At 43.7% G+C, this 279,461-nt stretch overlaps 3 protein-coding genes across 4 annotated transcripts; 2 read left to right on the top strand and 1 right to left on the bottom strand.

Annotated features, from left to right (window-relative positions):
• The first annotated feature begins 152,415 nt into the window (after nucleotides 1-152,415).
• Ctnna1 (catenin alpha 1) lies at nucleotides 152,416-278,377 on the top strand. 2 transcript variants are annotated; one of them, XM_075968974.1, is made up of 18 exons: nucleotides 152,416-152,558; nucleotides 179,749-179,855; nucleotides 181,724-181,919; nucleotides 199,945-200,111; nucleotides 200,564-200,683; nucleotides 207,378-207,647; nucleotides 210,178-210,381; nucleotides 244,557-244,637; nucleotides 245,671-245,823; nucleotides 259,244-259,336; nucleotides 262,624-262,780; nucleotides 266,018-266,218; nucleotides 267,078-267,229; nucleotides 273,550-273,660; nucleotides 274,656-274,837; nucleotides 274,978-275,083; nucleotides 276,322-276,456; nucleotides 277,249-278,377. In XM_075968974.1, exons 2-18 carry the CDS (start codon nucleotides 179,751-179,753, stop codon nucleotides 277,534-277,536), a joined length of 2,721 nt encoding a protein of 906 aa, XP_075825089.1. In that variant the 5' UTR covers nucleotides 152,416-152,558; nucleotides 179,749-179,750; the 3' UTR covers nucleotides 277,537-278,377. The 2 variants fall into 2 exon arrangements, with proteins under 2 accessions (XP_075825089.1, XP_075825088.1); XM_075968973.1 differs by lacking the exon at nucleotides 152,416-152,558 and adding an exon at nucleotides 169,811-169,946.
• On the top strand, nucleotides 184,410-184,915 carry LOC142848673 (tubulin-specific chaperone A). Its single transcript, XM_075970867.1, has one exon. The coding sequence runs from the start codon at nucleotides 184,421-184,423 to the stop codon at nucleotides 184,745-184,747; it is 327 nt and encodes a 108-aa protein (XP_075826982.1). The 5' UTR covers nucleotides 184,410-184,420; the 3' UTR covers nucleotides 184,748-184,915.
• On the bottom strand, nucleotides 235,107-238,340 carry Lrrtm2 (leucine rich repeat transmembrane neuronal 2). Its single transcript, XM_075968975.1, has 2 exons — nucleotides 237,563-238,340; nucleotides 235,107-237,214 (listed from the first exon to the last, which is right to left on the bottom strand). The coding sequence occupies exons 1-2, from the start codon at nucleotides 237,564-237,566 to the stop codon at nucleotides 235,668-235,670; spliced, it is 1,551 nt and encodes a 516-aa protein (XP_075825090.1). The 5' UTR covers nucleotides 237,567-238,340; the 3' UTR covers nucleotides 235,107-235,667.
• Nucleotides 278,378-279,461: the final 1,084 nt, after the last annotated feature.

Below are 279,461 nucleotides of genomic sequence, written 5' to 3'. Positions count from 1 at the left end.
AAAGGAAGAAAGAAAAGAAAAAGACCCCACCTGAAAAAGTAACAAAATAAACAGAAAAGGAGAGAACAAAAGAAAGAAGAGTCAGGATTTACCAATCTCCATGCTAGTGCTAACCAAGGACCATTCTTGGTAATATAGAGGAGATGGTCAATATTCCAAGTTGGAGGGTTAGTAACCCTATATTCCTGTCTTCTGAGTGAGAAAGATGACAGGCAGTAGTTCTGCAGATGGATTCACAAGCCTAACCAGAAAAACTGGTCGATCAGAAATAGGCTGTCTCAGAAGAGGGGCCTCTAGCTCTTATCTTTATGGAATAAATGAATGTGGTCTCCAGCTTTTATCACATGAGAATCTCATTCAGTGTTCCTATGGTCTGGGCACAAACAATTTCCCTGCCAATCCCTTTGAAGGATGATCATTAGCCAATCACAGGTTTGCTCCGAGTATGAGCACCTGAACTCAAACTCCAGTGACCTCCTATAGCAGAGGGCTTGTGATCGGCCTTAGTTACTGGTTATATATATAGTTACTGGTCTTATTGCTGCAGTAAAATTCCTGACATAAAACATGAGGGGAGGAGCTTATTTCGTCTCAAGTTCCTGTGTACAGTCCATCACAGGGGAGGCAAGGCCACTGCTCACCATACACTCAGTCAGGAGGCAGCCAGAGATGAGCACTGGTCCTCAGCTCACTCTCTCCTTTCTCACTATTCAGTCTGGAACCCCAGCTACAGAAATGGTGCCACCCATATTCACGGTGGATCTTCCCAGCTCAATTACCCCAATCTAGAAAACTTCTCATGAGTACACTTAGTGGTTTGTCTTCATGTGGATTTAAATGCCATCAAGTTGATAATCAGGATGAACTCTTTTTTTTTTTTTTTTTTAGTTTTTCGAGACAGGGTTTCTCTGTAGCTTTGGAGCCTGTCCTGGCACTAGCTCTTGTAGACCAGGCTGGCCTTGAACTCACAGAGATCCGCCTGCCTCTGCCTTTTGAGTGCTGGGATTAAAGGCGTGCGCCACCACCGCCCGGCCAGGATGAACTCTTTTAGGACTAAACAGATGTAGGCATCACTATATGTAGGCAGAGGTTGCAAGTTTGTTTCCCAACTGTTCAGACGCAAATAATCACACAGAAACCATAATAATTACAACACTGCTTGGCCTTAATAAGCTCAGGCTTCTGATCAAGTAACTCTCTCTCTCTCTCTCTCTCTCTCTCTCTCTCTCTCTCTCTCTCTCTCTCTGTTTCTCTCTCTGTCTCTCTCTGTGTGTCTGTCTGTCTCTGTCTCTCTCTGTGTGTCTGTCTTTCTGTCTGTTTGTCTCTCTCTCTCTCTGTCTCCCTCTGTTTGTTTGGTTTTTTTTTTTTTGAGACAGGGTTTCTTTGCAGCTTTGGAACCTGTCCTGGAACTAGCTCTTGTAGATAAGGTTGGCCTCAAACTCACAGAGGTCTGCGTGACTCTGCCTCCCTAGTGCTGGGGTTAAAGGCATGCACCAAAACTGGCTGGCAGATTAAGTAACGCTTACATCTTAACTCATTTCTTTTAATCTGTATTTTGCTATGGGGCTGTGGTTTACCGGAAAAGTTCAGAGCATCTTCTTCCTTTGGCAGCTACATGAAGTCTCCCTGACTCTGCCTACTCTCTCTCATTTCTCTGTTAAGATTTCCCACTTGGCTTCACTCTACTAAACATTGGCCAAAATAGATTTATTCATCAACCAATAAAAATAACACATATACAGAAGGACATCCCACATCATCTTCCCTTTTCTATCTAAATAAAAAGCAAGGTTATAATTTTAACATAGTAAAATTACATATAAAAAACAGGTTCAAGCAAGAATTACAGTTACAATATTTAGTCTATTTGTATCTGGCAAAATTAAAGAAAATATACTATCATCGATTTTATCTTTGTGAGTCTAAAGTTTCATATCTAATTTATCTTTTATCAAAAGTAAAAAACTGTAATTAAATCTGTTCTTCAACTCCATCAAAGACCTCAGAAGGATAAAATATTACCTAAGTAAACAAGAAGTGCAATCAAGCAACTTCCAAAACCCTAGAATTGGTAGAGACATCTCACTGCCTGGACAGTCACCTGAAGTTCTTCTATAACATTGGGCATCCATCTTCAACCTACAGGCCTATAGTATCTGGCAGACTTTTAAGTAAAGCAGAAAATTTGAAGATCTGTTCTGCCTTGTAATGGCAAAGTTTATCAGTTGCTTTCTTCTGTGTTTTGCAGAGAATATGACTGTTTCTTCTGTGAGGCAGGAACCCTGAAGGACATACCTGTCATGTCATTTTGTTGGCATACAAAAGAGTTCCAAAATAGCCCAGAATGGAGTATAAGAAAGGTTAATTTACTGGTGTTTAAACTCACAGAATCAGCAGTGATCCACAGGCCTCTGTGTGCACTGGGAACTGGAACCAAATCCAGCAGCCAAGAACCCTGGTACACTTTTTGTCTGCATTTATAGTACTTGAGACCACACCCAAAGTGGGCTGGTGTCTTAAAAGTCTATGGGCTGAAAGAGTTCCCACAACAACTATGAGAAACACTGGTAGTTGGAAAGAAAAGGGCTCAGATGTATGAATACTTGGTCCCCAGTTGACAGGACTGTTTAGGAATGATCAGGAGGCATGGCTTTGTTGGAGGAGGTGTGTCATTTGATTCCCAGTTCTCTTTCTCTTTGTCTCGTGGTTATAGATCGAGATATGAGCTCGCAGCTATTTCTTTGCTCCAACATTATGGACTCTAGCCCTCTGAAACCTTAAGCCAAATTAAACACTTTCTTTCCTAAGTTGCTTTGGTCATAGCGTTTTATTACAACAGTAGAAAAGTAATGAAGGCAGGACCAAAGGGAGTTTTCTCATTGTGATGTGGGAACTTGCTGAAGAGGGAAGATATAGAGCCAGGTGTTGGTGGCACACACCTTTAATCCCAGCACTTGGGATGTAGAGGTAGATAGATCTCTGAGTTCGGGGACAACCTGGTCTACAAAGGGAGTTCCAGGACAGTCATAGCTACACAGAGAAACCCTGTCTTGAAAAACAAAACAAGACAACATAAAAAGATTCAAGATATAAATGGAATCCAGAGGCTGAGAAAGGAGCAGTCTCTGGGGAGAGGGAAACACGAAAGCAATTGCAGCCCAACGTTATCAGTGCAAGTACAAAGCCACAACAAACTGGCAAAGAATAAGTTCTTTATGAGCAGAGGGGAAGAAGCAGCTATGGAAGTGTCTAAGAAAGAACTCAAGGGATTGGCGAAGATGGCTCAGGGGTAAAGACACTTGCTGCCAAGCCTCCAGGACCCAAATGGTGTAAGGACAGAACTGACTCCTGCAAGTTGTGCTGTGGCTTCTTCTTGTACACACACACACACACACACACACACACACACACACACACGGAAAACATTTGAAAATGAAACAAATGAATCAGAAACGGGAGAGTGGAGCCTAACCCGGATGGCCACTGCAGAAGTGGGTTCTTAGGAAGATTGCTGAGGGGCATTGACTGGCCGCTGAGCTAGTGAAGACGAGATTTCCCAGAGACCTGGAGACTGAGAGAGCTGTCACCCTGGCCTCGTCTCCCTGTCTCTTTTCTCTCTTTCCCCTGCCCCACATTTTCTTTGCATGCCAGACCAGAAACATCCTCACAGGCTGCTGCTCTAATTACTTTATCCCGTTTTAATTCTGCTGAGTTAGGAGCCTGTGAACTCAAGAGGAAATTCATGCAAAATACGGGACAAATTGAATGTTCTGGCATTTTAGAATCGAGTCTGACCCTATCTGCCTCTTTCATCCTTCCTTCCTCTAGCTTGAAAAATCTGGGTGTGAGTGTGCTGTTGGAAAAAAGGTGGAACTGATGGGTAAGATGTTGGGTTTGATTGAAAAATTTGAGCATTTGTGAAAGCATCAGTGGGCTGAGTAGAACTTTCCACTCCTTGTGGGTATGGGTGTGGGTGTGGGTACTTTATGGGGCCCTTTTTGGAACTGGTGGAGCCCATTTCTACAGCTCTGAAATACTGTCTGTGGTCATAATGTTTCCTCATATGTCAAGATGTTTACAAAATCAGCCCTTGGGAGGCTAGAGCGGGAAGACTGAGTTCAAGATTAGTTGAACTATAGTGAGACATCGTTTCAAAACAAACAAAACCTGGAAAGACGTCCTTATTTCTTACTGTGGGGTAGCTACATGAGAGGCTGAGGCAGGAGGATTGAGAATTCAAGCCCTACTTCAGTATATAGTGAGAACAAAGTCAGCCTGGGCATCTCTGTGAGACCCTGACTCAAACTGAAAACATTAAAAGTGGTGGTGGGTCCTAAGGATGTAGCTCAGGGGACGGAAGTTTGCCAGCCATGCCCAGGGCTCCGGATTCAATCCCAGCCCACAAAACACAGTGATAACTGAGATGGTAAAATGACATTTTTTTATGAATACATGAAAATAAATAAGCAATCATTATATCCTAATGTAAGCAGCTAATTTTGGTAAAAAAAAATTCTTTTTCTAAAGAAATAAAAAGTAGCTTTGTGTGGTAATATGCACGTTTAGTTCCAACGCTTTTCGGGCAGAGAATTCAAGGCTAGGCTGGTCTACAAAGTGAGTTTCAGGACAGCTAAGATAAAATAGACAGAGCCTATCTCAGGAAAAAAACAATATAGAACCCAAATACAATGCCCCGACCTCAACACAGCATTTTAGTTCTTTAAAGATTTATTATTTTTGCTTTATGGACGTGGATGTTTTTCTTCCATAAATATGTATGTTCTATACCACCTGCGACCTTGGTGTCTGCAGCAGTCAGAAGAGGGCATCAGATCCCCTGGAACCTGAGTTACAGAGGTTGGGAGCCACTCTGTGATTCTGGGAGTGGAACCTGGGTCCTCTCTGCGCACCCCTATGGCGACTCACGTAGCTATGGCCCCAGAGTTTCAAACTTGAACATTTGGCCCATATGGAGTGGTACTGTTAGGAGGTGTGGCCTTGTTGGAGGACATGTGTCCCTGTGGAGGCAGTCTTTGAGGTCTCATATATGCCCAGTGGGACAGACTCCTTCTGCTGCCTGTGGAACTTTCTAGCTCCTTCCCCAGCACCATGTCTGCCTGCATGCCTCCTGCCATGACAATAATGGGCTAAACCTCTGAAGCTGTAAGGCAGCCCCAGCTAAATGTTTTCCTTTAGAAGAGTTACTGTGGTCATGGTGTCTATTCATGGCGACTGAGACAAACCCTATACACACACACACACACACACACACACACACACACACACACACACACATCTTTTTTTCTTTTTCTTTCTTTTTTTTTTTTTTGAGGCAACGTCTCATTATAGTCATTGTCTGGCCTGGAACTTCCTATATAGCCTGGGAACATCTGTTTCTAAATTTTATTTACGTGAGTCTGTGTGTGGTTGCCAGTGAGTACACACCACCGCAACCATTTGAACGTCAGGGCATCTATTAGAAACCGGTTCTTTCCTTCCACTGCGGATTCCAGGACTTGAATCACATTGTCAGCCTGAGTGGGTATTGACACAAACAGGGACGACAGAGGCTAATATCCCACCCAGCCCCACAGCCGTTCAGTCCCAAAGAAATACACAGAGGTCTATACTAATTATAAACTGGTTGGCCTATTAGCTTAGGCTTTCTTATTAACTAATTCTAACATCTTATATTAGCTGATAATTCTTGTCTTTGTTAGCCACATGGCTTGGTACCTTTATCAATGATGCATTCTCATCTTGTGTCCTCTGTGTCTGGGTGACGACTGCAGACTGAGCCTTTCCTCTTCCCAGAATTCTCCTGTTCTCATCACTCCACCTATACTTACTGCCTGGATACTGGCCAATCAGCATTCTATTAAATGAATAAAACGGATAAATCTCTTACAGGCTCAAGACCATTGTCCTACAGCACATCATGTCCAGTTCTAATTCCTCACACAATAGCTTCTTCTTGTTTTTGTGAAATAGTAGTTTGTTGTGCAATAGTAGTTTGACATGTGTCACATTCTTTTATGCTGTGGAATGTTTGTTAATGATGCAAAGATGTGTTGCATTCTTTTATGTTGCATCTGTAAAGCTGTGTTACTTTGACTAAAACACCTGATTGGTTTACTAAAGAGTTGAATGACCAATAGCTTGGCAGGAGAGAGAAATAGGCAATGATGCCAGGCAAAGAATAAATAAGGGGGTGGGGGCTGGAGAGATGGCTCAGAGGTTAAGAGCACTGGCTGCTCTTCCAGAGGTCCTGAGTTCAATTCCCAGCAACCACATGGTGGCTCACAACCATCTGTACTGACATCATGTGCCCTCCTCTGGCATGCGGGCAGAGGCAGAATGTTGTATACATAATAAATAAATCTTTAAAAAAAGAATAAATAAGGGGAGAGAGATGGGGGAGGAGCAAGAAAAGGAGGAGAGGAAGATGCCAGGGGCTAGTCACTGAGCTACACAGCCAGTCTTGGAGTAAGAAGGAAAGAAAGACATATTGAATAAAGAAGAGTAAAAATCTGGAAGCAAAATGTAGTTAAAGAGAAATGGGATAATTTAGAAAAGCTGGCTGGAAACAAGCCAAGCTAAGACCAGGCATTTATAAGTAGGAAAAGTCTCCATGTATTTATTTGGGAGCTGGTCTGCTGGCCCCCAAAGGAAAAAAAAACACACAAACAACAACAACAAACTACTTTAAAACCTGTTTTGTTTTGTTTTTGTTTTTTGAGACAGATTTTCTCTGTAGCTTTTGGAGCCTGTCCTGGAACTAACTCTTGTAGAACAGATTGACCTCAAACTCACAGAAATCCACCTGCCTCTGCCTCTCAAGTGCTGGGATTAAAGGCGTGTGCCACCACCGCATGACTTTTTAAAACATATTTTAAAGACAGGTTCTCTCCCCATTCTCTGGCTGTTCTGGAAATCAAAAGAGATTCCCCTGCCTCTGCCTCCCCAATGCTGGGATTAAAGGCATGTGCTCCCCGTGCTGATCCCCCCCCCCATAGTAGTTTCTGAAAGATCATTTACAATATGGATTCTAGAACCATATCAAGTCATTTCCATTAATTATATTAAAATAACACTTTGAAGAGACTTTGGGGCATTGTACATTGGGTGTTTAGGAAACATGAGTCTACTAAAATAAGCAGATCTTCTAAAGGCTGGTGCATTTCATTATATAGTTACTTTAAGATCACACTCATTAAATCACCATCACCCTCATCAGAGAAGTATATAGGTATTGGAAAGCACTCAAGTTCATGGTGGCAGATTCAAGTTCAAAGTGTTCCAAAATTCTGTCTTTTTACTTAAAAGCTTGAATTTTATTATTGGCAACAAATACTGTCTGTTGCTTTTCTTGAAGTGACAGGCTTATTTTGTTCACTTTTGGGAAACTATCTGCAAAATTGTCAAATCTGAATAATTGAGGTTTGTGTCTCAGTCATTCTTTTAAGTAAAACGGGACTCCACGAAAAAAACGAGGCTGCACCAAGCAGTGGTGCCTCATGCCTTTAGTGCGAGCACTTGGGATACAGAGACAGATGGATCTCTGAGTTCTAGGCCAGCCTTGTCTACTGAGTGAGTTCCAGGATAGCCAGAGCTACACGAAGAAATCCTGTCTCAGAAAACAAAAAGAAACAAGCCAAAAACAAAAAGAAAGAAAAAGGAAAAGAAAGGAAGAAGTGAGGCTAGTTCAGCTAGAGATAGTATGTAAAAAGTATGGAAGAGTCACTCTGGAGGGGCTGGAGAGATGGCTCAGCGGTTAAGAGCATTGCCCGCTCTTCCAAAGGTCCTGAGTTCAATTCCCAGCAACCACATGGTGACTCACAACCATCTGTAATGAGATCTGGTGCCCTCTTCTGGCCTGCAGACATACAGACAGAATATTGTATACATAATAAATAAATAAATATTTTAAAAAAAGAGCCACTCTGGAGAAGGATGCTTCCAATTCTATCGGAGTATTCAAAAGATAGACTCAAGCGTGGGACATATTAGAAACTAATGAATTTTTCTTTTTGCTGTTTTGTCACGAGTATTCCTGAGTGAGCATAGATAGTGAAGAGTCCGCGAGTGACTACCAGGGACAGGTCACTGCTGCTCAGATCCGCTCCTAGGCGCAGGCTGTTTTGCGCACAGTTACTTTTGCACCAGCATTAGGAGTGTGAGCAGAAGCATCGTATAGTGCTAAGAGAATGTGTCTAAACTAAGCTCATGGATGCCTGAGGGGTTTCTGGTGATCTCCGGGTTCTGAATACTTTTCTCAATGCTCTGACAACACACCTACCAAAAACAGTTTAATGTGGGAAGGGCCCGTTTGGGCTCAGTTTGAGGGTACATACAGATAGATGACCATGGCAGAGGAAGCATGGTGACAGAGCTCAAGACTCTCTCTTCTGTGCTGTCCTCAGAGAAACTCATCTACTGCCCATGAACATATACCACACACACACACACTGCCTATGAACATACACCATATATATATATATATATATATATATATATATATATATATATATGTATGTATATACTAACTATGAACATATACTGCATATGAACACAAACAAATTACCCATATGCTTATCATCTTTGGCCTCTCTCTGGAGTCTTAGACCAGGCATCAAGTTGCCAACTCAATCTTGGCACTTGGATGTTTCAGAGGTGTTTCAAGGGCAATGTGTAAGAATTTGCCTGTAGTGGCACCTCAGTTCTGCACTATGTCAATGAGTATTACTCATGCCATACCCAATTAGATCAAGTGCTATAAATGTTATATCCTCTAAAGTTACACAGAGAAACCCTGTCTCAAAAAAAAAAGTTGTATCTTAAATATCTCTTAGTTTGTAGCTTTCCTTCTCTCTGTATCACTGCTACCCAATATAACGTATTGTACCATTACCTCAGGGCCTCATCAATGTACACCTCATTGCAATTAGAGTAATCCTTTAGCCAGGCAGTGGTGACACATGCCCTTAATCCCAGCACTCAGGAGACAGAGGCAGGCAGATCTCTGTGAGTTCAAGGCCAGCCTGGTCTTCAGAGCTAGTTCCAGGACAGATTCCAAAGATACAGAGAAACTCTTTCTCAAAAAAACAAAACAAGCAAAAAAAGAATAATCTTTTTAAAACACAAGTCAAAATCTTGTTTAAACTCTTCAACAATTTCCCCTTCCTCTCAAGATGAGGATCAATATTTGACACAATCTGGCTCTCCAATGTATGGCAAATTCTTTGTCAAAGTTCTGGGGTGAGGGATTGAAGAGATGGCTCAGCAGTTAGGAACACTCACTGGCTGCTCTCTAGATGACCCTTGCAACATGAGGGGCTGCTTGTTGGGGTTTCTGTCCTGCCCAGTACCCCACAGCCAACAAGCCTCAAAGAAAATCACACAGAATTCTCCATAAGTTATAAAATTGATTGGCACATTAGCTCAGTCTTCTTATTAGCTCTTGTAGCTTATATTAACCCATTATTCTTATCTATGTTAGCCACATGGCTTGGTACCTTTCAGACGGGCAGGTTAAACCTTGCTTCTCAGTGGTCTGGGCTGCAATGGGAGGAATGGGCTTCCTCCTTCCCAGAACTCTCCTGTTCTCATCGCCCCACCTCTACTCCTGCCTGGCCAATCAGTGTTTGTTTAAAACATGATTGACAGAATACAAACAAATCTCCCGCACCAGACCCTGGTTTGATTCCCAACACCCACAAGGTGACTCTGTAATTCCAGTTCCAGAAGAGCCCTCCTCTGACCTCTGTGGGCACCAGGTATACATACACATGGTGCACAGACATACCTGCAGGCAAAACACCCATATACATAAAATAGTAGTTATAAAAAGTTCTAGGCTAAGGACTAGGAGACAGCTCCATGATAGAGTGCCAAGGTGACACTTTCTCTGCATTTCTTTTTTTAACATTTTCATTTATTTACTTTGTGTATATGGATATTTTGTACTTATGCATTTATGTACATTGTGTGTGCCTGTTGAGTCCCCTGGAATTGAGGATATAAAATGGTAATGAGTTAGGTGGTAGAGGCAGGCAGATATCTGTGAGTTCCAGACCAGCATGGTCTATAGAGTAAGTTCCAGGACTGGCTCTATAGCTACCGAGAAACCCTGTCTCATAAAACAAAAAAAAATGATTATGAGCCATTATGTGGGTGCTGGGACTCAAACCCATGTCCTCTGCAAGAGTAACAAGTGCTCTTTACCACTGAGTCATCTCTCCAGTCCCAATTCTCTGATTTCTTAAAAAGAGTCATCCCCCTTTCTTTATATACATTCATCATGGTATATATGTATATTCATTAATAGTACTGTTAGAGAGAGGCTTAGGGACAGGACAGTTATATGTAGTCCAGAAATGTAGATGTGTTGGCTGGGAGAGGTGGCACACACCTTTAACGGCAGCACTTGTGAGGCAGGCCAATCTCAGATTTCAATGCCTGCTGGTATGTATACCTAGAGATCCAGGGCTACCAACCCTGTCTTGAAAAACAGACAAGAAGAAAGGCAGTTGGTGGGCGTGGCTTCTCAAGAAAGTATGTTTAGGTGCAACTTAAAAATTTGTTTTTAAATTCGTTATTATGTGTGTATGGAAATGTGTGTGTGGAAATGCGGTGTGTGGCACTCAGAGGACGACATTATGGAGTTAGTTCTTGCCTCCAGCCTTTAGATGGCTTCAGGGGATTGAACTCAGGTTGCCAGGCAAGGCAAGTGTGTTCGCCTGCTGAGCCCCTTCACCATGTGCACTGAAACGTCTTTTTATTTTATTTTATTTTTTTCATTTTTTGAGAAAGGGTTTCCCTTTGTGGCTCTGGCTGTCCTGAAACTCACTCTGTAGATCAGGCTGGCCTCTAACTCAGAGATCCACCTGCCTCTGCTTCCTGAGTGCTGTGTTTAAAGGCATGTGCCACCAGCACCCAGCCAAATGTTTAAAAAGTAGTAGTGTTTGATTAATGTTTAATAGAATTTATAAATTTCATGAAATCAGGAACAGCCATATAGAGTGTGTGTGTGTGTGTGTGTGTGTGAGAGAGAGAGAGAGAGAGAGAGAGAGAGAGAGAGAGAGAGAGAGAGAGACAGACAGACAGACAGACAGCACATGCAAGATTGCACACCAAAGTGACAGGACACCCCAAGACTGCATTCGCAACACAGAGGCCAGGGAATAAGAGACAAAGACAGGATATAGAGAATGAGGGGAAAGGGGATGGAAACAAGGGAGAGCAGCTGGGATGTTTGTCCCAAGGGACAGAGGACAGCCTTTCCGTAGAGGACTCAGACATGGCCCATAGACAAATGGCAGTTTATAAAGGTAAAAGTGGAAAGTCTGCCCGGTGATGGTGGCGCACACCTTTAATCCCAGCACTCGGGAGGCAGAGGCAGGCAGATCTCTGTGAGTTCGAGACCAGCCTGGTCTACAGAGCTAGTTCCAGGACAGGCTCCAAAGCTACAGAGAAACCCTGTCTCGAAAAAAACCAAAAAAAAAAAAAGTGGAAAGTCTGTGTTGGGATGAAGTGTTTAATTTTAATTGGGCATAGGTGAGACAAAGGGAGATGACCTTAGTGGTCAGCCTCAGAAAGAGGAAGTGACCTTGTCTAACAGACTAGACATTGTTGCGGGAGGTCCTTCTGCTCCTCCAGCCTATAGCCACTGAGATACCAGCCCATTGGGGCATGGTCTCTCTCCCTTTAAAATGCGGCCACTTCCCTCTCCTCTCTCTCTTCACTTCCTGCTCCGCCAGCGACTAGACTCCCTTCCTGGTTGCGCAGAGGGCTGTTGTCTGGGACGGTGATCTGTAAGTTTTTTCCCCTTTAAATAAATACCACCCTATTAATCATAATTCCAAACTGGTGTGGCATTGTTTGTGACTTACGCCTTCAAGACATTGGTAGCTAGTTTTAGGAATGTAATGTAATGGGTTTTTTTGTTTTAATTTTATTATTATTGTTATTGTTTTTCCTTTTTTGAGACAGGGTTTCTCAGTGTTAGGGTCTGAGAGAAGCTCCCAAAGAAGATCAACAGCCCATGTATGCAATAACAAGAATACTTTGTTAATTCCAACATTGGGGTGACACTTGGCAACCCCCAAAGAAAGTCACAAGCTCCTTTTAAGTGGAGTTAGAGGTACTCCAGAAAAGAGGGATCAATCTGGGGCTGATTGGTGGAGGAAAATTAATGTGGGGGTTGATTGGTGGAAGGTCCTAGTGGTTAGGGACCTTCCAGCAGCAGGGTAGGGAAAGCTACCTTTAGTTATCAGGAAACTGAGGAGCACCTGCTGAGCCAGCAGAAGGGACCATAGGGTGCCTGCTGAGCTAACAGAAGGCTGTGGTTTTTCTGAGGACTGTCTGTTTAGCTTTGTCCCATTAGTGAACCGAAAATAAGGCTTAGATTTCTGTCAGACTACTAAAAAGGCCTGGTATACTTCCTCCTCCACTCCTCTCCCCTCATTCCCACTCTGTAACTATGAAACCAGTCCCAGAACTTGCTCTGTAGATCAGGGTGGCCTTGAACTCACAGCGATCTACCTTCCAAAGTGCTGGGATTAAAGGTGTGCACCATTACTACCCAGCAAGGTATTTCTATGTAGTTCTGGCTGCTCTGGCACTTACTTGTGTATCCCAGGCAGGCCTCAAACTTGGAGTGATCCTCCTGCCTCAAGCTCCAAAGTGCTAGAATTTCATTGCATGAACCACTGCTGTAACAAAGCTTCCTGGGGGATGCTACGCATGTTTACATGCCCCTGATAGGGACCCATGGCAGACCAAAGTATAGTGAATCAATTAGTTTTATTGGGGTTACTTACAGGAGTATGCATGAAGGGCTATTTACAGGAGCAGAAATTACCCAAAGACAACTGTATCACCAAAGGCCACCCCAGCACAGGTGACAGACAGCTCACAAAATCTGGGAACCTGGAGCACACTGCACAACCTGCAGGCAGCTCAACGGGTGAGAGAATGTCCCTTCCGAGTGATTCCGTTGCTCTAAAATGCTTCCTCAGGCTCTGCTGGTTTCATGCAGCTGGTCCAGACATAACAGTTTTTTATTGCTTACTCTGGCAGGGAGGGGCCTAGTGAATCTGGTCAGTTTCAGGGACTTCCTGAAGCTATTTTATATTGTTACTTTCCTTCTTAAGGAGCTTCATTACAGGATGAAATGTTTCAATCTTGGAGAAAATTTACACAGCAGTCAGACGCCAGAATAACAAATACCTTTGAGTCAAGGGTTGAACTAGGCCCAGGATGGCTCTGCACCAGGCTCCCAAACCAAGGGAAGACCTCTTTTTATTTTCATTGTGCCATAGCATTTCAAAGAAAAATTCTGCCTGTCTCGGGCATTTCATCAAAGTGTCCTCCTAAGCAGGGGACACAGTTGTCTTCCTTTTGACATAGAAAACCTTTTGTTCCCCATCACTCATTCTGCCAACTGCTGTTGAGGAAGTTTTGTTAGAAATACGGGCCTTTCAGGATTGCAGGAGAGAAGATCTCAGTCTTCTCTCCCGTTGGCACTTGTCTTGAAGACTCACTTCAAGAAGAGAGAGAAAAATATGCGGTAAGAAGACAGAAAAGGAGCAATAGCCAAGTTTGGCCCTCCTACAGAGGGGATGGGAGGGAAAGCTGACGTTTCTTAAGCATCTACTGAGTACCAGGTTTTTGCTCTTTTGAGACAGGGTTTCACTAAATGGCTCTGAATGGCCTGGAAGTTGTGTAAGTCTTCCTGCCTCTCCCTCAAGTTCTGAGATAATAGGCATGGTCACTACCCCTAGCTTGTTTGTCTTGAGACAAACTTGCTGCATATTCCAGTTTAGCTCAAACTTGCCATTCTCCTGTCCCGGCTTCCTAAGTACTGGGATTACAGGTATGTGCCATCACTCTCTTGTCAGTCCCCATAGCAACCCTGTAAGGTAGAGACAACTGTCCCACTTCTGTAGAAGAGGGAGCAACAAAAGCCCAGACAGGTTAACTAACTTCTGAAGTGTATTAGAATTATTTACCCACCTATCCCTCAGCCCCATCTCAGGGAACCAGTATGGGTCAAAACCTTGCAGGAGGCCATAGTATTCACTACAGGACACGCCTCTCAGTTTTCTAAGCCATCACAGTGGGTCCATGTCCTTTTCTGCTTTAGTTCATTAAACCAGAGAGAAGTTCTGAACTAAAACTGACCATTCCATAGGCTGTCCAGTTACCCATTGCTCGTGGCTGTTAAAGTTCACATGAAAGACCTTCAGCCATGTATGCAATCAGCTCTTACTTTTATTTAAAATTCCAGCATGTCAGAGTGGCACATGGTGATCCCCAGAGAAGTTCACATGTTCCTTTTAAGCAGGGTTAGGGCTTTTCCAAGGAGGAGAGATTAGTGTGGGGGCTGATTGGTGTGTTTAATCACTTTACAGATTGCGATAGGACTGATCGGTGGCTTAGGGTGCTTTTCAGCTACAGGCCGGGAGAAGCTCTCTTTAGTTCTCTGAAGCTTGCACGAGGCTCTGGGACACCCTCTGATTAGTTGCCCATGGGTTGCAACTTTCCTAAGAACTGCTTGCTCAGCTGCAGCTGGTTCCAGTAAACTGAAACTAAGGCCTGGTTGGTCCCTGGAAAGGGCTTTTAGAAAACTGTCATGGCTCCAGTCAGGCTCACTGGCCCTCTCAGTGACGTGCTGCAGAAAGATGAACTGTCTTAGGAAGCTCAAGTTCCCTGGTGGGGAACAGTGGCTTTTCTCTCAGGTCAGACAGTCTGAGGAGAAAGAGCCAAAAATGAGTCTTGAATCCAGATTTAGCAGCTACTCCTGAAGTGTCCTGAGAGCCCCATGTGTCTCTTCAGGCATTTGGTACTAACCTGGGCTTGAACTAACTTGCAAGGAGGGGCCTTCTCCCTCCAGAAGACTCAAACTTAAATGACTAAGGAATTAGAGAATTCAGCCCAGGCCTCTTGGCAGAGTCCTGAACTTTTCATCATCTTTCCCACAGAGGTTGAGTCCCTGAGCCATGAAAGCCCAGGCAGAGAGAAGTTGGTGGTTGGCATAGGAATGGCCCCCATGGACTCACCCATGTGAATGCTTGGCCTACAGGGAGTGGCACTGTTAGGAGGTGCGGCCTTGTTGGAGTAAGTGTACCTTGTTGAAGGAAGTATGTCGCTGTGGCGGTGGGCTTTGAAATATTATAGGCTCAAACTGTGCCCAGTGTGGCACAGTCTCCTGCTGCCTGTGGAACAAGACAGAGGAATCTCAACTTGTGGCTCAGGATGTAGGTATCTCATGATCTGTCTTCTTGGATTATATTTCTGTTTTGGAGACAGCCCCGTAAGTCTATAGTGGGATCAGACCTTCTTTTGAGGGGTTGAAAGGGACCGATTCATGATTCAGTGTCTTTCCTTGTCACTGTCTTGCTAAGACTCAGTTTTTTCATTATTTAATCCTTTGGAATAAAATAATTTTCTCTCATAAAAAAGAAAAGATGTAGCTATCTCAGCTTCTTCTCCAGCACCATGTCCTCCTGCATGCCACCATGTCCCCCCATGAAGATATCTAGTGGAAGCAACCTCTGACACTAAGCCAGCCTCAATTAATGTTTTCCTTTGTAAGAGTTGCTGTGGTCACGGTGTCTCTCCACAGCCATAGAAGCTCTAACTTAGACAGGTGCAGTACAAAGCAGGCTGTATAAGCAGTCATCTTCTCATGGCCTACAGAGTAAGAGGTCACACTGTTGCTTTCCCAGTGTTGGCCACAGTTCAAGGAGTCAACTTCTTGTGCAAGGTCTCTGGTCATCGGTGACAGTACTTGGTCTCCGATCCAGATCATGGCCCTATTTGGGTAGCTCAGTATAGAATTCTTTGGAATCAGACAGAAGAGTTCAAATCTTCTTCCTGTCTGTTTGAGAGACAAAAACTCTACTTTTCTTCTCTGTTTCTCAGTGTTTACATCTATAAAAATGGTATAATTCTCATATCACAACATCGATTACAAGAAGTAAATGCACAAAGCCCCCAGTTAGGGGAGGTTAGTATCTAAAGGGTTTAGAGTTTTAGGTGGGAAGATGCAAACGGAGATTGGTGGTAATGACCGCGATGCAACAGTCAGTGTATTTAACGTCCCAGAACTGAACACTTAAGAGTGGCTAAAATGATCACTTTTCCGCAAGGGTGTATGTGCACATGTGCTTATGTGCATGTGTGTATGCTATGGTGTGCATGTACAGATCAGAAGACAGTCATGTGTGTCTGTCTCATTTCACCTTATTTGAGACAAGGCCTCTTAGAGTTCACTGACACTGCCAGGCATTCACGTGTCTGTGCCCCATGTCACTGCAGGAGCCCTGGACTGCAGGTGTGTACCAGCCTGCCCATGCTCCCTGTCACTGCAGGAGCCCTGGACTGCAGGTGTGTACCAGCCTGCCCGTGCCCCATGTCACTGCAGGAGCCCTGGACTGCAGGTGTGTACCAGCCTGCCCGTGCCCCATGTCACTGCAGGAGCCCTGGACTGCAGGTGTGTACCAGCCTGCCCGTGCCCCATGTCACTGCAGGAGCCCTGGACTGCAGGTGTGTACTAATATACTTAGCTTTATATGAATTCTAGGGTTTCAACAAAGACTTTACCCATGTGGCAATGCCTTATAAATGATAAATGTTGTTTTCAATGTTTATCTCCACAGAAGAAATCTGGGTTAAGTCAATCTTGGTGTTCTTAACTAAAGGTATCTTTTTTTTGGTCCCTCCTAGACTTCTTTCTTCTATTGATTTTTATTGAGCTCTACATTTTCCCCTGCTCCCTTCCCTGCCTCTCCTCTAGCCTTCAACCCTCCCCCAAGGTCCCCATGCTCCCAACTTAGTCAGGAGATCTTTTCTTTTTCTATTTCCCATGTAGATTAGATCTATAAAAGTCTTTCTTTAGGGCCCTCATTGTTGTCTAAGTTCTCTGGGATTGTGATTTGTGGACTGGTTTTCTTTGCTTTATGTTTAAAAACCACTTATGAGTGAGTACATGTGATAATTGTCTTTCTGGATCTTGATTACCTCACTCAAAATGATGTTTTCTAGATCCATCCATTTTCCTGCAAAATTCAAGATGTTATTATTTTTTTCTGCTGTGTAGTACTCCATTGTGTAAATGTACCACATTTTCCTTATCCATTCTTCAGTCGAGGGGCATTTAGGTTTTTTCCAGGTTCTGGCTATGATAAACAATGCTGATATGAACATAGTTGAGAACATACCCTTGTGGCATGATTAAGCATCCTTTGGATATATACCCAAAAGTGTATTATTGGGTCTTGAGGAAGGTTGTTTCCTAATTTTCTGAGAAATCATCACACTGACATCCAAAGGGGTTGTACCATCTTGCATTCCCACCAGCAATGCAGAAGTGTTCCCTTTTCCCCACAACCTCTCCAGCATAAGTTGTCATCAGTGTTTTTGATCTTGGCCATTGTTACAGGTGTAAGATGGAATCTCAGAGTTGTTTTGATTTGCATTTCTCTGATGACTAAGGATGTTGAACATTTCCTTAAGTGTCTTTCAGCCATCTTAGATTCCTCTGTTGAGAGTTCTCTGTTTTGGTCTGTACTCATTTTTTTATTGGATTATGTGTTCTTTTGGTGTCCAATTTCTTGAGTTCTTTGTATATTTTGGAGATCATACCTCTGTCTGATGTGGGGTTAGTGAAGATCTTTTCCCATTCTGTAGGCTGTTGTTTTATCTTGTTGACCAGGTCTTTTGCTTTACAGAAGCTTTTGTGCATGGTGATAGATATGGGTCTATTTTCATTCTTCTACATGTTGATATCCAGTTGTGCCAGCACCACTTGTTAAATATGCTTTCTTTTTTCCATTTGATATTTTTTTGCTTCCTTCCTTGTCAAAAATCAGGTGTTCGAAGAGGTGTGGATTGATATCCGGGTCTTCTGTTCGGTTCCATTGGTCCTCCTGTCTGTTCTTATGCCAATCCCAGACTGTTTTCATACTGTAGCTCTGTAGTAGAGTTTGAAGTCAGGGATTGTGATGCCTCCAGAAGTTCTTTTATTGTACAGGATTGTTTTGGCTATTCTGGGTTTTTTGCTTTTCTATATGAAGTTGAGTACTGTTCTTTTGAGGTCATTGAAGAATTTTGCTGGGATTTTGCTGGGAATTGTGTTGAATTTGACAGAGGTTTGCTCTTGAGACCCATGTAAAACATGAGGTGTGGTGGTTCATACCTGTAATCTCAGGATTTTGTGGGGAGAGAAGCAAATTAAGAGTGTGATGCCATCTTGGTTACAAGAGATGTTGTGTTTGTCACTGAGTGCAACTAATGAACTGTTTCTAAGCTTGCTAAAGTGCACTGAAAAAAGGTACTGAACCACATGGCTAACACAGATCAGAAAAATGGGTTAATCAAGATGTGAGAGTTAAGCCGGGCGGTGGTGTCGCACGCCTTTAATCCCAGCACTCGGGAGGCAGAGGCAGGCGGATCTCTGTGAGTTCGAGGCCAGCCTGGTCTACAAGAGCTAGTTCCAGGATAGGAACCAAAAGCTATGGAGAAACCCTGTCTCGAAAAATCAAAAAAAAAAAAAAGATGTGAGCGTTAGCCAGTGAGAGGCTAGAGCTAATGGGCCAATCAGCTTTATAACTTATAGAGATCTATGTGTGATTTTCTTTGGGGCTAAACAGTTGTGGGGTACCTTACCGGACGGGACAAAAACCCCAACAACAAACAAGCAGGTCTGGCCCATCGTGTTACAGAAACAAACAGGACCCTCCATGTTACACACAGGTCCACAGAGGCTGTAGATATAATTACTCTTTTGTACACTGCAACTTGGCATAGATCCCCAAAAGTAAGTCTGGCTAGGTGTTGGTGGTGTACACCTTTAATCACAGCACTCAGGTGTCAGAGCCTGCAGGGCCAGCCTTGTCTCTGGGATGGGCAGGACTGTTACAGAGAAATACCTTGTCTCAAACAAACAAAAAGGATTTCAAGGTGTGGTTGTCAGCACAAGGCCATAGAACCTATGCCCAGTGACTCCTCCGGTCTTCCTCAGTTGTCCTGTGGTGACTGTGTTCATTACATCTTGAAGACCATAGGGGCCAGTTCTAGGCAGAATGACTTATTTTCACTGAGTGCAATTAAGTTTTCCCCTGGGCTTTGGGCTATGGTTTAGATGTGGTTTGTCCTTCCAAAGATTCAAGTGTTGGAAGCTTGATCCTCGATATGGTAGCACAGTTGAGGGTTAAGCCTAGCAGGAGATGATTGGCCAAAGGGGCACTGATGTCAGAAGGGATCTGATGACCTCCAAGGGCACCATTACACGTGCAGCATATACTCACGTGTAAACACATGAGTAAAATAGATATAAAAAATATAATTTATTAAAGCCTCTGTTCGTTATGCATTCTTTTCATATTTTCTAGAATGTTGCCTTTCTTATCCAAATGTCACCCTTCTTCTCATCCTATAAAACTTAAATGTCACCTTCTCTGGAAAGCCTTCTCTGACTTCCTGGGACAAAGTTTGTCATTTGAGTCTTGGCGTTCCTAGAGGGTTTACACAGTTTTCTCCTGACGTATCGCAGAGGATTTAACGATCTGTGAGCGTATCATCCTTCTTGATAGATGGTTGGTATCTCAGAGATAAAAAGTTTTAGTAATCCCAGTAATTCTAGTACTGAATAGATGTAACATAAGTAAAAACTCCGTCACTAAATTTCTTTTATTAATATGAGCCTGCCCACCTGAGCACTATCAGATCGCTTTGGGAGAGAACAGAACTTTTTAAAGTTATATTTCTTCCTAACTTATAGATACTTAAATCTGCTGTAGGCATGCCTATGGGTAGACAGCAACGGGCAAGGGAATTTTTCTTCATCCTCAGGGTGTCCTGGGATATTTCTGTATATTCTGAATAAGATAGAGTCTTGACTTTTTTTAATGAATTACTTTTGTTTTATGTACATTGGTGCTTTATTTGCATGTATGTCTGTGTAAGGGCGTCAGAAGCCCTGGAACTGGAGTTACAGACAGTTGTGAGCTGCCATGTGGGTGCTGGGCATTGAACCTGGTCCTCTGGAAGAGCAGTCAGTGCTAACTGCGGAGCCACCTCTCCAGCCCGAGTCCTGATCTTTATATCTGCGTAATATCACTAGAGATTTTAAGTCCTTACTCTCTCATTGCAGCCATTCAAGCTCTCATTTTTTCACAGTTGAACTATCATAATTATAGTAAATCTGGTTCAGTCTATAAATCCATGTGTGTAGGAAGTACCACAATTTATTTATGGGTTTTTTTTGTTTTGTTTTTTGAGACAGGGTTTCTCTGTGTAACATCTCTGTCTGTCCTAGAACTCACTTTGTGTAGACCAGACTGGCCTCAAACTCACAGTGATCTGGCTGCCTCTGCCTCCCGAGTGCTGGGGTTAAAGATGTGTGCCAAGCCCAGCTTCTATTTCTTAAAGATAAATTAACCATATGCTTGAATTCTGACTAATATGTTTTAATTTTAAAATAATTTTTAAATCTGTGTTTGTTGTGTAACATGTGCAGGTACATGGAGAGGCCAGAGGCATCACAAACTCTGGGAAGTAGAGTTACAGGCAGCTGTGGACTGCCTGATGTGGGTGCTAGGAGTTGAACTGGATCCTCTGGAAGAGTAGTATGTGCTCTTAACCTGAATCATCCCTCCAGCCCTGTTTTGCTTTGTTGTTGTAGTTGTTGTTTAAGATTTATTTAAGTCAGGCATGGTGGCACATGCCTTTAATCGTAGGTCTTAGGAGGCAGAGGCAGAGAGAGGCAAGTAGATCTCTGTGAGTTGAAAGCCAGCCTGCAGTGTAGTGAGAATTAGGACTAAAAAGAGAAAGGGGCCAGGTTTCATTGCTGCTTTATTAATGGCATTTCATTGGTTTGCATCACCAAGGAAGAAACATGCCCTAGCAATGACACTCAAGCTCCATTTATCAGGGTAAACAGTCAGGGCTGCTTTGAATGGTTCCCTCTGCCTTTGCTGTCCTTTGGCTTCTCTACCTGCTGCCCTATTCAGCCCTCACCAGAAGGTGTCTCTATTAAAACTGTAAATAACTCAGGCCTTCTTGAACAAACCCACCTCCCTGCCACCAGCTCAAGGTAATCATCCTTCCAGTGATCACTGGTTAATAAACATGACTGGGTGGTTATACACTTTTGGGCAGCTTCATAGGTTGTAAGTCTGTCTTCATGCAGATAAGCTGACCAGAAGGCCAACTTCCGTTCATACACAAGAGTATTGGAGAAGTGAACGAAGAACCCTCTTGCTTCAGTCATTGAGCTTTACTTGTCTCTTACTAAGTCTCCTCTGACTTCTCTGCAGCCTTTTCTGACCAGTATTTGTATTGATTCAGTGATAGGGAATGGACAGAGGATCCCAGAATCACTTGGTTGGGGAGATGATACACTGTAACTTTCACTTGCAGTATGTCGGTTGTAACAGGAACGGGGCCTGCTTGTTGTTGGGGTTTTTGTCCCGCCCTGTACCCCACAACTGTTTAGACCCAAAGAAAATCACACATAGGTCTCCATAAATTATAAGCTGATTGATTGGCCCATTAGCTCTAGCCTCTCATTGGCTAACTCTGACATCTTGATTAACCCATTTTTCTGATCTATATTAGCAGTGTGGTTCAGTATCTTTTTTTCGGTGGGGCAGATCACATCCTGCTGCTTGGTGGTCTAGGTAGGAGTGGGAGGAATTAGCTTCCTCCTTCCCAGAATTCTCCTGTTCTCATTACATCATTTCTACTTCCTGTCTGGTTTTTCCCACCTATATTTCCTACCTGGCCAATCAGCGTTTATTTATAACACGATTGACAAAATACAGACAATTCTCTCGCAGTCAATTTTGCTTTATTGTTTGGGGTGATAACAATTATTGAACACAAATCCTGCACATGATAAGCATGTGTTCTACTATCATACTGCAGCCCTAGACCCTACTTACTGTTTGGTCTACTTGTTGTTGTTTTGGGATTTTGTTTTGCTTTGTTTTGTTTTGTTGTTTTTTGTTTTTGAAACAGGGTTTCTCTGTGCAGCTTGAAGTCTGTCCAAGAACTCGCTCTGTAGACCAGGCTGGCCTCAAACTCCCAAGTGCTGGGATTAAAGGCATGTGCTACCACCAAAAATTTATTTATTTATTTATTTATTTTGTTTTTCGAGACAGGGTTTCTCTGTGGTTTTGGAGCCTGTCCTGGAACTAGCTCTTGTAGACCAGGCTGGTCTCGAACTCACAGAGATCCGCCTGCCTCTGCCTCCCAAGTGCTGGGATTAAAGGCGTGCACCACCACCGCCCCGCCAAAAATTTATTAAAAAATATTTTGCTGGGCTGGAGAGATGGCTCAGTGGTTAAGATCATTACCTGCTCTTCCAAAGGTCCTGAGTTCAATTCCTGGCAACCACATGGTGGCTCACAACCATCTGTAATGAGGTCTGGTGCCCTCTTCTGGCCTACAGACATACACACAGACAGAATATTGTATACAAGATAAATAAATAAATATAAAAAACTTAAAAAAAATATTTTGTTGGGCAGTGGTTGTGCACGCCTTTAATCCCAGCATTTGGAAGGCAGAGTCAGGATCTCTCTGACTTTGAGGTCAGCTTTGTCTACAGAGTGAGTTCCAGGACAGCCAGGGCTACAAAGAAAGACCCTATCTCAAAAAAATTATTATCTTCAATTATGTATATGTGGAGAGGGGGTGCATATGCCCCTGGAGACCAGAAAAAGGCATTGAATTATACTTAGAGCATCAGGAGTTCAAGGTCATCCTTGACCACATATCTTACACAGTTCAAGGCTGGTTGACTATTCGGGATCTTGTCTAAACAATAACAACAAAAATACTTTTCCCGCCGGGCAGTGGTGGCGCACGCCTTTAATCCCAGCACTCGGGAGGCAGAGGCAGGCGGATCTCTGTGAGTTTGAGACCAGCCTGGTCTACAGAGCTAGTTCCAGGACAGGCTCCAAAGCCACAGAGAAACCCTGTCTCGAAAAACCAAAAAAAAAAAAATACTTTTCCCTTTTTCTGATGCTTCACTTTGGTAGACATGCAGGCTATGAATTGGGCTCTGCGGAAACAAGTGATACTGAAACAAGGTAACTACAGGGTCCTTTGATTTACTGAAACAAAGTAACCACAGAGTAGTTACTGTAGCAGGAACTGCAGGAAGTGCGTAATTTCTGAGTAAAGACAGGCAATAACAGTGTGCTCCTCCTTTCTGTTGAAGAACTATAATTGTCTGTATCTGAGAAATACACCCCTATCTCTCCTTCCCTCAGTCAGAGCAAATAAACAGCAAGTTGTGAGACCTGAGATGACTCTGGATGGGCCACAGACGCTAGGCAGTAACTAAGCGGCAGAGAAGGCCTCATTGTAAAGGTGACAGGAAGAGATGGCAGGCTTAATGAGAAGAAAAAGGTGATTTTGTCAGTCGCATTCTAAATGTCACTTTGTTTTTCTTAGAGGTAGGGTTTCTCTGTAGCTTTGGACTCTATCCTGGAACTTGCTCTGTAGACCAGGCTGGCCTCGAACTCAGAGATCACCTGTCTCTGCCACCCAAGTGCTCGGATTAAAGGCTTGTGCTACCACTGACCAATTAACTAAATTTCACTCTTAACAGTTTGTATCCTAATCACGGTTGGAGTTACTGTCTGTGGAGTTATAATTGTCTGTGGAATTATAGTCGTGGAGCAATCCTTGCCTGAGTGGTTCATTATTCCCCAGAATGTCTGAGATGCAAGTGTACTTGGGTGTGTCTATAGGTTTGAGGTGGAAGGGCAGATGTCATCTCTGATGAAATGACTGGATATCTTTATCATCATAACCTTAGTTTGATCTCTAGGTTCAGAACCAGAGACTGCCTTACAAGGAATTAAGGCTTTCGATAGAGCTATCAAGCCAGCAGATGGAGTAGCAGCTCTTCGTGTGCCTTCGGGCTCACCTGGGCTGGTATTGTTGGTGATGTAAAGCTCTGGCCAGAGAGGACAAGGCAATGAATAAAAAATGACTGCATCAGATTGCCATAGCTGTTGTCCTGTTTGCAGACTTTGCTAACATATGATCCTGGGGAGGCTGTTTCCATGGGCCTCCCTGGAATTACTACAGAAGCAATTGTAAGGACCTGTGTTTGTTTGTCTGAGGTGACTGCAGCCATAGAGAAGGGAAAGTGTAGAAATGACAGAACTGAGACCTGGGCAGCAGAGGAGTTGGCCTGATCCCCTCATCCCTGGGAAACCTGGGGAGCACTCAGGTATAAATCTAGTGACTTTCAGTAGGAAAGGACATTGTATAACACTGTTCCTGGGGGGAAACGACAAATATCTACCACACCAGATAGGGAACTAATGACAATCCAAAGTACTAAATCACCAAAATCTAACTTGGTTAGCACTGAGGTTTGTGTTTTGTTTTAATATTGCTTTTACGTTTATTTTTGCTTTGTTCATATGAATGCTTTCCCCGCGTTGATGATATTGTATCACATGCAAGCCTGTTGAATCTCCTGAAATTGTGGATGCCTTTGAGCCACCATATGCTGCAGGAAGGTTTACAGCTTGTAATTACCGGCCTACTGGGGAGTGGCCTCTTACACTATATACCCAGACACCACTGCGGAGTCAGCCCCTTCTTCTCTCCTTCCCTCTGGTTTCCATTTGCTCGTTCGGATTGTTTGGGTCCCATCTCCATCCACCGTTCAAGCAGAGAATCCTGATTTGTAAGTTTTCCCCCTAAATAAATATCTATCTCTCAGTTCTGAGCTAGTGTGGGATTTCTTTTAAGCCTCCATTCGCTCCGCTATCACTTGGTGCCACGTGGGTTTAAACTACTCGCCCACTGTGCTGGAGGCTTAGTCCTTCCTCGCCCGGACAGATTTTCTTTTGCCTGAACGGTTTCTTCATAAAATCCCTGTCAAAGCTGAGTTTGCAGCGCTTTCGCTGGAGCCTAAGTAGAAGCGCTGTTTGCCAGCTTGGGGCCTTGGGGCGATTCTTTGTCGTGGTGGCGCGTGTGGCTTCTGGAGTTCTATTCTCTATCCCTGGATTCTGGGTTCCTTGCTCTGTGCATGGGATTGCTTTACATTTACTCTGTCACGCAACACATATTTCTTAGTATTTAACCAGTACCAAGGCAGAAAATAAAGCAGCCCAGGACAGCTCCCAGACACAGTTGCGTTGCTTCTAGTCGCGACTTTGCAACAGCACCATCCGCTGGACAATAACTTGCATAATCAGGTAACAGGTTTATAATAATGACAGATTTCATTTCAATTGCTACCTTTACTTCCTTTTTTGCCACTGCTATGGATGGTATTATGCTAAGCTTATATGATTATGGGAATACCTCAATTTATTGGTTACTGGGTTTCAGTTTTCTTCTCCATAGTCTATCATTAAGGAAGAATATGGCACTACTTGACAGGATTAATATAATCGAAAATCAGAAGTTATCTGAACAAGTGGATACTATGACAGACAGAACTGACTCCATATCTAAGGGTATAAGGAAGTTATCTGAAAGGATTCATACTGTTGAATTTGACATTCAGAAGTTATCACAAAGTTTTGATGAGTTAACAGACAGAATGTACTGTAAGACTTTAAGACAATTCTGAAGCCATTTCTGACCATTCTGAGTCCTCTCAGCCTCTGTGGCACAGTGCTTCCCCTCCTCCCCTGGGAACCAAGGCCCTAACAGCTACATATGCACATACTCAGTTCCTGAACAATTACCCATATACGTATGTTTTGATTCAGTCCCCTGGGAAACGGGGTCAAAATGACCTCTTACCTCATCTGATCTGGCAACAGCTCTCCAGCCAATTATTGGTAATAGCCCTTTGAATAAGCCAATCATAATAGTCAAAGAACAACCCCCCCCCCTTGCTTCTGTGGCCTTCTCCTTTAAAAGTAGCCTATGCCAGCTATTCGAGGTCTCTCGGCTTCCTGAATCCTGAGGGACCCTGCCATGACAGAATCAATAAAATTCTCATGCTTTTGCATCAGCCGTGGTGTGTGAGGTGGTCTCTGGGGGCGACTCCTCCTCGGTGTTTGGATGCTAGGGTCCAAAAGTACCTCCAGGATGGCAATCTACATGATATCCAAGAAAAGTTCAAGGAGGAGATGTTATCTTTAAAGGGGAACATTAAAACCTTGGAATCACAGGTAAAAAATGAGGACCAGAAAATTGATACCTTAGTGAAATCACTAGAAACATATACAGGTCAGGAGATTCAGGCTTTACAAAAGACAATGATAAAAAGATTTGAAATGATTGAGGAAATTATTGGAGCTGATGAACAGAGGAAGAAGACACAAGGACAGGATACAACATCACCACTGGCTGTCAGAACTGGCTTACCCAGGGTTTTAACATCCTACCCTGTAATTTACTCTGACAAAGCTTCAGGTTCTAAAAGCCAAAGAGGATCAAAAGAAGGTAGATGGACACCTATAGGAATGAATGATCTAAAAGAAATTAAGCAAGCTGTTGTAACTTACGGCTTGCATTCTGCATTTGATAAGGAGATGATAAAGACCTGGGCTTCTGGCGTCAGAGCAACCCCCCCATGGCATTTTTCAGTTAGTTTCAGCAGTCCTGGATGATGGACCTTCACTGATATTTGGAATTTATTTCAGAGAAGAATTCAAGCATATGGAACAACAGGGAAAAGCTAAAGATCTTGAGGTTTCCCAAGATCAAATTCTTGGGGAAGGACCGTATGCTGACCTACAGACAGGCCCAAGCTCTTTACAACGAAGACGTATTGTCCCTATGCCACAAATCAGCTTTGGATGCTTGGGATATGATTCAAGAACTAGGGAAAATGATTGAATCATATACCAGGATTAGGCAGGGACAGTGAGAACCCTTTACTGACATTTTACAAAGATTAATTAAGACTCTACAAATAGGAGTAACAGACCCAGAAGCTAGACGAATAATTCTTGAATCTCTGGCTTTTGAAAATGCAAATTTACAGCCGGGCAGTGGTGGTGCATGCTTTAATCCCAGCACTCTCTGTGAGTTCAAGGCCAGCCTGGTCTACAAGAGCTAGTTCCAGAGCAGGCTCCAAAGCTACAGAGAAACCCCATCTCAAAAAACCAAAGAAAGAAAGGAAGAAAGAAAGAAAGAAAGAAAGAAAGAAAGAAAGGTACTGTGTGTGTGTGTGTTTGCCTTTCACATCGAGTTAAAATATCCCATGTCTGAGTTCAATAGTTAAACAGTGCTTGCTATTTTGGCAGAGGACTTGAGTGAAAGTCCTAGCACCTATGTTGGGTAGCTAACAACTGCCCATAGTTGCAGTTTTGGGGAACCTGATACTCTCCTCTTCTAGCTTCCACTGGTACCCACATTCACCTTCTCCCATCCTCTCCACATAGATAAAAATGAAAATCACAAAAAAAATCACGAAGGGCCATTGGAGCACACACCTTTAATCCTTTAATCCCAGGTCTTAGGAGGCAGAGGCAGGCAGCTCTGATAGTTTGAGTCCAGCTGGTCTACAAAGCAAGTTCTAGGACAGCCAGGACTGTTATAGAAAGAAGGGGGGAGGAGATGATGATGACATCAAACCAGAAACAAAATGAATGTATCTTCTCCATCAACCTCTTAACATATCCAGACTGAGTTCCAGGAACTAGTGTTACCTCTGCTCTTACTAGAAAAAGCAGGAGCGATGCACACTGGCTGTGCTGGCACTGCCCAAGCCCTCAGGAACTCACACAGTCATCTTCAGAGGTAGTGAGTTCAAGGCCAGTCTGAGAAAATTCAAACTTAGAATGCAAAAAGATAATTAGGCCTTTAAGGTTTAGATCAGCACCTATAGATGAATGGATTCTGCATACAATGAATGATGAGACATTTGACTGTAATGATGAATCTTGGGTAGGAGAAGCGATTTCCAAAGCAAGGAGGAGACATCAAACTGCCAAATGTTTTAATTGTGGTAAAATAGGACGTCTGAAAAGGGACTTCAGGCAAGGAATTTCTAGGAATAATATTTTATCTGGGAATGGCAAAAATAGGAGACCTCGGCCTTCAGGTATATGTAGAAGGTATGGTAAAGGACAATATTGGACCAATGAATACAGATCAACGACAGTCAAGGCAACCCGATACTTTGTAATTACCTGCTTACTGGGGTGTGGCCTCTTACACTATATACCCGAATACCACCGCGGAGTCAGCCCCTTCTTCTCTCCTTCCCCCTGGTTTCCATTTGCTCATTCAGATGGTTTGGATCCCATCTCCATCCACTGTTCAAGCAGAGAATCCTCATTTGTAAGTTTTCCCCCTAAATAAATAACTATCTCCCAATTCTGAGCTAGTGTGGGATTTCTTTTAAGCGTCCAATTGCTCCGCTATCAACCATATGTGTGCTGGAAATCAAACCCAGGTCCTCTGGAAAAGCACCAAGTGTTCTTAACCTCTGAGCCATCTATCTAGACGGAATTAAAGAGTTTCATTGGGGTTCCTTACAGAAATATAGATGAGGGATTACTTACAGAAGCAGAAACGAAAGCTGGGCGATGGTGGCGCACGCCTTTAATCCCAGCACTCGGGAGGCAGAGGCAGGCGGATCTCTGTGAGTTCAAGACCAGCCTGGTCTACAGAGCTAGTTCCAGGACAGGCTCCAAAGCCACAGAGAAACCCTGTCTCGAAAAACCAAAATAAATAAATAAATAAATAATACAAAATAAAAATAAGAAGCAGAAACGACTCAAAGTCAGCTACGTCACCAAAGTCCACCTCAGCACGGGTGACAGCTCACAAAAGCAGAAGACCTGGAGTACTGCACAGCCTGCAGGCAGCTCTACAGATTGGAGAGTTTCCTTCCCAGGTGCCTCAGCTGGTCTGAGCTTCTTACAGGCAGCTCAGCTTCTCTCTGCTTCTTCCAAACTGTTTGGTTTTTGCCTCTTCTAAGCAGTTTTCTATTTTGCATCCTATATCTTCAGAAATTGTCCTTCGAGATGAAAGGTTTTAACCCTGAAGGAATTGCTACATACTAAAGGGGAAAGTTTGGACAGCAAAGATGAGTTTCCATCTGCCAAAGTTGCTCCTCCCAGAATTACAGGCACCGGAAGTTCTCTTTTTTTTTTTTTTTTTTTTTTGCACAATCTAGACATGCTACGGAAGTTCTCTTATTAAAGTCTATAAACTGCTTAAGAAACTGTCTTTGGAAAAACAAACAAACCAAGAATTGCTGGGTGGTGGTGGCACACACCTTTAATCCCAGCACTCAGGAAGCAGAGGCTTCTGCCTGGACCAGGGCCTGTGATTTGTTCCACATGACTTGCTTCATTGAAAGAGCCTCAACCAGGCCAGCCACGGTGGCGCACACCTTTAATCCCAGCACTGGGGATGCAGAAGCAGTTGGATCTCTGAGTTCAAGGTCTACTGGTGTGGGATTCCCCTCTGTTTGCTGTGAATACGTTTTATTGCCATTGGTTAATAAAGGAACCCTGTCTGGAAATAAACTCTGTCTCCTAGAAACAAACAAAAAGCCCTAAACCCAGAAGTAGGGGTAAATTGGAAGACTCAGCAGGAGAACTTCCATAACCCAAGGCCTAACAATGACAGATTGTCCTGGAAGCCAGAGAGAAGGTGCTCCAGTGCCCAGGCTGGTCCTTCCTCGGTCTGAAAGTCTCTCTGTAGAGAGCATGGTGAGGGTGCTTGGAGTTTTAGCAGCAGAGCAGGTGGAGCAGTTTCCTCCTCATTGGGGATCCAAACTTGTCTGGCAAGTCTCTTGGCTACAGGCCTCCTTAGGGCTGGGAGGGCTTTGTAGAGAAGAAAGGTTATGGGAACAAGGAAGCTGCTGCTCTTGATGAAAAAGTCAGAAGGAAAGAAAATGAGACTAACAGGGGTTGACAAGAGCTGTCTGAGTAAGGAACAATGTTAGTGACTCTGCTCCACGCTTCAGAACCTGAGCTATGTAGGAGACAACGTGTACACACCAGCTGTCACCACAGGTAGGAGCACACATGGACACACAGGGTCACCACAGGTAGGAGCACACATAGACACACAGGGTCACCACAGGTAGGAGCACACATAGACACATTAGCTGTCACCACAGGTAGGAGCACACATAGACACACAGGGTCACCACAGGTAGGAGCACACATAGACACATAGAGTCACCACAGGTAGGAGCACACATAGACACACAGGTCACCACAGGTAGGAGCACACATGGACACATAGAGTCACCACAGGTAGGAGCACACATGGACACACAGGTCACCACAGGTAGGAGCACACATGGACACACAGGTCACCACAGGTAGGAGCACACATGGACACACAGGGTCACCACAGGTAGGAGCACACATAGACACACAGGGTCACCACAGGTAGGAGCACACATGGACACGTAAGGGTCACCACAGGTAGGAGCACACATAGACACACAGGTCACCACAGGTAGGAGCACACATGGACACACGGGTCACCACAGGTAGGAGCACACATGGACACACAGGTCACCACAGGTAGGAGCACACATGGACACACAGGTCACCACAGGTAGGAGCACACATGGACACACAGGTCACCACAGGTAGGAACACACATGGACACACGGGTCACCACAGGTAGGAGCACACATGGACACACAGGGTCACCACAGGTAGGAGCACACATGGACACACAGGGTCACCACAGGTAGGAGCACACATAGACACACGGGTCACCACAGGTAGGAGCACACATAGATACACAGGTCACCACAGGTAGGAGCACACATGGATACACGGGTCACCACAGGTAGGAGCACACATGGACACACAGGTCACCACAGGTAGGAGCACACATGGACACACAGGTCACCACAGGTAGGAGCACACATGGACACGTAAGGGTCACCACAGGTAGGAGCACACATGGACACACGGGTCACCACAGGTAGGAGCACACATGGACACACAGGCTCACCACAGATAGGAGCACACATGGACACACAGGGTCACCACAGGACACTTTACAAGGACTCACCTTGCAAATAATTGTGTCCTGATTTTCCTGGATCAAGAAGTAGGATCTGCTAGGTGTGGGGACAAGCACCTATAATCATAACACTCAGGAGGCAGAGCTAAGAACTTCTCTTTGAGTTCAAGGCCATCCTAGTCTGCAGAATGAGTTCCAGGACAGCCAGAGCTACAGTCTGATACTCTGCCCCGCCCCCCAGTTATGTGCCCCCACAAAGTAGTAGCCCTGAAGGCTAGAGAATGGCTCAGTGGTTAAGAGGACTCACTGCTCTTGCAGAGGGCCCAGTTCCAGAGGGTCTGATGTTCTCTTCTTGTCTCTGTGGTACACAGACATACATATAGGCAAATACTCAAACACATAAAATAAAAATATAGTTAAAAGCAAAACCACTATAAGAAAAGTGGCTCACAGGAAAAGCCAGGCATGGTGATGTCCCATAGAATGGCTAACAGTTGTCTGTAACTTCAGGTTCTGGCTCCCACAGGCACAGTACACACACGGTACCCAGACACGCAGTAAAAACCCTATATACAGCGTGGCGGTGGTGGTGCACGCCTTTAATCCCACCACTCAGGAGGCAGAGCTGGCAGATCTCTGTGAGTTCGAGGCCAGACTGGTCTACAAGAGTTAGTTCCAGGACAGGCTCCAAAGCTACAGAGAAACCCAATCTCATAAGGTCTCACAGTCCAAATCCCTTGCAGTTGGCCTGGGCACACAGCACGTGTGAACACGTGTTCTGAGAAGTAGCTGGGAGTGTTGGGAAACCACACACAGGAGGAAGCAGCTTTTCTATGACTCTAAAGGTTGTGCCAGGAAGAACAGTTTGGTACACAGTGTTTGTGGCTGTCTTCTCAGAGAATCATAAACAAAAGAGGAACCTGGGAGATGCAGGAAGAACAAAGAATTGAAGGCTGATCCCTATGCTAACTCAGAACTCATGCTCTGACCAAACTATATTCCTACAGTTTGCTTGATCCTACAGAGCTGACTTATGCTAGCATTTTCCTATACTGTAATATAAAGTGGTTCTGTTGTCTTCATTCTAAACAGGTACAGGTAGTGAAATGTCTAAATTTGTAATAAACCCCAGTGAAAGACGGGATCAGGAAATGACTAGTCTCAGGACCAGTCTTCAGAAACAGTTCATGTGTGGTTGTTCAACCTGTAATAATGTCAGGATGTTGAGAGGGATGCAAGACCAGCCTGGTCTACATAAAGAGACCCTGTCTCAGAAACTAAAACATAAAACAGCAAATTTCCTGAGAGTGACCTTTAGATGTTGTGACCCTGCACACTGCAGTAAATTATTACAATGTAGACAGTTGCTGTCCAGAAAGACTTCACATTCAGGCTTTTATTTTCATTTTATCTTCCAGGGCTGGTCATTAAACTGGGGGATCGCATATGCTAGGAAAAAAAATAACCTACTACTGAGATACATCCACAACTCATTTGGGGCTATTTCTTTCATTCAAATGTTATTTGTCCTAAAACACACGCACAGTCTCGAGTAGCAACAGAGGCAGCCATACATTTCTGATCCTTGTCTCTTTCCAAGTTCAGGGTTACAGGTGTGCTCCACAATACCTGTCACTGCTGTCTGCAGTTCCCCCTGCTCCAGTCTCTTGAGTACTGGGAGTGCTTTCAAAATAAAAGTGTTTATGCTGGGTGGTGGCAGCGGCGAGTGCCTTTAATCCCAGCATCTGGGAGGCAGAGGCAGCTGGATCTTTGTGAGTTCGAGGCCTGCCTGGTCTACAGAGCTAGTTCCAGGACAGCTATGGCAGTTACACAGAGAAACACTTTCTAAAAACAAATTTATTTTATGTGTGAGTGTATCTATGTGTACCACATGTGTACAGAACTTCACAGAGGCCAGAAGAGGGCACCGGATCCTCTGTAGCCGCAGTTACAGGTGGTTGTAAACCATCATGTGTGTGCTGGAACAGAATGTGGGCCTTCTGCAGAACAGCAAGTGCTCCTAATTGCTGAACCAACTCTCCAGAATCCCCAGGCAGAGTTTTGTAGACCAGTATTTTCTTGTGCTTGGGTGGGCTTTGAGAGATGATTTTACCTTCCCGCTGCCCAGTCTCTCACCTTCCCAGGCCTTGGTGGATGGTGTGTCAGCTATCCTTAGTGTAAACTTGAAGGAATCCTGTGGCTTCTCAGATGCAGACTTGTCCTTCAGTGTCTGGATGTAGCACAGTGTAAAATGAAAATAAAAGCCTGAAATATGTGATGGGGGCTGCAGTGTGTAATGAGTTCAGGTCCTCTGCGCAGTCAGCCGAATGCTTGTGCAGTGGTGACTTTAATGGCCAACCTGATTATCTTCTTCCTGGACAACTCCATTAGCTTTTTTTCCCTTGGGAGAAGTGGAGTGGGCGGTGGGGGTGGGGGTGGGATTGAAATGCATCATCACACCACTTGTGGCAGTGTATGCCTATAATCCCAGCACTCTGGAGCCCAAGAGCAACCGCAGTTCAGACAAACTTGGCTAAGCTGAAAGTTACAAGCAGCTTGGGTTATATGAGACCCTGACTCAAAGAAACCTAATAAATGGGAATGTCCCTTTACATTTTTTTAGATTCTCTATTTTACAGTTCTGAATCTATAGATTTAACTTTTTTGTTTTAGTTTGATTTCCTGAGGATATTTTATGGGCTCCATACACTGTGTACCATTATTGGATTTGGCAACTGAAGTAGAGCTGGGTTAGGTGGCAATTTGGATGGGAAAGAAGATATGTAATGGCCTGTCCTATCCCTTTAAGACACAAGTCCCGCCCTATTCCCCCACCCCCACACCCCATCTGCCAAGTCAAGCAATCTTCTTTCCCCTTCCAGCCTGAGCTCCTTCCTTTCTGTCCCTGTCCAGAAGAGCTAGCTTCTCTCCTCCCCCTCTGTTTCTGTCTCTCCCTGTCTTTCTTTGCCTCTCTCTGCTCTTCCCTTTTCTCCCCTTCTCCCTCCATTACCTACTAAATAAATACCCACTTTGTCTGCATGGCCTGCCTGTCTGTTTCTGTAAGACTGGCTGACCTGCTGTGAGGCTCCCTGCCTGGGACACACTGCCCCTTATGGCTGGCTGCCCACTGCTGCCCCCTGGGAACCACAGCATTTTATTTTTACCATAACAAGATGGGCTCAGATCACCTACTTTTTAGCTCCACAAGCTGGGGAGGAATAAAAAGGACTTCATCATTTCCCCTTGTAATGAAGAAATTGTTGGTTCTATTATATAAACACTGGGGGAGTGGAGAATAGCTCAGTGACACTGTGCTTGCCTAGCAGCTGTGAGCCCTAGGTTCGAATGCCAGCATGACAAAAAAAATAGGACCCTTAGGATTCTCTCAGAGAGATTCTGTAATGATGCTGGTCAGAGAGGAGAGGGCAAGGAGAGAAGGCAAGTCCCAGGACATGGGAGCAGAGCTGTGAGTGAGAAAAAACACTTGCTACTTTAGGAGAGAGACGCTGCAGATCTAAACAGGGAATCAAACCAGGCCAACTCAATGTCTGCCAGGGAGTACTTGGGTTCAGGCCCCCCCACTGAAGGCAAAGAAAGGAAGAAATCCCTTAGATCGTGGCTAATGCCTGACACCCAAAATATCAGATCATTGTGAGGCCGGAGACACGGCCATTTCCTGTCACATAAAGGACACACAAGATACTAAGAAGAGAGCACTTCTCCACCGAGGGATTTCAGCTTTGGTATCTCCCCATTCCAGCCTTTTAGCTGCTGTCAAACCACATTAGGGCAGAATATTGAACCCTACCATATCCCAGCTGCTGGGGACTTACCCAGAGACGAGCATGTGACAAAGCAGGCACAAAGCTCCCCTCCATGTGTCCGTTCCTGGCAAACCTGAATGCTTCTACCCGGTCCTACTCTCAAAGTCACTTTCAAAATCTAAGCTAGTTATTCAGGGTGCTACGTCCCCAGAAAGCCACAAAACTGAGTATAGGCTACTAAGGTCCAGGTTCGTAGAAGTCTGTGAAGTCTGGGGTTGAGAGGCTACACTAGAGGGTATACTAGACAGGCTCTTGGACTGGGAGAAGCAAAGTACTGAGTTCAGGTCCTGATTGTATCAACACTTTAGGGAGTTTCATCTCTATAATACTAGTAGTAATAAGAGACCAGGCGATGGTGGCACACTCCTTTAATCCTTCACTAGGGAGGCAGAGACAGGCAGATCTCTGTGAGCTTGAAGCCAGCTTGGTCTACAGAGCAAGTTCCAGAACAGCTAGGGTTACACAGAGAAACTCTGTCTTGAAAAAAAAAACACAACAACAAAAGAGTTCAAGGCTAGCCTGGGATGAGTTTGAGACCCTGTTCCAACAACAACAGATGTATAAATGGAAGCAGAGGAAGAGGAGGACAGGGGAGGAAGGACCAGGAGGCTTTCAGGAGATGTCAGACCCTTAATCTTGAACTTGGAATTTTCTGGCATTCGAGAGGCAGAAGCAGGTGCATCTCTGTGAGTCTGAGGCCAGCCTAGTCTACAAGACCTAGTTCCTGGACAGCCAGGACTGTTACACATAGAAACTCTATCTTGAATAACCAAAAAAAATAACAACAACAAAAAACCCATAACAATCCCCCTCCAAAGACCCCCCAAAACCTAAATCTCTGGGGGTTCAATGTTTTGCTTTTAGAGGCAGACTCTCCTTATATAGCTCTGGCTAACCTCAAATCCACAGAGATCTGCCTGCCTCTGCCTCCCAAGAAGAGGTATAAACATCATCAATACCTGGCCCGATCTTTGTGTTTTTTAAGTATAAATTAGTTTTGAACATTTTTTTAGAAAGTGATTTTTTTTTTTAGTTATGTGTTTGTGTGGACATATGCACATGAGTAATGTGCTCGTGGAAGCTGCGGGTATCTCATCCCAGATGCCCCTGGAGCTGGAGTTACAGGCAATTGTGGGCTACCTAACCTGGGTGCTGGGAACTGAACTCAGGTCTTCTGCAAGAACAGTCCATGCATTTAACATATCTCCAGACCTTTAAGCATACTTTCATAGCAATAAAAAAATAGATTAAAACACAGGGAGTGCAGAATAGAAGACTTGAGACAAAGTTGCTTGCTGTGATTCTCCGTGCCTCAGCTTCCCTCCACCGTGACCTGTCATCTGACCCAAAATTACATTCCTAATTCTTCAAAGAGAATCTGATTCTTCTCCCCTCTACACAGCCCACCCAGGTTGCCCTGGTTCAGAGCTATGGTTGCAGGGATCGGGCTCTTATCATAGACCACGTGATTATGAGACAAACCAGACAAGCAACGACGACAAAATCAGCAGCTCACAACTGATGAGGGATCGTCGGTGCCAGGCATGGTAGAAAGTGATTCTGATGGCTTAACTCCCTAGCGTAGCCATCCAAACCCTGTCGCGGAAGACTCGGGAACGGTGGGTCGACTTGAAGTCGGTCCACGTAGGGTTCAATTGCAGGCAGATGCTTCTGAGCCAGAGCTTGTAAGTGGAGTCTCTGCTGCTGCTGAAGTAGAGCAGTGGGTGAAGCTGTTGCTCTAAGGAGGGACGGAGGGTGCGCAGGCGGTGTGCTCGGCATATGCGGTCCAGATGCATCCTGCAGGAAGGAAGGCAAAACGGACCTGGTCCCAGAATCCTCGAGCTCTTTTGTGAGTGCTCTTTGAGGGTGTGGCATGAACAAGACGCCAGTTTCCATTTAAAGTTGACAAACGCATGACTCCCCCCCTCTTCCCCCCCCATCAGATTCTAGGAAAGATGCTGGGTTTTTTTTTTCTTATTTTAGTCTACAATTTCCCAAAGTTATCTCAGCAGGAAATCATGTCTTTCTTTGCAACACATCTACTCATAAATGGTAAACCTTAGGACTGTACGGAACGCTTTCCTTGGCTCTCAGGATACCCACCAACCCCACCCAGTCCCTTTAAGTAGTAGCAACACCTTAGCTGGCAGTGAGGATTTCTTGGTGACCAGTCAGCTCGGATGACAGCCACGGGGTACTAATGAACCTAGGTGTAGCAGCAGCTGAGGTTTCTAGGCTGCAGGAAGAAGCCGTGCAACCCAGCTGGTTATTTCCCCTGCCACTGCTCTGGTCTAGACCCCGCACATCACATCTGGGCTGTCAAAACAGCCTCCTGACTAATTTCCCTGCCTGCTGGTTTCCCTGTCCGCCCCCCACACCTGGTCAGAGCTGTCTTCTTAACGCACTGCTTGAAGTTGGCTGCTGAGCCGGCCCGGCTGTAGTAAATCAGTCTTCACGTCTGTCCCGGATCGCCCTGGCCTGCCTTCCTCCACAGCCTACACTGTACACGGAGCTGAATCTTTCCAGATTCCTCCCTACATGCTGCTTCCTCCAGCCAGCGCTTGGAAAGCTCCCCACTGCTCTCCCGTCTGCTTCTGTCGGATCCCTGCCTTCTCATTCAGCCTCTCATCCATTCAACGGCAGTTATTTTGTGCCTAGGTGCCAAGCACTGTGCGAGGTTATGACCCAGTCCTTCGCCTCGTGGAGCTAATACAAACAGATAAATATACAAATGAAAGCCGGACAGTTTAAAAAATAAAAGATAAACAAAGAAAGCCAGGTGGTGGTGGCGTGCACCTTTAATCCCAGTACTTAGGAGGCAGAGGCAGGTGGATCTCAGCGAGTTTGAGGCCAGTCTGATCTACAGAGTGAGTTCCAGAACAACTAGGGGTACAGAGAAACCCTGTCTTAATAAAACAAAACAAAACCCCAAAATACAACACTGAGATGATTTTCTTTAAATTTAGCCTTGTTTATTATACTTCATGTGTATGAATGCTTTACCTGCATGTGTGTATATCTCATGTGTGCTGCTTAGCGCCCATGGAGGTCAGAAGTGAGAATCAGGTCTCCTGGAACTGAAGGGATGGGAGGTTATAGCCCCTATGTGGGTGCTAGGAATGAAACTGTGTCCTCTGCAAGAGCGGCAATGCTCTGAAGCAATGAGCCATCTCTCCAGTCCTGGTTCGGTTGAGACAGGCTCTCATGTAGCACAGGCTAGCCTCAAAACCACTATGTAGCTTAGGAAGACATTGAACTCATGACCTTTCTACCTCTGTTAACTAAGTGCTGGGATTGCGTAGTTAGTGGGTTTCACAGCAGGGCACCTATGCTTTCCTGGGCCCCAGAAAGCAGGCTGGGATAGGCTGCTTGGGAGAAGATGTCAAAGCCTGCTGCTTGAAATGCTGTTAGTCATTTGAAAGGCAGATGGTGTAAAGATGGGCTAGGTATGTGGGTTCTCACCATGGGTTAAATAGGACAGGCACTCGGACCCAATCCACCTGTCTTCGAGGAGAGTCTCTGGCCGGTCCTGTTGACCCGGAGAAGACAGGTAAGAGAGTCTATCAGGACAGCGGAGATTGGAGGAGGAGAGTCAGAGAATGACCGGCCTGTTCCCTGCATCCTCTGGTTCACAGGGACTGCCTCCCTCCTCCCTAGCTCCCAGGCTTTTCTAAGAAACACATTCAGGCAGTTGGTTGCCAGGGCAACCCCAGAAGGCAGTCACAGTCCAAAAACAGATGCTGAAACCCCCTACCCTGAGCCCCAGTGCCCGACTCTGAGAGACAACAGGGTGTCCAGTCCCCTCTGGGAAGCAATAGAACTGGGCCAAGCTGTTCAGGTGGTCTGCATGGAGGGTGTGGAAGAGACAGAGCCTTTCTAAACCTCAGCAGTGTCCCGAGGAAGGAGGTGACTCAGAACAGTCCAGGGCATTTTAATCCACACAAATACTTCATGCTCGACACGAACAACATATCCTTGCTTTCTGAGACACAGCTAATTTATTTCAGGCCTCAGGCTCCGTAACGCACAGTGACAGCCTGCAGCTCTCACGCATGTGTGTGGAACGGCAGTGCTAATGAGACTGTAGACATGGTGGATTTCTCCTGCTCCCGGTTTTTCTGCTCTGTTGAGTCTGAGTGCCAGTAACTCTCTCCTCTTCCTGAGCTGGGACCTGTGATCTGGGCCAACAGGTCCTAATTATAGGAGAAGGGCAGAAAGCCCACACTCCTTAAAGACATGCTCAGAGTCACTGGAATGTCGCAGTGCTCACTGCTGCTCCTGTCTCCCTCTCTTCTGCCTGCTTGAAGTACCCACTGCTCGCCCCACAACAAAGAAAGCTGTGCTCTGTGCGGTCAGCACACTGACTTCCAGTTTTCCGTCTATGGCTCAGGCAATTTATTTAAGTATCCTGAATCATTCTTCACTCGTGAAATAGAATCGGTACCATCTGCCCCCAACTAATCCCACAGGGTTATTATTAAATACCACATAAGATTACTTATTTTCATTTGTTTTAAATTTGTATTATTTGATACAGGGTGGCATGCATCACCACCAACAACAACACCCAGTTCATCTCCCAAATTCTAAGATTGCAGGTTATGCCCAGTTTCTATAATGCGTTGAGGGTAGAGCCAAGGTTTTGTACATGCTAGACAAGAACTCTACAAGAGATCTGCCTGCCTCTGCCTCCTTGTTTGGGCGTCTGAAGGCTCCAGGCATGCATATGGTGCACACACAGACATTCAAGCAAAACATCTATACATGTAAAATAATAATAATATAAATAATTTTGGTTTTTTTGTTGTTATTTTTTTGAGACAGAGTTTCTTTATGTAGTCTGGCTGTCGTGGACTTTGCTCTGTAGACCACACTGGCCTCATGCTCACAGACATCCATCTGCATCTGTTTCCTGAGTGCTGGAATTAAAGGAGTGCACCACCACTGCCCAGCAAAAACATAATTTTTAAAGTAAAGAAACCTGAGGTTGAAATGTCTAGCCACTAGTTATAGTAAAAGTTGTAAATGTCCTTTGCTTGTCTTTGTTTTGTGTGACTCAGTGTCTCCTGTAGCTCAGGTTGGACTCAAACTGGTTAGGTAGCGAAGACGACCTTGAACTAATACATAATATAAAAATTATTTCGCATGTGTGTGCATGAGAGAGGACAGGTGCAAAAGTCAGAGAATAATTTTGGGGTTTCAGATTCATCTGAGGCTTGCAAGGAAAGCACTTCTACCCAGTGAGAGCCATTTTGCTAGCCCAGCCTTGAACTTCTAATCTCCCTGCCTCCACCTCCCAAGTGCTGTGACTATAAGCATGTGCCACCATGCTTGTTTAGCGTGTGCTGGGCCAAGCACTCTACTAACTGAGCTACTCTTTCAGCCTGAGAATGCCCTACATTTTCAAAGTCTGAAAAGTGACTGACCTTCCCTGCACTACAAGAATGGCAAGTACCAGTGCGATGTCAGGCCCAGGAGAAGAAAAAGAGAACAGAGAGGGGGGCTTGGTCATGTGTTGCTTTTATTTACACTTATTTATTTATTTATTTATTTATTTATTTATTTATTTATTTATTTATTTATTTATTGTGTGTGTGTGTGTTGGGCATGCTGCATGTACTCCCTGGGTAGGTGGGCATGTGGTGTGCACTCCCTGGGTAGTGGGCATGTGGTGTGCACTCCCTGGGTAGTGGACATGTGGTGTGCACTCCCTGGGTAGTGGGCATGTGGTGTGCACTCCCTGGGTAGTGGGCATGTGGTGTGCACTCCCTGGTAGGTGGACATGTGGTGTGCACTCCCTGGTAGGTGGACGTGTGGTGTGCACTCCCTGGGTAGTGGGCATGTGGTGTGCACTCCCTGGGTAGTGGGCATGTGGTGTGCACTCCCTGGTAGGTGGACGTGTGGTGTGCACTCCCTGGGTAGTGGGTGTGAAGCATGCACTCCCTGGGTAGTGGGCATGTGGTGTGCACTCCCTGGGTAGTGGGCATGTGGTGTGCACTCCCTGGGTAGTGGGCATGTGGTGTGCACTCCCTGGGTAGTGGGTGTGAAGCGTGCACTCCCTGGGTAGTGGGCATGTGGTGTGCACTCCCTGGGTAGTGGGCATGTGGTGTGCACTCCCTGGTAGGTGGACATGTGGTGTGCACTCCCTGGGTAGTGGACATGAGGTGTGCACTCCCTGGTAGGTGGACGTGTGGTGTGCACTCCCTGGGTAGTGGGCATGTGGTGTGCACTCCCTGGGTAGTGGACATGTGGTGTGCACTCCCTGGGTAGTGGGCATGTGGTGTGCACTCCCTGGTAGGTGGACGTGTGGTGTGCACTCCCTGGGTAGTGGGTGTGAAGCGTGCACTCCCTGGGTAGTGGGCATGTGGTGTGCACTCCCTGGGTAGTGGGCATGTGGTGTGCACTCCCTGGGTAGTGGGCATGTGGTGTGCACTCTCTGGTAGGTGGACGTGTGGTGTGCACTCCCTGGGTAGTGGGCATGTGGTGTGCACTCCCTGGGTAGTGGGCATGTGGTGTGCACTCCCTGGGTAGTGGGTGTGAAGCGTGCACTCCCTGGGTAGTGGGCATGTGGTGTGCACTCCCTGGGTAGTGGGCATGTGGTGTGCACTCCCTGGGTAGTGGGCATGTGGTGTGCACTCCCTGGTAGGTGGACATGTGGTGTGCACTCCCTGGTAGGTGGACGTGTGGTGTGCACTCCCTGGGTAGTGGGCATGTGGTGTGCACTCCCTGGGTAGTGGACATGTGGTGTGCACTCCCTGGGTAGTGGGCATGTGGTGTGCACTCTCTGGTAGGTGGACGTGTGGTGTGCACTCCCTGGGTAGTGGGCATGTGGTGTGCACTCCCTGGGTAGTGGGCATGTGGTGTGCACTCCCTGGGTAGTGGGCATGTGGTGTGCACTCTCTGGTAGGTGGACGTGTGGTGTGCACTCCCTGGGTAGTGGGCATGTGGTGTGCACTCCCTGGGTAGTGGACATGTGGTGTGCACTCCCTGGGTAGTGGGCATGTGGTGTGCACTCCCTGGTAGGTGGACGTGTGGTGTGCACTCCCTGGGTAGGTGGGCATGTGGCATGCACTCCCTGGGAAGTGGACATGTGGTGTGCACTCCCTGGGTAGTGGGCATGTGGTGTGCACTCCCTGGGTAGTGGGCATGTGGTGTGCACTCCCTGGGTAGTGGACATGTGGTGTGCACTCCCTGGGTAGTGGGCATGTGGTGTGCACTCCCTGGGTAGTGGGCATGTGGTGTGCACTCCCTGGTAGGTGGACGTGTGGTGTGCACTCCCTGGGTAGGTGGGCATGTGGCATGCACTCCCTGGGTAGTGGACATGTGGTGTGCACTCCCTGAGTAGTGGGCATGTGGTGTGCACTCCCTGGGTAGTGGGCATGTGGTGTGCACTCCCTGGGTAGTGGACATGTGGTGTGCACTCCCTGGGTAGTGGACATGTGGTGTGCACTCCCTGGGTAGTGGACATGTGGTGTGCACTCCCTGGTTAGTGGGCATGTGGTGTGCACTCCCTGGGTAGTGGGCATGTGGTGTGCACTCCCTGGGTAGTGGACATGTGGTGTGCACTCCCTGGGTAGTGGGCATGTGGTGTGCACTCCCTGGGTAGTGGGCATGTGGTGTGCACTCCCTGGGTAGTGGACATGAGGTGTGCACTCCCTGGGTAGTGGACATGAGGTGTGCACTCCCTGGGTAGTGGACATGAGGTGTGCACTCCCTGGGTAGTGGGCATGTGGTGTGCACTCCCTGGGTAGTGGGCATGTGGTGTGCACTCCCTGGGTAGTGGGCATGTGGTGTGCACTCCCTGGCATGAGTATGATCAGAGGACATCTTGTGGAAATCATCTTTTCTCCCATCATTACTGTTAAGTTGTGTTTGCCCAGCTCTAGACTCATGTGTGTGTGTGTCTGTCTGTCCGAGTGTCCATATGAATGTCAGGGAAATATACACCTCTGTGTACATACAGGTACTGTGGGAATGTAGGATGGTCAGTAAATCCAGGGCTTGTCTGTAGCCTGATCTCCCCCATCACTGGTCCTGGAGGGGGCGCTCTAACTCAGTCTGCAGGCTACCTAGCTGCCATCCCCACCCCCAACACCAGCATCTCACTCTGTCACAACAAGAAGCTTTGGCAGGGAGGGAGGGAGCGTGGGTGCTGCAGAGAGAAAAACACCCTCAAGTTTCAGGAAAATGGCAGGAGAGATGCCAGCACACAGGGAGCAGGCGCCTTCTGCTTCTCATGGGCTGCACTGCTAGGCCAGGACAAATACCATGATTTCCTTCCTTCCTTTCTCTCCCTTCCTACCACACCCTCACTGTGTGATTCAGGAAAGGGAAGCCTACAGTGAGGAGAGGAAGGCAGTAAGAGAAGCTATTTTTGAGCTCTGACTGCTTTGGACAGCATGGTGTGTGTGAGTGCGTGTGTGTGTGTGTGTGTATCTGTGGCTGTTTGTGTGTGTGCTTGTGTGTGTGCATTGCGTGTCCGTGTGTTAGAGACACACAGAGAGAATGGGGTGTTGTGCTATATCAGTGCCTTTCTAGAGAGGCCTGGCAGAGCGCAACGAGAGGGCTCATAGTGGCCTGTGTGGAAACTTGGTAACCCCAGGATTTTAGTCACAGGAGAAAGGGCCTGGAAGGTGGAGACCAGGCCTAGATTTCTGGCATGGAAGGTTGTTTTTGTTTTTGTTTAAAGATTGATTGTTCTGCCTGCATGTATGCCTGCAGGACAGAAGAGGGCACCAGACCTTATTACAGATGGTTGTGAGTCACCATGTAGTTGCTGGGAATTGAACTCAGGACCTCTGGAAAAAAAGTTAATGCTCTTAACCTCTGAGCCATTTCTCCAGCCCCTTGTTTTTGTTTTATAGGAGCTATTTCACTGCTACCACTGGATTTCATTGTAAAGCAGAGAAGAGATCAAGATCTGGTGAAATAGACCTTAGTACCTCCACTTGGCAGACTCAGCAGGGAGACCTGAGGGCAAATGCACAGTAAGACCTTGACCCAGAGAAAACAGAACAAAACAAAAATGCTGCGGTGAGCTGGGCAGTGGCGGTACAGATGTTTACCGGGAAGGGGGAGGGGGGCCTGGTCTACAGTGAGTTCCAAGACAGGCAGGACTGTTGTACAGAGAAACCTTGTCTCAAAAAAGAAAAAAAAAATCATTTCTTTTAAGAAAGAATCTCAGACTCATGTGTTCCCCAGACTGCTCTCAAACCCTTGAGTTCATGCCTCAGCCCTCACAGTCGCTGGACTTATAAGCAGATGCCACCAAGCCTGACTAGAAGAGTTTATGAGAGATTATAAGATGTCAAGATCTTTACCAAGGTGACACTAGGGACTGACTTGTTGGAGCTTTAAAAGCGAGAAGTCACAGCTTGATGAGTTAACCTGGATATCTGGCCCTTTGGATGTTCCAGCCTGAGTCAGGGAACAGCTTTATCTTTGTGTTACTGCTGACTCAAAACATGTATCCTGAAACCCTATCTCCAATATATCTCGCCTCACTCACACATGTGATCACACCCTACACACACACACACACACATATACACACACATACACATACACACACATGTACGGTCACGTCCTCCACACATGCGTGTGATAACGCCCTCCACACACTCACACATACAATCATGCCCTTCACACACTCACGTGTGCGGTCACACTCTCCAGACATGTGTGTGGTCATGCACTCCACACACGTGTGATCACGTACTCCACACACTCCAGTTTTTCTGGCTCTGGTCAGTTTCTCCTCCAGATATTTTGGTGTCTCTTTGTCATATGATGTTCCTTAAGCTCTGAATGTTTGTCTCCAGGTTTTTCTCAACTCTTCTCCTACCCTGGGACTGGGATAACGAGTTGCAGAATGTGTAAGGGTCCAGGGAAGGTTAAAATCCTGAGATCTTGGACCAGACAGGAATCTCTAATTTCTTAGGAATTAGAACCTGCTCAAATGAGCTAGGGGAGGGAGGCCCTCTCTTCCACCCTCTGCTGGCTTGAAGAGGGGTACATAAACAAACTAATAATCTGAGTGTAGACGAAAGAAAAAAGATCTCTTTCCTTAGATCAAGGGCCAAAGAACAAGCCGTTCTCACCCCCTAGAGGAGAGCGCAGCCAGAGAACATGGCTGGACCAGCTGTGACTGAGATAGATGCAGACTCTAGTCCCACGTCTCATAGTTTCTTCATTAAGAAAGGAAACGGGAGATTTTTCAGGCCTTAAGAGATTTGAGATTGATTGATTTACCATTCATTCATTTATTCATTCATTATGTATGTAGTGTTCTGTCTGCATGTATGCAGAAGAGGGTGCCAGATCTTATTGCAGACACTGTGAGCCACCATGAGTTTGCTGGGAACTGAACTCAGGATCTCTGGAAGAGCAGCCAGTGCTCTTAACCTCTGAGCCATCTCTCCAGTCCCAGGGTTTTTGTTGTTTTGTTTTGTTTTTTAAGATTTGGGATTCTAACCGAGTGTGATGGTGCATGCCTGTAATTCCAGCACTTGTAAGGAAAAGTGTGGGTTTCTGGAGGGGGAAGGGAGAAGGGAAGAAGAGGAGAGAGAGAGAGAGAGAGAGAAGCAGGGGAAGCAGAGAAGAAGGGAGAGAGACAGAAGCAAAGCTGCCTCTCCAAGAGGAAGACAGAAAAGAGAAAGAGCTCAGGCCGAAAGCTGAAGACCAGCCTGCCTCAGCGGATGTGGAAGGGAGGGGGCATGGCTTGTCTCTTAAAGAGACAGAACAACCATTACACCAGGTCTCATTACAGATGGTTGTGAACCACCATGTGGTTGCTGGGAATTAAACTCAGGACCTCTGGAAGAGCAGCCAGTGCTCTTAATCTCCGAGCCATCTCTCAAATCCCAGGGTTTCTATTGTTGTTGTTGTTGTTGTTTTGGTTTTTTAAGATTTGGGATTCTGAGTGTGATGGTGTATGCCTGTAATTCCAGCACTTGTAAGGAAAAGTAGAATGTTCAGGAATTCAAGACTAGTTTCTGCTACATACGGAGTTCAAGACCACCCTAGGCTTCATAAGACTCTGTCTCAAAGCCAGGCATAGTGTACACTCCTTTAATCCCAGCACGTGGGAAACAGAGGCAGGCAAATCTCTCTAAATCTAAGGCTGACTTGGTCTACACAGTGAGTTCTAGAACAGCCAGGGTTCATAGAGAAACCGTGTCTCAAAAAAAGGAAAGAAAAAAAAAGGAAAAAAGGGAAGAAAGAAAAGAAAAAGACCCCACCTGAAAAAATAACAAAACAAACACAGAAGCAGAGAACACAAGAAAGAGGAATCAGGATTTACCAATCCCCATGTTAGTGCTAACCAAGGGCCATTCTTGGTAATATAGAGGAGATGGTCAATATTCCAAGTTGGAGGGTTAGTAACCCTGGATTCCTGTCTTGTGAGTGAGAAAGATGACAGGCAGTAGTTCTGCAGATGGATTCACAAGCCTAACCAGAAAACTGGTCAATCAGAAATAAGCTGTCTCAGAAGAGGGGCCTCCAGCTCTTATCTTTATGGAATAAATGAATGTGGTCTCCAGCTTTTATCACATGAGAATCTCATTCAGTGTTCCTATGGCCTGGGCACAAATAATTTCCCTGCCAATCCCTTTGAAGGATGAGCATTAGCCAATAACAGGTTTGCTCCGAGTATGAGCACCTGAACTCAAACTACAGTGACCTCCTATAGCAGAGGGCTTGTGATCGGCCTTAGTTACTGGTTATATATATAGTTACTGGTCTTATTGTTGCAGTAAAATTCCTGACATAAAACATGAGGGGAGGAGCTTATTTCATCTCAAGTTTCTGTGTACAGTCCATCACAGGGGAGGCAAGGCCACTGCTCACCATACACTCAGTCAGGGAGCAGCCAGAGATGAGCACTGGTCCTCAGCTCACTCTCTCCTTTCTCACTATTCAGTCTGGAACCCCAGCTACAGAAATGGTGCCACCCATATTCACGGTGGATCTTCCCAGATCAATTACCCCAATCTAGAAAACTCCTCATGAGTACACTTAGTGGTTTGTCTTCATGTGGATTTAAATGCCATCAAGTTGATAATCAGGATGAACTCTTGTAGGATTAAACAGATGTAGGCGTCACTATGTGTAGGCAGAGGCTGCAAGTTTGTTTCCCGACTGTTCAGACCCAAATAATCACACAGAAACCATATTAATTATAATACTGCTTGGCCTATTAGCTCGGGCTTCTGATGAAGTAACTCTTTCTTACATCTTAAATTAACCCATTTTTTTAATCTGTGTTTTTCATGATGCTGTGGCTTACCGGAAAAGTTCCGGGCATCTTCCTCCTTTGGCAGCTACATGAAGTCTCCCTGACTTCACATACTCTCTCTGTATATTTCTGTTCAGATTTTCCATCTGGCTTCACTCTGCTAAGTCATTGGCCGAAATAGCTTTATTCACCAACCAATAAAAAGCAACACATATACATAAGGACACCCCACATCATCTTCTCTTTTCTGTCTAAATAAAAAGTAGGCTTGTAACTTTAACATAGTAAAATTACATATAGCAAAAACAAGTTCAAGCAAGAATTACAGTTACAATATTTAGTCTATTTGTATCTGACAAAATTAAAGAAAATATACTTTCACCTATTTTATCTTTGTGAGTCTAAAGTTTCATATCTAATTTATCTTTTATAATAACTAAGGAAACTATATCTGTTCTACAACTTCATCAAAGACTTCAGAAGTATATAATACTACCTAAGTAAACAGGAAGTGCAATCAAGCAACTTCCAAAACTCTAGAATTGATAGAGACATCTCATTGCCTGGGCAGTTACCCAAAGCTCTTCTTTAACGTTGGGGCATCCATCTTCAGCCAACAGGCCTATAGTATCTTTCAGACTTTCCAGTGAAGCAGAAAATTTGAAGATCTATTTTGCCTTGCAATGGCAAAGTTTATTAGTTGCTTTCTTCTGTGTTCTGTAGAGAGTCTAACTGTTTCTTCTGTGAGGCAGGGACCCTGAAGGACCATCCTGTCATTTTGTTGACATACAAGAGAGTTCCAAAATAGCCCAGAATGGATTATAACAAAGGTTTATTTTTTCAAAGATTTATTTATTTATTATGTATACAGCATTCCTTCTATGTATGCTTGCATGCCAGAAGAGGGCACCAGATCCCATTATAGATGGCTGTGAGTCACCATGTGGTTGCTGGGAATTGAACTCAGGGCCTCTGGAAGAGCAGTCAGTGCTCTTAACCTCTGAGCCATCTCTCCAGCCCCTAACAAAGGTTTATTTACTGGAGATAAACTCACAGAAGCAGCAGCGATCCACAGTTCTCTGTATGCACTGGGAACTGGAACCAAATCCAGCAGCTAAGAACACAGGCATGCTTTTCACCTGCATTTATAGTACATGAGACCACACCCAAAGTGGGCTGCTGTCTTAAAGACTTTTGGTTGGAGGAGTTCCCACAACTATGAGACACACTGGTGGTTGGAAAGAGAAGGGCTCACATGTGTGAATACTTGTTGGTCCCCAGTTGGCAGGACTGTTTAGGAATGATCAGGAGGCGTGGCTTCTTTGGAGGAGGTGTGTCATTTGATTCCCAGTTCTCTTTCTCTTTGTCTCTTGGTTAAAGATCAGAATATGAGCTTGCAGCTGTTTCTTTGCTCCAACATTATGGACTCTAGCTCTCTGAAACCTTAAGCCAAATTAAACACTTTCTTTCAAAAGTTGCTTTGGTCATAGCATTTTTTTTTTTGGTCATAGCATGTTATTACAGCAGTAGAAAGGTAATGGAGGCAGGAACCAAAGAGAGTTTTCTCATTGTGATGTGGGAACTTGCTGAAGAGGGAGGATATAGAGCCAGGCGTTGGTGGCACACACCTTTAATCCCAGCACTTGGGACGCAGAGGTAGGTAGATCTCTGAGTTCAGGGACAACCTGGTCTACAAAGGGAGTTCCAGGACAGTCATAGCTACACAGAGAAACCCTGTCTTGAAAAACAAAACAAGACAACATAAAAAGATTCAAGATATAAATGGAATCCAGAAGCTGAGAAAGCAGTGGTCTCTGGGGAGAGGGAAACACGAAAGCAATTGCAGCCCAACGTTATCAGTGCAAGTACAAAGCCACAACAAACTGGCAAAGAATAAGTTCTTTATGAGCAGAGGGGAAGAAGCAGCTATGGAAGTGTCTAAGAAAGAACTCAAGGGATTGGCGAAGATGGCTCAGGGGTAAAGACACTTGCTGCCAAGCCTCCAGGACCCAAATGGTGTAAGGACAGAACTGACTCCTGCAAGTTGTGCTGTGGCTTCTTCGTGTACACACACACACACACACGAAAAACATTTGAAAATGAAACAAATGAATCAGAAACGGGAGAGTGGAGCCTAACCTGGATGGCCACTGCAGAAGTGGGTTCTTAGGAAGATTGCTGAGGGGCATTGACTGGCCGCTGAGCTAGTGAAGACGAGATTTCCCAGAGACCTGGAGACTGAGAGAGCTGTCACCCTGGCCTCGTCTCCCTGTCTCTTTTCTCTCTTTCCCCTGCCCCACATTTTCTTTGCATGCCAGACCAGAAACATCCTCACAGGCTGCTGCTCTAATTACTTTATCCCGTTTTAATTCTGCTGAGTTAGGAGCCTGTGAACTCAAGAGGAAATTCATGCAAAATACGGGACAAATTGAATGTTCTGGCATTTTAGAATCAAGTCTGACCCTATCTGCCTCTTTCATCCTTCCTTCCTCTAGCTTGAAAAATCTGGGTGTGAGTGTGCTGATGGAAAAAAGGTGGAACTGATGTGTAAGATGTTGGGTTTGATTGAAAAATTTGAGCATTTGTGAAAGCATCAGTGAACTGAGTAGAACTTTCCAGCCCTTGTGGGTGATGGGTGTGGGTGTGGGTACTTTATGGGGCCCTTTTTGGAACTGATGGAGCCCATTTCTACAGCTCTGAAATACTGTCTGTGGTCATAATGTTTCCTCATATGTCAAGGTATTTACAAAATCAGCCCTTGGGAGGCTAGAGCTGGAAGATTGAGTTCAAGATTAGTTGAACTATAGTGAGACCCCATCTCAAAACAAAGAAAACCACAAAAGAGGAAAGACGTCCTTATTCCTTACTGTGGAGTAGCTACATGAGAGGCTGAGGCAGGAGGATTGAGAATTCAAGCCCTACTCAGTATATAGTGAGTGTAAAGTCATCCTGGGCATCTCTGTGAGACCCTGACTCAAACTGAAAACATTAAAAATGGTGGTGGGTCCTAAAGATGTAGCTCGGGGGACGGGAGTTTGCCAGCCATGCCCAGGGCTCCAGATTCAATCCCAGCCCACAAAACACAGTGATAACTGAGATGGTAAAATAACATTTTTTATGAATACATGAAAATGCAATAAACAATCATTATATCCTAATGTAAGCAGCTAATTTTGGTTAAAAAAATTGTTTTCTAAAGAAATAAAAAGTAGCTGGGTGTAGTAATATGCACGTTTAGTTCCAACGCTTTTCGGGCAGAGAATTCAAGGCTAGGCTGGTCTACAAAGTGAGTTTCAGGACAGCTAAGATAAAATAGACAGAGCCTGTCTCAGGAAAAAACAAAACAGAACCCAAATACAATGCCCCGACCTCAACACAGCATTTTAGTTCTTTAAAGATTTATTATTTTGCTTTATGGACGTGGATGTTTTTCTTCCATAAATATGTATGTTCTATACCACCTGCGACCTTGGTGTCTGCAGCAGTCAGAAGAGGGCATCAGATCCCCTGGAACCTGAGTTACAGAGGTTGGGAGCCACCCTGTGACTCTGGGAGTGGAACCTGGGTCCTCTCTGAGCACCCCTGTAGCGGCTCACGTAGCTATGGCCCCAGAGTTTCAAACGTGAACATTTGGCCAATATGGAGTGGTACTGTTAGGAGGTGTGGCCTTGTTGGAGGAAATGTGTCGCTATGGGGGCCGACTTTGAGGTCTCATGTATGCCCAGTGGGACAGACTCCTTCTGCTGCCTGTGGAACTTTCTAGCTCCTTCCCCAGCACCATGTTTGCCTGCATGCCTCCTGCCATGACAATAATGGGCTAAACCTCTGAAGCTGTAAATCAGCCCCAGCTAAATGTTTTCCTTTAGAAGAGTTACTGTGGTCATGGTGTCTATGCACAGCGACTGAGACAAACCCTACACACACACACACATCTTTTTTTTTCTTTTCTTTTCTTTCTTTTTTTTTCAGGCAGTGTCTCATTATATTCATTGCCTGGCCTGGAACTTCTATATAGCTCAGGATCATCAGTTCCTAAATTTTATTTACTTGAGTTTGTGTGTGAGTCTGTGTGTGGTTGCCGGTGAGTACACACCACCGCAACCATTTGAACGTCAGGGCATCTATTAGAAACCGGTTCTTTCCTTCCACTGTGGATTCCAGGACTTGAATCACATTGTCAGCCTGAGTTGGTATTGACACAAACAGGGACACCTGGCAGGAGGGATCTCAATTGAGGAATTACCTCCATCAGACTGGCCTATGGGCTCATCGGTGGGCATTTCTCGACTTCTCATTCATGCAGATGGGTGCAGTCCACTGCAGGAGTACCGCCCATGTGCAGTCGTCCTGGACAGTAAAGGAACAGTAGCTGAGGGTTGGAAAGACGGCTTAGCAATTGAGGGCATTTTTGCTTTCTCTCTTGCAGAGGACCTAGATTTGGTACCCATCATTCACATGGTGGCTCACGACTTTCTGTAGCTCCAGTTCCAGGGGATCCGATATTCTTTTCTGGAGCCATCGTGGGTATTGTAGAGACCTACATGCAAACAAATTATCCATACACATAAAATACAAATCTTTCAGAAAGGAGAGGCAGCTGGACGTGAGCTGGGAGAGAGCTGGAAGCTGTAGTCCTCCCTCCCTTTAGTTCCTGCATGGGCTTTGTAAGTAATGACAGTAACCTGGAAGTCAAGTCTACCCTTTCCTTCCCCAGGCTGGGTGTGGTCAATTTTCATCCCAGCAGCAGAAAGCAATGCAGGACAAGGGACAAGCGCTTTTCCCTGCTGAGCCATCTCACAGGCCCCGATGCACAGTACTTCCTTTGTGTTCCCTAATTTAATTTGTTTATGGTTTGTTTTTTGTTTTTTTTGAATTCAAGATAGGGTTTCTCCGTAGCTTTTTGGTTCCTGTCCTGGAACTAGCTCTTGTAGACCAGGCTGGCCTCGAACTCACAGAGATCCGCCTGCCTCTGCCTCCCGAGTGCTGGGATTAAAGGCATGTGTCACCACCGCCCGGCTAATTTGTTAATGTTTTTGATTGAAATATAATGATATCACTTCCCCTCTTTCCTCCCACCAGCCCCTTCCAGTTACCCTCTGTTGAACCCCTTCTGTATTCCCCACCCTCAAGTTGATAGCCTCTTTTCCTTTGATTATATTTGTTACATGTGTGTGCGTGTGTGCACATGCAAACATATGTAAATAGGACCTCTTGAGTCTGTTTTTATTATTTGTGTATATAAGATTTCAAGACCGACAACTCTGCATTGGATGGCCGTTGAAGAGTCTAGTCCATGGGCTGGAGAGATGGCTTAGGGGTTAAGAGCACTGACTGTTCTTCCAGAGGTCCTGAGTTCAATTCCCAGCAACGACATGGCGGCTCATAATCATTTGTAATAAGATCTGGTGCTCTTTTCTGACCAGTTTTTCTTTTTTAAAAAAAGACAGTCTCATCCTACATTCCCGGAGGCAGGATAGCCATTTCGGACTGAGGTAGAGGTTCCTGCCCTATTTAAGTCTCAATCCTGACTTCCTTCGATGATGAATGGTGACTTGCAAGTACAAGCTGAATAAACCCTTTCTTCTCAAAGAAGAAAATTAAAAAAGAGTCTAATTCCTTGGAGAGGCTGATTCTCCTTCCAGCAGTCAGTGATCGCCTACTGCTCTTTGTTTAGGGGTGAGGAACCTCAACATTTCCTCCTTCCACCTTGACAGGTCTGTTGATATCACCATTGTTCTGATCTTGTTTATACCACCATTTCTAGGAGAGACTGTATCCAGCAGATTTCTTGTTATTCTGGCTCTTACAACCTTTCTACCCCCTCTTCCACCATGTTCCATGAGCTAGGAGCTGTTTTGTAGATGCAGCCATTGGAGCTGTGCTCCCAGAGTCCATTCATCTCTGCATTATTGCTTGCTTGCTTATTTATTTATTTATTTAGATAAGGATTCTCTGTAGCTTTGATGCCTGTCCTGGAACTAGCTCTTGTAGACCAGGCTGGCCTCGAACTCACAGCCATTCAGTCCCAAAGAAATACACAGAGGTTTATATTAATTATAAACTGGTGGGCCTATTAGCTCAGGCTTTCTTACTAAGTTTCTTACATCTTATATTAGCTCATAATTCTTGTCTGTGTTAGCCATGTGGCTTGGTACCTTTATCAGTGAGGCACTCTGTATCTGGTACAACTGCAGACTGAGCCTTTCCTCTTCCAAGAATTCTTCTGTTCTTGTCACTCCACCTATACTTCCTGCCTGGCTACTGGCCAATCAGCATTTTATTAAACTAATAAAACTGACAAATCTTTTCAGGGTACAAGACCATTGTCCCACGGCACTCCCCCCCTTTTTTTTCGAAACAACAACTCTGAATCTAATCTCCTTTGGTAGCTTTTTTCCTGACCATTATCCATAATAACTTTTAGTCAACACTCTAAACAAAGACAAACATCCATAAATCATTTTTTGGTAATGTAGGTGTGATTTTCTAGGCTACTTCCTGCTGATTGGGGGGGCACTGATAGTCTTATGGGGACCTAAAGAAAATTTAGAATTATTGTCAAGTCCTGACTGGAATATTCTGCGAGGCTGATCATCTCATCCAGCAGTCTTGAGGCTGTTCTGGATGTAGAACTTGGAGAAAACCCCAACCCTTGATTCCAGGAGAACTAATATATCTAGCTTTATATGACATCTGGGGATTCAATAAGCAAAAGCTTTACCCATGTAGCAATGCCTTATAAATGATAAATGTTGTTTTCCATGTTTATCTCCACAGAAGAAATCTGGGTTAAGTCAATCTTGGTGTTCTTAACTAAAAGCACCGATCATCTGCTGTGGAACAATCTTTTTGTACACTATGAATATGTTGTTCTCTCCCTGGCTAATGGCTAGACGGGGAAAGGTTGGGCGGGACTTGTGGACAAAAAGAAAGCACAGAAAGAAGAGGGCGGGGTCGCCAGTGAGACATAGAGAGAAGCAAGATGAGTATGCTATGCTGAAGCAAGGTAGATCCATATGGTCGAGTGTAGATAAGAAATATGGGCTCATTTAAGAGCTGGTTACAAGCCTAAGCTATCAGACAAGCATTTATAATTAATAGTAAGTCTCTGTGTGGTTACTGGGGAGCCGGCAATCCCGAAGAAATATTCTGCCTACCTTCAGTCTTTCTTCTAATACCCTGAGGCACAGCCCCCTGCTCCAGAGCTGGAGATCCGTTGAAGTAATGAAATAAGGTAACCAGACCTGGGAGATCGAGACATTTCTCTGAGGGGGTTATAATAATATATATGGATATAAAATCATTGAGGTAGGGGGCTAGAGAGATGGCTCAGTGGTTAAGAGCATTGCCTGCTCTTCCAAAGGTCCTGAGTTCAATTCCCGGCAACCACATGGTGGCTCACAGCCATCTGTAATGACCTCTGGTGTCCTCTGGCCTGCAGACATACAGACAGAATATTGTATACATAATAAATAAATAAATATTAAAAAAGAAAGAAGGAAGGAAAGACAATAAAAAAATAAAACAAAATCATCGAGGTGACTGAGTGGCCAAGAGCACTGACTGCTTTTCCAGAGTATCTGCAGTTGATACCCAACACACACAAGGCCTCTGACAATTGTCTATCACTCTAGTTCCATGGCCTCTTCAGGCAATGCACACACATCTGGTGCACAGACATACAGGCAGGCAAACACCCATGCACATAAAATAAAAACAAATACACCTAGAACAATGAAGCTCTTCTCGGAGCTGAGTACTTTTCCCAGATAGTCAGGATTAGGCATTCCTGGGACAGTGACTAGCTGGGGCTCATTTCAGAGCGCCAGGCCACAGAGCAGCGGTCAGGACTCTGGCTGCTAAGGTTCTCGCCTCTGGAGCCTGGGGCACCATACAGGTTCCTCATTTGGGGAGAGCAGATGCTCAAGCCTCCCCTCTGCTGGAAACCCAGAACTCAACTGAGAAGGAGCCTCTTTCTCCACTCATCTGTTTCTGGTCAGGCCTCTTGTCAGATTATGGTGTGCTGTGCGGAACGGGCCTGGCTCCCGCATGTCTTCCTCACAGCAACCCTCGGCCTGCTCCAAAGTCAGCGTCTGTGTCCATATGATAATGCCGTGATGATGGCCAGGAGATGTCTTCTGCTAACTGATTGGGCCCTCTGGAGTGGCGTCCAAGCCCAGCTGAATTCTCCCTGGTTAGGAGGCAACCGGGGACCCAGGGCTGGAATGCAGGAGATTGGCTAGGAAATTATATCTGGAAAAGCACTGAGGGGAAAAATTGGAAGTATCAGAATTTCCCAGGTTGCTATTCTCCAGGTGCCAAGCATCTTTAACAGCAGCACTAATTATGATCCAGAAGAGCCAGGCCAGACTGCCTAGCATGCCAAAGCAGCCCTTTGGAGCAGCCTTGGGAGCTGCGAGGGCAGAGGCAAAGCTGCAGGCAGGCCGAGGCTCCTCAGAGGGAGAACCTGAGAGGAGACTACAGGGTCATTCAGACACACGGCAAAGAGGAGATGGAGAGGTTTACCTGCGGAGGTCCTCATGTCCTGAAGAGGGCTGGCCCTGTAACGGAGTGAGACTACTTTAATGACCTCTACCTTCTAAGTTTTCTATGTCTTTCCTGTGTCTGTCTTCGCTTTGCGTTTTCTTTCTTTTTAGAAAATTATTTATTTTATATATATATGGATGATTTCCCTGCATGTCTGTGTACCACATATATGCAGTACCCACAGAGGCCAGAAGAGGGCGGTGGATGCCCTGGGACTGCAGTTCTAGGTGGTTGTGAGCTACCGTGTAAATGCTAGAATTGAACCCAGATCCTTTGGGGAGCAGATCTCATAACTGCTGACCCATCTTTCCAACCCTTCCCTTGTCCTCACTGCTCCACACAAAATTGTCCTGTTAGTGTCATCAGTGATGCTCATGTTACTATTCTCAGATATATTTAAAATTTTTGATCACATTGTGTGTGCGTGTGTGTGTGTGCGCGCGCGTGCATGTGGAGCTCAGAGGATAATTTGTGGGAATTGGTTTTCTCCCTCAGTCACGTGGGTGGGTCCTTGGAGTTGAACTCAGATTTTAGGCTTGATAGCAAGCACCCTTGCCCACTGAACTCTCTTACAGGACAACAAATGTCATTTTTAAGTCCTCATTTGTTCCAGATGGTCATTTGTTCCTTCTCAAAACTGTCTCTGCAGACAGATGTGGTGCTGCTTGCCTTTGATCATAGTACTCAGGATTCCCTGACCTCACTGAACTGGAGCTCTGTTGGCCAGTGTGGCCTCTAGTTGAGTTGAGGAGCCTTCCCTGGAGTTCTGGGTCAGGACTGACCATGGTAACTCTCATAAAGGAAAACATCTCATTGGCGCTGGCTAAGTTCAGGGGTTTAATCATTATCGTCATGGCAGGAAGCATAGCAGCATGCAGGAGGACAGTGCTGAAGAGGAAGCTGAGAGGAGAGAGAGAGAGAGAGAGAGAGAGAGAGAGAGAGAGAGAGAGAGAGAGCGCCACTACTGGCCTGGGCTTCTGAAACCCCCATGTCCACCCCCAGTGACACACATTCTCAGCAAGGCCACACCTCCTAATCCCTGTGAAGTAGTGGCATTCCCTAATGACAAAGCATCCATATACATGAGCCTATGGGGGCCACTCTTTTTTAAAAAATTATTTATTTAAACTTCATGTGCATTGGTGTGAGGGTGTCAGATCCCCTGGAAATAGAGTCGTAGACAGTGGTGAGCTGCCATGTGGGTGCGGGGAATTGAACCTGGGTCTTCTGGAAGAGTAGCCAGCGCTCCTAACTGCTGAGTTCTCTCCAGGCCCCCATGGGGTCATTCTTATTCAAACCACCACACTACTGTTTGAATATATAATTTGACTGAGGTAATCATTTTATAACAGTATGTATCTCAAAGCATCAAGCTTTATATGTTTACTATTGTGTGTGTGTTTGTGTGTGTGTGTGTGTGTGTGTCTCCCTCAAACACTCTCTGCCTTATTTTTTAGGGTGTGTTTCCCTTAATCACTCTCCACCTGAGTGTGTATTGCATGTGCACAATTGTGCAGAGGCCAGAGGAAGACAAATGTCTTCTCTGTCACCTACTGCCTTAATTGTCTTGAGACAGTGTTTTTCACTGAACTGGAAGTTCACAGTGTTTTAGACTAGGTTAGCTGGCCAGCAAGTTTTTGGGAACTACCTGTTTCCCAGCGCTGAGGTTACAGACAATGCTGCTATGCTTAGCTTTGAGAGGGTCCTGAGAATTCAGCTCCAGGTCTCATGCTTGCCTGACAAGACCAGTGCTGACTGCACCATCTCCCCAGTGTACTAAACATCTGCAACCTGTGTTAGTCAATTATATCTCAATAAAACTGGGGGAGGGGGAGGTGAACATGGTGTCCAGCTATGCTGAGCCCTCCAGATCATGACTGGAAAGAAGTATATATTGCCCCAGCTCATATCCTATATTCTGCATTTTGTCCAATGGCTGTCCTTAGTTCCATGGGCGATTAAGGGACTGTAATCCCTTTTCTGAGCCTAGTTAATCATGGATGAGGACAAGTTTGGGGAGAAAATCTTGACTTTAGGAATAGTCTCTTCAGTAGTTACCCTACTGCTATGCTTGTTTGTTTTTTAAGACAGACACTCAGGGGGCTGGAGAGGTGGCTCAGAGGTTAAGAGCACTGACTGTTCTTCCAGAGGTCCTGAGTTCAGTTCCCAGCAACCACATGGTGGTGGCTCATGGCAATCTGTAATGAGACTGCCAACAAGCATACAGACAGACAGAACACTGTATACATAATAAATAAATATTTAAAAAAAAAAGACAGACACTCAGGCAGGGTGTGTGTGCACACCTTTGATCCAGCAGTGGGGAGGCAGAGACAGGAGAATTTCTGTGAGTTCTCGACCAGTCTCGCCTACACAACGAATTCCAGGACAGCCTGGCTTACATAGTGAGATTCTGTCTAAGAGTAAATAAACAAAAAAGTTCTGGAGCTGAAAATATGGCTCAGGGATCAAGAGCACTTTTGGCTCTTGCAAGGACACAGGTTTGGTTCCCAGCACCCACATGGTGGCTCACAACCATATGTAACTCCAGTTGAGGGGATCTGATGCTTCTTCTGACCTTCTCGGGCACCAGGCATGTACATGGTGCACATGTATGCAATTAACTAAAACATACCAACACACACACACATACACACAAACACACGTAAAAGTGAATAAATAGTGCTTTGATTACAGGCTTGCATTGCCATGTCCTGCTACACTTTGTTTCCGGAAAGGCGACTAATACCAACTGAAATATGTTTATTTGCTCTCTGTTTTTTCTACTAGCGCACTGATCAAGAGTCCACATAGACACATTTGCGGAATGAACGAAGAGGGGTGAACAGGCAGTATGTGGTGCAGAGGCAGTCAGACTGGAATTTCTGGGCTCTACTCAGAAGGACCCATTTCTTGTTCTTTAAATTTGTTTTAGAATTATTTTTTTATTTTTATTTTTTATAGATTTATTTATATATCATGTATACAGTGTTATGCCTGCAGGCCAGAAGAGGGCACCAGATCTCATTATAGATGGTTGTGAGCCACCCTGTGAGGAACTGAACTCAGTGCTCTTAACCTCCAAGCCATCTCTTGAGCCCTACTTTTGGTTTTATAAGACAGGGTTTCTCTGTGTAGCCCCGGCTGTCCTGGAACTTGCTCTGTAGATCAGGCTGGCCTCAAACTCATAGAGATCCTCCTGCCTCTGCCTCCCTTCAGGGATTAAAGGTGTGCACCACCGTCCGGCTATTTATTTTATGTGCATGAGTATTCTGTCTGCATGCATGTCTGTGCACCGCATGTGTGCCTGCTGTCTGTAGAGGTCGGTAGAAACTGTTGAACCCCTGGAGCAGGACCTCACCTGCTGCTGGCCTGCCTAAGATACAGTTTGAGCCAGTTCTCATTCAGTGCAGGGGGAAGATGAAGAAAGGTTGCACAGCTGGACAGCTGGCAGAGATGGAGGGGAGGACGTGGAGTGTTGGGGAACCCTACATGAAGGGAGAGAGGAGTGGAAAAGCTGGAGATACATTTCCTGAAAGATCGCTCCATTATCCATTCCTGCTCTGGGCAAAATGCAAAAGGCCATGGTTGTTGTTCTCCCCAGAAGGCCTCCCAGGCCACTGAGACACTTTTCTGACATTTACAGCAGGAGAAGATCAAAGCCCTCCAGCCTGACTTGAGATTTCTATACTGAGAAGCTTCCATTTCTCCCACCTTGCATGAGACTGCCTGTTGCACCCTCTCCCAGGTTTTCCTTTTCCTTCTCTTGACCTTTTTCTAAGCTTGTGTTGTGGGAAGGGAGCAGGAAGTAGAGCCAAGAGCAAAAGTAACTTTAAAAAAATTTTTAAAAGACTTATTTATTAATTATGTATACAGGGTTCTTTCTGATTGTATGTCTTTAGGACAGAAGAGGACACCAGATCTCATCACTGATGGTTGTGAAAAACCATGTGGTCGCTGGGAATTCAACTCAGGACCTCTGGAAGAGTAGTCAGTGCTCTTAACCTCTGAACCATCTATCCAGCCCAACTTTAAAAATTTTTATGACTCAGCCGGGCTGTGGTGGCGCACGCCTTTAATCCCAGCACTCAGGAGACAGAGGCAGGTGAATCTTTGTGAGTTTGAGGCCAGCCTGGTCTACAAGAGCTAGTTCCAGGACAGGCTCCAAAGCTACAGAGAAACCCTGTCTCGAAAAAACAAAACAAAACAAAACATGACTCCTTTTCTTTAAAGACATAGTGGTTTCTTACTGTCTGTTTACTCTGTGTGTGTGTACATATGTATGTACACACGTGGAGGTCAGAGGAGATCTTGTGGAGTTAGTGCTCTCCTTCCACCATGTTTGGGTCCTAGGAATGGGATTTAGGTGATCTGGATTGGTGATAAGTGTCTGTCCTGGCTGAGTTACTATCTCGCCATCTTAAGCAATAGTTCTGAAACTTTATTTTATTTTATTTTATTTTTCAAGACAGGGTTTCTTTGTGTAGCCCTGGCTGTCCTGGAACTCACTCTGCAGACCAGGCTGGCCTTTAACTCAGAGAGGCCTGCCTGCTGAGTGCTGGTAAGGCAAGCACCACCACCTTCAGACAACAGTTGTGAAGTCTGAAAGTGTGTGCTGCGGTACATATACACCCCACATATATACAATGAATGAATGAATGAATGAATGACAGTACTTAGGGAACTTGAGAATGTGTTACCTGTTGCCGCACCCAGACTTTCTGATCGATAGATCTAAGAACTGAAAATGTACATTTCTAGAGAATTCCCAGCTGACTCTGTCACTGTTTGTCCCAATTACTGGTCTGGAGCATATAATTTGGGTTTAAAAAGGAAACCTGTCCCAGAGGCCCTGATCCTAAGTCCTTTCTCCTCCACTCTCCAGCTAAGGGAAAGTGGGCTTAGGTTACCACAGAGTCGTTCAAATGAATGTCAATGACTTTCTGACTGTAAGAGCTGCTGGCCACGACACCTGTCCCCCTGACTCTCATTCTTGGACTTGGGAAGTAGCATCATCTGTTGCAGGTGGAGGGCAGGAGACAATGGATGCAGAATAAGCAGAGGCCCCTTTGTGCCTACACTTCTGAGATTAAAACACCTGTTCCTTCCAGGATTGTGCTCGAGCTTCTTCTGCATAGTGAGTTCAAAGCCAGCCCAGACTATGAGATCCTGTCTTCTATTTTTTCTTTTTGAATTATTTTTAACTGGCTTGCTTGAGGACTTGGCTACTTCCTCTCAATCTCTTGGTTTCCATGGAGGTCAGGTAAACAACTTAGTTTTGCCTTGGTGATATACAGCTTCAGCACAAGTGACTCCATGTTGGTTTGTCCAGTTGAGCCTAATGTAGGAGGTCAGACTAGACCCATGGCCTCCTATACATTTCATTTAGCAGGTCTTTGGGAGACAGAGAAGGTTAGATGGCATACGAGAGTGCGAACCTCACAATGTGACTGTGGTAGCTTGCTGCTGCTTTTCGATTCACCATGAGAATGCACTGGCAATCCAGAAGGGGGCTAAGCGAGTTGGTGCTCTCAACCTGGACATTCTGCCTCCAAAACAGTGAGGAATTGATTTCTGTTGTTCGTAAGTCATGTGGCTTGTTTTAATAGCCTGAGATGACTATGATTAACCCACTAGATAACCGCAAACCCCACAGATAAACAACATGGTGGAAGGGAATGACACCGTGTCCCCATCCCTACTCACGAAACACTCGAGAGAGGGATGGGTGAGATTCCCCTGTAAGAGAGAGGGGATCCACAAGTGCCAGAGATTAGTTCTGTCTTATCTAACCCTCCTTTGCAAAACCTTAGGACCCAAAAGAGATAGAATCAGGCTGCTATTAGAATCAAAGGGCTGAATAATGCTGACTTTCTCCTCCTAGGCAGGGAGAGTCCATATGGGCACCAGTATTCCAGGCTGCAAACAAGCTGGCTGCTTGGCCAAGAGCTCACAGCCTTCCTCTTCCTGCCTTTCCCATCCTGGCTACTCATCCTGAAGTCTGAGCCACAGGGAAGCCTCTCCAATCTGCTGGAACAGAGCATCACAAACTGTTCCTGTTGTGGTCTGGGCAGTCGGCTCCCCAGCCTGCTGCTGCTCGAAGGCAATGGGAAGTGGTGTGTCCACAGCATCCCTCTATGTGCCAGTCTCTTCATTCGGACAGAATCACATCCAAGGCAGGCAATTTCGGGAATGATTGGAAGAATGGAAGAAGACAGAAGTGCTCAGATGGTCAACTGGGCAAAGGCGGGCCACACTAACCAGCCTTCTGGCTCAGTCAGTTTAGACCCATCTGCCCAGCTTTCCTCCCAGGCCACACAGAAATACCAGATCTTTCCTTTTCTGCTTCCAGGTCCCACCTGGCCCATCCCCAAGATGCAGAAGCCCCCCGACAGGAGGCTGGCTTGCTGGAGGGCCATGCGAGCAGGGCACAGGCTGCAACCATAGGTGTGAGTTGATGAGCCTGTGGCTTAGATGTGGCTTAGCACTTAGGCAGGTGGGCACACTTAGAGACTGAACGCCACCTGCTCCTGGCTCCCTTCCCTCTTAGGATGTGATGACCCAGAAAGCAGACTTTGGAGGTGGGAGACCCATATTTGACCCTGATCCGCCCCTTTTTAACCAGCCCCTCTGACCTTCTGTGAGTGCGGAGTGGCGGTGAATACCTGTCGTCTTGTCATTTGGGCTGTGTATACCTGTCGTCCTGTCTTTAGGGAGTCTGAGACAAGCGGGCCCAGAGTTTAGGGCCAGACTGAGTTGTGGAATTAGACGCTGTCTTAAAACAAATAAATATAATTTGTTTTTTATTTTTAAGGTGCGGAATTAGGGATATAGCTCAGTGGTAGAGCACTTAGCATGCTCAAGGTCCTGGATTTAATCTCAAACACTGAAGGAAATAGGCAATCATTAGAGTCATTTGAGAAAGAATGAGTAAGCCGACTGCATAGAGATCTCAGTTATTTTTCTCTCGCCTGTCCCTGGGTCCCCCTGGCTGGTGTTCTCACAGGAGATGCTCCCAGAAGGCAGCCCCACCCCACCAAGGATCAGTCAGAGCCCTGAACCCTCTAGAACAGGGTGACTGACCCTATGTCTGTGTTCTTCTATATTCCAGAGGGGAAGTGGACAAAAGCTTAGGTCATGGAGACAAGGGCAGGAGACGAACAAGGCCTGATCTCTGCTCATTCGCCCCAGAAGCCTATAGTTCTGTGTGGGTTTCCACACCTGGAAGACAGGTTCAGAGGAGCAATCCCTGCTGGATACTGATGTCAAGAACCTGCTTCCCCTCCCAGATTCCTCCTTGGTGATTTACAGGAATTATTTGGACAGAAGAGTTAATGGAAGTAGGTTGCCAGTGCGTGGGCAAATTCATCACTGTCTCCTTGCATTCCAAGAGCGGATCTGTCTTTCAGGGTAATATATCCTGGAGACACTTCCCAAGACCTGAAAAGTATAGGCTACCTTGGGAGGACAAGGCTGGGGCCAGCCTAGGCAGGGATTTGTAAACTTGGGAGGATTATACACTGCAATATAGCTGTAGAAATTGTCCGGAAGCTTTCCCTTGTGTTTCTCTAACCATGCGCAGGGGCAGGGGGAGCAGAGAATATTGGCTTCCATGGGGATGCCTAAGCCTAAGGCCTCCCTTTCCCCAACCACCTAAAATAGTCTTGTCCCCCATGTGCATTGTTTAGTGTGGGGAAGTGGTAGGAAGGGGGAGCCATTTGTTGGTGCATTGTTCTGAGGGGAGGATCTTCTACTTTTACCCCATTGCCGGCATCCTATGGGCTCTGCTTGCCCTGTTACTGGGGACTGAGCTGTTCTGGAAAGACAAAGACCTAGTGCTAGAAGCCTGGGGGCAGAGGGGAGGGGAGCTGAGGAGAAGATTACCTTGCATATGCGGGTGATCCTGAGTCTAGTGAGTCTAGTGAGGAGCTGCCCCCTCTACCTTCGCATTTGCCAGGCCTTCTCCACAGACTGAGTGGTGTGTGTTTGTGTTTGTGTGTGTGGATGGATCCCCAGGTTTAGCGTGAGCCCATACAGCAGCCTTAAAGTGCAGAAGCCTGTTCCTGCGCTCTCCAGCCTCTGCCGGCCTCTCTTAGACATTCACTTGCTGCCCACCTCTCTGTTCCTGCTCTTCCTCTAACTAGTTTCTCACATCTATCTCCTCTTTCCCCCTCCCTTCCCGATCTTGGAAATGGAGCAGAAGAACCTCCCTCCCAGCTGCTGGTACTTATGATGTACAAAATGAATTTGAATCAGCGTGAAGAACAAACTAGGGATGGAGGCGAGGGGTGGGTGTCCCGGAGAGAAAGCAGCCCTGTAGAATCCTGTAAACCCTGGGAACATAAGAACGAAAGACGAACCATTTGTGGGTCTCTCCTGTGCTTGGACATCAGGAGCGGGACGCCCTTCTGGAAATAGCTCCTGCCTGCCAGTGGTAAATGAGGGCCCCTCCCTCTGGTCCCTGGGGAATTGTTGGGAGCATTAGGATGTCTTTCCTGGACCCCTCAAGGCCCAACGTCAGAGCCCAGAGGTGACTGACCAAATGTCTCAGCTTCTCTTGGGCTCCAAACAGGAGTTTGGTCTTGCTACGTGGAACATACTTTTTCTTCTGAGGTTGGTGACACCTCCCTTCAGAGCTCTTTGCCTATGTCTAGAGGCCACACTGCAGGGCCTGGGAGAGACAGCCTAGGTGTTAGCCTCCTGTCAGGTCCATAGACCTCCTAGACAAGTCCAGCTCTGATTGAGGTTCTGATATTATTTGGAGCGGCTCCAGAGCCAGGGTCTTGCTGGAGGGTCTGGCCTCCCACAGCGGCAGAATGTGGACCCCTGCAGCTAGTTCCTTCCTAGCCTACCTCTAGTTGCCGTCCCAAAAGCTAAACAGCAGGAGGCGCTCCAGAGTCACGCTAGCAGATTCTATGGCGTCTCAGCCTTGCCTTAGGAAATTCTGCCTGTCAGAATGAAGGTGAGCAGAGCAGACTATTCAGCCTCTGGGAGCAGTCTTCTTCTGGCAGACAGAGACAGAAACTTGAGCGGAAACTGGCTCCAATTTGTGTGGGGGTCCATGGACATCAGGAAGCTGAGTTCCTGAGCTGTTCTCAGTTCGTGAAGCAGCTCTCTGTGGGGAATGTCATGGCCCAGGTTGACTCCCACCTAGTTTGGGGCCATGTAACTTTTGACCCTTTGCCAAAAACAAATCGCAGGCCTTCTCCGGGAAGTGGAATATTGCGATTTTCTTCAGGAACATTTCCAGATCAATCTGTGTTGCTATTGCCCATGCCCTTCCCCCTAGGCTCTTCATCAGGAGGAGTGAGGACAGGAACTTTCTCTCTCAGATCTGACGCGGTCCCGACTTTGCCTGAATTTACTGGAGTCAGATAGGCTGAGGCTGCAAAGCAGTTAGTTCTATGGGTGTGGCACATTCCTGACCCAGAAGCCACACAACTGGGCAGCAGCTGCCAGGAAAGGAAGTCCCGAAGGGAGCGGCTTCACAACAACCCTTCGTGCCACACATAGTATTTTTTCTAGTTGTCTTTTTCAGATTTTCTCACCACCCCTCCCCACCTCCAGATACACACACACACACACACACACACACACACACACCAAAAACCCAAAAACCCAAAAACACAACACCTGACTCCAGAATTCCTTCTTCCCAATAAAAGGGCCTGTGTAGTGTTGGTTTATGGGCCTAGCAAGGGTAAGATGTCTGTGTCAGGTTACACAGCCTAAAAGAAATGACAGACTTTTGGCTTTTACCACCTCCAACTTCTCTTTGTGGAGAGAACTGGGGCTGGGGAGCCAGGAACAGTAGTGGAAAGAACAGAGAGCCTCTGGGCTGGACACAGGCTTTGTTGCCCCCAGAGCTGAAGGCCGGGTTTGTGTTTGTTACAGGGGATTCATCCTCTGAGCTGGGGCCTTCCATCCAAACCAAGTCAGACTCTCCCTAGAGTGTGTTTTCTGGGAAATCAGAGGCCTTTCAGAGCCTCCCGCAGGGCCACAGGCTTGCCTAGGATTAGGGGCACCTCCACTTTCTCCTGCCCCAGTGTTGATTACCCAGTCCTGCTGAGGACCTAGCTCCAGGGTAGGTGGGGGTGGGGTGGGGGTGGGGACTAGTCCTCTCCGGAGGAAATGCTAAAGAGTTGTAAATCCCATAAACCCAGAGGCCTGCAGCCTTTTCCTTCTGTCTTTCTTTCGGGCATGGTATTTTTCAGGAGATTTCACCTGAATTCCTCCAGCTGCACTTTATCCCACCCTTTAGCACTCCTGGGACACTCACTTGTACCATTGGTGAGAATGCAGACGAGGGGAAGACTGCAAGGGAATGGACAAAGTCCCCATTCCGTCCCGTCCCAGACTGGCGTCTAAGTCAGAGATGGAGCTGCCTCTGCTCCCAACCTCTGGATTAAAGACACTCACCTCCATGCCCGGCCCCTGTCACTTCTTTTTGATTGACACACAGAGCTGTAGGAAGGACCAAGGATGAGGAAGGGCTACACTGATTCTAAAACCCGAGATCTGTCAAAAGTCAAAAGTGCAAAGCAGCAGTGGTGGTGTATACCTTAATCTCAGCATTTGGGAAGCAGAGGCAGGTGGATCTCTGTGAGTTTGAGGCCAGCCTGGTCTACAGAGCAAGTTTCAGGACAGTCAGGGCTACACAGAGAAACCCTGTCTTGAAAAGCAAAAAATAAAATAAAATCAATCTGATTACAGGGGAAGATCAGTTCAGGCACCTTCTCCACTATTGCTTAGGGTTTAAGCTTTGGTCATTGCTGTAGCTTCCCCGGAATTTCTCTGGTGTCAGGTTCCACGCTATCTCCATAATGGCTCTCGTTCAAGATATCTTTCCTTGCTATCCCTTTCTGTCCGCCCCCCCCCCTTTTGTCGTTGTTGTTGTTGTTCTTATTGGGCTTTTTGGTTTTGGTTTTTTTTCAAGGCAGGGTTTCTCTGTAGCTTTGGAGCCTGTCCTGGAACTAGCTCTTGTAGACCAGGCTGGCCTCGAACTCACAGAGACCCACCTGCCTCTGCCTCCCAAGTGCTGGGATTAAAGGAGTGCGCCACCACCGCCCAGCTATTTGTTTGTTTTTAAATGGGGTCTTGTGTAACCCAGGCTGGTCCAGAACTTACTATGTAATTGAAGATGACTTCTAACTCCTGGTCCCAGTCCTGCCTCCTCACCACTGGAATTAAACATTTGAGCCGTGTGTGTGCAGGTGTTTGTTTCTTTTTGAGACCACGTAGTGGTTCGAATGAGAATGGCTCCCATAGGCCCATATATTTGAATACTTGGTCCCCCGCTGGTAGAACTATTTGGAAAGAGTAGGAGGTGCGACCTTGGAGGAGGTGCATCACTGGGGGTGGCTCTGAGGTTCCAAGAGCTCAAGCCATTCCCTGTTAGCTTTCCCTGTCTTGGGCTCCTGCATCAACTCTCAGCCATTGTCCCAGTGCCTGCCTGTTGGCTGCTGTGATCCCCATGATAAGCAGGAACCCTAAAGCTCTGAAACTGTAACCCTCAAGTAAATTCTCCTCTCAGTTGCTTGGTCACGGTGTCTCTTTGGTGGCAACAGCAAAGGAACAAAGAGGGAAAGGATCTTCCCACGTAATTGAGGCTAGCCTCGGGGCCTCAGTTGTCCTTGATCCCCGCCAATGCTAGGGTGTGCACCACACAACATAGCGGGGAGCCAAGGGAAAGCAGAGCTGGGGGCTCTTCTTCCTTGAGGCTGAGGTGAGGTCAGAGACCCAATTTTCCATCAGTCCAAACCCTGGTTCAGATTTTACAGATAAATAAGCAGAGTTATAGTGCTAATAGCAATCAAAATGGGAAGCCATTGGTATCTTGGGGGTGAAGTCACTACACCTGATCACCTGAGTTCAATCCCTGAGACAAGGTGGGCAGTGTTAGTGCAGGCCTTTATTTTCAGCACTCAGGAGGCACTGGCAGGCAGATCTCCATGAGTTTGAGGTTCAGCCTGGTCTACAGAGCACATTCCAACACAGTTAGTGCTGTTACACAGAGAAACTTTGTCTCAAAAAAACAAAAAAAAAGAAAGAAAGAAAGAAAGAAAGAAAGAAAGAAAACAAGAAAGACACAAAACAACTCCTGCAAGCCGGGCGGTGGTGGCACACGCCTTTAATCCCAGCACTCGGGAGGCAGAGGCAGGCGGATCTCTGTGAGTTCGAGGCCAGCCTGGTCTACAGAGCTAGTTCCAGGACAGGCTCCAAAGCTACAGAGAAACCCTGTCTCGAAAAACCAAAAAAAAAAAAAAAAAAAAAAAAAAAGAAAAGAAAAAAAAGAAAAAAAAAAGAAACAACTCCTGCATGTTGTTTTCTGATTTCATGTGTTAGCTGTGACTTGTGCAGGCAGGCGTGCGCGCGCATGTGCATGCACACACACTAATGTAATTTAAAAAATAGAAATAATGATTAAATGCTTGCAGCTTAAAGAAAAACTTACCCAGTGTTGGGCCTTATGCAAACACATTTACAGGATTATTAAATCCCGGGACTCATATTATCCCTATTTCCATCTAAGAAAACAGAGTCCGAGAAAATAACTGAACCAAGAACCAAAGGACATCCACACAGACAAGCCGTGATCCCTTAGCAGTACCGCCTCCCACAGGGGACTCAAGGACAGCAAGCGGTGGCGAGAGACCCTCTGGACTTTGAAAGCAGAAGTAACCATGATCCGTTCCTGCTGTGCTGGAACACCCTCCCCTGTTCCTCCCAAAGAACCAGGGTGTGAAGCTTCACTGCTGTCTCCCCGCCAACCCCCCCACTCCCCCCCCCCCCCCCCCCCCCCGCTCCCCGCTCCTCACAGCACTGGGCTGTGGAACAAGCCCACAGCCTGAGCACAGGGCCTAACACAAGCTGAGAAGGGAGAGAGGAGCTGCTCACTCAGCCTGAAGCCTGTCTCCTTGTTTACCCCCAGACACACACCCCAACCCTGATATCCTGTCTGGGGCTCCTGTCAGTCTTTGCTCTCTCCCAGAATCACTGTGAATCTTGCAGGGCTGCGGTTGCCTTGGTAACTTGATGGGAGGCTCTTGAGGTTTTGTGAAACCAGAGAGGGATGTGGGGGGCGGGCAGGCGGTGGGAGCGAGGAAGGCAGGGAGGGGTACCAGGCTCTGTTAGGCTGCTGGTCACAAAAGGGAAGGAACAGTTCTAGCTCTGGTCGCCTGTCAGGCAGCCAGTCCTTCTCTGGGTTTGGCTTTGGTGCCTTCTGTTGCATCTGCAGTAGTTTTGTTGGGGGCTGGAGGTGGGGACTCTTTATAGTGGAACCCAGGAGGAAAAGAACCGTGAGGTAACTGCTCTGTCCTTGGAGTTGACTCCCATAGTCACCCAGAGCTGAGGGACTCCTGCTTGCTCCCCGCCCTGGCCCTGCAGTCTTAATTGGTTTTATGAACTTCAATGCCTGTATTTTATAAGATACATAATTACAGTGAGGGGAGGTCAGGCCCTCCTCTGCTAGACTTGGCAGGGCCTCCAGACTGCTGGATTTCCAATCAGCACCCAACACACTGATGGGACCAGGGTGGGCGGGGCAGTCGGGTCTGTGGTATTTATTCGCTGTGTGAGGAGGGCCTGTCTCTACTTTCCAGTCCCTGTGATGGTCAGGAGACAGCTTGTGTACCACCTTCTTCTTCCATTCCCGTTCTGAACGCTCTAGATCTGCCTTTCTGTGAGGCGGGTGCCTATGGGAGTATAGGGAGAGGAGGCAGCAGGGGGCAGGAGGGGTGATTATATAGCTGTCTTTCTAGGGCATCTTTCTTAGGCTTCCTAGAGGGATCCGGTATGGTGCAGCCCCCTCCCCACTTCTCCAGGGCAGACCTGGCTAACTGCCTGAGGGAGTGCTGTTCCATTGAATGCCTCAAGCTGGCAGCGGCAAGGACTGAGGAAGGTGGGGACAGACAATGCGATCTGCTGGCTTAGAGATGGCTTCTCACTAACACTCGTGGACATGAAGAGGGGGCAGGGCAGAGGGTTCCATATCCTTCCTCATGCCATCAGCTGCCATCCAGGATTGCGATTTACAGAGACAGGGAAGGGTTGGCTCCTGCTCCCTGGGCCAAGCTGTATGCCCTGTTCCTCTGGGAAGGTTTTGACAGCTACACTGGCTGTAATCGTGACAGGGACAAACCTCTATTTATTTTCAGGTTGAGCCCAGTTGCTGACTAGAGCTGGCTAAGGGACAGATGACCCAAAATGCCTCCTTAACAGATTATAAGCTCTGTCCTCCTCCTGATTTCTTACTCTTTAAGAAAGTCCAGTCTTCAGGAAAGAAGGGAGGAGTGAGAGTGACCCAGGTCTGCAGCCTGGGACCCCCAACCTATCAATCTCTTTCCCCTCTACCCCCCTTCTTTTAATTAGCTAATGTCTATAAAGGACCAGGTGCTGTAGAAGCCCTATACAAATGTGGAACACAATTTCATTTCCAAGACTAGCAAAGAATGTGTTTGCCGACTTGAGTGAAAGGTCACTAGGCCTGCCTGGGACAGAGGCCAACTTCCCTCTCTCCAGGGTCCAGAGGAAAGACATTTCTGGGAGGTCAGGTAGGGAAAGGAGAAGCCTTGTAGGGACAGAGTGCCAGTCACATCAAGGATCAAGGTCCCTGCCCTTCTTGGGCCTTGACCCGGACATCATGCCAGCTTCCTACCTATATTAGCTACTTTTCTAATTGCTGTGTGACAAAAGCAACAAGAAAAAAAAAAGATTTGTTTTGGTTCACAATTTAAAGAGCCATGATCCATCCTGAGAGGGAAGGCATGATGGCTGTCACATGAATTGTTGGTCACATGGCATCCACAGTCAGGAAGCAGAGGAAGAGTAAGGCTGGTACTCAGCCCACTTCCTCCTTTTATTCGGTCCAGGGCCCTAGGTGAAGATGTGACACCAGCATTCAGCACAGGACTTCCCTCAGCTAAACCTCTTTGGAAATGCAGGCATAGACATGCCTGGAGGTGCGTCTCCTAGGTGATTCCAAATCCAGTCACCTTGACAACGATGATTAGCATCCCCACCCTAGTACATTCCTGACTCCCAGAGCTCCAGAAGATGGTCCTCTCTGTAGCATCATCTTGGAGGTTCTTCACCAGGGGTATGATGACATTCACATTATTAAACAGGTACTGGCTAGCAGCCTTTGTTAAGGGCAAGAACTCTCTAACTTGGGGACTGGTGCTGTCTCTGCGGGGATTAGAAGCTTGTCCTCTCCACAAAGGACCTTGAAACCCTGGGGAGAAGGTTATCACTAATCATCTCAGATCAGTAACAAGAGTTCCTGTTGTCTGCCCTCCTGAGAACTTTCAGTGTGGACGTGGCCTATGCTTCTGAACTCTACTGTCCTTTCCCTGGTGATGACCGGCCCAATCCATTAGGAAAGAGCACATAGGTCCAGCTTGGGGCGGCAGCTCCTCAGTAGAATAATTGTTTAGCAAATAGAGATGCCAGGATTGGGAGCTGCTCAGTGGTAAAGTGAGTGCTGTGTGACCGTGAAGACCTGAGTCCAGATCCCAGCACCCAAAGCTGGGCACAGAAGTCCATGTCTGTAGCACCAGTACTGGGAAGGAGGGTACAGATGGATCCCTGAGTTAGCTGGCCAGCTAGTGTAGCCAAAACAGGTAGCTCCAGGCTCAGTGAGAAACCTTGTCTCAAAAACAGATAGATGATAGATAGATAGATAGATAGATAGATAGATAGATAGATAGATAGATACATACATACATACATACATACACATACATACATACATAGACAGTAAGTAAGATATGGTGGAGCATGCTTTTAGTCCTAGCACAGTTAGTTCTAGACCAGCCAGAGCTACACAGTGATATCTTTTCTCAAACAAAAAAGGTGAGAAGCAATAGAGAAAGACTCCTTATATCCCTCTCTGGCCTCCACACATAATGCATGCGTGAGCATACCTATCCGAAAAGACACATTTGCATAAACACACACACAACAAAAACATAAGAAAAAAGCAGCCCTTATCCCCGGCACTAAGAGAGGATGAAAGGAAGAGAGGCAGAAAGGAAAAAAGGAAAAAACAATAATGAGACCAATTAATCTCGACAAGTTCCATGTCCAAGGGGCAGCTTTCCAGTTTCTGGTGCCCCAAGGCCTCCACCAGTCACCTGTGTGTCTCTGCCTCCTGAGAAGTCTATTAGCCAGTTCTTAGGAATGCCCGCCCTTCATCTCTAAGTAGGAACTGGCTTTGGTTCAGCTCCAAGGTGAAGGGGACTGAGAGAATAGAACAGGAGCCTTAACCGTCACAGCTCCTAAGATGCTGTGTGTGTGTGTGTGTGTGTGTGTGTGTGTGTGTGTGTGTGATTTTTTTGAGAGGAGTTCAAATGGACAGAGGCATAGGGTGGCCACAGGCACCCACACAGCACAAAGGGACTGGTTCCCAGAGTGTGTCTACATAGACAAACCCACTAGCATGCAGACCCACACCTTTTCACAGGGTCACACGGGGGTTTCATGTCACCCAAATTGCTGCACCATGGCAGGCACACAGATGCCACCGTTCCCACAGGGCCCAAGATCACAGCTCCAGCGGCGTCCACCTCTAACACAGGCGGGGACCAGGCTGCCCAGGCTCTGAGGATGGGGACAGAACAAAAGCGGAACATGGAGGACAAGGTTAGAGATCTGAGTTCCATTAACCAGAAGACGCGTGTTGTGAATAAGAAAGTGGGGAGAAGGGCACCGGGGAGTCGGTTCCTGACAAATGTGTCCTCACTTCCCACCCCTCCCCCACCCCCCAGGAAGCTTCTTGCTGTCAGCAAAGCCATTTAGGGATTAGAGCAGCTCCCTCAATTCGCTCTGCTTACACAAAAGGTGCTTTCAGTTCACGTGCCTTTCTTCGTGGATTTCATAACGCACAGAGGAGTTTCCGCCTCAGTTCCCACCTGGAGTGCCTGGTCCGCACAACCTAGCCACTCGGGTTGGCCTTGGCTTTCCGGCAGTGCTAGCCAGTGACTGTCATAGTCCAAGAGGGCAGCTCCAGGCACAGCCAGGACCAGACATAGGTGAAGTGCTCCCAAAGAACAAGAAAGGGTTCTGAGCTGTGGAGACAGTTTCCCGGGGGGTGGGGGTGGGGGAGTTCAGCTTGTAAGACTCTTGGCAGGTCCGCTACATGCATTTAGTTGATTCTTCCTATTTATTTCCACCCAGTGTGTGAGAGGCTAAGTACTAAGAATACAATATTTGAGCCGGCAGTGGTCGTGGTGCACGCCTTTAATCCCAGCACTTGAGAGGCAGAGACAGGCAGATCTCTGTGAGTTCATGGCCAGCCTGGTCTACAAAGCGAGTTCCAGAACAGTCAGCGCTTTTAGACAGAGAAACCCTGTCTCAAAAGAACCAAAAACAAAACAGAAGAAAAACAAAGCAAAACAAGACATGAAAATCCAACCAACCAAACAAAACTCCAGACAACATTGAATAAAATAATACACTCATCTTGCTGCCAAACCTAAAGATGAGAACCTGGAGAAAGCCAGATAATAATTCAGAATTATGACAAGAGCTAAAAAGAGAACAGACAGGATACTAAGTTAGAAAACAAGAAGATCAGGGCTTCAGATGGAGTAACCAGGAAAGTTTAGTGCTGTACACTTAGGCCTCAAAGCACAGGCAGGAGCCAGGTAAGGTCATTGCAAAAGCCCCTGTGCCAGGGACTGCAGAGAGAGAGACAGCAGGGTGGCTAGTAAGGTGATGGGGTGGAGGGCGTGGGTCTGGCTAAGTGATCTGATGAAGGAAGCTTACACGGTTTAACAGGGAGAGAGAAAGGCTTGTCCTGACTCCCATTCAGCTGGAGTCTTCAGAGGGTCCAGGGAGGTCACCGAGGAGGCTGCTAAAGTCATGCCAGTGAACAGGAGACAGGAAGAGGAGAAGGAAACAGCCAGCCAACTCCTAAAAAATGATGTCCTTAAGATACCTGTTAGGGCAGGGCGGTGGTGGCTCACGCCTTTAATCCCAGCACTCGGGAGGCAGAGGCAGGTGGATCTCTGTGAGTTTGAGACCAGCCTGGTCTACAAGAGCTAGTTCCAGGACAGGCTCCAAAGCCACAGAGAAACCCTGTCTCGAAAAAAAAGAAAAAGATACCTGTTAGGTATGTGTCAATTCCTTGTCTTGAGGCTGGAGAGATGGGTCACTAACAGCACTAGCTGCTTTTTCAGAGGACCCTGGTTCTATTCCCAGCACCCACATGATGGCTTATAAGTGTCTGTAAGTCCGGTCCCAACACCCTCTTCTGGTCTCCTCAGATACCAGCCACACATACAGATCAAACACCCACACAGAAAATAAATATATAAACAAAATAAAAGAGTCCCTGTTTGTCTGGGTGTGGTGGTGCACGCTTTTAATCCAAGCCCTCAGCAGGCAGAGGCAGGTGGATCTCTGTGAGTGCAAAGCCAGTCTGTATAGAATGCTTATCTCACGGTGGGGAGTGTAGCTCAATGGGCAGAGTGCTTGTCTAGATCCGCAAAGCTCTAGGTTCAATCCCCAGCACTAAACATATCAGGCAGTGATGAACGCCTGTATTTCTAGTCAGAAAGTACGGAGTTTGAGGACAGCCTGGGCTACATGGGCTGAAGAGACGGTTTAGTGGTTAAGGGCACTGGTTGCAGCTGCAGAGGACCCACATGTGGCTCACAGTCACCTGTCACTTCAGTTCTAGGGGATCTGGTGCCTTTTCTGGTCTCTGAGGGCGCCAGAAACCCGTGTAGTGCCAATACACACACACATACAGGAAAAACACTCAGACACATAATAAAATAAAATAAACCTAATGAAAAACAAGACAAAAAGGATCTCTGTCTCAGTTTGTCCTTTTGTCACCTCCAAGGTCCACTGTGTGCTTTTCCGTCTCAGATCTGAGGGGGTCCACGGCTGCTACTTCCTCATTTCTATATGAACCCAGATTCTCCAGGAAACTGTCACCCTTCAGGCTGGGAAGAGGCTGCCTTTTGGGGAGGGGTCATTTTCAATGCCTTTCTGCCCTACTGATCTGGAGTAGGGCCACAGAGCCACATGTTGGATAGACGGAGGCTGACCGAGCCATGGAGACCCAAGTCCAGGTTCCCCGTGCCTGTCCCATCCTGCACCAAGGGATGAGGGCAGAATTAGAATTAGGGGAGGGCTACTCAGGGCCCGAGCGGCCCTCTGGGGACTCAGGAATATGAGCCGCGGAGCTTGAGCATCACAGGTAGCACTCAGGATTGAAAACTGATTTACAGTCAGAAAGCGGGCAGGCGGGCGGGAGGGGGAAGGAGGCGGGGGCTCTGTGTACAGCGCAGCCTTGTGGGGCGGCGGTAATTACAGATCACATTGAACTGTCCTTGCTGCACATCGAAGGGCAGTGGGAATGAGACTCTAAATCACAGTTCCTCGACGCTCACCATAGCTCACTCCTGTGATGTGGCCCCAGAGCCCAGGGCTGACACTTCTGGACACACACACACACACACACACACACACACACACACACACACCCTATTAGAAACTAGCTTCCCTGACTGGAGACGAGGAAGTGGGGATGTTACTAATTCTGGCAGGAGCTGCAATCCCACAAGCCTCGCTGTTTGTCCCCAGCCCACAACCCCAGCATTTCTCACCCCTACTTCCCTTCTTCCACGGGGCTCTGAATGACCAAGCATCATTTGTTGGAGAAACCCTGTCCTCCATTCCTGGTTCTCGCAGCCTCTCTTTGCTTGACAGCCATGTCTTTGTTCATTAGGGACCACACCCATTTACTTCATTGCAGAGCTGGGGTCCTGGGGATCAAACCCAGAGTTTCCTGTCTGCAAGGCAATTGATCCAATACCCTTTTTCCCATCTTGTGAATTTTTACCTGAATTTTGGTCATCTCCTAACTAGATCCCCTCTCTCTAGCTCACTCTCTCCCCTAATCCTATAGAGTCTTTCCATTATTGCAATGGTAATATCTCTAAACACACTTCTGACTCCGTTTTCTTTTTTTGGGATAAGGTCTCTTAGCCATGTAGCCTTAGCTGGCCTGGACACCCCTCTCCCCACGTAGACCAGGCATAACAGAGATCTGCCTGCCTCTGCTGCTATGAAAGGTCTACCGCCACCATACCCTGCCTATCTGATTCTAATTTTAATTTAAATTCCCTGAAAACTCCGAGAATGGAATGTAGTCCAGGCTAGTCCACTATGTAGGTGAGGATGACTTTGATCTTCTGATCCTCTGTCCCTGCTTCCCAGAAGCTCAGATTATAGACATGGGCCTTCTCCCTTGGTAAGAAACTGGCTCCTGGGCTTAGGAGGCAAAGGAAACCCCATTTCCTCTCACGGATCTCCACAAGCTCTTTAAGGCAGGACACTGACTGCTAGTTTACTTCCTATCCTCAACTAGCAGCCTGGGGAGGTACAGCTTTTTCCCTCGAAGGGCCCTTTCCGTGGCCAGACAGACCCTGATTCTTAGAACCAATCACAGAGATTTGCCTAATCTCCCTGTGTCTGTGCCTCCCTCAACCCCCACACTTCCTGGTTCAGGGATGTGGCAGGATGTTGAGGTCAGACAGCAGACTGACCTGGATTCGAATTCTGGCCCATGACCACACAAGTTATTTGCGCAACATGTAGATTGACAGTCTGCACCTGGACTGTCGGAGTCAGACACTGCCCTGCCGGTCTGGAGCTTGGCTGGGACAGTGACTCACCCTGTTTGGTTTCCCCACTTCTAAAATGAGAACAATAATAGTACCTCCTGGATTGCTCCTTGTGTGAAAACAGACGTTGTGATGTTACTCCAGTTTTGTGTTCCAGCGCTTATCACTGTGATTTGACCTCCCTGAGCCTCAGTTTCCCCGTCTGGAGCAAATCTCCAGAGCCGTTTGCCTCACTTTCAAAGCTCTGCTCTGTTTGACTTTTCTAGCGCTGTGTTGAATGGGTCTTCACTCCAGCCTTGGCCCGAGGCTTTGCAGTGAGGGATCTATTCTTCAGCCCTTTCATTTCTTCTAAAATGTTTCTTTTACATGTTTGATCAATGGAGCCTGTGTGCAGGTGTGTGCATGGGTTCAGTTGGGAGTCTGTTCTGTCCTTCCACTGTGTGGTCCTGGGGATTGAACTCAGCTCATCAGGCGTGGTTAGCAGGCTGAGCTGTCCGGATGGCTCCTATTACTCATCTGGAGTTTGTTTCTTGGATTCTCAGAGTCTGGGCAAGAGGCAATGGTTACCGTCTTCCTCCTACTCCAGATCAATCTGAGTCCTGGAGGCCTTGGGGTTCCAGGGCAAAGGCCATGGGGACACACCCACCTCTCATGGATTTCAAGGGAGGAGCACAGCTGGGCCTGATGGTGCACACCCATGATGTCAACAGAGACAAGAGGATTCCCGTGTAAGTCAAAGGTCACCCAGAGCTACCCAGCAAGACCTAAAAAAAATAAATAAATAAATAAATAAAAAATCCCAGCACTCCCGGGAGGCAGAGGCAGGTGAATCTTTGTGAGTTCAAGGCCAACCTGGTCTACGTGAGCTAGTTCCAGGACAGGCTCCAAAAACTACAGACAAACCTTTCAAGGGGAAGGGGGGAAGACATGTGCCACAGCACCAGGCTGGTATATGGGTGTTTTGTCTGCACGTACATCTGCACACTAGAAGATGGCACTGAATCTCATGGGACTATAGTTACAGATGGTTGGGAGCCAGTGTGCAGGTGCTGGGAATTGAATTTAGGACCTCAGGAAGAACAGCAGTGCTCTTAACCGCTGAGCCATCTCTAGTCCAAGCCTTGTCAGTTTTAAAGAAACAAACAGAATAGGCAGGGAATCTGGAGACTGGAACAATCTGGAAGTTAGAGGGTAGGTTTTTGTGCTAGAGAGGGGTGAGTGTGTGTGTCTGTGAGGGGGGGGAAGGGAGAGAGAGAGAGAGAGCAGGGGTGTGTTTTGGTATGTGTCATAGGTTTGTGCTAACTGTGGACTGGATGTCCCGTTTCCCCGTGGAAGGGGATGATGGGGGAAGTAATGGCTCTTCCTGACAGACAGAAACCCACTTCACAGATTTCTGAGGAATGCTGAGTGTTACTCACCAGCAATCCTTCTGTTTACCTGGTCCGAGTCTAGTGTGAGCTTAGCCCAGATTGTCATTTTAGGGGTTGGGACCTAACCCAGAGGACCCAGGTTTGGTTTTCAGGACCCACACAGTGGCTCACAACCACCTATAATCCAGTTCCAGGGATCCTACATCTTCTTATGGCCTCTGTACATGGTGTGCAGACACATGTGCAGGCAAACACCCATACAAATAAGATAATTTTAGTAACAGTAATAATAATAATAATAATAAAACCCCACAAAATTAAGTGCAGGTTTCGGGAAAGACCTATGTAAATGGGGAATCCTGTGAAGCCTGAACTCCGTTACCTCCCTGGAAACGCTGGCGGGACCTTTGATGCCATCAGCAGCAAGTTGCTTATAGCCAGAAGCATGCCCTCCAGCCGTGGTGGGCGGGGTTTCCAGAGGAAGCTGCCTCCCTTCCAGGCCCAGCCTCCAGAAGTCACCCGGTACCAGACTTGGCTCCTCCAATGGCTTCATCTCATGCTAATTGTTCATTTTAAAGACTCAATCAGCTATTTATTTTTGTGCTTTATGAATTTGCATGTGATTTACATAACATTAATATTCACACACATGTTTGGGAACCCTGCTTTCCTTTGTTCTAACTTAAGCTGGATTCCTGGCACTTAGTTAAGAAAGGAGGAAACAAACAAACAAAACTTTCACAGAGGGAAAGGAAAGCATTTATTTAGAACAAGTTTCTAAAGCCTGTGGCCCTGCTCAGACCATCTTTCTCGCCATATTCCTGAGTCTTAACCATGACACCCCAGCTTCCCTTTCATTAGGAAATTGAAAGTACATAGTCTCAAGGACTTACATGCTCTCCCTAATGTTGGGCTCCCTTGGGCTCAAAGAAGTGGTTCCTATATCAGGAGACACATGTCACCAAGACGCCATTGGATAGGAACACATGGGGTCCTTCCCCAGGTGGCCCCTCACCTCCAGCGCGGTCCTCTCGAATTGTTCAGAAGCCTCCTTTATATGAGTCCTCAACTGTCAGCAGCAAATGGCAGGTGGGCGTGCGTGTGACTTTGTGCGTGTGTGTGCTGGCATACACATGAGCTGTGCACACATTATAGAAGTATGCACACATGTGAGACTGTGCATGCCCACGTGCACACTAGTATGCCCACCAGAGGAGGTGGAGGTGAGGATATGGGAAGGCTTCATCCAAGAAAACTGTATGGTAAATCTGAATGTCACGAAAGGTGACCTTGCCTCCCCAGCTCTACCCTGCAATGGAGAGGCACAGAGAAGTCACAAAGGCAAGAAGAGGTCTCAGGAAAGTTCCAGCAATCATCACTCTCCCAGATCCCCCCTGGAGGCCATGAGTCACAGAACCCCATCAATGCTGTATTCCATTTGTCTCTGCCTTCTTTATGCTTCTCTCCCCGGACAGGCCTCTGCCCCCATGTGCTTCTGAGATTCCTGAGACACCCTAGCCCTGTAGGCCTCCATCAGGGAAGACAGGGGCCCACAGCAAATACGTGAAGCAGAGACACAGTAAGGAGAGAGAGGAAACAGCTTTCTTGTATATGGAGGGAGCAGAGAAGGAGACAGACAGAAAAAGAGGAGGGGAGAGAGCGTGAGGAGGGAAAGAGTAGGCTGTACTGGAAACTTGGCTGAATAGGTAAATGCTTGCAGAGCTCAAATACCCGGAACCCCATGTAAAAAGCAGGCATGGAGACACATTTCTGTAATCCCTGTGCTCTGATAACGGCATGGGAGACAGGGACTGGAGAGTCCTTAGAGGCTCATAGGTCAGCAAGGCTGGCTTACTCGGCATCAAGCAGCAAAGAGACCCTGTCTCAGATGGAAGACGAGGCATGGCAAAGTTTGACCTCTGACCTTCACATTGTGCATGCACACTCATATAGATGAGCATGCACACACATAGGAACGTGCACACACATCATGTACATACAAGAAAAAATAGCAACAGCAAACCAGGTGAAAAGCAGGGATGCAAAGCTGACAGCTGTGGACTGCTCCCCGCCTCAGGGTCCTCTGTTTTCATACCCCTCCCCCATCTTGTTTGGGGGCTCTGGAACTAGTGCTGTAGAGAGAGGCCCAACCCCACAAGCCAGCTCAGGGTCTATGCTGTCGCCTGGGGACCCTAGTGTCTCAGCTTTGTCCCACCCTCCTCAGAAAGGAGGTGGGAAGAAAACAAAGCAAGGCTGGGGAGAGGGTGAAACTCCCTGGGGCAGCTAAGCCTCTTCTCTGGAGACCTAGTTTCCCCCCAGAACCTTGGCACTTGTCCAGTCATTGTGTTTTCTGGCCAGGTCCTTGCACTCAGTGACAGCCTAAGAGGTCACTTCTTGTCACTGACGGAAATCAGAACAGGGGCCCCTTTATCTGACAGTGAGGAGGACTCCGCCCTGTCTCTGAGACTCCTAATTTCCTAAAATGCTGTTTGTTCCTGGCATAAAGTGGGAGGCATAAATGAAATCAAAGCCTTTGTTCTGTGTCTGAGGCAACAAAACGGCAGCAGACCGGAAAGGCCGGCTGGGCTCTCACAAGACTGCCCTGACTTCTAGTGGAGAACTCACCGAGATCTGTGACTAGACGTTTCTAGAGACATGACAGTCTGGTGTCCGGGCCTTGCACGTCACGCTTCTGCACAGTCACCATCAACAGCGATAGTGACTCTGATCGTAACAGCCAGCATTTACTAATGCCTAATACATGCCAGAGATTTTGATATCTTTCTGTGCATTATTTTATTTAATTCTACAATATCATTACGGTATGCTCCCCAATGTGAGAAGTAGAGGAGAACACTGAGGCTCCCAGGGGTCCAGGATCTCACAGCTTGCACAGAGCTGAAATTTGAACCGCGATCTCTTTCTAACTGGCTTTTCTTTCTTTGCCTTAATCATGCACGTTTTTGATATTTGAGTTTCGACCCAAAGCCTTCATCTCTCGGAAGTACTCATTCATCTCTCCCTGTCTCATCTGTCCCTCTGGCCTGTGCCACCTCTGGAAAGCCCCAGGTTTTGTGGACTGTCCATCATGACAACTCGGGTTAGATTTGACGTTACACTGGAGCCCTTGGGGTTGAAGTGGTGAAGAAAAGAACAGCCTGGACCTCGGCTCCTTTCTCCAAGAGGAAGGAGGTGAAAGTGGCTTGTCACTTCACATCAGGGGCAGCAGGAGGTTGTTGGGACGATTTAGGGTCACATGGTGCCTTAGGCCTTGCTTCCCATAGACATACCCTGGCAAGACTCAAGAAACGCAAGAACATAGGAAGTTACAGGTCCTCAAGGGAGCTGGGGACGGGGACAAAAGTGGAACAAGGGATCCTTTTCCACCAGATGTTGTGTGTTTGGTGCTGTTGTTTGTCCACCAGGCAGTCAGAGCTTCTCGTTCATGTGGTAGGTGCAGGCTTCAGACATCTTGGAAGTCCCACAGGTAGTTTTTGATGAGCTCAGGAGAAATAGCATGCTAGCCAGGCATGGAGATGCCTTCTCGTTGTGAGTTCAAGGTCAGTCAGGATTATACAGGGAGAGTCTCTTTTAGAGAGAGAGAGAGGGAAAGAAAAACAGAGAAGAAACAATGTTGGAAGGCATGTGGCTATGGTTTTTTGTTTGTTTGCTTTAGTATATGATTTGCTTTTATTTTGTGTTCTTTAGTGTTTTGCCTTTATGTATGTCTGTGTGAGGGTGTCAGATCCCCTGGAACTGGAGTTACAGACTGTTGTGAGCTGCCATGTGGGTGCTGGGAATTGAGCCTGGGTCCTCTGGAAAAGCAGTCAGTGCTCTTAACTGCTGAGTGAAATTGTGTGTGTGTGTGTGTGTGTGCATGTGTGTCTGTGTGTGTCTGCACCTGCCTGAGCACAGACCATAGAGTTTATGTGGAGGTCAGAGGACAGCCTTGAATGTTGGTTTTGCATTTTACCTTGTGAGAGGCAGGGCCTCTGTTTTTCTATTGTATATGTCAGACTAGCTGGCCTCTGGGCCTGTAGGGTTCTCTGGTCTCTACTCCTCATCTTTCAATAGGGGTGTTGGGATTTATCCAACTTTCTGCTCTTGTTCTCAGGTCCTCCCAAAGCCACCTCGCACCAGACTGCCATCTCAGGCCCTCTCCGAGAGAATGCTCTGGAGCTCGGCTGGGACCAGATGTTCCTCTGGGAGCTGTGAGTAAATCAGGGAGAGAAGCACATAGAGGAAAGAAGGGCAGGGCTAGGGCAGCTGCATGGGCTCACACCGGGAGAGCAGTGGCCATCTGAGGACAGAGACGGAAACCTGGAGACGAACCAAGAAACAGAAGACAGCGAGCCCCTAGCTGAGCCACAGCGCCTGCTTTCTGCTGGAGTCGGGGTGTAGTTTGGGGAAACCTCTCTTTTAAATGTGAGGGGGTTGAGGTCCCAAGTGAGGCCGTTCTGCTCAGAGTGAGTCTCTGTTCAGTGCCTAGGAGCGGTGCGATGAGGTCCTGCCTGGGCTACCGTGTTTGAAGGGAGAGGTCCTGAAGGGACCGCTCAAGGCTTCGGCCCTCACGCTCGCTTCCCTCGCCCTCCAGGGATCCACGCTCGCTTCCCTCGCCCGGGGACCTCGGCGCCTTCCAGCTCTCATCAGTGGCTTGCACTGAGCGTCTGCTTTGCTGCTGCACAGAGCTCCTGGGAGGATCATTGCACACGGAATTGCTTTACAAGCACAGAACGTTGTCGAGTCTGTGATTATGCCAGGTCTGTGAGGGCTGCAGCGATAATGGGAGGATTAATATCCACAACATGGGAAAGAGGGACACTAATGTCTGCCGTGTCCTCTTCTCTCGGTCACCTGCCCCGAGAAAAAGCACTCAGCATTTCCAAATTGACTTAAAGAAATGTGTGGTGGCAGGGCTGTCCCTCGGTCAGCCGTCACTTGCCCAAGGCAGAGAGATTTTAATTTTCAAGCTGTAATGAGAAAAGGAAACTCAGAATTAAATAATATTCCAGCAAAGCAGTCAAAGTAGCTGCCCAGACTCTGAATTGAGGGGAGAAATAGAAATTAAAACCTCTCTACCTCATTCTCTAACACCAAGTGGGTTTGAGGAAGCAGGGCTGTGCAGTTGCAGAAGGACCCTGTAACCACGGCCCTGAGGTCAGAATGGGACCCCCATTACCACTTTAGGGTGCTCACAGAATAATGAGAAAGAGATTCATAAGGTGTTCGTTCTTACTCTCTCTCTCTCTCTTTGGTTTTTCAAGACAGGATTTCTCTGTAGCTTTGGAGCCTGTCCTGGAACTAGCTCTTGTAGACCAGGCTGGTCTCGAACTCACAGAGATCCGCCTGCCTCTGCCTCTGCCTCCTGAGTGCTGGGATTAAAGGCGTGCGCCACCACCGCCCCAGTGTCATCCAGTGTTCTTAGAGGGGAGATTTACCTCCTTCAGGTTTGCTCCCATGGGCTCCAACACTCCTGAGGTCAGGCAGGCCATAAAGGTTGATCTCGGGTCCTGGAGGGTTGATGGGCGGGGCTTCCCTCCTCTCTGACCTCCTGAGAACAAAGATACAGCTGCCTTTTGTCTAAGTGTGTCTATCCCAAGGGAGACCTCTTCAACTGCTCTTGTACTTCAGGGCGATGGGAGTGGCCAGAAACCTTTAAAAGGCACGTGAGAACCGAGGTACCATGCTCCTGGCATCACATCCCAGGTCCCAAAGAGATCTGTTGCCCTGGCCTAGCCCCTACTATCTGTCACTTTTTCCTTTCTTTATCTGCCTACTTACGTTAACCAGAGCTGCCTGTGTGCTGGAATCTGTGTGTGGGTTAAGGCCTACAGAAATAACCAAGCCCAGTTCCTGTTGCCAGGGCTGAGAGAGAGACAGGTGGTCGGAGATTACCATACAGCACACCATGCTAGATAGTCAAGTATGGCAGGTGGCTCAAAACCCTGGCGTCAGGATGATCTGGGGGAAACACTGCCTCCATCCCCACTACTTCCTTTGGGACAGAGCAAGGTAGTTGCCCAGCCCGGTCAGTTTGCTTGTCTGTGTAATGGGGATAATATTTGTTTTGCAGGATTTATGCTAAGATGAATTAAAATAATCTTGACAACTGCTTGAAACTATGCCTGACCTGTGGGAAACACTAATGTTAATTCATTAGCCTGGACAGGGAGCTCACTGTGAACCGACCAGGGTAGCAGCAATTCACGAGTAGCCTTTATCCGGAGAAGCCCACAGTCTGTTAGATAGATGTGCAAACAGACCCCTGAGAAACACGTTATCACGGCCACCTCTGGGAGCTGTCATTTTCTGTACACTGACCTTGTGCCGGACGCACAGGTGGTTTCTGTTTGGTTTTGAAGTAGGGTTTCACTGTACAGCCCTGGCTGGCCCGGAACTCACTATGGAGACCTGGCCTCCAATTCATAGAGGTCTATCTGCTTTTTCATCCCTAGCTGGGATTAAAGGTGTGCGCCACTACACCCAGCTCCCTGAGATTTTAAAGGTCCGCTGTCTGACGCCTCACCAACTTTTAGGGGACATATCCCCCTCACTTACAGAGAGTCCATAACAACTTCTGAGATCATGGTGTTTGCAGAGTGAAGTTTTGACTCAGTACTGAAGGAGTGATCCACTGGGCCTGAAAAGGACCCAGGGAGAGTCTCAGTGCTGAGGCCGGCTTTGCTCAGGGCAGAGTCTGGAGAGAAAAGACATTGCACCAGGACCCCTAGGGGTCTGCAGGAGACCTGAAATTGCTGGCAGCTCCCATAGGGATTCCCCATGTCTACAGATCCCCAAGGCCCTATGTTCCCAAGGTTCCCTGCACCTACTTAGTAGTTAGTCCCGTTGTCTCTCAGCACTCTGTCACAGCCTACAAGGAGGGTGATCATTTGAGAGAGATTGCAAACCTGGATGAAGGATAATTAGTGAAACTATAGTTAGCAGTCTGTAATTCCAGAGGATTCCTGCTCAATCACAGATCCCCTCAGGTCTGCTGCCTAGGCTAGGGAATCAGTTCCAAGAAGTCAGGAGTGGGGGACGGGGGACCCCAGGGAGGCCAGGAGGCACAATTAACCTAGAGACAGATGTCTCACATCCTTGGGAACTTCCAGCTGGATCTGGGGCCGGTAAGCATCTCTGCCAGGCTTAGTCATTTTCCTTCCATTCTTTCCTCCTTTGAGAACAGCTACCCAGAAGGCAGCCATCTTGGTGCAAGCAAAGGTCTGACGGGCAGAGCCAGGACGCGGCATTAGGATCCATCTGGCTGGTTCCTAGGGTGGGGAAATGTGCATTCATCCTCATTAGCATTCTGTTTCTCTACCAGGAACAAGGAGAAGCAAGCACACTGCTCGAGCAAGGGATAGCGGCTAGCGGGAGCTCCAGGATTGAGAAGCCAGCAGAGTTCACCACCACCTGTCCTCAGCCAGTGGCGCAAAATGCTGTCAGCACAGCGTGTGGTTTAAGGAGGCTCTGGGGAAAACTTTCCGACCGCAAGGTGGGGAAGCTTTGGCGCCTGTGACAAACAGATTGCCGGTGCTCTCCACATACAGGCCTGAATAATGTGGCTTCGGAGGAAAGAAAATGAATGATGGACAGGCACCAGAGGCCTGACTGCCACTCTGTCCTTGAAGCAGCTCCCGCCACCCTCGCAGGCCTAATTCACTCCTCACGCGGAAGAAGCTAGCCCTGGGAGGGACCAGCCCCCGCCGAAGCAGGAAGCCCGTGCACATTCCAATAAAGCACTCAAAGAGGCAATTATTTCTGGGCTGCCTATCCCAGAGCAGGGCGCAGGCAGCCAGATTTCCAGCGTCGCTGTCATTGCCTCTGGCTGTCGGCAGAATTAAACTTCTAGAGAAGTCAGAGTGAGCTGGCGCCAAGGGGGTTAGGATTGCTTACCTGCCTGGGGCCTTGGGCATGGGACTGGGTGAGGGACTAGGGTGTGAGGATAGGGACAGAAATCTTGTCTGTAAAATGGCCTTATAGGACCTCACAAAGTAGCAAGTGCCTGTTTTATGTACATGTTGAAGCATATGCGCTTATATACCAAGTCTTCCTGTCACCCACTGGGATGTGGCTTAGATTCTGTCTGCTTACTGCTATGCCCTGGGACCATCCCCGGTGACTGTCTGATGCTCAACATAGACACTGATTGCTGAGTGGATGTGCACACTGTGGCCCCCAGCAGGCTCCTGACAGACACTGAGCCTCTCCTGGGCCTCTCCCCCCACACACAGGTCACACAGATACTGGAGAAGCGCCCGTGCTTTGCTGTCTGTCTCCTGAATGATGCTGTACAATATTTGGTAAAGCTCCCCAAATGTGAGAAATGGCCTGCCTGAGACATGCCGGAGTGGGCAGTGTTTTAGCTGACCACCCACGAGGAGAGGGTGCTGTCTCAGGCCTCACAATCTCCCTGCACCGGATTTGGAAACATTCTCCCGCCCTCCTTTACACCCTCCTATCTCCAGCCTCTTGCTGTGTCCCTCTTGCATTTTTAGACGTCTCTTATGCACTGCTTCAGATTCTACCCACCAGCTGGGACAATCGACTCTACACTGGCTCCCGCCTCCTCCTGCCCTGTGACCTGGCCGCAGCCACCCTCTCAGGCCCAGGGCCTTCTCCTTTTGCTTCTTGCTTTGGAGAGTCTCCGCTGCCAGGGAAACTACCTGCAACCCAGCATGGCCAGGTAGATAATACCTTCGGGGGCAATTCCTGACAATGAGGGTGGACACCTCTGGATAAACGCATTCCCTTTTTAGTCCCCGGTGGGCGGTCCATAAAAGCTCTCTGAATGTTTCCGGGTGTTTGAACCTGTGACGTTCTGTGTCATTCCTCTGTCCCTTACTGCATGTATATGGGGTGTGGGGGAGCGGTGTCCTCTGAGACTTCACAGCCAGCAGAGCAGCAATCCCTGGGAGACAGTTGTTTCTTTTTTGGGGGGAAGGAGGGAGTTGAAGAATGGTTCCTGGCTCTCCTGGAACTCACTTTATAGGCCAGGCTGGCCTTGAACTCAGAGATCCACCTGCCTCTGCCTCCTAAATGCTGGGGTTAAAGGTGTGCACCACCACTGCCCTCCAAGAGAGGAAGCAGTTTGTTCTCGACACAACTAAGTAGCAGGGGTTGACTCAAAGCTCGGGAGTGACCCTGAGTGGTTTATTTCAGGCATATTTAGGCACAGCACAATTTGGTGCAAACGTTTCTGGTGATAATTAATTCAATCCCATGTGTACAGTAAAGGATACAGACGTCTCCTGGAGGAAGGAAGTAAACCAAATAAAGATTGGACGTGACCACATCAAAATTCTTTGTGAAATTCTACAGACTGACTGAGAAAAACAAGCGGACGGTAAAGATCTGGGGAACGATGGAATTTGGTGGTATGGTCTCAGTTCACAGAGACAGAGCAAAAGGTCACCACCAGGCCATAGTTCCCGTGGTCAGCTCCCAGCCTTCTGAGTGGATAAAAGGTTTTGCATCGATTCCTGTGAAGGAACAGCCTTGTGTTTACTGTTACAGGTCCCCCTAAAACTTGTTTGTAAGCACAAAGACCTCCACGCCTCCCGCACCTCACCCCTGCTCTCTGGAGCTCAGCCTGGTTCTCAGGCCCAGGTATCAGCGGAGCTCAGGCTGTTACTGACCTGGAGCCATCAGCTTTTCTTTCTGAGAAAACCACCTCCTGTTTCCAGAAGACTTGCCTATTGCCTGGAGCACTTTTGTCTCCACTAAGGAAGTCGGGACAAGACTTGAGAGAGCAGAAGGAAGCAGCAGCCAGGGGTTCTGGGAGAAGAGCGCTCCAGCCCTGAAGCCTGGCAGGAATGACCTGATCAGAGCCAGGGTAGAGCCAAGGGAGAGAGCAAAGCTTGCAGTCCCGGGGCACAGGGACTGTGCCCTCTCAGTGCGTCAGGAGGGGAGCCCCACAAGCGCAAGGCTCCTGCTACTCTTGTCCACTGCAGACCCTGTAAAGAGAAGGCACTTAATCATGAAGTAAACGAATAACATCTTTGAGTATGTCCTTGTCCCAGCCACCTCTGCCCCACACAAAGGGACAAAATAGTCCCTTCTAAGATTGTATCCCTGGAAGGTTGCTAGCCTGGAACTCAGTATGTATCCAGGCTGGACTCGAACTTGTGACAATCCTTCTGCCTCTGCCTTCTGAGTTTTGGTATTTACAGGGGTGTGCCACTTTGCCTGGCTTTGTTTTTGATTCTTTGAGGCAGAGTCCAGGCTTCAACTTTCTGTCCTCCTGCCTCAGCCTTCTGAGTGCTGAGAATACAGTCATGGGTCACCGTACGGGGCTTCGGTTTGTTTTTGGCAGAGAGCCTTCCGAGTGAGGGCACTGCCTGCTCCGCACACTGCCTCCTCTTCACCCATGGTCAGTTTTAGTCTGGCGGCTTACTCTTCTGCTCTGCTGGACTGATACCATTAGTCAACCCCCCTTGGTTCTTGGACTCCTTAATAAGCCGCTGTCTCCTCAGTCTGAGAAGGGCCTGCCCTGGTCTGCTGCTTCCCAGGGAAACCAAGGTCAAGCATACAGAGTGCAGAGAAGGTCCCAGTCTTTCTCCCAGCACCCACCAGGCTCTGAAGGCAATGGGGAGGGAGGGAAGGAGTCTCTCTGAGCAAAGGAAGACGGGAAGACAGCTAAAATTTAGGATAGTTATAAAGAGTCCATGGAGAACAGAATTGACTGTTTTTCACTGCATGGCAAAGAACAGGTTGAGATGGCAGCAACAGGAACAGGGGCCGGGTGACAGGGAGAGAATCCATCACGGTAGGCAACTGAGGACATGGGTTGGAAGGCCTTTCCTGCTGCTCGTCATTGTTCTCCACGTGTGGAGGTGACAGAGTAATGTCTTAAACGCCGCACGGAACACAGAACTGAGCCGTGTTTCCTTGGTTGCTGTTGGCTGCTCTGAGGCAGCCCTGGGCAAGGATGTCCAATTAGGGGCCAAGGTGACAGGGGGCTTCTAGGTTGCTGTGCAACAGTAAGAGTTATACTCAACAAGGGCCCGCAGGAAAAGAACGACGCAGAGAGTAAGCTGAAGAGGCTGATGACGACCTGTTCACATACAGGCAGGCTATAGGAAGACGGGCAACGACATGGAAGGAAGCAGAGCCTAGTACAGTAGAGAGAGCCTACCTGTGAATGTATACGTGTGTATTTGATATGATGCATATACCATATGTATACATGTATGCCTGAGTGTGTGTATGTGTACCGTGTGCACGCAGGAGCCTGTGGCAGTCAAGAGGCCTTGGCTCCCTTGAAGCTGGAGTTATAGATGAGTTATAGTTGTTAGCTGTCTTATACGAGTGCTGGGGACCACGGCCCCTAGAAGAGCAGTAAATGCTAACTGCTAAGTCATCTTTTCAGGTCCCCCCATTCCCCCTCCGGCCCCCACCTGTGTTTCTAAAAGAGAATCTTGGGGCTGAAGAGATGACTCGGTAGTTAAGAGTGCTTGCTGTCTTTGTGGGGGCCCAGAGTTCAACTCCCAGCACCCACAGCAGGTAGCTAGCAGCTGTCTGTAACTCCTGTTCCAGGACTTCTGATGTCCTCTTTGACCTCTGCTGCCACCCACTCGCCCCTCCCTGCAACAGATAAAATGTGTGTGCAAGTGTGTGTGTGTCTGTGTGCTGAGTGTGCAGGAATGTGGAGGCTAAACCGCAATCTTGGCTGTTGTTCCTCAGGTGTCATTTATTTGCGTTACTATTTGTTTTATTGTTTTATATTAATTTTTAAAATTAAATTTTATTATTATTTAAATAATACTAGACAGAGAAACCCTATCTAGTCCTGGCCATCCTGGGACTCACTCTATAGATTAGACTGGCCTCAAACTCACAGAGATCCTCCTACCTCTGCCTCCTGAGTGCTAGAATTAAAGGCATGCACCACCACTGCCCAGCTATTTTATTGTGTGTGGGGGTGTGTGGGGGTGTGTGTGGGGAGTGTGCATGCATGCCATGACCCATACTTGCTGAAATCTGTTCTCTCCTTTCACCACATAGGTACTAGGCATTGAACTATAGGAAAAGCACGTGACAGCCAGGCGGTGGTGGCACACACCTTTAATCCAGCACTTGGAAGGCAGAAGCAGGTGGATCTCTGAATTCGAGGCCAGCCTGATCTACACAGTGAATTCCAGGACACCCAGAGCTACACAGGCGCATGCCTTTAATCCCAGCTCTCTGGAGGCAGAGGCAGGTGGATCTCTGTGAGTTCGAGGCCAGCCTAGTCTACAAGAGCTAGTGCCAGGACAGGCTCCAAAGCTACAGAGAAACCCTGTCTCGAAAAAAACTAAAAAAAAAAAAGAAAAAGAAAAACTCTGTCTCGAAAAAACCAAACCAACAAACATTTGTCATTAATCTCAGTTTACTACTATTATATTTCGAGTGCTGGTGACCAAATTCAGGCTGTCTGGCTCCTGTCACTCATAAACACTTTATTAACGTCATCGCCCCAGCTCCAGTTGAAAGGTTTCCCAGAGAGGGGGAAGGGGAGACACGGAAACTGACAAAATCTGTTGGACAGTTGTGGTCCCACAGGAGCAGGGCCATCCTGCCAGCCCCCAGGTCAGCAGAGGGGCCATAGAGAGATGGGGAACTCTCACCCCACTGGTGCTTCTGCTGGCACCTCCCATTGGCCAAATCCTCATAAGTCAGCTTCCTGCGGCACTGAGCGGAAGAAATGGAGAGAGTTTAGAGGCCTTAGTTGTTGTTTTGAGACAGTCTTATGTAGCCCAGGCTGGACTGGAAATCAGTACCTAGCCATGGATGAATTTGAACATCTAATCTGCTCACCTCCAACCCCATGTGCTGAGGTTACAGGTGTGCAAGCACCCCACCTGGCGAGCCCTCCTCCTGACGTCAGCGTCCTCTAAATCCAACTTATTTCTGATTTCAAACTAATCTTTCAAGTCCCTGTGTTACTTGTGCTCAGAAGCCATTTCGTCTTCGTAAGCGAAGCCTAGCCTGGCTGCGGGGCTCCAGCCGAGCAGAGGGGATTCCAGGCACCCCGAATTGGCCTCTCCCTACTTGGCCTCTACTCTTCATTTCCTTGTATCTGGCTTTAGTATTTTGTTTTATTTTTATTTGCCTATTTATTTTGGCTTTTCAAGACAGGGTTTCTCTGTATAGCCCTGCCTATCCTGGAACTAGCTCTGTAGACTAGGCTGCCTTGAACTCACAGAGTTATTTGTTTTTTTTTTTTCAAGACAATGTTTCTTATGTATTGCTTAGTATTCACACTTCCTGGCACAACCTTTGGGGGCTTTGGCTGGGGCACTGTTTTAGCAGAACCCCCTCCCACTTTCTCTCCCAGGCATTGACCGTATGGTCTCCCATGCTAACCATGTGCTCACCCACTGAGTCATAATCCCTACCCTACAGTTATAATCTCGGTAAGCTGTCAAGGGAGGCATGTTCCATTTTCCGTCACCCTGAAAAAGGGTTGGTGTATTGGTGTGTGACCTGAATGCTCTTTCCTGCCTTAGTTTCTGACGGAATGGCATGCCCTTGTGTGAACCCTGAGATTACATCTAGTGCGAGTTTCCCAGTTTCACTGTCTGCTTCTTCATCTCCATTTCCCTGCAAGCCGCCTCTGTCTCTTCTTTTGGCTTTTTTGTTTGTTTTGATTTTTGGAGGCAGGGTTTCTCTGTGTAATCGTCTGGCTGTCCCAGAACCCTTAGTAGACCAGGCTGGCCTTGAACTCACAGAGATCCACCTGCCTCTGCCTCCGGTGTGCTGACTTAAAGGCGTGCGCCACCACTGCCTAGCTCCTCTGTTTCTTTCTAATACAATTATTTTTTGTTGTTATTGTTTTTGACTTGTTAAAGTATTTTTGTTGTTTGCAACCAAAGGAACCTTTCTAAATTAGCATACAAGAGTTGGACAAACTAATGGACTTTACTGTGACATTGTAACCAAAGCCAGGAAATCTGTTCATGTGTGATTCAAATCTGAACCTGTGGTTTGGATTCAATCTCAGGTGGAGGGCTGGGACACTGGAGCAGGTCAGTGGCACAGCATTTACCTAGCGCAGGGAGGACTTTGCTCCCTAGCACAGCAAACAATGCCTTATCAGGCCCGGGAACAGCGGGGGAAAGAGTGTCCACGGCTGCTGGATTCATGTCCCACTTCACTTCAGGAATCCTGGCTTTGTCGGACTTTCAGGCTGCTTGAGTCATAGCTTAAAATAGTCAAACTTAGCTCTCATGACTCCCTATCCCGAGGCCCCCAGCAGGCCAGGCATATCTCCTTGTTATTTTCCACAAACAGCAAATTCATAACGTCCTGGGACACCTGATAAGCTGGTGCTCACCGTCCCCCAGAGCCTCTGAGCCCCTCTGACCTTAGATCACCCCTGCTTCCTCCTTCCTGAGGGCCTTCTGTGCCTCATCAAGTCCACAGCTCCCTGCCAGCCAACAGCTCACTGTGTTCCAGTCAATGTAGGCCAGAGTCAGTGATGGGGTGTTGGGGTTTGATAGGAGGTCCTAAATGTGGCATCCAAGTGCCCGAGTGCTCTTTCTAAAATGGACCTCAGGGGAAAACAAGAAGCCAGCACAGGCTGTGCCCATGTTCCCTTCGTCTGTAAATGCCCTGGCCCTGTGACAGGCTGTGCCCATGTTTCCTTCGTCTGTAAATGCCCTGGTCATGTGACAGGCTGTGCCCATGTTCCCTTCGTCTGTAAATTCCCTGGCCCTGTGACAGGCTGTGCCCATGTTCCCTTCGTCTGTAAATGCCCTGGCCCTGTGATCCACAGCCTCTGTTCACTTACCCATCACCTACCAAGGACCTGTGAATGGAGGCTGTGTCTGGAGGAACTTAACAAATAGTAAGATATTTATAGTCTAGTAAAATTTAGTTAGAATTAAGTGTAGGCTGGGCATAGTGGCACATGCTTTAATTCCAATCCTTGGGAAGCAGAGGCAGGTAGGTGAGTCTGTGAGTTGGAGGCCAGCCTGGTCTACAGAGCGAGCTCCAGGACGGTCAGGACTATGCAGTGAGACGCTGTCTCAAAAATCTAAAATAAATAAATAACAAAATTTTAGTAGAATGACATGTTATAAAAGACACCCATGTCTAAGTTTTCTGAGCTGCAGGCTTGATTCAAAAGAATGAAAGGCGTTCCAGCCATTCCAGGGGAGAGCCGGAATTCGTGCTCTTGAGGTCTGGATTTTCTTTACCTCATAAGGATCACGTGTTTCAACGTAGAAAGAAAAAAAAAACTAATAGTGTCAGGTTGGGGGCAAGAAAACTTTCAGACAGGGTTTGGTATTTTCGTTTGTTTGTTTTGTTTTTTGAGACAGAATTCCTCTGTGTAACAGTCCTGGCTGTCCAGGAACTCACTTTGTAGATTAAGTTGACCTCGAACTCAAAAAAAGAGAACCAGCTGCTTCTGCCTCCTGAATGCTGGGATTAGAAGTGCGTGCCACCACACCCAGCCCAAACGAAGATTAGGTTTGGAGGCCAGGTGGTTCCAGACTGAAGAGGGCTGATGCGAACTCAAGAAGGTTAGTTAAAACTCAAGACTGGAAAGGGAAGGGAGGCATGGATTGTATCAGCCGCAGAGATCTGTTCCAGGAGGAGTACCAACACGACAGACTATATATATATAAAACACCATTGTTGCGTGCTGAGCACCCTGCTAAGCACTTGTTATGTTTCTACTATTTCTCAGAAGAACTCCATGAAGCAGATACTGTTGTGGTTTTCATTTTACAACAAGATAGATGATGTGAATTGCTCAAGGATCATGGGTCTAAGACTCCAACTGGGAGCCAGGTATAGTAGTGCAGACTGGCCAGAGGGACACAATATGGAGAGTCTGTGTTCCAAAGGGTGTCATTGGTAGACCTGTTACGGAGAAGACCAGCTGCCCCAGCCCTTGGCCAGTCTCCACCAATCTTGTGAGAAAGGGTTTCTTTCAGGTAACTAGGGCCATGGTTACACTTATCAGCAGGGGTTCTTCTCTCTAGGTTGACTTCGGCTGTGTGGTTTGCCTCTCCTAGTGTCTCTCTCTCCTCTTAGGAGCAGGAAGCCAACCAGATGACAAAATTACACGAGCACAAGTCCATTTTATACTTCGGTTTATGTCATGATCCTAATGGCATATAGAGACTGAGGCAGGAGGATCACTGAAAGTTTGAGGCTAGCCTAGGCTACAAAGCAAGATTCGGTCTCAACACAACCATCACAACTAAGTCGTATGGTTGAACCCAGAGTAGAGGTGTAGAGAAATACTTTAGTCCCGGCAGAGCAGAGGACCTGCAAAGCTACTGGGGAAAGAGTGTCTGAGCAGTCCCACCGCCCAGCAAGGTTGAAGGACTAGACGTCAGTCCAGTGTCCCACAGGGCTTAAGCTGGATTTAGCTGTGATTTAGAGAAAGATTGAAATGCTGTTATAATGACAGATGCTAGCTGCAGGGACCACAAAGTTCGATATGAGATTCTTTATCTTTTTAGATTTTATTTTAGTAAAACTCTTAACATGATTTTAACCAAGATCACGCTTTGGGTGTTCTGGAAGACGAGGACAGCCGCTTAGAGTTTTCAGAGCCCCAGTACCGCCTGCAGGCCAGCGTTCCCCTTTTTGATGCGGCTTTCTCAAACCAGGATCTGTTGTCTCAGGGGGTCCTTGCATTTTCAACAAAAGCAATGATGACAGTGAGTCACTGCAGACAAGGTGGAGAAGAGGTCCAGAGATGTGCGGTGATGGCACCTTAGTTCGGGCTGTGAAGAGACACCATGACAACACTTATAGAGGAAACATCTCCTTGGGGTGGCTCACTTACAGTTCAGAGGTTCAGTCCATTCTCATCATGGTGGGGAGCATGGCAGCATGCAGGCAGACATGGTGCAGGAGGAGTAGCTGAAGAGTCTACATCTTGCAGGCAGCAGGAAGTCGACTGGGAAAGTAGGCAGTATCCTGAACATAGGGAACCTCAAACCCACCCCCACAGTGACACTTCCTCTAACAAGGCCAAAACTACTCCAACAAAGTCAAACTTCTTAATAGTGCCCCTCCCTATGGGACTATGGGGGGCCAATCACACTCAGATCACCACAGACAGCATTTGGAAGACGGTGGGACAGTCCTGGGGATGATCTCTGGGTTCCTCTCAGAGTGGATTTAACCAAATTTCTTGTGTCTAAGGGCTTCTGGCCCCGGCACTCACCTATCTGCTGCTGATAGTGCATAGCACTGGAGGAGCCTGAGGGGTGCGATGGCCAAATTCTCTGGGCTTTAGAGCATGGCCTATTTGGGCTCAACTCTTGGCTTTGACGGTTATTAGACGGGAAGCCCTGGCCGCCTGAATTCACTCGGAAGGAAGTCATGCTACTGTCATAGACATTTGAGATTAGAATTTACCAGGGCGGGTTTGTTTGTTCTCCTGGTTGGTTTTGTTTGGGTTTTTAGAGTGCTGGTCCTGAGTTCACCATGGAGCTGAGGAGGTTACCTTTCTGACCCACCCGTTTTCACCTCCTGAGTGCTTGGGTTACAGGAGTGCCCCCCCCCCCCATGCCTGTTTTACAAGGTGCTGAGTGCATAGCAGACAGGCACTATTCTGTGCTGCGTTTCCAGTCCTAAACTTCCTTTGACTTTTATTTATTTAGTGCGTGTGAACACGCCTGCCATCGTGCATATGTAGAGGTCAGAGGATAATTTGTGGGTGTCAGTTCTCTCTTCCTACAATTGGGGTTTAGGGATCCCACTCGGACTGTCAGGCTTGGCACAAGGCAAACATCTTTACCCAGGGCAAGCCTCTTTTCTCCCTGAGCCATCTTGCTAGACCTTAGGACAAAACGAAACAGAACAACAAAAAGCAGGGCCTTGCCAGGCAGCCAGCTCAGGCTATCTTGATGCTGTGGCACTCGAGAAATGTTCATGCCCAGTCCCTAAGCAGCTGGCACTACGGCCCGGTATCCCGCTTAGCTGAGGTTTCGGGAACTGAACGCAGTTTCTCTGGGAGAGCAACATCTTAACCGCAGAGCCATCTCTCCAGCACACCTGGGGTTTATGGGAAGGATTTTGGTTCCTGACTCAAGTTCCTTAGTGGTTATAAGATTATTCAGGTCCAACATGGGTCATTTCAGTCAGTGACATATTTCAAATAATGTGTCTGCTTCATATCATGTTTCAAAACATATGTCAAGTTTTACTGTCACGGAAGTATTCATAATATTTTTTTTAGTTTTGAGCCCGAAGCATTTATATATAGTTACAACTTTCTTTTCATTTTTGATGATAAACTGTTTTACTTTTTTGGCCAGGCATTATAGTGCACTCATTTATCTCCAGCCTTGGGAGGCAGAGGTAGGCGGGGCTCTGTGAGTGTGAGGCAGAGGCAGGTGGATCTCTGTGAGTGTGAGGCCAGCCTGGTCTACAGAGCGAGTTCCAGGACAGGCTGAGATTCATAGTGATTCATAGACTCAAAAAACCTGAGAATTCCAAAACAAAAAATTAAAATTTTTTCAACACCTTCTCTCTCTCTCTCTCTCTCTCTTTCTCTCTGTCCCCCCCCCCCCCCGGTCTTTCTCACTTTTTAGGCCTGGAATTCACTATGTAGCCAATGTAGGCCTTGAACTTCCTGTGATTTCCCTGTCTCAGTCTTCCAAGAGCCGGGAGTACAAGCATAAGCCACCACACACCCAGTTTATTTGTTCAATTTGTTTTCTTTATTTCCTTCCTGTTTGTCTTGAGTTTATCTTGCTGTGATATCCCATTCTGATTTATCAAGATAGATTCTTAGCTCCTTAATTTTCAATCTATTTGTGCTTCTAAGACAAGCATTTAAGCCTATACATCTCCTCTTGGAGTCTGAAAAGATTTTTTAAATTTGTATGTATGTATGTATTTATTTTGGTTTTTTGAGACAGGGTTTCTCTGTAGCTTTGGAGCCTGTCCTGGAACTAGCTCTTGTAGACCGGGCTGGCCTCAAACTCACAGAGATCTGCCTGCCTCTGCCTCCCAAGTGCTGGGATTAAAGGCGTGCGCCACCACCGCCCGGCTTATCTAAGAATTTTGAAAGATTTTATTAGTTATTTTTATTTGTGTATGTGTGGGCCTGTGTGCTTACATGCACATGAGTGCAGGTGCCCCTGGAGACCCGAAGGCATTGGATCCCCTGCAACTGGAGTTACAGGCCTTGATGAACAACCTGCTGTGGGTGCTGGGAGCCAAATCCCACCCTCTGCAAGAGCAGCAAGTGCTCTTAACTGCTGAGCCATCTCTCCAGGCCCTATCTAAATTCTTTTTTAAAAAAAGATTTATTTATTAATTATGTATACAGTGTTGTGTCTGCATGTATCCCTGCAGGCCAGAAGAGGGCCCTAGATTTCACTACAGGTGGTTGTGAGCCACCGTGTGGTTGCTGGGAATTGAACTCAGGACCTCTAGAAGAGCAGCCAGTGCTCTTAACCACTGAGCCACTTCTCCTGCCCCCACATTTAAATTCTTAACCCAGACAATTGTCAGTATAAAAATACCATTTTAAACCCTACGTTTTGAAGTGTTTTTGCTGCACAGCAATAGCTAACTGAGGCGGTGCCGCCATCTTGTTTGTAGTCCTCCCGACCAGGAGACTTTCAATTCCTATCACAAGCCATCCACTCTGTGTTTCCCAACAGAACCTGAAAAAAAAGAAAAAAAGAAAACAAGCAAGCCAAAACATTTTAGGTAGGCTCTGTGACAACCAAACCGCAAATGGATATTCTTTATTAGTTTTAGCTGCCGAGCTGGATTTCCTGGGATACCTGTTTAACAAACTCTGTAATCATTAAGACCTCCTTGTTAAGCTTGGTGGCTTTAATACCAGCACTTGGGAGGCAGAGACAGGTGAATCTCTGAGTTCAAGGCCAGCCTGCTTACAGAGGGAGTTCTAGGACAGCCAGGGCTACACAGAGAAACCCCATCTGAAAGAAATTTTAAAAAAAAGAGAGGCTAAGTGTCCTCCCACCTGATGTGTTGAGCTTTGAGTAAAGCTTCATTGAGAGCTGACATTTATTAAGAAATTTATGTATTTATTATTTTTGGTTTTTCAAGACAGGGTTTCTACTATGTAGCCCTGGCTGTCCTGGAAGTAGCTATGTAGACCAGGTTGACCTCAAACTCCCAAAGATCTATGTCTGCTTCTGCCTCCTGAGTGCTGGGATTGAAGGTGTGTGCCACCACGCTCACTGTAGTAATAACCTGAATAAGGGCTGGGTTGCTCTTTCTAGAAAAGCTTGTACCTGTGTTTGGATGCACACTATCTTTTCCCTAAGCCTCCTTCTCACCTCTTTCCCTTCTAACATCCATGCTTAAATCTATGTTCAAGCCTTTTCTTAATAAATTCCAACTCTGGGAGCTTCAGAAATGGCTCCATTAGCAAATGTTTGCTATACAACTAAGAGGACTTGAAGTAATTCTCCACATCTCCCTGGGAAGACTGGTCCTGGTGGTGTTCAACCTTGTAATCCCAGAGCCTGGGAAAGTAGAGACTGGAGAATCCACGGGGGTTTGCTGGCCAGAGCAATATTGATGAGACTTGGGCCAATGAGAGACTCTTGTGTCAACAAACAAGGTAGATAGCTAGATAGCTCCTGAAGAATGACACCCAAGGCTGACTTCCACGTTCCACGCGTACAAAAATGTACCTGCTCTCTCTGTCTCTCTGTCTCTCTCTGTCTCTCTCTCTCTCTGTCACACACACATGTACACACACACAAACAGAGGGTCAGGGGAGTATAAATTACAACATTACTGTAAAAAGTATCAGGTACATTTTACAGATGTGAACTGAGGTGGCTGGAATGTCCTAGCAATATGTTCTGCACATCCAAATCTCACGTCATGAGAAGGGTGTCATTGGCTGATCTAGGTTGTCAACTTGACACATCTGGGAAGAGGAAACCTCCATTGAAGAGTTGCCTTCATCAGCTTGGCCGGTGGGCATGTCTCAGTGGGGGGATTTTCTTGAATACTAGTTGTTGTAGGAGGTCTCTGCCCACTGTGGGCAGGTGAACCTGGGCAGTAGAGAAAGGCGGTTCACTGTGAGCTGGGAAACAGCCTTCCTCTGTTGGTTTCTGACTTCCTTCAGTAACAGACTTTTCTTAACCTTTAATCCAAACCAAACATTTTCCTCCCCAAACTGCTTTTGGTCGTAGTGTTAATCACAAGAAGAACGCTAGTGCGGGGTCTCTAGCATGCTGTCTGTCTGCTTCCTGGGTGTGGCAGGGCTGTTCTCCACTTTCACCTCCAGTCCTGAGAGTCTGCAGGCTGCAGTCTATAGTCCCTTGGCGAAATGTGCTTCCTCCCAGTCTTTGTCCACTAGGCCCCCTGGCTATTCTGAAAGGCAGGACCAAAGCAAAGCCATTTTCTTGTCTGCATTTTTATGACATCTCTAGCAATGGCCATGAGGTCATCATTGCAGTCATCATCATCTTCATCATCACCATTTCCTGCCATATTGGGGACTGAACCTGGGGCCTCCTGCATTCTGGATAAGAGCATTACTGCTGATTCTTATCCCCCATCCCTATTTTGAGATAGTCTCAAAGTTGCCTAGGTTAGCTTTGAACTCACTTAGTTGCTAGCTTTTCCTTTCTTTTCTTTTTTAAGTCAGGCTTTAAACAATGTGGCTGACACTAGCCTTGATCTCAGCATCTCCTTTGTCTTCGAAAGGCTAAAGGCCTTAGAGGCATGTATTACCATACCCAATAGCCACGTAGGTCTTGAATTTTTGATCCTCCTGAGTAACTGGACTTTCTGGGTTTTGCCACCAGGCCTGGCTTACGTCACTTATTTTTATGTTACCACTCAGGCAATTCAGTTCCTACATTGAAACCTCAGAGGATCAGCAATTCTCAGCTGTTATTACAATAGCCCATTTTGCTTTTTTGGCCCTGGGGCCAATATTGACTTCCTGGATTACCAATTTTTTTGTAGTTTTATCTCCTTTTGTTCCTTCAACGTGTTTGTTACCAACCCCTTGAATTCCTTCTGCTTTACCTATCATGATACCTAGAGTAGAATCTGGTTTTTCCTGATTGCTATTTTATTGACTTTAGGGAACTTCGCATGACCTGACCTTTATTGACTTCCAACCTCCATGTCCCTGTTATTCTGTCTCGCTCACGCTGTTGTGTCCACACTTGTCTCCTTTCTGTTCTAAAAATAACCTCACTCTTTTCCTGCTTTGGGGGTCTTCACATCTGTTGTCCCAGCGCTTAGAACACTTTTCTGTGGTGCTTGGAGAAGTTTATCCCTTTTCATGTCTCAGGTCTCAGCACAACCGACCGTCAGCTTTGCCCAGCAGCCTTCCTTCCCTGACCTCTTAATCAGCAGGAGCTTACCACACCCAGATTCTCCTAGTATCCTGTATTGTCCTCAAAACACTTGTCCCTAGCTTTAACTTAGGTCTCCTTGGATGCAAACAAAACCAAAAGAGCAGGGAAGCTTGACTGCTTTGCCTCTTGCTGCATCCAGTCCTGGTCCCGAGCTGGGGCTCATTGCACGTTTTTGGGAGAAGAGATGATGGAATGGATAGTAGGCAAGCATCTGTCAGCCCCCAGGTGGGACTGGCACCCACTGAGATGTTTGGTATTGAAGCCCACCAAGGGAGATTTCCTGCCTCTCTGAAGGCAGAACTACCAATGTTTGCATCCTGAGCTCCACTTGTGCCCTGAGACAGGCCTCCCCGTGGCTCTGCCCTGTCTCCTGGAACATCCTAGTCAGCTTCCTCCTTTGCATGCTTCCAGCAGGCTGCAGGGCATTAGTGATTAAAAGTGCAGACCTGCACAGGGCCAGTACCAATTAGGCGACATGCCCACCATGTGGACAGCTCATCAATTCTAAACAGCCAGCACTTACCTCGCAAAGCTAGACTTTCTCCATCTGTGTGCTGGATTTGAGAACTACAAAGAGAATCAATGAGATTGCTATAAAATTAATTTTTGATCATCACATTCTTATCACATAAAAACATAAAAATTTCTGTTATATAAACACTTAACCCAAATCATTGCTGTAATAATAAGCTTAATCCAAAAAGACAGTGAAATGTACACTGTAATAGATATGACTGCAAAGAGACGGTATTTTCCTCTTTCATGACGCTGTGAACAAAATAAATGGCAGAGCCTTATTCTAAATAAAGCAAAACAAGGATTCATTTTATTGCTTCAGAACTGTTCTGAAATCAGGGCAAAGACTGAGGGTCCCTTGTAGGGCTGTGTGTCTCACCAGGGCATCTGCCTGCCGGCCTGCCCTTGGGAAGAACTCTGTGGATTTTAAAACTTCCTACTCTAGATAGCAGGCAGGCTGAAGCAGACAGAGGAAATAGAAAGCTCTCAGAAACGTTCCTGAGACGGCTGAGGGTAGCTCGTCTGTAGCGAACCTGCTTAGCATCAGGAGGCACTGGCTTTGGTGAGAAAGAGAGAAGAGAGAGAGAGAGAGAGAGAGAGAGAGAGAGAGAGAGAGAGAGAGAGAGAGAGAAGGCTGACCATGGCCTGCAAGAGAAAACAATGCGTCCCAAAACAACAACCACCCCGGACCTGCTGCTGACTCACTGAGGGGATAATGCAGGATCTGAATCAGGCCTGGTGACAGAGACCTGAAATTCCAGCTAAGCTGGAGACTGAGATGGGAAGGTTGCTGGGTCAAACTGGACTCTCCGCCTCTCCTCAGACACCTCAAAGAGGAGTCAGGCGTCCATCGCTGCCCCTCGTTCCTCTACTCGGGCTACCCTGCCATCCCTCTGCTAAATGCCTCCCCCACCCATCTTAACCCTCTTCCCACGTCTAAGCAGGGTGGTGCACGCCCCTCATCCTAGCACTTGGCCAGTGGAAGCAGAAAGGTGGGCGTTCAGGGTCATCCTTGGCTACCTGGTAAATCTGAGGCCAGTCTAAGGCCCCGTCTTAAAAAAGAAAGTATTACTAACTCTGTCCAAAAGCCATCCCAAAAGACCTCCCCAAGATCTTCTCCAGACCCCGCAAACTGGAAAATACTTCATTTACAGAGCTTGGTAATTTTCCATGGGAGTCTCCATCAAGGAGACTGAATTCTGGTTAAACCTAAAATGGCCTCAGCAAGAATACAAGATGGAGGAACCTCTGCAGTGTCCTACCCTGTTACAACATCACACCATCCTCTTAGCCTGAGGCACAAAACTACCATGTGCTAGAATAAGGGAGACCCTTTAGCCAAAGCTGGAGCCCTTGGTTTGGGAATTGTTGGGCATTGTTTATCTCAGAATAATCTAGCAGAAGCTGACTAGAATGTCTTAAAATAAATTCTTAGACATACTTAAATTTGAATTTATTTTGCCTCCATATATGTATGTGCACCATGTGAGTGCCTGGTGTCCACAGAAGTCAGAGAGAATGATGGGTCCACTGGAACTGGAGTCAAGGCCAGTGCGAGCTGCCCTGTGGGCGCTGGGAAGCAAACCTGGCTTCCCTACAGGAAGATCAAGTGCCCTTAACTGCTGTGGTGATCTCCAGCCCTGACTCATATGTCTTTACTGAATTGTAGGTCCAGTTCCTCGGTAGAGAGAATCGCTTCTCACTCATGATTTGTCTCTTCTCCTTCATGAACGTAGTCAATGCCTGGCCAAGAGTCTCAGTGACTATTTATTGGGGGACAAATAAAGAAATGGGGCCAGCATTATTAAATGTTACTGCAACGATCCCTCTTCTTGTGCAACTTCAGACACATGAGATTTTACTGGTGCCATCTCACTAGGCTGCAGGGCAGCTCTAGAAGAGCAGAGAATAAATACCAGTTGTCTAGCCCACATCTCTGTTTTGTTTGGAGAACTAAATGCTCATTCTGATGGGGCTGCCAATCCTAGCCCCAGCCCCTTTGAGAGCACAGTGGGCATGTGCTCTAGTTCTGTTCAATCAGTGTCCCATCTGGAGATGAGCCTATCTGGGGGCCACTCTCTCTTGCCCAGGACCCAGGTTTGATTCTCAGCACCCACATGGTGGTGGACAACCATCTGCAACTTCAGTTCCAGAAGATGATCAGTTGGATCTCTTGGAGTGAGCACAGAACAGAGGATGTCTACAGAGTTCCAAGTTGGATATGGTGGCCCACACCTGAAATCCCAGCACCTTGGAGGCCGAGGCAGGAAGATCACTGTTTGAGGCCAGTCTGGCCTACAGTGCTACATAGTTCTAACCCAGCCTGAGCAACATATCAAGACTCCAGTCTCAAAGAGACAAGAAAACAAAGTAGTTGGAAGGGTTAGGGACATAGTTCAGGGGCAGAACACTTGCTTGGCATGTGTGGGATCCCAGGTTTGACCCAAATACCAGTAGAAATCTCAGGTAAAATCTTAATACTGCTCAGAACTTTCCGGAACTCCTTTAATGTGTGCTGTGGGACAATGGTCTTTTACCCTACCACTTGTATTTTAAATAAATGCTGATTGGTCAGTAGCTAGGCAGGAAGTATAGGCGGGGTGACCAGGCAGAAAGTAGAGGTGGAGCAACAAGAATTCTGGGAAGAGGGAAGTTTCAGTCTGCAGTCATCACCCAGACAGGGAGGAAGCCAGACATAGAGCAAGATGTGACTGCCTCACCAAAAGAGGTACCAAGCCACGTGGCTAACGCAGACAAGAATTATGGGTTAATATAAGTTATAAGAGTTAATAAGAAGCCTGAGATACTAGGCTAATCAGTTTACAATTAATGTAGACCTCTGTGTGATTTCTTTGGGACTGCAGGAACTGGGCAGGACAGAAACTTCAGTTAACAAATGTGTGTGTGCATACATGCAGCAATGGAACACTAGTGCCCATCTCTTTCTTCAGCCCAGGACCTCAGCACATGGAATGGGGAGGCCCACACCCAGGGTGGGTTTTCCCATCTCAGTTAGCCTAATCTAGATAATCCCCCACAGCCACGCCCATACCCATAGGATCGTTTAATAGATTCTCTTTTTTTATTTAAATCTCTTTCTTTCTCTTCCTTCCTTCCTTCCTTCCTTCCTTCCTTCCTTCCTTCCTTCCTTTCTTCTTACTTTATATGCATTGGTGTTTTTGCCTGTGTATATGTCTGTGTGAGTGTCAGGTCCCCTGGAACTGGAGTTACAGACAGTTGTGAGCTGCCGTGTGGGTGCTGGGAATCTAATCAGGGTTCTCTGGAAGAGCAGTCAGTGCTCTTAACGGCCAATCCATCTTTCCAGCTCCTTGATTCTCTTAAATTGACAATCAACACTAATTAGCACAAGCCTATCCCTTGTCAATTTGACATTCAAACACATCATTTACATTTGTGTGTGTGTGTTTGAGACAAGGTTTCACTATGTAGCCTCAGCAAACCTAGAACTCACTATGTCGACCAGGCTGGCCTCAAACTCACAGAGGTCTGCCTGCCTCTGCCTCCTGAGTTCTGGAATTAAATGGTTTTTTTTTTAACTTGTACTTTTTTGTTTTGTCTTTGTATGTTGTTGCTATTGTTAATTTTCAAATTTTATTTTCATATATAAGGATATTTTGTCTATATGTATATCTGGGCACCATGTGCACCCTTGAACTGGAGTTACAGACAGTAACGAGTCACCGTGTGTACTGGGAACCAAACCCAGGCCTCTGGAAGAGCACGCTGTGTTTTTAATGGCTGAGCCATATTTCTAACTCATTTGTTTTGACAGTGTTTCACTATGTAGACCTGGCTGGCCTCAACCTCACAGAAATCTACCTTCCTCTGCCTCCTGGGTGCTGGGATTAAAGTCCTATACTACCAAGCCTTGCAAAAGAAATTTTTTTTAAAAGAATAGGTTTTTATTCTTCATTTTAATTTTTTTTTTTTTGTTTTTTTTCGAGACAGGGTTTCTCTGTGGTTTTGGAGCCTGTCCTGGAACTAGCTCTGTAGACCAGGCTGGTCTCGAAGTCACAGGGATCCGCCTGCCTCTGCCTCCCGAGTGCTGGGATTAAAGGCGTGCGCCACCACCGCCCGGCTTCATTTTAATTTTTTTAAAGTTTACATATGTATGCACACTTAGACATGATGTGTTTCATTATTGCACTTGCACAAACATTTCCCACATACATAATAGGCACTCTCAGAAACCAGTCAAATCCTTCCATTACGTCCCTAACCCATGGGGCTGGGGACTATCGTCAGTCCTGGTAGGGGAGGTAAAGGAAAGCCACTTGATCTGGCTCAATAGAGGAAAATACCAAAGCAAACGCAATTTCTCGTTCCTGGAGAGAATGCAGAGAATCCATCCAAGTCACCTCTTTTTTTTTTTTTTTTGTATTTTTCCCTGTTCCTCTCCCTTACTCCCCTGCAAAAGAAATTTTTATTACACTATTTCATCGTATGTGGGGACACATGCCACGGTGTGCATGTGGAGGCTGGAGGATAGCTTGCAAGAACACGTCCTCTCCTTCTGCCATGGAGTCCTGATGGAACTCGGGTGGTCGGGCTTGCTGGCAAGCACCATTACCCAGTGGGCCTTTTCTCTGGCCCCAACATGTAAACTTTGAAGCCGTCACCTTCTTCTCTTTGTTCCCATAGGCTCATGCCCATCTTAAAAAGAAAATACATTCAGTCTAACTTCTAGAAGGCCCACAAGCGTTGACAGTGCCGTCACCATTTAAAACTGTGAGTGTAGCCTGGTGCAGTTGTTCACGTGTTTAATCCAACCCTTGAGACGCAGAGGCAGGAGGATCTCTGTGAGTTGGAGGCCAAATGAATAAATGACATAGTTTCGATATTTAATGGCACAGAACAATATTCTCTTTCCAAAAAGGAGGGATGGGAGCATAGCAGATAAAGATAGGACCAAAGTGTACCTGAAGCCCCGCAGTGCAAACACCAAAACCTGCAGCTCCATGCCGGGCATCTGGAGTACAGGGGGAATCAGCCCTGACTTTCTAGAGCAGTTGCCTGTGGTACACATCTCTCCTTTGGACCAGCTCTACTCGGTGCCTGCAGCTTTCCTTGGCAGATGTCTCACGGTCCTGGCATCTCCAACATTATAAGATCCCCATTGCGACCTAGGCTTTGTCTTCATAGATTCGTGCAATGGCCTCTCAGGGCCACACTGAAGGGACTCCAACCCTGCTACACATTGCCTAGCCTCAGTAGCTGTCTGATACCATGAAGCAAAACTTGATTGCCTCAATCTTTTTTTTTAAGTTTTTTTTTTGTTTTATATGTATTTATTTTTATTTTATGTGCACTGGTGTTTTATCTGTGTGTATGTCTGTGTGAGGGTGTCAGAAGCCTTGGAACTGGAGTTACAGACAGTTGTGAGATGTTATGTAGGTTTTGGGGATTGAATCTGGGTCCTCTGGAAGAGTAGTCAGTGTTCTTAACTGCTGAGCCATGTCTCCAGCCTTGACTCCCTCAATCTTTTATTCTTCAGGCCTACAAAATGAGTTCACGTGAGTGACGCTGCCAGGTTCTGCTTCCAGCATAGGATGGGCCACAGCTGTCCTTTAGAGGGAGCTAGTGAAGCCCGAGGGATTCCCTGGGGCATTTCTATAGGAACTTGGAATAAAAGACTGCAGAGGTGTTGGCATAAAACCTAGGGAGCCAGTTCCTGCCAAATGCTACCTGACGTTTCTGCCTGTTTACAGTGCTATAGTGGCAGAGGACCTTGGAATAAGACCCTAGCAGAAAGCTGGGCGGTGTTGGCTCATGCCTTTAATCCCAGCACTCGGGAGGCAGAGGCAGGCGGATCTCTGTGAGTTCGAGACCATCCTGGTCTACAAGAGCTAGTTCCAGGACAGGCTCCAAAGCCACAGAGAAACCCGGTCTCGAAAAACCAAAAAAAAAAAAAAAATCCCAGCACTCGAGAGGCAAAGGCAGGAGGATCTCTGGTGAGTTCGAGGCCAGCCTGGTCAACAAGAGTTAGTTCTAGGACAGGCTTCAAAGCTACAGAGAGCCGGGCGATGGTGGCGCACGCCTTTAATCCCAGCACTCGGGAGGCAGAGGCAGGCGGATCTCTGTGAGTTTGAGACCAGCCTGGTCTACAAGAGCTAGTTCCAGGACAGGCTCCAAAGCCACAGAGAAACCCTGTCTCGAAAAACCAAAAAAAAAAAAAAAAAAAAAAAAAAAAAAGCTACAGAGAAACCCTGTCTCAAAAAAAAGAAAGAAAAAGAAAAAAAAAAGATCCTAGCAGAAGCATCTACAGATGTGAACAGGCCTAGAAGTCAGAAGTCGCTGTGGTGGGGCAAGGAACATGGGTGCACGGACAGAAGGCCCCTGAGGACCAGAGCTTGGAAAGCAGCAGAATTATTTCTAAGGTTCATTTTGGGACAGGGTAATAGCATCTGTGATTCTATGAGTAGGGGATGAGGGCACTTTGGTGAAAGTCTTACATCCTGGCCTCTTGCCACAGACAGGCAATGGTGACACTATGCATAGTTAAGAAAACAGATAAGTTTGGAGGCTAACAGTAGGGGTCTCGAAACAACAGAAACCTTTAAGGCCATAGATTCCAGCCTCCAACATGGGTAGAGAAACCAAAGTACAGGCAGGGAAGTGACTTTCTCAAGGTCTAACAGAAATGAGTGCCACAGATGCCGTCCCCACACTTCTGAACCCTGAGGTGGCAAGCACAAGGTCTCTTCTCATTTTTAATATTCAAAAGAGAGCATGGAACAGGCCGGAGTTGTGTTGAACATGGCTGCTTGTGGGAAGCGGGCATGTGTCTCAGCCCTTGCACTGGGACCTGAGTGTCCCTGGAAAGCCAAGGTGGCACCCTCAGGGGTGTGAATGACACTCACGCTCATTCCAGTCACACACAGCCCACCTTCAAATGCGGAAGGGTGTTTCTCAAGCCCTCTGGGCACCACGTCTTCGCCTGTGATTTTCTCTGATGATATCTTGTTTTGCCAACTAAATTAAGACTATGACAGAGAACAGAGACTACCTCTAGCAGTTTAGTTCAATTAAGATTTCACATCAACAAATTAAAATGCATCCTTACCGTCTGCAGAGGAAATCTGCCTGCGTTTAGGAGGCGGCTCTGCCATTTGCTGTTCAAGCACCTAGGGGATATGAGCTGAGTGTCAAACAGGACTCATCTTTGTGGGGGCTATTTGAGGGCTCAGAGTCAGGATTTACATCCATAACGTTACAGCCTTGGGGCTAGGGCTTCCCAAAGCACCGATTTGAGCCTTTGGCAATCTCCTGGTCATTGGTAAAATAACAAGAATAATGTTATCGCATTTTCCATGAGAAAATGGTTAATTCAAGGTAAAGAACCATAGCAAATACTTGGAAGTGCTTAATTTGTCAATCATTCTTCAGGAGACTAAGGAATCAGCAGCGAACAAGCCGGCACTCTCCCCACTCTCCCACAGCTTTGCTGTATGGGGGAGAGACAGGCGATAAACAAGACAAATGAGGGAAGTGTGCAGTAAGTTAGCGGCAATAAGAGCAACGGAGAGTAATAACGCAGAGAAGGAGGATGGGAGTGTGCGGGGCGGAGGAGTCTACGGCTTTAAATACAGTACGGGGAAGCCCTTGATGAGAAGGTGACAACTAAGTCAGGACCTGGAAAAGAGAAGGAGCCACAGGATGGGGCAGTGCTCTGAGCGGAGGAATGCTGGGGGAAGTTAGCTTGGCATTGTGGGAGTGTGTGGAAGGAGGAGGCTAGTTGGCTGGAGCTGCCGGAGCTCAAGGGAGAGGTGAATGAGAGGGACCAGAAGATGGCAAGAGGGCAGGAGAATGTCCATTCTCTGAGTGAGCAAGGAGCTAGTGCAGGGTTTGCTGTACTGAAGAAACCCAGTGAGTCTCATCTTTTTTTGTTTGTTTGATTTTTGTTTTTTCGAGACAGGGTTTCTCAGTGTAGCCTTAGCTGTCCTGGAACTAGCTCTGTAGAACAGACTGGCCTCAAACTCACAGAGATCTGCCTGCCTCTGCCTCCGGAGTGCTGGGATTAAAGGCTTGCGCCACCACCGCCCAGCTGCAATTCTCATCTTACTAGGGTGGTGTTGGATGCGATGCCATAGAAGACAGAAGGAGGGAGCAGTAGTTACTTTCCTTACTGCTGTGACCAGACACAGACAGAAGCAACCTAGGGAAGGCTGGCAAGTTCCTCCACGTCTGCCTTCAGGAAGCAGAGACGGGTGACTGCTGGTGCACTGTTCTTTGCATCTATTTACCCAGCCTAGGAGTCCATCACCGCATTTTGTGCCTTTAGGGTCTGGCTTTCTTCCTCACTTGAGGCCCTCTGGAACCACCTCCTAGACACACCTAGAGGCATGTAAAATAAATGAATGAATGAACAAGGAGGCACACAAAATAAATGAATAAATAAATGTTCAAAATTAATAATATCATAGAAAATCCAACATGTAAGATTAGTAACCCTTTGGAATCCTTAGCCCCGAGAAATGGGGCCAGGGCTCCCGCCCTTACCGGCAGCACATGAATGTTGACGACATGGCTCCAAACAGTAGATCTTTCCCCTGGAAACTGGTGGATGATCTATTTCTTTAAGGATGACAGGTAAAGGATACTTCTCTCCACCCAGCAAATTAGAGGACTTAATGAGCTGCAAGTTTCATGTGACAAGTGCTGTGCCCATGGCTGCTGCAGATACCCACCAACACATGGGACAGTTGCTGTGCCCATGGCTGCTGCAGATACCCACCAACACATGCGACAGTTGCTGTGCCCATGGCTGCTGCAGATACCCACCAACACATGCGGCAGTTGCTGTGCCCATGGCTGCTGCAGATACCCACCAACACATGCGACAGTTGCTGTGCCCATGGCTGCTGCAGATACCCACCAACACATGCGACAGTTGCTGTGCCCATGGCTGCTGCAGATACCCACCAACACATGCGACAGTTGCCATGCCCATGGCTGCTGCAGACACCAACACATGGGTGAGCCCACACACCACACTCCACATGTAACACTCAGAAAGCAGAAAGCAAATCCCAGCACTCGGGAGGCAGAGGCAGGTGGATCTCTGTGAGTTCGAGGCCAGCCTGGTCTACAAGAGCTAGTGCCAGGACAGGCTCCAAAGCTACAGAGAAACCCTGTCTCGAAAAAAACTAAAAAAAAAAAAAAAAAAAAAGAAAGAAAGAAAGCAGTTGCTAAAGAGTATCAATAAGGTTTTTCTTTATTACCACCCCCCACCCCAAAGCAAGGCTTCTCTACGTAGCCTTGGCTGTCCTGGAACTCCTTCTGTAGACCAGGCTGGCCTTGAACTCACAGAGATCCACCTGTCTGGGAGGTTTGCTGCCACCACAGAGGTACTTTTTTCTCATGGGATCTTAGGCACCCCAGTCCAGCCACAGAACTGCTGCTAACCCAGAATGGAAGCTGACCTTGAACTCTGAGCCTCTCTTCAACCTCCCAAGTGTTGGGATTGTGTGGCGGTGGGAGCTGTAATGGGTTCTGGAGGTCAAACCTAGGGCTTTGTGTGTGCTAGACCAGTGCTCTACCAGGTTCTGGACATGGAAGTAACTTCGTAATCGGGAGGCCATGTCTCACCCGGTGTCCTTTCTCTCTCTCCCCTGTTGGCGTTTTCTTCTGGAAGCTCGACTATGAATAGAGTCCTGCCTACCATTCCTACTATTTGAAGTGGATGAGCGAATACTTTTTATTTCTGTCTCAGAAAAAAAAAAACCTAACAGCTAAATTAAATTATTTTTTACTTTTGTATCGCTCATTGATTTTTCTCTCGTGGAACTTTAGCATCCCTACTTTCTGAGCCTGAGAACTGAGCCATTTCCCAGAAAGGAGAGAAAGCACACCCAGCATGGAGCCTTGGACTTCCCACTACTTCCCACTTCTATTTAACCTGCTTGGTAATTTGCATAGATCTACATACGTTATGCAATCAGCCTGCTCTCTTTTCACATTTAAGCCTAAAATAATTTTGCTTTATGGTGTTTCCCTTATCTGCTGCCTTCTATATTTCTTTCTGGTCTTGAAATTTAGATTTTTTTTTTTTTTTTTTGTAAATAGAATTGATGGAAGGCCAACAAGGAAGAGACTGGGGAGCTGTAGGATGAGGTCGTCGCAGGGATTCTTCTATTCATTCACAAGCCACACATTGAGCACCTACTGTGTTCTGGGCCCTGAACCAAGTGCTAGGAGCAGAGAGTGAGCAAGCTAAACAGTTCTCACATCCAGCTCACAAACACAGACAACGGTGAGTTCTGATGCCAAGTAGCTGTCGTAAGGAAAACACAGCTACGTGAAGAACATTTTTGCTTTGTTTTCCCCTCCTGACAGACCCTTACTCTGTAGCCCAGGCTGAACTCAAATTCATGGCAGTTCTCCTGCCTCAGCTTCCCAAGTGCTGAGATTATAGACATCAGCCACCTTGCCTGGCTGAAGACTAATTTGGAGTAAGTGGTATATAGGTCTCTCTGAGAAATGATGTTTGGGTTGATACCAAGACGGCTGGGAAACAGTCACATGACATGAGGTAGCCATCTCTTCCAGAGAGTGAGAATAGCAAAGACACCTTGAATGAGAATGAGCTCAGAGGGTGTGAGGACCAGAAGGGAAGTGTGCCACTAAGGGTGATTTCAGTGGAAGGAAAGAGAAGTCCCCATATAGAATGGCACAAGAAGAAAGAGTTTTCTTACTGTACAGAAAGCCTGGGAGGGGCTGGACAGTGGTGGTGCACACCTTTAATCCCAGCATTTGGCAGGCAGAGGCAGGTGGATCTCTGTGAGTTCGAGGCCAGCCTAGTCTACAAGAGCTAGTTTCAGGACAGGTTCCAAAGCCACAGAGAAACCCTGTCTCGAAAAACGAAACAAAACAAAACAAACAACAACAAAAAAAATAGAAGAAGAAGAAGAAGAAGAAGAAGAAGAAGAAGAAGAAGAAGAAGAAGAAGAAGAAGAAGAAGAAGAAGAAGAGAAGAAGAAGAAGCAGCCCAGGAGGGGCTAGAGAGAAGTCTCCATTGGCAAACCGCTTATGGCAGAAACATGAAGATCTGAGTCTTTGTACTCAACAGGGGTGCGCCTAGCGCCAGGGTAGGGAGGTGGGGACAGGATTCCTGGAGCGTGCTGGCCAGCTAGTCTAGCTAAATAAATGTGCTCCCGGTTCCGTGAGGGACTCTGTCAGAAAGAAAAGATAGAGAGAGACCTCGGAAGACATCTGGACTCCAGCTTCCACATGTGACTGCACACATACGCACATGCACACACATACAAACACATATCCACCCCCAACCCAACCCCACACAAACCAGCCAAGGGATGTATAGACAGGGTTCCAAAGCTGGTCAGTTTTGCAAATCAACATCATCATAGGTGCAGAACAATACCAAATGAGAAAGAAAGAAAACTTCCAGCATACCCCTTCCTGAGCTGGGCCCTGGGGAGAGAGCCTACTACTGGTTCTGGGTCTGTTTCACAACTGAAGTGAGGAAGGACTGGGCCACGGACAAGGTCAAGATGGGCTGGGAGGTCAGCATGGCTCCGATGTCGGCAGGAGGTCACAGAGACGGGGCTGAGGAAACAAGGGCTGATTTTAGATTCTTTGAATGCAAGCGTTTGAAACTGCCTAAATCTCCCGAAACCTCACCTGATTTGCACCAGGAACTCCCTCTAGCAACTCCCACCTTCAAGAACTCATCCCACCTCCGGGTGTGGAGTAATGGGAAACTGCTCAGCTAGCATCAGACACCAGTGGCTGCTGAGAACACCGCTGAGGCCACTCTTCTGTCCCCATGTCTCAGCTTCACCATCTGCCGAGTGACCCGAGTCAGTGATGGCAGCACACACCAGTGATCCCAGCACTGGGGAGCATTAGGAGTGCAAGGTCATCCTCAGCTACACAGTGAGTTTGAGGCAAGTCTGTATTCTGTGAGACCCTGTTTTTGATGGTGTTGTTTAAAAGAGAGAAACACACACATACAACACCATTGTTCCCCCCCACCACTCATTCGGGGATGTTGGAAGCATCAGAGGAGAGGGCATCTCCATGTCCCTGGAAAGTTACTGCTCTTGTCCATCTTCCATGAGAAACAAAGGAAGGCACAGACATAGACAGACATACGCACTCACATATTCTCAGACATAGGCACACACACATGCAGACAGACAGACACATACTCACATACACACAGATAGACATAGCTAGACATAGACACAAATACACATATTCAAACATACACACACACACACACACATATATATGCAGACACAGACACTCAGACACATACACAGCAATAGATACACACACATACACATTCATGGACGTGCAAACACATTTACTTTGCTTTGTTTTGTTTATTTCATGTAGCCTAGTCTAGTCTTGAACTGTTCATTGGCTAGTTTTATGTCAACCTGACACAGCTAGAGTCATCTGAAAGGCAGAACCTCAATTGAGAAAATGACTCCATAAGATCTGGCTGCAGGGCATTTTCTTATTAGTGACTAAGGGGGAGGGCACAGCCCATTGTCATTGTGGGTGGTGCCATCCCTGGTCTGGTGGTCCTGGCTGCTATAAGAAAGCAGGCTGAGCAAGTCATGATGGGCAAGCCAGGAAGCAGCTCCCCTCCACGGCCTCTGCATCAGCTCCTGTCTTCAGGTTCCTGCCCTGCGTGAGTTCCTGTCCTGCCTTCCTTTGGTGATGAACTCTCATGTGAAATTCTAAGTGAAATCAACCTTCATCACAGCAACAGTAACCCCGACTAAGACAAATTCTGTCACCAAAGATGGCCTTGAACTCCTGATCCTCCTGCTTCTACTGCTCACGAGCAGGTCTGGAGTTCTCTCTGTTTTTAATTACTTAATTTTATTGGTTTGAAGCTAGGGCCTGGCCCAGACTAAGCATATGCTATGTCGCTTAGCTGTATTCTCAATGCAGAATTTCAAACACACTCTCCCACTCCTTGGGAGGGATGCCTGACATTTTAAAAAACTGCACTCTGAGGGGCGGGGACAACAGCCTTAGAAGTACCCTTTGGCCCTGGATTCTTCAGACCTTTCCAGCAGCCCCCAGCCTCCCAGCAGCCTTCATGCTCCACATCAGATGTCCTTGGAAACAAGCGAGGCTGATATTCAATAAAATGTAAGCTAGACTTGGCTGAGTTATTATCCTTTTTTCCTGATAAAAAGAGGGGATGTATTTTCATTACTGGCAGAGCTTTTAGCTGGTGCGGACAATTAAGCCCTGGAAATGCAGAAATCCATTTCATACTCAGAGAAGATCTGAGGATGAATCTCAACAAAACCAGGCACTGGAGGAGCCAGAAATCTGGCCGTGGTGCCCAACCATAAAATGCCATGGCATTTTGTGATAACGAAGTAAAGCAGTCCGGCTGTTTCCAGCTGCTCTCCTGGTTGGACGAGACTCCTGCTCCAGTAGCTTTGTTGTTGGCCCTCAGGCCTTTGCTGGCCAACTGCTGGCTTCCTGCCATCTCTTGGACAGGCTGAGGGGGGTACAACCTTAGCAGGAAGAGTTTCCAGGTAGCTTCACCTTTAAGATCTACGCACTTTTTCTGTCTTCCCATCTCCTGATTGTCTCTGTCACCTCTCCACCCAGACTCCCTCTCCAGAACTGGAACTCCGAATCAAGGGAGCCACTCAGTCCCAAAGACCAGACTGGCCTTGAACTCACAGAGAGCCACCTGCCTCTACCTCCCAAGTGCTGGGATTGAAGGCATGCGCCACCACCACCTGGCTAGTTTCTTAAAAAAAAACAAAACATCATTTTCAGGCCAGTGTGTTGGCACTTGCCTTTAATCCCAGCACTTGGAATGGAGAGGCAGGCAGATTTCTGTGAGTTTTTAATGCCTGGTCTACATATCACTGATCTTCAGGCCAGTGAAGGCTAACACAGCGAGACCCTGTCTATTATTATTGCCGGTAGTGGTAGCATATATCTTTATCCCAGCACTTGGGAGGCAGAGGCAGGCAGATTTCTGAGTTCAAGGCCAGTCTGACCTATACAGTGAGTTCCAGAACAGCTAGGGCTACTCAGAGAAACCCTGTCTTGAAAACAACAAATTATTATTGGGTTGGAGATACGGCTTAGCTGTTATAAGCTCTTTCAGAGGACCCAAATCAGTTCACAGAACTCTTGTTAGAAAGCTCAAAGCTGCCTGTAACTCCACTCCAATGAAACCAAACTCTCTTCTGACCTCCTTGGACACTTTGGTTTGTGAGCATGTGCACATACACCTGAGTGCACACACATACACACATAGGCACACACACAAATGAAAATAAATTCTAAAGAGTTCTCTCTGTGTATGTGCACATGATATAATGTGTATGTGTGAGTGTGTGTGCCACAGTATTTTTCTAGAGATTCTTTTGTTTCTTTCTGTCGAATGCCCATGTATGTGTGTGTGAGTGTGCCATCCAGAGGACAACCTTTGGTGTTATTCTTCTATCTCTGTCTTGATTATTTTTTTCTTTTGTCCTGTTTTATTTTGTTTTGTCCAGTTCTTTCTTTCTGTCTGTCTTTCTTTCTGTCTTTCTTTCTTCCTTCCTTCCTTCCTTCCTTCCTTCCTTCCTTCCTTCCTTCCTTCCTTTCTTTCGTATTTCGAGACAGGGTTTCTCTGTGTAACAGTTTGTCCAGCTTTTTTTTAAAAATATTTATTATGTATACAATATTCTGTTTGTGTGTATGCCTGAAGGCCAGAAGAGGGCACCAGACCCCATTACAGATGGTTGTGAGCTACCATGTGGTTGCTGGGAATTGAACTCAGGATCTCTGGAAGAGCAGCCATCTCTCCAGCCCCTTGTCCAGCTTTTGAAACAGAGTCTCTTGCTGGCCCAGTAGGCTAGGCTAGCGGGTCACCAAGCTTCAAGAACCCGTCTATCTCTGTCTTTCCATTGCTGGTATCACCAAGGCCATTCTGCCTGGTTCTTTAGGGTGCTAGAGTTGGGGTTGTCAAACTCAAGAGAGTCATGCTTACAACCAAATGAGCCATCTTCCCAGTCTTTTTTTTCCCCCCTCCCCACTCTTTCTACCCCAAGAAAGGGTTTCTCTGTGTAGCCCTGGCTGTCCTGGAACTCTCTCTGTAGACTAGGCTGGCCTCAAACTCAGAGATCTGCCTGCCTCTGCCTCCTCAGAGCTGGGATTAAAGGTGTGGGTTTTAAACCATGCCTGGCTTCCTTTCTTGCTTATAAAATGATGAATTACAACTCAGATTTCCAGGCAGTGGTTGTCACTCTTCCTAATGCTGCAAGCCTTTAACACAGTTCCTCATATTGTGACCCCCCAACCACAAAATTATTTTCACTGCTATTTCATAATTATAATTTTGCTACTAATTACAATATAAATCTGGGTTTTCTGATGGTCTTAGGTGACTTCTGCAAAAGGGTTGCTTGACACCAAAAGGGGTGGAGACCCACAGGTCTAGACCCACCTCTGTTCTAGAGGCTGAAACTAGATGACCATCTTTCACCCTTCCTGCCCCGGTTCAACCCAAGCGAGAGAAGCTGTAACTGGAAAGTTATCGGAAGCAACACGTGTGTATGTGATTACATTTTGTTGCTTACATCTGCCTTCTCCTTATGCAGTGAGCAACTGGAGGGCAAGCACGGTCTGCATCTCCTATAGCCACACACTGTCGGGCAGAGTCAGCTGGTGTCTAGAGAATGAGCGAATGGAGGCTTGTCTGTGTGGGTTTGCTGCTGATCTGTTAGATGCCCACAGCTCTTCTTCTCACAGCTTACAAAGTGCAAAGGACTGAGTGAGGGTCAGTAGAGGATTGGAATCGGCTACTTTATTACATTTCCCCCTTTAAACCACTTAAACTCTCGTTCCCCTCCTCTTTGCTGTTAGAAGTGATTCCAAATCAGTTGTGAACCTTCTCTCCCCTTGAGGGAGGAAGACGAGAGCTGGGTGGCTGTCCGAGTTTATTATCTTCCCCATTACTCAGGCGTGTTCCCCTGAGCTTGCCCATGATTTCATTTTAATGCAGTTATTTATATTAGGCGAGGCTCCAGCTCAGCTAGGGCCAAAGTGGGAGGGTCGGGGAGCCAGGGGAGAGCTGATGGAAAAATAAATACCCTGAAGGTTCATGAAGATCTGACCGTTGCTTTAATGGGAATCAAATTTGCTCCAACCTGTTCTCCCCCAGTCAGCATTTCTGCTAGAAATAATCTGTAATTATCAAACTCCAGTTAGCCCAAAGACTCCCTGCACAGGACGCTGATGTGATTAGCAAAAGTTTGGGAATATGATTTGCATGGCTCTCGTCCTCTGCCAGTGACGTTCCTGGAGAAGACACCTTGCCCCTTCCTGGCAAAAGAAAACCCAAGGACATACAGGATCTGGGAACCAGACTTCCAAGTCACCAGGACTGCTGCTCCAGGCTGGCCCAAGAGCAGGTGCTTTCCTGGGATCGTGATGTTGAAAGAGTCCTCATCTCAGCATGTAGGAGCTGAGAGTCAGTGAATGGCCATGAGGGACAGAACCAAGTGGATGCTGGCCAGCATCCCTAGCGCACTGCGGACGAACTAACTGCTCTTCCGTGACTGCCCAGCGCCAGCCAGTGTGAGTTGTCAGAGGTGAGCCTTGGTGGTGGCAGGAGCCTGCAAATTTCAGAGCAATTTAGTCAAAGTCCTAGTTTAAGAAAAAGATTAAGGGAGGCTGGAGAGATGGCTCAGAGGTTAAGAGCACCGACTGCTCTTCCAGAGGTCCTGAGTTCAATTCCCAGCAACCACATGGTGGCTCACAACCACCTGTAATGAGATCTGGTGCCCTCTTCTGGCATGCGGGCATACATGGAGGCCGAACACTGTGTACATAATAAATAAATAAATCTTTAAAAAAAAAAAAAAGAAAAAGATTAAGGACTGAAAAGATGGCTCAGTGGTTAAGAGCACTGACTGCTTCCAGAGGACCTGGGTTCAAGTCCCAGCACCCACATGACAGCTAACAACTGTCTGTAACTCCAAGATCTGATATCTCTACACAGCCATACATGAAAATAAAATTAAAAAAAATAAATTATTAAGAAAAAGGTTAAGTGTGGCACATGTCTGTAATCTCAGCACTTGGAAAGCAAAGCCAGGCAGATCTCAGTGAGTTCGAGGCCAGCCTGGACTTCAGAGTGAGTTCCAGGACAGCCAGGACTGTTACACAGAGAAACCCTGTCTCGAAAAATGAAAAACAAAACAACAACAACAAACCCTATAAGTTTTAGGGACTGGAGAGATGGCTTGGCAGCCACGTGGAACTCACAGCCGACCGCTACTGTAAAGAGAAAGGCTGAATCTGGCTGTGGTGGTGCACACCGAGAAGCCCAGTGCCTGGGAGGCTCAAGCAGGAGGAGGCGGAGAGTCATAATAAAACTGTCTCAAAAACACAGACAAAAACATGCACACACAAAAGAGGGAAAACATTTGACCAAACTGAAAACCTACAGCTTTTCCTGGTTCCTGGGAGAACCACGTGGTCAGGGGATAAACTCCTCGCCTCGTCCCCTCAAAGTGTGACCGGTGACACAGGCAACCGCACAAACGAGAAACAAAAGCTACCGGAGCCAGAACAGTAGGAATGGGGTCTTGAGCCACACCACAAACAGATGAACCAAATGAATGAAACCGGACACAAAAGACCAATAGAATAAAATGTCATTGATAGAAATATCCAGAAGAGGCAATCCAAAGAGACAGAATGACATTGGCGATTATCAGAGTTAGGGGCAGTAGGACATGGGGTGACTGCCAATGGTGGCAGGGCTTCTTCCTGGACTCGGTTGATAGCTGCACAGTCTACTTTTGAGACGGGGTTTCTCTGTGTAGCCCTGGCAGTCCTGAACTCGCTCTGAAGACCAGGCTGGCCTTGAACTCAATAGAAATCTGCCTGCCTCTGCCTCCTGAGTGCTGGGTTAAAGGCATGTGCCACCACTGCTCTGCCTACATTGAACATTTAAGAATGGTGGCAAGCCGGGCAGTGGTGGCACACACCTTTAATCCCAGCACTTGGGAGGCAGAGGCAGGCGGATCTCTGTGAGTTCGAGACCAGCCTGGTCTACAAGAGCTAGTTCCAGGACAGGATCCAAAGCCACAGAGAAACCTTGTCTCGAAAAACCACCACCACCACCAACAACAACAAAAAAGAATGGTGACAGTTTTGCCTTGGGAATTCTCTCTCATCTAAAAACCAAAGATAATTTGGGATGAGTAGTCCGATTTTCCTTCAGTCTCAGTCTGTATATGATTTTCTGGAACCAGATCCTTTCCTACTGACTGGCCAAACCAGACAATGAATACGCTGCTCCTTCCTCTCCACGAGGTGCTGCTCTGTGTTCTGATGCTGTTATAACAGGGTCTGGGAACAGGAAGGAGGGAGGTGGGAGGCAGGGAGAGGAGGAAGGGAAAGAGGGAGGATCTGGAGAAAGGCTAGGGCTCGGCAAAGCTTAACTTCCAGTCCAGAGCAATAAGGCCCCACCACCATGAAGTCTCCCTGGATTTCCCTTCTGTAAAGCATTTAATCAGACACACACCATTCTGGACCAAAAGACCTCACGCTGAATCTGTTGTTGCCTTGTTGTGGTACAGGTCTGGCTGTACAAAGAGCAATTGTGTTTGCTGTAAATGGTGTACCAGCAGAAATGGCATCACTCCTTTGAGAGCAGGACCCTCTGTCTCACAGACTCTCTTCCTACAGTGGGTGTGTTAAACATACCTGCCTCTCATGGCGTAACTTAACTGTCATCCTAGACCAGGCAAGGTGTGACCCGGGCCTGTAATTGCAGCTCCTGTGGGGAGGTTCAGAATTCTAGGCAATCTGGGTTACACAGTAACACCCTGTCTCAAAACACAAATAAGCTGGGCATGATGGTGCTCACCTTTGATCCCAGCACCTAGGAGGCAGAGGCAGACCAGTTTCTGGGAGTTTAAGGCCAGCCTAGTCTACGTATTGATTTTCAGGACAGTCAAGGCTGTAAGGAGAAACCCGGTCACAAAAAAACTAAAAACAATGACAAGGCCGGGCGATGGTGGCGCACGCCTTTAATCCCAGCACTCGGGAGGCAAAGGCAGGCGGATCTCTGGGAGTTCGAGACCAGCCTGGTCTACAGAGCTAGTTCCAGGACAGGCTCCAAAGCCACAGAGAAACCCTGTCTCGAAAAACCAAAAAAAAAAAACAAAAACAAAAACAAAAAACAAAACAATGACAAAATAAATAAATAAATAAAAATAAATGTGGCCCTGGGTTGGAGGTGTAGCTGAGTAGAGTGTGTATTTAGCATCCATGAGGCCCTGGGTTTGATTAAGAAAAAGAAAGGTGGAAAAACAAAACCAACACCTAACTATCGGCAAGTCTCTTGGCCTCCTCAGGGCCATCATTCTGTATTCTTTATTAGGACTAGGTTGATCTCATCACTATAAAGTAAGCCACAGGTCCTGACCCTGTCTCTTTGGGAATCTGAGGGGTGGTAGCACGGCATGTTTAAAGTGTTGCTTTGGAATTTTAGGACCCCCCCCCATCTGCTACTTCCTGGTGCTACAATGCACAGTGTTCAGTCTCCCAGGGCCTCGGCTTCCTCGTACATAGAGCGCGGCAATAACTTCCTCACTCATAGGATTAGCATGGGGACTGGGTCACTAGGGATAGTACATACTGAACGGGAAAAAAAGAAATAAAGAAGAAAGGAAATGATTGGTCCCAGGTTTCAGCTCCAGATGAATGAAAAAAAAAAAACCCCAAAGAAATATAAAGGAAAAGGGCATTACTGTTCCTAGGTATGGTGGAAGAGAGGAAGTTTCTACAGATAGATGGGAGAACAGAGGCAGGGACACCTGGGAGTGTCCAGAGCCTCTTAGTTGACTCTGAGCCACGTAAGGGGATGGGGGCAGGGAAGGAGAAGGGAGAGAGGGGAACCAGGTGCAGCAGCCAGCAGGCCCAAACGAGAGAGGGGCAACCAAAATGGCTGGCTTATATAGGGAAGAGCAGCCCAGCCCCTGGGCTGGAGAAGTTCAGGGTAGGGGTGAGGTGTGCCAGCTAGAAGGGCCCTCCGGGAGAACCCGGAGGCCAGGTCTGCTTTGATATGTTAAATAGGCACCTCAGTCGTTGTTCCAGGTTTGAGACCTACCACAGAATCCTTTCTTTTTCTCTGTGTGTACATATGAACATGTGTGCAAGGTTCGAGGAGAGCTTGGGGGAGTAGTTCTCTCCTTTGAGCATGTGGGTTCCTGGAATAAAATTAATTCAGGCCTTCAGGCTTAGAGGCTAATGCCTTTACCTGCTGAGCCCCTTTGCCGGCCTGAATTATCAGTAATGCCACATGAAGCCCTCAGAACTGCAACTCTTGCAAAGTATAGTATATTATTCTCTTTGCTTTGTTTTTGTTTTGTTTTTTTGAGACAGGGTCTCAGTATGTAGCCCTAGTTGGCCTGGATCTTCCTACATAGACCTTGAAGCAACCTTCCTGCTTCTGCCTCCTAAATGCTGGCATTGCTGATATATGCCACCGTTGACCGAACTATTCCTTGTTTCAGCCGGGATCACGTGTGTGAACCACCAGGCCCGGCTCTAAGTGGTCTGATCAAGCCAGCTGTGGTGGCTCCTGCCTGTAATTCCAGCACCAGGGACACAGGCAGGAGGATCCGGAAGTCAGGGCCAGGCTAAACTTTAAACTCCTTGTCGAAAGTGCCAGGATTGTAGTAGGCAGGCATCTTGCCCAGCTCAGCAGGATTCCCACACTTCCTGGGGGCTTCTTGCAAGGGAAGTGGTGCAGAAGGGAAGTCATGAAGTTTGCTTATTTGCTTGGTTTCCCTTGCAGCAAACACAGCTTCAAATCCAGCCTTAAAGGCTAGGTAGGCTTGCACACACGGCGGGGCATGCTTGTGATCCCAGCACAGGAAGGAAGGGACTGGAGGACAGCTTCGCTTAGTCTAAATAGCCAGTAAGTTCTAAGCAGCCAGCACATACAAATAAACATATGCTTTAGGCCAGTGCTAACCCAGAGAACCTCTGACATCCTCCTCTGGCTTCTGGCTATGTGAGATCCTGCCTAATAAAACAAAAGAAAACAACAACAAAAACAAACAAACAAACAAAATGCCAAAAAGCGTCGCGGAGTACTTGTCACATGGTAAGAGCTCAGAAAATGCTTATTTTCCTTCCTGCTGAACTGGCCAGCTCCATCCTGGGCCCACCTGTGGTATGAGATTGACCGTCTCCTCGGTCTCGACCTGGATTCCTTACTGCTTGCTCAGATCCCTTCACGGGCTTTTTCTTCCAGGCATTCATTCTAAGCACCTGCTCGTTATTAAAGCAAATCTCTCTTTACCTAGCACCTCATGACCAAACAAGCGGCTGTAAATAGAAAGTATTCTCCCTATGATGCGGCGCCGTTGGCAGTTTGCTCTTTAAAGGTTAATGGCCAGGGTTATGCCTTCGGGAACCTTGGCCGTGCTCAGCAGACAGAACTGCAAAAGCAGGGAGGTGGGGCTGAAATACGGGAGGGTGGGGAGGTCAAAGGCCTGCAGAGCGGAGGGGTGAATTTCTGTAACGAGAATAGCAATATTCTGGAGGGGAGTGGAATAACTGGATGTTGGAGGACCCCAGCCAGGAAGGTGACAGGGCTGCAGCTTCAGTCTGCCTCATTGATGAACCAGTTTCTTATTGCAGATCTTTCTGGACAGCAAGAGCTCCTGAGAGGCCTTGCTGTGATAATTTGGTGCCTGATCATGCTTCAGTTGCAATTTATTTAAAGTCGACAACAGGGTTCCTGTCTTTTGCAAGCAGATTCCCAGCACTTGAGTCTCCTAGGGTTGGAATTTTTTTTTCCTTTTTCTTTTTTTTTTTGGTCTTGATGAAAAAGAAGTTAAATTTCACACTTATTATAGCACCTGGCACCTGACAACCCCCAGAGGCTGTATAAAGGCTAATGAAATGGAACCTTCAGCACTACTGTAAACAGGGAAGAGGAGAGACCAGGCTCCTTATCCCCTTTCCACAGGAAACAAAGGGTCACACCTGCCTTACCTCTGCAGCACAAGTCACCAACTTCAGAGAGCTTGTGACCAGCCCTCAGAGTGTCTCTGGGACGGCAGGATCTGCCTGAGAAATGGGTCTATATGGCTCCGGAGGCCCGAGCTGCTGCAAATAAGGCGCCAGTCCGGGTGTCCTTCAGCTTCCTGTGCTCAGATAACAACCTGTCAAGGATGCTGGGCTCTTTGCAATGCCCCCAGGGATTAAAGGGCATCTGCAGGTTGGCCCTGGCATGGGAAGTGGGTACAGGATTTGGGGTGTGGCTTTACTGGGAAGTATTAACAGGGGATACCCTGCCACCCGGGCCAGCCAATCCCTCCATCTCATGCCTGACTGGGCGGGAAATCACGGGCCTGAGGTTTTTATATTTTGTTTTGCTGAGTTTTGTTGTTGTTCTTAGTTTTTTTTGAATAAGGGGCTCTCTATGTGGCCTCAAATTCAGAGACCCTCCTGCCTCTGCCTCCTGAGGGCTAGGTTTAAAGGTATGTGTCTTCTTTTTTGAGGTTCACACTTACCACTCAGCTGACTGACTGGATAGAGTCTCCCTAGATTTGTGGTTACAGTCACACATTGCTGCACTTGGCTTTTTTTTAAATTTATTTATTTATTAAAGATTTCTGTCTCTTCCCTGCCACCGCCTCCCATTTCCCTCCCCCTCCCCCAAATAAGTCCCCCCCCCCGGCTATTTTTTTCTTCAGGGTTATTTATTTATTTTATGTCCATTGGTGTTTTGCCATGGGTATCAGGTCCCCTGGAACTGGAATTACAGACAGTTGTGAGCTGCCATATTGGTGTTGGGAATTGAACCTGGATCCTCTGGAAGAGCAGTCAGTGCTCTCAACCACTGAGCCATCTCTCCAGCCCCTGCACTTGGCTTTTTATGTGGGTGTTGGGTCCCTGACTCAGGTCCTCAAGCTTGTATGGCAAGCACTTTACCAGCTGAGCCATCTCCTCAGTCCTTTTTTCTTTTTTTTTTTTGAGAGATTTTTTTTCTATGAAGCCTAGGTTGAACATAGGATCATCCGGCCTCAGTTTCCCAAGTGCTGGGATTTCAAATGTTTCCATGTATTTCTCCTTCTGTCTTGTTTCCTCAGATCCCCACTGAAATCTGAGTAAATGGGGCTTAGTGACAAATCTTAGGGTCACATCCTGGGGTAGGTAGGCAGTTCAGTGTCTCTAGGTTTTCATGCTTCGTGGGATAAAAAACTGCAACAAAAAGGAACTCTAAAGCTGGGACAGTGGCACACGCCTGTGGTTCCAGTACTCAGGAGGCTGAGGCAGGAGGATTGTGAGTTAGAGGCCAACCTGTTTCAAAAGTATAAAATAATTAAAAATTCAAGGTCGAGGTCTCGGTACTGAGAGTCTGGCCCAGTGATTCAGCTCTAAGCATATGCAATCCTATGCTACAGCCCCGAGATAAATCAGTATTTGACTGCACGCTTCCTTTAGGGCCGCCAAGAAAACCTCGATGGGAAGTGTTTGCATAGCTGTGATGGAAAAAGCAATCCAGCGAGGCAGAGAGCTTGAATTAAAGGAGACCAAGGAAGCTGCCAAGTTTGGAGCCCACTCAGAGAGCAGGAATTCCAAATTTAAAACCCAACTCTAACCTTTGCAGGCCTAAGTTCCATTTATTCTTGGCAAGCTAACGTCTTTTGTTCATGGAGAGAGCAGAAGCTTTAAGGGACTCAGAGAAAAACCTCTCTCACAGTAAATCACTCTCACAGAGCCGTGGGGAAGGAGCAATGGCGACCGAATAAGGAAATTATGGCTTCTTTTTCCCTTTGAGTTGTATATGGGGACATAAAATAAGGGGGACATGTGAGGGAAAGAGTGGTTGCAGCATCTCAGCCAAAGGCAGCTCCAGAGCCATACTGTAACGCTTTCTGCTGGGCCCAATAGGAGATGCTGTCGGGAGGTAGACATGGGACCCACGGAGCAAGCAGAGCATGCAGGACGCAAGGAGGGAGGTAACAGGAGAAAGCTTACTTACCATCATGGAACTAATTATAATAAGTCAGTCATGCCTGTAATCCCCACCACTCAGGAGGTAGAGGCAGGAGAATTACCATGAGTTTTAGGTTAGCCTGGATTTCATGGGTACATAGTTACATGGTGAGTACTCTCTCTCTCTCTCTCTCTCTCTCTCTCTCTCTCTCTCACACACACACACACACACACACACACACACACACACACGTTTAAGAAAGACTGAGAGATTTATTTTACAGAGTTCCTGAAGGTCATACACTAGAGTTAGGCAGTTCTGAGGTAGCCTGTCTGGGGCTGCAGCTATCAGAATGGTTTACTGGACAAATCAACCCTCAGTCATGGACACAATGTGTTGAACGTCTGTTTGTTCACAAAAGTGTGTATTAGGGTTTTTGTTGCTGTGATAAACACCATGACTAAAACCAGCTTGGGGAGGAAAAGGTTTACACTTCTAGGTAACTGTCTTAGTCACTGCTCTGTTGCTGCGAAGAGACACCAAGACCACGGCAACTCTTCTAAAAAAGGAATTCATTTAATTGGGGCTTGCTTACAGTCTCAGAGGTTTAGCAAGTCTGTTATCATCATAGTGGGGAGCATGGAGGCAGAAGGCAGACATAGTGCTAGAGACACAGCTGAAAGTTCTATATCCAGTTCCAAAGGTAGCAGGAAGAGAGCCATTTGGGCCTGGCTTGGACTTCTGAAACCTCAAAGCCCACCCCCCAGTGACACACTTCCTCCAACAAGGCCACACCTATTCACAAGGTCACATCTCCCAATCCTTCTCAAATAGTGCCACTTCCTGATGACTAAGCACTCAAATATACAGAGCCTATGGAGGTCATTCCTGATCAAACCACCACAGTAACAATCTGCCATTGAAGAAAGTCAGGGCAGGAACTCACGATAGGAGCCGGGAGGCAGGAACTGAAGCAGAGGCCATGGAAGAGTACGACTTAATGGCATGGATTCTCATCGAGGACCACCAGCCCAGGCATGGCACAATCCACAGTGACACAGTGAGCTAGACCTTCCCACATCAAGCATCAATCAAGAAAATGTACCACAGGCTTGCCCACTGACCATTCTGGTGGGAGCTTTTCCCAGGTTGAGGTGTCTTCTTCCACAATGGCTCTAGCTTGTGTCAAGTTGACATAAAAATTAGTCAGTCAACACAAGGTGAATCCCAGGACAAATGAAAGTGATGATGGAGACAGACATCTTTTGTTTATTTTTAAAGATTTAAATAACTTTTATGTGTATGTGTTTGCCTGAGTACACCAAGTATATGCAGGTGCTGATGGAGGCCAGAATAGGGCATCGGATCCCTGCAACCCGAACAGAGGGCTGTGAGCTTCCTGATATTGGTGCTAGAACTGAACTCAAGTCCTCTCAAAAGCAGCAAGGGCTCAACCACTGAGCCACATCATCAACCCCTATTTTTTTTTAAATTTTAATTACATGCGTCTGTGTGTGAAAATGTCTGTGTGTGAGTGCAAATGTCTGTGGAATCCAGAAAAGGGCACTGGATGCCCTGGAGGTGAAGTCACAAGTGGTTTCAAGCTGTCTGGTATGAGCCAGGTCCTCTACAAGAGCAGTGCTCGATCTTAGATCTCCTGGGTTGTTAATCTCATTAGATTTACAGGTGGTGTATATACAGATGTGCAGTCAAACATTCAAACACAGGAAATAAAAATAAATAACGCCATGGGCTAACCTTAGAAGAGACGTGGCATTATTTCTGCTCTGTTCTCTTGGTCACATAGATCAACTCTGGCAGTGTGTGGAACCATACCAGACGTGTGTGTGGGGTGGGTGGGAGATTGATGAAGACTGGGTACCACAGACGGGAAGGGCACCGAGTTCAGTTCGGCTGGTGGTTCTGGGATTCTGTGTGCTGTCTGTTTAGAAAGGGGCAATCTTCAGAGAAGGCTCCAGTCACCATAGGCTGTATATTCTGAGAACCGTAGAAGTGTGTCTTATTCTTTCCTGGTTCTCTGGTACCTGGCCCATATTTGATGTATAGGTTGTAAAACCCTCCATAACTATTGGCTGAGTGGTGAGATGCGTAGGAAAACGTAGAAGCAAAGAAGCAAAACTGGTAAACTGGGTAAGGGTACTGAGTTTGAGATCCAGATCTGGTTGCTTGTGTTTAATTCTAGCATTGCGTAGGCAGAGGAAGTAGGATGGGAAATTTAAGTGTGGGTCACAGGAGTTCCATGCCACTCTGAGGCATGAGATTCTTTCAACCAAGCAACATCAGCAACAAAAACGGCTGAGTTTGGGGGGCTGGAGTGGTTAAGAACACTGGCTGCTCTTCCAGAGGACCCAGGTTCAAATCCCAGCACCCACATGGCAGCTCACAACTGTCTGTAACTCCAGTTCCAGAGGATTTGGCACTGTAAAAAAAGGGGGGGGGCTGAGTTTGGACTCTGGAGCTTAGACTTTGTCTCTTGGGTGACGGGAAGATCACTCTTACAACTGAGCGGGGTATACATTGTCCCCAGGTGTGTGCTGGCTCTTGTTGCTTCCTCTGCCTTTAATAACTGTTCATCATTCAAGGAGAAATGATATTAGGACCTCGGAGAAAGCAGGCAGGGCATGTGTGTGTGTGTGTGTGTGTGTGCTTGCGTGTGCACGCACGCGATCACTTGTTAGAAGAAGGCCTCTCAAGTGTACATCCAAGGAAATGAAGGCATGGAATTTGGAGACATCTTCGGTGGCAAACAGGGATGCAGAAGACAACAGGGACAAGGAAGGGGTTGAGCTTTGTTCTGCTTTGACTCCTCTGGGAGTGATGTCGGAGTGGAGCTATTTGCATTGAGGAATACAAGCGCTCTCCAAGATTTGATCAGCTAGAGTCCTTCCAGGTGCCCAGGCCCCTGCCTGCCAGACACTGCACATCTGGGTGCCTGCTGAGGTTTTGCTCTGGCCACCGGAAGATATTTGGTTGTGTACAGAGAAGGAAGCACCAGAGTTAAGGGCTCAGCTACGGAAGCAGCTCTCTATTCGTGACAGAAATGTTGGTGGGGAGGTAAATGCCCAGATTCCTTCCCCCTCAGCTGGGCTCACTCTGAGGCGTGTTCCGCTTTGCCTTCCAGAATTCCCCAACAAACACGGCTTAACTGTTTCATGTTTCTTTATTTTGAGGGGCTCGTACTGCTGAGTTGCTCGTGTTGGCTTGGAGCTTGGAATTCTCTTGCCTCTGACTTAAAAGTGTTGTGATTGCAAGCATGTGTCACCATGGTTTCCTTCCCTCCCTTCCTGTCTTAGGTCTCTACTGCTATGTTTTAACATCATGACCAGCTTGGGGAGGAGAAGGTTTATTAATCTTAGGCTTGTGGTACGTCATCCTTGGAAGTCAGGGCAGGGACTGAAGTAGAGGCCATGAAGGAGAGCAGTTCACTCAGCAGGCTTCTTAGCCAACTCAGCTACCTGCCCAGGAGCAGCCCCGCCCACACTGGGCAGCTGTGTTGGGTCACACCGGGAACTGGCTTTTCTCTTTCACTTTAGGTTCAGCGACTACCGGCAGGGAGTCTCCTAGGGCGGTGCTGAGGCAGGCACTTGGGTGTGTGGCACTGAAGAACCCTCGGTCTTCTCCTTTATGCCAACCTGGGGCACTCCAGACACGCTGTATCTTATTTGATTTCTTCGTATTTTAGACTCTGAAATAGGAGGCTGGGGTTTGGAGGGAGCCTTGGTTTAAAGGTCAGCAAAAGCCAGTCTAGCCCTCTGGGCTTTTGGAGAGATAAGGCCGGGCCTACACAGGTGGTCAGCCAAAGTATGTGGGGTTGGCTGAAGATAAAAGATCTCTGCCCTTTCCCCTAGAGCAACCTTTCGGTTTCACTCCTGGAATCCAAAAGAAAAAAAGGCTGGGTTTGCTGCTCCTGTCAGTTGGGAGGCAAAGTCTTTAGCAGACCAAGGAAAAAGTCCTGAAAAGGAGAGGGGTAAGCCCAAACCACAGCCTGAGCTCAGTCTTGGGTGGGCAGACTGTGTTCTGTTCTCTCTCTCTCTCTCTCTCTCTCTCTCTCTCTCTCTCTCTCTCTCTCTCTCACACACACACACACACACACACACACACATCTACACTTCTTATTAGACCCACACGATGCCAGACCCATCCTGAACCCTGTGACTGTCCTGGAAACAAAGCTTCTGTCTTGTGCGCACATTAGCCTGCTGCTGACCCAGAAGTCACCAGTTCCTCGGCAATGACGCAATCAACATTCTTCTGTTCTGGGGGGCCAGTAACAATCACAGCAGAGGTATGCAGACCTGCTTCTCTGCTGTTGCCCCTGAACTGGATGAGTTTACAGGCTCTTTCACACCCCTTTCAAGGTCCTGACCCCAAGGGAGGGTGTTCCTTTCACACACTTTCTTCACTAATGAATGGGACTCAAGCTGAGACTTGTGGTGCTGGCTAGGTAGGACAGGTTGTCCTGAAGTTACTATACAGCCGTGGTTGGCCTGGTGCTCTTTATGTACAACACACTTGCCTGGAATCTGTTATGCAGACCAGGCTGGCCTGAAGTGGCCTTCCACTCAGAGATCAGCCTGCCTTTGCCTCCTGAGTTCTGGGATAAAAGGTGTGTGCCACCACGCTTGGTGTTGCTGTTGTGGTACCTGAGGGTATTGGTTGACAGATGCCATCTTCTTCTTGTTTACCGGCCGAATTCTGCCCATAGCCTAGGCTAGCTGGCCTTGAGCGTCAAGGGGTACACCTGTCCCTGCCTCCCATCTCACGGTCACCAGGATTTGAGGCAAATACTACACACCTGTGTTTTCCTTTTATTCCCTCTCTAGTTTTTGTTTTTGAGACAAGGTTTCTTTATGTAGTCCTGGCTGTCTGGGAGCTCACTACGTAGACCAGGCTAGCCTTGAATTCAGAGATCCTCCTGCCTCTGCCCCAAGTGCTGGGATTAAAGGTGTGCCCTACCACTTCTGGCCCGTATCTGGCTTTTTATGTGGGTTCTGGGGCTCTAAACTCAGGGCCTCATGCTTACAAAGCAGGGACTTCATAAACTGAGTTGTGTCCCCAGCCTCTTTGTTTTTTTGAACTCATCATGTGATCGTCATCTAGGCTGACCTTCAGTTTAGGGCAATCCTCCAGTCTCAGCATTCTGAGTGCTGGGATTATATCCACGCTCCATTACAGTGCTCAGTGTTAACTCATGTCTACAAAGAGCTTCACAGTCCAAGAGGCCCCTTCTTGAAGTTGCTGAGGAGAAACAGTTTCTAGGCACAAACCATGGTGTTCGTCATGCTCAAGGCTCTCAACTGCTCTGCAGTCACAGGGAGCTGAACAAAGACGTTCATTCTTCATTTCCCCAGCTTCTGAGGACACAGACGCTGATCTCAGGCTCTTGAGTGACAGAGCCATTATAGTCCTCTCTTTTGACAGTGATGGGAGAGAAGATGGTGAGGACCTCGAGTCCTGTTTACTTGTGCCATGTCCACCCTAGTAACCCTGTAGCCATGAACCGCTCCTGGGATGAGGTTATGTGACCAGGACACTTTCCTAACCTTCAGAGCAGATCAATGCCATCTAGCCTTTCGTCTCAAAGGCTCTCTTTCATGAGGTTTCTCCTCCATAACCCACTTTTGTTTTTTGTTTTGTTTCTGCCTCAGGCACATTTTCTCTTTAATTTTTTGAACCCAAATATAAGGGAAATATAATTTTCTCCATTCTGACTCACTTACAATTAAATACACTTGTTCCCATCTGTGTCTGTATACATCTGCATACATTTAGCTATAGCATCGCCCTGAATTTTGGAAAATGATGTGGCTGGTGTTATATTTTTATTCCGACTACCAAACTGGCTGTGAAGACCAGTGGGTGTCTACCCACCCAGTGACGACCCATTCCGGCCTGTCTCCTAGGGAGGAACTCTCTTCCCCAGACAAGCCTACAGACCTTCAGGCAGTACTGCACTTGTGACCGCTGGTGCAGGCTCTGGCTACCAGAGCTAGGTGTTCTTCTCTCCGTCTCGGTGCCAGTCTTCACTGGTCACAGCAGCTCACCCTTGACTCCTTATTCTACTTGGTATTAGCTGTTTTTCTGGATCTAGAGGTGGGAGTTTGCAGGTTCTCAAGGAGAGTGCCAGGGACAAAGTGATGCCAGGGCACTGGGCCCCACTCCTGCCTAGCCAGAAGAGCAGACTTACTGTTCAAAGGCATGTGGTAGTTAGTGTCTGCCTCGCCTCTGTACCTAAAAATACCACACTGCGGTTGTCTTAAAAAGTCAAACAACAGGTTACATTGTAAAGATACATGTAGTGAGACAGAGGTGACCTTCAGCATACTTAACCTTTTTATTATGACTTCACTGAATAATTTTATTTATATAAATATGCTAAAATAGAACTTTCCCAGTGAGAATTACAGGATTCAGGAAATAAAGTATCAACTGCTTCCACTAAAAAATCAAAATAAAAAGAAGAGAGGGAAGAGGAGGCTCAGCTGTTAAGACCATTTGTTGCTCTTTCAGAGGACCCGAGTTCAATTCCCACCTTCCGTGTCTTCTGTACTCTAAAGGCACCTGCACTTATCTTTATACACACACACACACACGCACATAAAATTAAAAAATAATCTTTTTTGTTTTTTTCAAAACAGGGCTGCTCTGTATAACAGTCCTGACTGTCCTCGAACTTGCAGAGATCCGCTTGCCTCTGCTTTCCTAGTGCTGAGATAAAAGCTAGGAGCCACCACTACCACCCAGCAAAAAAAAATAAAACTTTTAATTAATTTTTTGTTTGTTTGCTTTTTTGTTTTTTCCAGACAGAGTTTCTCTGTGTAACAGCCCTGGCTGTCCTGGAACTCGCTCTCTAGATCAGGCTGGCCTCAAAGTTACAGAGATCTGCCTACCTCAGCCTCCTGAGTGCTGGGGCTAAAGGTGTGCACCACAACACCTTTATTTAAAATATTTAAAAATATTTTTAAAACAATTTCTCTTGATTATATTGTTTCCCCTCCTCCAACTCGTCCCAGATTCTCCCTATCTTTCTCCCCACATTTCATGTTCTTTCTCTCTCTTAAAAAGAAAAACAAAAACAAACAAAAATGAGAATCAAAACGAAAGATCAACTAGACAAAATGAAACAAAGAGTACATAAAAAATATGACGTCCAATTTGCGCTGGCCAATTACTTCTGGGCATGGGGTCTGCCCTGGACTGTGGTGGATATGCCTAATGACACTCCATTAGAGGAAACTGAATTTTCCTTCTCAGCAGGTATCAATTGCAAATAGCTTCTTGATTAGGAGGGGGAGTTTGTTTACTTCTTTCTACCTTTGGCATAGATCCCTGAGACTTGACAGGAGTGGTTTGGTAAAGCCATCCCTTTTAATACTGACTGCTCTATGTTCTTTTTTCCTAGATACAGGGTTTCTCTGTAGTTTTGGAGCCTGTCCTGGAACTCACTCTGTAGACCAGGCTGGCCTTGAACTCACAGAGATCTGCCAGTCTCTGCCTCCCGAGTGCTGGGATTAAAGATGTGTGCCACCACAGCCCGGCAATACTGAGTGCTCTAAATTCTCTCACTCTTTGCCCATTGTCCAGTTGTAGGTCTCTGATGATTATCATCTCCTGCAAGAAAAAAAAGCACTGATGAGGGTTGATGGATACATTGATCTATGGGTACAGCAGTATTTCATTAGGAATCATTTTATTGTTACGTTCCTTTAGCAGAATAATAGCAGCAGGCTTTTCCCCGAGGTTTTTGGACTCTCTAGCAGTGTTTGGTAGGAGTTCTATCTCATAGAGTGGGCCTAATCTAATTTTAAAAGCGACTGCTTACTCCCAGGACATGTGTGTCACTATTGCACAGCTATATCTTTAAAAAGAAAAAAGTAAAAAGAGTTTGAGGCCAGCCTGGTCTACAGAGCTAGTTCCAGGATAGAGAAACCCTGTCTTGAAAAACCAAAAAAGAAAGAAAAAAAAGTTGGGTCTGAGGTGGGTATAGCTCAGTAACAATAAAACCCTGGGTTCAAACAAACAAACAAAGAGTATGAAAACTTCTTGCATCACTTTTAAGGCCCATGGAGAAATAACTGCACCCCACTGAAGAGACAGCTTGGGATGGCACCAGAATTTATTCAAGAATCTTCCAGTCGCTCCAGCTTTCTTTAGGACGAGAATCCATGAAAACAAGATACAGGCCATTTTACCAAGTGTCTGTCTTTTGTTTTTGAGACAGGGTTACTCTGTGTAACCTTGGCTGTCCTGGAACTCTCTCTGTAGACCAGGCTGGCCTCTAACTCAGGGATCCACGTGCCTCTGTGTCCTGAGTGCTGCGATTAAATGCATGTTCCACCACATCCACCTGCCTTCCTAAAGCTCTTGCCTTTGCAGTGTGAGAATCACTCGAGGCTCTCATGCATGCTAGGCAGGTGCGTTATTGAGGTGCACTCCCAGCCCCAATGGTCCCTTTGATACCTTGTTATTTTGTGACTACAGAGAGATTATTTCTTGGCCCATATTTCCTGCACAAAGTTACATACCAATTAACTCCCCTCTTCTGGTAGGTGTATCAACCCCACCTGGCAAGAATAAGACCATCACCACCTCTTAAGCCAAATTTGAAGCAAGCTTTAATTAAATACTGGGTAGGGAGATGGTCTCTGGCCAGGTCCATACCCGGGTTCCCAGGAATATGGTTATGAGTCACACCTTGCAGAGGTTTAAAGAGGCAACCCCACAAGGCCACTGTATTTCCTATCAGGTTCAATCAGAGGCAAGCACATATTCTGATGGATTTCCTGCTCACGTACCTCTCGTCCAAATGTGATAGTCAAACAAACACAAGACGAACAGTAATTTATTCTTTTTTTTTAAAATTTACTTAAATTTTTTAAGATTCATTTTTATTTTATGTGCATTGGTGTCTCGCCTGCATATATGTCTGGGTGAGGGTGTCAGATTCCCTGGAACTGGAGTTACAGACAGTTGTGAGCTGTTATGTGGTTGTTGGGAATTGAACCCTGGTCTTCTGGAAGAACAGTCAGTTCTCTTAACTGCTGAGCCATCTTTCCAGCCTCCCCCCATCCCCTCCCCCCAGGAACTTATTCTTAACTGCAAACAGAACTCCTAACCTGCAAGGTATATTTTTCCTGTTTCGGTCTCACAAGTGACTATGTGTTTACTTTCTACTTTGACAGCCTTTCCCAAGAGGCCTTGAATGGGATTAATCTGAAAGGCTGCTATACAGCCGTTAAATCCTGGTGGTTATGGCCAGTCATCTGCTCCATAAGTACCAAACCTTTTATACCCAGTTTTCCTAATTTCTTGTTGTGGGATATTTGTACACTGTGTGAAGATATATTGCTGGTATTGGTTTAATACAGAACTGAACAGCAATAGTTAGGCAGAAGGTATAGGTGGGACCTCTGGGCAGAGAGTGGAGGTAGGGGAGGAATCTAGGCATGGAGGAGACACCAGGAGACACAGAGAGCAAACAGGAGGTGTAAGATGGAAGAGAGGTAAAGCCACATAGTAGAGCACAGATTAATAAGAACATGGTTGATTTAAGTTATAAGAGCTAGTTAGGAATAAGCCTAAGGCATAGGCCAAGCTTTCATATTAATAAGAAGTCTCTGTGCCATTATTTGGGGACTGGCTGGCAGGAAAGAAAAAGACTATTTACAAGCTTTCTTGTCAGACTATCTTTGGATCACCAGCCCACTCTTTCATCTTGCACCCCGTCTCTTCTCTGTGTCTCCTGGCATCTTCCACATGCCTAGATTCTTCCTCCTCTTCCTTTCTCTTTACCTGAAGTCCTGCCTATCTCTCCTGCCTAGCTATTGGCTGTTCAGCTTTTTATTACACCAATCACAGGAATGCATCTTCACAAAGTATATAAACATTTCACAACAGTTTCTGACTTGCTTATTTTTGTTTTCTAACTTTGTATATATGTAATCAAATAACTCCTATGTCAAAACAGATTTAAAAACACTAAATCACACATAATTATTATGGACTTTGTTTGGTTATGATAGACTCCCTTATAGTCATGTATCCCAGGCTATCTTCCAATTCACTTCTGGTCTTCCTACCTCTATCTCCTAAACATGGGGACTATGGGTGTGCACCACACCGTAGTTTTTGTTTTGTGAGATATGTCTCCTTACGTGGCCAAGGTAGACAGGAACTGGCAATCCTCCTGCATCTACCAGCCTCAGAGTACTGGGAATATCGGTGTGGTAGTGCATGCTCTGAATTCTAGGGCTGAGGAGGTTAAGTCAGGAGTTTGCCAATTTGAGACCAGCATCAAGTACAGAGACCCTGTCTCAAAACCAGAGCACCCCACCCCAAAGTGGCTCTTGTGTTACTTTGAGAAATAAATAGCAAGAGATTAGGCGAGCAAGACACAGAATGGACAGCATCTATGAAGCAGGAAGGGGGAGGAGCAGCAGGCAGGTGGTGAAGATTTTGATACAGGTTTCATCATCTGCAGAAGGAATGAGAGGAGCTTGCTAGGAGGATCTTCAGAGCAAAGTGGACCTTGTGTCTCAGCTGGGCTGAGACTGACAGTCAAGAAATAGACAAACAAGCTAGGTGTGCTGCACACCTTTAATCCCAGCGCTAGGGAGGCAGAGGCAGGCAGATTTCTCTGAGTTTGAGGTCAGCCTGCTCTACAAAGTTAGTTCTAGGACAGCCAGGGTTACACAAAGAGACACTGTCCCGAAAAAAGGAGAAAAAGATAAATGAAATGTGCTCTATAGAATATGGAACGCTACTCTGTCTTTATTTTTAAAAAGAATATTATTCTTGATTATGAATATGTGTGTGGGTCTGTGTGTAGGTATATTCACATGCATGCAGGTGCCCACTGAAGCCAGGGGCATCGGATTACCCTGGAACTGAAGTTAGGGTGGTTGAGCAACTCTATGTGTGTTGTAGGAGCCCGCTTGTTTGTTCCCAGCTGCCCAGACTCAAAATAATCACAGAAACTGTATTAATTAAATCACTGCTTGGCCTTGCTCTAGCTTCTTACTGGCTAGCTCTTACATCTTAATTTAACCCATTTCTATTAATCTGTGTATCGCCACATGGATGTAGCTTACTGGCAAGGCTCCATCTGGCATCTGTCTCTGGTGGGGCTACATGGCTTCTCCCTGACTCTGCCTTCTTTCTCCCAGCATTCAGTTTAGTTTTCCCCGCTTACCTCTATTCTGCTGTGTGCAAGTCCAAGACAGTTTATTAACCAATGGTATTCACAGCATACAGAGGGGAATCCCACATTTTATGTGGGTGCTGAGAATGGAACTCTGGTCCTTTGGAAGAGCAAGAATCTTGCTAGGCCCCTATTATTTATTTTTTTTTAAGAAAGAATTATTTATTTTGGCTTATGGCTTCATAGGTTTCGGTCTATCTTCTGAAGAGGATGCAGCGAACTAGAGTAGCTCAACCCACAGCAGCAACCAGGAAGTGGGGAAGAACACTCAGGATGCTGGGACTTCATTCAGCCATTCAAAGACGTTTCTTATCGCTCTCTTCCTTTTAGTTATTTATTTGGTTTATTTTATTAGTGCTGTGTGAGAGTGTCAGATCCCCTGGAACTAGAGCTGCAGACAGTTGTGAGCTGCCATATGATTGCTGGGAATTGAATCCCAGTCTTCTGGAAGAACAGCCAGTAACAGCTCAGCCATCTCTTCAGCACCTCTCTTCCTCTTTTAAAGACAGGACCTCACTGTGTATCTCTGGCTGGTTTGTAACTTGCTACCCTCACCAGGCTGGTCTGAATTAGTGGTGATCCTCCTGCCTCAGCCTTCTAAGTGCTCCTAACAAAGACAGTTCTGACACATGCTACAGTGTTAGTAAATTTTTTTAAAGGATTTTTTTTAGATTTATTTATTTATTAAGCATACAATGCTGGCAAGGAAGGCACCAGGTCTCATTACAGATGGTTGTGAGCCACCATGTGGTTGCTGGGAATTGAACTCGGGACCTCCGGAAGAGCAGCCAGTGCTCTTACCCTCTGAGCCATCTCTCCAGCCCAGTGTTAGTAAATTTTGAAGGCACTAAGTGAGTCAGTCACATAAAGGTGTTTACATTTAAAAAAAATGACATATGTGGGGATGAGGAGTGGCACACGTGTGCGTGCACATGGGAAAGTCAGAAGATAACTTGTGAGAGTCAGTTCTCAGATTGGTAGGTTTGGTGGAAAGTGTTCTTATCCGTTAAACAATCTCCCCCACCAAGACAGGGTTTCTCTGTGTAAAAGCTTTGGATGCCCTAGAACTCACTCTGTAGATCAGGCTGGCCTTGAATGCAGAGAGATCCACCTGCCTCTCTCTCCTGAGTGCTGGGATTAAAGAAAGGCATGCACCAACAATGTCAGATTCATTCCCCCTCTCTTGAGGATAGGAGTCTCATTCTAGTAGTGAGTGCCTGGAACTCACTATGTGGCTCAGTTGGGCTCTAACTCATGGTGATCTTCCTACCTCAGCCTGCCAAGTGTTAGGTTTATATGTATAAACCAGCATGCCCAGTTTCCTTCTTTCTTTTTCTTCTCTTTTCTTCTTTCTCCTCCTCCTCTTCCTCTTCTTCTTCCTCTTCCTTCTCTTCTTCTTCCTCCTCCTCCTCCTTCCTTTTTTTCCCCCCAAGACAGGGTTTCTCTATGAAGCCATGGTTGTCCTGGAACTTGCTCTGTAGATCAGGCTGGCTTCAAACTCACAGGGATCCATCTTGCCTCTGCCTCCCAAGTGCTAGGATTAAAGACATGTGCCACCAACACCTGGCTTCCTTGTGTTTCTTTACTTATAAAACCAGGGTGCCACACCATACCTGACTCACTAGCTAATCTATATTGTTAGGCATGGTTAACTATCAAGTGTGCTGTCTGCTTAGTATCGTACAGCTAGACTAGTTCAAAAGAGTCTCCCTATAACCCTATGGTTCTACTCTTAGAGCTGGGGAAACTGAAAATTGACAAAGGTACCACAACCAGAGCTCTGTAGTCACAGGCAGCACTGAGGGTGGTGCCTCCCATCAACTCTTTGTCAATGCACTGTAAGAAGTTTTTTTTTTTTTTAAACTGGTCCTTAGTCTTTAGCAATAGCCTTTTCTTCCTCATCAAAACTCATCATTTTCAGCATCATAAGCATTTTCCAAAATGACTTTATTAAAAGCAACTAATTACCCATTCTGCTGTTCTATATTTCAGACAACAATAATTACAGAGACCTCTAGAAGCTTAGCCACTAAAGCTTGGATGAGCCAGTTAAGGGCTCGAAGGTAGCAAATATTAAAGGCATAGCTGTAGAGCGGGTTGCTCATGCTGGTTAATGGACCAAGGCTCACTGACAGGATGAAGCCCCAGTTCCTACCCAACCACTGTGAGATAAGAGCTGAGGATGGGCTTGGTGGAGTGAGAAACACTAGCAGGCACTTTCTCTGGACCTCTGGTTGGTCTTGCAAATGTGGTGGTAGAACAAGCCTGTACTCTGTAATATTTCATTTGAATTTAAAAAATAAAGCTTGCCTGAAGATCAGAAAGTAAAACATCCCCACTACAGACCAGGCAGCAATGATACACACCTTTAAGCCCAGTAGCCACACTAGCTTGCTATCGAAACTGGGTGTAGTGGTGCACGCCTTTAATCCCAGCCCTAGGGCGGAATATAAGACAGAGGAGACAGCTCTCAGAATTCTGAGATTCCTGGAGGCAGGATCACCATTTCAGGCTGAGGCTGAGGTAAAAGCCAGTGGCTGGCTGCTTTGTTTTTCTGACCTTTGGGTTGAATCCCAATATCTGTATCTGGGTTTTTATTAATCATGCTACAGTACTTCTCTTAATACACTCTCACACTGGGAGGTAGTGGCACACGCCTTAAATTCCAGCAATTGGGATGCTGCAGAGGCAGGCAGATCTCTGTGAGTTCCAGGACAGCCAGGGCTGTTACACAGAGAAACCCTGTCTCAGAAAAACAAACTACAACAAAAACAAAACAAAAGCAAAAAACAAAAGCCCTCTCCCACTCCGGAGATCAGTGGGTCACATCACCTCTTTTTATGAGCTATCAGAATTTAATCTGATGCTGGTTTTCTGGTATGGTCCACAGCTCCACTGTGGTATTAGGTTTACCAACCCCTCCCCCCACTGCCATAAAGATGACCATAGTTTCGTAATTTATGTTTCTCTAAACCACATCAATCAAGAAACAGGCAGCTGTTGTATGCTGGCTCCTGTGCTGTGCTGGGGGTGGGTGCTTCTCTTTAGGAACTCAGACAAGTCCAACAGGTACACTGCAGTGCAGCGAGGAAATCCTGACAGAGCTGTGTGCCGGACCGAGTACTGGGAGGACTTCAGAATTCGTAAGAAAAATGAGAACAAATGTGGTGACAAGGAATGAGTGACCAGGAGAGGATAAAGATGGTCTAGAAATAATTAGGGGCCTCAATTTTCAAGGCAGATCTAAAGACCCTATGAATCTCCACCCTTCCAAATCCCAAGGAGTGAGTGTAGGAACGGAAAGAGATGAAGCTGGAAATACATGACAGGGCCATCTATCCGTGCATTTACTCAGCATCTAATATGTGCCAATCATTTTCCTAGGAATTAAGCTGAACAGGGAGCAAAGAAAACACACAAGGTCGTTGCTTTTAAGCCACATCCTGGAGGGAAAAGCCCAGCAACCAGCAAGTAGATGAATAAATAATTTCACATGGTGACATGTGCTATGAAGAAAATATAATGCGGTGATTGGGTAGGAATGGATACTCAGGTATCTTAGGTTGAATGGCCAGGAAGGTAATTTTGAGGAGACCCCAGGATGACAAGATGCTGCTAGCACATAGACACAGGAAGAAAAAGCCCTCCATGCTGGCGGACGGACACGGACAAAAGCAGTGTCTAAAGAGCCCCGACGGCCAGGCAAATTTATCTAGATTTAGCTTACAGCTGAGAGACTCTGGAAACAGGGAAGACACACCCAGACTGTTCAGCAATCTCCCACTGGTCTCTGGAATGCCAACCTCAACAAAGACAGAAACTGTCCTTCCCTCCTCACCCTCACGTCTAAAGCCTCCCTGAAGGTCAGGATGGGCAGGAGACACTTTTCATTATCAAATAAAAAGGACTTTCATGCCAATACCAGACATTTAGCTGAAAAAGGTAAGAGAAAGGCTCTAAGGGGACAGCAGTCAGGGTTGTGTGTGCGTGCGTGCAGGACAGCATTACCTTAAGCACTGAGGAGACAATACATTGCTAGCCGAAAGGACCTTGTACTGCACTGTGAATTAAGAAGGCTTAGGAAATTGGGAGTGCTAGGGGTGGGGGGCAATCACAGAAGCATAGATTGTTGGCTGTTTGACACTATAAGCAAATGACTGAATGACTCCTGCTGGTCCAGTGCACAGAAGCAGTAACAGGGTGACAACTGTCACTTGCTAAACTGGTTTTTGCTTAGCTTAGAAAATATCAGTAGGGATTCACGGAGGGCTTGACAGGCACTCTCAGCAGGGTCTACTTTGTTAGATGAAGTGTGGTGTCCTGTGGGATAGTGCCCAGTCTCCTGTCTATGTCTAAAGCAGTTTTAATACTCATTTATTCAGGTCACTGTACTGTTTAAAATGAAACTCAGGTGCTAAAGTGCTTGCCTAGCACAAACAAAACCGTGTGTTCAGTCCCCAGCATCACAGTAAAACCAGGAATAAAACAGTGCTGTTGGTTTGTGATCCTAGCACTTGGAGGTAGAGGCAGGAAGATCAGAAGTTAAGGCTCTCCTCAGCTACATGGCAAGTTGGAGGCCAGGCTTGTCTACCTGAGACCCTATCTTAAAATCCAAATTTAAAATAAAACCCATGAAATCTGTGTAGCACTTTCTGTAGGGAATGACATTCAGAAGATGTCCTTAGCATGGCCTGCTGCTGCTCTTGGTCATCTTTCCACTCCTCGACCCTCTGCCTTCCCATATTGCAGCCAACCATGCGTCACTTGCTGTTTCCCAGTACACTGTGTTCTGCACTCCATGCCCCTGACCAGGCTATGCTGCTGTTACAAGACGCTGCTTTTTTGCTGTACAATTCCTCTTCACTGGGCTAACTTCTGTTCCTCTGGGATTTGGCTTAGAGCCAGAACCTTCCCCAACCACAGTCTTCTTCCCTAACTTCCTTTCCAGCACCTGGGCTTCAGGTGTTAGCTCAAACAGTTTGTCCTGAACCCTCATTCGTTATTCCGGGCCCCTTCTTATAGACTCTATTTCCCTTAGCACTCCGTAAGCAGCGTGAGGGGAGTGCCTTACCTGTTTATCTCACCAGCATATCGCCCTTTAGATGAGGACTGTTCACTACATAAATGAACTCCGTTGGACTCCACACCACGTGGCGGTTGGTCACTCACTCCCACCACAGCACTTCTCTATCCTCCCAGCGACCCAGTAAACCCGTGTCTTAGCCTTGCTCTCTACTGCTGATATGAAACACTAGAGTAAAGGCAACTTGGAGAGGAAGGGGTTTACTTTATCTCACTGCTCTCAGGTCACACTCCATTACCAAGGGCAGCCAGGGCAGGAACCTGGAGGCAGGAAGTGAGGCAGAAACCAGGGAGGAATGCTGTTGTATGGAAGCTGCTTGTTCATTTCCGGTCACCCAGACCCGGAATAATCACACAGAAAATGTATTAATTAAATCACTGCTTCGTCTAGCTCTAGCTTCTTATTGGCTAGCTCTTATATATTTAACCCATTCCTATTAATCTGTGTATCGCCACATAGTAGTGGCTTACAAGCAAAGTTTTGGCATGTCTGGTCTCTGGCAGCAGTTCCATGGCTTCTGACTCCACCTCCTTTCTCCCAGCATTCAGTTTAGTGTCCCATACCTCCCTCCCACCCCCGTCTGCAGTTCTATTCTACCCTATCAGGAAAAGCCAATTTTCTTTATTAATTAACCAATCGTATTCACAGCATACAGAGGGGAGCCCCACAACAGAATGCTGTTTACTGGCTTGCTCCCCAAGGCTTGCTCAGTCTTTCTTACATAACCTAGGAATGGCACCACCCACAGTGGGCTAGGCCCTTTCATATCAATCATTATTCAATGATGGAGGAAGGTCATTGGTTAAATAAAAAGAAACTGCTTGGTCCTCATTGGTTAGAAGATAGGTGGGAGGAGTAAACAGAACAGAACGCTGGGAGGAAGAGGAAGTGAGCTCAGACTCCACAGCTCTCGTCTCCAGAGCAGAAGCCTCAGAGAGACGCCATGCCCCACCTCTGACCCAGGATGGACTTAGGCTAGAATCTTCCCGGTAAGACCGGTGCTCACAGATTATTAGAGATGGGTTGATCGGGATATCAGAATTAGCCAGTAAGGGCTAGAGCTAAAGGGCCAAGCAGTATTTAAAAGAATACAGTGTCCGTGTAATTATTTCGGGGCATAAGCTAGCCGAACAGGCGGCTGGGGTGTTGGGGATGCAGCCCCGCCGCTCCTATTACTACAACAAATCAAGAAAATGCCCTACAGACTTACCTCCTAGTAATCTGATGAAGGCATTTTCCCATTGAGGTTCCTCTTCCAAAATGACCCTAGCTTATACTGCTTTGACAAAAACTAACCGAGACACTCCTTGTTGGGAGGAAGACTGTAAATTCACTGTTTACCTGGCCTGTTGCTGGGCTACTAGGCATCCAAAAAAGTAAAAGCAAAACCAAAACAATATGAAAACCCCTCTTGGATTCAGGCGATTTCTCCCCATCTGCCATGGCCTCCTCAGTAGAGGAGCCATGGAACAAGCACATACTATATGCTTAGATTTCAATTTGGGGGATGGGGTAGAGGGGATAAGGGAAGGCATGGTGGCACAAGCCTGTAATCTCAGCATTTGGGAGGCAGAAAGATTAGGATTAGGAGTTCAAAGCCAGCCTGGGCTACTTGAGACACTCTTTTCTTCTTTCTTTTCTTTTCTTTCTTTTTTCTTTTTTGAGACAGGATTTCTCTGTGCAGCTTTGGGCCCTTCCTAGAACTCATGAGGCTGGCCTTGAACTCACAGAGATCTGCCTACCTCTGCCTCCAGAGTGCTGGGATTAAAGGCATGCACCACCACCATCCAGCAAGGCATTATTTCAAAAGACAAAACAAGAAAAACAGCCACCCCCAAAAAACCCAAAACTACAAATTGAACTTGATTACTTAACCTTGCATGTGTTTCCCATGCCCACATCACAGCACTGAATAATTTGGCTCCTGCCTGCTTTTCTGTCCTTATTACTGTCAGGCTTACCCCACTCACTACTGGTCAGCACCCTAGCCTTGCTTTTATTTTTTTGAGACAGGGTCTTGGTATGTAGCTTTGGCTGTCCTGGAATTCACAGAGATCACATGCCTCTGTTTCCTTGAGTGCTGGGATTACAGGAGTGCTCACATTTTGTACTTATTTTTGTTCCTCTGGACATTCCTTCCACTGTGAGGATTATTCTAATCATTCGGGCCTCAGCTCAAAAGTTATCTTTTCAACAAAGCCTTTCCTGAGCCCTGCATGGGTGCACTTCTCTTCACTGATGCTAGCACTGACTGAGGTCATACTGCTCATTTGTTACTATTTACTACATTTCTGTCTCTCTGGTATGTAAGTTCAGGACATCGGTAGCTCAGTGTATATACTTTTCTTAGTACGATGTGTAGGCATAGTAGGTGCTCCCCCTCCCCTTTTCCTTTTTCTTTTTTAAAGGCAGGGTCTAACTTAACTTTGTATCTAGGCTGGCTTTGAATTTTCAGGAATCGTCCTGACTCAGCCTCCCAAACACAATGATGAGAGAGGTTTGGGTCACCATGCTCAGTTTAAAAATATTTGACTGAGCCGGGCGGTGGTGGTGCACGCCTTTAATCCCAGCACTCGGGAGGCAGAGGCAGGCGGATCTCTGTGAGTTCGAGACCAGCCTGGTCTACAAGAGCTAGTTCCAGGACAGGCTCCAAAACCACAGAGAAACCCTGTCTCAAAAAACCAAAAAAAAAAAAAATATTTGACTGAGCAAATTAAATGGATAGATGAATGAATACTATAGCCATTTGTGGTGGAGGGCAGGTCCTGTCATACTTACAATCAGACAGAAGACTGATATATTGTGATTAAGAAATGAAGAATCTGGCCTGCCAAGAGCTGATGGAGGGAGCCAGGGAGAAATATGGCTTTGCCAGATTCCAACATCAACACCCAGAATCTGGGAGTCTTATGGCAAGCTTAGCTTGTCTGACTCCAACCAACCCACAACCAATCTGAACATGGGTGAACCAAAAATAGGGACTGCCTTGGCTTCTACTTTATGTCCTACTATATCCATAATGCCTCAACTGGGACCTGTGGGGCATGGAAAGATTCCTGACGTATATGTGCCTGTGCTCTAGTATAGCAGGCTTCTTTTCTCTTCAAGTTTCTTGGAACCAAGAAAAAACTGTTGGTGAGCAACAGAAACAATGAATGAAGACAGATGACTCATTTGCAATGCACCTGAGATCTAAAATGTATTAATTTAATTCAGTTTATAGTACAATACAACAATTCTTATTTTGATAGCCCTTTTCATACCCTGATGAAAGTCTGAAAATGCCATACAAAGAACAATTTTAGAATGGTTGAATACACAGAGCCAGGTTTCCACAATAAAGCCCCCTGGAACTTTAAAGACAGAAAAAAAGCACAGCCTCCCTCCTCCATCTCTTTCTCCTTCATAATGACGTCTTTTTAGGTATGATTTTGCTGTTGTCAGTCTTTTAACTTTCTCCCACACAGGCTCTCTACCCAGGCTGTTATCAACAAAAATACGAACATGAAAGGGGTGGGAAGCACTTGTTTTTATGTACACATCTTTGATCAGATCAGAGATGAAAGAGTGAATACCCACTCCTGCTGCTTTTAAGAACTAATTCTTGAATGCAGTTTTGTAAGAAAGACGAGTAACAAAAAAATAAAGAGATGCTTAAACATCTCCCCTAAGTGTCCAAGGCCCAAGTTTAACTCACCATTTCAATCCCGTGGCGTTCTGTTAGAACAGGCCTAGAACAGATGTGTGGGAAGCTCTGCACTGGGCCCTCCAAATCCCCCAAGTCTCCCATCCCACTTCTTGAGGCTGTACACAAAGACCAAGTGTATACGGCACAGCAGCACACATTTGCATTATTCTCACAAGGGCACAGCATGAAAACTACTCTGAATGTGGCTTTACAGCAAATTTTAAAAAGCAGCATTGAGCTAGCAAGAGGGCTCAGTGGGTAAAGGTGCTTGCCACCAAATCTGATGAACCACTTTCAATTCCCAACAGACTCTGCGTTTAAAAAAAAAAGGTGCGACACTGGCTGTTCAGAGATAAAGGCACTCTTTGGGAAAAACAGCAGTTTGGTTCTGGAGTTGGAGAGATGGCTCTGTCTTGCAAAGGACAGTTCAGTTCCCAGCAGCCATATCAGGTGGCTCACAACCCCCTGTAACTTCAGTTCCAGGAGGATGCAATGTCTCTGACCACTTCAAGCATCCTGTGCAGTTGCAAGGCTGGGCAGATGGTTCAGCAGTTAAGAGTATTTGCTGCTCTTGCAGAGAACTGGGGTTCAGTTCCCAGCACCCACATGTGGCTCACAACCATTTATATCTTTAGTTCAAAGAGATTAACTTCAGTTTCAGGAGCTCGGATGTCCTCTTCCAGCTTTATCAGGTACAGGCATGCATGTGGCATGCATACACATGTAGGCAAACATTCCTATGCATAAAGTAAAAATACGTAAATCTTAAAAAAAAAAGCGTTGTTTCTGGATTCTGGTTGATCTCTGGGTCTCAGAGCTGCCCCACTCCCAGTATAACCTAAGCCTTTGTTCTCTTACGGAGAAAGGAATATAATGGTAACTGTCTTAAGACAGTGAAGAGGTGGGAAGGAACAATGGCACTTTGAGCACTGAGGCTGGTCTACGATAAGTATATATGAAAAGTGAAGGTGAGAAGCAGGCAGATTCCATCTCAGTAGTCTGAGTCTGCTTTATTGGAATATTGAGGAGTTTCGATCTTCCTGTAGGATGAAGGTTGAGCACATCCAGAGAGGCTGAGGGACAGGCATATATAAATACACACATACATGAGCTACCAAGAAGTTATAGTTAATTTTTTGTGGTTTAACTGGGAGCAGGGTAGGTTGTTTTTGATATCTGGGAATATTGTTTGTACAGGTGGAGGGGGACAGGTCAGGCTGGAGCCAAGCCTTTATGGCTAGGGGCTATTGCCCAGTACAGCCTGACTCAGTGCCTCATGATTCCAGGCTACTATCCAAAAACAAGAACACAGGAAACAAGAGTGGTTAGTTTTCATCATTCAGAGTATTAAAAAATTATTATGGATGAACACATTAATAAGTGCATCTTAAGCTTTTATGACTCTGCTGAGGCTGAGACAATCCAATGAATTAATGATTTTCAACTCTGGTTTAAACAGCAGAGTCATCCTGAGAGACTTTAAAAAATGCTAACTCCCTCCTGAAGATTTGAATTTGAGTTACTAGAGGTGGTGCTAAGGTATGTTTTTTAAAAAGTTTGCCTGGTGATTTAGTTGAGGTTGACCAAGCTCTACAAACATGGGGGAAACCCCCTGTGGTTATCTAAGACAGGGTCTCTTGTAGCCCAGGCTGACCCTGAACTCATGACCCTCCTGTTTCCACCTCCAGTGCTGGAATTACAGGCATGAATCAACACACCAAGCTCAAGATTTTGCAACTTTTATTACAAGTTGCAGAACTGGTTCTTGTTCTTTATCCCTCTTGAATTTTACTTATCATTCTGCCTTCCTTAGAGTGTGGGTGTCTCAAAGGCAATAACAGCCAGGAAAGTGCTTTGTAGATTGTGAATCTATTTGCCAGCATGATGTAGGTAAATAAAGACGAAGTGTTCACAATGCAGAGACTCTACAAAATGATCTTTGCTAGTTCATCTTTATTGACATTTTGATATTACTGTTTCCTTTTTTAAACCCCAAGAACAATTATATTAAGAGTTTAAGAAAAAATAGCATGGTTTAGGTTAAAATCCTGGCAGCTGCTAGGACAGACAGAAAACAGTTGTGCCTTTTCAGTCAGGCATGGGAGAGAAATCGCTTATTAAAATACGAGCAAGCACTCCTAAGAATGGAAGTGGGGAGTGAGCACAGAAAAAAACCCCAAAGTCAGTATTACTGTTTCTTTACCTCCTGTGCTCTTGCTGACTGACCTGTGTTTCTCTTAGTGCAGCATAAACTTCGTGTGTGAACTATATTTAGCAAGGTAAAATTTGATGACATCTGAAGCTTCAACCCTGATGACATCAGTTGACATCAGCAACTTGGATTCCTTCCTATGTCCATGGCTCTTCATTCTGTCTACAAATCTCTTATTTCCCAGTAAGCTGGACTTGTGTCCAGGCTTTTACTATAGCGTTAAGGTAAATTCCTAGCTCGGTCTCCCTTCTTTGTAGGTCAGTTGCCCTTGAATTCATATCCTCCTGTGCAAGCCTCCTGAGGGCTGGGATTAAAGACAGGCTTGGACCACCAGGGCCATTTTCTCTTTATTCCTCTCTCCCTTTTTGAGACAGGGTCACATTATGTATTCCTGGGTGTCCTAGAACTCTCTAGGTAGACCAGGACGGTGTTCAACTCACAGCAATCCTCCTGCCTCTGCATCCTGACTGCTATGATTAAAGGTGAATACTACCAAGCAGCAAAAATAGCTGCTATCTAGCTATATAGCGCTGAACTTGTGTTTATTCTGCTGCCCCTTTCTCCTGACCCGTACAAATAATTTTAACATTTTTCCCTTTCATTAATTATGTGTATGAGTGTTTTGGCTGAATGTATGTTTGTGAAGCACACCATGCCTGGAAGCCAAAGAAGGCATCAGATCTCTGGAACTGGGGTTATAGACAGTCCTAAGTTGCTATGTAGGTACTGGGAATTAAACCTGGATCCTTTGGGAGAGCAGCCACTGACTACAGCCCCTACAAAGAGTTTTAATGTGTATTTTATGTCCCACGTACTGGCTAAATTATGGGAGAAAACAAAAACAGAAACCAACCAACCAATCCAACAGACAAAGATGAAGTATCTTTGTCTTTATGAAGTATCCTACAATGGAGGGGAAAGAAAATGAACTCCTGGTGGGGAGACGGCTCAGAGGATGGAGTGCTTGCTCATAAGCATAGGGGTGTGAGTTTGGATCCCCAGCATGGGCATAAAAGTTAGGCAAGGCAGTATCTGTAGACCCAACCCTGGTGGATACAGGTGGATCCTGGCAGTTCACTATCTAGCTAACCCAGTTAGAATAGCAAATTCCAGGTTAATTAGAGACAATCTCACAATGTAAGTGGAAGGTGTCTGGCTGGACACTGCCTCGTGCCCCACTCCTTCCCATGTTCTAATGAAGAACATATCTGCTCTTGTGTCCTGCTCATTCACCCTAGTGTTTTCTGTACAACCAGGACATATCTCCTTTGGTCCATTCTTTCTGGCAGTCTGTACAGTCCACCTGCCCCGCCCTGCCTGTCTACCATGCCACGTTGTGAGTTGGGCAAGGGGTTGGAGATTAAAACACACACACACGTCATCCTTGAAACAGGAATTCCCCTTTTATTGTGTTCCAGGGCAGCTTAAATAGGGCTCTCCTTGACTAATGGCCACGCTCTAGCTCTTGGGACTTTTCAGCTGCAAGTCCACCAGAAACCACTCTCCTGCCATCAGGAACTCATGAGGGTCTAGTACTCTGGCAGGCAAGGTGTCATAGAAAACTCAGGGTCTGAGGGTCTGCAGTCCCCAACTCTTCCCATGACGAGTTCCACTCATATGGCTGGTGCTAGTAATCTGTTTTGTCCTCCTAGCAATTTGCCTTCTCCATTTCCTCAAGAAACAGATTCCTGAGGTCATAGGCTTCTTCACCCATATCTTCCCATTGAGTGTGAGCCCACCAACTCTCCCTCTCCACATCCTCCCATGCTAACAGGAAGTAGCCAGATTTGAACCAGTGTCTATATATCCAAGAAGGTCAGGCAGTCTAGCTGGAAACTCCGCCTCAGCCCCACTCCTCCCCATTCCAAACCACCCCCCCCTCCAGAAAAATCCAACAAAAGTCCAGGCTCCTCAAAAAGCTCAAGATCACCCCCAGGATATTTAAGTGCCCCCGTCCCCCCAGCGGTTGGTTCAATAAACCTGGCCTTTTAAAATTTGGCTTGATCTGGCTTACTGGGTCAGCAGAGAAAAACCTACTATCAGGGTACAAAAAACCCCAAAACAAAACCAAAATCCAAAAAAACCCCCCAAAACAACAAAACACCTATCAGAAGGGCTAGTGAGACATCTCAGCATCTTGATAAAGGTGAAAGGCTTGATACCAAACTCAAAGACCTGAGTTTGATTTCTAAGAACTCACACCATAGAAGTAGAGATCTGATGCCCCAAAGTTGCCTTTGACTTCCACACATGCACTGTGGCACAGCTTCCCCTCCCCGCAGAACAAAATGAATGAATGAATGAATGAACTTAAAAATGTAAGATGAAAAGTGAGACAGATGCCAGGCGGAGGTGGCGCACTCCTTTAATCCTAGCATTCAGGAAGCAGAGGCAGGCAGATCTCTGAGAGTTCGAGGCCAGTCTGCTCCACAGAGTGAGTTCCAGGACAGCCAGGAGTACACAGAGACACCCTGGCTCAAAAAACCAAAACTGAAAAAAAAAATAAAAAGTAAAAAATGGACTAGGAATGCCACTCAGCAGAGAGCTGTTGTGAAAACCCCTTCCTCAGGGAGTCAACCCTCTAGCCTCCTCCTCAGAAAGCCTGAAAACACACCAAAGTAGCCTTAGCCTCCCAAGTGATACTGTTTCAAACTGTACTTTGCTTCCTATTCCTACCCACATTCCCTTGGTCAGAAGAAAACTCATCCCATCGCCATCTCTGCACATTCAGTCAATAAGTACTCACTGAGGGGCCTCCTGTGTTCCAAGTACTAGCCTAGGCGCCAAAGATACAAGACTGAGGCTTAAATTTTAGTAAAAGAAGTCAGGAAAAAGCAGTGAACCATATATGCCATCATATATATGACTTTATAGATCATATATACAATTAAGAATATGTACTCAAAGTGATATGGCACAAGGTGATAGAGGTTGCAATTTTAGATACAGCAGTTGAGAGGAAATCTCACTGGTGAAACCTGAGCAAAGCCCTGGCAGAGACAAGGGAGTGAGTCAGGATGGATTTGGAGGACAGCATTCCAGGAGAAAGAAAAGGCCCTCAGGCAATAGCATACCCTGGAATGGTAAAGAGGCCACTGTGTCAGAGAAGTGTGTGGGGGCAAGTGAGCTCTGGAAGCCTTATAAGGACTTGGGCTTTCGCTAGGATGGGTGAGAGCTACTGGAGGTTTTGGGCAGAGCTGGTGACAGTGTGGGACTTAAGTTTTACAGGATCACCCCCTCAGGGTGCAGAACTAAGGCTAGAATGAGTAAGGTGAGGACAGAAGGAGGGAGACAGGTTAGGAGTCTCCTGTGAAACTTAGGTAATGGGATGAGGGTGCTGACTCAATTCATGACGGTAACAGTGGCGATACTAAAAGTTTGGTGGATTCTGAGTATATGTTGAAGTAATCAAGTAAAAACACGTGAAAATACAGTCAAGGTACATTTTATTTTATAATCATGCCTGCATGTATGTATGTGTACCACATTTGTACCTGATGGAGGTAAGAAGAATGTATTAGATCCCTTGGAACTGGAGTTATGGATGGTTGTGAGTCATCACGTGGGTTCTGGGAACTGAATATAGGTCCTCTGTAAGAGAAATAAAGGCTTGTAACCAAAGAGCCACCTCTCCAGTCAACTCCAGGGTTTCTGAATTAGAGCTTCTAGCTAAAGCGATGACCCTACTGTGGGGTGAGCAGGGCTGGGGAGTTATCAGAAAAGCAGTTTTAGATATGTCGTCATGGAAAGTTTGACAAGCCGGAATGCCTATCAGAAGTCAAATATGGAGAGACATCAAACAGAGAACTGAATATGCTGAGTCTCAAATTCAGGGGAAAGGTTTAAGGTGGTAAGATAATCCTGGACTTTTCAGCATAGTTCTTGTCAAGTCTAGATAAGACATTCATCAATGGCTTGACAACACACAGAAAAAGACAGCCACTGGGCTCCAGGACACGGCAGTTCTTTTCTTTTCTTTTTTTTTTTCGAGACAGGGTTTCTCTGTGGTTTTGGAGCCTGTCCTGGAACTAGCTCTGTAGACCAGGCTGGCCTTGAACTCACAGAGATCCGCCTGCCTCTGCCTCCCGAGTGCTGGGATTAAAGGCGTGCGCCACCACCACCCGGCTGACACGGCAGTTCTTAAAGCTTCCTGAATTCAAGATCCCTTCATGCTATTTTTCTTCTTCTTTATTTATTTACTTATTTGACTTAATCTAATTATTTTTATGTGTGGTATTTCTTATTTGCAAGTTTTTTTTTAAACTTTATTTTTTTAGACAGGCTCATCTCACTGTGTAGCTCTGACTGACCTGGAAGTCATTATGTAGACCAGATTGGCCTTGATTGAACTCACGGAAACCAGTCTGCCTCTGTCTCCAGAACACTGCGATTAAAAGCATGGGTAATGGGAGTCTTAGTTAGGGTTTCTATTGCTGTGAACAGACACCATGACCACAGCCACCCTTTTTTTCCTCAAGACAGGGTTTCTCTGTGTAGCCCTGGCTGTCCTGGAACTCACTCTGTAGGCGAGGCTGGTATCAAACTCACAGGGATCCACCTGCCTCTGCCTCCTGAGTGCTGGAATTAATGCCTGCCAGTGGAAACTCTTACTAAAGAACACATTTAATGAAGGTCTACTTATAGTTTCAGAGGTTCAGTCCTTTATTGTCATGGTGGGCAGCATGGCAGCACACAGAGAGACACAGTGCTGGAGAAGGAGCTGAGAGTTCTACATCTTGATCCACAGGAAAAAGGAAGGAGTCTGTGTCCACACCGGGGGCAGCTTGAGCATAGGAGACTTCAAAGCCCACCCCCACAGTGACACATTCCCTCCAACGAGATGGCAAAGCACACCTCCCAATAGGGCCACTCCATTTGGGGGCCACTTTCTTTCAAATCCCAAAGCTAGAAACAGAATAGAATATAGTTGGAGAATGGTCTTTTTGTAGTTTGTAGTGCTGAGGATTGAACCCAGGGCATAGTAGGCAAGCACTCTATCACTGAGACCTGTCCAATCCACCTTTCATTCTCTTTCTTTCTGTCTCTCTTTTTTGAGACAGGGTTTCTCTGGAGCTTTGGAGCCTGTCCGGGAACTCACTCTGTAGACCACCTCGAACTCACCACCGCCCGTCGATTGTCCTGATTTCTACCCAAGCACGGAGCATGTGCAGCCCCTTTGCTCAAATATTTAAAAAAAAAAAAAAGAAAGAAAGAAAGAAAAAAAGAAAAGTTTTAGGCCATTCTTACCGATACAGCCAGTTCAAGATCACCTTGACCTAGGTGAGATCCTACCTCAAAAATAAAATAACCAAAACAAAACCCATAAAAACAGGTTCTGAGGTCGGATTCCCGTTCCACTGTGCCCGGAGCGGTGGACCATTTACTTGGAGTTGTTTCTCCTAGGTTGCCCCCTTTTCTGGGCGCCTTGGACTAGGGGACAGGAGGCCAGTCGCCTCAGGAGCGAGCCAGCCGGACCCCGCGTCACCACGCAGGGCCCTGGGAGCCGGACGGGGCGGGGCCTTCCGGGGCCGCGCCCCGAGACTCACCTGAGCTGGGAGCCGTGACTCACCTGCCCTCCGCCCGCCTTCCCCGGCCGCGGGCTGTTCCCTGAGTCGCCGCCCCTCCTTCCCGTCGGGGGTCCGGCTCTACTGTCCCGAGGCCATACGAGAAGGCCTTCTGGGGGTCCCGGCCTGGAGTCGCCGGGCTACCATCATTCCCCCCCACTCCCCGGAAAGCGCCGGGCCGGGACGAGCGGCGTGGAGGCCGCGGGAGGCGCCGGGAAGAGCGCGCGGAGGGAGGTGCCGGGAAGGGCAGGCGGGCGCGGCGCGGGGCGGGCCAGGGGCGGGGGCGCAGGGCGGCCCATTTCCTCCTGGGAGCCGGACGGGCGGGAGACAAAGCGGCGGCCGTCGGCTTGGCGCCTCAGGAGTCGTCCCGCGCTCGCCTCGCTCGCCGCAGGTAACTCTTCGTACCTTCCCTCGGGGCGCGCGCGGGGCCCCTACTGGGCCGAGGGTCTCCTCAGGCCGGGGGTCCCGGGTGACGGTGCCCGCTCTGGGCGGCCGCCGCCCTGGGGAGCGTCGGGCCGGGCCGGCTTCCCGGAGCAGCCTGGGCCTGGGCGGGCGGAGCCCGACGCTCGGGAAGCGGAGCGAGCGGCGCGGCTCTTCCTCGGGAAACTTTTCTCCTTCGAGTTTCTCAACTTTGTTCCCTGAGCAGGGCGCGCGCTCGCTCGCGGGGCCGGCGTCGCGCCTTGGGCCGCCTCCCCCACTGAGAGGCGACGGTGGCGTGGCCCCGGCGGTCCGGCGGTGGGGTGTTTTAGGGACGCGATTCCCCGGAATTTTGCCGGCCGCTCCCCTCCCCCCTCCGGGGCCGGAGGTCGGGGGAAGCTGGCGTTCCAGCCCGACCCACGGAGTGTGGGAGTCCCCGCTTCCTGTTCTCCTGCGCTCTTGTCCTCTAAGGTGCGCCACACCCGTGTAGACCTGTGGCTGGGAGTTTGTTAATCTGGACTTTAAGATCACTCAGCCGCCCTCGCTGCCTAACTGGACTGACTTTCCTCTTAGTTTTCAGGGGTGGCGTTAGGGTCTTGTTGCTGACTTTTTGTTACCGAGACCGGGTCTTGCTGAGTAGCCCAGGCTGGCCTGGAATGCTCGGGCATCCTGCCTTAGCTTCCCGAGGGCGGGCATTGCAGGCCTGCGATGTCAGTGCCCCGCCTTTCACTTGTAAAGGAACTTGTGCGTAGAACTTGGGAGAAAAAAATGTTGACTGGCTGCATCCATATCCTTGGATTGCAAGCAGTGGTCATTCTCAGTAATTCAGCGGTTGGCCCAAACCGACGGTTGATAGTCTTTATGTTTTTCGTCTTCATAACATTTTTTATGTGTTTTGTATAGAATTCACAATAATTTATGATGTAAACTTATGCTCATATCACTGTATTGTATCTTTCCAATAGGCGTTCTTGAAAAGGAGATTGTGTGGTTAGCACTGATTTTTAAAGTGGATGTTACTTTAAGAAACGGAATTTATTTTGGTTTACGAAAGGATTGAGTGGGGAAATCATTCGTACCTCTGCTCAACTGTTTCTATGTCCTGGCTCACTAAGTTAGAAAGTAGTTTTTAAAAATCTTCTTTTCTTTGAGGACCGAAAGCTTCTCTAGTGTCGTATCCTTTTTTCCCCCAGACTGGATTTCGCTATAAAGCCCAACCTAGCTTAAGCTTCTTGAGTGTTGGGATTCAGACAGGTGCCATACATGACACCTGTTTGGGACAAATTGTTTATAATGCAAACAACAGAAGCTTGTGGAAGCTTGGGTGGGGGTGTTAGTACGTTTATGAGGAAAAGTCTGGGAGTTCTGGAAGGTGCTGGCTTTTGAACTGAAGTCATGTGACAGGAAAGGAGAGAAGCATAAAAGGGCATATAAGTATTGGGGAATCGTTTTTTTCCCCTCTTTACTTTGATCCTCTCCCTTTCCTGAGTACATTGGTTTTCATCACCACTTAGTTATGTGGTACCACCCCCATTCCCCTCAGAAAATTTTATATATTGATCAGAGATGAGGGTTGTCTTTTCCCCAGTTGGGAATCACTACCTTGTGCCCCCCTCCCTTGTGGGGTTGGGGAAACAAACCTAGATACTGCACGCTAGTCAGATGATCTACCATTGAGCTGCATACCCCTACCTCCGCTATCAACCTTAGCCGCTAATATCCAGCTCCTTATTTTGAGCGTAGATGTCTCTTCCTGAGCCACATGGGTCTACTTGTATATTCCACGGCTTCTCAAATTAACCATATATGAAGTGAGACTTAATTCAGTGATGGAGGTCTAACCCAGATGTGGAGAGCCAGAGTAACTGGTACAAATGGTCTTGAATTTTTTTTAAGGAAGTCAGATTAGTGACAGCACGGAGTCCTGCTTGTTGAAGGTGACGATGTAAGTGTAGTGGCCAAAACCTAGAAAGGAATAAAGGAATAGGGTCCTTAACAGGTATAAATGGCCTGACCATTGGCACAGTGCTGGGAAGCCTAGAGGTTTAGAGGCATCTTTGTATTGAGTATTGAAGTAGGGAGGTCTCGTGTAAGGTCGTCAGGGAAGGCAAAGGCCAGGTTACACATGGCTGTGTTTAGATTTTATTCTAAAGCTGTAAGAAGCCATTGTAGGGCCTTTCATGACCTGAGCAACTTTTTATTTCTTGTTGGTGCTTAGAGAAAATTTGAATTTGCGTGTGTCTAAAAGCAGGGAGTTGAGTGAGGAAGGTCATGTGAGTAAAGGAGATCAGGGTGAATGGAGCTGTGTTTTGGAAAGGATCCAAATAAAGATTGGTTTGGAGGTGGAGTCCAGGCATCTTGGTAAAATTGTTTTTTAAGTACTGAAATCTTGGTCATGTTCAAGGTCTAGCATTTCATTTCTAGTAGCAAACTTTGTGCTGTGTTTTCTTAGTAACTTTGGTTTGTTTAGTACCTTGTTGATGTCCCTGTTTGCTATCTCTGTTTTCAAGTGAGCCTTGTAAACCTCTTTGGGGCATGGCTCATACCCTAACCTTTGGTTTGGTACCTGGCTAAGAAGGCAAATTAGATGCTGTATTGAATGAAGAAGGAAAAGATCTTTCTGGCATATACTTATTTATGGTGGTAAATGACAACAGGTGAGGGAGCTCATTACAGTCAAATTGTTGTTTTTGGCAACTTGAACTTTGTTCAGCTTTTTTTTCCTACCCAAATCTCATGAGTGACAGAACCCTCTCTACAGTGCTTCGTTTACCTGCCTTCTCTTCCCATTCTTTGCTTCCACTCCAGTTTTAGACTGTTTCTGACTGGAAGACCCCTCAGTAGTATCTGAGTAAGCTGTTTAGTTGCTTGTCATTTGTTTTATTTAGCAAAGGCTCTTGATTGAATTTAATGATTCTCCTGCCTCATTTTCTCGAATGCTGGGATTACAAGTGTGCACTACCATACTCGACTTTGCCTTCCTTTTATTCCCCCTGTGGTTTTCTTTTGGAACCATGTTGCTTTTCTTGTTTGTCCCGTCTCCCCCCCCCCCCCCAGGGTTTCTCTGTGGCTTTGGAGCCTGTCCTGGAACTAGCTCTTGTAGACCAGACTGGCCTCGAACTCACAGAGAGATCTGCCTGCCTCTGCCTCCCGAGTGCTGGGATTAAAGGCGCGCGCCACCATCGCCTGGCCCATGTTGCTTTTCTTAACCACCTGTTTTTTGCTTTTTTTTTTTAACTCCCTGGATTTTTCTCTTGGTGCTCAGTGCTTTCTTTGGTCTCTTGTACTAAATATTTTCTTCTTTTTTCCCCCCTTCCTTTTTATTTAGTTTTTCAAGACAGGGTTCCTCTGTATAACAGTCCTAGCTGTCCTGGAACTAGCTAGCTCCTATAGACCAGACTGGCCTCGAACTTAAAGAGATCTGCCTGTCTCTGTCTCCTGAGTTCTGGGATTAAAGGTGTGCACCACTACTACCCAGCTGGTAAACATTTTCTGTGGATGATTTCCTCCAATCTGTCACTTCTTGGAAGTGGGGGAAGAGGGTCTAGGTTTTATCTTATTTTTTTGAGAGGGTCTCTCTATGTAGTTCTGTCTGTCTTGAGACTCTAAGTAGACCAGGCTGGCCTCAAACACACAGAGACCCACCTGCTTATGCCTCCTAGTGCCAGCACCAGAGGTGTGCACCACCACTCCTGGCTTAAGGCTTAATCTTTAATAGTAAACCTTTTGAAATCGAAGTACCATTAGAGAAAAATGTTCAAATCGTAATTGTCATTGTTCATGAATTTATACAAACTGAACACCACGTACATTCACTAAGGAGCAACAAACTGTTAGCATCCCAGGAATTCCCACTAGTAGTTGACTTTATTTGCCCTTCTGCTTCTTTGTTTGTTTTGAAACCAGGTCATACTGTGCTGCTAAGAGTGATTGAGCTCTTTTTTTTTTTTTAAAAATTTTTCAAGACAGGGTTTCTCTGTAGCTTTGGAGCCTGTCCTGGAAACTATCTCTTGTAGACCAGGCTGGCCTCGAACTCAAAGAGATCCACCTGCCTCTGCCTCTGTCTCTTGAATGCTGGAATTAAAGGTGTGTGCCATCACTGCCAGGCTGTGACTGAGCTCTTAAAGTTCCTAAAATAAAAAGCCATTTAAAAAAGTACACACATTTTAATGGTGCGGTGGCACACACCTTTAATCCTAGCACTTGGGAGGCAGAGGCAGGTGGATATCTGAGTTTGAGGCCAGCCTAGTCTACGGAGTGAGTTCCAAGATAGCCAGGGCTACACAGAGAAACCCCAGCTCCCCCTCAGTAAAGAAAAGCACATTTTATTATGTTGTGTTTGTGTGCACAAGTGTGGTCAGAGGACAGCCTGGAGAAGTTGATTCTTTTCTTCCATTATGTGGGTCCCAGTGATCCAGCTGAGGTTGTTTGCCTTGGTGGCAGGGCCTTGACCTGCTGAGCCATCCTGGCAGTCCACAGTTTGCACCTTACTTTTGAAACGTAATGCTATGTGATTGTACTGGTTAGTCTCATGGTGGGATTCAAGATCTTCTAAATTCTAGCATTTTACTTAAAATGTAGACCAATTTCTTTTCATTAATCTTTTTTTTTTTTTCAGGATGGAGGCTGATGTAGTTAGTGGCTCATACTGCATAGGCAGCAGAATTGAATTCAAAGACAGCCTGATGTACATAGGGAGTTCCGGGCCTGTTAAGGGTATACAGTGAGATTGTGTCTCAGAACAAATATTTTAATTAAATTTACGAATTCACACATGTATACACACACACACACACACACACACACACACATACACATACACACAGAGAGAGAGAGAGAGAGAGAGAGAGAGAGAGAGAGAGAGAGGTTTTTGTGAATTGGTTCTTTCCTTCTACCAGGTGGCTCCTGGGGAATCTAACTCAGGTTGTTTGTCTTGTTAGTAAGTGGAGTAACTGCTTTTACCCAATGAACCCTTTTGGTAGCCTTTAATTTTTTTTTTTGAGACAGTCTCATGTAGCCCAGAATGTTTTCACCTTGTTATGTACCTGCGGATGACCTTGAGCTTCTGAAACTCTGGTCTCCACAACCTGAGTGCTGGGATTACAGGATCCATCACCAGATTTATGTGGTATTGGGGGTCAGACCCAGGGCCTCTTGCATGCTAGACAGTCACCTACTACCAGATTGATTTTTTTCTGTGGTGAATTGTTCCCTGTCCTTTGTATTTTACCCTGGGTCTTTCGCAGTATTGTTGAAATACTTTATAATAAATGCTTCTATACCCCCTCCAAAAGCTGAATAACACCGCCCCCACTCTTGGAGAAAGAATCCAAAAATCCTAAAATTTGTACTGATAAATGATAGTGTATTAGCCTATCCTTTGTTTACTTTAGAATTTTTATTATTTATTTATCTATCTTTATTTTTGGTGTTTTGAAGCAGTGTTTCTTTATGTTACAGTCCTGACTGTCCTGGAACTCACTTTGTAGATCAGGCTGGCCTCGAACTCACTGAGATCCTCTTGCCTCTGCTTTCCAAGTGCTGGGATTAAAGGTGTGTGCCACAAACTCCTGTCTACTTCAGAATTTTTATTTTATATGTATGTGTGTGCACCTGACCGTATATCTGTGTATCATATGTATGCAGGGTCCGTAGACAGGTCAGAACAGGTGTTTGATCTTCCGGAATGAGAGTTATACAGTTGTGAGAACCACCATATGGGTGCAGGGAACCGCTTTTGTTTTTTGTAGTAAGATGTGTACAACAAAATTCACCATTTAAACAATTGTGTGTGTGTGCTCATTGACTTTAAGTAATTGCATGTTATTATGCAGTCTTTTGTCTCTAGAACTATTTTCATCTGTCCAAAGTGAATTTTGTACTCTGTAGCTTTTCATTCACCTCCCTCTCGGCCTTGGGCCTTGGTAGCTAGCTACCTGCTCTGTCTGTCTGTCTGTCTGTCTGTCTGTCTGTCTGCCTGCCTGCCTGCCTGCCTGCCTGCCTCTCTGTCTGTCTGTCTGTCTGTCTGTCTGTCTGTCTGTCTGTCTGTCTATCTATCGCAGTTAGCCATTCTTTGAATTTGATTTTTTTTTTTTTTGGGTGGACCTTCTCTTTTCCTCGTTTTCTTTCTTTCAGTTAAGTTTTAAAATTGTATGTTTTGCTGCATGGACGTCTGTGCCCCATGTATGTCCATGGGACCAGAAGAGGGTGTTGGATTTCTGTTGGAGAACAAAGGTCCTTTTGCTCACAGATAAGCACCAGGGAAACCAGGAATGTTAAACAGTAAGGGTTGTCTTTTAAAAGGAAAAAGATATTTTCAGCCTGGAATGCTGGGAATGCTGGCTACTATCTTAGGAGATCCTTGTGTTATCTGTATGGCCAGGGCCTCCCCCAAGCACCCGCAACCTGAACTAGAGATACTTAATAGTCTAGGTGACTTTTGTGTTACCAATATGACCAGAGGCACCCCTAAATTCCCACAACCAGGATTGGAACCTCTGTGTTGTCCGTATGACCATGACCACACAAGACCCTCCTCTATCTCCTTAGGATAACACGTTAGCCCATTTTGAACCCATCTTAATGGAAGAAGTGACAAGTACTTTAAGAGTTTTGATGTAATTATGCCTCCTTGTGCACAAAGGATTGTGTTGCACCAAGAAACTTTTATTCCAGATTGTACTGTACTTAAATATGCCTACAATAAACACCTGGTGTTAGACTCTAGAAGTTTGAACCAACCAGCTATTGAATTGTGTTGAACCGGATTTCCTCCTCATCTTTTTTCTTCTTTTAATTTATTCTTATGTGCAATGGTGTTTTGCCTGCATGCATGTCTATGTGAGGGTGTCAGATCTTGGAGTTACAGACAGTTGTGAGCTGCCATGTGGGTGCTGGGGATTGAACTCAGGACCTCTGGAAGAGCAGTCAGTGCTCTTAACTGCTGAGCCATCTCTCCAGCCCACCTGGATTTCCTTCCATGTGGATTGTTAGTTTGTTGGCTCTGGGGTCGCAGAAAACCCTAGAGATTGCCTGGAACTGGCAGAGTTAAAGATCTCTGTGAGCTACCATGTAGATGTGGGGAACTGGACACCTTCCAGGCCAGAGCAGCACCACTGATCAAATCCCTAGCCTGGACTTTAAAATGAAGTTTTTTTTTTTTTTTTTGGAGCCTGTCCTGGAACTAGCTCTTGTAGCCCAGGCTGGTCTCGAATTCACAGAGATCCACCTGCCTCTGCCTCCCGAGTGCTAGGATTAAAGGCGTGCGCCACCACCGCCCGGCTAAAATGAAGCTTTTTTTTGATGATATGCTTGAACATGTAGTTTTTATATATTCTTTTGTTGCTGTTGTTTGTTTTTTGAGACAGGGTCTCTGTATTTCTGGCTATCCTGGAATGCCTTCTGTAGATCAGGCTGGTGCTCACTATCAGGTATCTACCTGCTTATACCTCCTCAGTGCTAAAGAATATATATATTGTGCAGGTTAATCCCTTATCGGCAAAGTGATTTATAAATACTCTCTGGTTGTCCTTTTACTTTCTGTTGATTGTGCTTCTTTGTTACAAAGTTTATAATTTTGATGATGTATGAAGTGTGTTTTTGTTTCCTTTACTTTTGATGTCATATCTAAGAAATCATGAAATCCAAAGACTGTTTCCTTGGAGGTTTTCTTTCCACCCCTCTCAGCTAAATGGTGAGGGAAGAAATTATGTTATTCTAGCCACTTTACCTCTACTCAGTGAGCCCTGAAGTTTAAAAATGTAATTGCCATTCCTGTCCTTTTATTTTGAGACTGTTTCTCTAACTCAGGCTGGCCTCAAACTCAATAACTATTCTACTGCCTCAGTTTCCCAAGTGCTTACATAAGCATGAACCCACCATACCTGGTTGAATAATAGAGTTTTTGTTTTGTTTTGTTTTTATCTTTTGATTTTTCGAGACAGGGTTTCTCTGTGTAACAGTTCTAGTTGTCCTGGAACTGGCTTTTGTAGACCAGGCTGGCCCCAGACTCACAGAGATCTGCCTGCCTCTGCCTCTGCCTCTTAAGTGCTGGGATTAAAGGTGTTTGCCACCAGTGCCCAGTGAATAATATAATTTTTAAAATTTATTTTATTTGGACTGGAGAAATAGATGACTCAGAGGTTAAGAGCACTTCCAGAGGTCCTGAGTTCAATTTCCAGCAACCACATGGTGGCTCACAACCATCTGTAATGAGATCTGGTGCCCTCTTCTGGCCTGCAAGTATACATGCAAGCGGAACACTGTATATGTAATAAATAAATTTAAAAAATTATTTTACTCGTGTGTATGTGTGTGAGTGTATGCACATTTATGTGTGTGTGTAGGTGCTCACAGAGGGTGTCTAATGCCTTGGAGCTGGAGTTACCAGGTATTTGTGAATTGCCCAATGTGGGTGCTGGGATCTGAATTCTGGTCCTCAATGATTGAGTAGCAAGCACTCTTAACTACTGAGCTGTTTTTTGCAGCCCATTAGTTTATAGTTCTTATAAGGGTAAACTAAACAATGGAGTTAGGATTTAGTGATGAGGTATTTCTTTTTGCTAATTTGTCATCGATTATATATCTGTACCTGATGAGTTATGATAGCATGCTCTTTGGAGTTCTTAATCTTATGAGACTTGGCCTTACAGTGAACTTTATCATCTGTCTAACGAGTAAGATGATTTATACAGGGTGTTTATTTTAACTTCTAATGTGATAAAAATGCTAATATAAGCCGGGCGGTGGTGGTGCACGCCTTTAATCCCAGCACTCGGGGCAGAGGCAGGTGGATCTCTGTGAGTTCGAGACCAGCCTGGTCTACAAGAGCTAGTTCCAGGACAGGCTCCAAAACCATAGAGAAACCCTGTCTCGAAAAACCAAAAAAAAAAAAAAAATGCTAATATAGTCTTTCCGTTATGAAGTGCTGGACAAGCTGTATTTTTATCTATATTAAGTGGCTTTTCTTAGGGGTGAATCAGTTGTTGGGCTTTTTTTTTGTTTGTTTGTTTGTTTTTTGAGAAAGGGTTTCTCTGTAGCTTTGGAGCCTGTCCTGGAACTAGCTCTTGTAGACCAGGCTGACCTCGAACTCAAAGAGATCCACCTGCCTCTGCCCCCTGAGTGCTGGGATTAAAGGCCACCACTGCCCCCGACTGTGAATCAAATTTATCATTTAAATAATTACCGTGCTGCTAACTTGCTTTTATTAAGATAATGATAGTAAAAATCGCTTAGCGGCTGTGCTAGATGGTAAAGTCCTTCAAGTCAGTGTGTTATTTTCATCTTTCTGCTTCCTGTGTACCAGACTTGTTTCTTTGTACGCAGTAGGTACTATTCACTAAATGCTAGGTTACTGGCCCAGGAGACAAAGGGTTGCTTTTCTTTTAAATAAAGATGCACCCTCTCCTTTTGAAGACAAGTCTCACTGTGCAGTTCAGGCTGGCCTTGAACTCATGATCCTCCTATCTCAACCTTCTCAGTGAATATTAGAGTGCTAGCGATTATAGTCATTGTTACCATGCTCTCAATCCCACCAACTGGGGACTAACATATTCAGTCCATTTGTAAAAGTAACACTGAGGATCAAGAAGCACCATGATAACATTCTGATCTTAAATGGTTGCTTTTACATATTAAAACCCCATCTCCCAGAAGAGAATAAAGAGAAAAATTAAGTGGGAGGGGAGAAAGGTTCATTACATTTGGGGAGGAATTATACTTAGCTGGAGAACTAGCATTAGCGGAAGTGTAGTAGTGGATGCCCTTCTGTTTCTCTGTCTCCCTGATTAGAAAGAAGCAGTAATTAGCAACAAGAATGCAGTTCCCAGTTTCTGGAGGGCAAGGACCCTTATTTGTCCACCTGGCAAGCTGTTCCTGTAACATGTGCTGGACTAGGGAGATAGAGAGTTGCTGCTAAGCGAAGCAAGTTGAATTTATCCAATTTGCATATGGTCCAAGCCTTTACCTGGAAGTTTCAGGACTTTTTCTTCCTCTCTGAGACAGGGTTTGTCTGTGTACGCCTGACTATTCTGAACTCAGTCTACCTGCCCTGCCTCCTGAGTGTCAGGATTCAGGGAATGTGGGACCACATCTGGCTCTAGGATTTTTATTTACTTAATTAGTTTTTTTTTTTTTGAGTTTTCGAGACAGGGTTTTTCAGTAGCTATGGAGCCAGTCCTAAAACTTGCTCTGCAGACCAGACCGCCTTGAATTCACAGAGATCTGCTTGCTTCCTGAGTGCTGGGATTAAAGGCATGAGTGGTGCTGTACCACCACCACCCAGCTGACTCTAGGACTTTTAATACTAACGCATTAGAAAGTAGTTAAACTAGATAGATTTCTACCAGTATAGTTATCCAGGTGGTAGGATTATTGGTATTTCCTGGGATGCTGTCTTCCTAACACTTCCTCCAGAATTCCCTGTTAGGGTCGAGTATTATATTGTGTGTGTACCACATTGTGTGTGTGTGTAGTATGTATGCATGTATATGTGTAGAAGTGCATGTGTGTGTGTGTAGTATGTATGCATGTATGATATGTGTAGAAGTGCAGGTGTGTGTATGTGTAGTATGTATGCATGTATGATATGTGTAGAAGTGCAGGTGTGTGTGTAGTATGTATACATGTATGATATGTGTAGAAGTGCAGGTGTGTGTGTAGTATGTATGCATGTATGATATGTGTAGAAGTGCAGGTGTGTGTGTGTGTAGTATGTATGCATGTATGATATGTGTAGAAGTGCAGGTGTGTGTATGTGTAGTATGTATGCATGTATGATATGTGTAGAAGTGCAGGTGTGTGTGTAGTATGTATACATGTATGATATGTGTAGAAGTGCAGGTGTGTGTGTAGTATGTATGCATGTATGATATGTGTAGAAGTGCAGGTGTGTGTGTGTGTAGTATGTATGCATGTATGATATGTGTAGAAGTGCAGGTGTGTGTGTAGTATGTATACATGTATGATATGTGTAGAAGTGCAGGTGTGTGTGTAGTATGTATGCATGTATGATATGTGTAGAAGTGCAGGTGTGTGTGTGTGTAGTATGTATGCATGTATGATATGTGTAGAAGTGCAGGTGTGTGTATGTGTGTATTGGCCAGAGGACAGCTTTTGGGAGTTGTTTCTTGTTTTACACCCTTGTTTTGAGGGAGGTGCTCTCTTTTTAAAAATTTAAAACAATTAAAATATTTTTTGGCGTATGTGCATGGATACATGCATACCATGAGTGTGGAGGTCAGAGGACAAATTATGGGGATCTATTTTATCTCTACAGAGTGTGGGTTCTGAGAATTAAACTCAGAAACCAGGCTTTGTGGCAGTTGGCTTTACCCAGTTAACCATTTAGCTGGCCCTCTCCTGTTGTTTTTGCTGTTGTGCTTAATACTCTAGGGTAGCTGTCCTGGAGCTGTGGGTCTGTGATTCCACTTCCATCAGTCTATAGGACTGCTGATGTTACAGATACACCTCACCAGTTCAACTTGGAATAATTTTCTTTTTTTACTTCCCTCCCTCCCTCCCTCCCTCCCTCCCTCTTTCTTTCTTTTAATTTAGCAGTCTGAAAGTTGTATATGAGATGCCTCTACTGCATCTTCTCAGCCGTTTCTTCCTTGTGTGCAGTTGCCCTTCTCTTTTCCTACTGTCGAGACTTGATTTTCCTTTCTAGGATCTTTTTGCGGTCTTTGTCCAGCGTTCGCCTGGTGATAACCACCGTGCTGTGGTAGATGCCCACAGGGACTGTTGTGCTATTAGCCTTTTCTCTCTGCACTCGTTCAGTATAGATGACATATTTCTTCCTGTACACTTGTACCACTTTGCCAATCTGCTGGTCTTGGTAGTGTCCTGGGACAACCTGAACTTCATCATCCTTTCGAATGGGTGCAGATTGAACATTGTACTTCTGTCTCAGCTCTTTAGAAAGAACGGTGGTGGTGCTGCCTTTAATCCCAGCACTCGGGAGGCAGAGGCAGGCGGATCTCTGTGAGTTCGAGACCAGCCTGGTCTGTAGAGTGAGTTCCAGGACAGCCAGGGCAACACAGAGAAACCCTGTCTCAGAAAACCAAGGGAGGGGATGCCAGGGGGAGGCGGGAAGAAGAGTGGAATTGTGGCATTTACTATAACTTTTTTTTTGGGGATTAAAATTTATTTTTTCGTTTTACTTTATGTGTATGAATGTTTTGCCTGCATGTATGTATGTGTACCATGTGTTCCTGGTACCATCAGAGGACAGAAAAGAGGGAGTCGGATCCTCTGGGTTGGAGTTACAGATGGTTGTAAGTTGCCATGTGGTTGCTGGGAATTGAACCCAATCCTTCTGTAAGAGCAACAAGTACTCTAAACCACTGAGCCAAACAGCACCCCAATTTTAAAAAAAGACTGAAAATATGGTACAAATTATTTAATTTATTGTTAGTATTTTATAATGATTAATCCAGTTTAATCTTTTTATTTTTATTTTATGTGTATTGGTGTTCTACCTGCATGTATGTCTGTATGAGGGTGTCAGATCTTGAAGTTACAAACAATTGTGAACTACCATTTGTGGGTGCTGGGAATTGAGCCTGGATCCTCTGGAAGATCAGCTAGTGCTCTTAACGGCTGAGCCATCTCTCTAGCCCCCAATTTAATTTAATTTAATTTAATTAATTAATTTATTGATTGATTGATTTTCGAGACAGGGTTTCTCTAGCTTTTTTTGGTTCCTGTCTTGGAACTAGCTCTGTAGACCAGGCTGGCTTCGAACTCACAGAGATCCACCTGCCTCTGCCTCCTGAGTGCTGGGATTAAAGGCGTGCGCCACCACCGCCCGGCTCCCCAATTTAATTTTAGTGTTATAATTTATCTCATTTCTGAATTGCTAATTTAAAGGCTAATTCTTTTCTGGATTACCTAATTTTGATTTCCTTCTACTATACAAAGCTATGGGTTTTCCTTGTCATTTTCTGAGGTTCTGTTGTTAAATATTGACAAAATAAGTGGAATATCCAGTCATGAAAATGTTTTAATTGTTACCGTTTGTTATTAGTATTTGATATCAGAATTGAAGATTTGAGTTGGAAGCCTGAGACAGATTAGGTTATAGAGTCCTGCATTGGTTTATGAGCAAGACTAAGCTGCTGACTGTTCTTGAAGTTGGAAGTGCTGTCCTAACTCAGGAAACACATGCAGTATGGCCTATTTTTACAGACACGAAGGAAAGGAACCTTTGTGAATAGTGCATTTGCCTGTGCAGTTAGCTTCAATACACACTTTCTTTCCTAGTAAAGACACAGTGTTACCATTTACTCATACTATGTTAAATATTTCATTATATTATACATTTCATTATTAATCCGGGCCCTTAATCACAGTTTATAAAATAGGATAGAGTGAATAAGCCAGAGGCTGAAAAGCAGAGCCGGGAGGCAGTGTTTGTGGGATTTCTATTCCTGGGGATCTCTACCTTTATAAAGGTTTCCTATAATCATGTGTTCCCTTTTCTTAGCTTCATTGATCTGGGGGGTCATTTGGTTCTCAGAAAAGCTTTTTACTGGCTTTGAAGTGTATCTTTAAAAACCTGTCATTTTAGAGTCGTGGTCAAATGAAATGTGAGCTTGATCCCTTGGGAAGGGGCAAAATCCAAGGAAAAGGGAAGATGGTAACCTTGAAAAAATTTAAGCTTATTTTAGACTAGTGAGATAAAGCTGTTTTTCTCGGAAGTGTTACTAAGTGTAAGGAAGTGTTATTCTGGATGTCAGTAATATTGGGAGGGTTTCACTTACATACAGCACCTTCATCAAAAACCTGCCAATGAGCAAGATGCTAGAGAGATGTTATGTTTCCTAGCTAATGAGATTAGCTCTAATAAATATCAGTGATAGATAGAAGTTGCAATCTGTGTCTGTTTTTGCTAATCTTATTTCTCATTTCTTTTTGCATGTCAGTATCGCAAAATGAAAACTAAAATAGTTTTGAATCAATTCGGTTAAACATAGAAGATTGCAAGCATGTGTCCCTGCTCCTCTTTAGAGTGTTATTTTAGTTGAGTCAGAAAAGTGCTGGTGGGCCAGAGAGATGGCTTCTCTGGAATGTACCTGCCTCTAGGTAGGACACCCTAAATCCCAGAAACCACAGGGTGGAAGGGAGAGAACCAGAGTTGTTCTCTGACCTTCACTCCTCTGTATATAAATGTTAACTAGGATTCTCTTCAAAAATAACTTTTTTTTTGGTTTTTCGAGACAGGGTTTCTCTGTAGCTTTGGAGCCTGTCCTGGAACTAGCTCTTGTAGACCAGGCTGGCCTTGCAGTGCTGGGATTAAAGACATGCACAACCACCTCCAGGTTTCTTTTTAAAGTGATGGTTTGCTGATTGTGTTGACACACACCTGTAGTCCTCTTTTCACTTGGGTAGGAGACTGAGGCAGGGAGATTGCCTTTGTTTGAGGCCACAGCAGGGCTTAATGGCAAGATTTTGTCTTAACCGAGATCTATGTGTGTTCACAGTGGTTCTTTTTTTTTTTTTTTTTAAATAGTGCCTTGTGGCCACTTCTGTGGAATCTGGAGAAGTAGAGCTTCCTGTGAGGTAGAGAGTGGATGTAGCTGAGTCTTGAAAGAAGATGAGCAACTTTTTAGCTGAAAAAAATATGAAGTTCTCTTGGCAGAAGAAAAGTAAATGGAACGCTCTGGAGGCCCATGTTTTCATGGGGTGGAGACTGGGAAGGCCACCAGGCTTGTGCAGGTGAAGTTAGCTAAGTGAGGCTTTGTCTTTATCCTGTTTGTTCTTCTCAGAGAGTAGTGACCCAATGATAGTGATAACTAGAAGTGCTTGGAGAATAACTGGGGTGTAGATTCATCGGTAACAAACCTTCCACACACACTCTTTATATCAGTTCTGGGAAAGGAGCCCAGGGCTCAGCTAGTGCTAGGCAAGTGTGACACTCACTACTGGCTCACTCACATTCTCCAGATCAGAGATAAGACTTAGGGGCTAGAACCTTCAGAACAGTGTATATTGTATCAGTAGGAGGGTTATGCAGTCAGTGTTGACTAATGTAGGAATTAGGAGGGAGAAAGGGAAGGGAAAAGAACCTAGAGTCTCCTTGTAGGGCCTGGTTGGTGAGGTTTGGTCCACAGTGATGGGGAGGCCATAGGAGTTGGTAGGGGTAGGATTGTGAGGGAGGTGGTGCTGGTGACTGTGAAATTTGAAGAATTCAGCTCTGTAGTTAGGTGCTTGGAGAAATCCTGTAGACTTGTAGGAACATGACTTTAAGGACATTTTCTACTTTTACTTAATGGAAAAAACAGGATTTGTGTGTACTATATAGTTGGGCTCTGGAGTGTCCTTCAAAGGTCCAAGTGCGTGGGTGTGGTTGTACATGCCTTTAATCTCAGCACTCAGGAGGCAAAGAGTAAATAGATCTCTTGAGTGCTAGCTAGTTCAGCCAGGGCTACCCAGAGTAACCTGATAGAAGAAGGTTTAGAACAGTGATTCTCAACCTTCCTAATGCTGTGACCCTTTAATACAGTTCCTCATGTTGCGGTGACCCCAACCATAAAATTACTTCATCACCATTTCATGGCTGTAATTTTGTTACTATGTATATAAATTTGTTACTATGAATCACAATATAAATAGTTTTGTGGATAGAGGCTTGCAACCTACGGGTTAGGTCAAAAACCATTGCTTTAGGAGATAGGGCCCAGTGGGAAGTCTTTATATCACTGGAGGCATGCCTTCCAAGGAGTTTATAGGACACTGGGGCTCCCCCACCATTGACTGATGTGGGATGTTCTTCTGGCAAGTAGACTTTATTTCACCATGTTTTCCTTGATGTATTGCCATAGGCTCAAAGTTGTGGCACCAGCCAGTTATAGACTAAAGTAACTAAAACCATGAGCCAAAAATAATCTTTTAAAAGTTGATTATCTTATGTATTTGCTATAATCATAATAAGCTGACTCAATATAGATTTCCTTCTCCTTTGGAGAGGAATTGTTTTTAGCTTTTCTCAAAATAATTGTGAACACTGAGAATAGAATGGCTGTAGAATATTTTAAGTAAGGAGGGACAGAGTTCAAACCTGTAATGCCTTATAATTTCTTAGGTTTTGTTTTAGTGATGACTGCCACCACCCACTCTTTTTTCAGTTATGCTATGGTTGCTGGAAGGTGACCATGTTCTTCACAACCTGAGACAACCTCTTGCTTCTACAGTGTTGTCAGATAGGTCTTAATTGGGCCTCTTTGACAACTAGGGGCACCCTCCTTTATGCTTTTAGAGCTTTTTCTTTGCAGAGAGAACTATTAATGCTTTCTGTTATGTTGTAACCTGTAGCATTCCCTCCTCCTCTCTTTTTTTTTTTTTTTTTTTTTTGAAACAAAGGTGCTACAAGAAAGCCTAGAACTCTTGTAGATCAGGCTGGCCTCAAACTCAGAAATCCACCTGCCTGTCTGCCTCGTGAGTGGTCAGATTAAAAGCAGGTGCCACCATCCCTACTATTCCACAATGGCCTGCTCATCCACAATTTTTGAGAGGAAATTTTCAAACCTAACAGAGTAGAAGAAATTGTACAGATTAATGTATTAGTTACTTTGCTTATTGTTATGATAAAATACCTGAAAAACAGTGTAATGGAGGAGGGGCTTATTTTGGCTCACAGTTTGGGAGTAGCACCAGTAAAGTGCTTTCTGCCTCTATCTCCCAAATGCAGGGATTTTAGACTGGTGCTAGGTTCAGTTTGACAGGTTCTGGACCTCTATCTGTTGTTAGTAAGATAAAAAGGTCCTCTAAGGACCCTACCTGCTTGCATTATCATTCTGTTTTTCTTCTAGTGCTGATAGCTTCTTACTTGTTTATTACTTATGTTATCTCTGCAGTGTTTTTTTTTTTTTTGTTTTACTTTTATAGTGTAGATCTGTTCTCTTGCCTCAGCCTCTTGTGCTAGATTCCAGGTGAGAGCCACCTGGTTTAATTTAGCCATTTCCTTTGGTATCCTCAAGAAAGTTATGAAACGAAAGATGTGAGCGATTGGAGTGAGGTTTGTTTGTTTGTTTATTTATTTATTTTCCGGTTTTTCGAGACAGGGTTTCTCTGTGGTTTTGGAGCCTGTCCTGGAACTAGCTCTTGTAGACCAGGCTGGTCTCTCACAGAGATCCTTCTGCCTCTGCCTCCCAAGTGCTGGGATTAAAGGCCGCGCCACCACCGCCCGCCAGGTTTGTTTATTTATTTATTTATTTATTTTGGATACAGGGTTTCTCCCTGTAACAGCCCTGGACGTCCTGGAACTCACTCTCTGTGTAGATCAGGTTGGTCTCAAGCTCACAGAGATCTGCCTGCCTTCTACCTCCCAAATCCTGGGACTAAAGGCGTGTGCCACCATTGCCTGGTGAGTTATTTTTTATGACTATTTTTTTTTGAGGATTAAGCCAAGTATTTTTTTTATCACAATTTTGTATAAATTGAAAGTAGAGTGATATTTACTCTGTTATGAGTATCTGAGTATTTGATATTAAATATATGCTCTGGGTTGATCACATAATACATGATGAATGGCTCTTTCAATCCAGTTATTCTTTATAGCAGGTGGAGAATTTAATTTTTTTGACTTATTTCCTGTGTATAAGTGTTTTTCCTGTATGTATGTGTGTTCATCACCAGTATCCCTGGTGTCTGCAGATGTCAAAAGGCCTCAGATCCCCTGGAACTCCAGTTTCAAATGATTGTGAGCTACCACGTGAGTGCTGGGATCCAAATCCAGGTCCTCTGGAAGAACAGTCAGTGTAATGGTCTGTCCTATCCCTTTAAGAGACAAGCCATGCCCACTCCTCCCACCCCCTCCACCTAGGCAAGCTGATCTTCAACTTCCAACCTGTGTCCTTCCTTTCCACCTCTCTCCCAAAGAGGTAGTGGTTCTTCTCATCTCCCACCCATCATCCCCCATCCCCTCTCTCTCTGCCTCTCTCTCTTTCTCTCTCTGCTCTTCTCTCTTTTCCCTTTCCCCTCCATAACCCACTATCCACCATGACTGCTGCTCCTTGTGGGACTGGCTGCTCCCTCTCAGTCTCTCACCCGCCACACAGCTTCCTGCCTAGGACCCACTGGCCTTCATGGCCCCCAGGCCACTTGGGGCTGCCTTTGTGGCCCACCTGCTGCCCACTGCTGCCACTCAGTGTTTCTGCTGCTGTGCCCCTCGGAACAGCACCGTTTTATTTTTACCATTACAGTTAGTGCTCCAACTCCTGGGAAATTTGAAACAAAGTTTTATATCACTTTTGCTTATGTATATGTGAGGCTATGTGCTTGCATTAGTATTGCACAGAGGCCAGAAGAGGGTCAGAAGTAGGGCCCCTGGAACTAGAATTAAAGGTCATTGTGAACTGTGCAGCCTGGAAGTTGGGATCTGAACTCTTGATCCTCAAGAACAGTACACTCTTTCCAGCTATATGGGAAACTTTTTACTCTAGTTAGAAGCAACCAAGAAGATGATACTGAAATTGTAATAGGAATATTTGCTATAATTATGAGCAAATAATTTTCTTTTTGTTTATGGAGACTACCTCCATTTAAAACTTATATTTTCTTACTGTTCCCTTAATCAGAACTAGTTTATAGTATGAAAAAGAAAGGGTTTGGTGATTTAGTCAAATAAAATTTGTCAGAGTAAGTCAATTATAAGGATTACTTTTTTGGGGGGGCAGTTACAAAGAGATTTGGGAGCCGAGGTTCCTACTGCTGTGGTAAGTCTGCTTAATGCAGATACAACCTGGCATACCTATGGCTGTACAGAGTAATCCACAATTCTGGATCTCGAGCAGTGTGACAGTTAATGTTGCTTTGGGTACTTTTAATTTCTAAATCTCCTGATTTACATTTAAATGAACCATCCTAACATTTCATTAACATAACCTTGCTGTTTAAAAAATTGGCTATGAGTAGCATCCTAAGGATAGAAAAGCTTTGGAAGAGACACATTTTAGGAGTGATGTTTCCATTCTGTTGTAAATGAAATTGTAATGTCTTGTGAGAATGTATATAGCTCTTTCCACAAAGAGGCAGTTTGCCAACAGTCAGCTCCTCTGGGTTCTGATGGAACTGTGCTGTATTTCTTTTCTTGCTTTTTCTTTCATACAGGTTGCTAGACAAGCAATTGAATCTCTTTCTGAATTTGTAGCGATATTTTGCTTTATAGACAAGATTACTATTTTTAAAGTAATGAAGACCGAATAACTGCATTTTAACTTTTTATTTCATTCCACTAAGTATAATTCCTCCTAGAAAAAACTTAAGGTTGCTGTTTTTCATTAAGGCTGGCCAGCTCTAGCAGATTTTATAATAGATCTTGGAAAGGAGTACTCTCTAAGTTAATTGGAAAACTAGAAGCTGCCAAGAGCCTTAAAAGTTATTTGTTTAGCTATCCTAAAAAATACCGTTAATTGTAAATAACCAGGAGAATATGACTAAGATTAAGGCAGGAATTTTGTTCTTTGTAGGCTTGGGAATATTTTTAAATGGGTTGCATAAATTCAGTTCTTCTTACACTACTGTGCCCTTTAGAAAGTACTTTGCCAGTACATTGTGGAATATAAAAATGTTCAAGTATTGTTACCTTTAAACTTAAAACATGGAACACATTAAACTAGAGAAAATTAAGTTTAATAAAACAATTCAAAGGCTGTTGAGATAAGTCAGCAGTTCTTTTTTTTTTAACATTTATTTATTTATTATGTATACAATATTCTGTCTGTATGTCTGAAGGCCAGAAGAGGGCACCAGATCTCATTACAGATGGTTGTGAGCCACCATGTGGTTGCCGGGAATTGAACTCAGAACCTTGGGAAGAGCAGGCAATGCTCTTAACCACTGAGCCATCTCTCCAGCCCCCAAGTCAGCAGTTCTTAACCAGTGGGTCACAACCCCTTTGGGGGAGTCAGACAATCCTTTCACAGGGGTTGCAGCTCGGATATTTACATTACCATTACCATGGCAATAGCAAATTTGTAGTTATGAAGTAGCAACAAAAAACAATTTTATGATTTGGATCACCACAACATGAGGACCTGTATTAAAGGTTCACAGCATTAGGAAGGTTGACAACCACTGACATAAGTGAAAAGAACACTAGAAAGACCCTTTTGCTGCAGACACCATGTCCCTTGTCATAGTGGTGGGTGATGCTATCTATGTAGGCTGGTAGATGAGAAAAGGCATCAGTGGTCTTAATCAGGTGTAAGCCTCACCGACTTTACTAACATTCTGCCAAGAAAGATGTGACCACTTGTACAATAGCGGTGTGATGGTTATGAGTGTCACTAAGCACTTTTTGTTAGTTTCTGTGAGGCCCACCCCACAAGAGGAAACCCATGCACAGTACACTAAACTTGGTCAGAAATATGGGTTGGGAAGTCCTAGGTACTAGTGGGAGCTTGCTATAGTTTAGTTAAATTGATATAGTGTAAAAGGGGCTCAAGGGATGACTTAGTGATTAAGAATGCATACTACTCTTGCAGAGGACCCACCCTTGGTTCTCACACCCAAATCAGATAGTTCTTGCAGTACCAGCGGTAGGGTATCTAAAGCCTTTGGCTTCCAAGGGCACATGTACAGAAAGGGATTTGTAGGAAGCAGAGGGTTGACAGAGATAGGAAGGAAGAATAATTAGAATGTATTTTATACATGTATGAAATGTCAGAGAACAAATTTAATTAAAAAGAGACTTTAATTTTAGAGCTCAAAGGATGTAGAATATGGAATTCAACCTTAAGAATTATAAAAATTAAGTATTTTTGTTTATAGTTTTATGTGTATAAGTGTTTTGCTATATGTGCACCACATTCATGGAGTGCCTAGGGAAGTCAGAAAAGGACATCAGGTTGTTACAAGTAGTTGTGAACAAGAGTACTCCTAACTGCGCAGCTACCTCTCCAACTCTTAATTTTTTTATTACATTTATTTATTTATTTATTTATGTGTATTGTGTGTGTGTGTGTGTGGGGGGGCACCTGTGAAGGTTAGAGAATGCTAGAGTGTTGTTGGTTCTCTCTAACATGTGGGTTGTGAGGATGGAATGTATATGCTTCAGGCTTTGCAGGAATCTGACCGGCTCATCTATCTCACTGGCCGTCGGTTTTTGTTTTTCATTGTGTGTGTGTGTGTGTGTGTGTGTGTGTGTGTGTGTTTTGAGACAGGATTTCATAGTCCTGGCAAGCCTTGATTGATGACTTTTGCTTTGGCTTCCTAAATTCTGGGATTACAAGCATATACCATGTGGTCCACTCATTTTTTCTTTCAAGATTTACTTTTTAAGATTTATTTATGTGTATGTGTGTATATCTGTGTGAGTGAATGCTACATGTTTGTGGGTGTCTTCAGAGGACAGGAGATGATGTCTGATTCCTTGGAGCTGGAGTTAAAAGTGATTAAGAGCTGCCTGAGGTGGGTATTGGGAACTGTACTCGGGTCCTCCAAGAGCAGGTGCTCCAAACTGCTGAGCGATCTTTATCATCCTCTTTTCTTCTTGTAGATGAGAAAGTTGAAGTTCCAGAGAGAAGAAATGACTTTCCCAAAGTCAGAAAATAAGTTAGTGGAAAAGCTAGTGCCAGAAGCTGGTGTTCTTCTGGATATTGTTCTTCGTAAATTTTAAGATCTATAATTTTGTTTGGGCCTTTTTCAATACTGGGCTGTCAAAGTCCTAACTTGGTTCTGAAGTTTAAGTTAATATTGCTTGATGTCACTTTTGTCAGGTGTGTGTGTGTGTATGTATGTATGTATATACATTTATTTTTTGTGTATTTGTGTGGATGTATGCGCCATGGTATACATGTGGAAGTCAGAGAACACAGCTTTGAAGGACCAGGTAGCTTTTTCCTTTTTACTGTTAGGACCTGAGGGTTGAACTCTGGCTGTCAGACTTGGTGTCAGCCTTTATTTGCTGATCCATTTAGCTGGCTGCTTGGCAGGGTTTTTGATTAAAGATGTTGCTTGCATAAGATAAAGAAAATAGGCCATGAATTTGAAAGAGAGAAATGGGGGCGGGTAGAGGTGTGGTTTGGGGAGTAATACATAGGATAGTTTGGAGGGGATAGCAGGTATTTCCTTGGACTGCTAGCTCCCAAATAATGATACGGAGACTATTAATTATGAAAGCTTGGCCTTGGCTAAGGGTTGTTCCCAACTAGCTCTTAAAACTTAAATTAACCAGTGTATATTAATCTACATTCTGCCATGTGACTTGTTATCTCTGCTCAGTACTGTGCATCCCACTTCATCTGAGTCTGGCTGGTGAATCCCATCTGTCTTCTCCCCAGAGTTGCTATCTCCATCTGGAAGTCCCACCTAGTCTGTGATAATTGCATGGAGTCAATCAGTTGGGCATATCTTTTTGAGTTGGCCTTTTTTTTGTAGGTCTGTTCTGCCCATCCTCCACTTGGGGAGGCCAGGTGTCATTTTCATTCATTGTGTTTATAGTTCACCTTTGTGTTGTGTTTTTGAAAGTAGCAGAGCCTTAACTTTCTCAGTGGAGCTCACTCTTATCTTAACACATGGGAAGCCTTGGGGCTCTGAAGCAGGAAAACAATTCAGAAGATTTTTTTTGTTTGTTTGTTTGTTGTTTTTAGACTGCTCAAGTTAGACGCTGTCAACTCAGTATTTAGGATGTCCTTGTGATCATCCTCCTGCCTCAACCAAGTGTTCATATTACAGGCATAGACCACCATTTCTACCTTGTTAAAACAGTTTAATTTGGGGGCTGGAGCACTTGCTGCTCTTCTGAGGATTGGGTTTCTGGTACCTATATGGCAGCTTATCCAGTTCCAGGCTGTCCAATGCTCTCTTCTGACTTCATGGGCACTCTGCATGTATGAGATATGCATACATGCATAAAGGCAAAATAAAACATAAAAAAAATCTTAAATTAATTTTAGCGTAGGTGTGTTGGTACACACCTTTAATCTCAGCACTTCAAAGGCAGAGGTAGGTTGATCTCGGTGAGTTCCAGGCCAGCCACGGCTACATAGTGAGGCCCTGTCTCAAGTAACATAAAGCCTTAAACCCTGTAACTTTTTTTTTTAATTGGCTTCCCAGTATCTGGAAAGCATTTTATTTCAGAAAAATTAGAAGCATTTCTTTGGGAAAGTGAATTGTCGTCAGTGGTAGAGTAACCGTCTCAACTGTGTCAGGCTCTGAGCTTAGTTCCAAGCACTACCACTCTCTCCCCAAAAAGTAAATTAAATTGTGTTGTGCTTGCGCAGTAACTGGGAGTTGCTCTAAATGCCCATTTAGAACTGGTTTTATTTAATCACAGGGTCTAGCCCTCTAATCCTGAAAGGTTGTCTTATTTGTACTGAAGCAGTCTCTTTGAAATGTTAGGAAACTGGGATTCACAGGGCAAATAATTTCTTCTGAAATGTCTTATCTGTGACATTTGATGACATTTACTTGAGCTGTTAGCAGTCTTTAACAACTTAGACCCTCCCAACTCTTAAGGCTTACTGACTAGTGGACAAATAACCTTTAAAGACCAAAGTGTATGTGTGTGTGTGTGTGTGTATATATATATATATATATATATATATATATATATATATATATATATATATATATATATATATATATATATAGGCTGGCCATAATGTAAGCATGGAGAAGAAATTCCTTGGAAACTGCATTTTGTGTTGTTAGATTAGGCAAGCCCACTTTTTTCATTCCCATTATGTGATTCAGCATTTTATTGATGCTTAGATAATTAAAGTGAAATGCTGAAACTTTGGAAATTTAACATTAATAATTACGCTTATTATAAAATCAGAATCCATTTGCAAATTGTATCTTTGGGTTTCTTGACCTTTTCCTAATTTTATGGAATATGCCTCATTATCAGTCTGATATTTACTTAATATTAGTTGAAGTTATGTTGTTTTGTGATAAAGTACTACAGAGGTCACAGGTGTCAGATCCAGTGGGGTTGGAGTTAGAGTTGTAAGCTGTCAGATGTGAGTGCTGGTGATTGAATTTGGTCCTCTGGTGCTGACTTCAAACTCACAGAGATCCACCTGCTTCTTCCTCCCAAATACTGGGATTATAGGCATGAACCACCACTAAAGCTAGTATGGTGATGCTATTCTGAGCCATCCGTATAACCCCAGAGTGATGTTTTATCTTTCCTAGTGTATCATGACAAGAGATACAAATTTTGATAATTTGGTTAAGTGTGTATGTTTCATGTTTATTTTTGGTAAGGTAAAGTTAATGCTTTCTTACTTTGTCATAAATAATCTGGATTTCTATGACACCATGTAGTTATTCAGTATTCCAGTTAGTATCCATCTAATTGGTTTAGGATTTATTTTTTTAATCTCAGCAGAGGCATAGCACCAGGTGAATCTCGTGAGTTTGGGGTCAGCCTGGTTTACATAGCAAGATCCAGGCCAGCCAGGGCTACATAATGTCTCAACCCTCTCTCATTAAAAAAAAAAAAATTTGTGTGTGTATGTCTGTCTGTGGTTTTGTGCAAGTGGGTGCAAACTGCCTGTGGAGGTCAGAGGCATTGGATTCCCCTGGACCTGGAGTTCTGGGCAGTTGTGAGCCACCTGAATTTGGGTCCTTACAGGAATAGAGCTGTCTCTTCAGCCAAATGCTTTAGTGTTCTTGATTCTTTCGTGAATCATCTATGCCTATGGGTGTTCCTAAATGTTCATTTCCCCTTTTCTTACCTTTTTAAAGTTTTTGTTATTTTGTGACAGGCTTTTATTCCTTAGCTTAGATTGATCTTTAATTTGTGATCTTTCTTCCTAAGCTTTCTGAGTGCTGGGTAAGTTATATGCTTGGCCTAAGTGGTGTTTTTATTTAAATACATTTTTTGTAGTCATTAGGTCTTTTGTTTGGAAGAATTTTCCTGTAATTCATATTAACAGCCTATATCATCTAGAGGATCACAATCTGTTTTATCTAATTAAATCTGTAGAAAAGCTTTGTGAAAAAGACACTGGTTGGTAGTTTTTTTTTGTACAAATGATACAAGTTTAAAGTAGTTAAGGTGACTAAGTGTGCTCTTGGATCTTGTTGTCCTCATTTATCATGTAAAGCATTTAATTTTGTTAATTGTGAAGATAACTTTTTTCCCTGAGTGACCGCATAGTTCCGTAATATTAGAAAATACATCTAGGGGCCTGGTAGTGGTAGTGCTTTAGATTGCCTGGAGCTGGAGTTACAGGTGGCTGTGAGCTGCCATATGGATTCTAGGAACCAAATCTGGGGCCTTTGGAAGGGCAGCCAGTGTTTTTTAACTATAAGCTGTGAACCATTTCATTAGTGGATTGAGATTTCCTCCTTCCCTTCCTCCTCCTTTTCTTTTGACAGGGTACTCACTATGTAGTTCTAGGGTACTCACTATAGATCAGGCTGGCCTTGGATTTACAGAAATCCGTCAGTCTGCTTCCTGAGTGGGGGAATTAAATGTGTGTGCTGCCACACCTGTCTGGATTGAGGTTCCTTAATGTATAGTGATTTTTTTTTTTGAGGCAGGGTTTCTCTGTGGCTTTGGAGCCTGTTGTGAACTAGTTCTTGTAGACCAGGCTGGCCTGAACTCACAGAGATCCTCCTGCCTCTGCCTCCTGAGTGCTGGAATTAAAGGTGTGTGCCACCACTGCCTGGCCTATGTATAGTGAATTTGTATTGGACAAATTTTGTTTTTGTTTTCAGTGCTTACTTACAGGAATTTATCATTAGTATATATAAAAGCTACATTTTTCAGCTCTGTCTAACTTTGTAAACAACGGGAATATCTGTGGGTGCTTTTCATAGTTGTAGTGATAGTAGAGCATGTCTTGAAAGAAAAACATGCATGGCCAGTACTTCTTGGAAGTAGTTATCAGGACTTGTTATCTGCATGGTAGTGTGTTTAAGGTACACTGTTTATCTGCATGAAGCTACTGATCACTTTCTTTTGAGGAAGGGTTTCTCTTTGTAGCCCTGACTGTTAATGGAACTTACTCTGTAGAACAGCTGGTCTTGAACTCAGAGACTCTTGCCTCTGCCTACTGAGTGCTGGGATTAAAGGGCCAACACAGCGCCGTTTACTAACCGCCTTTAATTAGCGACTTGTCTGAATTGAGTTATTTCATAAGTGTAAAATAATACTATATTTTGAATACTTGGTGCCTAAATAAGACATCTCTAATTAAAAATATATTGACTACATATTGAAATATTTTGGATATTTTGGGTTAAAGTACATTATTAAAATCTGTTTCTTTTAAAATGTTTTCACTGTGGCTACTAGAAAGTTTTAAGTTACATAAATGGTTCACATTATATTTTTGTGGCATATTGATTCTTTGAAATTGCTAAAGGTAGCCATGATATTAAATAGGATTTATTCTCCAGGTTATTAAACCCGGGTTAAATATTCAGAACAGGGAATGGAGCAGTGGCTCCAGTGGTTAAGAGTACTTGTTGCTCTTAATAGAGGACCCTGGTTCCATGCTTAGCATCTACACGGTGGATTGTAGCCATTCATGTAATTTTAGTTCTGGAGGATCTGATGCTCTTTTTTGACCTCTTTGGGCTCCTGGCATGCATATGGTGCACAGACATATGTAGATAAATCAACACCTAACACATAAAATACTTTAAAGCAATAATGAAGTGAGGTATACCTTTGGGGATACTGCAGTAGATACGGGGGAAAACTAATAGAAAATGTTGCTGTATTAGTTTCTGAAAAAATTTCTCCCTCCCTCCCTCCATCAATCTTGATCAGGGTCTCACTCTATAGCCTTGGGCCTGGAACTCGTTATGTAGAACAGCCTGACTTCAAACTCATAGAGATTTGGTAGCTTCTGCCTACCCAGTGCTGGGATTAAAAGCGTGTGTCATCAGGCTTGGCAGAAATTTCTTTTAAAATACCCTTCACGTTAGCTTCTCATGCTGTACCAATGCTGGACTGGAAAAACTGGAACTAGAAATATCTTGGTATCAGAGAAGCCAAACTTTAGGGATTCTATGTGCTCAGGATTATCCCTTAGTGTTTGTAAGCATGAAATTATTATGTGTAAGAGGTCATTTGCAGGTTAGTTATAATTATCTCATCTTGTGAATGCTGCTTTACTGATAGGAAAGTCTTTGTTAGAAGTTTATTATGTATTTTATGTTTCTGTTTGACATTTGCTTGATTTTGGCTTTTTGTTTCTTAGAAATGACTGCCGTCCACACTGGCAACATAAACTTCAAATGGGACCCCAAAAGTCTAGAGATCAGGACTCTGGCTGTTGAAAGACTGTTGGAGCCTCTTGTTACACAGGTAAGAATCTGGAAACACAAATGCATAGCTGTTCAAACATTGTTTTGCAATAGGCCTGGCTAACAGACTCATGACCAAGGGTGTTAGCTCAGAGTCTTATTTGAATTGATTGAGCTTGGTTAGTTTGATTTGGTTTCATTACTAGCTGAATATCAACACATTTATTTATTTATTTAAAATTATTTATTTTTATTTTGTGCATTGGTGTTTTGCCTGCATGCATGTCTGTGTGAGGGTGTCAGATCTTGGAGTTACAGTTGTTGGTTGTCATGTAGATGCTGGGAATTGAACCTGGGTCATCTGGAAGAGCAGTCAGTACTCTTAACTGCTGAGCCATCTCTCAGCCCCACATATATTTATTTAATTCTTTTTGTTACTGTTTTTTTTTTAATTATTTATTTATTTATTATGTATACAATATTCTTTCTGTGTGTGCCTGCAGGCCAGAAGAGGGCACCAGACCTCATTACAGATGGTTGTGAGCCACCATGTGGTTGCCAGGAATTGAACTCAGGGCCTTTGGAAGAGCAGGCAATGCTCTTACCCTCTGAGCCATCTCTCCAGCCCCCTTTGTTACTGTTTTTGAGACAGGGTTTTATATCACCAAGACTGGTATCAAAACTCCTTAAGTAGCTGAGGCTGAACTTAAATTCTCCTGATCCCTGTCTTTACTTCATCAATACTGCTTGGATTAGAGCTATGTGAACCATACCTGGCTATAGTTAATTCTTTAGACTACAGCTGCTACCATTTTTTAAAGTCTTATTGCTGATAGTAAAGGTTATTAGTATGTAGCACAAATGTCCAAATAGTTGTGCTTTTCTTTACCCTCCGTTGGAGAGGAAATACAAGGAAGATGGGACTTGATTGTTACAGTTCCTCATTTAGCTTAATGCACCCTTCGTTGTGTAGGATTAGTTGGCAGGTAATTGAATTTAAAGGTGTAGGCTTGGTATATTCTGTTACAATACATGTATCAATGTGATGGCGTTTATTAACTTAGCAGCTAGCTATATATCTTTCTTCTTTTGTATATATTAGAGGAGAGAGAAAATGAGAATGGCATTTACTGTCTTTAAAAATTGCCTTCCAAGGGCTGGAGAAATGGCTCAGCCATTACAGGCTAGGCTCACAACCAAAAATTGCCTTCCAAGTCATAAACTGTTATTTTATGTGTCTATATGTAGCTGTGTGGGGGTTAGGTAGAATATTTGCTTTCTTGAACCCAGTATATACTGTATCTTTCAGGTCTTGTGTTGGCAGATTTATACTGTAACAAATCTCTAATCTTCAACCTACAGATCATCTGGCATATTAAACTTATTAATGATGCCTAAAGTTCTGAAACTTTAAGCATCATTACAGTAGGTTTCTGTGGGCAATCTTTCTTTTCTTTATTAAGGACCTTTACTAATTAATGCTAAGATTTGTGTTAATAAGCTTGAACAGACTTCAGAAGTAAGTTATCTTTTGCAGACTGGTGACAGTGACAATGTAGCCTTCTGATAAAGCTAAATTCATTGTTCAACTTGTTCTAGAAATTCTTCATTAAAAAAGGCATTGTACTTATCAGTAATGTTAGTTTTAGTCTGTAAAGTCGCTCTAAAACCTAATGATTATTTAAGAAATTAAAATATGCATTGCATTTCTTATCTTGCATATTAAAAAATAAATTATTTTGGAAACTAAATGTAGCATCGTTTTTCTGTTCTCCAATCTGGAAAGTATTGTGCTGTTTTACACTTAGCAAGCTTTCTAAATGTAGTGCCTTCCTTCCTAACGGATTGAGGCTTGCTGTCTTTAGAGATATTAGCCTGTTACTTTTCACTTTAAATAATTATTCTTTTTTAAAAAAATTTAACTCTTAGGTGACAACCCTGGTAAACACCAACAGTAAAGGGCCCTCTAATAAAAAGAGAGGTCGTTCCAAGAAGGCCCATGTTTTGGCTGCATCTGTTGAACAAGCAACTGAGAATTTCTTGGAAAAGGGGGATAAAATTGCAAAAGAGAGTCAGTTTCTCAAGGAGGAGCTTGTGGCTGCTGTAGAAGATGTTCGAAAACAAGGTAGGTCAATACTTGCTGTACATATGAAGAGATACAGGTCTTTCTAGAAACTCAGTAAAATTTAAAAATTACATTTGTTTATATCTGTACACATACTTGTGTTTGTATTCAGCATGCATGTAGAGGTCAGGACGACTTGTGGGAGTCAGGTTTTTTGTTGTTGTTTTTTGTTTTAAACTGTGTGTGTGTTGGGGATTGAACTTAGGTTGTTAGGCTTGGCAGCATCTGCCTTTCTGCCTTGACTGATTCAGCCATCTCGCTGGCCGTAACCGGCCTTTATTTCTTATGGGTTATTCACCTGGGGAAAGTTGGCTGCTGTGCCATAAGAATACTCTGGAAGTTCTGTAGTGAGGAGGTAACGTTCTACTGTCAAAAGCCTTCAGCATACGTCCCCAAGCATGTGAGTAAACTTTGGAAACAGAGATCCATGTGTATTCAAATTTGAAGCTACTCTTGTGTTTTGGATGATTTATTAGCCAGCAGAAGAATATGAGTTCCTTTCTTTAGAAGGTCTTCATTGGTTCTAAGCCCTGATGTGACTTGTTTTACTAGCATATTAAATAAATGCTTATCTAAGGAAATGCCTTTTGGTATCTGTGGAAACATCTGGTTCCTAAAGGTAGTTTAGATGTGTTTGCTCTGCGTCAGTGTTGACTACTTTTGATTAGATAGGAGTTTCTAGATTTTTTTTTTTTTTTAAGTAAAGGACCAGGTAACATTTTAGCCTTATTGGCCATAGAATTTGTGCTGAAACTGTTTCAGTCCTGCTGTTGAGTTGGGAAAGAAACTATGGAGAATGTATGCACAAATGTACAAAGGTATGATCTAATAAAATTTATGAAAGCAGAAGTATTCTATTTTGAAATACAAAATATAGTTTTATAATTCCTTTTTTTTAAAAAGATTATTTATTATATACACATAGTGTTCGGCCTCCATGTATGCCTGCAGGCCAGAAGAGGGCACCAGATCTCATAACAGATGGTTGTGAGCCACCATGTGGTTGCTGGGAATTGAACTCAGGACCTCTGGAAGAACAGTCAGTGCTCTTAACCTCTGAGCCATCTCTCCAGCCCCTAGTTTTATAATTCCTAATCTAAGATTTTTCTACACTGTTTAATAATATAAGTTTGTTATATTCAAAGAAGTATTTGTTTATATATTTATAATATTTTTGAATTTGAAGTCAGACCTTTTGTGTTAGGGGCTTGTGTGTGCCCTGTGCTTTCTTTTCTGTGCAACCATGACTAATGAATGCATATAGTTTCATACCATAAGTTTCTTTTTGTATTAGTCTGTTATATAAATAATGTATATGAAAATTTAGGTACCTTAAAATACCACTTAATGATGTACGTGTGTCAGAAACACCCACATTCATAAAACTCAGGTCCATTTTTCCTTCAGGGTAACAAAATGACCAGGTGAGCCTCCCATGGCAAATGGGAGCAAGTTATCAATTTCAGGACTTTTAAACTCCTATGATCTAGGGTTCCATTATAATGTCAGTCTACTTAAACTAGGTGCTGAACCTTAAACAGACTGAAGCATATTGCTGCTTCTCATATGTGCCCTTTCTTTGATTAGGTCAGTCCTAGCTTTGAATGGTGTTTTTTTCCTAGTTCTTAACATAGTGATAATTAAATGGGTTGCCCTCCTCTTTCCAGTTTATTTTATAGTCTGCTGGTCTTCCTCTGTGGTACTTAAACATGGTACCTGGTTTGTGATAGGTACATGTTTTAGGATAATTAACTGTTTCCTAAAGAGTACAATGTGAGTCTGTATTTCCTTTCTCAAAATTTAAGTGTGTTTTACTTCTCTTTGACAAGTAGGAATGTTTTCATGTAGGTGGAGACTCAAAGAGTTGATACAGTGCACATGGTGTGAGAGTCACCATCCTTCCAGTATTTTTAGTATGATCACAGGGTTAAGCAACCGTTGTCCTAAGTTCAGAGCATTTTTGTTACCCCCAAAGTCACCTTTTACTCATCATTAATCACTGATGTCTTTTATATACAGTAGGTTCCTTTTCTTTTTAATTTTTAAAGACGGAGGTATTGCTACTTAGGTCAGGCTTGCCTGGTACATGGATTATTTTGCCTTGTTTTCCCAAATTATCATAAGTGTGTGCTGTCATGCCTGCCCCCATACATATGTATTTCAATAGTTCATACAGAGGAGGGCTGCCTCTGGTTATCTTAAGTGTATTTAATGAGTCCTTGAATAATTAGAGTTGTGACTAGTAAAAGAAGGCACTTGGCTGCCTAAGGGACATTCACCTGACAGATGAGATGATTTAAGTCATTAGAAATGGAGAGCCAGGCTGAGCTGGTGCACACCTTTAATCCCAGCACTTGGGAGGCAGAGACAGGCGGAGCTCTGAGTTTAGGCCAGCCTGGGCTACAGAGTGAGTTCCAGGATGAGCCAGGGCTACACAGCGAACCATTGTCTCACAAAAGGGAGGTTTCAAAAACAGGACAGTGGGCGGCGCTCTAGGGACCATGGCCGATCCTCGCGTGAGACAGATCAAGATCAAGACAGGCGTGGTGAAGCGATTGGTCAAAGAAAAAGTGATGTATGAGAAAGAAGCAAAGCAGCAAGAAGAAAAGATTGAAAAAATGAAGGCTGAAGATGGTGAGAACTACGCCATTAAGAAGCAGGCAGAAATCCTTCAAGAGTCCCGGATGATGATCCCAGATTGCCAGCGCCGGTTAGAGGCTGCATATACCGATCTTCAGCAGATACTAGAAAGTGAAAAAGATTTGGAAGAAGCTGAGGAGTATAAAGAAGCACGTGTAGTTCTGGATTCAGTGAAGTTAGAAGCCTGAAATTTTTCTGTACAGGGTGTTTTTTTGCATTAAATCCTGGGGTCCATTCTACAATTTGTTATTTTTGCCACTGCTGTGTTTAGTAATATGAAAATTTGGTTCTTTTTATGCAGTTGCATATATTTTTCTTTGCATAACTTAATGTGTCAAATAAATGAGTTCACCTAAAAAAAACAAAAAACAAAAACAGGACAGTGATGTTAAATTGGATATGGGGAAATGAGGAATAGTTTCTGTATTAATTGCTTTGTCTTAGTTGTTATAAGAAAATACCTGACAAATGAAACATAAGGAAGCTATTTTTGGCTAAGAGTTGCAAGGAATACTGTATAGCCTGGTGAGCCAAGGTGTGTTAGCAGGACAGAGGTGTGTGGTCTGATTGCTCCTCTAGTCAGGAAGCAGAGAGTTATGAATATTCTCAGTTAACCTAGTCTAGATAATCCCACATAGATATGCCTAGAAATTTGTTTCCATGAGTCTAAATCTGAACAGATTGTTACTCAAGATAACTATTACATACCTTCTATTGGAATAGGATTTTACTTGATAGTTGTTGTGAGGCTTGCCTCTTAGAAAGGTTAGGCAGGAAGATTGAAAGTCACACCTGGACTACATGCCAGCCCTTATCCTTAAAAAACAGAAAGAAAGAAAGAAAGAAAGAAAGAAAGAAAGAAAGAAAGAAAGAAAGGAGAACAACAACAACAACAACAACAACAAAAACCCCACCAAGCTAAAACAGCAGGGCTTGTAATATTGGGCCTCATCAGCATTTTGTTTCAAAAGTCGATGATAGGGGCTTGCTGTAATATCAGCAGCTTCGTCCCTGCTGCTCATGCATACACCTGTGTGAAGACTAAAAGAAGCAGAGGCACACCTTTATACAATCTTGCATTGTTTCCAATAACATTTTTTCCCCCCAGGAAAGAGGCCAAGTCTAGCATGGGCTACAGAATAGCTTTGTCTGGGGGTGGGGGTGGGGGATACCAACAAAAAAACAGAAAGAAAATGAAAGAGGGTTCAAGTTAATACATGATTGAGTAAAAGCAAATCTTCTAGGAAGAATGTATGTTAGAAAAAAACTGAATGGGGCTGACTGGTTGACTGTGTGTGTTCCTCTGATGGGGAAGACATTGTTTTAGGAGTGTTCTTAGTTTTTTAGTTGCTCTACAGACACCATGACTAAGAGCTTACAGAAGGACATGTATGTTTATTGGTGCTTAAAGTTTCAGAGGGCTAGTTAAGAGTCCAAGATGATCTTGCTTGGGAGCATAGAGGCAGGCAGGCATGGTGCTGGAGCAGTAGTGGAAAGATTAGAGAAACACTGGGAATGGTGTGAACTTTTGAAACCTCAAAGCCCATCCCTAGGGACACTTCTCATTGAAACAGCTCCACCAACTGGGACCAAACATTCAAATATATGAGCCTGTAGAGGCAATTCTCATTCATATCACCAAAGCAGAAAGGCTGTTTTTTTTCTTTATGTTTTGTTGTAGAATTTATAATTAGGACACATGGGCTCGAAATGTAAATTAATAGAATGAATATAGAAAGAATGATGAGAAGATAAATACCAGGTTAGTAATCTTCCTTAATGTGTTAGAACATGGATCTTGAAATTGAGAAGAAAAAGGGAATGTCAATCCAGTGAAGTAGGAGCACATGCAGATTGTGCTTGGAGAATGTTGAGGCTTGTGCTGCAGAACAGTGTTAATAGAGCACTGGAGACAGGAAAGGTTAGGAGAGTCTGGAGGTTTGGTTTGTATGCGCAAGGTCCTGGGTTTGATCTCAGAAAACATTCTTCCCCCTAATTGGTCTAGGAAATTACTATTTCTATGGGTTTTTTGTTTTCAGGCCCAGACTAGTCTTGATTTTATTCTTCAATAAAAAAGTCTCTCACTTTTGTGTATGTTATTACCCTTTCCTTCTCTTGGACAATTCTTGATAATTGTTCTTATTGTATATAGTTTTGTATTAGGCTTAGAACTTTCTTATTTAGACAAAAAGGGGAAATGTTGTGGGAATTCATTCCACCAGTAGCTTTGGGGTACTGGCCTTAAGGTGTGTCTTGTCTGTGGACATGATCTGTTAAGAGAGTCAGGTCGGTTTACACGAGCTCTTGGATTGTAAAGACTGGATCAGGCTGAGTGAAGCAGCCTGTGGCTGGTTCCCAGCTTCCTTGGTCCCAGCTCTGTGGTTCTTGCTACAGGTGTGCTCTTGGCTTAGGGCACTATTTAAGGAGTGGCTTGGAATGCCAGGTGTGGTAGGGAAGAACTTTAAGGGAATGATGTAGGATCACAGGATTCTATTGTTGGGACAGGTTCACAGCTTCCCATATGCTCCAGTACATAAGGGATACAGAGCTCACTCCCTCAGGAAGCAGCTCTTTCCAGTATTGGTTTGTGTTTATTTTTAAAACTTTTTCTTTTAAATTTAAATTGAAATGTTTTCTTTAATTTTAAGAAATTCTACCATCTGGGCAACATCAAATATAAGGAAAAGAGGTGGTGCACGGGGGAGTAATCTTTGAGCTTTGTTCTCCCGGGGAGGTTGAAGAGGTTGAGAGATGGGAGAGTCTAGAGGCAGGACTCTAAGCCTGGACACGTTGTCGCTGCTGTGTGCTAACAAGGGGATGGAGGGAAAAATGTAAAGGAGTAAGTTTTCATGCGTGTTAACGTGTGCAAATAACTGTTCTTTTAATAGATAAACTAAGGGAGTCGGTACATGAAATACTATGTCATTTATTTTCTTGTGACCTGAATCATTTTAGGAACACGTTGAGGCAATGGTGGGTGCTAAGAACTGAGGCAAATTATTTAAATTTGAAAGTATTTGTTCCAGGAACTTGGGATGTAGCTTAGTTGGTAGAGTGCTTGCTTAGCATGTTTGAGACCCTGGGTTTGATCTCAACGACATATAAAACCAGGCAGAGTGGCATTCCCCTGTAATTTCATTACTCAGTAGGTGGAGACAGGAAGTTCTAGGTCATGCTTAGCTACATAGTGAGTTCAAAGCCAGCCTGGGATACATGAGAATTTCTCTGAACAAAAAAGAAAAGGAGAAAAAAACCCTCATCTCAGCATAGAGCCATTTGCATTCAGCGCTGCCAATTTTTAGTCAAGCATTGCTTGACAATATTTGGTCCAGTAATTTAGTTATACTCACAACAGTCAATTAATAGGCTGCCTTATTTTAACTTTTTTTTTATTACATCTGTAGATTTTATATATCTACTGCCAAGGTACAAGGACTTGTTCATTTTTTTTTCAAAGATCTCATCTACTTCTTGATATTCACTCATATACCTCTCCTCCTTCCTGAATCACTTTGTAATTCTGTCCTTTTAAGGCTGTTACATTTATCTTTTGAGATTGGCTTTTTCTCCACTGAGAATGATGTCTGATTTGAAGGTCTATGTAATAATTGTTTAAACTTTTAACTGCTATTCTGTAGAATGGTTATGACTTACCCTGGGAAAGTAGGGATGCCTCTTGCATTTTATCCTCTTAACATTTTTTTGTTTTGTTCATAAAGTTTTGTTTTATTTTAATTATGAACATATATGTATATGTCTGTATTTATGTATGTGTATATGTATGTGGGTCTAGGTGCACTTGAAGGCCAGATGTTGGGTGCTCTGGAGCTGGAATTACAGGAAGTTTTGAGCTGCCTTATATGAGTGCTGGTAACCAAAACTGGGTTATCTGCTAGAGAAATCTGCAGTCTTAACCATTGAATCATTTTCCAGTCTTAACATTTTCTCCCCTACAGTAAAACTTTAATTTTGATTAAGTCTATTGTATTGGTTTCCCATACCATTTATGAATATAAATTCTTCATGAAGATTTTTATGTTTTCTTTTAAAAATTTTCATTATCATTTTATCTCTCTCTCTCTCTCTCTCTCACATTTCCTTTGAGGTAGGGTTTCTCCATGTACCCTTGGCTTACCTGCAACTCATTCTGTAGACCAGACTGGACTTGAGCTTACAGAGATCTGCCCTTCTCAGCTGGGATCAAAGGCACGGGCCACCACTGCCTCACTAAATAAAATATTGTATTTTGTAAATCATTTTCTAGAAGAGTTTTATCTTCAGTTTGGTGATGTTCATTGAACCTTAGCAATTACGTATTATAGAAATTCAGCTCAGAACTGTTTGAACTTGGAAGAAATTTGAACCTTTGCAATCGGGATTCCTAGGAGTCTATCTCCTGAATTTAGTTATTGGTCAAAAATCCAGGGGCTTGAGACCATAGGATTCTCTTAACTTCCAGTTTTGCTCATTTGATTTGCCTCTGTTGTATGCACTGTGTACATATACTAGTCAAGATACCCACAGCATCTTAGTTCGGTCATCAGCAGAAAAATCTTTTCTTCCTCAGTATCTATAACTGGTCCAGCTTGATTCATGCTTAGTCTGGAACAGGTTTTCTGTGGCAGAGGACAGTGAAACAAATCTGAATTCATCTTTACCCCCCCCCCCCCAACAAGACCCTAGGGGAGAATTCTCTAGAGGATCATGTGTACTCCATAAAGTGATGTGTAAGGAAAAAGGTGTTATTCTTGATATGTGCTAGGATAGTCCTGTTAGATTTTTTTCTTTTGTAAGTTTAAAATGTCTCCTTTAAAAAAATATTGCTGTTGGGCCTGAGAGATGACTTAGTGGTTAAAAACATTTGCTATTTTTCTATAGAACCCAAATTTGTTTCGTAGGACCCACGTTGAGCAGCTCACATTTGTGTGAACTCCAGCTCCAAGGGATCCAGCACCTTGTTCTGGCCTCCGTAGGATTGTACATATGTGGAATATATACAATACATTTTTCAAAATTGGTCTATTGAAGCTGTTGTGTAGCTCAGTGGTTAAGTGCTTACTTAGTACGCTATGTACCATATGTAAGTACTAAGTAAGTAAGTTTGATCTTTACAGCAGGGAAAGATTGCACTATTTGGTGCATGTGAGTGCTCTGAAGGCAGTGCTGACTGTAAATATTATTAGTTCTCTTTGCTTTTCTTATTAATTGCAATTCTATTTCAGATGGGGTTGGAGATTGAACTCAAATTATCAGGCTTGTTCTGCAAGTACTTTTAGTTCTGAGTCAGAGACTAGAATGGCCCTGGAATTCCCCACGTGTAGAAAGTTGACCTTGAATTCCTGATCATTTTCCTTCTTACACCACCTTGCTTGGCTGATAATGTAACTGTTAGGTACTTCTCCGTCTGTAGGGTTGTTCTCCTGGTGAGCACCAGATAACTTAAAGAAACAGCAGTGTGAACCTTAATCTCTTCCAAATGGCTAGAAGGTGAAGAGAGGTGAAGAGAGTTTGTTTAGTAAATGGCCAGCAAATCTAAAGAGAATGCTTTAATATTTGGTTTGCAGTATCCCTCCCCACTTCATGTCTTTTTTTTTTTTGTAGTAATTGTCTTAAGATTTTAGAATTTCTTAAGTTCTGGCATTTGGGTCATTCATTATTCCATTAAAATGGAACTTTAGATAAACTTTGCTAAATAATGTCATGCATTGTAGAGATAAGATTTCAGCTTATTGGAAGCAATCAAAATTGTTCTCTTCTGAGTATCGATCTTTATATAAGTTAGTCCTTCCCTCTTCTCATCCCTTTCTTTTTGAACTCACTATATAGCTGGTCCTGGCTTTGAATTCTTTTTTGTTTTGTTTTGTTTTTGGAGGCAGGGTTTCTCTGTAGGTTTGGAACCTGTCCTGGAACTAGCTCTTGTAGCTCAGACTGGCCTTGAACTCACAGAGATCTGCCTGCCTTTGCCCCCGAGTGCTGGGATTAAAGGTGTGTGACATCACTGACTGACTTATTTTTTTTCCCCGAGACTGGGTTTCTCTGTAGCTTTGGTGCCTGTCCCGGAACTAGCTCTTGTAGACCAGGCTGGCCTCGAACTCACAGAGATCCGCCTGCCTCTGCCTCCTGAGTGCTGGGATTAAAGGTGTGCCGCCCGGCCACTGACTGAATTCTTGATCATCTTCCACCATCTCCCGAGCTGTGAGATAACAATATATGTAAATCAGTAAAATATGACTGATTAGTTTCAAAGCAAGAAAGTTTGTCTATCAAAGCTCATAACTTTATAAACATAGTTATCTCCAACTACTTCTTAAAAAAAAAGATTTATTTATTTATTTATTTATTACGTTTACAGTATTCTGTCTGCTTGTATGCCTACAGTCAAGGAGAAGAAGGGCACCAGATCTCATTACAGATGGTTGTGAGCTACCATGTGGTTGCTGGGAATTGAACTCAGGACCTCTGGAAGAGCAGCCAGTGCTCTTGACCAATGAGCCATCTCTCCAGCCCTTGACAAGTGTTTCTACCTTGCAATGCTGAGTCACTCAGCATTTGGGAAAAGATTAAGGTTAAGTCAGTTCTGTTTTCAGATTGGTGTAGTAACTTTCTTCATTACATCTAGTAAGTTAGCTGATTTTTCTCATAGTCTTACTTTGAGTTCTGACTTGGTCTTTGCCTTTTTCTCTTTGCTGCATGGGTAAAATTGTCCAGTTTTTTCCTTCCTTTGTGTGTCTGTCTTCATTCATCCTTTTATATATCTAAATCTGTTTTTTTCTTCTTTTATTATTTTTTTATTTTTTCTAAATCTGCTTTTAAGAACATCCATTGCATTTCCTACTCTTCATGTGTTCCTAAGGCCTATGATTAAGTTAAAAAAAATGAAAAAACAAACAAACAAACAAACAAAAAATTGTTCATAATGCCTCATGCCTCCAGTCTCATTGCTTAATTCTTTTCTTGCTCTTCATTTTAGTTGAAAGCAAGAGGGAAAGCAAAATATAAGTTCTGGGAACCATTAACTGGTCGTCATCTGGAAGCTTTATGTCTTAGGTTACATGTCTGTTTCAAACTGTAAGTCTCTAGGGTTGGTGCTATACTCTCTTTGACTTGAGATGTGTCAAGGATGCTGTCTGCTTCTGGATCTGTGCCCTTATGTGAGCATATGCTGCTCTGCAGAGATTCAAGTGCTAATGCAGCCAACTTGTAAGTGAGGAAAGAAGAGTGAAATCATTGAATTCTAATGTTTCTTACCATTTTGAAATTGTTCCTCTTTTTAAAGATCTAACTTGTTAAACTCATAAAAATAACATCCATTGAGATAATGCTTTTAAGTTGCAGCAGGTAATTTTACTGTCTTAACACATTTGTACAGTGTAGTAGGGGAAGTTACCCTAGTGTTTTGTTTTTCTTTTTAATAATTCTTTTCTTTTTTTTAACATTTATTTATTTTATGTGTATATGTATATACATTAGTATGCTATGTCATGTGCTACTTGGAAATCAATGGACAACTTGAGGTATTTGGTTTTTTCACCTTACCCTGTTGTGTCTGGGGTAGGTCATCCAGCTTGATGATAAGTACCACAACCTGCTGAGCCAGCTTGTTGGTCTCTTAAAATTTTGAGATAGGGTTTCATGCCAACAAGACTGGTCTCCAACTGGTTATGTAGCAGAGGATGATCATGAGCTCTTGAACCTCTTCCCTCTTGTCTTCCCTAGTGCTGAGATACAGGTGTGCACCACTGTACTGGCTTGGTTTTTATTTATTTTATTATTTTTATTTATTTATTTTTTTTGAGACAGACTCTTACTCTATAGCCCAGGCAGGCCTTAAATTTGCATCAGTCCTTCTACCCAAGCATCCCAAGTACTGGCATTACAGGTGTGCACAACCATACCCAGTTTAAGTGTTAACATTTGCCTTTGGAATGACTTCAGACGTGATGTTGCAGTAACTTGGTTTCTACTAGTTAATTTCTTAAAGAAAGTGATTCCAAGTTGAAATGCATGTTGTGCATTTATTTGAATGTGTAATCAGGAAGCAAGTGTCTCTCTTTGGAGTGTTTCTGAATAGCAGCAGGGCACACTTGAATTAGTAAGGAAAATGAGAACATGATATGTGTGGTACTCTAATTTAAAGAAATATTCTGCCGACTGTAAAAAGTGGAAAATGTAAAGTTTCTTTCTGTGTCACCAGGGGTTGGGAGGAGAGTAGATTGAGAGGTTTTTTAGGATCTGTGGATTCAGATTTAAATAACTTGATATTAGTTCACTTTCAAAAGATAAAGTATTGTGAAAAGTGCCTGCCAGAGATTCTTGGAATTGTGTGTCATGTTTTCTGTAGTGATGATGTATCCAGGGCCCAGGGTTTTTTTTTTTTTTTTTGCCAGATATCCATCAGTGAGTGCAAGGTGAGGGTGAGGGGATTGCCACTAGTGGTAGAGTGATTTCCTTACTTCCTTCTTTCTTGTTTCTGAAATTCTCTTTCTTTAGGTGTTGAGATCTTTGGCTTATGTTAAACTCTTAGGTTTAGGATACTGTATGATAATGTTTTCTTTAATGTTTGCTTCTTGATACTTGATAGAATGAAAAAAAAGATGGTTCTTTTTGGGGAATTGAGAGGAAACAAAGTCTTATCTTATAGCTCATATTGTCATTGAATCTGTGATTTTTCTGCTCAGCTTTCTGAATATTAACATTATAGTCATAAATCGCCTTGCCTGACCTTAATAAAATCATGTGTGTGTATGTGTGTGTGTAGTAGGTAAGTAGTGGGTGGGAAAGGGAGGGAGGGTGAGAGATCTCCTGTACCCAGGTTAACCTTCAACTTGACGTAGCTATGGATGTCCTTGAGTGTTGCTGCTTCCTGAAAGGTGAGATTACAGGTATATGCTACCAAGCCTGGCCAAAAGAATTTTAAGCAAAAGTTTGCTTTTCAAAAACAAAACACCATCAAAAAGGAACAGCTATTATTATTATTTTGTACTGATTTGTTTTGATACTAAGAGCAAAAAAATAAATTACCTAAAATTTTGTAACAAAGGAATCATGTTTGTGGCTGGAGAGATGATTTGACAGTTAAGAGCACTGGCTGCTCTTTCAGAGGACTCTGGTTCCATTTCCAGCACCCCTATGGTAGCTCAACTTTCTGTAATTCCAGTTTCAGGGGATCCAGTGCCATCTTCTAACTTCTGAGGGCTCCTTTATATACATGGTGGACATGCATATACCCAGACACACATACACATATAAAGGAAATTAATTTGCAGTTTGTTTTCTGTGACAGTGCTTACATGGGTACATTGTGCTTGATTGTGCCTTTTTTTAAATTTTATAATTCTGAAAGATGTTTAGAATCCAGTTACTTTTTCCCTATAATATAATTTTATGAGTGTATAATATTTTTCATGGAGTGAGACTATTCAAATAATACACTATTGTACCAGCAGGCTATAGATTTTAATTTTTATTGTGTATGTGTGTGTATGCTACAGTGAACTCCTGGCCCAGCCAGTTATTTCCTTCACCACCTGGGCTCTGTAGATGGACCCAGGCTTGGTGGCAAGTACTGTTACTCATTGAGCAGTCTCACTGGCCCTAAGGATTTAAAAAAATATTGTTAATGTTATTCATTTTTTATAGTTTTAGGCAGTTTGATAGACACAATGACGTATATAAATATATGTTTAAGTTTTAAGTAAAAGGCTGAAGGCAGATAATGAGATAAAGGAGAGGGAAGAGGTTTCAGGGCATTAAAATTCTGATGAATTAAAGAGAATAAATTGAACAGAGTCCTGAGAAATAAGATAGGTTTTAAGAATTTTCTGAATGTCCATAAAATTGATCTTGAAACAGATAATTTTAACATATTTAAGATGCTTAATATTACTTAGTTGTTTACCTGGGAGCTTCTGTCATTTTAACACAGGGTCCTTTTTTCCTGGTTTGCAAAAAAAAAAAAAAAAAAAAAACATATCCAGACAATGTCTTAAATTTTTTTTCTGTTGGATTTGACAATAACAAAAAGTATGCTCTCATAAAATGTTTCAGAAATGCTTTCCTAAGGTTCGCGTAATAATTGAATTTGTTTTCCTGCAACAGCTGTAAATAGAAAAAAATAACAGTGAGATTGGGTTTGCAGATAAACCACTTTACCTGTGGTTTACCCATATATTAAATATCTGATTTTTGTAAACCCTTTAAAAAGGATTTTTGAAGCCAGGAGCAGTGGAACATCCTTGTAACCTCAGCATTTAGGAGGCTCAGGCAGGAGGAGCATGAGTTTGAGGCTAGCTATAGACAGTCAATATTCTGGCACAGATTAGTCTATTTCAATCTTCCCTGTGGTGCACACATTGTGGTCCCCCTTTTCGCTATGTAGCACTGATACCTGTTTAAATAGAAAGGAGAACAAATCTCATTAATAAAGACACTTGGGACAGGAGAACTGTAATTTGTAGCCATGTTTCTCTGCTGACAAAAAAAAGGGGGGCACTTTCCCCCCCATCTCCCTCTTACCTTGCCCCTACTTTTTCCTGTGTATCCCCCTTCCTCCTTCCTTTTCCTGTGTACCCCCTCTCCCCTTCTTTCCTTCCTAGACTTTGAATATAGAAAAGTTCTGGTCAAGAAGCAAGCTATAAGCATCTTTAAGGGGCTGGAGGGATGGCTCAGTCATTAAAGAATGCTTCCTGCTCTTGTGACTTGAGTTTAGTTCTTAAGGAAGCACCTGTTTCCATGGCTCCAGCTCCAGGGCATTAGACATCCCTTCTTGCCTCCTTGTGCACACACAAATACACATAAATAAAAATAAGATATCATTACTTTTGTTTCAGAAAAAATGATAAATTTTGTTTTTCTTGGAGTTTTCTTGGCATAGAGTGTGGGCTATGGCGGTGTGAAACTGTTGATGTGATAGTTACGTGAGGGAGATGAGAAATCCCTTGAGGACTAGAGAGAATCTCAGCTTGGAAAGGCCTTTTTAAATGTGGAGAAGTTGAGGTGGTTGTGTTGGCTCAGCAGATTAAGACACCTGTGGCTGAGTTTGGTTCTGGAATCCATATGGTAAAAGGGGAGAACCAACTTTGGCAGGTTGTTTTCTGACCTCATATGTAATGTGGCACCTGCATCTCCCAAATAACCAAGTAAATAAATAGATGTCAGTAAGAAAGCAGTGAAAATGTGGAAAGATTAAGGGTCAGTAAGGTGAGTTTCCCAGACTAGTAAATTGCAGTAGGACCAGGTCCGTTTTTTAGAAGTAACTTTCTGTGCTGTACAGGTTGAGTGAAGGAGGTAGCTGCTGCAACAGTTCCTGCTAGAAGCCAACATCTACTTTATGCTTAAGAAACTTGCAAACATGACTGTTCCGTTTTTCTTTTTCTTTGCCATTTAAAACAGGGCTTCATATCACAAGCTGCCTGGAACCTGCTATGTATCCTAGAATGGCATTGAACTTCTGATTCTCATGCCCTGTTTTCTCAGATTGAGGGATTACAGATATGTTGGGAAGGGGCTAACTCCTTGTGTCAGAAAGTCAAGATGATCTTCAACTACATAGCTAACCTGGGCTACAGAAGACTTTGTCTCAAAACAAAGAAACCAACACACTAAATACTCACTATGAAAGTAAGCAAACAAACAAAAAATTTAGTACAGCATAGTAGACTCTGTTTGTAAGATGTGGGCAGCTCATACCTCTAATCCCAGCACTGTGGAGGTGGAAGAGGCAGGAGGGCTGAGAGTTCAAGACCATTTTCAAATGTATAAGAGTTTGAGGCTACCTGGCACATATGAGACACACTTTATTTATTTGTTTGTTTATTTATTTTATTTATTTATATTTTGGTTTTTTCGTGACAGGGTTTCTCTGTAGCTTTGGAGCCTGTCCTGGAACTAGCTCTTGTAGACCAGGCTGGCCTCGAACTCACAGAGATCCGCCTGCCTTTGTCTCCCGAGTGCAGGATTAAAGGCGTGTGCCACCGCTGCCTGGCACTTTTTTTTATTTCTTGAAAAATTTTTGTGTGTATGTTTTTGTCTGAATGTGTGTCTGTGTACCACTTGTATGCCTGATGTGCTTGAAGGAGGTAGAGGTAATCTGACACAGGTGTTAGAATTTGGACTGTGTTCTCTGGAAGAGTAGCAGCCAACTCCCCCCCCCCCCCCCCCTTAGGTTTTCCGAGACAAGGGTTTCTCTGTAGCTTTGGAGCCTGTCCTGGAACTAGCTCTTGTAGACCAGATTGGCCTCAAATTCAGAGAGATCTGCCTGCTTCTGCCTGCCGAGTGCTGGGATTAAAGGTGTGCACCATTACCTCCCAGCAAGTAGCCAACTCTCTTAATCATTGAGCCATCTCTCTAGCCTGAGATACCTGCCCCCCACCCCCCTTTTAGGTTTAGGGTTCAAGTTAAAGAAAGAAAAACCTAGCCACTTCCTTTTATAATTATCCATCCAACTTCTTTATCTACAGCTGTCTTTATAAAGTTTGGTTGCTTTCAGGGGATATAGTTAAGGTAATTGAGTCTTCAGGAACGTCTTTATCTGAACCCTGTTCTAATAAAGGGCCATGGGCTTATTTTTGTTTCCTCATTAACTGTTATCTTTGATCCAGAAGAAAATGTTTCGGGGTAACAGATACGGCATCCTGGCAGATGATGTAATAGAAGGTTCTCTATTTTTAAAACTTGTAATCACTTTTGCTTTTTTATGTTTTTGGTTTCTTAAGACAGGGTCTCTCTGTGTAGTTCTTGCTGTCCTTGAACTCACTATGTAAACCAGGCTGGCCTCCAACTTAGAGATTCACCGTCTCTGCCCCCTGAGTGCTGGGACTAAAGGCGTGTGTCACCACTCTCAGCAACTGCTTTTTTTCCTTCCTTTAATTTTATGTGTTTGGATGTTTTGCCTGCATGTATATCTGTGTGCCATGTATGTGCCTGGTGCCCTCAGAGGCCTGAAGAGAATGTCAGATCCTCTGGAACTAGAGTTGCAAGTGATTATAAGCTGATCCAACTCTAGGCTTGAGGAGGATTCTGACATTGGAACTCAGGTCCTTGTCTCACAAACACTTTTACTCCCTGAGCTGCCTTGCCAGGTACAGAATTCTCTTAAGTTTAATCTCCTTTATATCTTAGTAAATACCACATGTGTTATTATTGACTAGAAGGTACTGGGAAAAAGAGAGTAAGTTCTCAGTTTTTATTGTTGACCATGTCATCTGGGATAGCCTTTTGTTGATCTGTTGGAAGAGTGCTTTGAACTCAGAAATGCACTGTAAAGACTTAACTGACGTCTGTTATTTACTTACTTTGAGACAGGGTCTCATTATATAACCCTTCATATCCTGGAACTCACTAAGTAGATCAGTCTGGTCTTGAACTCAAAGAAATACAGCTGCCTGATTTTCTAGTGCACCATCACTTGATTTACTTTTGTTTATTTGTTTATTTTTAAGACACAGGATCTCATGTGACCAGTCCGAGGTGGAACTTCTTATATATTCAAAGCTGACTTTATAGTTCTGTGTCCCTCTCGAATCCTGGGAGAAAATTATTTTTATTGTTTATGTATTGTAGGCAGTGATATATAAAGAGGCTTGCATGTCATGGCATGCGTGAAAAGGTCAGAGTTCAGTTTGTGGGAATTGGCTCTCTCCTTCCATTATGTGGGTTCCAGGTAAAAGACCCTCAGAGAGGACCTTTCCTCCGATGATGAAGACCCCAGAACCAGGACACTCCAAGACCAAACCACAGGATGCAATTAGCAAGAGGTTTATTGAGTAGACACAGGTACCTGCGGGCGGCAAGATCTCTTGGAAGACTTGCGCGCTTGCCAACTGGAGGGCGGGCTTTTTATAGGGAAGAGCAAAAAGCAAGTTTACAGAAGCAAAAGCGTGGTTATCAGAATGAGGCGGGGGGGGGGGGCATGAATGGTTTCCTCTCTCAGCATGGATCCTGTTTTGCAGTCAACCTGCTTTGTTGATGTCCTATCTTATGGATATCCTGCCTTGCAGTCTTCCTATCTCATAGACATCCTGCTCTCTCAAGCACATGGGATGTTCTTACGAGAGCTGGCTGGCTGCTGATCCGGAGAATTTTATTTTTAAGCAAACAGGATGTTCCCCCGGGAGCATGCTAGCTGCGGGTTTTGAGGAGTGGGTCTGTAGGGTCTTTCATTGGGATCAACTGTGGTGGCAAGTACTTTTATCTGCAGAGTCATCTTGCTGATCTGGCTTAATTATTGACTCATTTTCTGTTTTTAATTTTACAAAAAAAAGTGCTTATTAAAATCTCATTGGGCCAAGGAGAAGGGTCATTAAAGTGCTTGTACTACAAGTGTGGTGCTTGGAGTTTGGATCATCAGAACCCACGTAAATGTTTGGATGGGTGTGTTGTGCCACTGTAGTCCCAGCACTGGGAAGGCAAGGACAGAGTTCCCCAGTAAGTTGGCTAGCCAGATCAGAGCGCTGAACTCAATGGGTAGACCTTGCCCCCACCCCCACATGTGAAAAAGAAAATAATCTTAATTATTTTACTGTCATGTTTCTTTATGGGGATGGCCTTTAAGCAGTCATTTGAACTTGGTTCTGCTAGAGGCTTGTTTGTATATCTACTTATCGTTTTGTGAATTTAGAAGTTGTTTTAATTTATTGTTGGGTTTTGTTTATTTCCTGGATTTTGGGGAGGTGACTGATAGGGAAACTGGGTGAAACTTTTTAGCCTGCCAGCATTGAACCAGAAAGTCTCTTGCCTCAACCTCAGGAATGCTGGATTATAGTTTTGGGCCACCACACTCCGATGTTCAGTGTGACTTTCATTTTTTTTTTAATTACTAAAAAGCACCTGTCAGGAGATTAAAGAATTGTTATGGCTGAAAGCTAGAAGATGCCGCATTTGATACAAGTTTATCTAATTTCTTTTAGTTGTTTGCTGTTGTTTGATTTTCTAAAATCTTTAATATTACCACTGTGCCTGACTGTCACTTTTGCGGGGGCGCGTATATTATCATTGAGTTGAAGGAAGACATATTTTTAAGTCTTTTTGTCATAGATTGGCTAGTCACTTTCTGGGTATTTTGTTTTATCAGTGTTATATGAGGATACTTCACTGTAGTACAAACTGAAGGGAGAAAAACAGAAACAGTACTCTTAAAATGCGTGTATATGTGAAATGAGTGTGCGCTATTTTCCCTTTAAATAAAACAATTAATGGTTTTCTGAGACAGGGCTTCTCTGCGCAACAGCCTTGACTGCCCTAGACTCTACTTTTAGACCAGTCTGGCCTTGAACTCATAGATATCCCCCTTCCTCTCGAGTGCTGAAATAAAAGGCGAGTGCCATCACAATTTTTTAATAAATAAATTATTTGGGTTAATTTCTGCTGGTTTCATTTTCCTAAATAGGGGATCTGATGAAGAGTGCCGCTGGGGAGTTTGCAGATGACCCGTGCTCTTCTGTGAAGCGAGGTAACATGGTGCGCGCAGCTCGAGCTTTGCTCTCTGCTGTTACCCGGCTGCTGATTCTGGCTGACATGGCAGATGTCTACAAGTTACTTGTTCAGCTGAAAGTTGTAAGTTTGGGTCTATATCTCTAATTTCCTCTTTGTGTCATAGTGAAGGTGATGCTGTCCATACTTAGTTTAGCATTAAGATTTAATTTGGTTTTGAACCAGTGATGGCTTTATTCAGTTTCTTCTTTATGTCAAGTATAATACTCTATTATAGGTCACTGTTGTCTTGGTTTTACTGAAGAAATTGTAGCAAAGGTGTTCTGACTGTCTTTATAATACTCCTTGTATGTTTCTGTGTATTGTTAGCATTCTAGAATTAGAAAACCAAAATATAAACTGGTTCGGGGCTTCCCACCTCCTTCTAAGCACTCGGGTAATATGAGGGTGTATCAACAACAATGTGATTGCTTGGATTGTTTTCTGAATAGTTGTTAAAGAAGGCGGAGTCTTAGAATTTATTCATTTTATTTATAGATTTGTCTGGTTTTGCTTTTGGGGGTTGTGTTTTTTAGGTGGAAGATGGTATATTGAAATTGAAGAATGCCGGAAATGAGCAAGACTTAGGGATACAGTACAAGGCTCTGAAACCGGAAGTAGACAAGCTGAATATTATGGCAGCGAAAAGACAACAGGTACAAGCATGATTCGCAGACATTTTGTAATATTATTTACTTACTTAGCTTACGTAGTCCTTTGTTGAGACAAGGTCTTACAGCCCTGGCTGACCTGGAACTCACTATGTAAAACAGGTTGGATAGTATTTTATTATATCCAGTGGAGAAGACCTAGTTTGTCTAAATTTTCTAATGGTATCATTACTTTTTCCCATTCATGTAGTTTCAATAAGAGCTTAAATTAAGAGATATTTTTTCAGCCTGGCTGCAGTGGCGCATGCCTTTAATCTCAGGACTCGAGAGACAGAGATAGGCTGATCTCTGAGTTTGAGGTAAGCCTGACCTGTAGAGCGAGTTCCAGGACAGCAGGGACACACAGGAAAAACCCTGTCTTGAACTCCTGCCCCCCTCAATTCTTTTTAGTATTGTGCCAAAGCAAAGCTATAATTTTCACTCAGATTTTCATAATATGTTTGCTTCACATAGTTCAAGGCTGTTCTTAAACTTACGATCTTCCTGTCTTATGAATTCTCCCCAATATCTGAGTACTGGGATTAAAGGCATGTACCAGGATATTTGGCTAAATTGTATTAAGCTAAACATAGTATCAGTCAAGAACTTGTGTCTAATTGTAGAAGCTTAGTAGAAAGTAATTTTGCTTTAGTTTTAATTTTTCTGTGCCCTGAGTCCATTAGGAGTTCCTCATACTTTAGCAATTCTCAGTCTGTATGCCTCAAACCATTTGGCAAACCTCTAGCTCCATAAATATTCACATTACAGTTTAGTAGCAAAATTACAGTTATAAAGTAGCAATGAAAGTAATTTTATGGTTGGGGTCATCACATATGAGGATCTCTATTAAAAGGTGACAGCGTTAGGAAGGTTGAGGACCACCGATATACATGATATCATTGTATTAAAGAGAAATATCAGTAAGTGTTAAATGTTCTTGAAATAAGATACCAAAAAAACTTAGTTTCTCTGTGTCTGATTTCTACCCTTGTTTGCCCTCTGCCTGCCTTAGGAATATGACCTGTCTGGATGTACCCATGAGCTCACTTTTCTTTAGGTTCCTGTTGAGGTTTGGCCAGTGGAAACATGATAGAAAATCTGAAGAGAAAGGAGAATGAAGCTGTGCTTTGTATAGGCTCTTCCCTGCTGCTGGTCTTCGGTCACTAAAAGGCACTCTCTGTAGACCTTGTTTCTAAGTTTTGGTTACTGCCGGCTCTTGTTCCTTCAGGCCTGGTGTTCCAGTGGCCTTATGTTTTACCCTTTACTTATATCTTTTTTTGTAACAGTCATTATTTTAATTCTTCATTATATTGCCTTTTTTTTCCTGTTGAGATTTTGAGTGATACAAGCTTCCCAGTTTCTTGTGTTTCACCTTTTCACAGATTATACTTAATTTACCCTATCCCATCCTGGGATGGAACCTAGGGTCTTGGCAAGTGTTTTACTCTCAGCTACACCCCTAAATGTAGTTTGCTTAATTCTTTTTACCTTTAGATTTTTTTTATTTAGCTCATGGTTCTGAAAGTTTGGGATGTCCAAGAGCAATATGCCATTACCAGCAATTGAGAAGACCCTTCTTACTACATTGAGCCGACAGAGAGCTTCCTTTGTCAAAAATGCTCGGGTCTCTTCCTTGCCTTACAAAGTCACTAATGTCACCATTGGGGTTACACTTTTCATGAAATATTTAATTTCTGTTTGCTTCCCAAAGGCCCCACCTTCAAATATTAATGTGATTTTTGGCATTGTTTCCAAGATATAAATGTGGGAGTTGGGTACATTAATACCGTAGCCAGAGTAAAGGTGATGGCAGAGGTAAGGGGTACACCTGTGAAGCTTTGTAGAGTATGACCTGTGCCTCATTGTTAGCTATGGTTCCTCAACATACAGAGTATTTTGATGTTCAGCTGTCATCTATTCTTATACAGAAAGACTTTTGAGATATTTGTAAGAAATCAGTGCCTCTTATTCCTTAGCTAATCTGCATACTCTGACTTGCATGATTGTTTTCTGAAACACTCCACAACTGTTTGGCAATGGTACTGTTGGTGTTTTATTTGTTTAAATCTGTACTGGTTGGGTTTTTACCAGGTACCAGGTATAGTCATTTTTATGCATAAACATCTGATCAAGTGTGTCTATGGCTACAGTTCTATATTGTTTAGAGGTAAACAAAAAGAAACTTACACTTGAATTTCCAGTTCTTTTAGTAGAGTCATGTTAGATTACTTGGAGTTTAGCTTTTATTTTTTATTTACAGTGCATGGGATGAATAAGTCAGTAGTTTTTATAAAGTAGTTTTTCCTCTGTATGTTTTCTGTTTGTCCTTAGTTTGCTTGAACTATAACCAGATTGGTGAAGTTGAGAAATCATGACACAATCTAAAACACAGAATTCTTTTATAAATTAACTTGTCATGCTGCTTTATAGCTTACTTTTCACCAAAATTTGAATTACTAATCAGCACTGTATAGCTTGAGGAATACTTAGTGATTGATTTATTCATATTGTAATACTAATTAATACCCACATTAGTGCCCATTTTACTATCTTATAACAAAAACCCGTACAAGGTAGAAATGACTCTAAAGAGGGAAAGTAGAACTTCAGCAACTAGGATAGATGAGATTCGGTTGTTAGTCTCTTCATTGTTTAAAATTTATCCCTAATGCTTGGCAAATGGCAAATGAAAAGTTTGTTCAGAAAATGCTCACATAGAAAAATTCCGGTTATTTAAGTATCATCACTAATCAGTACTTATTATACTTTATTCTTGAATGATCACTAACTCTCTAAAGTCACAGGACTTTGTTTTTAAACAGCCTAATATAGTCTTTGGAAAAGTGGAAGTTTCTTGTCCTAGACTTGTCAATGACTTAGGGAGGTCGGGTGTTGGTACCTTATTCTGGTGCCTGTAAATTTTAGGTAGTCATGGGCATCTCTGACAGCCTTTGTAAGAGACTGAGCTTTTAAGCACATAGGAAGCTCAGGATGATCATACATATAAATGATAAATAAAGCGAACAGCGGCCCTAGGAGGCTTGAGGTTTTTGATGTTGTGGTGAGAGCAAAACATTCAGAAAACGCCCACAGAATGTGCATGCCACATGTTTAAGGCATAACTTAGATCCTTTTTTTTTTAAAAACTCCTAAACTGGTTGGCCTAGTAGCTCAGGTTTCTTATTAACTCATAACTTATATTATCCCATAATTCTTGTCTATGTTAGCTACGTGGCTTGGTACATTTTTCGGCGAGGCAGTCACATCTTGTTTGCTCTGTGTCTGGGTCACTATTGCAGACTGAAACTTCCCTCTTTCATAATTCTTGCTGCCCCACCTCTACTTCCTGCCTGGCTACTGGCCAATCAGCGTTTATTAAAAATAATACAAGTGACAGGATAAAAGACATTGTCTCACAGCACCCCACCCCCTTTATTTAAACAAGAACTCTGGATCTAATATCCATTGTTTAGCTTTTCTCCTGACCATTATTCATAACAACTTGTAACCAACATTCTAAACAAAGGGAAATATCCATAGTTCATTTTTTTGGGAATGTGGGCATGGTTTTCCAGGCTACTTACTGCTGATTGGGGGTGCTGATAATCTTATGAGGACCTAAAGAAAATTTTGAATTATGGTCAGGTTCTGAATGGAATATTCTGTGAGGCTTGTTTATCTCAGCTAGCAGTCTTGAAACTGTTCTGGATGTAGAACCCAGACTTATGGGCCATCCACTCCTATTGGAGATTTCTCAGGGGGGTCTTCCTTGATCAAATCTGATTTTTCCTAATCCAGAATGAATCCACAGCCTCTCATTTCCTGTGGATACAAAAGCAAAACCTCTTCTCCAAAGGAACATATCTTTTGACTTAAATTTTGAAGTCAAGGCATTTTCAAAATACATAGGTTAGATTAATCCAGCAGTATTTATAATCAAATGTCTTTTAGCAGCTTTTGCTCTTTCCTCAGCCATCAAACAATTTAAAGACAACACAACAACATACAGTATCCAGACTCTTTGTGTATTTGTCATCTTTACGTAGCTTTATTTTAAACTCTATTTCTTTTATTTTTAATTTTTGGCTTTTGAGACAGGGTTTCTCTGTGTATCTTTGTCCTGGAACTAACTCTGTAGACCAGGCTATCATTGAACTCACAGAGATCTGCCTGCCTCTGCCTACCAAGTGCTGGGATTAAAGGTGTATGCCACCACACCTTGAACTCACAGAGATCCTGTCTGCCTCTGCCTTCCAAGTGTTAGGATTAAAGGTATGTGCCATCACACCCAACTACTCCCTTTTTTCTTTTTTCTCTTAAGGACTTTATCTCCCCCCCCAAGCCTACATATATTTTTAAACACACTATAAATTGTTCAGTGGCTTTTTCGTCTTTGAATCTATCTTTACTGTATATCTCTTTTTTTTTCTGACCACATGAGTCTTTAATTTGTTAAGCATTATTGCTAGGATTAAAGCTGTGGCTTTGACGGCTAGATATCCAGCCCATTCCTTAGCTTTTTGAGATTCTAGCCTCATGGCCTAGGTACTAGCCAGAGCCATGTTTATTGCCACAACTCTATGGCATTTCAAGGTCCCTGCCACCAAAAAGCACGTGGTTAGCTTTTCATTAACACCATTTAAGTGTTTCGTGGCAGGACCTCTTAAAAGAGCTGCAAGGTTTTGCAGCTAAAGCTGAGTCAGGAAGCCTTTCTTAAATGAGAGCGCTTGCCTCTAGCAAGCAGATCCCACCCGAGAAAGTGCTGTTATCAATAAGCCGTGCTTAACTCTATTCTTTTCTGTCTAGAATTATTTCCCAAAGTCTGTCAGGTTTTCTGTGGATGCAGTCGTCCACACGTTGGGCACCATTTGTTGACCGAGGTTTCTGTCCCGCCCAATCCTGCAGTCATTCAGGCCCAAAGAAACACATAGAGGTCTACATTAATCATAAACTGGTTGGCTCAGGCTTATAATTCTTGTCTGTGTTAGTCATGTGGCTTGGTACGTTTTTCGGCAAGGCAGTCACATCTTGCTTGCTGTGTCTGGATCACGACTGCATAACTTGAGTCTTGAAATGATTCACAGTCTGGATTCTGTTTCTGAGTATTCAGCCTAATGTGCTAAGCTACAGGGCATTTGGCATCCTGTGAGCTATTACTCAAAAATTCAAGTTCCAAATGAGAAAAGAATTCTAGGTCGAAAAGTAAACTGTCACTGTGTAAGGTTTGAATTAAGATGTAAACCCCCAAATATATGTGAAGTTGAAGTTTCAGAAGAAAGGAACCACTTAGTAGTGTCTCTCATGTTTAAGAAGTTGTCTGGAAAAGAGCCATTAAATAGCTAAGTGAGACTTCTGAGAATTTGACTTTTCTACATTATTTAAATTTTCTCTTCCTGTTCATTAATAAAAACCCAGAGACAGATATATTGGGGTCCAACCTGAAGGTCAGAAAAGCAAACAGCCAGCCACTGGCTCTTACCTATACCTCAGTCCAAAATGGCGATCCTACCTCCAGGAATCCTCAGAATGAGACTGTGTCTGAGTGATGTCTCTTCCTGTTTTATATTCCTCTCTAGGGCTGGGATTAAAGGTGTGCACTACTACTGCCTGATTTCTGTAGCAAACTAGCATGGCTATTGGGATTTAACCAATGGGGCTTTTTTACTACTGATCTTCAGGCAATCTTTAATATTTATTAAAATACAAATGAAATATAACTACTGTTCATACATGTAATACTAGTCTTAAAATCATTAAAAAAATTAGTGACGTTAATGCTGAAAATTTATATTCATACGTAAAATACTGTTGGAGCAGATTTAGAGTTTAGGGTTATTCCTCCTCTGTATCCACATTTACCAAAGATTCCTGTGTGTTTTTACGTTTCAGTAATGGCTGGGTACCAGCCGTGCTTCGTTCCCATCTTGTGTGTCCTTATTACCTAGCATACCCATCCCATTTAGTGTTCTAGATGTCATTAGTTGGAATACTGCCAGCAGCCTGGTGTCCTTGTACTTATGGGATAGAGGAAATGAAAAAGGACATTTTCGCTTAAGACCACATTTATAGAATATTATAAGCATGAATTGAAATCATGGAATATGAGCCTTCACTTTATGACTTAATGGCTAGTGACCTGATTGATTTTTCTTTGTGAAGAGAGTATTGTTTTGTATTCTGAATTGTTCCTCTGGGTAGGAAAAAAAGGGAGGTGTTGTGTACTTAAGGGACTTAATTGCTGGTCATATCTGTACCTAGTTGATTTGCAAAGTTCATACACAAAGGATGTTGTGTTTCATTTTTCACAAAATTCTTGTAATAAACTTAGGTAACTTAAAATTTCATACTATTTCCTTTAAATTTGTCTGTATGTACTTGCATATCTATTTTAGTTATATGGACCTGATCAAGATGTTTTCTGTTGTGACTTCTATTTCATGCTTTATTTAGTACTTTTTTGGTTTAGGTACTTTATTCCATTTTATTCCTCAAAGTGCTAAAAGAGCTATAATACTGTTCCTGTTTTGCATAAGAAAAATTAAACACAGAGTTTACACACAAATGACCACATCACATGGCCTGAGACTTGTGATGTCAGAGCTCCGTCTTAACTTAATTTTGGACTAGGTTAACACAGATATGTCTTGATATAAATAGAATCCTTATAAAAACCCACCAATTTCTTATTTTATTATTTTAGGAACTGAAAGATGTGGGCCATCGTGATCAGATGGCTGCAGCTAGAGGAATCCTGCAGAAAAATGTTCCAATCCTTTATACTGCATCGCAGGCATGCCTACAGCACCCTGATGTTGCAGCCTATAAAGCCAACCGGGACTTGATATACAAGCAGCTACAGCAAGCAGTCACAGGCATTTCTAATGCAGCCCAGGCTACTGCATCGGATGATGCCTCCCAGCACCAGGGTGGCGGCGGTGGAGAGCTGGCATATGCTCTCAACAACTTTGATGTAAGTTATATTTGGAAGGAAACTTGGGGCTCTTCACCATTTGCCAAAAGATAACTGGTTCCTGGGGAAATATGATCAAGGCTTGTGATGAAACCTCATCTTCCAATTAAATTTGTAATCTAAGTAGAAGAAATTATTATGAATCATAAGTTTGCTTTATTGTAACTTGGCTAAAAGCATTTCTCTCTCTTTCTCTCTTTCTCTCTCTCTCTCTCTCTCTCTCTCTCTCTCTCTCTCTCTCTCTCTCTCTCTGTAATGTGGCTAAACTTCTGCATTCTTTTATGCAACTTAGGTTTCCTGTGTGGTCGTGCTTTTTCCTTTTAATATGGTCCTTATTGAGACTCTGAGTCTGGTTTATTCCAACCAGGATTTTGACCATCTGGCAAATGGACCTGTGATAGATACAGAAGCAAACAGAGTGTGTGTAGGCTTTGTCTCTGGGGGACTCATGGTCTAGTGAGAGAGGTAGATAAATTACACTGCAGTCATCTTAGTCTTACCTGACTGTATGGAAAGATTTCTGTACTCTGATTTGCTTTGACTCATGAACACAAAAATTTAAACACATTGAAACAGATTTGAAATTAAATTTTTATAATAATGCTTTTATAGATGATGCCCTATATCTCCTATGTATATGATGTGTATCTTCAATTATCTTTGGTCCTCACGTTAATGTATTGTGCTTTGTTTTTAATTTTAACCCAAAGTAAGTCATGGCCTCCAGTAGATGGCAGTAGTCTTGAGATTTGTTTTGAAACTAGGTCAGGCTGTGTAGCCCAGGCAGATCTCCATCCTACCATCATGCCTCAGCCTTCCCTCATGCCACCATGACTAGCTTTGTTTTAAACCAATTGTTGGAAAAAAACAGGTATAGGTCACAATCATCTTTCATAATGGAAATGTTTTGAAGTATAGCATCAGTGTGATGAAATATATTTTGTTTTCAACAGTTTTTTTTAATTTATGCATTTTGACTTCCCCGTATTGAACATGGATAATTGTTTTTTTTTTTTGCTTATATGCACTGACTCAGAACTTTTCATAAAGCATGAGAAGAGGAAGGTAGTGTTATGCCTAAAGACAATGGTATTTGCATTGAGTTTTTACAAAAAAATTTTTTTTTATATTGCAGAAAATTAAATTCAAGGTCTCATCCATTCATGCTAGGCAAAATACCACTGAACCTAGCCTCTAATTCTCTCACAGAATTAAACATGGAATGACCTTTACAATTGTTGCTATGTCTTATAACATACTCTTACCATTGTTTTCTTCTGCTTCAAACTTGGTAACATAAGTATTTGTCTTTTCAAGGTACTAAGGACCATGTTTGCTCTAAATTGAATAGTAGATTAGAAACATTTGTCTTTTAGGGTCATAGTTTCTTCATTTGTCAGATGAGGGGGCTGTACTAGATAATCTTTACATCATAGTTCTGTGACAGTGTTCAAATCTGTGACCATTTCTTCTTCATTTCTGTGGTCCAGAAGGTATCTAGTCCTCCCTCCCCCAGGACTTGACAGTGTTGGAGGTTAAATGCAGGGTCTTACACATGGTCAGGCTGGTGCTCTACTAATGAGTTACATTTCCAGCCTCGTATTCAACCTTGATCAGAGAAATCCTGTAATCACCACGTCTAGCAAGAAAACTGTCCAGCTAACATGTAGCCTAATGATTAACTGGAGGTGCTGCATGATCACTTTCAAAACCCAAGGTTCTTTGGAAGGAAAGAGAAACGTTTTCTCTTTGAAAAATACCAAGCTTTTGGCCGGAAAAGGAATTGACATCTAAGTTGAAATTATTAATGACATAATTCTATGAAGAAAACAAAATTAAAACCAAAATATTTGGGTAGACATTTATTGGTGCGAAGTTGTATTTAATAGACATGTGAGTAGTTGACTATCAGTTCCTTATAAATGCATTTCTTGAGGAACAAAAGCCAGTACTTTGTTTAAATCTGTCTTATAGCAGTTACAGATTGCACATAAAGAGATTTCTTATTTTCCTTATAATTATCATTTGAAAATTTTAATAACCAGTACTATGCAGGCTGACCTTTAGATGTTTAGGGAAAGTAATGTGAACATGGTATATTGTGTTTGCATTTGTGATAACATATTTTATTCAGACCCTGTTTGGCAAATAGTGCTCTCTTTGAGAACTGATTACTGATACGATTTGGCAACTCACATGGAACGACCTTTGTCTCTTATAAAGAACGCATTTTAGGTATTGGGATTGCATCTTTTTTTTTTAAAAAAAATTTATTTCACTTTATTTTATGTGTATTGGTGTGAAGGTATCAAATCCCCTGGAACTAGAGTTACAGACAGTTGTGAGCTGCCATGTGGGTGCTGGGAATTGAACCTGGGTCCTCTGGAAGAACAGCTAGTGCTCTTAACCACTGAGCCATCTCTCTAGCCCTGGAATTACATCTTGATAGTTTTAATCAGTACTTTCCTTGCCTTTTGAATAACTGAGGGAACAGAAATGAGTATTGATATCAGTAACGCTTTCTCTGTAGAAACAAATCATTGTGGATCCCTTGAGCTTCAGTGAGGAACGCTTTAGACCTTCACTGGAGGAGCGCCTGGAAAGCATTATTAGTGGAGCTGCCCTGATGGCTGACTCCTCCTGCACGCGTGATGACCGTCGTGAGCGCATCGTGGCAGAATGTAATGCTGTCCGCCAGGCTCTACAGGACCTGCTTTCAGAGTACATGGGCAATGTGAGTGTCAGAATTTCTCTTTGAACTAAGATGTCTGTTGGTGACCCCCTAAAAAAGACTCATTTCTCTCTCTCTCTCTCTCTCTCTCTCTCTCTCTCTCTCTCTCTCTCTCTCTCTTCATTCACTCACTCACCTATTATTTGTTTGTTTGTTTATTTATTTACTGTGGTGTTTTACCTACATGTGGGGCTAGAAAGATGACTCAGTCTTTAAAGTCTTGCTGTGCAAGGGTGTTGACTTGAATTCAGGTCCTTAGCACCTATTTAAAAAAGTAGGTATGGTGGTGCTTGCCTATAATCTCTGAACTGGGAGGCAGAGACGGGTGGATATCTAGGTCTTCTTAATCAATCAATCTAGCCAAATCCTGTGAGCTCCCAACTCAGTAAGAAACCTGTCTAAAAAGATAATAATGGAGAGCAACCGAGGAAGACACCAGAGGCTTCCACACACATGTGCACATATGTGCACCTATATAAAAGGAAATGCACATCAGAAAGAAAACAATATTATAAAATTTGATATTTGACTTTTTTAACTATAGAAAATACCATAACTGTTGGTTTTTTATCTTTATGTGCCTTTCCTTCCCCTTAAGCTCCTGCCACTCCAATTATTTAGTTCTAGCTTAAAATTACTATAATTTAGATTGTATACCCAGTATTTTGCTGTTCTAAGGAAGGAATAAATAAATAAAAGTATCTTAAAGGATCTCCTGTGCCCCTACTAGACTGACTGCCCCATGCTGACACTACTTTGCTTTGTGTAAATAATAGTGGATGTGAATCTTTGACTGTGGTGTGCTGAGTATGAATGACCTCATCCTTGAGCACTTGGTATAGTGAAGATATTGTTTCTGTGTACAATAGTGAACTGTTTCATTAACTATTAATACATTTTTCAAAGTAACGTGTTTTAAAGGGAGAAGTGATGAAACAAATTAGTTATTCCTAGTGATTTTATATTTTGTTTTACTTATCACTTTTACAAATAAAGATATTGGTTGATAATCTTTTCTCATATGTTCTTTGCTACACATGTTGTTTTGTTCACTTACATGCCTTTATCAATGAAAGGGTAATGGTGAGCCATGATGCTGTTCCCGGGGTGAGGATGAATGCTTTTCTGTTTTTACCTAATTTAACCATATGTGAAGTTAGTGAAGCATATTATTTTAAGTTGTTGCCACACTTTGATTGTAGGCAATCTACCTAAGAAAAATGAGATTAGAAGTTGAGTTTAATAGATAGTAGTGAGAGTCTCAGTGGATATATGGGATTCATTAAAAAATGCTTGTCTGTGGATTGAATATAAAATCTTGAAAAAGTGTATAGGTTGAAGGGTGACTGATAATGTAGGAATCATGAGCCAGAGCGTGTATGTGGATCATCTGTTATTTTGTACAGCACTGAAAGTCATATGGAAGTGTTCAGTGCAGTTGTGATCAGAAAACTACTTTGAGTATATTCCAGTAGGCATATGATAATCATATAGAACTTTGTAAATAGTCTGCAAAATAGCCCTTGAAATTATGGGATTGCTCAGACTCTACCCAGTCACCCTGGTCATGAGTAATCTGATTTCTTCCTTGGATGCCATACAACTAATATTACTTTCTCTTTATGTTATGGATATAGGAAAATGTATAAACATTCATACAGCAAATATATACTAAGACTACAGTGTTGCACTCTTTGGTGGGCACTAAGATAATAATTGATGTTTAGGCTAAAATTTAAATATTATTGTGGGGGTCATGAGAGAACTTTTCTTGATTCAGATTGGGAAATTATCTTTGGGTATTTCTTTTCATCATCAGTTCATGGAACATTAAAAGGCTCAGTCTTGTCAAGATTTAATAAAAGCCAGGAGTGATAGCCTACACACTTTACAGGCATTTGAGTCTCTGTGAGTTCCAGGCTAGCCAGTAAAACATAGTGAGACTTTATCTTAAAATTAATGGAGTTAGAGTTGAAAAGAGGGCCCGGTAGTTAAGAGTGTTTCCTACTCTTCCAGGGACCCAAGTTCATTTTCCAACACTTTATTGGGCAGCTCACAACTACCTGATAAGACTGTCACTAATGGAACAGTAAAAAAATTTATGGTAATTGGGGCCTGGAGAAATGGCTTATTGGTTAAGAACATGGGCTGCTCTTGTTGAGGACCTAAGTTTGATCTCCAGCACCCAGATTGTGACTAATAACCATCTGTAATTCCAGTTTCAGATGGTATTGACACCCTTGTCTGGCCTCTGAGGACACCTGGCTACACATGGCAGGTGTATATATCCATCCACCCATATACACAAAAATAGTAAAAGAAAGAAAATGCTAAGTGCTTAATTAACATTAGCGCTCTCACAAGAGAGGTTGAGAATTGTGCCACCCATCCATTATACAGTTAAGAGCACTTTATGCTCTTGCAAAGGACTCAGGAGTTGTCCCCCCCCCCCCCTTTTTTTTTTTACTTTAAGCTTGCTTGATTTTCTTTATTTTTCTATTTGGCTTGCTGGGTGAGACTAAGCCAAGCCTATATCTTTATTGTTACTGAAGTTTCCACATTTCCCTCCATCTCCTGCTGAAGGCCATTTTGAACTGTACCATTATTTATTATCTCCTCAGTGTTCGCAGTTTTTCACTTAATTGTATACTTCCTTGAATTGTTATTTAATTGCATTTCCTTTATTAATATAATTTCTGAAAGTAGGTTTTAAACTTCTGGAAGACCAAACTATTAAAAAAGCCTCTTATGGTCTGTATACTGCTAGAAGAAGTACTCGGTAAAAGTACACTTAATGAATTCATGCTGACATGGGAGAATGAGGAAAATGAACAGTTTTGCATATTCATGTTGCTAAGAATATGCATGTGTGGGGAAAAAAACCCAAAAAACTCAATCTTGCTCTTACAGACTTTGTATTGTGTGTGTGTGTGTGTGTGTGTGTGTGTGTGTGAGAGAGAGAGAGAGAGAGAGAGAGAGAGAGAGAGAGAGAGAGTGAGAGAGTGAGAGTGAGAGAGAGAGAGAGAGAGAGAGAGAGAGAGAGAGAGAGAGAGAGAGATTTTCTGAATGTCTTTTGTTTTACAGATAACATTTTTTGGAAAAAAAATTAAACCCAAGGACTCTGAAGTAGGTAATTAGTGAAAGTGATATCTTAGTTCAGAATGAGATCAAACTTAAATTAGGTGACTACCAAACTCCCTTTTAAAGGCTCTTAAGGACAAGGGATGGAAGGTTAGGTAGTCTTGTCTTGAGTTCACTCACTGTGTAGACTGTGTAAGTGATAGATATTGATGTAAAAGTAATATAGCTGACTCTACTTAACATGGAAATGCCACAGAGGCATCATAGTAGAAGGGTCTAGAGTAGATCCTTGTGGTTCTACAAATGCTTGCTCAATTCCATTAAAATGAAACCTGGTGATTGTGGTTCAATTTATTTTGCTTCTCATCTATCGGCTTAAAGTTGCACTGGGTATGGAGGTTCTAGAGAGTAAAAAAAGCTTTGGATGAGTGTCATAATCTTTGAGGATTTCAGAGTAAGTGGATTGAAATTAATTAAGCCTGGTGTGGCTGTGCATGCTTTAATCAGTTTCGGCACCCAGGAAACATGCAGGAGGACCGAGTTTGAGGCCAGTCTAGGCTATATAGTAAAATCCTGTCTCAAAGGAGGAAAAAAAATTTCCTTTAAACCTTAATACTTACTTCTGTATATAAGCACAAAATACTTGTTTAAGTAGGGTTTACAGTTTGTTGTCAGGTTAGCTTAGCAAAATGTTCAGGACACTCAATTTTTGCAATGAAATCCATTTGGTTTTGTCTTGAGCAGTCTTCCTCAACAGTGTATGGTCATACATGACTGGAGTGAGAGCTTGTAACATTGGTGAGAACAAGCTTTATTCTGTGGACATACATAGTTCTAGCTCTGTGCTTTTTCTTGTGTTAGACATTCCTATAGCCAGAATACTTGAAATTTAACAGGTGGTATTTTATAACTATAATGTATATATAAACTAAATACTAGATTTCAAAGACTTAGTAGGCAAGAAGAATGTAAAATAGTTTATTGATAAATATCAAAATAAGTAAAATCTCATTTTATTTTGTGCTTTATTAAAAGTGAGCCTTAGAAAATTTAAAGGCCTATTTGTGGTATATAATTTTGATTTGTATATTATTTCTGTTGGATAATTTTAATTGAATAACCAACCAGCTAAGGTGGGTGAATGTCTAGAATGGCACAGTAACCCACGTGTAATAGTCATTATACAAATGCCTTATATTTCCTTATGATTAGAACTTTAGTTTTAGGTTACAGGTCTGCGTTAGGCCAAAGATGGTAAGGGCATGTTTATTTGTGTCTGTGTCTGCCTGTCTGCCTGTATTTCTTTCCTCTTCTTCCTCCTCTTTGTTTTAGTTAGTTTCACCATATGTTGCCCAAGCTGGCCTTAAAACTTAGGCCCTCTTCCTGCCTCAGCCTCCTAGAGTACCGGAATTCCAGCTGTGAGCTTCCACTGTGCTCAAACAAGATGAATGTTTCTTACAGATACATTAACAAACAGAATAAAAAGCCCCCAAGATTTATTTATTTTATGAATGTTTTGCTTTCATGTATATCTGTGCCATGTATGTGCCTTGTGCCCTCAGGTCAGATGAAGGCTTAGGGATCCCCTTGAACTGGACTTAAGAATGATTGTGACCTTCTGCAAGAACAAGTGCTCTTGACTACTGATCTATCTGTTCAGCTCCTAAGGAAACATTTTATCTTTGTTTTAAAATACACTTTTTATATGTCTGAGTGTTGTACCTGCACATATTTCTTTGTACCACCCATGTTCCTGGTACCTGTGGAGGTCAAGAAGGCATCAGATCTCGTGGAACTGGAGTTAATGGATGGTTATGAGTCATCCTGTGAGTGCTGGGAATTGATTGCAAGAGCAATAAGTACTCCAAACTACTGAGCTCCAAACTCTCCAGCCCTTATCTTTGTTTCGTTCTAAAATGTGGTTATTGTAAGACCTTAAAAGAACACAGTAATTGACCAGTTTTTGAATTGAGCTGGACATATATTGAGGAGACTTCATTATGCTAATATATCAGGCAGAACATTTTAATTTGATTTGCTACTAGTTTTGTGTGGAATGCATGACTCTAATGCAGTTAATATTCCCTTTGCATTATAGTAAGGGGAAGCACTTAGTTTGGATGTTAACTCTTTCTCAGTTTTTCAAATTCTTTCCTGTAATTCCCCCACCCCTGTGCCCTTATAGGACAAATATCTAGAACTGAAAGCCTGCTGGCTATTGTGTTTCACACTTATTATCCTATCACCCTGGAGACAGAAACAGGAGGGTCACAAGTTTAAGTCTCACTTGGGCGACATAGTAAATTCAGATCCGCTTGGGCTTCATAGTAAGTCCTAGTTACAACACATAAATATGCATTGTATACATAATATGCACATATAAGTAATAACTTTCTATACGAATATTTTTTCCTCATTCATCTAAAAATCTTGTTTTTGAATAGTGAGGTGTTTCAGAGGGCTTAAGGTAGCAAGTACTTATTAAAATAATGTTTTCTTTTTCAATCTTTTTTTTAAATTTATTTACTCTTTATATATGACTGCTGTCTTTATGTACATATGTACGACAGAAGAGGGCATCAGATCCCATTATAGATGGTTGTGAACCACCATGTGGTTGCTGGGAATTGAGCTCAGGTCCTCTAGAAGAGCAGCCAGTATGCTCTTACCCACTGAACCATCTCTCCAGCCCCTTACTTTATTTTCTTAAGCAAAGTTTGCTGTAGGAAACAATGACCTTGAACCTTTAACTTCTGAATGCTCTTAATAGGATGATTGGGCTGGGATTGATGGTTCTTGCCAGTGCTCCAGCCAGCTATCTGTGTGTGTGTTCTTTTCAATTTAGGGTGGCATGTCCCTTCCCCAGTTTCCAAAATATGGTTGTTTAGAGTTGCCTGTTCAGATGCTTTATGACAGGCAGTTCTAGTTCTTCTGTAAGGTCTGCTTTAAAACTGTCCTTCCCCAGGACAGATAGATTGTCTGTCAGGATATTTCCAGCTTTGATTTCAGGTCTGTTCTATTGAAAATTGCCGTCTTGGTTGACACATCTTTGTCATAACACAAAATTAGAAGAACAAAAGTTTGCATCGGATAATATTTTATTGAGTGTATGTTCTCATTTTTTTGTGTGGTAGAGGACGTCTGTGGTCACTTGATGGTTACTAATTAGTACTACTACACTAGATAGTTTATTTAAAAGTAGAACACTTGCCATATTGAACCAAAGAATGACTGTTTCTTTGGTCACTCTCAAAAAGTGGCTGTAAGGCCTTTTCATAGTGGGGTGACTTAAAAACTTTTACAAGGAAGATGTTTTAAGTTTGCTTTATGCTAAAGTAACATTTGACCTGTAAGTTGTCTTGCAAATTGGATTTTCAGATGTGTTGGAACAATCAACCTCCTGCTGTGTTTTTATAGTTGCACATATTCTAGTTTCTGGTTTTGTGATTATTGCAGTTTATGTTAGTCTGTGAAGTAGAATGCAGTGTGTCATCACATGCCATGGCGTCCTTGCTAATTGCTCTTTAAAGTTACTCTGAATTCTTGGTTGGTGTTACTTTTCCCTGCTTTGAGTCACATTTAATCTCAGAATTTGGGAAGCAGAGGCAGGTGGATCTCTTGAGTTTGAGGCCAGTCTGGATCTATATAGAAAGTACCACGCTAAACCAGTCGATACTGGGAATGGGAGGTTGGGAGGGAAAAATGCTGTCTTATTGGTGTAAAATTAGACATGTAAACTGAAATGAACCCTTTCCTCCCTAAGTTGCTTTTGGTCATAATATTTTATCACAGAAACCCGACTAAGATATTTTTGGAAAATCCCATTATGAAAAGTTAAGAAAGCGATGTTGCATATCGTTATTGTGGCTGAGTATCATTGTATTAGATGTTTAAAGATGCTGTCCTTACTATCATTTCTTCCTGCAGCCACCAGCAGTTTTTATTTTATCCACTTAGCCCCCTACTCTTCACTTGGTGGACTTGCTAGTTTCAGCTAAATTCTCCAGGGATTTCTATGTAAATAATAGGGTGATGTTTTAGTTAGCAGTGGAAACTAAAGGAGGAAAATACTAGAGCACAGAGAGGTTCTGAGAGGCTTTGGTGAGAAGCAACATGAATGAGAAAGAGCGAGTCTTCCTCTTCCCTCCCCTTCTCTCTTCCCTGGTAGCCAAGGTTTGACTCTGAACGCCTCATCTTCTCCACTTCCCAAGTGCTCGGTCACAGGGCATGTGCTGCCATGGTCACACCGCCACATCCAGCCTTAGCCTTATTTTTAAAGATCTATTGTGTGTGGCAGGAGGCAGTGTATTTATTTGGCTGTAATAATTTAGTGGTCTTCATTTTCATTTTTGTTTACTAGATTTTAAATAAAATGTAATAAATGATAGTGATGGGATAGATGTTTATTTGGGCTAGCTTGTGCCTTACATACTAGTTTTTTATTGAGAACTTACAATTTTAGGTGCTTTTAAACATTTGGGGGTGGAGGATATTATGGAGGTGTTGGAGATTGAACTGAAAATTTCCACTCATTGCCACTGAACTACATCCCAGGCCCCTTGCTTTTCTTTTTCAACATTATTTTAGAATCTTTGCTTTGACAATTAGTTTTGAAAAGGTACCACCCTTGGTTAGAGGGAGCCTGATTTGATAGTATTCCATTTACAACTCTGCTCATATTTGATCTCATTTCCCCCTTTTAGTGCTTATTTTGGGGTACAAAGATAAGAATGAAGAACTCTGACTGAAAGTAGATTGTGTTAGTACCACAGAAGCACATTGCCATTCTAAAGCACTGGAGCATGTTGATATTAGGTAAGATACACAGAGACAGGGTTGGGATTGGGAAGAGTGAAGAGAGTGATGAGATAGAATCGAATAATCGTGAGTTTGATTAGTTAGCAAGTAATAGCAGCAATTTAGATTATTGGGAACTAAAACTATTTTACAAAGCAAAACTGGCTAGCAGTCTCTTTTCTCATGCCATTGAGTAGCTCACCAACAACATCAAGAAACTTTAGAAAATCTCTGTGGGGTTATTTTTTTCCCCATTTCTTTAATTTGCCTCTCAATAGAGAAGGTATTGTGTAAGAAGCCAAGACTGACTCAGTCTAGTGAAAAAGGGGTCGTGGGGGGGTGTTTTGCTCATCATTGTTATTATATTACAAAATCTTCGATTGCTAGCTTTCTTCTAGGGTAGATTTAATCTTGAATGCATTTTCTGAGGTCCAAGAAAATGAACTGTAGAAGTAGAAATGAAGGAAACAATTTCATTTATCCTCTATAGACAGTGACACATTAAGGACTAATGACTGCCAAAAGGAAATGTCAAACACTAAGCTAGTCTACTTTTTTTGGCAGCTAAGAATCCGGTGAATCAACAGTTTTAGGGTGTGTGTGTATTTAATGTGGGCGAAGGAAGAGAATGTCGAACATCCCTTAAGGCCCCATTAAGATCACTACAGTTAGGCTTGGAGCCTAGCTCTACTTTTCCTAAACCCAAGAGAGGCACACACAACAGAATAAAGGTAAGGCAATCATAGGGCTTTGTGGATAAGAACAGTTGACTGTGCAAGCATCTGTGTAAAAGTTGTGCCTGCAATCCCAGCATTGCAACGTGGAGATTGGGAACTTGCTGGCCAGCCAGTTTAGTTGAAATGGTGAACTTTAGATTCAGTGAGAAGACCCTGCTTTTAAAAAAAAAAGGTGGAGAATGATGGAGGGAAATACCTGACACCCTTCTCTTGCTTCTGCATGCACACATACAGGTACCAACATCTCCATTCCATGCACACATGTGTGAACACACAGCTAATAGTAATAGCAAATAATAATAATAATAATAAAAAATAATAATAATAAAAATAAATCATTTTCTATAGGAATTCAGGCAATTTGTTTATCCTGTATGATGTAGAGAATTTTTTCCCTATTCTGAACATTGCCTACATCTATTATAGACAAAATTACATGGGTAGTGTTTAAACCTGTATTGTATGTGAAGTTGGTCTACCTTTGTCTTGAATACAATAATAGCTTATAGTTTTTGGTCGCTACTTTATTTAAATTACACAAATGCTGAGTACTTTTAAAAGTTGCTTCATCAAAAATTGTTTCTTTCAGGGCAAAAATAGTTGAAGATGGCTCAGCAGGTAAAGGTGCCTACTATGCTAAGCCTGTATGAACCCATATGGTGGAAGGAGAGAAGAGACTTCTACAAGTTGTCTTCTGACCTCTACTCTAACATTGTGGCACGAGCAGATATATAATACTAAGAAGTAAATAATTATAAAGAAATAGTTCATGAATGGAGAAATCAGAAGTCAAGCTGACTAGTTTTTGTTTATATTTTGTCTCCTATTAAGCAGTGGTGGATTTATGAAATGCAAACTGTTTGCCTTTAGAGTATTTTATTAAAAATTATGATTTTATGTATGGGCATATGCGTACATATGTCTGCATGCATATAGAGGTTAGAGGTCAACTTGGTAGCATTGGTTCTCTTTTTGTAGGTTCCAGGAATTGAATTCAAGTTTCTAGGCTCATGTACCACCTGCTTTTGATGCTGTTGAGCCATTAATTAAATCCAGTTACCATATTTTTAAATGTTAAGTTCTTAATAGAAAATTATACATATATTCACCTAGAATTTGATTATAAAATTCTAAGAACTGTGAAAAGTGCTTAACTTTATTATGTTAACTATATACCTGTATTTGAGGGGGGCAGAGAAAGTTAGTAAGCCTAGAGATTTGGGTTGAAATATTGGTGCTTACTGGAATCTGAAGGATTTATAAGATTGTATAGTAGAAGTTGTGGGTTGACTCTCTTTTGTCCCATCAGTGGTACTTTTTGTTGGTCAACAGCCTGCATTTTCAGCTAGCTATGCAGACTTCATTAGGTCTTTCTTTATGATATACTTGAGGTAGTCCATAGTCTGACACTGTCCAGTTAGGTTTGGTGCTGTCCTGCAGACCTAAGGTGCCTTCCTGCCAAGCTTGCTAGACTCTTTGATGAAGTATTGGTTAGTATTGGCAGCTTCCTTTGCAATATTTAGTAATCCTGAGCCTTTGTCACATGAGTTTTTTCATTCCTACTGTAGAAACTAGCAAGAATTTTATAAGTAGAAACAAAGTCTTATATTCTGTGTATATAATAAAACGTTATAGATTGTGCAAATTTATATATTATATCTTATAGAAATATAAAAAGAATAGCTGCTAAACGCAGGCCATGTTAACCATAACTAAATATTGCTAGGATTTCTCCATCAATATTAACCTGTTCTATGCTGTGATACATTGATCCGTGGATGTTTATAACCATACCAAAATTTAACAAATTCATATGAAAGGTGATTTAAAAAATTATTCCAGAGCCTTTTCTGCAACTAGATTGAAATTGATGTTTTTTAAAAGCCATCATATTTCTTTTTTAAGGTTTTTTTTCGAGACAGGGTTTCTCGTAACTTTGCAGACACTCGTGGAATTGACTTTGTAGACTAGACTGGCCTGGAGGAGAGAGGTCCTCCTATCTCTGCCTCCCAAGTGCTGGGATTAAAGGTGTGTCCCACCACCACTAGACTCAAGATGATTTTTTTACTGAATGTTTTTACTCAGAATATAAAATATTGGGTCTTATGTCATTTTCACAATATTTATATGGTGCTGCCATAATTTGTTACTCAAGGCATTGATCGAAAAAGTCAAATGTAATGCCTCTTCATTATTGTTTTTTTTTAAAAGATTTATTTATTTATTATGTATACAACATTCTGCCTTGATGTATGCCCGCACACCAGAGGAGGGCGCCAGATCTCAGTACAGATGGTTGTGAGCCACCCTGTGGTTGCTGGGAATTGAACTCATGACCTCTGGAAGAGCAGCCAGTGCTCTTAACCTCTGAGCCATCTCTCCAGCCCCTTCATTATTGTTTTATTGGAATAAATATTCTCTCACGCTCTCTGTTTCTCTCTCTCTTAGAAGAAGCTTGATGATATTTCTGGTGCTGTGGTGGGAAGTAAAATCTGTTTTGGTAGAGATTTGTGTGGGCAAGTTCTCAGGAAACTTATTTTGAGGAGGTTCATCTCAATTGACACCCTAGGAGAAACACTATGTATCTTTGTTGCCCCCAAATAAGTCCCAGTGAGCTATAGAAGGAGCTGAGAGTCATACTTCTTGACCCACAGGCAGCAGTAAGTGAAGTGAACTAGGCACTTGAACTTAGGGGACTCAAAGCCTGCCTCCACAGTGACACACTTCCTCCAACAAGGCCACACCTAATAGTACCACTCTCTATGAGTTTATGGGGGCCAATTATATTCAAACTACCACACTTGGTGAGATTGGTTGGTTTTGTTTGTGGGATAAACACACTCTTATTTTGAAGCTTTGTTTTCAGAAATGAATGACATGTTTACTAATACATGTGCATTATATTATTGTAGGAATTGTCTGTGAAGAGACTTTGTTCTGATACTTGATAGCTACATCAGTATGAAAAGTTACCTAAACTTGCCTGAGTGTCGGCTGCCTCTGGGCACTGGGCATGATGACAGTGCTCATGCACTTAGCATGGTGTGAAGCTGGAGAGCTGCGCCAAGGGCATGGTCACTCCTTTATGATGTTGCTACAATTACAGAAACTGGCAGTTTGCTTTATAACTGAACCATTCAAACATCCAGTCCTTTTTTTTTTGTTTTTGTTTTTAAGCGAGATTTCCAAGGGTTTTGTAAAGTAATTGCACTTAATATTCTGTTGGTAAACACTTATTCTCTTGAGTCACTCCTCCTTTCTGCTTTCAGCTTGTGGTCATTATGTGGACCCTGGTAATAATGGTGGAAAACTATATTAATTAATTTTTAGCAAGTAGGTCCCCACTTACTGTTGCAGAACTTATTTTATTGTGCCCCGTTATCTTGAGTGAAGTTGGTGGCCTTATTCCCAGATTCATATTATATTCTTCTTACTATTAAAATGTATATTTTGTTGGAGTCTGGCATACTCCATAGTTCATTCTGAGTTATCTGGCATGGGGAAGCGAGACTTGATCATCAATGTTCATTCTCTGAATTCAGTTTTGAATAGGCTTCTTTGTATAAAAATCTCTTCATTATTTATTCCTACTCCTTTTTGATTTTGATAATTGGATTTGAAATAGACTTGCTATTTGAATATATATGTTTCTTTTCTTATTCATTTTTATAGGTTGTATTTGTATTTGTCTGTGCTTATTTAAGAAAAATCTAATGCTAGTAGGAAAGCTATTATGAACAACCTTTTATGATGTTTTTTTTTTTTGGATTTTCGAGACAGGGTTTCTCCATAGCTTTTGGTTCCTGTCCTGGAACTAGCTCTTGTAGACCAGGCTGGCCTCGAACTCACAGAGATCCGCCTGCCTCTGCCTCTCGGGTGCTGGGATTAAAGGCGTGCGCCACCACCGCCTGGCCTTTATGATTTTTTTTTTATAGTTCACTGTTTCAGGGACTTGATAGCTGCTGATTCAGGGACTTGATAGCTGATTGAATAATTAGCCAGTTATGAGTTTAAACATTGACCATGTTACTAAAAAAGACAGTAGAAAAGGCAATATGAAGTCTGGAACGTCTTTCTCCCTTTTATGCTATATTGGATATTTCTCTCTCAGGGTTTTTAAAAGACAGAGGAAGATTCTCATTAAGGGAAAGTCTTACAGTGCTTGTGAGCTGGCAGTGTCTCACCTCTGCTTTTGGAATGTGAACTATTGCTGTCAGATGGTATCTGTGCATTTATCCAGTGGTGACTTGCTTTGGTAGTCACATCCCAAAATAAGAATAATGGCAGATATTTTATACTTTGATAAAGATTTCAATTCTTAAGCTGAGATTTTTATTGAGTTCTTATCTTCTCCCCCCTCCTTTCATTTCTCTCTGAGACAAGGTCTCTTTCTTATATAGCCTTGGCTGGGCTGGAACTTAGAGAGGTGGGCCTGCCTTTGCTTCTGGGATTAAAGGAACACACAATACACATGTCATTTCTTTATATTTGTTAAAACATTTTTAATTGAAAAAAATTAGCTTACATTTATTTATTGTGTTACAGGGGTCAGTTTTCTCCTTCGACTATATGAATTCTAAGAATCAAACTTATGTGGTTTAGCTTGGTGGCTAGCACTGTTACTCACTGAACCATCTTACTGGTCCTGATAAAACATTGAAAACCTTTAAAATTGGTTTTAAATTTATAAGTTCCAAAAAGTTGAGTATGAAAGAATATATAAAAAGAGTACTTTCTTTCTCATTTCTTTTATAGCCACTTAATAGGTTTTCTATTTAGTTTCTTGTATCTTCCAAAATTATTTTATGTAGATATAGTAAACTACATGTACATCCACACAAGTAATATAAAACTATTTTTTAAAGATTTATTTATTTATCATGTATACAACATTCCTTCCCTGTATGCTTGCATGCCAGAAGAAGGCACCAGATCTCATTATAGATGGCTGTGAGCCACCATATGGTTGCTCGGAATTGAACTCAGAACCTCTGGAAGAGCAGTCAGTGCTCTTAATCTCTGAGCCATCTCTCCAGCCCCCTATAAAACTATTTTTAAGAGGAATATAGTATCTCTTTGAACGGATTTTGGGTTTTTCTGTTCTATATTTTTTAAGACATGATTTCATTATATTGTCAAGCTTGCTTGAGCTTGTAGTTCTGCAACCAAGTCCTGGAGTGCAGGAATTTGTGCACATGCAGCACCACACCCAGTTCAAAGATCTTTTATGTCTTTTGACCTTATAATGAGTCATTGATTGTCAAACAGGTGTTACAATTTGAAGAAATACTTTAGTGTTTGCTTTGCCTTTAGGCCATTGAATTTTACTCTACTTCACCCTGTTATCTAAAACCTGTTTTCTTTTCTGGTTCCCCCAAGGAAGATAGTCTCCTCTCTTTGCTTGTCTGTTTAGTCCCCCTGTGTCACTTCCTGTTCTGTCTGTTGTGGCATCAGTTTATAGTGTCTTAGCACAATGAGCTATAAAGGTCACATGTGTGGAATAAAACCATTTGTCTTGTTTCACATCTGAATTGTTTTTTGGCCGTGTCATATTTGAGTGTCTTAGGATAGGTAGTCTGTTATAGATTGTTTTATATATTTCTTCTTAACCAGTAATTATAATAATCTAAGTGTTACCTTTATAGCTGTTAGGCATTTAGTATATTCTTTAGATGCTTTTCTTGAGGTGCCAGGTATATGTACACTCTATTAATTTATTAGCCTTTCTCCTCTAAGTTGAAAGTCTTTATTCACTATAATTTTATTAAATATAATTTTGGAAGTTTTATCTTTTTACTATTGTCTTTTCCAGTTTGTTTTTGCTCATCTTCTATAGCCTTTAACTTCTAACCCTGGTTCTTGTACAGAAACCCATAATTTATTTTTTCTTAATTTTTAATTGCTATTATTACATCATCATTATAACACAAACAAGACTCCATTCCTGTCTCCTAATTCCTGCTTTGTTAGTGATAATAGTGTCTGCATCCTCATATTGGAATTACAGTTCTAACCATGGAAAAAGAGCTTTTATATTTGGTTTAAGGGATACTGAAAAAAATAATAATAGAAATTGGATGCTGTGCTCTAAGGAGAAAGAAGTGTGTATCAACAGAAGGTACTTTCTGCCATGTGCCAGCTGGTATCAGTATAAAAACATGCAGTGTAAATCTTGCCAGTGATATATTCAGGAAGTTGAGATTTAGGATAATTTCACAAAATGTGTTTTGTTTTGAACATGGCATTGGTAACTAGGAGATAGGAGAACCCACATTAACCCTCCCTTCTTTCTTTTTCTTTTTGTGTTGTTGGGTAGCAAATCTAGGGCTTTATACATGCTAGCCCAAATTCTTGACTACTTACTGAGCTAAGTTCTCCCAAATTACCAAACTATAATCATTCCCTCCTTTTGGCATAAACATTCTCTTAATTAAGATGATATTATTGCTTATAATTATGCATGTTATTATTTAAAAGCACTTGATGGGGGCTGGAGAGATGACTCTGAGGTTAAGAGCACTGGGGTTTTCCAGAGGTCCTGAGTTCAAGTCCCAGGAACCATGTGGTGGCTCACAACCATCTGTAATGAGATCTGGTGCCCTCTTCTGGTGTGCAGGCAGAACATTGTATACATAATAAATAATTTTTAAAAAAAAACACTTGGTGAAAAAGGTGATTTCTATTCATTTGTTTTAAAGATTTGCTTATTTTACTTTATTAATGTTTTTCTTTCATGTATACACTATGTGTGTTGCTGGTACCCATGGAGGTCAGAAGAGGCAATTAGGTGCCCTGGTTGCCATCAGTTATGAGTAGTTGTAAACCACCATGTGGTGCAAGGAACCAAATGTGGGTTCTCTGCATCAGTGACGAGTGTTCTTAATCTCTGAGCCTGCTCTCCAGCCTCCTTGAGAAGACTTTAAAGTCATATTCTTACTGCTGATTTATTAAGAATATATTTTAACCCACAGTACTATAAATTATTTAACTACTACTTTTTCTAATGAATATTGGCTTTTTAAATTGTTTTAAAAGGATTGTGTGGGCTGTAGCACTGATTAACCTTGAAAGATACCCTTGTATTTGGTGCTTTTATTTTTACATGAAAAATTCTCAATTTTGTTTTTAGGGAGATATTTGAGTTGTGGAGGGAGGGGAGGGGAGGATTATTTTCTCCAAAGGGCTAAACCTAGTGGTTGTCCCATCAGTGTAAGAAAATAACCTCATGCTCTACCTACTATAATAGTATTGTTTAAATTTGCCTGTGTGCCGTGTAGTTTTTCTCTCTGTCAAGTACTTATTGTAGTTAGCTCCTGTTTTTCTAATAGTACATGGATCTTTTTCTTTATTAGAAGCCATTGAATTTTACAGCTATTTTACAGTATCTGCCATTTATTTTTTATTTTCTCACCCTTTTTGTTGGTAGATTTTAAACAGTCATCAAAGTTTTGATATTTTTATGCATTTTTGTTTACATTTTATTTTATGGTAATGGAGTGAATTTCTGTTTGGAACGAAAGTATTCTCATCTGAGATGACTTGAATGCAACATTTGAGTCCTTCATGGTTAAATCACAGGAAGCAGAGCCACATGGAAAGGTGTGTGTGCGCGCGTGCATGCCTGCCTGTTTCAGATTTATTGTAGAGATTTTAATATTATGTAATCATGGAAGTAGATTAAAAGCTTGTGTGAGTCTGTTGCTTTTATATGTCTTTTATAAAAGAAAAAGGACTTTTAAGCTTGGTGTTTCTAGGAATGAATTGTCACATTTAAATGAGTTTCGTAAAAATTGACATATTCCAAATATAGATTCCTTTGAAAAATGTCATGGTTGAATACAGGGTAGTAATTAATTGCCTTACTTTGAGTTAGAGTTGGGTTTTTTTTTGGGGGGGGGAGTTCTTTTCACATAGACCATTTTAATTGTTTAGAATCAAAATTCTTTGACCTGGATGGCTAGAAGATGCAGCCTAGTTATAGTTTTAATGATGTTATTAGAGTCTTTTCCTTCTATGTAAAAAAAAAAAAAACTTCTTTTCTCTCTCTTATTGGTACCATATTTGCAGGATTTTATACATGTGAATAGTTTTTTCTTTTAGTAGTTTTCTGTGTGCACATGAACCCCGGGGCCTCTCATTAGCCTGACCTGTAAATAGTTTGACTCCTTCATTTCTCTCTGTTTATATTGGCAGAATTTGTCTGTACATTATTTGTGGTTATACAAGTGTTGGTTGGAAATATTGAATTTGACTACACACATATACATGATAAGTGTATATTGAAGTGAGTAGTTCTTTCTCTAATCAAGTATAAGCACCCAGTCTAGTTTAAAATGGAGATAGTGGGGAGGGGCTGTAAAAATACAACTTGGACAGGAAGTGAGGTAAGTGGGTTTCTCTTTGACGTGGATTTGGTTTTCATCTTGATCAATTTGCATCTCCTCTCCACTCCCTTAGATTTATACATTTTTGTATATCCCCCCTCCCCCGCCCAAGTTCAAGTGGAGACTTCTCAAGTAAGGAAAAGACAGAATGAAATGCTGAATAAACGGGCTGCTGGGCATCACCAAAGAGAAACTGTTGTAGGGAGGAAGAAGAAAGAACAGTTTGGTAAACTCTTCAGTTTGCAGTTGACTAAAATACAGAACTTACGTGGGCATCTGAAAATAGGATAAAGAGTGATAGAGTATAACTGATGTGAACCATTAGATCTTTCTGATAGGAAAGAGTGCTATTAAGTCTCCATCATTTTTTTAGTTCTTTCTCTTTGGCTTTTTTCTTTTCTTTTTTATTTTTTCAATGCATAGTTTTCCTTATTCTCTGCAGTACTACTGTTCACTAAAAAGAAAAATAAATGACTTATATAATAATGTCATTCTGCATAAGAGTAAGAAATACTCTATATGGCATACTCTTTTCAGTGATTTTCCCTTAGTATTGGTAGTGTATTTTTATTGATATCATAGCTTTGAGACTCACTTATGATCATTTACAAGTACTGTCCATTTCAGAGGAAAACAAAGCAGACATATGCAAAAGAACCTGATGTTGGGGTTCATAATGTAAAGGGCAGAACTGGTCCACACAAAGACTAGTCTCTAGTCTTTTAACCTAGATGCATGAACTAGGCAGGGCAGGGTATCCAGCTCCTGTGTTTCCTACCTACATATACCATTGTAGATATAGGAAGCTGAAATTAACCATTAGAATCCCTTGAATAGTAAGAGAAAGAAAATCTAATCATACTGGACTAAACTAGAAGGTCCTGCCTCCCTTTTCTAAATTGCTCTTTGTTGAGTTATTTTGATTGGGAGGAAGAGGGTTTAGTTAGACCTTAGAGCAGTGATTCTCAGTCTGTGGGTTGTGACCCCTTTGTAGGTAAAATGCCACTCACAGGAGTCACCTAAGAGCATTGGAAAGCACAGATACTACATTATGATTCATAACAGTAGCAAAATTATGTTATGAAATAGCAATGAAAATACTTGTTATGGTTGGTGTCACCACAGCATGAGGAGCTGTATTAAAGGGTCACAGCATTAGAAGGTTGAGGACCACTGCTACTCATACTAAGTTGCTTGTCATTACCTGGAGGTATTGAGGCTTTATATACTTCAATGTTGTACAGTAATATTCTGTTACTACATGACAGGGCACAAAGCATCTCTTACCTAGTTCTGAAAGCTGGGGAAAACAAGAAGAATTGATTTCTGTTAGGTGGGCCTCATTTGGGTTGATTAAATTTAAATTAGAGTAGATTTTTAATGTATAGCCATCAGATAATTTTTATTTTGCCTAAGAGATATTAGAGTTGGGAGCTAGTCCCGATTTTAATAAAATGTGGAAAGAAACTTCTTATTTGACTTGTTAAAGAACCACTACAATTACAATGACTTTTGAATATATACTTTGTAAAGAAAAAGGAAGCATTTGATAATGGAGATAACTAGAGACAACAGAGTTAAATTTCAGTAAGGAATAAAGTGGTTTTAAATCCTGAAACTTGGTGGCTATTGTGAAGTATAATATGTGAGATGTAATTTTCCAGTCTGAATTTCTGTTATTTAGTTGGGAGGTAGATAAAGACTTGAGGCTTTTATTAAAATTTATACTGGCAACGACATCCCATAATTTTATTATGTGTATGGGTGTTTTGCCCGCAACTACGTCTATACCGTGTGTGTAGTGTTTGTGGAGATCAGAAAAGGACATTGGATTCTTTTGGAGTTACAGATGGTTGTGAGCTGCAGTGTTGGTGCTGGGAATTTCAGTCCTCTGGTGCTGGGAATTTCAGTCCTCTGGAAGAGTAGGGCTGGAGAGATGGCTCAACACTTAAGAACACTGCCTGCTCTTCCAAAAGTCTTGAATTCACTTCTGAGCAATGACATGGTGGCTCACAGCCATCTATAATGAGATCTGGTGCCCTCTTGAGGAAGCGACCTGGTCAGTCATCCTCATCAACTTAGACCATGAAACCCAATATGGACACATTCAACAGAACCACCATCATGTATGGACTGCCATGCCTCAGCATTGCCAGAGCATAAATTTCATTCATTTATTTTTCCTCTGGAAGAGCAGTCATTGTTTTTAACTACTGAGCCATCTCTGCGGCTCCCATAATTTTTTTTTAACAAAATCAGTAGTTCTACTGAATTTTATTTTTATTTATTTTTAATATTTATTTATTTTTTTATGTATACAATATTCTTTCTGTGTGTATGCCTGAAGGCCAGAAGAGGGCACCAGACCTCATTACAGATGGTTGTGAGCCACCATGTGGTTGCCAGGAATTGAAATCAGGACCTTTGGAAGAGCAGGGAATGCTCTTAACTACTGATCCATCTCTCCAGCCCCTCCACTGAGTTTTATAAAAGTGTAGCCATTAATGTCTTATATATGAAAGTAATGCCTTAAACCTTGTAACAGGGTTCTTTCGTAGAAATAGAGAAGGAACAAAATCAGTAAGTTGCCATTACACTGTACTGCACGTTCATATTTAGTATTTATATCACATTGGAGAGAGTTAGAAGCTATGCTCTAAAAATTTGAAACTTTATTTTGGAAATATTATAAAAATACATGGTAAATATATGGAAACCTAGTAGGTTTACTAGGAAGAAAGGACTAAAGCTAGACCTTTCCCTCTGTCCCCAGCACATGTTTTACAAAGATACTTGTTCTGCCTTTCTGTGTGAGGATCTCCTTATGAGAGTTGGAAAAGCTGGAAATACGGAACTGTCTTAAGAGACTGTGTCTTTTCAGGAAGCAGTTTTAGAGTGGAAATGAATAATCACCATTTAGAGGTGATGTAGGGCTGGCTGTGGTGGTTCATCCCTGTAATCCACAAGTTAGTAGATAGGTCAGACTGGAGGCCACCCTGATTTACAAACAGAGAGCTGTGAGGGACAGCACGTCTTTAATCTCAGCACTCCAGAGGCAGGGGTAGATGGAGCTCTGAGTTTGATGCCAGCCTGGTCTACAAAGCAAATTCCAGGACAGCTGGGGCTACACAGAGAAACCCTGTCTCTAAAGGCCAAAACAAACAAACACATTAAAAAAGAAACAAAAACAGCAAAAACTAACAAATAGGGACAGGAAAGATAGCTCAACAGTTAAGATCACCAGCTGTTCTTCTAGAGGGCCTGAGTTTGATTTCCAGTGTCCATGTTGTGATTCACAGCCTTTTGTAACTCTACCTCCAGAGGGATCCAGTACCCTCTTCTGCCCTCTTTGGGCACTCTATGCATGTGGTACACAGACATACTTGCAGGCTCACACATATAAAACTTAAAAAATTGTTTAATAAAGAGAAAACAATAAGTGTTGGAAAGATGGTTTTGGGGTTAAGAACAATTGCTGTCCTTGTAGAGGACCTTGTATCAGTTCCCAGCACCTACATGGTGGCTTACAGCCATCTTGCCACTCCAGCTTTAGGGGATGATGCCCTCTGCTGGTCAACTTGGTGATTTGCTTTATCTATTTAAGCCTGTTCTTTCTTAGGAAATTAGTTATCTTACAGACTCATAGTCAGAGATAGAAGAAGTATGAATTTATTTAGCTATTTACTGGGTGTCCTGTATATGTGCGGAAAATACATAGTTTAAGATGTGGCAAGGAAGAAATAAATTACTTACTCATTTTGTAGGCCTTTTGGGTTCCAGCCTTGGCTGATCACAAAGCATGTAGCATGAACCAGTGGGCTGCTTATCAAGAACGAGCAGGTCTGCTGATTTTCTAAGTCTTCCTTAGTGGTTCCATCTGACATTTTTTTCTTACTGTTTCCACATATGACTCCATTTTTTTCAGAATTTTGCGTGTAACGCTCTCTTCTAAATAAAGCAGTGTTTTTGTTTTGGTTTTTTTGTTTGTTTGTTTTGGGTTTTTTGGGGGGGGTGTTTGTTTTGTTTTGTTTTGTTTTTTTGCTTTTCGAGACAGAGTTTCTCTATAGCTTTGGAGCCTGTCCTAGAACTAGTTCTTTGAGATAAGATCGTGCTCTGTTACCCAGGCTGGGCTCTAATTTGTAATTCTTTTACTTCTGCATACAGAATGCTGGGTTTACCACTACACCTGGCTGTTGTTTTTGATTTTGCCTTAGTCACCAGGAAGATCGAGTTTCAGACTGCGGTTGTCTGTTGTACCAGGAGAATTGAGAGAAGCAACCAACCCCAGGGCTTATGAGCACTACTCTGTATCCATTTGTTAAGGCTGTGACAACTGGTTATTGAGTGGCAGCTTTTAGAGTGGTTTGTTGTATGTTGTCATATTCCGCCTCCCCCACCTCCCCATTGCTTAACCAGATTTTGCCTCTGTGAAAAAAGACAGGTAATGATTAGCTACCCTGCAGACACATCGACACTGAGAAACAGCTTGGTACAGAACAGTTGTTCATCTTACTTCTCTCTTAAATACCTATTCAAGTTTTCCTGTCAGCACCTGCAGATTTCAGGGGAAAATCAGAAACAAAAGAGACATTTGTTTTTTTACAGTATACACAATTTTAATAACAAAACTTTCCTGTACACTGTATTATGGTTTTCCCAACCCGATTCCTTGTATGATAGTATTTTCTTCCTATCCCCCAACATCCCCCCCCCCCCGTGGCTCTTAAAAGTAATTGAACAAATATATTTGGACTGTACTTTGAGTTTCCAGTCTCAGTGTTCATAGATTCCATGTAGCATACTGATTTTAAAAACTCAAGGGAAGAAAAGGTTAGTTGAAGGAGTTGGAGACGTTTCCAGATGTCTACAATAGTAGAATAAGAAAGCATCTGTGGTCATTTTCTGGTTTTTCAAGCGCTGTGAGTTTGCTCCAGGTTAGCTAAAGAAGTACTTATTATCTATAGGTGGCCCATGTTGTCTTTAAAAAAAAAAATCTTTTCTGGTTCAAGCACTTTATGAGAAGCTATGAAAAATTTGTTCCAAACACACTTGAAATAGTGCTGCCCCTGAATTGCTGCATTAGGAAAATTATCATGTAAGCTTGTTGTTAAAATATTCTTTAAAAGTACCTATTAGAGAGAGAGAGAGAGAGAGAGAGAGAGAGAGAGAGAGAGAGAGAGAGAATTTATAGCCCCATTCCCCTACACAGCTATGTGTGGGAAGTGTGACTCAAGAAAATAATAAGACTATTTCATATTTTAGAATTCAGACCAGTGCTACATAGAGCTGGCTTTTATTGGGAAGATGGGGTCTAGCTTTAGTGACTAGCATTGTAATAAGCAGATGGACTTTAATAATTAGTGAGTAGAATTAGGAAGTTCAGTCAATTCCATTCATTGAATTGGTACAGAAATTAACTTAGACTCATTAAGAAATTATATGTGATAATACAATTATTTGGCTTAAAAATTAGTGTCTGCTTTTTGATGCTGGCAGTACGTATTATGAGTTTTAAATGGATTTTCAGACTTACCAGCTCACTTTCTTTTCAGAAAGGTAAGCTCAAATTTCCTGTAGGCTACAGAAATGAGTCACCGTAGTTGCAAACTAGTTCTTAGTTCCTAGGTAGATATTTCATTTTTCTGATTCGTGATGATCATTTTACACTAACTCTTAAAATTGAGGAGAGGGAAAGGTGTGTTGTTAATGCTTAAGAGAATAAAACCCCACCCGAAAACCCTCACATTTTTGACTTAGGAACTATGAATGGTTTTACTGTGAGGCAGTTCTTCTCTGGCCAGTTTGTAGCACAGATACTGCAGTACAAATTCTTGTTAACTAAATGGAACCCTGCTTTCTGAGGCAATTAGAAATGGCAATTTGTGCTTTAAGTAAGAAAGGAAAATACCTGGTTGGCATTACCATTACCAAAACCATGGAAGGAAAAACAAACAAATGAACAGTGTGTGCCTCCCCTCCCCCACCATAGTGTGCCTCGGCGGCTTTGGCATTGCTCTCAGGTGCTGAATGGTTTGCTCTGCTGCATATACTTCATTAACTATGTCCTTTAGGGTCAGTTGGAGTTCCTAGTTATATTGCTTATTTTTTAACTCACAGTTTGAATTGATTTTGGTTATCATTTAAAATGAGGAAAAAACACTTATCCTTTAGGGCCAATGGAGTCTTGTATGCTCAAAGCTGTTGCTGTGAACAAGCTGCCTATCACCTGACAAATGGCAGTGGTCGCCATCATACAAGTTGGTAAATTCTTCCCCACCTCAGTGGGGAAGCAGTGTGCTGTGCTCTGTGCCGGAAAACCAGCATCTGTCTTGGCTCAGACAAGCCCAGCGTCTGGGTTATCAGGAGATGAAATGCTTGCCACTCAAGATCAACTGAATTGAACTGCTCTGTGGCTTTGCCAAACTAATCTACCCACCTTAAATACATAAAGAACACATATTTTCACTGTAACCTGAATATTGTCTGCTTTTTGCTAAGAGATTTGAAATGTGGGTGTTTTTTTCTGTGCTAAAAGAGGAAAATTGTGATTGAATCTAGGTCTGTAGTAACATTTCAATCTTGGGGAGGAAAAACGCTTTGAGTGAAGAATATAGTGATAAACATCCATGTTAAGGAAAGGATGCCTCCCTTTTTTATGTTAGTGCCTTTCTTTAAGAATTTATACATTTTTTCCCACATACGAATGCTTGTTTTTTTTTCCTGAAATCAAATTGGTGCTTTAATTTCAATATTCTCCTATATGTGGAGCCTTCTTTGTAGAAAAATTCTACATGAATTGGTATCTTGAGTCTAAATCCTCAGTATGCCATCACTTGCTTTAAAGAAGTCATAATTGAACACTTGTGATTCTTTCCTTCATGAAAAAAATGTGGCATCGTTGTCATTTGTTATTATGACGAGAGCATCTGTATTTACACCAAAGAGCCTACTTCTGTATCATACAGGTCCCTGAGCATCGCTTATTTGGTGCAAATTGTACAATAATGTTTGCTGCTTCATAGCTTCCACTAACCTGAGAGTCGGGCTTCTGCCTTCACTTACTGTTGTATGGCTGCAGGGCCTGTATCAAGAGTTCTGCCTTAGGACTTGCCTCGGAAATAGGTTAGTTCTGTCTCAAAAGGAGCTGACAATATAAATGTGTATCTTTATTAAAGGTCAAACTTTAACATCATATTTTGAAATTAATTTTTCATTGTTTCTTTATAATGTAACAAGAATCAGCGTTAGGCATCTTTAGTACCCAATTATTTTTAATTTGGGTCTTTGAGGTTTAAAGATCAGAAAAAGACAGAAGGAAGAAGCTTAAACAGTTTGTCAAGGCATCTTTTAATCATGAGAGTTGCTGTCTTTTCAAACTGAATGGAGTATATCAGGATTGTTAAGTTGACTCAGTTTTTCTCTTTCCAAACTGCAGGTTTTTACATAAGTTTAGGATTTAGTAAGTTAATTAGTAAAATGATAATTTAATACTAGTTTAAAATAATAGTCTAAATGCCACAAAAATCAGCATGTCCATTATAAGTCAAACTAGAGTTGTATAAGAAGTCAGTGTAATTATTTAGTATTGATTTATTATAATGAGACCTTTTAAAATAATTGCTTGGATTTGTTGTTGAAAATTAAAGAGTCACCCGGTTTTATTAGAGTTATGTAAAAGGTGCTGGTTTCATGATGTAACTTAGATAATGTCTATTAAACCAGGCCAAACTCTGAAAGAATAATGTTTAATATTTACCAGTCTTAAACACACATGTAAGTCTACTTCTCATACTGGCAGTAAATTATAGTTTGAGTAAATACCACTTTATCTTACAAGAGAACTTTTGCTGTCTCCTTTTAAGCAGGTAGCCAGTGTGGTCCGTGGGATGGAGCATAATAATCAAACAGGTTTTCATCCCTATCTATTTTTGTTTAGTAGCTTCTTTCGGAACTGTTTTCAGTAGAAAAAAAATAACATATGGAGGAGACCTTAGTGTAAATGTTTACATACAATAGTATATAATTACATACATGAAATGTTTTATATTGAATTAAGCATTTAGATTTTCCAACAAGAGTGCAAATTAATATGAGCATTGCTTCATTTAACACTTAAAATAGGTTTTCATTAAAAAAATTAAAAATACTTCAACACTTCAAAAACTCAAGTCTCCACTTGATTTGGAAAATTAGGCTTAATGTCACAATTGGTAAAAATTAGATATGTATTTAGCCCCTACAATGTAAAATAGGTTACTTATCTGATGTGATTTTTGATGCTGAGTAGATATTATACTTCACATTCTTTGTATGGCAGCTGCTGACACTTGCACTGTCCATAACCATTAATGATGATGAAAGGTCCTTCATGGGTGGGTTCATACTCATTATACGGTCCTTGGTCTGACATGTTTGACATATGGAGTCGTGTTTGGGATCGGAGCTGCCTGTGGTTCTGAATCATTGAGCACTGTCTAATTCTTCTTAAAGTGGGAGGGCAGCACTTCCTGGAAATGAACACTATAAAAATAATAAAAAAGAAAGAAAACAATAAAGCCATTGTTCCCGTAATTACTCGCTGAGTGAAGATGGCATTGTCTGGTTCGGAAAAGTGTTCCTCTGTAGTAACTGCTATGCCTGCAGTAGTTGGAATTTCTTTGTCTCCTACATGGTAACTTGATGAGCTGATTCTTTTTGTATATTCAGTGGTTGGATCTCTGTAAGTTGTAGCCATGGCAGTGACAGTGGTTGATAAATTCCAGCAGAGCTGAAACCCGTGGACTGCATCTAGAATATCCTCTCCCTGGGTGTGGTCAGGGCTGTGGCATAGGATGGAATGCTCCCACCGACCTTGGAAACTGCCCAGCCAGGAGGCAAGAGCACACACTCGGGGGCTGCATTCCCACAGATTGCCAGAGAGGCCAACGGTTGTGAGGGATCTCAGGGAGTTTAAGATTTTGGAATCGAGACTGTTTAACTTGTTGTTATCCAGGAGGAGTATTTTAAGATTAGGCATGGTTTCAAATACCATTAAGTCGATGGCTTTGATTTCATTTCCAGTTAGGTCTAGCTTTTCTAAAGTGCTCCAGGTCCATTCCATCCCACACGTCAAGTTGCTGATTTTGTTCCATTGTAAGAAGAGTGTGTGCAGACTGCTTAGCCGGAGGAAATGAGCAAAATTAATCTTTGTCAGCTGGTTGTGCTCTAGGTGAAGCTCTCTCAGTTTGATTAATCCTGCAAATCCATTGCGAGCCAAACTTCGCAAACGGTTTGTGCTCAAATCCAGAAACTCTAGACTACGACAGTCCCAGAACAGGCGTACTGGGATAGTCCGCAGGGAGTTGGAACGCAAATGCAAGGTCTGCAGCTTCCGAAGGCCATAGAAGAGCTCAGGATGCAGAGATGACAGCTGATTAAAAGACAGGTCCAAATTTTGCAGGTTAATCAGTTGGGTGAAAGTTGTGTTTGGCAAGTAAAATATTTTGTTGGAACTTAAGATTAACTCCTTAAGTTTATATAGTCCTTGGAAAGCATCTTCTTTTACAGTTGAAATTTGATTGTGATCTAAGTGGAGCCAGGTGAGTTGACTGAAGCTGGCAAATTGATCTCTTTCAAGCGCTGTGATGTGATTGTGCCTCAGGGACAGGCCCAGAGAACCCTTGTCTGTGGCGTTTGGCACTGAATGGAAGCCCTGAGAGTCGCAGTAGAATAGCAGCTTCTCACAGCGGCATTTGGGTGGACACGCCATACCCAGGGCAGGCAGCATTTTTAAAACCACACTCATTGCATATATTGCTGCCAGCATAGGGGCCCCTAATGGCCACTTGAAATGTAAGCCTGCAGAATATAATTTAAGGAAAACAAGAAGATAGGATATGTTTCAGCAGAACACAGGGGCTGTTGAAAACAACAACAATGTAACATCATAATGAAAGATTTCACTGCATGGAACATTTTTCTTTTACTGCAGAAAAATTAACCTCGTATACTGAAACACAAAACTTAAACCATGTATAAAAGAGATTAAAACATGTTCCTTTCCTTAGTGTTATATGCCTTTACATAAATTTTAAAATCCGAAAACAAGTGATTTGCATCATAAAATGGGAATTCACCGGCTTAGTTTATAAAAGCGTGAATCCTCTTTGATTGTAAAAGAAATGCCATAAAAATGCATGGACTTACCCATTCTTCTGAGCACATTGGAGGCTGCATTCAGTCGAGGTTGTCAGACTCAACGCAGTGAGTCTGTAAAAGGCTCTAACATGCAGGAGCCTTTGACCGGTTTCCTGTTTTCTGTGTCCCAGGATTTCCAAGTAAAATTCAAATCTGCCAGGGTGAATTGGTTTTTCCTTAGGATATTCCTCTAGATAGCATCGGTTTCATTTTCTGTGGTGCTCTGATCCCCTAAATCAGCTTTGATTATCAGTTAATAATTTCCTCCTCCTCTGATTACTGCTGATCATCGGAGCTTCAGGCTTTCCTTACCGCAGCTGTTAGTTCTGTCGGTCTTAACTTGTTGATGGCAGATGGGCGGCTTGTCGCGGAGAAGAGCTTCTGGAGCAGCATGAGTGCATTTACTGAAAAGCTTTTCCGAGAAACGGCACAAGAATGGATTTGCTTATGTGCTGCGACCACACAGAACTGTATATAGGCTGACGTCACCGGGTGACGTGTCTTTTGTTTGGGTTTTCCAGAAGCTTTACTGTTAAAAAGCACTGTGCTTTGTAACAGTGTCAGGGTCGTTACAAGACCCCCTGTTTACAATAAATTGAGAAAGAAGAACTCCCGACTTAAGAATTTGGTATTCCTTCAGTGTAGGAAGCAACAATGAGGTTGTAATAAATGCTGCATTCAAGAAGACCATCTGAACAGTGAGTTGGACTAGCAGAGTGATGATTTCTAATGTGTGTGAGAGCTAGTGTTAGACTGCTGATTCTGCATAGAGATCATCTAAATGGGCACGATTGATTTATGAAGTGTGGATTTAATGCCAGCCTATGCAAGGTACGCCTCTGCTCTGGTAGTTTGCAAAGCTGTTCAATTGCCTTGTTGTCATGCTTGGTAAAAAGCGAAGTATGACTGTGTTGCTAAACTAAGTGGGCTTAGTTTTATTGTCATTAAGAACTTAACATTATAAAGCCAGAAAAAAGAGGGTAGCTTCCAAAAGAAATCGTTTTGGCTTTTTTCCTCCATTCAGAATTTCAAGGGAATAATTCTTTTCTGTGTATTATATAACAGTACTTTATTACCACACTGATTGGAAAACAGTGCTGAGTTGATCTTTGAATGTCCTACCAGAAGAGAGGAGCAGATTGACACCATCATTTTTATACAAGTGACCCAGATGTTAGCAATTTCGAACAAGTTTTGTACTGGGCCTGGATTCTGACACAGTCTGCAGAATTTCTGCTTCAACATCTCACCTGTTTCTTAACTGAAAGCCACAGTTGCTACTGAGATTGGGGTGTTGTAACACCAAAATTTTGAATCTCATAGCAGCTCTTGTTGAATTCCCCTTATGAATATGAAAGGGCGTTTATATTGGAATAGGATTTTGTTGGTTGTTTTTTGCTTGATAACTCTAGCTTTTTCTGTTAGATAACTTTTCAGACATGAATGTTTATGGTTCGTGTTATATAAATGCATAAGATGTGTCTAGCATGAATCAGGGACATGTTGCAGGCCAGACTAAAGGATTGCCATTTACTTATCTTGTCATGCTGATGTGGCTATATGAACTTAGTTTTCCCCATACCATTACTACTTATCCTTAGTGAGTCCTGTTTCAAACTTGAGAGTAGAAATCTCAAAAGTATGATGCTGTCCATGAAATAAGCATACGACTGGCCTGTGGTCTTCTGAGGATTGCATTCCATTGGTGAATTCTAAGAAGTCATTATGTAAAGAGGAGAATTTTCCTACTGGAGTAGGGCTACTGTGGTAATGACTAGAATCCTCTTTCTCATCCTTGGGGTCATGTGTAAAGGTTTTATGGAAACTCTAGTAATGCAAATATAAAATTTTAAGCTTTTCTACAAGTGACCCCAATGTGGGTTTAGAAGTGTAAGACTTTGTGAAGGTAGCGAAGGCCTAGACAGCATGAGAGAGAAGGTGGCAGCAGTACTTTGAGGGGTCAGTAAAGTTTTCATGGCACATCTGACACTGGTAAAGGAACAGGTGTGTAGACACTGTCAGATGGGATGCCCTGCAGTTCTACTGGCCAAGCTGAAGTTACTCACATTCTCAGGAATGAGCTTGCATCACAATTATGTATACCACTGTGATGTTGACTCTTCACTGGTGTTGATCCTTCCTCTACTCTAGTGTTTAATAATCTTGGTCTTTGTGTAAATGAGATTGAAGTGTTATTACTTGTTGATATTTCTGTAGATACATTTTAATCAGATCCTACTGAGTCTGAGAGCCTAGGTTTCAGAAACACTGTTCACCAGGAGCTTGGCCCTAAAAGTTGTAAGGCACCATTATTAGTTGAAAGGAAGCCTTATGATGTTGTTAGTGTCTTCCTGAAGTCAGCCACATTCTGATGAAAAATAACCTTTCTAGTGCAGAAGCTGTTTAATTCTTACTAACTGCCTTAGTTGTTTGGGTCGGAAAAACATGTGAGTTAGTTGGATTAGGTCAGCCATGCTTAGGAATGAGTTGTATGTAAAAACTGAAGGGAATGTGTTCCCTTCCTCTTAAACTCTTAGAGCATTTAGTTCCTTTCTGATTTTTAGTCTGTTTGACCCCTGTTAATGTATTAGTAAGTGAAACTATTCAAATTATACCACTGCCTATTGATGTACCTAGTGAACTGAAACTTTTCAAATTATATTGTCTCTGCTGTTCTGTCAACTTTTGAGAGAGCGTGGTTGCTCAGATGTGCAGTAGAAAGTCATGCTTTTTTTTTCTTACTCATCTATTTTTTGGGTTTTGAAGGCTAAAGCTGTAGCCAAAAGACGGAGTATTTACCTTAAAATTGGTGTGTGTGGCAGGTGGTGGCAGCACACGCCTTTAATCCCAGCTCTCAGGATGCAGAAGTAGGTGGATTTCTGTGAGTTTGAGGCCAGCCAGGGCTACACAGGGAGACACACTGTCTCAAAAAATAAACAAGCAAAAAACATACACACATATACATACATACACACACGTATATGTACACACAGGTTTCATTGATAGATTCATTCATATTTCCTCCCTGAGTCTCAATCTTTAAATTTTAAAACAGTGTTCTGCCTCTGTGTGTGTGTGTGTGTGTGTGTGTGTGTGTGTGAGAGAGAGAGAGAGAGAGAGAGAGAGAGAGAGAGAGAGAGAGAGAATGAGGATGAATCCAAGCATGTTTTGTTCCTGAAAGGTCAGAAGAGGGTATCAGATCCCCTGAAACTGGAGTTATAGGTGGTTATCCACTGCCATGTAGGTTCTTGGAACCAAATTTAGGTCCTCTGCAAAGAACTAGTGAACTACAAAGCCATCTGTCCATCTCCATAGTCCTTTCTGAACTAGTCTTTCTTCTTGACATTTAAAACTTTATTCCACATACAGATGCTTTTGACTTTGAAGTGGCAGTATCACTTCTGGAAGATGGTGTTTATGTACATACCACTGCTGACTTCTTTAGGTGTTAGCATCAGGGCAGAGGAGGCAGAAATTAACCCAACACTCCCTATACAATAGTTTTAAGGAAATTCAGCAAGTGGTGGTTATAGTTACTTGCTTGCATTCTTCTATGTGAGAGTTTGTGATTAGAGAGTTACTTTCCAACTTGGAGTGACATACAGACATGTAGGTGAAATTTTTATTCTTTCATGGTAGACAATGAGCTTTACACACACATACCTGTTTAATTGTGCCTATGTTAGGGTTTCCGTTGCTGTAAAGACTGAGAGAGGAAGTCCTATAGGCTGCGGGAGCACTATGAAGGGATAGGGAACTTGGAACTTAGAGTTGAGGTTGACCAGTGGAAGTTTCCAGAAGGAGATGGCTCTTATCCCAAGGAAAGATAGAAATCAGAATATGGTAGGTGAGAGAGAACATGACAAATTTGGAGAATCAGAACAGATACAGATAGCTGATAGTATGGAGCATGGCTAGGTGATCTTAGTTGGCAAAGTAATGGAAATGGCGGACTCCTCCAGGGGTTGTATGTATAATACAAAGGTGAAAACTTCTGGCAGAAAAGACCATTATAGATTCTTTACCTTGGAACGTTTCCCCTGCCAACAGAGGGATGTTTGTGGTTAGGTTGGGTAAATTTTTATAGATTTGTTTTGAAATTTAGAGGCCAAACTTTGCCTTGAGGTGCCACCAACAACGTCAAAACCTTTGCTTTTGCCTTTGTGGCTGTTAAATTTTTTATCCCTTTCATATTAAGAATGGAGTTGATATCTGCTGGGTGGTGGTGATGCACATCTTTAATCCCAGCACTTGGGAGGTGAGTTCGAGAGCTAGTTCCAGGAAAACTAGGGCTACACAGAGACACCCTGTCTCGAAAAACTGGGATTGGGGGGGTGGAGTAGAGAAGTATGTAACTTTTTCCTTTATACAGTTTCCCTTTATACTATGACATGGTGTTTTGTCATTAGGAATACCTGTCATAACACTCCATGATACTGCATATTGTCAAATTAGGTATTGCTCTGAATTATTATTGTTGTTGCTATTATTAATTATTGTGAGGCTGGGTCTCATTATATACCTTTAAATGTCCTGAAACGCACTATGTAGACCAGACTGGCCTGGAATTCACAGAAAACTGCCTGCCTACTGAGTACTAAGATTAAAGGCATGTACCACCATGCCCAGCCTGCTCTGAATGATTTTAGATTCTAAGTCCTCTGTGGAAAGAATTGTGGTTAGTCCTGCCTATTTTAAGTGTATGGAGTAGGCATGGGGGTTTGTCTACATAAATAGTAGTTTGTTCCATAGGAGGAAGGTCTAGCAACTTCTCTGTTTGATGGGATGAGAATTCCTAATTCCAGAATTGTACTGTTAGAGACTGACCCAGCTAGAAACCTTTGCCTCTCTTCACCTCAGCTGGTATTTGCTTCCTGAAGGAAAGCTTTATCATGAAATAGTCCTTAACTGTTTTCTGAGGTAACCCTTTGCCACTGCTAAACAGATACCCATATCAAAATGAAGCAAACACCCAATGTCTCCATGCAGTGGGACACAGTTTCCCAGTTAGCTGAGAGCTCAAGATTGCTTCCTTTAGTTTCTTTGTTCTGATTAAAGGTACACAAGTTAAACATCCTTAATCTGAAAACTTTAAGTTCTGAAATACTCTGGTGCCTGGCATTTTTGAATAAGGGATAGTCATTTGTGCTTCCTGATTGCTTTTCCCTTGTATTTATGTTTGAATTACTTTATTTTATAGATAGCAATTCACAGCAGCTTTAATTTTAAAATAACAAATTCAATTTTATAAAGCAGTAAGCATTTTTTTTGAGTTTTTAGTTTTATGTGTATAAGCATTTTCTGTGTATATGTGTGTGTGTACCCAGTGCCCACTGAGGTTAGTTAGAGAGTGTCTGATCCTCTGAAAGTACACAAATGGTTATGATCCACTATGTGGATTCTAGGAGCTGAACCTGAGTTCTTTGCAAGAGCAGCAGGTACTCTTCTTAACTCCTTATCTCTCTTAATTTCGATAAGCTATTTTATCAAGCTTACGTGTTCAGGTTGTGAGTGGTGTAGGTGCATGTGTGTTACATTTTAGAGGATGACCGGAACCCTAAACTTGCTCTTTGTACTGAAACCAATGGACTAAAGGCCAACAAACATGTTGATCTAAGCGCTCTGTCCAGCACATTCTAGAATGGTCAGTAACTGCATCTGAACTAACTGACCCTTTTTGTTTTGTTTTGTTTGAATTTTTGCGATAGGGTTTCGTTGTGTAGTTCTGGCTGTCCTGAAACTTATTCTTATCTCCCAAGTGCTGAGATCAGAAGTGTGCCTGGCCTGACAGACCTTTCTTCACTGAGGCATTTTGTTCCTACAGTGGGGGGGGGGGGAGGAAAGAGGGAGAGAAATTGATTTTTAGGGTAGTTTAGCAAAGGCAGAATGAAAGGATTCATGGTGTGTGGTGGCATTGTGTCTTAAAGCGGATGTTCCTGTGTCTGTGTAACTTCCTCAAAGTCATGGGTGTTTTGCCTGCATATTTATGTGTACCTCATGAATATGTGAGAAACTAGAATTACAGACAGTTGTGAGCCACCATGTAGGTGCTGGGATTTGAACCTGGGTCTTTTAGAGGAACAGCAACCGCTCTTTTAACTATTGAGCCATTTCTCCAAACCCTCATCTTATGTTTTGGAGATTGGGAAATGGCCCAAGTAAATTGCTTGCTGTGTATGCGCAAGGCCCTTAACCTCAGTTTGATTCCCAGAGTTCATATAAAAAGCCAGCTGTGGTGGTACACTTTATTATCTTAAAACTGAGGAGATAAAGACAGAAAAATTGCTGAAGTTTGCAGAACTAAATCTAACCAGCCTAGCTAAGTCAGTGATGAGTTCCAGATTCAGTCAGAGAACCTGTCTCAAAAACCACAATGTTGCAGGCTGAAGAGACGGCTAAGCTGTTAAGAGCACTTGCTGCTCTTGCAGAGGATCCTGGTTAGTTTTCAGCTCCCATATGACGTTGAAAGCCATCTGTATAACTCCAGTTCTAGAAGATCTGATGCCCTCTTCTGGTTTCTGTGGGCAGCCATGGTGCCCAGATATATATGCGCATGTATGTATATGCATACACACATGTGTATATGTATATATGTATGTACATATATGCATCAGACAAAACACCCTACATTTAACAAATAAAACAATTAAAAAAATTTAAAGCCCATTCTCTCTCTCTCTCTCTCTCTCTCTCTCTCTCTCTCTCTCTCTCTCTCTCTCTCTCTCTCTCTCTCTCGTTTTTCGAGACAGAGTTTCTCTGTGGCTTTGGAACCTGTCCTGGAACAAGCTCTGTAGACCAGGCTGGTCTCGAACTCACAGAGATCCGCCTGCCTCTGCCTCCCGAGTGCTGGGATTAAAGGCGTGCGCCACCATTGCCCGACTTTTTACTTTCTTTTTTATTTCAGTTGTTTCTCTTTTATTTCAGTGTTGCTTCAACACTAAATATTTATAGACTTTCATTAAGGTTTCTTGATGTATACTCACGTGAGCATCTGTTTATTTAGGCTGGACGTAAAGAAAGAAGTGATGCACTCAACTCTGCAATAGATAAAATGACCAAGAAGACAAGGGACTTGCGTAGGCAGGTAAGCCTTTTTTCCCCCTAGTGTTAATTTTATTTCAGAAGTTCTCAGCTTTAGTTTTGATTAAAATTCTAATATATTTTTAATTAAGGGAAAGGGTAAGTCTTCTGAAAAGTGACTTTTCTGTTGTATTGCTAATAAGCTTTTTTTTTTAATGTCTAAAAAAAATCTCAGAGGGATGTTGACTGTGCTGTTCCTTCTGGGGTGGACTGAATAAGCCAGGTCCAGTGCGAAAAGGATGCATGGGCAGGAAAACCAATTACAGATGGCTTGGGACCTGGGAAAATAACCTCAGAAGATTTTGTTGTGTTGACTTCCATACGCTAGATTCCAGTTTCTCACGTGCCCACCATGCTGTTTCTGTGCTGTCAGTTTGTTCCCACTGGTGGAAATGTCCTTTTAGCTCAAGTACAGTAATGTTGGAGATACTAAATTTTCCATGTTAGTAAATTTAAAAATCTGTTCCTTTAATGATATATAATCTCATTAATATTTTGAAATTAAATTTTGTGTTAAAGTTTTAGAAGAAGTTAGAGTTGAGTTTATAAATATGTAGTATAATGTAGTAAGACAAGTTATGGTGAGAATTTGAACAGTTCTCAGGAATTAGTAAAGACATTTTATTGTCCATATCAGATATAAAACAAAACTAAAAATTGATATGCCTTTGGTGAACCAAGTGTCAGCAATAATTAGAAAGATAACATTTAAAATTTATAGTCCATAACGCTATAGTATAGATAAACCAGGCAGTGCTCTTTTTCCTTTTTTTAATTTAATTTTAACTAATTACATATATTCCAAAGCTATATACTAGTTCAATCCAGAGCATTGCTATAATCCCATTTAGTTTTGTAAGTTCCAAGGAAAGAAAGAGGTACTGTCTGGAAAACTGAAGTTCTGCTGCTGAAGTGCTGTGTGTGGTGTGAGCTGTGGGCTCTGAGGTCTTTTTTGCAGGCTGTCTTTCGTAGATGTATTATATCACAGTTTAACTTCTTAGTAGAAATAAAATCAAATTTATACAATTTATTACTAGCTTCGCAAAGCTGTCATGGACCACGTGTCAGATTCTTTCCTGGAGACCAACGTCCCTCTTTTAGTCCTGATTGAAGCTGCAAAGAATGGAAATGAGAAAGAAGTTAGGGAGTATGCTCAAGTTTTCCGTGAACATGCCAACAAATTGATTGAGGTAAGTGTGTTAGTGGTCTGAGTAACATAGGTAACTTAGTGAGTTACCAGTTTTAATCACATGATTGAATTAACTATAAGTTTTCAGGGGCTCACCTAATACACAACGTTTATAAACAGTTTTTCATTTATCACTGGGTCTCTATTGTGTTTGTCAGTTTACACTGATTCCATGGATAGCTTTTGTCCTAGAAGCTTTTAACGCTAGCACTTACTGGTAATGCAGCTAAAGTGAGACCGTGATCGTTAGACAGACAGTGGCAGCAGCTGTGATCTGGTGCTCTCTGAGAAGCAGCACCTGGGCAGGTTAACTAGTTCTCACTTTCTATGTCCTGGCTATAAAAAGAGGTTACTAATGATACTATGTTCTGAGGACCAAAAGAATGATAGATATGCTAGGTGTTTCACCTTACACTCAAGGTGGATGTGACTCTGTCCCGTTTTAAGAGTAAACAAGCCCCAAATCAGCTACACTAGAAATGTGTGTGGAAATGATTGGTTTGTAAAATAATTAGAAAAGGTGAATTACTACTTAATTTCAAGACAAGTTTCTTCATTTGTTAAATAAATTTATATTAATTAATTATTAGTATAGTGTAGAAATGAGACGCACACAAAGCATAGCATTAGTACAGAAACTAATAATTGATAAATATTCCATAGACCCACTGGTAAGTGATCATTATTTAAAAGCAGGATGTAAAATGTGATTTATAGTGGCACAAACCAAGTTAACACTACAAAAATACTCCAAAGAGCTGGGCCGTGGTGGCGCACGCCTTTAATCCCAGCACTTGGGAGGCAGAGACAGGCGGATTTCTTGGGTTTGTGGCCTGCCTGGTATACACAGCAAATTTCAGGTTAGCTAGGGCCACACAGAGAAACCCTGTCATTAATCAATAATCACATTAAACACCTTACTAATTTTACACCTCATTTTCTTTGACTATTGACTTAAGTGTTTTTGAAGAAAATTATGTACAGAATGCATAGGTCAGCCTGTTATTCAAGTTAATGGTTCTGACATTTGGAGCTAAAATTGGAGAGTTGCATTTGTGTCTCCATTACGCATAATCTGGCTCACAGCAGTCACGTGACAGTATGAGACGTAATTTCCAAGTGGACAGAAATTGTGTTCCGGAAACTGGTCTCTTATAGGTAGCCTACTTATTACAAAGTTCCTTTGAGTGGTATGCATCAAGGCCTGGAGTATTAGTGTCTGAAGAGAGGGCAGCTCTTCTCTGTACCCGAATGGAAGGCCCTTTATTCTTCCAGTTCCATCATCCTCAGGCTCTCCCACCAGCAAAGCATAATTGATATTTAAAGAACACATATGGTATACAGCACTGTGTACTTTCCATAATTCTTTTTGCATGGAAAATGAGGCTTGAAGAATTGGGAAATAGTAACTGGGCTGGGCATAGTGGTGTAGGCCTTTAATCCCAGCACTCGGGGGCAGAGAAGGCAGATCTCTGAGCTCGAGGCCAGCCTGGTCTACAGAGTGAGTTTCAGAACACCTGTCAGTACAACCCTTTGTTGAAAAAACAAAACATGGTTGCAGAGAGAGGGAGAATATGAATCCATCACAGACTGGACTGGAGAGTCTTTGGGAACTTTTTTCCAGACTTAAACATTTCATTTCATTCTGAACATAGTCTTCAGAGATGTGATGTTCCTCAGCACAGCTCAGTTCTAACCCTTCTCTCACCTCTTTCCCACTGCATGCCATTCCCCCATTACCTTCTCTTACATCTTACCTGTCTGTTTAAATGACACAGGATTTTCATTACTTGAGGCATAACCCCAGGCTATGTAGTGCCATTCTGCAAACAGTTATTATTATATTTATGATAATTGAGACAGTAAGATATATAATTACTATGTCCATGAAAAGGAAATTAATTTTTAAAGAGTTAGAAGCCTTAAATTCCTAACTCAAGGCAGAACTTTTTTTTCTATGACAAGACTTCTCCTCCCCCTACAACCTTTGTATTATAATGACATACCTTGAGCTAATCAGAGACTTGTTTTTTAGCAAAGGTAAAATGCTTCAGTGTGTTTTATTAATCCCTTGATTTGATTTCTTTTCATTAGTTGCCTTCCAGCTTAACTAAATGTCTACAGGCCAACTTTGATGTAAAGGCCTGCTTCCCCTTGTTGGTTCAACAGAATTAAGAACAGTGTGTAAAATATATACATGATTGGTTATATATTTATATAATTAGAAAGGAGAAGGTCGGCTAACCACTAAGGATATTTGCAGGTGTGTTTTGAAAGAGTGATCTTTCTGAAATGCTGCAAAAGAGTTCTGACACTAACTGCCATGAATTAGTGTAAACCTACAGGGAAGGGTCCTAGGCCCCAGCGAGATCAGGCTCCAAGATATTAGTTAGCACTCTGACCAGCTTGCCTCAAATCCTAGGCATTTTCATAGCTTATTCTGGCTTGACAATTGACTAGAACAACATGTACATATAACATTTTATTTGAAAGATAAAACTTTTACTAGTCAGGACCAGCCAAATTAAGAGACACATAGGTTGGAGCTTGGGAAAAATTTTTGTTCCCCAAATGGATGGAATTGGGCCATTCCACCCTCCTATAACAGTGGTAGATATACCAACCTAATAGCTCCTGTGAGTTTCTATAGCCAGTATTTTGTTCAAGTTTCATTATGTGTGCCTGGTTGTTGGATCTCAGTCTGACTCTCACTTTTCTCCAGGCCAAGCTGGCCTCAAAAGTTCCAATTATTTAATCAGATGGTTGGTTCCCTATCCCACGTCACCTTATTAGCACAAACTATCAGTTCTGGTGTGGGTAACTGAGATACTACTTTTAAAGTTGAAGAATGTTTGTATTTTCTGGTGAATCAAAAATAAAACCAGACCAATTACATAATGCACAGTACTATGTACTTGAGTGTACTGTGAAGGTGTGTCACATACATGCTTTTTAGTAGGTATCCTGAGTACACAGTCTGCCTAGTCTACTCCGTGTACATACAGGAAGAGGTTAAGGCTGCTGAGTTTGTTTCCCCGTAGGTTCATTTTACGATCCTCACCTATTCTCTCACTATTTCTCTTACCTGGTATGATTGGCTTTGAGCTTTGCTTTTCTTTGGAGTTTCTGCCTTTAACAGTCAGATTTACTCTTCTCTTCAGGGATCAAGTGGATTATTTGGTGTTTACTTCTTATAAAATCATAGGTTTTTATTTGGCCGTATAAATCCCTTTCTGTGTAGTATCATGTATGCTGTATGCTGAGCACTTTAGAGGCAGAGTCTAGGAATTCAAGGTCAGCCTGTTCTGTGTAGTGAGTTCCAGGCTATTTTGGGGGTACATAGTGAGACTCTGTGTTATCCGTGCTTTTCCCCTTCACCCCCCCCCCCCCCCCCCCCAAATCATGTAGACCTTCTGGGACTCCTTCAGCCTTTCAGCAGAGAAAACTCACTGTCGTCAAAGATAGTATATGCTACTTGTGGAGTTTCCTCTCTGCCTGTTACAAGAGAGAAGCTGTCATCCACTCTACCCCGTCCATGTTCCTGCTGTTCACACCTGTGAGTTGAGGTTACTTTCAGTATAAAATACATGCTTTAATACGTAGTTTGAAAACAATGACATTGGTTTGTTTCATTTATTATATATTCAAATGGTAACAGCTTTAGATAAAATGTATTTCATCTTTTTATTTTTTTAAATCACTACTGAAAATTTCACAAGTCTCTGCTGTCCAGTGCTAGATGGTTTCCAGACTTTTTGGGAGCTCTCTTTATCACAGCTTTTCCCTGAGTATCCTCCATTCAAGTGCAGCTCTCAGTGAACACCTGCTCCAGGGACAGTAAACATGGTAAGGCAACAGCCAAGGCTTTCACCGTTCTGGAGACTGGCTCACCATTATATCACTGGATGATTTTTGGCCTTTGGGTGATGGCTATGGGCTGAGATTCCCATTTAGCCTACAGTCAGCTAGAGCTCCTAGGTTTTCCCTACAGAGGGACCTGCTCCTTAGTGACATCAGGTCCACCTATCAGTGTGAGTGCAAGTGGGTATTTGGCTCTGTGTGTAGTTTTGATACTGTCAGTGTAAACTTAGATCTGGTCTAAGCTTTTGTCAGAATTGCTGCTGCCGTTGTTCTTTATATTATCAACTTTCCAAATGTGTGTCATTTCTTCTATCTCTACTACTTTGTTTATATATATATAGTTTCTCCTTTCATCTGATCTGATGTTTTTTAATATGTTGTCTGAGATAAAGCATAAGATAGAACCTTTCAACTTAACCATTGGAAATCTCCTGATCGAACAGGTCTCATGTATAATTGGACTTTTGGCCAGTCAAGAATCCTTTTATTTTTATCTTGCTAAGACATCTAGATAGGACAGGTCTACACTGTTCCCCTCATGTCCCTTTCAGTATTGAGCATGAGATAATTATAAAGTCTGTCCTAGCAGTTTCTCTGTGAATATATGCACTCTGTATTCTTCCTAGAGCAGATTTCCCTACTGTCCTGTCCAGCTTTTCATGTCATTAAAAGTCAGTTTGAGAAACAGATTTGCAAGTATTGTTTAATTTCTGTGATCATGTCTATAGTGTAACAATCATGTGTTGGATTTCTGCAGCAGCTCCTAACGGGTATTTAGCTTGCACTTTGATTCCTGTCTAGCTTGTTTTCCAAGAAGAAAGCCAGTCTCGTATGATCCTTAAATCAGATCATGTCCTTTGCTTCAGGACTTTTCTCATCTACCATTGCCATGGCTTCTAGAGACAGATGCGATACAGTCTGAAACTGTAGTAGCCATAACTCATGAAGTGTCCTGTCTCATTTCCAGCTGTCTTTAGTCCTACAGGACTACAGGTCTCCTCCAGGCCTGAGTGTACTCTCTACCCAAAAGTCACCTCCACAGAAAGACTTCGCTAGATCCCCTCAGCTTATGTACTCTATAGCCTTCCTTATTATCTGAAATTAGTGGATTTACTTAATTTTCTTATTTATCTAGCCCTGCCCATTCTAATATAATGTTGTTTTAAAGTGGAAGGATGCCTAGTACATACTAGGTTCCTAATAGCTATTAGACAAGCGAACTTTCTCAGTCTCCTTGTTAATAGGTGTTTTGCAGGCGCTCTCTTTCTGTATTCAACTAGCATCTAGACTCTGATTCAGTTGTGTGTAGATGGTAGACAAACAGAGCTTTGTATTATGAATTGTTCTAAAGTCATCTTTATACAGGTACCATGCACATTGTGTGTGCGTGTGTATGCGTGCGTATGTTTGAGTTTATGCGTACACAGAGGTCTTGGGTCCCTTGGTTACATATGTTTCAGGATGCCTGGCTTATCAGTTGACCCTAAGCCTGATCCTTATGATCATGCAGTTAGCACTGATCCATCTTTCTAGTCTGAATCAGATTTTGGGGGACGTGAAATTGAGAAAAATCTGGAGATTAAAAAAAAAAGTTGAAAAAGACAGAGTCAAACAGTATTTCGTTTAATCTGTTTAGCTAGAATTAAGCTTTCAAACACCTAAGCAGATATTTTTATATAGATTGGAAGAGTAAAAAAAAAATATATGAGAGGCCGGGCGGTGGTGGCGCACGCCTTTAATCCCAGCACTCGGGAGGCAGAGGCAGGCGGATTTCTGTGAGTTCGAGGCCAGCCTGGTCTACAAGAGCTAGTTCCAGGACAGGAACCAAAAGCTACGGAGAAACCCTGTCGCGAAAATCCAAAATATATATATATATATATGTGAGAGTAAAAAAGATTATGTTAGCAAACATTTGTGGACTTCCTCAGCTAGGCATGGTGGTGATTCACACCTTTAATCCCAGCATTTGGGATACAGAGAGGCAGAAGGATCTTTGTGAGTTCAAGTCCAGCCTGTTCTGCACAGTGAGTTCCAGGACAGCGAGGGTTACACAAACCCTGTCTGAAACAACAAAACAAGCAAACAAAATGTAGATGTAACACTTACCTATGTGGATATTATCTTCAACATACAAGATCATCTCTACATACAAGCCATCTCTCTAGCACCGTTAATGGTGTCTTTATGTTAGTCTTTGATTAAAAGTACACTAAGGTAGGAATTTATTTGCTGTCAGAAATATTAACCTTTTTGTCATGAATGCAGCATCTGTGTGCCCTTTTTGATGACTTCCTTCCTAGTCCACCTTTGTTTCCTTTTCAGCTGTGCGCATCCTAAGAGCTAAGGAGCAATCAGTAGTTTTTACTTTTCTTAGTCTCTTTTCAAATTTATAATTTATGAGACTAAAACAAGAAAGATGTATTTTAGTATTCTTGTCTCTTCAGCTTCAGCTAGTGCATTAAACTATACTTATGAAGGTGAATTGCTCCGCTCAGGTTGCATCTCATTTGCTGCGTTGTGAATTAAGAATTACAAAGTAAATAGAGCTCTTTTACTATTGGGTTCCCTCTCTCCCAGTTTTCTCATTGTTAGAATGTCATAGGGTATAGCTGTATTAGCTTGAAATGTGTATTTTTGACCCAATGAAAAATGAATGCTCTGCATTATATATTTGATTTTTGTTGTGAATTCATATGTGTTAATATGGAGCAAAGTGTCTTTGAAAGCTCTGTGAATCATTTGTTTTAAACATTGATCTTACATGAATAGTTGTGAATTTTCTCAGTGCTTCTATATGAAACTCTAGCAAATAACAATTGAAGTTTTCATCTTCTCTAATTGTTGGAATTGCATGAAATAAGTGAGGTGTCCGAAGAGAATTCTGACCCTGGATTCTAGAGGAATTCTTAGTGGTTTGTGCTTAGCCTTATATTTTCTGTAAGTTCTGGTGAAATTGGGGTGTCTTACTTGTTCCTGGGCAGTCTTGACTTTCTCCAAACTTATCACCTTGTCAAGTTAACAAAGCAACCCTCCCCCCCTTCCTCCCTCTTCCTTCCTTCTCCTGTCTGTTTACTTTGTGTAGGAGAGTGATGCCTTTCTTTTACTAGTTGGGGACGTTAGATCAAACTCAAGTCATCTTGGCAGGCTGCAGACACCTCCATCCACACAGTCATCTTGACTACCCCAGAAACTCTATTCTGTTTTGTTTTGTTTGTTTTGGTTTTTGTTTCTGTTGTTTTTTTTTTTTTTTTTTTGAGACAGGGTTTCTCTGAAGCTTTGGAGCCTGTCCTAGAACTAACTCTTGTAGACCAGGCTGGCCTCGAACTCAGAAAGATCTGCCTGCCTTTGCCTCCTGAGTGCTGGGATTAAAAGCATGCGTCACCACTGCCCAGCTCAGAAACTCTATTCCCCCCCCCCCCCCCCCCCAGACAGGGTTTCTTTGTGGCTTTGGAGCCTGTCCTGGACAGAAACTCTATTCTTAAGGTGCTTCAGTATTTTTCTTTTCTCTTGGAGAGTGGTAGGAGTAGCTGAGGGACACTCTGCCCAACCTTGGGTATGTTTCAGTACAGATAATAGGCCTGTGAGGCATGGTTGATCAGACCTTCAATCCCAGTACTTAGAGGTAGAGGTAGGCAGATGTCTGTTTCAGTCTAGGTCAGTCTACATAGTAAGTTCCAGGCCAACCAGAAATGTATAGTAAGTCCCAAAGAATGTAGGGACTCCCATCTTTCTCATTGAGAGGTGCCGAAAGCCAGCTTGGACAAAACTCATATGTTCCAGGGTAGGAGTGTGAGAATTAGAATTATTAATCAAAAGGAAAAGAGAAATAAGAGACAAACATAGAACAGCATTGGGAAGGACATTCAGTGAATACTGAATTCACTGTGTTTATTCTTCCACACGCTTATATACTTCACTCCAAAGGGGGAGCGGGGAGGCAGCAGACTTCATTAAGATGAAATAAGGAATAGACTTGAATTCTCTGACCTTTGGTCCAGATGGAACAGACCCACCACTACACTCAAAATACTAATTAACTACATCCTAGGTCAGCATCTCTTGTTTGTAGCCACACCTGTTGTCAACAACTTTGAGAGAGCAAAAATAAGCTCAAACTCTCTGACCTCCAGTCCATGAAGAACAGGCTAACAGCTCTGTGGGCCCTCACGGGGAGATGGGACTAGTAATATCCCATGTTTAATGCGGCACCTTCTCTAGGTTTGCTGGTAGATTAGAAGTAGGGAACTTTAAAAATCATTTGTCATTTAAGTAAATTCACTGTTATAAATACTGGTTTGTGTTTGTTACTAGTGATGCTTTTTTATGCTCTTATTCTCCCTAAAAGTAGATTAGCATGACTTATTTTGAACAAAACTATATACGATGAAGTTATATGTGGAAAGCTAGGACCAAGTAAAGAGTAGCAGGCAGTATAATTGTCTTGCAAGAGTTTGGATTTCTTACTGAACTACTGGGGTTGGGGTATTAAACAACCATGTAGGCTGAGAAATTCATGTTGATTTTTTTCCCCCCCGGGATGTAAGTCTTTCCTAAGACTTATTTCAGAAAGAATCCTTTTGTGAGATTTGTATATGAGGCATCTAATGATTGATCTTCAACATCTTATTGATAAATATAGGACAGTTGTTATTCTTTAATGGCAAGGTCATATGATGTGAGGAGCTATCCAGTGTGTGCCTTGAAATGAAATGAAAGAATTGAGAGCACTGATTACCATTACTGATAGGTGGATTTGTTTGTGCCATTAGTTTTCCCTTTCTTTTTCTTAATCCCCATTCATTCTCTCTTAATTCTTAACCCTGTTCATCTGCTCTATTCTCTATTATTAACTTTTTTGATTACATTCTGTATTTTCCTCTTCTGTTTTGATGCCACATACTTGCTGTTTTATTAGTAGAACCTGCCTCAGTCTTCCTGTCGGGGCTAAATGCTCACATGCTTCTTGTTTGTGTTTTTTTATTCAGATTTCAGATTCTCTTAAGATCCCCCTGATACATACCACTACTATACTGGGGATTGAACCCAGGACCTCACACTTACTAGGTAAACACTCTACCACAGAGTGACACCCCCCCCCCCCAAAAAAAAACATACCCTTTGTTTTTACTTTTTAAAGGTTTGTAAAATGGGGCTGGAGAGATGGCTCAGCTAGTGGATACTAGCTGTAAACAAAGGACATTGAGTTTATAGTTCATGATCCTAGAGAGACTAAGTAATGGGGTGAACCCAGAAAAAAACATATATAGACCCACCCGGAAATTGGAAACAGACAAGATTACCTGGCAGAATTGGGAGCATGGCAGGTGGTTGTAGTAATAAGGGCGGCAGGGCTGCGTCCCCAACACCCCAGCTGCCTGCTCGGCTAGCTTATGCCCCGAAATAACAACACAGACACTGTATTCATTTAATCACTGCTTGGCCCTTACTGGCTAATTCTGATATACCGATCAACCCATCTCTAATAATCTGTGAGCACCGGTCTTACCGGGAAGATTCTAGGTCGGAGCTTCATCGCGTGTGTCTGCCTGGGGCGTGTGTCTGCCTGGGAGCGGGGCATGGCGTCTCTCTGAGGTGTCTGCTCCGGAGAGGAGAGCTGTGGAGTCTGAGCTCACTTCCTCTTCCTCCCGGCATTCTGTTCTGTTTACTCCACCTACCTATGTCCTAACCAATAAAATGGGTCAAGGCAGTTCCTTTATTAGCCAATGACCTTCCTCCATCAGGTGGTGGTAGAAGGAAGGGGAGAAGGGGAGGGTTGAGAAGAACTTGAGGGAATGGGATAGTCGAGATGGAGGAAGGACAAATATGAGAGCAAGGAAAGATAACTTGATCAAGGGAGCCATTATGGGGTTAGCAAGAAACCTCGCTCTAGAAAAATTCCCAGAAATCCACAAGGATGTGCCTGAACTGGCCTTGCCCTGTAGTCAGACTGATGATTATCTTAAATATCACCATAGAACCTTCATTCAACAATAGATGGAAACAGAGGTAGAGACCCACATCGGAGTAGTACTGGACTGAGCTCCCAAAATCCAGTTGAAGAGTGGAAGGAGGGAGAGCATGAGCAAGGAAGTCAAGACTATGAGGGGTTCACCCACTGAGACAGTGTGCCTGAGCTAAGGGGAGCTCACCAACTCCAACTGGACTGGAAGTGAATGAGCATGGGGGCAAACTGAGGGGCCATGGACAGTGGCACTGGGGTTTTTCTCTACTGCATGTATTGGCTTTTTGGGATCCTATTCTCTTTGGATGGATACCTTGTATTAGGGAGGGCCTTGGACTTTCCACAGGGCAGGGGGCCTTGCCCTCTCTTAAGTTGGAGAGGGTGGGGTGGGAGGTGTGTGGAAGAAGTGGGAGGAGGGGAGGAAGTGGGAATTTGGATTGGTATTTTTAATAATGGTAAAAAATAAATAAATAAAAAGAGCACTGACTGCTCTTCCAGAGGACCAGGGGTTCAATTCCCAGCACCCACATGTCAGCTCACAACTGTCTGTAACTCCAAGAACTGACACCCTCACACAAACATATGCACACAAAATGCCAGTGCACTTAAAATTTAAAAAATAAAAATATTTTTTAAAAGGTTGAAAAATAGGGTCTTACTAAGTTGCCCAAGCTAGTTTTGGACTTATCTTCCTGCCTAGGTGGGATTTAAATCTGCATCTTTAGGTCTAGGGATCTGAGACAGGTTCTTTATTGTATAGCCTAGACTGGCCTGGATTTCCTTATCTTCCTGCCTTAGCCCCCTGCTCCTGGGGTTAAAGGGCACTACTATGCCTGTCAAGCTAAAGACTTGACACTGATTTTATTATTTAACGGGAATGGGTATTTTGTCTGCATGTATGTCTGTGTACCATGTGCATGCTTGGTGCCAGTGGAGGCCAGAAGAGGGCGTCAGATCCTCTGCAACAGCCAGTGCTATTCTTAACTACTGAGTTGAGCTGTCTCCCCAACAGATTAATTTTTTAAAGTTAAATCAACTGCTGTTCCAAATCTAAATGTGCAGATTTTCCTCAGTAAGAGGTATGAAGGATTTCCCTTTCCTTACTCCCTTTCATGGTAGCCAGGTCAGGCTTGCTTCTCAGAGAGCTCTGGTGGAGATGTTGATGTACACACTTGTCACCTGGGAAGTGAGTAATCCTGGAGGGGCATTGAAGCTTATTCAGCCAGAAAAGACTTCCCTTCCCAGGCCTTCTAAAACACTGTCTTCTTGAGCATTAATGCATAGTGCACCATCAACATTTTAGAGCATTAATGCTCTCATAGTACACCATCAACATTTTAGAATAATGTTTTAAAACAAAGGATAAACTGTCCATAGCCTTTGTTTTAGGATTTGTATCAGGAAACACATGACTTAAAGAATTCAGCCATTAAAATGGCCTTACTCCTTACTATTTTGTATCTCACTTGTAATCAAGAATATAGTCCTTTATGTCTAAATTTCGAAAACATGTGAGTTATAAGATTTAAAGAATTGAGATGGTGTAAATTGAAATAAAATTATTGGTGCTGTGAGGGAATCCCTGTTACTGACCTCTGAGAACCACTAAAGAGGTCAGGGGGAGGGGCTGTTCGCAGTTCTGTGTGTCTGTCCCTGTCCCCCCCCCCCCCCCCCCCGAGTTTTTTTTGTTTGTTTGTTTGGATGGTTGATTTGGTTTGAGATAAGGTCTTCTGATAACCCAGATTGGTCTCAATCCTGTAATCCTCTAATGCACAGCAATTACTGGAATTCGCCACCACCCCTGGCATAAAATACATTTTGAGCTTTAAGTCTTAAGTTTATTTTTTTAATGTGTTCTGATAATTTACGATGAGTTTAAACAAATGACAGTCTCTTCAAGTTGACAACAGAGGGTGGAATTATAAGCTTCTAGGATCTAAAATGTTATACTTGGTGTGATTTTTTTTTTTAAAGGGTTTGGGAATATCAGAGGTCACTTCCCAATTTTTCATTTTGAAATTGCTTGCTACTTCTCTTTTTCCTTATTATTAAGTATAATAGGATTCTGGTGCTTAATAGCTGGCAGTCATAACTGTAATACTGCAAACAATAGCTATAATAGTAAAAATTTTTCCTGTGCGTGTGTTCATTTAAAATCAAATGTTTTTGCTGTCGCACTTGTTTTCTCTGACATTCACTATAATGGAAAAATTAAAAATGCTGCAGGATCCACGGTGGCAGTAGGCAGCAGAGATGCTGTAGGTCCCCAAGTGGTGGTAGCAAGCCATGTGGCGGCAGACAGCAGGCCCCGAGAGCAGCCAATCCCAGGCAGAGACACATGGCAGGCGGGCAAGAGACAGAGACATGGATAGGCACGCCATGCTGAGTGAGGTTGGATATTTATTCAAGGGGTTATGGAGAGGGAAGGGAGAAGGAGAGAGAAGGCGAGAAGAGAGAGACAGAAGGGGGAAAGGAGAGAAGTGGAGGAAGATGGAAAAGAGAGAGAGCTGAGGCCAGAAGCTGAAGATCAACCTGGGAGTGGGCGTGGCTTGTCTCTTAAAGAGATAGAAAGTCATTACATTAACTCAGACAGTCTACTGCCTATGCCTTTATTATTCATACTCAGTTCATACCTGAGGTGAAACTGTCTCAGCACTAAGTATGTGGTGGGCCTGGCACTGCTAATGAAGTTGGCAAGACTGTCACCACTGCTTCAGTGTCGCTGAAGAACTGCGTTCTCAGTGTAGCCTGAGTCCTTGCAAGCTGGACTTTGACACAGCCTGTAAAAATCATTTCTGGTTAAGTCGGTTGTGCCATGGAACGTGTTGGGAGGGAAGGGAAAGATTTCCATTAAAGTAAACCCTGCCAGACAAGAAAGTCCAGCACCAGTGTCCTCTAAGAACAGTTGGAGGGGCTTGTGTTCATGTCTGTGGAGTGTATCATCGTTTCCTTTCCCTTTGTTTGTTTTGTTTTGTTTTTCAAGACAGGGTTTCTCTATAGCTTTGGGGTCTGTCCTGAAGCTAGCTCTTGTAGACCAGTCTGGCCTCGAACTCACAGAGATCCACCTGCCTCTTCCTCCCAAGTGGCGTGTGCTAAGACATCCAGCTCATTGGGTCTATCTTAATATCACCTTCACAGTGTTTTAAAAATCTTCTTAGTTGATCTGTGTTCAAATAAAACTTAACTTATATTTCTACATATGACAGTGAGAAGAGCAATTTGGAGTTTTAATTTCTTCCTTTCAAGAACAACTACAAAATTTATTATTTGTGGATACTAACAGTTCCTTCCTTGGTGTTTCTTGGTTTTGTTACATAATGTCTGTACTAGACAGCCTTATAGACTGTTCAGGCAGATTGGCGTTCCTTCAAAGCTTGGGGCTACCTCTTCTGATACGAGCCTACAATATAACATTGTGAGGTCCTTACAGTTAAAAATGTATCCTAATAAACTGATAATCAGTCTGAGGAGTGAAGCTCCTTGGTGCTTTTGGTATCTCTCTGTTCTGGGAAGGCCAGAGTAAGAGGTAGGAATTAGCCTGTTTTCCAGTCAAAGAGAAAAATGCTTATAGGCATTTCTATGTCCTTCCCTCTTGCAGGTTGCCAACTTGGCCTGTTCAATCTCCAATAATGAAGAAGGTGTAAAGCTTGTCCGAATGTCTGCAAGCCAGTTAGAAGCACTCTGTCCTCAGGTAAAGTATAGCCAACAAGCTTATAGTATCTCCAGCATGGATTTTAGTAGAGTGGGTGTGAGTTTATTTTATTAGGTTTGCTTTTTTTCTTTTTTCCCTCCTTCCTTCTTTCCCTCCCTGCCTCCCTTCCTTTCTTCCTTTAATTAAAATAAAATTCCTTCTATTTTAAATAGAATACTGATACAGATAAACCACATTGCTTGAATAAATTTAAGTATCATTTTCTCTTTTGCGTCCTTGCCTTTCATTTAAAATGTGTAGGAAGGGTCATCAAGAGGCTCAGTTCTGCCAAGTCTGATGACCTTGATTCTATTGCCAGGGCGTATGTGGTGGTTAAGAGAAAACAGACTTCCACAAGTTCTTCTGTTTTCCACACATATGGCATTGTGTGCATATGTTGTGTGTGTAGTGCACAGCTTTCCGGCCAGCCTGTGCACCATTGTAACACTACTGTCACAAAGCATCTAGTCTGCTTTGCTGAAGTGTCTGCTGCAGATAATAATAGTAACCTGATTGAACCAGCCGCTGAAGAAAAGCCTAAACTTCTGTGTAATAGTGACACTTGGAAAGACAGGTAATTGGGCTGGGTTAAGTGTATTGCTAGAAAAATCTCTGAAGTGCTTGAAACAACTAATGTTTTTTTCTATTTTTCACTTACATTTGTGTGTGCTAGCACGTGCTCCATGTACTCATGGTGTGAGGACAGAGGACAGCTTATGAGAATTGTGTCTCTTCTACCATTCTGTTGCAGGTCACTAGGCTTGTCAGCAAGTACCATTAGCTGCTGAGCCCTCACTGGCACTGGTTAGTGCTTGTCTGAGTGTTCAGTGTTACTTGCGGTCTGTGAGGGAGTTCTCCCTGCCACTCAGGGATTCCTAAGCTCTTAGGTGGTGTTTTGATGGAAGAGGTTACCTTTCTGCTTTTCCAGACAGAGACCACGCACAGCTTAGTCTCAGACTTACGTTAACCTCTATGCATGTCCTGCCAAACCAACAGTAGCCGTAGACAAAGGGAGGCACGCAGAGGAACTGTAGTAATGGCCAGAGGCTGCAGGCATCAGGTTTCTGTGTAAAGTCTGCAACCTTAAATGTGCTGTGACACTGTCATTGTGGCTCTTTCATGTGAAAGACCTCCCAAGACTGCTGTGATGGACCAGCTACCGCCCCCGCTGTCTGATAGACAGTCTTTATACAGTCATAAAATGTGCACGAGACTGATTGCTGTGCACATAATTAACACAATAGATTTAATCTACTTTCAGGCTGACCAAATTGAATGAAATAAATTTAGGGTAGATTCTAAAGATTATACTTTTTCTCAAGTTTGCCATTTTATCCTCCCAACACTTTAATATCTTTGGTTCTCTGTTTCATTTTAAAATGCTTGAAAAGCGACAATGCTTCCACATATCTTCAGAAACAGATGGTAACATACGCTGATCACACCTACCAAGAGTATTTATATAAATGATCTTAAAGCCTAGGAAAAAAACCACAGGGAGAGTCTAGTTGATCCTAATGAAAATGCTGGAGTGTGTGGACCTGTGACTCGGCCCATGTCACAGATGAGCACACTGCACAAAGGCTTATTTCTCTCCTTTGCCGTGTCTCTTAAGATGGACCTCAAGACTGAGCTTCAGACAGTGCCCAAGCCATCCTTGGTATTAGGGGTATGACCTGAGTAAAAGGCCTTTCCTGAGGGTGATTAGTCTTTATACAGCAGAGCTGGGCAACTTGAGTATTGACAATACAAATTGGACAATGTGGGCTCTTTATCTCTCTTTAGTTATCTAGATAAGTTGCAAGAGACCCCATTGGCATTTCCCCGATGGCCAAGGGTGGTAAGACTGTTTTTCCTGTGTTTACCCAACCCTTTTCTGTGTATCTTTTGGAGAAGGAACTCCTCAGATCCTTTGACACATCACCGACCATAGTGAACAATGGGTAGTATGAAAATGAACTTGCAGAAAACAGTGAAGAGAGGTTGTTCAAATGGGTTGGAAGGGGGGTGGGACTTGAGATAACGGCTCAGCAAGTAAAATCAGGGACTGCACTTGCAAAAGACCCAAGTTTGTTTCCCGGTACCCACATTAAGAAACTATTGACATCTATAAAAGAAAAGTACCTCTAGTCCATGCTCAAAAACTAGGAATCATAGAAAACTCCCTTAGCTTAGTTTAGGATATCTGTGAAAAAAATGAAGATTGGTAACATTGGCCCAAGACAAGGTGGTTTACTCTTGAGATGAGAGAGAGACAACCGTGTGCACCCTTGCACTTTTCTGGGTGGTGGTGATAACTTAGTAGTTACTAGAAGATGGGGATAAGGAGAGAAGAGGAAAATGGGGAGCGCTTGCTAATACATTTGAAGTCTTATTTTTGGAGTAAAAAAATGGTAAAACTGAATGTGGTATCATTGTAACTATTGTGTCATTGAATTCTGTACTTTAAATAGATAAATTGTATAAATTATAAACTGTCTCTCAGTAAAATATTTGTATGTGTATGCTATACTGAGGCTGGATCCCTGTACATACCAGGCAAGCTTTCTACCAGGAAGCTATGTCCTAAGCCCTATATCTATACTCATGAGCACACACACATTTTTATATATATATCAAGTTTTTATAAGTCAGCTACACCTGTGTTAAGATGACAAAAGAAAAAAAAGTCCTTGGAATTGGAATACAATACCTTTATTATGAATGAATTGGGGTAAGTTTGGCATTTCAGATACTGGTCATTATTATCTACTATTGGACATTATTGGCTACTTTTGTAATAGTGATGGATAACTGAGATGACCCTAAATATCCTACAGTAGGAGAGTAACATGAGATACCTATAAAATGGAACACTGAACAATGTATTAATATATACTTATTGATGCTGACATATTTAAAAGAAGGAACCAGGGTAGTTAATCAAATGTGGCCTATAATTTTAATTATATAATTTTTGATGGTATATTTGTATGATTGAGGTTTTTAAGAAAAAGCTTGAAATTTAATGTCAAAAATTATAGAATTACCTGTAAGATTGGAGAAATTAAAGGGAGCCTTTATTTGTTTATAGCTGCCTATTGTTTCCAAATCAAAATAACTATTTTGGTGTTAAAGTCTAAGGCCTGCTGTTGAGTATTTCCTCTTTGTACTAGTTATGGTGGAGCACATGGTGTTGTTTCCTAGTGACCCGGAGCTTGCTGTTCCTGCTGTTAGCCAGATCACCCCATGCGATTGATTTGAGTAACTTTGAGATAGATAGTGATGTGCATTAATGTCTTCTGCAGGTTATCAATGCTGCGTTGGCCTTAGCAGCAAAGCCACAGAGTAAACTGGCCCAAGAGAACATGGATCTTTTTAAAGAGCAATGGGAAAAACAAGTCCGTGTTCTCACAGATGCTGTTGATGACATTACTTCCATTGATGACTTCTTGGCTGTCTCAGGTAATGAAATGGTTCCCTAGAATGGCATGTGTAGTTATTGTCCAAGTCATAATCACAGACAAAACACCTTCAAATCTGGTCATTGAGAGTAAATTCTCTTAATGACATGCTGGGTTTCCAGTTTTATGACGTTCTGACCTGTGTTCGGAGCAGGGGGAGTTGGAATGGAGCTGTATTTCTCACGGTGGGGCTGCTGTTCATCCTGGAAAGAATTAGTTACTGGACTAGCAAAACCTTTCACTGCTGGTATAGACTGAGACCCTCTGGCTGTGACCTGTGTAGCATATAACTATCCATCCCTCTTGATATTTGAGTTTAGACCTTTGTCTTGGTACTGCTGGTCATTTATTATGAGCCCATGAGACTCAGAAGGAACCTCTCAGCTAGTTTATTGTAGAGAATGCTCTCGGAAAGCTCCTGTCTGTCGGGAGTGATTGTAGTGTACCTGACTACTTCCCCAAAGACTGTGTCTGTCTGACACAGAGAGAGAAAACAGAGAGGAAATATTTAAGTGCCATTTAATTATGAACTTGAAAAAAGTAAATCTGAGTAATTCACGTCACAAAAACAGTTGATTTCATTATATAAACATAAACTGGTAATGACATAGTAAATTGCATTCATATAGAACATGTCTGTCAAATGCAATTTAGCGTTTATCTCACAGAAATAAATTTCAGTCCTATCTCCTTAGAGTTGAGTAACACTAAATGCATTCTCTATTAACAGGGCCTCTGTTGCCCCTGGCTGTGTCTTCTCCTTGGAAATGCCAGGCTTCCTGAGGCTAGTGGCTGTGGGCAGATTTAGTGACTGGGTTCTTGTAGAGCTGAAACTACCTGTCACCCCAGGGAACCACAGGCTGGAATGTGGAAGATGTGAGTGGCAATGGGGCTTGAAAGAGAAGCAGAACTTAAGTACGTGCACAGCACAGTCCTCCAGCAGTGACCTATTTAAGGGTGACACTGTGTTCTGCATACCAATGTGTCCCTGTCTTTGCATGAACTCGAGATGATAGTTTTCTTTTTGGCTTAACTTGAGAAAGTCGGGTGTAGGTTGTATGTTAACTGCAGGAAGACAGGGTAAAATATAAACCATGCTGCCTCAGAACTACCAAGCTGCAGATGCTGCCACTTTAAAACAAAAAATTCATTTGCGAGCACATTGTTGCAGGTGCCAAAAATGCAGCAATGGCCTTTTTGGGAAATCTTGGCCTTCTGTTGTTTTTCCCAATGAAGTATGGAATTATTCTTTTTCATAGGTTTAGGGAAAAACATTCCACCTTCATAGCACATTTTTAAGCAAACAACAAATTTGGAAATCTAAATGCAAAGCCCCCTCTGGATAGATACTACATTCCTACAGTTTTTTAAAACTAGGTTGGATATGTTTATCAGGCTTTGTTTCCAGGAATTTTCATTCTTTCTTACAGTAAAGTAAAATATCCTACAATCAAAATGGCTCTCATATAACAGATAACAAAAGGGATTCAGTATCAGCATTTAGTGGGGTCCAGACAGAATTTTTTAGGTTATTTTAATATAAAACAGAAGACCAGTAAGGAGAAATCAAATTTTTTAGCAGATTCACTTTTTTCTGGCGAAAGGGTTCAACTTATGTAAGTAGGAGTTTAAGGGAGGTTGACTTGGTGCAGAGCAGTTGAGCCAGTTTCTGTTTAGCAGATTCAAGCCAGAATTGCTGTCTGAAGTAGTGCTGCTGCAGAGCATCTGCATCCTGGCTGCCTACTTGTGGTGTTGTCTGTTGTTCTGTCACAGACTTGCGGAGGCATGCAAGCGATTAGTGATCAAGGTGTTTTTAGAGCAGTGGTGAGGGCCAAGCACTGGGTAGAGTCCTAGTAGACTAAGCAGTTAATTCATAGCACTAATCCTGTCCTCTGGAATTCATCCATAGCCAGTAGTCCAGGCAGGGATCGGGCCCTGTGAGACCCTCCTCTGTCCGTGATTGACTCTTGTCAGGTCCAGTGCAGGCAGCATGGTGTCCTTAGCCCATGACATGACACTGCAGTGGCTCTGTCCCCTAAGTCTGCCGAGTAGCATTTGCTTCTGGCTCACCTCTAGGTCAGAGGAAACATAAATACTGTTTTTAGTGTCTTTCCAGACAGTCATGTGTGTTAGTAGAGGCTGTAAAGGAAGGAATGATGGCTTGTACAGGTAGTTGAATTAGAAACCAGTTCTCGATATTGACCTTTTAAAGCATAAATGGTACATGCCATCACACACACACGACCCCAATGTGCTTCTTAAAACAGACTGCATTTGCTACCTTTGTCCTAGCTCTTCTACAAGAAGCTCTCTCCATATGCTGTGCCACACACTGTTGTTGACAGGGAACCATGTCTTTAACTGACATAGCTTCCAAGAGCTGTCATATAGCTCAGGAAAGGAGACGGTCATGTTGCCACCACTGCAGCTTCATGTGTGCTGGTATATTTGCCGCTCACCCTCTTCTGGGTCTGCCTGTATACAGCTCTGCCTCTACTATCATGGTGCCTGTGTGCAGCTTGCAGCTTGCTCCTCTAAGTACAGTTCCCTTGGCCCTTTGGCTTGCTTCTCCTTTGCTATTTCAGATAAGATTGGAATTTCTTGCTCTGGGGTTTCTAAAAACAGTGTAAGGCTTTGAAAGGAAATGATTTGGGGTCTTCAAATCTAGTTGTGTGCCTAGTAGTCAGCTGGATTCACAGATTTCCCTCTCCAGAGACTACAGGTGTCATGTAACTGTTTTCATCTCAGATGTATTTTCTCACTGCCCTACAGGGTTAAACCTGCTTCTTAGCACCCTCTGATCTCGATCTTGCTGCCTCCTAAATACTATTGGCATCTCCTGGAAGGAGAGAAAACACTGGACAGAAAACCTGATGTTGACCTGTTTTTCTGATTTAGACTGTTTGTGACATTTGTCAATGACAGTCAACAGTGAAGCAGTTATTGAAGGTGGCGTGCTTGTTTTTATTAACATTGCTTATTTGGGATATGGGTGTTCATACCGTGGATGTTTTTAGATGACAGAGGACAACTTGTAGGAATTGGTTCAAACTTTATTCTAACTCTACCCTCCTGAGTGCCGGCATGCCAATGTGTGCTTGTGCCCAGCTTTGTATATAAAACTTTTGGCATAGTGTTTGGCACCAAACCTGTCCTCTATACATACAACATGCCATGCTACTATGTCACCCTTTATAGAAGACCTGATCCTTCATTCAGCTTTTTGCTTGTTCCTCAGAGAATCACATTTTGGAGGATGTGAACAAGTGTGTCATTGCTCTCCAAGAGAAAGATGTGGATGGGCTGGACCGTACTGCTGGCGCTATTCGAGGCCGGGCAGCTCGAGTCATCCATGTAGTCACCTCAGAGATGGACAACTACGAGCCAGGAGTTTACACAGAAAAGGTTCTGGAAGCCACCAAGCTGCTCTCCAACACAGGTCTGAAGACTGTCCCCTGTCTTAGTGTTCTCCTGGGACCCCACAATGACTCCCAACATCATTCCAAATCCTGCGGGATTATACACACAGAATTCAGCTCTGGTTTTGTTTTTATGCACACTGGGTGGCTCATCATACTAGCGAGAAGTTGGTTATTAGACAGTTCATGAGCACATTTTCCTTTATGTGTCTGTGATGAACTATGAGTATGCCAAGCATGCATTGCATGAAGACAGAACTCCCATACACATAAAATAAATGTTTAAAAAAATTAATGGCTTTATTGGATGAAAAACAGGCAGTGGTTTCAGCACAGGCCTGGCACATAAATGACTGCTTACTATATTTAGTTCTGTGCTGGGATGAAGAATGGCAGATCTTTACCTCCTTCTGGACCTCTAGGTGTGTGCAGAAGTGAGATTGGCCAGGAACCAGCAAAAGTAAAGCTTTGATGATGCCTGTGCTTTAGTTTAGTTTGTGCATAGCGTCCTGCTAGTGAATACATAAGAAGTGAAGATGGGTCCCTCCTTTTGAAGTACTACAAATTGAACCCAGAGCCTCTTACATGCTAGGCAAGTTTATTACCACTAAACTACTATTCCAGCCTTTGTAGGTCCGTTCTTAAGGTCTCAAAGTAGTTAGTATCATTTCAGTTCTCAGCCATCCAATTCTAGATCAGAGTCTGCTGAGAAGGTGATTGAGTCCTTGCAAAATATTGTCTATAAGTTCACCTATGAACATGTGGTCTATTTTGCTGGTGAGTACTGGGCACAAGAGTAGAAACACAGAGGATCTTTGTCCTGAGCTTGACTCTACTGCTGTCTTCTTAGTGTGACTTGCCTGCCTCTTGTCTCCATAGTCATGCCACGGTTCACTGAGCAAGTGGAAGCAGCTGTGGAAGCCCTCAGCTCAGACCCAGCCCAGCCTATGGATGAGAATGAGTTTATCGATGCCTCCCGCCTTGTATATGATGGCATCCGGGACATCAGGAAAGCAGTGCTGATGATAAGGGTGAGTAACCATGTTCTAGACATTTCAGCAGCTTTTTCTTCTCTTTTGCTAACTTGATCAATGTGTTGTTCTGGAGCTCAGCAGCTACAGTGTGGTATATTAAACCACGGGTTCTGGAGCTCAGCAGATAACAGTGCATGTATTAAACCATGGGTTTGAGCTGTTAGAATGAGATAGAATCCAAATATAGACCAAACAAAGAGATTTAGCATGATTGGGCTTAAATTAATTTTGGGAACTTAGTTGGATAAACAGAATAGAGTTACAGGGGAAACTACAGAAAATAGTCTCTTAAATTTCCGAGGAGCTTCTTCTTAAGGTAAGTAAAGTTACTGTACTTCTTTTTAGAAGAACCGTTCCTCTCCTTGAAGGGAACCCAGGCAGCAGGTTAGACTTTGTTCAGGGTAAGGAACGGCAGCCCCTGATGATGCTCCATGGCTCATGGCCAAGTGCTGAGCTGAGTGGAAGTACTACCTCTGAGTCTTATGTCACCCTTCTCAGACAAAGCAGCCGAATGACCTAGACCTCCCTGTGAACTGGGATGGGGTAGGGTTCTGAAACTGCAGATTTCTCTGTCAAACATGTCTTGCTTGAGCCTTTTGTCTTCCAAACTACCTTTTCCAAAGCTAAGGCTCTCTTGCATGTTGCTCTTAGGGTTACCTGGGTCTCATTGTCATCATTTGTCTATGTCCCGTGCAAATGTTTATGTGTGTCCCCAGATGTTGCAGGCTTCCAGAACAGACATTTGGAATACAATGCCCACCTGTTGCATTGCTAGAGCTTTGCCTGCTGTTGTGTAGTTCAGTCAGTCAATTGATTTTCATTTATGCCTTCATTGTTTTCTAGTTAAACCTCCGAGGTATTAGACAGGGACTCTGTCTTACTTTTATACCCCCTCTTCCTAGTCTGCAGAAGTTAACCACCATGTCAGTTTGGGAACATGTTGAAGACCTGTTGCATCCATTTTGTATGCAATGTTGAAACACTTAGGCAAGATCACCATTCTCTGGTTGAGGTAGGAAAATTGTCACAAGCTGGGGCTGGAGAGATGGCTCAGAGGTTAAGAGCACTGACTGCTCTTCCAAAGGTCCTGAGTTCAATTCCCAGCAACCACATGGTGCCTCACAACCATCTGTAATGAGGTCTGGTGCCCTCTTCTGGCCAGCAGGCATACACACAGACAGAATATTGTATGCATAATAAATAAATATTTAAAAAAAAAAAAAAAAGAAAATTGTCGCAAGCTGGGAAGAGGAATGGTTGTGGGTATAACTGCAAGATAGCAGAGGCTTTAAGTCTTTGAGTGCTGTGCTAAAGAAGAACCCAGGTGGGCCTGGGATGCTTTAGTGGATGAAGGTGTCTGCCACCAAATCTTGTGGCCTGAATTGATCCCCAGGACCCACATGGTTGGAGAGGATCAACTCCTGCAAGTTGTCCTCTTGAATTCCACATGTACAAAATAGATTTAAAAATGCCACTTAAAAATGTTTTTTTAAAGTTAAAGCAGAAGGATCTTATCTACAATAAAGGCTGATCTGATTGAACTGTGGCAGCCGGTGGCTATAATATGGTGTTAGTGGGTCCCAAGGCTCCATATACTCCAGTGCTGCTCATGTTGCTTGAAGTCACATTAAGGCCAGTGGGATCAAAGCTGTGTAGTGTTCCCTAGGGGGTGGCTCAGACTTAGAGCACCATTCTGAAGAAGCAGTCTGGGTACCGATAAAGTTCATCCCCGGAGGAGGCAAGCAGCTTAGGTGCCTCCTCCAAAACAATCCCTTTGTCTCTCTGATATGTTATTCTCTCCTCTTTTCTGGGGAGCTGGAGTGAGGGCTCAGTGGTTAAAAGCACATGGTGCTTCAGAACCATCTGAAACTCAGTCCCAGGGGATTCCATACCCTCTTCTGGCCTATGAGTATGCCAAGCATGCATTGCATGAAGGCAGAACTCCCATACACATAAAATAAATGTTTAAAAAAATTAATGGCTTTATTGGATGAAAAACAGGCAGTGGTTTCAGCACAGGCCTGGCACATAAATGACTGCTTACTATATTTAGTTCTGTGCTGGGATGAAGAATGGCAGATCTTTACCTCCTTCTGGACCTCTAGGTGTGTGCAGAAGTGAGATTGGCCAGGAACCAGCAAAAGTAAAGCTTTGATGATGCCTGTGCTTTAGTTTAGTTTGTGCATAGCGTCCTGCTCACTGATCCCATGGCTGCCTTTGACTCAACAGTCTTGTTGAGTAGAAATGAGTCGCAGTGAGAAAGCCAAGTATTCATTAATGCTAGCCTTGGCATGTACACACACACATACTCTCTCTCTCTCTTCAGTGTTGGATTTACTGCTTCTTTGATTCTCACCAATCTTAAGGTTACCAATGGTAGTCTTTGATCCCACTTGTCACTTTTCACTCAGCCCTTCACCTCTTTCTTTTTTTAAAATACATTATTTTTGTGTGTGCATTAATGGAGACCATAGGACAACTTGTGGAAGTCAGTCCTCTCCTTCTATCATGTGGGTCCCCAATATCAAACTCAGGTTGTCAGGCTTGGTAGCAAGTGCCTTACCCACTGAGGCATCTTACCAACCCAGGTCTTAGTTTTAAGTAAGTACATCTCCTTTTCTTATGCTCTATGCAGTCTTAGTATCCCTCATTTTTCTGCTAAGCAAAAATCAGATCAGTGTAGCCATTCTGATGGAAGTTTCTGAGGCAGGAACTTGTGAGGGCCCTTGGTGTCCTGTGGGTTAAGTCATTCCTCCAGCTCTGGTCTTAGAATCTGTAACTTTCCCACACCTGAACCTCTAACCAGTTTTACCAGTCCCGTTGGAATATCTGCCCCCTACTGTTGTGCCCCTGTGACCACTGCTTCCCTCTAGGAGAGGTCCCTGTCATTGTTGTTGGCTGAGGTTACCACCCAGCATCCTTAACTTGCTCACTGCCTCTGTTCTTTCTTTATATGATTATGTTCCTCATTTTGGTGTTGGGGGAACACACCTCTCAGCCTCTCTCTATCTCAGTCTCCTTGCAGGGAAGCCCTGTCCTCTTCTCTTTGCCTGCATTTCTTTGTTAAAATATGCTTTCCCTTCTTAAATTTTATTTTATTTTTATTGAGCTCTACATTTTTCTCTGCTCCCCTCCCTGCCTCTCCTCTCCTCCCTTCAATCCTCCCCCAAGGTCCCCATGCTCCCAATTTACTCAGGAGATCTTGTCTTTTTATACTTCCCATGTACATTATATCTATGTAAGTCTTTCTTAGTGTCCATATTGCTGTCTAAGTTCTCTGGGATTGTGGTTTGTAGGCTGGCTTTCTTTGTTTTATGTTTAAAAACCACCTATGAGTGAGTACATGTGATAATTGTCTTTCTGTGTCTGGGTTACCTCACTCAGAATAATGTTTTCTAGCTCCATCCATTTTCCTGCAAAATTTAAGATATTGTTATTTTTTTCTGCTGTGTAGTACTCCATTGTGTAAATGTACCACATTTTTCTTTCCCATTCTTTGATCAAGGGGTATTTAGGTTGTTTCCACGTTCTGGCTATGACAAACAAAGCTGCTATGAACATAGTTGAGCACATGTCCTTGTGGCACGACTGAACATCCTTTGGATATATACCCCAAAGTGGTATTACTGGCTCCTGAGGGAGGTTGTTTCCTAATTTTCTAAGAAATTGCCACACTGACATCCAAAGGGGTTGAACCAGCCTGCATTCCCATTAGCAGTGCAGAAGTGTTCCCTTTCCCCCACAACCTCTCCAGCATAAGTTGTCATCAGTGTTTTTGATCTTGGCCATTCTTACAAGTGTAAGATAGAATCTCAGAGTTGTTTTGATTTGCATTTTTCTGATGACTAAGGATGTTGAACATTTCCTTAAGTGTCTTTCGGCCATCTTAGATTCCTCTGTTGAGAGTTCTCTGTTCAGGTCTGTACTCCATTTTTTTTATTGGAGTATGTGATCTTTTGGTGTGCAATTTCTTGAGTTCTTTGTATATTTTGGAGATCATACCTCTTTCTGATGTGGGGTTAGTGAAGATCTTTTCCCATTCTGTAGGCTGTCGTTTTATTGACCATGTCCTTTGCTTTACAGAAGCTTTTCAGTTTCAGGAGGTCCCATTTATTGTTTCTCTCAGTGTCTGTGCTGCTGGGATTATTTTTAGGAAGTGGTTCTCTGTGCCAATGTGTTCAAGTGTACTTCCCACTTTCTGTTCTATAAGGTTCAGTGTGGCTGGCTTTATGTTGAGGTCTTTGATCCATTTGGATTTTTGTGCATGGTGAAAGATATGGCTCTATTTTCATTTTTGTACATGTTGATATCCAGTTATGCCAGCACCTCTTGTTAAATATGATTTCTTTTTCCGTTTGATATTTTTTTGCTTCTTTCTCAAAGATCAGGTTTTCGAAGATGTGTTGATTGATATCCGGGTCTTCTATTCGGTTCCATTGGTCCTCCTGTCTGTTCTTATGCCAATACCAGGCTGTTTTCAGTACTGTAGCTCTGTAGTAGAGTTTGAAGTCAGGGATTGTGATACCTCCAGAGGTTCTTTTATTGCATAGGATTGTTTTGGCTATCCTGAGTTTTTTGCTTTTCCAAATGAAGTTGAGTACTGTTCTTTCGAGGTCTTTGATGAATTTTGCTGGGATTGAGAATAAAATATGTTTTCTTGAAGGCTGATTTTGCTAAGTTCCATACTTAAGTAGCCAATTTATAACCTTTTTTTCAGTTACAGTGCCCAAGAGTGAGCCCCAGCTTCCAAAGCCAGATTACTCTCAATAGTTAACTCCTCCACTTGCTTGGGTCTACACTGTGGCTTCCCTGATCAAACAGCAGGTCTGATTGGTTTGTCTTCCCTGTTGGGAATGTGCATGTTCCCGCCCAAAGGCCCCTTACCCTGGGCACCAGCCCCTGGGCCACAGTCTGACTGTCTCATCTGCTGCTCCATGCTCTCCTAAGGTGTCTGTATCACTCCTGTCATCTGCTGCTTTTCTCATCTGAGCTGGGATCCAGCCAGTGAGCCAAATTGCTCACCAACATTCACCAATCTCAGTCTACCAACATTTCTCCCACCTGCACGTCCCATTGCCCTGCTCACAGATCTGCCTGTTTCCACTCAACATGATGGCTCTGTTTGCAGCGCTCTAGGAGGTCATATAGTTGACTCGGGTCTTTGCCCATTGCTCCTGTGGTTTCCTGTTAGAATAGCTGAGTGAGTGAACACAGGAAAAGGAGCTTTTCTTTCAACAGTTCTTAGGACCCAGATAGGCTATGGGCAGGCGCTGCTGTGGAAAGCTCTCTAGACATAGCACACCAGCCCTGCGACCAGAGCTCGGAGGTCACCCTGACAGGGTCTTTGTGGCTCTGATACCTTGTGATCCCTGCCCACCACTGTTCTTTGTTCTCTAGGGTAGGCCCCGCCTTTGCCTGTCAGAACCCATGCTCTTGTCCCTGAGTGCCTCCCACATGTTCTGTCACTTGGTCCTCACAACAAGGCCCTTGCCATGACTTGCCTTAGGGCCTGGAGGAGACCTCAGTGCCCTCCTGTCACAGGCTGGTCGTCTGGGCTAAAAGCCAACCCCAGCTGTCCTGCCTAATAACGGTGTCAATCAGTAGCTAATGAGGAGAGGCTGGCAGGTTGTACAAACACAATTTTACTTAGTTAAAGCAGAGAATGAGAGGCAGCGGTCCATCCCGTTGGTACACACTGATTTCTTATCTGCTGTATTCTCTTTTTCCTTGATAAAAGTAAAATAAGACTTCCAATAATATATTGCTTTGTTTTATTCCTCAAAATAGCCTTGAGAAATCCAGAGAGAAAGTCCAGCATTAATTTGTCATTTTCTTGTTGTCATAAAGTGGGACTTTTATGGGAATGCTTTCTCTTGTATAAAACATACCTAATTTAAAGACTTTTGACCAAGGATAGTTTTCACCTTCGTGTGCAGATACAGATCCCTTGGGAAACTGTATTAAAAGTGAAATCTTTGTTGCAGCAAGCCTGAGCTCTCCGCCCTATGAAAGGAGCTCTCTTTAAAGAGTGAGGGCGTGGCCAGGCAGTGGTGGGGCCTGCCTCTAATTAGCACTTGGGAGGCAGAGGAAAGTGGATCTTAGTGAGTTTGAGGCCAGCTTGGTCTACAAAGCAAGTTCCTAAACAGCCAGGACTGGTAACACAGAAAAACCCTGTCTCCAAAAACCAAGAAAAAAAAAAGGTGAAGGCGCGGAGGCCACACAAATGCTCAGGGCCGTCATGCTCTGCCAAGATGTTATTCCAGGAGTCTGGAGGCAGGGGACTCTGTCTGACTCATCGTCTTTTGTCTTGGCTGCAGACCCCCGAGGAATTGGATGACTCTGACTTTGAGACGGAAGATTTTGATGTCAGAAGTAGGACAAGCGTGCAGACGGAAGATGACCAGCTGATAGCTGGACAAAGTGCCCGGGTGAGAATCCGCTCCCTGGCTGTTTTCTCCTCTAGGATATTTAGTAGTATTCAGGGCTCCATTCTTGTCTGTTTTTGGTGTTATGACCTAAATCCTAAGTCATGGCACCTACTGGTCATTTGTGGCTTCCCACCACATGCCTCCTCAGCTAGGAACAAGGCTAGAACCTGGGGCCTCGACTACCCGTTGGGCTGCAAGTGTATGGTACCCCGAGTCAGAAAAGGCTGCCAATCTAATCAGAATGTTTGTTAAAAAGAATTTTGAAATACTTCTACCCGCTGTAGTGATAACTATGGGAGTGAGCTCTTAATTATTCATTGGCCTTAAAAACAACCCCAAAAAAGCCCATAAAACCCACTAGTACATTCAAGAAAACCAGTCAGCACCATTGCATTGGAGTCATTCAGCCCAATAAGATCTCTGCTTTTGGAAATATGCCAAGATGTATCTCTAAGAAGTCTATTTTCTCACTCCATGGAAATCCATCAGAGAGCTTGTCCCTGCTCTAGGCCTTTGGAGCGCTAAGAGGATGGAACCCAGGCTTTGGGCTTGAATTGGCAATTTGACTCCAAAGTGCTACTTGTCAAGTAGCTAAGGTGTATGTTCCTCAGCAGATTCTCTGTCTTCTCACACTACCTCTAGTAGGCCTCTCGAACTTGGGAATGTCTGTTCAGGGCTCCACCCACACACCCCTTTCCTATTGCCACAAAGAGCAGCAAGCTTGAAACTGAAGAGTCAAGCTGTCAGATCAGCACAGGTGTGGCTGTGAAGCCACTGAGTTAGCCTCCTGTGCTGTTTCCTCCAGATTCAGACATGTTCGGGAAGTGGGTCAGGAACTTAGGCTGCAGAAAATTTCTGCAAGGATAATAGCCCTTCAGGCAAAGTGAAACTATTAAAGCATTATCCCACTACCCATGTTGTGGATTGCTGCTAAAAGTCTTCTTGGCTAATGCCCTGTGAGAACTTCCTAAGAGTGGTTTGGCTTGTGATTGTAGGCGATCATGGCTCAGCTTCCTCAGGAGCAAAAAGCAAAGATTGCAGAACAGGTGGCCAGTTTCCAGGAAGAAAAGAGCAAGCTGGATGCTGAGGTATCCAAATGGGATGACAGTGGCAATGACATCATCGTGCTGGCCAAGCAGATGTGCATGATTATGATGGAGATGACAGACTTCACCCGGTGAGCAGAAGCCCACTCTGCAGACTCTGCAGAGAGGGGGCGTTTACTTTTCCACGACCCTGATGCTTTGTTGACATCTCTTCTCCATTCACCTCCAACCAGGAGGGGCTTCATAGACAGGGATCCTGTTCTCTTTTCAGAGGCAAAGGGCCACTCAAAAATACATCAGATGTGATTAGTGCTGCCAAGAAAATCGCTGAAGCGGGATCCAGGATGGATAAGCTTGGCCGAACAATCGCAGATCATGTAAGTGGCAGTCTGTCTGGCCCACTGCTGAGGTAGCTGTCTGTAATCATTTTCAGGGGTCACAGTTTATCATCTTTGAAAACTGTCCTAACCTACTTAATTAATCCCAGCATACGTTCCTAAGGATTTCTCAGATCTGCTTCTCTGACAAGTCTCAGAGGAGTTGGGTGTGTATGTCTAAAAACTTTCTATCCCTAAACCATTAAAACCAGCCTCTACCATTTCTTTCCTTTCTCCCTCCTGAGAACTCCTTATCTGGGCAGAAGCACTGGCACTGATGTATGGCGGCCTCTTGCTGAGGTTTCTGTAGAACTTGGGAGCTTTGGAGACTGTTAGAGGTGGGACAGGTTTCTCTATCATAGTACATTCCTGTGGTGCTGCGACTTCAGCCAGAAAAGTTCTATCAGTTGTGGGTTTTCGGGGTTATCCATGCTGCAGAATGAGTGACAGCTGCCCCTCGTTACTCAAGCCACCATTTGATGGTCATTCTTGACTACCCAGTAAAAAGGCTTGTGGACCTGGTCTTTGCTGTCTGAAGTCAGTAGCTCTATTGATCTTTCACCTACCTGGACCACTGTGGCCTATGGCCTGTTCTTTCTCCATTCTGCACACAGCCATCAACGCTGTCATTTCACATTGCAAATCAGACTTGAATCTGTCCTGCTTCGGTGGCATCTTAGGAAAAATTTAAAAGCTTTCAGCATGGAGTATAGGCTCCATTTTATACCATGCTGCTGCTCACTTCATCCCCGCCCCCACCTTGATGAGAGCACTGTTTCCCTCTCTGATGAGACCTAAACACCTGGGCTTCAGTGCAGTCTGGACAGGGCCACACTTCTAACTTTTGGTAATCATCTCTGCCTAGAGTGAGTGTCTGTCTATCATCAGGGGCTTATCTTGTGCAACCCTTGTTGAGCAGACAGTGCCTGAGGCAGAGATGGTTAATTTACATAACTCAGAACCTTGACTTTTCTGTATGACTAGGCCCTTCCTTGAAATCACCTTGTAGGGCCAGGAGCTTCTCCCTGGGGCTGGAAACCTAGGCGTAGGGTGGTCGTTTGCCAGCAGGCGCTGAGGCTCAGGGTGCGTCACTTACCCCATGCAGTGCTGCCGGGGTTGCTCCTTCGGGAAAGGAGGGAGCATGCTAGTACCTACAGGGAGCCTTTGAGAAACAGCCCTGGGAGCAGGGGATTGTCTCAGTGGGGCTGGGAACAGCGCTGAGCTTCTTGTCCCCTCAGTGCCCAGACTCCGCCTGCAAGCAGGACCTGCTGGCCTACCTCCAGCGCATCGCTCTCTACTGCCACCAGCTCAACATCTGTAGCAAGGTCAAGGCGGAAGTGCAGAACCTTGGTGGAGAGCTTGTTGTCTCCGGGGTAAGTGTGGCAATGAGACATGGTGGCTAGTGGGCATTGCTGAAAGTATATGCCCTACATACCACCTACCTACTTCAGACACAGAAAGTATAGAGACCAGAAACTGCAAAACCCATCTGGTTCCCAGAGCCCCACAGACCACACACTATCTCTGAACTACAGCACTTTTTAGACGGCGTGGTTGGTGACAGCTGGAGCCATTGCCAGGCCTGGTCTCTTTCTTTTGCCAGCTGCTCTTTGGGAAGGGGTGTTTTTACTTTCCCCACCCCCAGAGTAATGAAGCCTGCTCAGAAATGACCAAGTAGAGCTGTGCAGGCTGCTTTCTCAGTGTCTACCCACAAAGAGCTGAACTGTAGCAGTTCATCAGCTCACCATGAGCAAGAAGAGGAGAGAGAACACTATTCTCTAATGGGAGACCAGACCCCATACCTGAGATCACCAGTGTGTGTTGAATGGAAGTGGTCTGACTTCAGGTCTTCTCTGTCGCTATTCATGCACCAGTGCCACACAGCCTTCTGGTCACTCAGGACCATCCAGAAAGTCCCTGGCCCTGGGGGACAGGGTTGCTGAGGTGATCTTATATTTTGTGTTGTCACCATTTCTTCTCAAAGGCAAGTATTTGCGGGTTACGTGGATAAGAACTGCCATTGAGAGACCAGTAACAGCCTCTGCACAGTGCTGCCGAGACCTCCAGGCCCTGAACCTGAGGTGGTGGAGGCCCCTCCGCTGTGACCAGGCCTGCGTCTATGCAGGGAGCGTCAGGCTTTTCACCACTCCATCTCTCCCTTGTAGGTGGACAGCGCCATGTCCCTGATCCAGGCAGCCAAGAACTTGATGAATGCCGTGGTGCAGACAGTGAAGGCTTCCTATGTGGCCTCCACCAAATACCAGAAGTCACAGGGCATGGCGTCCCTCAACCTTCCGGCTGTGTCATGGAAGATGAAGGCTCCTGAGAAGAAGCCCTTGGTGAAGAGGGAGAAGCAGGATGAAACACAGACCAAGATTAAACGAGCCTCGCAGAAGAAGCATGTGAGCCCCGTGCAGGCCCTTAGTGAGTTCAAAGCCATGGACAGCATCTGAGCCACTCTGCCCATGGGGCCTACAAATGCTTCACGCAAGTGTATTTGCTAAGTAGAAAACACTTAGATTCCACGGGAGGTAGCAGATTTCCAACCCAACCATGTGGTGAATTTTGCAAGGACATGATTGTGTTAAAGCTGTTTAAAAAAAAAAAGCTTTAGAATTCAGAAGTATATTTCTAGCTATATTTTTATAAGCTTAAATGAAAATAAAAGTTCCTTAACCAAAGAGTACCACATTAACTTCTGGTCACATTTCAGAATCGGATGAGGTCTGTTTTCTAGGTAGAGATGCGGGCTGGAGGAGAGAGATGCCTTCAGCCCTACCATTGGGCAGCGTGGAGTTAAATGGCCAAGTGGACCCAGGGTAAGCCACTGGGCAGCCTGAGAACCTAGAGAAGGAACTTCTGAAGAATAAACCATAGGAAACAGTAAAGCATAATGTATTGTGTAGGAAACTGATTGCTTGCTTTATGAAACAAAGTGGGATTAGAATGCATGGCTACAGTTACTAATGCTCTGCTGCAGGACATCAATAGAGCTGCTTTTTCAGGCTAGAGAGATGTGATGCCATAATCAGAACACGCTTCCCCGTTATTCCAGCATCAAATGCAAATTCATCATCGGCCTTACTTCTCATAACTGCAGTGTTTCCTGCCTTGGGCTGGCAGAGGAGCCTGGCAGAATAGTGTTTGCCTAGGCAGTGACTTAGACTCCACCTTATTTGTGATTTCTATAGCAATTATCATAGCTATGAGGTAAGATTTTACTACTGTCTTATTTAAATTTTATGAATCTGTTTTTTACACTAATTTTCCCAATAAAGTCCACTATGAAACCAAGAATAAGAAGTTATTCCTTTGCCTTCAGTAAGAATCGCAGACTTCTGACTCATCGTGCCTCTGAACCCCCAGCGCCCCACTTCCTAGGATAGTAGCTGCCTAGGGAGGGAAGGCACCAGCTCTCAGCTCACGCAGGAGGTCAGGGCATCGGTGGCCCAGCCAGTGTCCTTCCCCTCTGAGTTTTCATAACCGTTCTTCAGGATTCAAGTCATATCAGCACTTGACCGGGACGTGATGGCTGTGGCCATTGTCACCTTACAAGAGTCTCTCCTTTCTGCTATTTCAATCAACTCTTACCTTGCCCACTCAGTTGCTGTCCCCTGGTCAAGGTTACAGCCTTCCACAGTCTGTCAGACTGAGCCTTTGTTCCTATCAAACCTGCTTATGAGAGGGACACACTTCCTAGTCACGCTTCCTCCAGTGTGCCTTCACACACACACACACACACACACACACACACACACACACACACACACACACGCCCTCCACTCCTGCAGTGCCTGAACCCTGTCCTCCCTCTTGACCTTCCCCAGATTCCTGGCTTTAAATGGTTGATGTTAAGCTTGATGCTCTTAGCTGTTCAGCCTGGCCAGAGCACACCTGCTGTCTGCTCTCCCTACATCAAGTCCCTCCCTGCTATTTCCCACCTTGCCTGCATTCCCAGTCACCCTTTTTCTGGCTAAGTAGCAAAATGAGAGCACCTTTAAGACGCTCACACGGTCTCCGGTTGTGTCCACCTCTGCAGTAATCTGTTACCTCGGAGACGTCCCTACAGCGCATGCAGTCATGCATCACAGCTGAGAGGTGGCTGCATGGGCTGATGCGCTTCCAAGCTTGCTGGGTGCCATTGCTGGGCCCAGTTTCTTGTCGCATGGACTCTTCCATAGGGTGACTCACATGGCAGCTGCCTTCCCCTGAGTGGTCTAGTCTTCTTTGGAGGCCATTTCCCAGCTGCCCTGCGGCACTGTGCTGGTGTACTTAAGTTACCAGGTTTGTTTTTGTTGGTCACATGTGGTGCTCTTGTTTGAATGACTAGGACCTAGGTCACTTGCTGCACGTGTAAGGGAGATAAGTTCCCATCTCC

This window comes from Microtus pennsylvanicus, chromosome 4 (genome assembly GCF_037038515.1).
Source record: "Microtus pennsylvanicus isolate mMicPen1 chromosome 4, mMicPen1.hap1, whole genome shotgun sequence".
Classification (NCBI taxonomy): domain Eukaryota; kingdom Metazoa; phylum Chordata; class Mammalia; order Rodentia; family Cricetidae; genus Microtus; species Microtus pennsylvanicus.
This window is presented reverse-complemented; position numbering and strand designations above follow the sequence as displayed.

What these genes read in the sequence shown, in the direction of transcription:
- Ctnna1 (XM_075968974.1), top strand. Translation starts at nt 179,751, where the DNA reads ATGACTGCCGTCCACACTGGCAACATAAACTTCAAATGGGACCCCAAA. An exon ending in ATGCTCTCAACAACTTTGAT is followed by an intron (nt 207,648 to 210,177) that starts GTAAGTTATATT and finishes CTTTCTCTGTAG; the next exon opens with AAACAAATCATTGTGGATCC. An exon ending in TTTCAGAGTACATGGGCAAT is followed by an intron (nt 210,382 to 244,556) that starts GTGAGTGTCAGA and finishes CTGTTTATTTAG; the next exon opens with GCTGGACGTAAAGAAAGAAG.
- LOC142848673 (XM_075970867.1), top strand. Translation starts at nt 184,421, where the DNA reads ATGGCCGATCCTCGCGTGAGACAGATCAAGATCAAGACAGGCGTGGTG.